This window comes from Lithobates pipiens, unplaced genomic scaffold, assembly GCF_037356315.1.
Source record: "Lithobates pipiens isolate NorthernLeopardFrog02 unplaced genomic scaffold, aLitPip1_a1.2 Scaffold_28, whole genome shotgun sequence".
NCBI lineage: Eukaryota > Metazoa > Chordata > Amphibia > Anura > Ranidae > Lithobates > Lithobates pipiens.
In genome coordinates, this window is record NW_027507789.1 from 138,345,139 (window position 1) to 138,633,496 (window position 288,358).

The following is a 288,358-nucleotide window of genomic DNA, read 5'->3' on the forward strand; positions in this document are numbered from 1 at the left end:
TGAGACAAGCTTTGATGTTCTTTTTGCTCAGCAGTGGTTTTCTCCTTGGAACTCTGCCATGCAGGCCATTTTTGCCCAGTCTTTTCCTGATGGTGGAGGCATGAACGCTGACCTTAACTGAGGCAAGTGAGGCCTGCAGTTCCTTGGACGTTGTTGTGGGGTCTTTTGTGACCTCTTGGATGAGTCGTCGCTGCGCTCTTGGGGTAATTTTGGGCGGCCGGCCACTCCTGGGAAGGTTCACCACTGTTCCATGTCTTCGCCATTTGTGGATAATGGCTCTCACTGTGGTTCGCTGGATTCCCAAAGCTTTGGAAATGGCTTTATAACCCTTTCCAGACTGATAGATCTCAATTACTTTCTTTCTCAATTGTTCCTGAATTTCTTTGGGTCTCGGCATGATGTGTAGCTTTTAAGGATCTTCTGGTGGACCTTACTGTGTCAAGCAGCTCCTATTTAAGTGATGCCTTGATTGTGAACAGGTGTGGCAATAATCAGGCCTGGGTGTGGCTAGAGAAATTGAACTCAGGTGTGGACAACCACAATTATAGTATGTTTTAACAAGGGGGGCAATCACTTTTTCACACAGGGCCATGATGGTTTGGATTTTTTTTCACCTTTAATAATAAACACCTTCATTTACAAATTGCATTTTGTGTTTACTTGTGTTGTCCTTCACTATTGTTTAAATTGGTTTGATGTTCCGAAACACTTAAGTGTGACAAACATGCAAAGGAACAGGAAATGAGGAAGGGGGCAAACACTTTTTCACACCACTGTATGTATGCATGTATGTATGTATGTATATGTCCCCCATTTTCTGTGTGTATATATTTTTTATTCCACTGAATATAAAGAATTATTTTAAAATTCAAAAAAATTACGAAAATCTTCTAATTTTATTATGTGGGAGGAGGAGGATGTTTGTTTATAGGGGAAATTAAGATTTTTTTTTCCCTTTGTGCCAATTACTATGAGCGAAAATGTAAGTTTACATAGAATATTTAAGTTTTTTCAACATTCAACCCAATATTGTGAGGAAAAGTGAGTTTGCTTGGAGTTTTTATGTTTGCATAACATTCGACCCAACACACAGTGGATCTGAAATTTCTTTGTTTTTTCAAAAAAGGAAAATTATATGGACTTCTAAATGGATCTTGATCCCAGTATGTCTAGAAAGATTTGTCACATTAAGTGTGCAATAAAATGGGCATGCATTATTTAGTGTCTAAATTTAAAGGAACATTTAGGGCTTATAAACAAACCAGTGGAATTGTTCCCAAACCTCAGAAAAGAAGGGGGAAGGGGGAAAAAAACACCACTGGGAAAAAAAGCACCAATCCTTCCCCTCATATCCTAAGGGGTTTAGTTATGCATTACATTTGACCTTAAGTTTAGAAGCTTTTAAGCTTTACATAGAATATTAAGTTTACATAGAGTATTTAAGTTTACTTAACATTCAACCCAATGTTGTGAGGAAAAATATGAGTTTGCTTAGAGTTTTTATATTTGCATAACATTTCAAATTTAGACACTAAATAATGCACGCCCAGTTTATTGCACATTTTATGTGACAAATCTTTCTAGACATACTGGGATCAAGTCCCATTTATAAGTCCATATAATCTTCCTTTTTTGAAAAAACTAAGAAATTTCAGATCCACTGTGTGTTGGGTCGAATGTTATGCAAATATAAAAACTCTAAGCAAACTCATATTTTTCCTAAATGTTCCTTTAAATTTAGACACTAAATAATGCATTCCCAAATTATTGCACACTTTATGTGACAAATCTTTCTAGACATACTGGGATCAAGATCCATTTATAAGTCCATATCATTTTCCTTTTTTGAAAAAAAACTAAGAAATTTCAGATCCACTGTGTGTTGGGTCGAATGTTTGAATAATGACTTAAATATTCTATGTAAATTTACATTTTCTCTCATAGTAACTGGCACAAAGGGAAAAAACGGAATCTTAATTTCCCCTATAAACAAAACGACTTCCTCCTCCCACATAATAAAATAAGATTTTCGTAATTTTTTGGAATTTTAAAATAATTCTTTATACGCAGTGGAATAAAAAATATATAGAGAATATATATACAGAAAATGGGGGACATATACATACCCTTTTCTTCATATGCATTCTGTATTTTTATTTCTATTTTCATTTTTATTTCTATTCAATTCATACTCATTTATTTTATTCAATTTTATATTTTTTATATAAAGGTTTTCCACATATCGTTTAGGCTGGGTTCACACTGGAGCGATGCGGGAACGCCGCAAATCCGTGGCGTTTTCCCGCATCGCATGCCTCCCGCCGGCAGTTCACACTGCCCTATGCGGACTGCTGGCAGTGTCAGTGAAATGTTAATGACACCGCAGTGCGATCTGCAAACTCAGACAGGAATCGGATCGCATGGTGTGAACACCCATGCAATCCGATTGTGCTGCGGACCAAAAAAAGGGTCCCGTGCGAGTTTGCGGTGGGTGCGATGCGAATTCAGCCATACTATCTGTATGGCTGAACTCGCATCGCACAGAGATCGGATGCGATTTGCACTGCAGTGCGAATCACATTCGGGTCTCCCAGCCGCAGCGGTGTGAACCTAGCCTTATTTTGGTATTTGATTGTAATGAATAAAACATTGTGAACCTGTGCCTCTGCGGGGGCACAGGTGTTAATCATTTTAGCTGTGAGCAAATGTATAAGGATGCAGCGTTCCAATTGTTTAACCACTTAAGGACCAGGCCTCTTTTTCAGATTTGGTGTTTACATGTTTAAAACAGTTTTTTTTTGCTAGAAAATTACTTAGAACCCCCAAACATTTTATATTGTTTTTTTCCTAACACCCTAGAGAATAAAATGGCGATCCTTGAAATTCTTTTTTTCACACCGTATTTGCGCGGCTGTCTTACAAGCGCACTTTTTTTGGAAAAAATTCACTTTTTTAAATAAAAAAAAATAAGACCACAGTAAAATTAGCCCAATTGTTTTTGATATTGTGAAAGATAATGGTACACCGAGTAAATTGATACCCAACATGTCATGCTTCAAAATTGCGCCCGCTCGTGGAATGGCGTCAAACTTTTAGCCTCAAAAATCTCCATAAGCGATATTTAAAAAATTCTACAGGTTGCATTTTTTGCGTTAGAGAGGAGGTCTAGGGCTAAAATTATTGCTCTCGCTCTACCAATCACGGCGATACCTTACATGTGTGGTTTGACCACCGTTTTCATATGCGGGCGCTACTCACGTATGCGCTCGCTTCTGTGCGCAAGCTCGTCGTGACGGGGTGTTTTTAAAAACCTTTTTTCTTATTTTAATTGATTTTATTTATTTTTACACTGTTTTTAAAAAATAAAAATAAAAAATGGATCACTTTTATTCCTATTACAAGAAATTTAAACATCCCTTGTAATAGAAAAAAAGCATGACAGGTCCTCTTAAATATGAGATCTGGGGTCAAAAAGTCCTCAGATCTCATATTTGGACTAAAATGCAACAAAAAAAAAAAAAAAAAAAAAGAAAAAAAAAATGACATTTAAAAAAAATATACCTTTAAGAGGTATGGGCGGAAGTGACGTTTTGACGTCACTTCCGCCCTTCTATGGTATAGACGAGTGGGGGCCATCTTAGCCTCACTCGTCTCCATACCCAGCTAGTGAAAGGACCCGATCGCCTCCGCCGCTCCCGACGGCTCCGGTAAGCGGCGGAAGGTGTGGGGAGGGTGGCTGGAGGGGGGTGGCACCTCTCCCGCCGCCGATGGCGGTGTTCTCACAGCGAATCTGCCATGGAGACCACCGTTATCGTACAGCCGACCGGCGCCTGAAGAGATGGATATCTCGGTTGTGGCAGCAGCTGCTGCCGTTACAGAGATATCCCTCTTCAAAAATAGGACGTACATCGGCGTGTGCTGGTCGGTAAGTGGTTAACTGAGCCCATAGTAAAGCTTTTTCCCATTTCTAGTAGCAGGGGGCGGGGCTTCGCACGTTTATTTTTCTCCAGTTTATTATACAACCTAGCAGGAAGGATGATTGGAGACCCCACAAGCCCCTGCTATAATATGCGCCCAGGGGAAGAAAATACAATTCGGGGAATCAGTATATATCTGCAGACCTGGCCAGTTCCCTTTACAAAGATGGCGCTAGATAAGTCTGTGCATCTGCGGAACACTGCATCCTATATAAATGATGAGGTGCACTCATTTGGCTGCTCTTGATGACGTCAGCACGACGAAACCGGTAGGCGTGGCTATAGAGAAGTGACCTCTTTTGAATACACCGCAGCGGCTGGTAGTGTGAGGATTTCTTATAGTGAATCTTGCTCTGATAAGATGTGAGTAGTTTTCGGTTTTCAATAAACCTTTCTTAACCACCTCAGTACAGTGCAGTTACACCCCCTTCCTGACCAGACCAATTTTCAGCTTTCAGCGCTCTCACAGTTTGAATGACAATTACTCAGTCATCCTACACTGTATCCATATGAAACTTGCGTCCTTTTTTCCACACAAATAGAGCTTTCTTTTAGTGGTATTTAATCACTAGTGGGTTTTTTATTTTTTGTGCTATAAATAAAATAAAACGTAAATTTTGTGAAAAAAATGCCTTTTTCTTCGTTTCTGTCATAAATTTTTGCTAATTAGTAATTTTTCTTCATAAATTTTGGCCAAAATTTATACTGCTACATATCTTTGGTAAAAATAACCCACATTAGTATATATTATTTAGTCTTTGTGAAAGTTAGAGAGTCTACAAACTATGGTGCCAATCACTGAAAATTGATCACTTCTGATCAGGCCTTCAGTACATCAGGTGTACCTCATTTCCTGAGACACTAACAAGTCAGGAAAGTACAAATACCCCCCAAATGACCCCTTTTTACAAAGTAGACATCCCAAGGTATTAAGTAAGTAGCATGGTGAGTTTTTTTAAGTTGTCATTTTTTCCCACAATTCTTTGCTACTAAATTGTCATATTATCAGGTTATTTCTCACACACAGCATATGCATACAACAAATTACACCCCAAAATACATTCTGCTACTCTTCCCGAGTACGGCGATACCACATGTGTAGGACTTTTACACAGCCTGGCCACATACAGAGCACTAACATTGATGTAGTACCTTCAGACGTTCTACGAGCAAAAATTACGCATCTCATTTCTCAACCACCTATTACACTTTTGAAGGCCCTGGAGTACCAGGACAATGGAATTTCCCATAAAATTACCCCATTTTGGAAAGCAAACACCCCAACGTATAATCTGTGAGGCATAATGGGTCTTTTGAACGGTTCATTTTTTTCCAGAAGTTTTTGGAATATGTGGAAAAAAATTTAAACGCATTTTTTTTTTTTACACAAAATTGTCAATTTATAAGATATTTCTAACACATAGCATGTATATAGCAAAAATTACACCCCAAAATACATTCTGCTACTCCTCCCGAGTATGGCGATACCACATGTGTAGGACTTTTACACAGCCTGGCCACATAGAGAGGCCGACCATTGAAGTAGTACGTTCAGGCGTTATAGGAGCTTAAATGACACATCTCATTTCATTCCTACCCATCACACTTTTGAAGGTCCTGGACCACCAGGACAGTGAAATTACCCACAAAATGACCCCATTTTGGAAAGCAAACACCCCAACGTATATTCTATGAGACATGGGCTGGAGATAGGTACTCGGGTACTCTGATGGCCTGGTGACAGGTACTCTGATGGTTTGGTGACTGGTATTTGGGTACTCTGAAGGGCGGTGACAGGTACTCAGATGGACTGTGACAGGTACTCTGGTACACAGATGGACTGGAACAGGTACTCGGGCACTCAGATGGGCTGTGACAGGTACTCGGGTACTCTAATGGACTGTGACAGGTACTCGGTACTCTAATGGGCCGTGACAGGTACTCGGGTACCCTGATGGGCCGTGACAGGTACTCGGGTACCCTGATGGGCCGTGACAGGTACTCGGGTACCCTGATGGGCCGTGACAGGTACTCGGGTACCCTGATGGGCCGTGACAGGTACTCGGGTACCCTGATGGGCCGTGACAGGTACTCGGGTACCCTGATGGGCCGTGACAGGTACTCGGGTACCCTGATGGGCCGTGACAGGTACTCGGGTACCCTGATGGGCCGTGACAGGTACTCGGGTACCCTGATGGGCCGTGACAGGTACTCGGGTACCCTGATGTGCCGTGACAGGTACTCAAATACTCTGATGGACTGTGACAGGTACTCTGATGGACTGTGATTGACAGGTACTATGAGGGGTGGTGACAGGTCCTCTTTATTGGGGGGGGGGGGGGGGGCAATCAGTATGATTGGTGTACACTGTATGCGGTAACTAGATGTTACCGCAATCTCCTCCTCACACACCGATCGTCCTGTTACCGCAGTTTGTTTACATTTTTGTGATCGGCTGTGAAAGGATCACAGCCGATCACGTGGGTAAACAGCCGGCCAATGGCTGTTTACCAGCGTCGGTGACGAGGAGTGTTCCCGGGGAACACGCCGCCACCGACATACGCGCGCATGCGCGTTCGGGGTGTGGCCATCTGTGATCGGCCGTGACTTCATCACGGCCGATCACGTGGTAAACAGCCATAACGAATGGCTGTTCACCCCCTTCGGTGGCGAGCGGTGTCTCCGTGACACGCCGCCACCGAAGAAACAGGGATGCGCGCGCACGATCGCACGCATTCCCTGTTTAAACGGGAGGCCGTCATATGACGGCCTCCCGCCACAATAGGTGCGCCGCCTGGCCGTCATTTGACGGCCGGCGGTCAGCAACTAGTTAAAGACATACTACACTATGGATTCTCCTCCTTTTTACATGTAACGTTTAAATGAGAATCAAAACTGTGGATGGATGAATAATCAAATTCCCAGGGAGTTGCCAGAGAGCGACACAGGGGCTATACACTGTGAAGGTGGTTTTCCCCCAGTAGGGGTAAAGATCTGGTGAGCGCAATATAATTTATTTTTACCAAAGCGCACCAGGGATTTTCTTTGGATGTTTGCACGAGGCATCATTTGGATTATGAACTGTTTAATATATTACAAAGGACTTGTCGGCATTTTATGTTTATAGGATAATAATATTGCATTTATTTATTTCAGTATTTTTCACTAGGTGTATATTACCATTTTTTTTTTCACAACCTTTATTGGTATGGATGTATTAGGCTGCTTTCACACTGGGGAGGGAGCGGCGTCGGCGGTAAAGTGCCGCTATTTTTAGCGGCGCTTTACCGTCGTTTTAGCGGCGGTCTGCGGGCGCTAGCAGGGTGGTTTTAACCCCCGCTAGCGGCCGAAAAAGGGTTAAACCCGCCCGCAAAGCGCCGCTGCAGCGGCGCTTTGCCGGCGGTATTGCCGCGGTGTCCCATTGATTTCAATGGGTAGGAGTGGTTTAGGAGCGGTGAATACACCGCTCCTTCACCGCTCCAAGGATGCGGCTAGCAGGACTTTTTTCACCGTCCTGCCAGCGCATCGCTCCAGTGTGAAAGCCCTCCGGCTTTCACACTGGAGTGAAAGGGGCCGGTTTTTTTCAGGTGCTACTTTTAGCGCTGTAACGCCTGAATACCGCCCCAGTGTGAAAGCAGCCTAAGTGTTTAACCAATTGCACAGATTAGGAATAATTTTATTAATTGAGTTCCACACATTGACACACATTTTATTTAAGGGTATAGCAAATTCTACCTGACTTTTTCACTTGTGGTGCTGTGGCTAAACCGAATGGCAGGGCCACAACTGAAAAGATAATTTTATATTTCAAAAACACAGACATTTCTGGTGAGCTGGGAAATTTGGTACATAGAGATATGCATTTTTGATATTGATTAAAGCCAAAAAAAACTTTCCTCCTTGCAGGATGGACACAACCGATCAGATTATGAAAGGATCGGATGTTTGAGTTCCGATTCAGATCTTTAAATGGGTCTTGCATCACTGTTTGGTTCTGGAACCGTAAAAGGTTTGAGCCAAACCCTGTGCCCTGTTCCACTAAGGGAACCTCTGATATCACAGACTGGGATAACAGCTGATCCAGAGGCCACAAAGACTTTTTTCTCTGGATCCTTGGGAACATTTTCCCTTAGAAAAAAAAACGAGGAGACGGAAACTCTCAGAACTCTAGTTGTAACCTAGTGAAAATTTTTTGCAGAAATCCATCTGACTTGACATTGTTCCTGACAGATCTTGAGAAACGCAGGACCTTTCCCCTCACCCAAACTAGTGGGAGTGCCCCTTCATGAGAAGGCTTTAGCATTCTGCTGTGTGGGCCTTCTGCCCCAAAATCTCTTCTGACCCTGGTGCTGCCCTTGGGGACTTTCCCTTGAACCTGACGGTTGAGGCCATCGAGACTGACTAGAGGCAGATGCCCCTGGCATTGGACAGCACGATAAAAGGAGAAATGTTTGAACCTCTTTACTGGTAAGAGAGCTTTCCCCATTAGAGGTCCTTTGGATGTACTTATACAGATCGTCTCCAAATAGCAGTAACCCATGAAGGGGAAACAAACTGGCTAAAAGCTTTTTACCTGGTGCTTTGGCTGATGAATTTCAGCCCCAGAACTCTGCGAGAATGCACTAGTCCAAGCATAAGCCATAAGACTTAAATGATAGTCTTTCATAGCATCTACTGTGAGACATAGTGCGTCATACAACAGCCCATTGCCGGGCCTGCTGATCAGGCAGAATTTCAGGTATCTCCACAAACTGATCCTTAATGGACTGAGATAAACCAATTGCAGCAAGAACCGGCTGCGCTACTGAACTTGCAAAAGACATATTGTCTTTAAAAAGAAGTTTCAACTTTTTATTTGTTGGATCCTTTAATAACAGTGCATTATCCACGGACATGTGAAACACTGCTCATTGAGGCGATTTCAGAATTGGTGGAACACCCCAATTTCTCCATAGAAACCCTCTTTCATAGATAAAGTGTGGAGACTTTTTTGGGAGGATAATATTGTTTATCTGGATGTTCCCATTCAGAATACATAAGCTTTTTTAGCCATGCATGAATAGGATAAAACACCCCCAGATAGGGGAGGTTCTAATGAACCCAGTTAGAGGTAGGTACATCAAGAGTCTGTGCTGCAGGCAGCAAAAAATAGGATTTTTAAAACCGCTTACCTGTAAAATCCTTTTCTTGGAGTACATCATAGGACACAGAGTCTCAAGTAATTACTTGGTGGGTTATAGGCCTACCTTCAGGTGTTGACACTGGTATAATCAATACAGGAAGTTGACTCCCCTATATAACCTCTCCTCCTTGCAGGAGTACCTCAGTTTTTGTAACCAAGCAATATAAGTAATATACTCTCACCCCATAAAACAGAGGGGCGGGAGCTCTGTGTCCTATGATGTACTCCAAGAAAAGGATTTTACAGGTAAGCAGTTTTAAAAATCCTATTTTCTTTATCATACATCATAGGACACAGAGTCTCAAGTAATTACTTGGTGGGATGTCCCATAGCAATGCTACTTGAGGGGAGGGAGACACAACCCGTAGGGTAACCCCCAGACCTGAGGACTTATACTGCTGCCTACAGCACACTGCGCCCGAAGGCGATATCCTCATTCCATCTTACATCTACTTGATAAAATTTTGCAAATGTATGTACTGAAGACCAAGTTGCGGCCTTGCAGATCTGAGACATGGAGGCCTGGTGCCGCACTGCCCAAGAAGTACCAACCACTCTGGTGGAGTGCTCCTTAACTTGAAAAAGGGGAATCTTTCCCTTTAAATCATAAGTTTGAATTATAACTTGCCAAATCCACTTGGAGACAGTGGATTTCGACACTGCCTGTCCCTTCTTAGGACCCTCTGGTAGAATGAATAAGACGTCAGTCTTACGAATCTGAGCAGTTTTCTTCAAATAGATTTTCACTGCTCTCACTACATCAAGACAATGTAGAGATTTTTCTTCCCTGGAACATAATCTGGGGATAAACGAAGGCAGGACAATATCTTCATTCAGATGAAAGCCTGAAACTACCTTTGGCAAAAAGCCTGGAAGAGGGCGTAACACCACTCTGTCCTCATGAATAACCAAATATGACTCTTTACAAGAAAGAGCAGCCAATTCTGACACCCTCCTTGCAACTAAAAATACCAGCTTCCTTGTCAAGAGGACTAAAAGGAATATGCTGTAATGGTTCAAATGGCTGTTTTTGTAACACCGACAAAACTAGAGATTTAAATCCCAAGGGCTTAAGGGAGGTCTAACTGGCGGATTTATCCGCAGCACTCCTTGCATGAAACCCCGGACTAAAGAATGCGTAGCAAGCGGTCTATGAAACAAAATTGATAAGGCTGAGACTTGGCCCTTAATAGTACTCAGGACCAGCTTCATCTCTACACCCAACTGTAGAAAGGCAAGAATTCTGCCTATAATATATCTGAGGGTGCCAACCCTTAGATTCACACCAGGAAACATAAGCTTTCCAGACTTTATATTATATAGCTCTAGAAGCTGGCTTCCTAGCATTAATCAAAGTAGAGATGACCTGGAAAGCCCACGTTTCTTCAGAATGTGGGTCTCAATAGCCAAGCCGTTAAATTTAGCGTTCATAAAGTAGGATGGAATATAGGCCCCTGCGATAGCAGGTCTGGCCTTAGTGGAAGGGGCCAAGGACCCTCCACTTTCATCTTTACGATCTTCGCGAACCATGACTTTTTGGGCCATGCTGGTGCCATCAGTATTACTGACTTTCTTTCCAACTTGATCCTGGAAAGAAGCCGAGGCAGCAACCGGATCGGGGGAAAAGCATAGATCAGTGAGAACTGATCCCAGGGGGGTCACCAATGCATCTGGTCTGTACGCGAGTCCCTTGTCCTGGACACAGTTGACTAGCTTTTTGTTGAATCTGGACACTAGAAGGTCTACGTCCGGAGTCCCCCATTTTTGGCAAAATGCTCGAAACACTTCGGGATGAAGAGACCATTCCCCCGGGAATAACTGCTGGCGACTTAGATAGTCTGCCTGCCAATTCTCTACTCCCGGAATGAAAACTGCCGATAGGCAGGGGGCATTCTCTTCCTCCCAAGTTAGAATCTGGTTCACCTCTCTCTGAGCAGAGAGACTTCTGGTGCCCCCTTGGTGATTGATATATGCCACGGCATTGTCGGATTGAATCCCGACAGGAAAATGCTTTAACCTGGAGGTCCAGATACACTGCCCAAATCTCTAGGATGTTGATGGGTAAGGTACCTTCGGTTCCTGACCATCGTCCCTGGACAGTAGTTTTCTCTAGTACTGCTCCCCAGCCTGAAAGGCTGGCATCCGTCGTCACTACCTTTCAGATAATTGGTCTGAAGGTTTTTCCCCTTCAGCAAGTTCTGGGATAGTAACCAACTGAGGCTCTGGGACACTCCTGGGGACAGCCGCATTGGCAAATCCAAAGTTTGATTTGTCTTGTTCCAAGCAGACAGGATACTGCTTTGAAACAGTCTTGAGTGGAATTGGGCATAGGGAACTGCTTCGAATGAAGCTACCATCTTCCCTAACAATCTCATGCAAAGGCGAATTGAAGGATTTTTTTTCTTGACCGGATCATCCTCACTAGCTCCTGTATGGAGCTGATCTTTGCCGGAGGCAAGAACACCCTCTTCTGGGCTGTATCTATGATCATGCCTAGATACTCCAGCCTCTTTAGTGGTTGAGAATCCAAACCAAACTTTCCAGGTAATTGCTTGAAACGGCTACACCCCGTCTTAAGTGAGCCACTGACCGGTCTATTAACAATAGATAGTCTAAGTAAGCCAGGACAGTTATGCCCCGTGCCCTTAACCTGGCTAGAGGTGGGGCAAGTACCTTTGTGAATACCCGAGGTGCTGTAGCAAGGCTGAAGGGCAAGGCTACAAACTGAAAATGCTTCCTTTCTACCTCGAAACGCAGAAACCTCTGGTAAGGAGGGAATATAGGGACATGCAGATATGCATCTCTGATGTCGATGGATGCCAGAAGTTCCCCTCCTTGTAGGATAGATACGACTGACTTGATTGACTCAATGGAGCGGATCCTCAGGAACGGATTTAGATTCTGTAGATCTAGTATTGGTCTGATATCTCCATGCGGCTTTGACACCGTAAATAGGTTTGAGTAAAACCCCAAACCCTGCTCCTCTTTGGGAATCTGCATGGTCACCCCTTGAGCCAATAATCGGTCCAACGCTTGCAACAGGGATTGCTTTTTGGCTGGATCCCTCGGAACGTTTGATCTGAGAAAACGGGCTAGTGGAAACTCTCGAAATTCTAGCTTGTAGCCTAGAGATACAGTGGAGAGAGTCCATCTGTCCTGAATTTCCCTCTGCCAGACTTCTGGAGGACCTCAGAAGTCTTCCCCCTACCTTGGTGAGGGGGGGGGTGCCTCTTCATGATGAGGCCTTGGTATTCCGCTTTGCAGACTTGCGGCTCCAGGTCCTCTGTGCCTGGGTCTGACCCGGAGATCTCCCCATGGGGTCTGACGGCAAAGGCAGTCGCCCCGCCTAGAGGAGGATGCCCTTGGCGCTGGGTAAAAAAGTCTGTTTAAAACGAAGGACGTTTATAAATTTCTTTTGACTGGTAAAAGTACTCTTTCCGCTGGAAATAGTCTGAATGTATTTATCCAAGCTATCTACAAAAAGGCGTTCTCCCTTAAAGGGGAACCCAGTTAGAAGATTTTTACAAGGAGTTTCAGCTGACCAACCCTTTAACCAAAGGGTCCTTCACATGTGTACAAGTACAAGCGCCAGATGTGATGCCTGGTGAATAGAGTCCTTTATAGCATCTATGGCAAAGCATAATGCTTTTAGGTAGCTCGGCCAACTTCTGAGCTTGTTGTGCAGGGAGCTCTGAGGGCATCTGTAAACTGGTCCTTTAAGGACTGACAGATGCCTACGGCTGCTATTGCAGGCTGAGTTACGGTCCCTGCTAACGAAAAAGAGGATTTTAACAGACCTGCCAACTTTTTATCTGTTGGATCCTTAAGCATATGTGCATTGTCCAATGGACAAGTTAAACTTTTATTCACATTGTAAATCGCAGCGTCTACTACTGGAATCTTCCACTTTTTAGTGAATTTTTCCTCCATAGGATAGAGATTACAGAATCTTTTAGGAGGGGAGAAATGCTTATCCGGATGATCCAAATTCGGAATAAATAAGCTTTTCAAGTAATGTGTGTACTGGAAACGCATGTAAAGGATGAAAAGGTTTTAAGGATCCCAAAGAGGATACCGGACCTTCAGCTAACTCCGTTGGGGGTAACATGAAAGTAGAGCGACCCATCTCTGTAAGGCTCTGAACTTCAGTTTGTGAAGGTGACTTTCCCAGTACTGTTTCCTCTGCAGAGGAATAACTGGCTTGTTTTTCTTCCCGGTCATCTGCGGGAAAAACCTAGTCATGTCCCCATAGTTCTTTAGGACCCTCCACTGACTGTAAACAGTCTAAGGTGGAGGAGGGGGATCTAGGACGTTTCCTATCCACCTGGATGGATGATGCGATTAAAGTCGCTAATCTTCCTTCTATGCCCTGCAGGGCATAGGAAGGCGCTTCTTCAGTCACATATACAGGGCCCGAAGTGTGTGAAGCAGTTGCACCACCGCTATCTTCTAATGACTCACCCTGGCTTGCCATGTCTGATCTCTCTGAAGAGGAAGACAGTATGGAGGCATGACCGGGGTTCCCAGCGCCTGAGGGTGACACCTTGGGTACCTTTACGGTAGGTCTGGAAGACATAATGTTAAGTACAAAAGCAGAGGTACACACATTATCTGCTAAATTCTAGCCAAACAATGCATGCTAACAGTTCTTTTCCTGTACTGGAGATGCCTGTTTTACACCCTTTTGTGCCCCACGCTAGATGTCTTAGTATAACAGACTCCTCTCCTCGGTGAGCTCTGGTTGCGATTGCAGGCTGAGTCTTCTTGTAGCAGAGAGTGCTTTAATGTGTGAGCCTCAGGTGAACCTGATTGGCGTCCACAGCGCTGCCCCCTCAGTAATCAACGCTGTGGATAGACACCGTCTTATACCTAGCGTCATGTGACCTATGGCCACGCCCCTTTGCATCCTCCGGCAAACCCCCCATTCAGCCTGAATATGCTTAGCTCGTGCGGCATACGGGTCTGTATTATGCAGACCTGATGGGAGAGGGAACCCACGCTGCTTTCAAGCAACTGCCGGTTATGCCGCTCCACAGCAGGCTAGGATACCTACAATAACTGAGTAATAAAAAAAGATGCCAAACTCCTCCTAAAAAGGAGGAGAGGGGGAGGAAAGGGGGGTTCTGTCAGCATGCTGCTAAACTGTGCAGAGTTTAAATGATATGGGATAACTTTTTCCCCTTAGCTGCTAAGCAGCTGATAACCATTCAGCCTGCTAATTCCCTTAGGAAGCAAGAACCCCTTCTGCTGGACAACACATGCTAAGACAGCGCTGTTCTATGGCATTAAGGCATATAAAAGGTTTCGTTTTTTAAAGAAAAAAAAACTCAACAATTTTTTTTTTTTTTTTTTTACCTTATCCTCGCTTCAGGATACTGCTGAAAAAGCAGATCCAAACTTTTTTTTACAAATTTACTTTTATTCAAAGGGCAAAGAAACATGGAGCATAACAAGTAAGCATTACAATAAACTGATATCTCTTGGCATAAAACATTGCATCAATTGGTGTGAAATACATCCTGCCCCTGGAGCCCATGAACCAGTAGGGTTAAGAAAAAGGGCCACCCAGAGCCTTATTGTCCATGCAATTCTCTCTCCTCTGCTTCACCACAAGGAGCTTCCTCCTTTTCGGTGTCACCTCTGTTCCACAGAGGGCAGAGACCGAAGTAGCCAAAAACATGCCAGAAACATCAACCTGCCCCATAAATCTCGCCCTGATTTTCCGATTTTTTTTTTTTTAAAAAAGGGAAAAGGTATCGAGGGCGTGGAAGACACTCCAACGTTCTCTCCAGGACCCAATCCTTAAAAGAGAAAGGAAAAAAGAAAGAATAAGTCAAGAGTGTATATAATAGTAAGACAGAAAGGGATGGAGAGGGAAGGGTAGGAGAATGGGAAAGGAAAAAAGGGGGGGGGGGTGATAGCACTAGGGGCAGTGGGGGGGGGGGGTAAGGGTAAGATGGGGACCACGGAGGCAACACAACCCCCCAAATCCAGCCCCCATCTCCAAGCACCCAGTCCAACAGCGTCAGCCCAACCACACCCACAGAGAATCAAATCCGGGACACATCCTCCTCCAAAAGGGCCCTGCCTTCCCTTGAGAATATAAACATGTTCCAGCCCGTCCATGTTTTAGTGAATTGCTCGTTCCGGCCCCTATTTGTAAGGATTAAGTCCTCCATTTTTTTGATGTCCTCGACTTTAAGCCCCATTCCAATTGTCGGTGGTTGCGTGTGCTTCCATTTTAGAGGAATGCACGCCTTGGCGGCATCTAAAAGATGACGGGTCAGTGAGGTCTTATACCGCTTTCGGGAAACATTCGTGGCATGGAGCAGAAAAAAGGCAGGATCATCTGGAACAGGATTGTCAGTAAATTTCGATATCGTTTCCCGAATCGTCTTCCAGAACTGCTCCAGCAGAGGGCAGCTCCAAAAGATGGAGAATCGTCCCCTCTTCCCTCTGACACCTCCAGCATCTGACGATTTCGGATAGATCCGATGCAGTTTTGCCGGAGTGTTATACCATCTAGTTACAATTTTGAAATTAGTCTCCCGTGTTCTTGTACAGATGGAAGACTTATGCGTAAAATAGAGGATATTTTGCTTCTGACGGGTCGAAAATCTGCACCGCGCGTCCCTCTCCCAGGCCCCGAGGCAGTTCAAATCATAATCAACCGGCGGCGTGACCAATATATGATATGTGGCGGACAATGCATGGGGCATGGTGCCCTCCTCCGAACAGTAGGTTTCGTAGGGGATTAAATGTAGGACGAAGTTACCAGGGGGAGGTAAAGACTGCAAAAAATTGAGTAGTTGTGACGCTCTCAAGAAATCCAATTTATACTGCCCCCGCGGGTCTACAAGGGTGGCCGCAGTGGGCCATTTGCCCCCCGTAATGAAATGGGGCTCCTGGAAAATCCCTGACCGTTTAAGGGAACGATATGTTGGGTCTGTAAGACTGGGGGAAAACTCTGGTGTTCCTATTATCGGACGGAGCGGGGAGGCTTGCGATACTAGCTTGGCGCTCAAAAAAAAAAAAAAAAAAAGACGCGCACACCCGCGAGGTAACTCCTATAATGGGATGCTCCCTCACACTGCCTGGCAAGCTGTCGTGGCAACACGGGGCTCTGTGCAGTGCCACTACGCATTGAGCTTGTTCCAACTGGATCCACCGTTTCGTGTTATGGTGCCTATTCCAATCTATTCGTCTTGTCAGATGGGTAGCCTGATAATATTTACGGAGATCTGGGATCGCTAATCCTCCCTGTTGTTTAGGTCTGGTCAACTGGTTGTAGTTAATTCTGGGTCTTTTGTGAGCCCAAATAAAGTCTGATAATAAGGCCCTAGTCTGTAGGAAATAGTGAGAGGGGATATGGATCGGTAAAGCCTGTAAAAGATAAAGAAATTTAGGAAGGATGCACATTTTAACGATGTTGCATCTGCCCAGCCAAGAATGTAAACCCCTGTGCCATTTGATGAGCAGGTTGCGTATTGTTGATAGTTTTGATAGGGTTCGGACAGAATCCCATTGACCCGGACCTGGGCCGACGGATTGGAGTATATAGAGCCAATTCAAGTCATTAGCCTGTCTCCAAAGCCCACATGTCGCAAAACAGAAGTCATAAAACTCCAGTCCACCCTATCAAAGGCCTTCTCCGCATCCGTGCCCAGGAAAACATAGGGGGCCCTGGTTTTATTGGCAATATGTATAAGGTTAAGGACTTTAACCGTATTATCCCGTGCTTCCCTGGTGGGTACAAAACCAACCTGGTCTAGATGAAACACGGATGGGAGAAGGCCCTGGATCCTGGAAGCCAGCAATTTCGTGAATATCTTAAGGTCTGCATTAAGTAGCGAAATCGGCCTGTAACTACCACATTGCGAGGGATCCTTCCCCTCCTTCGGGAGTACGGTGATATGGGCCAGCAGGGATTCCTTAGGGAATGTCTGAGTAGATCCCAATGAATTAAAAAACTTAAGCATAAATTTCCCCAATGATGGCAGCAGCATTTTATAATATTGGGCCGTGAAGCCATCCGGTCCCCGCGCTTTCCCAACCTTCGTCGCCCCCACCGCCGCCTGCAATTCCTGCATGGAGATAGGTTCTTCTAGGGACATGTACACCTCCTCTGACTGCTTGGGCATATCAGCTTCAGACAAATAATTCTCAATGTGGGCATGTGAGAGGGTGGGAGTTTGTAGATTATACAGAGATCCATAGAATTTCTGAAATTCTCCTGCAATCTCCCGGGGAAGGGTAACTTTCTGGTTATGCGGAGTCATGACCTGAGGGACATAATTCGCAAATCGCCTGTTCCCGCAACGTTTGGGCCAAGATCTTGCCGCACTTATTGCCGGATTCATATGAAATCAGTTTACATTTCTGCAGCGACGCTTTGGCTCTGAATTGCATCAAATGTGTAATCTGAACCCTGAGAAGCTTGAGGTAGCAGATCCAAACTTCACCCATCACGGTGGGCTGTGTTAACACACGCTCAAAGACTGGGGCCCTTTTAAAAGGGGTTCCGCTCCTTTGGGCCTTGTATAGCACCCCTCAGGACAACTTTAAGAAATGTAGCAAGACTGAAAAAGCGTCCTGGTTCCTAGGGTCCACCTCTCAAAGAGAAGCATTACAGGCAAAACCTTGTTCTTGCATCGAGGTCCAGGTACCAGCCTATGGGCTCAGTGGCGAGGATGGATCTGATTGTGGAGGTTTCTTTAAATCCAGCATGGATCCCTCCTGGAGCTCCTTAGAGCACATCTTCACTCGTGACCAACACCTTTAGACACTGGCGAAAAAAACTGAGGTACTCCTGGAAGGAGGAGGGGTTATATAGGGGAGTCAAGTTCCTGTATTGGTTATACCAGTGTCAACACCTGAAGGTAGGCCTATAACCCACCAATTACTTGAGACTCTGTGTCCTATGATGTACGATAAAGAAAAGGTTGAGTAAGGGAGTACACAAGCAACCTGTCTTGGGATGCTACTCCTTCCATATTAGGATCCTCAGAAGAGGATAAATAAGTATCTTATATCGCCATATATTTGGGAAGATCTACCTGATCCCCAGCCTCCTGCACCTCAACAAGAGGGTCCTGAGGACTAGATGGGAATCGGCTATGTTTAGCCCCACTATGGAGAGACATAGCTTTAATCTTATTTCCAATTTACAAATGGTAGAAGAAAAAAATGTATGATATATACAGGGACTAAAGCGTTTTATGCAACAGTTTCTCTCTCTCCCCCCCCCCCCCCCGACGGCTCAATCTGACTAGCCGTATCTCTCTCAGAGGAGGATGACATTCTTTTGGAAATGGATTCAGTTTATAGTGAAAAAAACATTGACCCTTTTAGGGAAGTCCTGGTCCCATTACCATTCATAGCCTGAAGCATAAAGCAGAGGCACTATGCAAAAGAATGTACATTGCTAGGCTATAGTTCAGAGCCATTAGCTTCTATTAATCCCAGCCTGGTAAAGTATAATGTGTCAAAAGGGAAAAAGCCTGTGTTCACTAACCTGAACAAGCCATCCTCCTGCTCTGTCCCTCCACAGCCAGCAGCAGCTTTCACATATACAGCACTAAAATAAACTTCCTACATGTGTGGGCGGCGTCTGATGCCATTAGCCACGCTCCCGCATGAACTACACACCCCCTCCTTTTCTTTCAAAGGAAAGTGCTTTCCCGCGCGAGCGGCGTACTGTGGACATGCAGGCATGGGGGGAGGGGGGGGGCTGGGGGTAAATCCTCTGCTAAGCGGCCACAGTCTGTCTTTTTTTTTTTTTTAAAGGAAACTAGTTTGGAATCTTATCCCCCCGAAGGGGAAAAAAAAACAATTTTGGGGGCTGTTAGAAGTTTTTGAGTTAATTAATATTTTAAGAGATAAAAGTTTCTGAAAATATATGCAAGTTATATGTATGGTAATAAGTGATGGTTTCTAAAGGTCACAGAACACCAGAGTAGAGAGAGGAGTGGTTTGGCTGAGTAGGTAGATCTATTTTTGAGTTACTATGTCAGGACAATGGGTGGAGTTATGCTACTTATCTATAGACTGAACCATATTAGGTATATATGCAAATATGGGTGTTATTAGGATATGCTGACATAACATCATGAAAACAGTATAAGAAGGGAGTAGGATTAGGAGAGTAGGGAGATCGGTGGGAAGAGAAGGAACGCTATACTTTGAAAATGTAACGCCAGAAGTACCACCTTAGAAGCCAAAACCATGCCATATGTTACCAGATGTCAATCTTGTCTTTGCTTATTTTTCTGAACAGGATTCTTCAATTTCTACTCCTGAAAGTACGATCAAAATGCCTTGGATGAAGACATACATATCTCCGCTACACACCCTTAGGAGAAGGGATACTGATTCACATATTACACAAAGACTTTGCTATTCATTAAGAAATGCCCCTGTGAGTATAGTAGAATACTAGAGTAATATGTATTTTACTAGGAAGTGTAGAGTATGTAGAATTTCCACTACATTTACGTTTCTACTACTCTACATCACTTTCTTTCAGGGGCAGAGGAAGAGAAGCAGACCCCCCCACTTCTTACTGGAGGATCGGTTGCGGCTGGAGGAGAGAATGAAGGCTTCTGTGCGGTTTCCAGCGTCAGGACGGTGAGTGCTCAATACAACCCCAGTGGTGACACATAGGCATGACAACATTATACATAGAAGAAGAAATTCCTGAGAAAATCTCCCTTACCTTATCCTTGCAGCAGGGTTTTATCCGAAATAAAGACCCAATCTTCACCCTTCACAGTGGGCTCTGAGACCTTTTAGGAAATCTTCAGGAACTGGGGAACCTCAGGATACCCACAATCCTGGACCTGCCACAGCACCCCGCCAGTAAAAACTTTATGGCCTTACTACAAAAATGTACCAGAACCCAGCTCTCAAAGAGAAGCATTCGCAAGCAAAACCTAGTTTCTTTGGACACGAGGCCCGGGTACCATTTAATTTAGCCCGTGAAAAGACAACAGAACAGATCCGGTCAGCATGCCTAGCCCCAGCAAAGACTGCTTCCAGTGGAGCTCAGCACAGCACATCTTTACCCATGACCAACAGCTTAGACACTGGCAAAAAAAAATAAAACAGAGGACTCCCAGTAGTGGGAGGGGTTATATAGGGAGTACATGTCTTGCCTTAGGGCCGTGCCATTGTCCATCACCTATCAGTGGTCCATATAACCCACATAGTAACTACTATGGCTCTGTGTCCCCTAATGAAGAAAAGAAAAAAACTGAAGACCTATAGCAGAAAGGGTGGTGTATACCACCTAGGACTGCCCATAGGCATAGCCAAGTCTTCTCTGCCTAGTGTCCTACTCCTGTAAGGGGCGGTATAACCCTATGGTTCTGAATAATGGAGCGTGGTGTCTCAATTTTTTTTTTTTTTTTGAACATTACACGTCTGGCAAAATAGCAATATTCTTGTAACCAAATTTGGTTTTACTTAACCACTTTCAGACCGGACCATTTTGCTGGTAAATGACCAGAGGTCTTTTTACAATTTGGCACTGCGCTGCTTTAACTGGTAATTGCGCGGTCATGCAATGTTGTACCCAAACAAAATTTGCGTCCTTTTCTTCCCACAAATAGAGCTTTCTTTTGATGGTATTTGATTGCCTCTGCGATTTTTATTTTTTGCGATATAAATGGAAAAAGACCGCAAATTTTGAAAAAAAAATGATATTTTCTACTTTTTGTTATTAGAAAAATCCAATAAACTTAATTTTAGTCACACATTTAGGCCAAAATGTATTCAGCCACATGTCTTTGGTAAAAAAAAAGTCAATAACTGTATATTTATTGGTTTGCGCAAAAGTTGTCACATCTACAAACTAAGGTACGTTTTCTGGAATTTACGCAGCTTTTAGTTTACGACTGCCTATCTCATTTCTTGAGGTGCTAAAATGGCAGGGCAGTACAAACCCCCCCAAATGACCCCATTTTGGAAAGTAGACCCCCTAAGGAAATTGATAAGTGGCATGTTGAGCCCATTGAATATTTTATTTTTTTGCCTCAAGCGATTGAATAATGACAAAAAAAAAATTTTTTTTTTTTTTTTTTTTTTTTTACACAAAGTTGTCACTAAATGATATATTGCTCACACATGCTATGGGCATATGTGAAATGACACCCCAAAATAAATTCTGCTGCTTCTCCTGAGTACGGGGATACCACATGTGTGGGATTTTTTGGGAGCCTAGCCGCGTACGGGGCCCCGAAAGCCAAGAACCGCCTTCAGGTTTTCTAAGGGCGTAAATATTTGACTTCACTCCTCACTACCTATTACAGTTTTGAAGGCCATAAAATGCCAAGATGGCACAAAACCCCCACAAATGACCCCATTTTAGAAAGTAGACACCCCAAGCTATTTGCTGAGAGGCATGTTGAGTCCATGGAATATTTTATATTTTGCCCCAAGTTGCGGGAAAATTACAAACTTTTTTATTTATTTATTTTTTTCACAAAGTTGTCACTAAATGATATATTGCTCACGCATGCCATGGGCATATGTGAAATGACACCCCAAAATAAATTCTGCTGCTTCTCCTGAGTACGGGGATACCACATATGTGGGACTTTTTGGGAGCCTAGCCGCATACGGGGCCCCGAAAACCAAGCACCGCCTTCAGGCTTTCTAAGGGCGTTACAGTTTTGAAGGCCATAAAATGCCAAGATGGCACAAACCCCCCCCCCCCCCCAAATGACCCCATTTTGGAAAGTAGACACCCCTAAATTTAGGGGTACACTAGTGAGACTAGGTAATAAATGGCGGGTGCCCTGAAACTATAAAAAAAATAACTAACCAACCAGCGTCACCTGTAACCGTTATATGGTGATCACTGGTGAAAGGGTTAACTAGGGGGCAATCAGGGGGCTTTATGCGGTAGTATATGGGGGTCCCTGGCGCTATAAAAAGCTGCGGCAAACCTAAATACCTACCTGCCTAACTAGCGTCACCTGTGACACTAATACAGCGTTCAGAAAAACGATCGCTTATTAGGCTGGGTTCACACTGGAGCGATGCAGGAACGCCACGAATCCGCGGCGGGTTCCCGCATCGCATGCCTCCCGGCGGCAGTTCACACTGCCCTATGCGAACTGCTGGGAGTGTCAGTGAAATGTTAATGACACCCCCAGATCAGTTCGCATATTGCAGTGCGATCTGCAAACTCGGATCGCATGGTGTGAACACCCATGCGATCCGATTCTGCTGCGGACCAAAAAAAGGGTCCCGTGCGAGTTTGCGGCGGGTGCGACACGAATTCAGCCATACTATCTGTATGGCTGAACTCGAATCGCACAGAGATCGGATGTGATTTGCACTGCAGTGCGGTGCGAATCACATCCGTTCTCAAACCGCTGCAATGTGAACCCAGCCTTAGTGACACTGGCGACGGGGGGTGATCACGGGGTTAAACCTTTATTGGGGGGGTTAGGGGGGTACATTAGAACTAAAGGGGGCTAACCCTAACTGCCCTAACAGTTATTACAGTCACAAATGACACCCGCCGGGTGATCAAGGGGTTAAACCTTTATTAGGTAATAAATGGCGGGTGCCCTGAAACTATAAAAAAATAACTAACCAACCAGCGTCACCTGTAACAGTTATATGGTGATCACTGGTGAAAGGGTTAACTAGGGGGCAATCAGGGGTAGTAGTATATGGGGGTCCCTGGCGCTATAAAAAGTTGCGGCGAACCTAAATACCTACCTGCCTAACTAGCGTCACCTGTGACACTAATACAGCGATCAGAAAAATGACCGCTTATTAGGCTGGGTTCACACTGGAGCGATGCGGGAACGCCACGAATCCGCGGCGGGTTCCCGCATCGCATGCCTCCCGGCGGCAGTTCACACTGCCCTATGCGAACTGCTGGGAGTGTCAGTGAAATGTTAATGACACCCCCAGATTAGTTCGCATATCGCAGTGCAATCTGCAAACTCGGATCGCATGGTGTGAACACCCATGTGATCAGATTCTGCTGCGGACCAAAAAAAAGGGTCCCGTGCGAATTTGCGGCGGGTGTGATGCGAATTCAGCCATACTATCTGTATGGCTGAACTCGAATCGCACAGAGATCGGATGTGATTTGCACTGCAGTGCGGTGCGAATCACATCCGTTCTCATAAACCGCTGCAATGTGAACCCAGCCTTAGTGACACTGGCGACGGGGGGTGATCACGGGGTTAAACCTTTATTGGGGGGGTTAGGGGGGTACATTAGAACTAAAGGGGGCTAACCCTAACTGCCCTAACAGTTATTACAGTCACAAATGACACAAATGCAAAAAAAAAAAAAAAAATGCTATTGGTGTCACTGTGACTGGGGGGGCAGGGGTAATTGGGGGGGGGTAATCGGGGGGTAAAGGGGGGGTGTGATTGTGCCTGGCATGTTCTACTGTATGTGTGGTGTGTTGGTGCAACTCACCGATGCTCTCTCCTCGGTGCCGGAACGAAAAATACCGACACGGAGGAGAGAATACATCACTTCCTCTCCTGTGTTTACATTACAGGAGAGGAAGTGATGTCACGGAGGATTTTCATTCGTCGGGAGCGATCGCGAGGGGGTGGCCATGAATGAATGGCCGTCCCCTCGTCCGGGAGCGCTCCCGAACGAATGCCGACCGCCGCAGGCACCGGGGGGGCCCGATCGGGCCCCCCACCTGCGGGAAGGCAGGGACTTATATATACGCCCTTATGCCTGCCCGTGCCATTCTGCCGACGTATATCGTCGTGCGGCGGTCGGCAAGTGGTTAAAGGTGTTCTTTAACGACTATCTGTAGTGCATGTTCAAACCTTAATACTATAAATAACACATTTGATTGTTCACTCCAGGAGTATGTAATAAGTTTGGAAATTGTAGAGAAATGTTTAAATAATGCATTACAATTTAAATACATTTGATTTTAGTCCATTAAAGTTTACTGGAGAGTTTAGTCGACTACATACAAATGAAGCAGATGACTAAAGTGGGGCTAAAACTAAAATGGCATTTTAGTCAAAATACTAAAATCAAATCGAAAGTTTCTGCCAGCAGGCAAATGGTTTTAAGCCCCCAATAGCAGGAGATTATACCTTAGACATGCAAAAAAAAAAAAAAAAAAAAGGGTACAGAAAAGCAAAATCTCTATGCTGCACCATTAAGAATTGTAGATGTAACAAACACATAACCGTATGAGGTTCTCATGTATATTGATAAACACCAAGTGAGCACTATTTAGGCATACCTATTTGTTAACAGCCAAATCATAAAGCATGTAAACATGAGGAATAGGTTTATATGGATTATCAGAATGGGATGTGTAATCTGCATGGGCGAGTATGAAATGACTATTGGTGTAGTGACAGTATTTTGAAAAGTGTTGACCTTCTAGAATATTTATGTGCTACAGCAACTTGTATGCTCTTTCAACCGTTATTTTTTTTTCCCCCCCAACACGGAGGAACTCCCGAAATAACTTTTAGGTCTCCGGAAACACCTTATAAAAATTTCCATGTATAGCGCATGGTACAGTTCTGCAAAGAGTGAGTTAACATAGAAGAATGAATAAAATAATTGTTTTCAGTACTAGAAATTGAAAACACAATTGTGTGTTGTGTAGAGAAATGTAGTGTTCCCTCATATCTGTATTCAATGAAAACATGGCATTGGTGGTCAGTGCAGTTTTAGATTAATGGCCAGTGTGGTTCCTCCTTGTCTTGTTGGTCAGTGAAGTGCCCCCCTTACATTGGTAGTCAGTGGAGTTGGAACCCTACTTTGGTGGTCAATGTAGTTCCCCTTACATTGGTGGATAGTGTAATCACTCTTAAGCTGGCCATAAGAGGACTGAACTTTGGCCAGTTCAGCAGGAGCCAGCTGGATTTCAATCCGTTTGTGACCTCACCCGTTTGTTCTGAAGAAGTCTTATCTAAGGACGAATTCTGTCAGACCAGTTGTAAAACTCGTCAGTGTATTCTGACAGCATATTCCCCGCTGTCAGAATACAATGTCCCAATAGGAGGATTCCTCCGTCCACCTTGTTTTGTGGAAAGAGAAAAACTTTTTTGTTCAGCCTACTTGCTAAATTGAAAAAAAAAAAAAAAAAAAAAAAAAAACCCTCACACACCATCTATGGCTAGCTTTAGTTTGGTGATCAGTGCAGTGCCCCTTTACACTAGTGGTCATTTTATTGCACCCTTACATTTGAGAAAGATACCTTACATTGTTGGTCATATGAGAAAGTCAATGGAAGAAGAATGCCATTATACTGGTGGTCGGTGAGAGGGAAAAAAAAAAAATAAAAAAAATAAAAAAAAAAAAAAAACACACACACACACACAATTCTAACATTTGCCAGCCAGTGGGAAGATTGCACCCCCACTGATAGCTAAAAAGATTATTGGCATCTGCTGAATCCACAGAACTGATCATTTGAAAGAGCCCCACCAGCAAAGACTAGAGTGTGTTCCACTCCACTCTTACATAAGATTAGGCTGCTAATTCAGACAATTGAATTTAGAAAAAAAAAAAAAATAGTGTAACGTGTTCATTACCATCAGTTAGGCATCTTCCAAATTCCTTGGCTTAAAGGAGTTGTAAAAGGCAGGTTTTTATCTTAATGCATCAAGATAAAACTGTGTTTGTTGCAGCCACCCCAGCACCCCCCTAATTACTTATCTGAGCCCCATCTCTCTCCAGTGATTGTCCATGAATGTCTAAGCCCACGTACACACGGTTGGAGATTTTGCCAACCAAATCCGGATTTTGCCCGTCGGATTTAGTCTGACGGATTGTGTCCGAAACTGTTGCATACACACGGTCGGACTAAGTTGTCGAAAAATCCGATCTTTCAGAACGTGATGATGTAATTTCGTTACGATGGGACTACATTCAGGCTAGTAGCCAATAGCTTTGATGTAGGAATTTGATCTGAGCATGCGTGGCACTTGGTCCGATGAAAATGCTCTACACATGATCGGATTAGGTCCGTCCGGCCCAGTTGGTCGGGAAATATTTCCAACATGTTGGAAAATTGGGTCGGACGGAATCAGTCCGATGCATACCACACACAGTCGGATTATCCGACGACACGGTCCGATAAGACTCATTCCGACAGATTCTCCGACTGTGTGTACAAGGGCTAAGACATCTGGGTACACTCCTCCTGATTGGCTGAGGCACAGCAGAGGCGTCATTGGCTCCCATGACTGTCGATCAAAGTCAGCCAACTAGGGGAGAGAGGGGCAGGGCCAGGTCAGGGCCACGTGTCTGGACACAGAGCTATGACTTGGCTTCAGTGGCGCCTCCCCCCCCCCCCCATAGGAAGCTGCTGACTGTGGAGGCACTTAATAGGAGAGAGGTGCAGCAAAGAGGGACCAATAAGAGGAGGATCAGGGCTGCTCTGTGCAAAATAAAAAAATATAGTAAAGATTAAAAAAAAAAAAAAACACACACATGAGACTTTACAATCACTTTAAATTATTATTGTTGACTGTGTGCTCCTGCTATGGGTAGTAAGAATGTGGCAAAATGGTTAAAAAATAAATAAATAAAAAATGCAGATATAGTTTAACAGGCACTGAGAGAATGATGAAGACTTGTCATCATGACTTGCTGTTATGACGGCATCAGGTTTTTCCTGACATTTTAAAGCCTAAGTTTACTTTAACCACTTGTCTACTGGGCACACCTTTAGCCCCTTCCTGCTCATGGCAATTTTCAGCGCTGTCACACTTTGAATGACAATTACAAGGTCATGTAACAGTGGACCCAAAAAAAGTTGGCTTTTTTTCCCCACAGAGTTTTTTGGTGGTATTTAACCACTTGCTTACTGGGCACTTAAACCCCCCTCCTGCCCAGACCAATTTTCAGCTTTCAGCGCTGATGCACTTTGAATGATAATTGCGCGGTCCTACAACACCGTACCCAAATTAAATTTTTATAATTTTTTTCCCACAAATAGAGCTTTCTTTTGGTGGTATTTAATTCCAGCTGGGAGTTTTATTTTTTACTAAACAAAGATGCAAAATAAAAAATCATGTTTAATAGTTTGTTATAAAATTTTGCAAACAGGTAATTTTTCTCCATTGAAATGCGCTGATGAGGCGGCGCTGGTGGGCACTGATAGGCACAGATAAGGTGGCACCGATGGGCACAGATAAGGCGGCACTGATGAGCAAAGATGGGCGGCACTGATAGATGGGACTGATGGGCACTGAGGTGCAGCACTGTTTTTGCGGCAGATTGTGGGCACTAATGGGTGGCACTTTTTTATTCTATAGGTGGCACTGTGAGGGGACAGGTGGGCACTGGTAAGCTGGCCTTGATCGGGACTTGTCCCCCGATCACGGCCGCCAGTGATTGGCTGACAGCGCGAGGAGGAAAAATAGCCGATTACCGGCTCTGTTTTGTCACATGATCAGCTGTCATTGGCTGACAGCTGATCACGTGGTAAGGGGTCGGGATCAACCCCTTGCTCGGATCCGTGATCAGGTGAGTCTCAGACTCGCCGATCACAGAGCGCGCCGCGCAGGTCGCTCGTGCACGGGACGATGTCAATAGACGTAGTTCCGGAAAAGTAGGACCGCGCTGTAGCCGTCATTCGGCTATAGCGCAGATCTCTAGCGATTAATCACCACTGAGTTTATTTTTTGCTAAATAAATGTAAAAATTAATATGATAGAGATATGATATATATATATATATATATATATATATATATATATATATATATATATATATATATATATATAACGCATTACATTTTGGAAAAATGTATATTTTTTACGGATGTGCGCTGATGAGACTGCACTGATTGGCAGCACTAGTGGGCAAAGATTGGCAGCACTAGTGGGACTGCAGTGATAATTAGGACACTGGATGTCCCTTTTAGAGAAGCGGGTTATCGTCTCTCTTCTCGTCTCCTCATGCTGTCATAGCTTAAGGAAACAAGTGCCAATAAGCGACATCTGTTTACCTCTATGATCGAAAACAGCAGATCAGGTGGTAAAAAGCCACCAATTGGCTCTTTCCCTCAATATGTGATCAGCAGTGTCCGGGAGGACACTACGATCACAGAGCATGCCACCTGCACCCAGCATCGGGAGCAATCACAGGACACTGATATGACAACATCCCAGAACTAGACGACCATGATGTAGCCATCATTCAGCTATAGCGCGGTCGACATGTGGTTAAACAGCTTGTTTACGACAAGCTAATAGATGTAAATAGACAGACAAAGTGCAGTGCTGGGTAATAAACAAATAATGCAAGCGATTATGAGTAAAAACTGATTATACAATGGAGTATTCTAAATAATCAAGTGATCAAAAAAACATAGTCCATGTGTTATTATGATCCATCTATAAGCAACAAACACGTGTATCAAAACGCAAGGGGACTCCACTAGTGCAGAGATGCATTTTATTTTTTATTCAAAAAAGGGGCCAACAGGTTCACAATGCATAAAAATGTTCCTTGCAAGGATTAAAAAAAAAACAAACAAAAAAAAAAGGCTCCGCTAATCTCCAAAAAAAGCAATTTGTGCACGTGCACTGCGTGTATGCGCAACGTCCGCCCTTCGCAGTTTATTTATAAATTTATTGTTTATTTCACACCTAGCGCAATTTTTTTTTTTTTAATAAGTCAATAGAGGTGTGTGTAGCATCAGATACATATAGTATACAGAGCTGTTTTCAGTAGCAGTTTGGGACTTAGTCTGCTACTGGGACAAAATAGAGTTGGGTTGAGCACTGCTCAGATCATCATAGTAAGCCTTAGATCTTATCAAATGAACATAAGGCTTCCTCTGATTGGCTGAGATGGCGGTTGTGACATGTGCCCATCTTTCCACCTCAACTAGAGAAGTCTTGTATTCACTGAAAAAAAAAAAAAAATTACAAAGCTTCCCGTGAATGACTGAGAATCAGTCTGATGCAGTTTTGTTCTGGTAGTAGACATGAAGTGTATGTACCGCTGCGGGAATACAGGGCTGTATGCAGCGGATGCTACATACAATTTATATAGCACTGACAGACACATTAGTAAAAGGAAATGGTTCATTTTGGCCAACTTGACCCAAAGTACAATGAACGTAAATCCTGGAGTTGGGCTTTAGCCACCTCAATATAGGGCACTTACACCCCCTTCCTGCCCAGACCAATGTTCAGCACTGTCACTTAATCATGCAATACTGTACCCATATGAAATTTGCCTCTTTTACACACAAATAACGCTTTCTTTTGGTGGTATTTAATCACTAGTGTTTTTTTTTTTTTGGCGCAATAAAAAAAAAAAAAAAAAAAAAACAAACTTAAAATTGTGAAAAAAAAAATGCCTTAGTTATAAAATTTTGCAAAAATTTGTAATTTTTCTACATAAATTTTGGCCAAGATTTATACTGCTACATATATCTTTGTTAACAATAACCCAAATTAGTTTACATTATTTGGTCTTTGTGAAAGTTAGTCTTCCAACTATGGCACCAATCACTGATCACACCTGATGTACTGACGACCTATCTCATTTCTTGAGTCACTAACAAGTTAGGAAAGTACAAACAACCCCCAACTGACCCTTTTTAGAAAGTAGAAATTCCAAGGTATTAAATAGCATGGTGAGTTTTTTGAAGTTGTAATTTTTTCCCACAATTTTTTGCAAAATTAATTTTTTTTTACAAAATGGTCATATTAACAGGTTATTTCTCACACAGCATATGCATACAAATTACACCCCAAAATACATTCTACTACCCGTGTATGGCGAAACCACACATGTGAGACTTACACAGCCTGGCCACATACAAAGTAGCACCATCAGGCATTCTACGAGCATAAATGACATCTCCTTTCTCAACCACCTATTAAACTTTTGAAGGCCCTGGAGCACCAGGACAATCGAATTGCCCACAAAATTACCCCATTTTGGAAAGCAAACACCCCAATGTATAATCTATGAGGCATAATGAGTCTTTTGAATGGTTCATTTTTTTCGAAGAAAAAAAAAAAAAAAAAAAAAAACACTTTTAATTTACAAGATATTTCTAACACATAGCATGTATATAGCAAAAATGTCACCCCAAAACACGATCTGCTACTCATCCAGTGTATGGCAATACCACATGTGAGACTTTACACTATACAGAGACCAAACATTGAAGTAGTACCTTCAGGCGTTCAAGGAGCATAAATTACACATCTCAATTCATTCCTACCGATCCACTTGAAGGGCCCTGGAGCACCAGGACGATGGAATTACCCAACGTATATGCTATGAGGCATGGGCTGCAGATAGGTACTCGGGTACTCAGGTGGACCGCAACAGGTACTCTTTATTTGGGGGGGGGGGGCGCAATCAGTGTGATTGGTGTAACATCTAGTTACAGCTTACAAACGCCTCATACATGATCGGTGTGTGAGGAGGAGAACCAGATATCGTCTCGTTACCGCTCTGTGTTTACATTTAGTGATCAGCTGTGAAAAGATCACAGCCGATCCTATGGTAAACAGCTGCCGGCCAATGGCTGTTTACCAGCGTTGGTGACTAGCAGTGTTCCTGGGAACATGTTGCCACCAGCGTGCACGTGCCGTGCCAAGTGGGGTGGTACCATCTGTGTTTGGCCGTGACTATCACGGCCAATCACGTGGTAAGCAGCCATGCCCAATGGCTGTTCACCCCCCTCGGTGGCAAGCGGCATCTCCATGACATGCCGTCACTGAAGGTACAGGGCTGCGCGCACACGATCATATGACGCCCACCCAGGACGAGAGCTGCGCCGCCTGGTCATCATGATGGCCGGCAAGTGGTTAAAGTAGTTTTTATAAAAAGTAGGTTACATTTACCTGCTCTGTGCAATGGTATTTCACAGAGCATTAGCTTACGTCTTCTTCTGGAGTCTCCCATCAGCGCTGTCCCCTTCTCTTTGCCAAGTGTCCGCTCCTAAGCCGGGCTGTGCATGCCCAGACATACACACACACTGGCCACACCCCCCTCTCCTTCCACAGGATCTGACTGATAGCGGGAGAAACCAATGGCTCCTGCTGTTCTTGGAGTCTCTTGTGAGATGTGGAAGAGAGCAGAGCTGATGTAGACCAGCATCTGATGTATCACCTATTACAAACTGGGCCGGTATGTGCAGGATCACGTACCTGGTATGCGATCCCGGAATTCGGGGTCTGGGGCACACATGCGTGCCGCCAGTGACCCACTTCTGCTGCGATTATAAACAGCGGGAGCTGATCTGCTGGTACCGCAGACTTTATGTCTGCTGGCACCGGACGATTATTAGGCAGAGGACCACAACCTCGATCTGCCCACGTAAACAAGCCAGATCGTAATTTTGTCAGTGGGGAAGGCACTGCTCCTGTCATCCTGCAAATCTGGACCCTGGATTAATGCTTTCCCCTTGTGAAAGCACCTCCCACACAGTACACAAGCACTGACTAGACACACAGGTAACCCTTTGATCGTCGCTAATGTTTAACCCCTACCCAGCCAGTGTCATCAGTACAGTGACAGTGCATTAAAGTGACTGGTCCCCAAAAAGTGTGAAAAGGGTCAGTGTTTTGGCTGTCTTGAGCAATATCACATACCCACTATAAGTTGCTGATCACTGCCATTACTAGTTAGAAAATAAATAAATTCCATAAGTTGATACCATAGTTTGTAGATGCGATAACTTTTGCACAACACAATATACGATTATTGGGATCTTTGTTAACAAAAATATGTAGCAGAATACATGTTGGCCTAAATTGATGAAGAAATTAGTTTTACTTTTTATTGAATAGGTTTTAAAGCAGAAAGTGTTTTTTGTTTTTGTTTAAATCACAAAAAGGGGGGGGGGGGGTGTAAATCTTCCAGAGGAAGTTTTTTAAAGCTGAACTCCAGGCAGATATTAAGAACACAGATATTAAGAACACCAATGAATGCAATTGTGTATTTATTGAAAAATAATGAACTGCATTTTATATGCAATTTTTTAAATGAAAATAACGGATTTCAAACTGGTATCAGCCTCTGTATGGTAAGACAGAGTAGAGCCCTGTATGCCAATTGAGTGTAATGTTTATACATGCTCTTACCAGAAACATGTAGGAGCAGAAAGAGGACCACATCAGTCTCAGGGCTGTTTTTAAGGCAGGGGAAAAGGGGCAGCTGCCCTGGAACCTGTCATTGTTGTGGGGCCCAAAGCAGCTGCCTCATACTTGCCAACTATCCTGGTTTAAACTCCCTCGTCCCTTGAGGTTTTAGTCCTGTGCGGTGTCCTAATATCTCAGTGTGAAGTGCTACTAATGCTGCCCAGCTCTGCCCTATTGTGTACAGATGACTCACCTGCAGACCCTGTGTTTACATGTAAATTACCGGCATTCATATGTAAATAGCGGGGGCCAGCTTCATTTATATGTATATCATGCCCCCCTGAGGTCATATCCACAGTAATCTCCAGCAACCAAACAAGCAGAAATCATGCGCTGTAACCTCTAACAACTAATCAGTGAGCCATAATGTGCGCTGTAACCTCTAGCAACCAGTCAATGAGTGGTAATGATACACTAACTTCTGGCAACCAATAGCAATAGCTGCCTGATCTGATGTCTAGCTGCTATTTATTGTATGTCTCAGAGCAGGTGGAGAGCGATACTGTATGAGGTGGGGGCCAAAGCAAGTTTCGCCCAGGGTCCAATCAATATTAAAGATGGCCCTGATCAGTCTGTTTGTTGCTCCTTCACTGGCCAATCAGGCTAGGGGGTAAGGAGGTGGCCTAAATGTGTTGCATAACTAAGGCAGAGAAATGACTGATCACCAAGCAGGCAGTACAGCCTGGTATGGCTGTGTGTAAATCTCATGACTGGATAAAACAGAAATACAAATACTTTGGTGGGTAAAACAGCAACTATATATGCATTTTTATTAAGTATTTAATCAATCACCTGCAATTAGATCTTTAATAAACGTATTTTCTAGGTAAAGAAAGTGAAATACCCATATGTAGCTGGAATGTATAATTTATTGGTGTGCAAGACAAACAAAATAATTACTTCCTACAAAAATAGATTGCATGGCAGCAAGATCACTGGAAAGCACAATAACCCAATAAATTTAAAACACCCATCAGGGTGGTTTACACCACATTTTACAGTATAAAAACAGTACTCCTAAAATAATTCAAGCAGCTGAAAATACCTTAAAAAACATTTTAAAAAACAGTTTGGCCCTTTTCCATTTCTACACACACACAAACTGTACAGGATGGGGAGTAAGGCAGTAAAATTTATAACTTATAAAATTATTTCCTGTAAAATCAGCTAAAATGAACATGTGCAGAATGGACATCGTATGGCCGCAATGATTTCAAAGTCTGGAGAAAAATGAATGGGTCTTCCATCTCTGCTGACTTCAGATTAGTGTTTTGACAATGGGATTATTTAGGGGGGGTGCAATGTCAGTATCAGCAGTCAGTGTCGGCATCTCATTCTGTTTCACATGGAAATAAAAAAAAGAAACGGAATTAAGACTAGTAAAAACCAAATCTCATCCTTACACACACAAAGTAGGATTTTTTTTAAAGCTTACCTGAAAAATCCTTTTCTTGGAGTACATCATGGGACACAGAGCCTTAAGTAATTAATGGGTTATAGTCCACCTAAAAAGGTGTTGACACTGGTAAACCCAAATCAGAGGAAATTCACTCTATATAACCCCTCCTCCCCTCCTTCCAGGAGCACATCAGTTTTTGTAGCCATGATGTACTCAAGAAAAGGATGTTACAGGCAAGCTGTAATAAAAATCCTATTTTCTTTATCATACATCATGGGACACAGAGTAAAGTAAGTATTTACCTAATGGGATGTCCCATAGCAATGCCACTTGAGGGGCTGGAGAAACAACCCGCAGGGTATACCCAGACTTGAGGATCTATACTGCTGCTTGCAGCACACTGCGCCTGAAGGCTATCTCCGCATACCTCCTTACATCCACCTGATAAAATCTTGTGAATGTATGCACTGAAGACCAAGTTGCGGCCTTACAGATCTGAGCCATGGAGGCCCGATGACGCACTGCCCAAGAAGCGCAGACCAACCTGGTAGAATGCACGTTAACTTCAAATGGGGGGAATACCCCTTGAATCCTAAGTTTGAATTATCGCTTGCCGAATCCACTTAGCGACAGTGGATTTCGATGCTGCCTGTCCTTTTAGGACCCTCTGGCAGAACAAATAAGACATCTTACAAATCTGAGCAGTTTTCTTTAAATACATTTTCACTGCTCTCACCGCACCAAGACAAAGTAGTGAGTTTTCTTCCCTGGAACATGGTTTCGGGAAGAAAAGGCAGGACAATATCTTGGTTCAGGTGAAAACCTGAAATTACTTTTGGCAAAAAGCCTGGACATGGGCGTAACACCACTCTGTCCTCATGAAAAAACAAATATGGCTCTTTACAAGAAAGAGCAGCCGATTCAGAAACCCTCCTTGCTGAGGATATAGCAACCAAAAATACCAACTTCCTCATCAGAAGGACTAGGGGAATATGTTGTATTGGTTCAAATGGCTGTTTTTGTAACAAAGACAAAACTAAGTTCAAGTCCCAAGGGAGGTTTGACAGGCGGCTTAAGCCACGTCACCCCTTGTATAAAGCCCTGGACTAAAGAATGAGTAGCAAGTGGTCTTTGAAAAAAGACCGATAAAGCTGAGACTTGGCCTTTAATAGTACTCAAGGCCAATTAAATTTCTACCCCTAATTGTAGGCAGGCAAGAATTCTGCCTATGATATATCTCTGAGGGTGTCAACCCTTTGACACCAGGAAACAATCCTTCCAGAAGCTACAACATAGTTCTGGAAGCTGGCATCCTTGCATCAGGATAGAGATAACTGACCCGGAAAGCCCCATGTTTCTTTAGAATGTGGATTTCAATAGCCAAGCCATTAAGTTTAGAGACCGTAAGGAAGGATGGAATATCAGTCCCCGAGAGAGCAGATCTGGCCATAGTGGGAGGGACCATGGGCCCTCCACTGCCATCTTTACGATTTCTGCATATCATGACCTTCTGGGCCATGCTGGTGGCACCAGAATTAACGGCTTTCTTTCCAGCCTGATCCTGCAAAGAAGTTGAGGCAGCAACTGAACAGGAGGAAATGCATTGATCAGTGAAAACTGATCCCATGGGGTCACGGACACATCCCTTCCCCATGCAAATGGATCCCTTGTTCTGGCCACAAAGTGGACCAACTTTGTGTTGAACCTGGATGCTAGAAGATCCATGTCCGTAGGTCCCCAATCTTTGGCAAACAGAACAAAATATGTCAGGATGAAGAGACCATTGCCCTGGGAATAACTGCTAGTGACTTAAGTAGCCCGCCTACCAATTCTCTACTCCCAGAATTAAGATTACAGAAAGGCTCACCTCTCTGTGCTGAGAGACTTTTGGTGCCCCCTTGGTGATTGATATAGGCCACAACTGTGGCATTATAGGATTGAATCCTGACAGGACAATCCTGTAACCTGAAAGTCCAGGCCTTTAGAGCCAGACTTGCTGCCTGACTCGCTAGGATATTGGATGGGAAAGATTCTTTCAGTTCTTGACCACTGTCATTGGACAGTTGTCTTTTCTAGTACTGCTCCCCAGCCTGAAGGGCTGGCATCCGTCGTTACCATTTTCCAGATGACTGGTCTGAAGGATTTTCCTTTCAGCAGATTCTTGGTTAATAAGTGAGGCCACTCTTGGGGACAGCCGCATTGGCAAGTCTAAAGCTTAAATCGTTTTGTTCCAAGCAGACAGGATACTGTTTTGAAACAGTCTTGAATTAAACTGGGCATAGGGAACTGCTTTGAATGAAGCCACCATGGTTCCTAGCAACCTCATGCAGAGGCGAATGGAGGGATTGCCATATGATTTGACCCTCCGCACCAACTCTCTTATGGAGTTGATCTTTGCTTGAGGCAAGACGACCCTTTCCTGGGCTGTGTCTATGATCAGACCCAAGTACTGCAGACTTTAGCCTTTAGCAGTATTAAAGATTTCTCTAGGTTGAGAATCCAACCCAAACTTTTCAGATAGTTGGTTGTAGTGCGTATGCTTTGCTCCAAAACTAGTAACTGATTGATCTATAAGTAATGGATAGTCTAGGTAAACTACGACTGTTCTGCCCTTAACCTGGCTAGAGGTGGAGCCAGCACTTTGGTGAACACCCGGAGTGCTGTGGCTAGCCCGAAGGGCAGGGCTACAAACTGTAAATGCTGCTGTTCTAACTCAAACTGCAGACACCCTTGATGAGCAGGAAATATAGGGACATGCAAATATGCACCCCTGATGTCGATTGATGCCAGTTCTCTTCCTAAAAAGGATAGAAATTACCGACTTGATTGTCTCCATGCGAAAGGAGCGGATCTTCAGGAATTGATTTAGCTTTCTTAGATCTAGAATGGGTCCAACATCTCCATTTGGTTTTGGTACCATGAAAAGATTTAAATAAAACCCCAGACCCTGCTCTTTTGTGGGGATCTGTATGATCACCCCTTGAGATATTAATCAGTCTAGAGACTGAAACAGATTGTTTCTTCTCTGGATCTTTGGCAACGCTTGATCTCAGGAAACGATGGTGGAAAGTCCCGAAATTCCAGCTTGTACCTCAGCGTTACTGTGGAGATGATTTATCTGTCGTAAATGTCCTTTTTCCAGACTACTGAAAATTGCAGAAGTCTTCCACCCATCTTGGTAAAGGAGGGGTTGCCTCTTCATGATGAGGCTTTAGGATTCTGTTTTGCGCCTGGGTCTGACCACAAGGTCTTCCTCGAGTGACGGCTGAGGCTGTCGCCACTGCCTAGAGGCAGAAGCCTCTGGCGCAGGGGAAAGAGCCAGTTTAAATGAAAGGCGTTTATATTTTGACTGGTAAGAGTACTTTTCCCACTAGAAATTGTCTTGATATAGTTATCCAAGTCTTCGCCAAATAGTTGCTCAGCATAAGGAAAACCCAGTTAGGAAGTTTTTACATGGCGTTTCAGCTGACCCATTTTTCAACCACAGCATTCTATGCATATGCACAAGCATAAGTGTAAGGCTGGATGCCTGGTGAATAGAATCCTTAATGTCATCTATGGCAAAACAGAATGACTTAGCGATTTCAGCCAAATCCAGAGCTTGTTGTGTAGGAAGCCCTCCAAGGGCCTGTTTAAATTGGTCCTTTAGGGATTGGCAGACTCCTTTTGTGGCGACTGCGGGCTGAGTGATGGTATCTGCTATGGAAAACGCAGATTTTAGCAGGGATTCCAACATCTTATCTGTTTGATCCTTAAGCATCTGTGCATTGTCTAAAGGACAAGTTAAGTTATTACTCACATTGGAAATCGCAGCATCAATTGCTGGTACTTTCAATTTTTTTGAGAATTTCTCCTCCAGAGAATAGAGAATTGAAAACCTCTTGGGAGGGAGAAAATGCTTATCAGGGTGATCCCATTCAGCAAAAATAAGCTGTTCTAGTAATGCATGTGCTGCAAATGCATGCAAAGGATGGGAAGGTTGTAAAGAACCTAAGGAAGAGGACAACGTTTTCATGAGACTCTGTTAGAGGCAGCATGAAAGTGGAACAGATATACGAGGCACAGATATGCAAAAAATAAAATAAAAATACAGCCACAGTAACAAGCTTTTAGCGGCAAAATAGCGGGACCTCTGCATCCCCCACGGCAGGGGGGTGCAGCACTGCTGTCCCCCTAACCCTCTGGTCCCATCAGGGGGAGAAAGTAGACTTTTTCAGATTTGTTTTACCTTGCAAATCTCCCTCCAAACGCTGTGCAGCCAGACACGGACTGAGCTAACAGTGAAGACAACAGCGTAAGGTATGTGCATAGACTCCATCTAATTTTAAGGCATAACATTTTTTCCTTTAATGTAAGAAATACAAAAGAGGTTTCTAATACCCAAGTTTCTTACCTTACCCTCGCCGCAGGGTTTTGCCGAATTACCAAAAAATCCAACCTTCACCCATCACCGCGGGCTGCGTCTAGCAAACCTTCAAGGACTGGGTCCCTAAAACGAGGTTCCAACTGCCTTGGGCCATGTACAAGCACCCCATCAGGAAGCTTTAGGTAATGTAACAAGACCTAAGCCCTGGGTTCCTGGGATCCAGCCCTACAAAGAGGCATTACAGGCAAAACCTCGTGCTTCAGATACGAGGTCCCAGGTATCATCCATCTTAGGCCTCAGTGGAACTTTAGATGGATCTGGCTTCTTTTTATGGATGAATTTAAATCCAGCATGGATCCCTCCCGGAGCTCCTCGGGAACACTTCTTCACTCATGACCAACATCTTAGACACTGAAAAAGACTGATGTGCTCCTGGAAGGAGTAGTTATATAGGGAGTAAATTTAATTTGATTGGTTTTACCAGTGTCAACACCTGAAGGTGGCCTATAACTCATTAAAGTAATTACCGTATTTATCGGCGTATAACACGCACTCTTTTCCCCTTAAAAGCAGGGGAAAATCGTGGGTGCGTGTTATACGCCGATCCCCAGAAATTCTGAGCCTCTGGGCGGCTTTCAGCCGCCTTCGGCCGTTCTCGGAAGCTTTCAGCCGCCTTTGGCCGTTCTCGGAAGCTTTCAGCCGCCTTCGGCCGTTCTCGGAAGCTTTCAGCCGCCTTCGGCCGTTCTCGGAAGCTTTCAGCCGCCTTCGGCCGTTCTCGGAAGCTTTCAGCCGCCTTCGGCCGTTCTCGGAAGCTTTCAGCCGCCTTCGGCCGTTCTCGGTGGCCGAAAGCTTCCAAGAAAGGCCGAAAGCTACCCGAGAAGAGCCGAAGAACTACCGCATGCCGCCAAGATACACATCCGGCTCTGTATCTCGGCGGCGGCATTTTAAAAAAATAAAATAGACAAGGCTGCACTGGGGGACAAGGCTGCACTGGGGGACAAGGCTGCACTGGGGGACAAGGCTGCACTGGGGGACAAGGCTGCACTGGGGGACAAGGCTGCAGATGACACTGATGGGCATATAAATGTAAGTGTTTTTTTTTTCCTTAAACTTCCCTCCTAAACTTGGGGTGCGTGTTATACGCCGGCGCGTGTTATACGCCGATAAATACGGTACTTAAGGCTCTGTGTCCCATTATGTACGTTAAAGAAACTAATTCTGTGCATCATAACAGACTCTCGTGCACTAGCCTAAGAGACATGCAATATTTTTTAATTCCCTCCCACTCCTTTCTTCTGCTGCTCTGCCAGAATTGGATGTTGCCCACCTCAGCATGATTTGGCATGCTAAAGTCATGTGGTTACTTTCCTGTCTTTTCACTGGATGTTAGAGATCATAGCAGAAATTCAGGGTAAAAAATACACAGGAGAATATGCATATTCACAAGGGGAGTGTAGAGGTGGACGGGGAGTCTAATGACATCACAACTCCACCCACCGAATCTTCAGTTTTTGGGTCTTATAGTGGAATGTGGGGAGACATTTGACAGGTAAAGATACATGCAGGAGGCATCCTTAGAGATAACCCCTGTGGCAGTAGTTTAGAAAGGATGACACTGTGTTTACATCCACTTTAAAAAAAAAAAAAAAAGAAGAATGTTGGGACTTTATATGAGACCATGACCATCCAGTACACAGCTCTCCATCCCTGTTTATATGAGAAATAAAGGGGAAAAACTAGGGACAATTGGGACTTTATATGAAACACATCACTAGGGCAGAATAAGTAAAATATAATTAAATTAGTATATTTATTTGCTGGTACCACGTGAGAGCACAATGCAGTAAATGATAGACATAGAATAAGTATGGTACAGAGTAGATAAAACATGATAATGTAGTCACATTATAGTAAAATAATAGTATGTTAAACACTGTAACATGATATTAACATTCAGCACTAAACACAACATTCAGCACTACACCCAATATACACAATTTTCCCCTTTATTTCTCATACAGCCACTTTAAGGTATACCTGTCAAACTGAAGAGACCAAGCTAATCTAAAACCCAAACAGATACATGGTAGAGCTGCACGATTCTGGCCAAAATGAGAATCACGATTTTTTTGCTTAGAATAAAAAACACGATTCGCGCAAAGTAAAATCTTTCACTTTTTTTTTTTTATATATGGGCTAACCTTACTGTTTTTTTTTTTTTTTTTAATTCATTAAAGTAATTTTTTGCGAAAAAAAAATAAAAATTGCGTTTGAAAGACCACTACGCAAATACAGTGCGACATAAAATATTGCAAAAACCCCCATTTTATTCTCTAGGGCAGTGATGGTGAACCTTGGCACCCCAGATGTTTTGGAACTACATTTCCCATGATGCTCAACTATCCTGCAGAGTGCAGGAGCATCATAGGAAATGTAGTTCCAAAACTCTGGGGTGCCAAGGTTCGCCATCACTGCTCTAGGGTGCCTACTAAAAAAAAAAAAAAAAAATATATATATATAGGTTAATTTTCTAGCAAGAAAAAAAAAAAGATTTTAACTTGAAAAAGGTTTAGTGTTTTTGTGTGTAAGTGAAAGTTTAACCACTTAGTCTATTCCATTGACAAATTTTTACAATGTTTATAGTTAAAGTTCAACTGACAAAGAAAGTTTTGATTCGACACTGCCCAGTTTTTCTCTTCCTTTCTTTTGAAGGCTGCGGCTTCAGAAGAGCAGAGAGAATTATTTGCATAGAAAGAATTGTGAAACACTTCAGTCAAGATCGCAATAACTATTCTTGACGATTAATTGTACAGCTCTAATACATGGCCACATTTACCCCAGTATGCTGCAATAACACCCATTTTCTTTGTTGTGTTAGTGTTCATTCTGAAATTCACCCCAGTGCAACTGTGCTGCTGTACATGCCATTTGTTGTGCATGTGTGATTTGTGGCCTGCTGTGGTACCATATAAGCCCATTCAAAATGACCAGGCTGCCTTGCCATATTGTGCATGTGTGCGACAAGCTGGCCATATTTGTAATTTGTGTGAGAGAACTATAACTCTTCACTATCTTCTCCCAGACATATTAATTGGGCAACTGCCCTGATATCTTCCAACGTGACCTGACAGTGACACAAGTGTGCGCTTAGACAAAGTAAAAAAAAAAAAAAAAAAAAAAAAAAAAAAAAAAATATGCAGTTAACTGCAATACACAAACAGCGCCACATTTGGTCTCTTTAGAAATGTTGCAATTACAGGAAAATGGTGGTTGAGCCAGCTGGAAATCCAGCGTGATCCTAACTTTCTGCAGTGAGCCAACGCTGCCCCTGCTCACTAAAACCCCCAGCAGTGCTGTCTTCCTTGCTGGTCTACAGAAAAGCTTCCCTTTCCTCATCTCCATACAAAAAGGGGAGGTTTTTTTTTTCTGGATCTACCAGGGAAGAACCCAACAGGAGGGACATTACCGCTTAGGAATTCAGTGCAGAAAAAGGTAGTTTCAGCTTGCTACAGGAAATTAGGAAAATTACTGCATATGGCCACTGACAGCTTAGGTCTAGCCAATGTTCCAAACTTTCTGTATGCAATATTGTTAAAAAAAAAAAAAAAAAAGGAGAAAGGATGATATTTGTTATAAGCAGTCAGGAAAATGAATAGAATTACCATATAGAACATGCCAAATAAAAATTTAAGATATTTCACCTGCGCCATTACTGAGACGGCTTCCTACAGTGATGTGTCGGGAGTTTCTCTCACCAAAACTTCTGCAAAACAAGTAAACTAGTGTGAAGTGCAAGTCACCAGAGCAGAGAACTGTGCAGCATAAAGTACCCTGGATCTAACACGGTCTCTCTAGGTGGCAGGCAATAATGAACAGAAATGAATAGGTGCTCCATATGCGCTAGCTGGCTTTACAGGATTGTTTTCAAGCAAGAACAAAGCATCCTAAATTGTAAGCTTCTTCCAGTGATATGAACTAATGTGTCAGCATTACATATAGGCATAAAATGCATAAAAATGAGTGCAGTTTATAAATTTTCTATTTTTTCACGGAAACCGTAATTAAACCTGGCACAAGAAAACCCCAAAAATTTGATCTTTGGACCATTACTTTGAGTTCACTGAAGGACACGGAGTTCAAACACTGTTGGGTTATGCTCCTACCAACAGTGGCCAGCCCCAATAACCCTACTCCCAAGCATGCCTGCGTTCTGTGGAAAGCAGTACCAAGAGCATGATCAGACACAGAGGGGTGGGACCAGTGTCCTTCAATGAACTGGTAAGTGCAAAAATCCCACTTTTGATCTCATTCATTGAGGGACACAGGAATTCAGAGACTATTGGGATGTCTAAACACAGTCAAACTGAGGGGTGGGCAGCAGCAACAAAATAATAACAGGCCTGGGGAGTGCTTACAGCTCAAAGCCTCCTGAAGGACCTTACACCTGAAGCTAACACCAGATGGGGCCTGAGCATTCAAGTGTTAAAACTTAAAGAACATGTAAACAGAAGACTGGGTGGTAGCTGTGCAAATCTGGGAAATAGTAACCTGATGCTGAAAGCCCAAGAAACTCACAGATCTAGTAGAGCTCCTTGACAGGGAAGGGTGGAACCTGATCCTTAAGGCCATACACAAATTATGATCTGTCTGAGCCATGAAGAAGAACTGGTTGATCAAAAAGCTGGTTCCCCTTTACAAGGACCAAAGTCAATATTTCTAATGAAAGCAGTGGCTGCAAGGTAGGCATGCACAGAATGAACTACAACCAGGCAATGGAGCTCATCTCCAATGATATGGACAGAGGGACAAAATGTACGGATTAGAATGAAAGGTCAAAACCACCTTAGGGAGGAGGCTTCAGGCCTTGACACCAGGTTGTCCAGGTGTAAAGACCAGAAAGGGTACTTTATAGGAGGAAGGCACCAGCTCAAAACACACGCCTCACAGAGGTGATGGCAACAAAAAATGCAACCTTCTGAGTGAGAGTGGAAAGGAGACACTCAATAGGTTATAAAGGAAGTTTTTCAAATGCTGGGAGAACTACCGCATATTCAGATCCCATGGAACCACAAAAAATACCCTGTAAAAAGTCTTATTAAAAAGAGTGACAAGATACCGGTTATCAAGGGATCCAAAATGGATCCCTTGACAGTACTAGAGACCAAATGCCAATTCAGGATTCAGGCCCATTTACAGAAAGGCCAGGATTCATCCCATGGAGAACTTTCTGGGATGAAAGTTTATTCCTGTGCACCAAGTAAAGTACGGTATACTTTGAATGGTAGACTTTTGGAAGAAATCAAATTTCTATCTTTTAGCAACATGGGAATTGCTGATTCAGAGATGCCTCTGTCCCTCAAGACCTAGGCTTCAACAGCTATGCCATTAAAGCCAGTGACCCTAAAACTGGATGGTAAGCCAATGCCTAGGACAGAAAATTTAGACAAATCCATGGAGCATCAGCCAGGAGACTGATCATATCAACATGAGAAAGTCTGCCTGCCAAATTGTTCTCCTTTGAGATGTAAATGACAGAAAAGTCTAGAACATGCAGTTCTGCTCAGGACATACAGTAATCCTTAAGCTCATGGTGTGGCAAGGCTTGTGGTTCCTCTCCAAGAGCTGATGTATGGCAAAACGGATGTTTTATCTGAATCCCGATCAGATGATAACCACCCAGTCTGGATGTTCAGTGTTGTAGGGATAAACCAAACTAGCCAAAGTTTAAGAATGTTTTTTTTTTTAGGGAGGCAGGATTCCTCCAAAGTCCAAGTCCTTTTCACTGGCATGGTGTACATGACTGCTCTCCAGACCCATGGGCTGGCATCTATCATGAGTATCTTGCTAGACATCAGGACCCCCATGCCAAAACAGGGTTCCTAAGCCACCAAGCCGGGGACAAGCTGGTCTTCAGCAACAGATGAACTGATGACAGGATGTGGAGTTGTAGGGGTCTTAGGTGGATCTAGGCAAATGGGACAGCCTTGAAAGAGGCTACCATCAGTCCCAGAACTCTCATTGAGAAGTGAAAAGTCTAAGCATGGGGTTTCCCCCCCAGGAAAAATCTCAAACTCTTGGCTTCAACTAGGTTTAGGCCAAGACCCAGATATAGCAAGCGATACGTCACTTCCAACAAGATCATCAGAAGGTTTAGGACTCTGAAGGTCTGAGCTGTTTGAACCACATTGTTGGCCAGAACTTCTGACTTTTCCTCCAACAGAATCTTGCTCAGTTATCCAACAATGGGGACGCCCTGAGAATGTAGCAATGGGAGCACAAGGGGCCAGTAGCTTTGTGAACTGGAAGTGCTGGGTGCTCACAGCAAAGAAAAAAGAAAGAAAGAAGGGGGAGATGAAAGTATGCACCCCTGATCCACAGGGGCCAGAGTTTCCCTGTTGGAGAGAGATGACAAACTTTGTGATTCCATGCAGAATTTCATTGCCAGAATGAAAACATTTTTGGGCCTTGAGATCCAATATCTAGAAAGTCTTTCCAGTATTTGAAACTAGAGGATCAGCCCTTTTTTTCCTACCAGTACCATTTGCAGCCTTAGGAGTAAAAAACAAACAAAAACTGGGTGGCATGCACTGCATCAATATACGAGTCAAAACAGTCTGCGTTAATTTAGATGTAGATGCAGAAGTCTAATGCCGCGTACACACGGGCGGACTGTATGGCCTACTTTCAGCGGACAGTCCGCTCGTGTGTGGGCTTCAGCGGACTTTTTCAGCGTGCAGTCTGGCGTACTAAGTATTTCGGATTTTTGGAAATTCTGTCCGTCGTACTTTGGTTTCAGCGGACAATCCGCTCATCAGTAGGCTAGTTCGACGGACTAAGAATGGCGCATGCTCAGAAAGTATTTACACGGCGGAAAGGTGCTTTGCTGTGTATTGGACTTCCTATTTCTAGTCCCGTCGTACGTGCTGTACACGTCATCGCGCAAGCTTTCGGACTGTTTGGCTATCCGTGTGTGGTCAAGTCCGTTCAGTGGAAAGTATGACGGACTGTCCGTCGGATTGTATGACGGACTAAGTACGCCATACAGTCTGCTCGTGTGTACGCGGCATACAACTTCTCAGGGTTTAAGTTCATCACTTAAGGTCTTTGAGCCAGAGTCTTAGCCGATGGCTCAAAAGCCCGGGGCAAATAATACAATCTGCAGAATAGGCCACAGGAGCTCAGAACTCAGTCCCAACTGTTTCAACCATTTCTGTAGTAAAACTGGCAGTACTAAAATATCAGAAAGGCGTCCAGTGGTGCAAATTACAGGGTGGCTTCCAATGCTCAGTCTGATTAACCAACTCAACAGTTGGCGAGTCTTCATAGACAGGGCAAGCGCTGAGGCAATGCCACAGTGACTAACTTACTAGTATAGAATGTCTACAAAGTGTCAACAGCAAAAAGTCGATCTTACAAAAATTTTCTGATAGGTTGGTACAGGTCAAATGACCGCACTTTGTTCTATTCCATTTCTTTACTGTGCAAGTGCAAAATTAATCCAATTACACTAAGAGGAATGTTGACTTGGCTGAAAACGCCCGCCGTACACCCTAAATCGACACTCGTTTTAGCGGTGCTTTAGAGCAGTTTAAGCAGCGCTTTTGTGTCGCTTTTCGGCCACTAGCGGAGTGCTTTTAACCCCAAAAAGGGTTAAAAACTCCTAAGTTGCGGCATTTCCGAATCGCTGCCCATTCATTGCAATGGGCAGGGGCATTTTGGGAGCGCTGTATACAGTGCTCCCAATCCACCCCAAAGATGCTGCTTGCAGGACTTTTCCAAACGTCCAGCAAGCACACCACCCGGGTGCGAAAGCACCCATTACAGAGAATGGGAGGCAGTTTTCAGGCACTTTACAGGTGCTATTTCTAGAGCTAAAACGCCTGAAAACTGCCTCCCTGTGAAAGGGGTCTTATGACTGACTGTCCAGGCAAGGAAGAGAGATTTCTTTTTGTTGCTTTGGAGAAGGGCATAAGGATAGTAGAACTATGTCCTCAGAGGTGGAAGACTAATACCACCCTAAGGAAGAAAAGACTGCTTTGGACTTCCTTGTCATTCTAAAGGATTGTAGAGTGGCTACTTACAAGAGCCACCAACTATCACTTCTAAGAGATGTGGCAGCAACCAAAACGGACAAGCCCAAAACTTGACCTTTCAGAAGGCACAAGGCTAAAATTCAAGTAATCTCTAGGATGTGTTCACATCAGGCAATAAAGGATTTCTATGTGTAATAGATCTTTCTGGAGGTGTTTTTTTCTTGCTTTCCACAAAGTAGGAATATACTGAGAGGCCCTTCTATGTCGCAAGACCTTGGCTATAACAGCCATGCAGTAAAGCAAGAGACCGAGAAGCAGGATGGAATAGAGGGCCCTGAGTCATAAGACCGAATAGGTTTGTGTAACAGGCTCTTCTGGGCTAGTTTAATGTAATGAGAATCACACAGTCTTTCCCTCTTACTCATGGCGGGACAGTGGTGTAGTGAATGGTACTCTCACCTAGCAGTAAAAAAGGGTCGCTGGTTCGAATCCCAACCATGACACTACCTGCCTGGAGTTTGCATGTTCTCCCTGTGCCTGCGTGGGTTTCCCCCGGGTACTCCCGTTTCCTCCCACACTCCAAAGATATGCAGGTAGGTTAATTGGCTTCTGTCCAAAATTGCCCCTAGTATATGAATGGGGACCTTGGATTGTGGGCTCCTTGAGAGTAGGGACTGATGTGAGTGTACAATGTACAGGAATAGGGACAATTGTAGACACTCACTCAGGTTGAACTGGATGGACTGGTGTCTTTATTCAACCTTACTATGCAACTATGAGTAGACAAGGCAGAATTCACACACTAGGGGAAAGACATAATTAGCCTGAATCGAGACCAGGTAATTATCAAGGCATCCAAAGTCAGCACTATAGAAGCCTTGGTCCTGGCCACAAACTTCAGTGGTTTGTTCTTGAATCTGGAGGATAGAAAGCCTACATTTGACAAATCAGATTGAAGATGTCTGGGTGTAGGCCCCACTCCCCTTGATCTAGGCAGTGACAACTGAGGTAGACCGCTTTCCAGCTGTCTACTCCTGAGCTGTGCACTACAGAGATGGCTGGACAGTGAATTACCACTAATGCTGTGAACTTCAGGATTTCGAGGGACTGGTACACACTTTCCAGTGATTAGGAAGGAAATACATCCCTATTGTTAAGGCAGAGTTGGAGATCCACCAAGTTAGGGAATTCCTTGTTTGGCTGCATAGTACCAGGGGTAGATCAAAAGAGGGAGCATGCTTGCTCCAGGTTGAAAAGATGTTGTGCATGGAGAATCTCGTTGTGGGATATCTTTGACCTTAGCTCCTGACCATAAGCTCTGAGTGAGGGAATTTTCCTTGATTGGAATATTTCCAGGACCAGACCCAATTTTCCTAGGCAAAGAGAAGGCTGGAGCGTAGACATCTGAAAATTGATCACCCAGTCAAAAGCCTGGAGCATCTGACATGCCCTGTGGACATTTGCAGACAGCTGGAAAGGAGATGAGTCTTTTAGGAGCTGGTGGTCTAGATAACCTGTAACGTGAGCCTTAAGAGCAAGACTGCTAGAATCTTTTTGAATACCCTGGATTCACTGGAAATGATTGTCTACCACTGCAGGGCATAGAAAGTTGACATGGATAAATGGAAATATGCAGATAAGCATCTTGATTGTCTACAGACTCCAGGTATTCCTCTTGTCCCAGAAAGGCGATAATTGACCTAGTGAATTCCATGCAAATAATTTGGAATTTGAAGGCATTTTAAAGGATAAGTTCACCTTTAAATAAATAAAATAAAATGCCCATGCATGCATTTTGCCTATAGGTAAGCCTATAATAAGGCTCACCTATAGGTACTGTAAATCTAAACATGCAGTTTTGGAGATATTTACTGTACATGCAGCCGGTGACATTACCGTGCCGTTCCTTTAGAGTCCTGTAAGCCCTATGCAGTTAACAGTGGCACCTGCATGCATGCGCGGGAGTGACGTCATCGCGGTAAGAAAACCGGGTGAAGATGAAGCGCCTTCGGTTGTGACAGGTTTTCAGGAAAGTTTCACGTAACGTACTAGTATATAATGCATACTAGCATAATTTGACAGCCTTTCATGTTAAAAAAAATAAATAAAAAAACAGTTTACTACCGCATTAAGCCCATAATAGGACAAATATCTATAGTTAGGCTTTGGTACCATGAACCTGTTTTGTACTAGCATAACTACTCCCTGAGACAAGCGATGGTTCAGGGCATTGTGCAAATCTTAATGTCCTTTGACAGTTTTTGGTTAAATTTGAGAGAAGAAAGCGGTGAGGGGGTAAAGCCTTGAACTTGTACAGTAAAACCTTGGTTTGAGAGTAACTTGCTTAGAGAGCGTTTTGCAAGACAAGCAACACTTTTAAATACATTTTGGCTTGATTAACAAGCAATGTCTTTATATACAAGTAGTATCATATCACAACTGGGTATAAACGAGAAGAGAGGTGCCTCCAAGTGTAGTAATATGGTTACATTTAATAAAGGTACAACTTTTAGCAACTCACATGGTTGATTAAAACAGGCACATCTAAGTATGCAGACATCCGGGGTAAACAGACCATCCTTCATTAAATGTAACCATATTGCTACACTTAAAGGCACCTCGCCTCTTTTATACTCTCTAGTTCCTGCTGGATTTTGCTTCTAATCCCCTTGTGGTGGCTGCCATTAGGACATTTTATAGTTACACAACTTATCACATTGCTAGAATCTTTCTATATGGACTATAAACTGAAAGACCTATAAAATGGTTGTGAAACTAATCATCTGAGTTTCCATTATTTCTTATGGGGAAATTCGCTTTGCTATACAAATGCTTTGGATTATAAAGCATGTTTCTGGAACAAATTATGATTGCAATCCAAGGTTTTAAGATTTTAAAACCACTGATGGAACCCACAGATCTGGGACATCTGTGACCCAGAGTGTGACAAAACTATAAGAGCCACCCCAAGTCTTGCACCAAGCCTTGGTGTTCCAAGTCTTACACCAAAAGGAAAGGCTGAACTTAGGTTTTGAATCTAAAGTCTGGGTTTGAACGGGGGGGGGGGGTAATGAAATATTCCACAGTCAAAGTAAAACCTTTCTTCCTGTGACATCTGATGAATTGGTCAAGTGCCCCCCCCCCCCCTATAAAAAAGGCAAACATCTAAGGCATTTTCCCCAGGCAACTTCAGCTGCCCAATCTTTTAGACACTAGACTCGGCATATGTGATGGGAATTAAAGCCATTCTGCAAATGTGTGACATCATAGGTTCTAGTGTGAAAATTTAAAGTGAAGAGCTAAAAATACAATTCAAAATAATGCAAGTATATAAATAGGTGCAGATGTGCAAAAGTATGTATACAATAATGATTTCATATGTGACCAACACAATACATAGATACACACGTCATATAAAGTGCAACAACATACAAAGTGCTAAATAAATCATGCAAATGTGAAAAACTTCATTAGTGGCTGGAATTTAATGAAAAAGATCCCACGTGAGATATGAAGCCTGGACCAAATGCTTGACTGAGTGATACCAGTCACCATAGTGAGGAAAAAGGCTTACCAGAAAGCCAGCGACCACCCTAATTCAGGGGGGAGGGGGGTCACAAAGCGCTTGTTGGATCAGGGATCCCATGAAAGGATGTCCGGACATCATGAGTGTCTCCCACCAGTAGCCTCCACAGACACCGGGCGATGATCAGACCAGACCAGATATTACCAATTACCAGGAAGTGCAGATGTCCTTTAGCTGACTAAAGCAGGTTTCTGTGTCTGTTTATAGCCAAACAATACGATAGTAAGGCTCTAGATTCCCTTATTGTAGAAGTTTGTAATAGAGATCGTCAGGAACTGTTGGGCGATAAATCCCCCCCAAGAGAATGATACCGATGATTACAGTTTGGCCTTTTTCACAACATTCTCTAGCCCACATGGGCTATTAAGAGAATTATTAAAAGGCATTGGCCGATTATTAAGAATGATCAGGTTTTAGGCCCTTTATTGTCTGATAAACCCAGTGTTATCTTTAGGGGCACTTCTAATTTAAGGAACACAATAGCATCTAATGTTCCTGACCCGCCCACTAGACCCACTTTCTTCTGCGACAAAGGGGTATTACTTAGGCGGGAAGTGTCAGGCCTGCAAAATTAATATCCATCGAGGTAGGAGGATTACTGAATTCATCTTAAAAAAAAAAAAGACAAACCTGAAAAAAGGTGGTCGCTGGCTTTCTGGTAAGCCTTTTACCTCACTATGGTGACGGGTGTCACACAGTCAAGCATTTGATCCAGGCTTCATATCTCACGTGGGATCTTTTTCATTAAATTCCAGCCATTAATGAGCTTTTTCACATTTGCACTGTTGAAGGATTATTTAGCACATACTCATAGCTACTTTTGCACAGCTGCACTTTAGAGTTATTATAGGTTATATTCACATTTGCATTATTTTGAATTGTATTTTTAGCGCTGCACTTTATATTTACATATTTTGACTTGGTGCCCAATATCTGGATTATAGTGTTCAGCTGCTGTTTAATTTTTACTAAGCGCAGATATTCTTTTACACTTAATCATATGTTCTAGGGAAGGGGTCTCAAACTGGCAGCACTATAGCTTTTGCGAAACCACAAGTCCCATGAGGTATTGCAAGCATGACTCCCACAGGCAAAGGCATTATGGGACTTGTAGTTTCGCAACAGCTGGAGGGCTGCCAGTTTTAGACCCCTGTTAGGGTATTCACACAAGAGAGAAGAGCAGACAGCAACTGCTCTGTTAAACATGATCCTATATTCTAGGACCATGCTTTAAGGGTTGCAGAGATACCATTTTTTTCTTTTTTAATCGGCAAGTACCGATACTTTTGGTAAAGTACTCGTCGATACCAAGTACCGATTACTTTGCAGTGCAATTTGCATCCATACAAACTAAATGGGTGCAAATCGCACTGCATAGTACTGCATGCAATTCCTGTCCAAATTGGATGCGGTTTCCCCACCGCTCCTGTGTGAACCCAGGCTTGTCAAAGTATTGTTAGCCTGGGACACAGGAGTAGTGCAGGAGACCAAATGTGATTCGGACAGGAAATTGCATTGCATGCAATTCTTTGAGTGCGATATGCACCCATTCCATTTTGTATGGACGCAAATTGCACCGCAAAGTATTGGTTTTGGTATCAGGAGCATTTTCACAAGCACTATTGAAAATACTTGGTATTGGCACCGAATCTGATACTGGTATCGGAACAGCCCTAATCATGTTGCTTGTGTACTCCCCTAGTCCAGTTTGCCATACTGAAATTGCAGCAAGAGCTGGTTGCAGGGTTGGGCCTGAAAGAGTAAAGATAACTTTTAGGAGCATCTCAAACTTTCTATCTGCAGAACCGTTTATTAAAGCCATTAGATATTGTCAGAGGAATTGTGACAGATGCAGAAAATTCTGCTTTTGTCCGGAAGGCTGCTTGTTGAGTGCCCGAGAGAGCTAAAACCAGATGCAGAGACCAGTGTTAAAATCTGTTCCTGCTCTGGTGCAAGGTAAGCATCATAACTCTTGAGGTTGAGTATTGTCCGGGCCTATAAATACTTTACTTGTGTCCTTTATTTTACGATTAAGCTAAACATTTTAATTCAAATGTCACACACATAATGTATATACTGGCTACTTACGTTCTTGAACCTTCCAGAGTACTCTGGATCTCTTTTAGAGTCTCTGCAAAGAGAACAAAGTCAGTGCATATGCTTCTATAACTACCTGGCATGCACGATCTACAGTTACAGTAAAGCTGGGTGTGAGAGACAAGCGGTCAGCAACAAGGTCAACTCCTGGACCACCCAAGGAACATCAGTGTATATGAAATACTAAATCTACACCAACACAAATCCAAAAACTGTATTGTACACCCCCAATGCAAATTCATCCAATTATGATTCTAGTGTCAAAATGTTGATACCTAGAACGGTTTCCATGGAGCAAGCATATAGTTCTTGTGGCCATTACTTCTCCTTTAAAGTCTAGCAGAAGTCTTTTCACAAAAGTTTCTTTAAGGCTATACATGGAGCACAGCTCTGACCATCTGATCTTAAGCAGCTTTAGACACCCAGGAATAATGGGGCCCTGGGACACCTACAAATCTGTCATATGGAAGATACTTACTCTCATCATTCAGCAATGCATGTTCCATCAGCGGCCCTCTGACCCTGTGTTCTGACAAGCAAGAAAAGTTATTTACTAAACAAGTTTAACATAATAGCCTGCACAAAACAGTGTGTTCGATTGAAAAATGCATTTCATTTTGTCTAATGTACGTAGATCGTATTATTTGCTATGTTACATGTATTTAACAATGTAATGTCTGCTAAAAGCGCTCTCTCATCAAACAATGTGTGGCCAAGATGGACTACGATTCATCTCATATTTTATAGTCTTTTTCTTACCCTCTGAAGACACAGCTGACATTGTTTGAAAGCTATAAATTCTGCTTATGTCTATTTAACCACTTGCCGACCAGGCTTTTTCATGTTTTTTTTGTTTACAAGCCTAAATCAGCATTTGCTAGAAACCTACTTCTAACCCCTAAACATACTTTTTTTAGCTGAGACCACAAAAATAAAATGGCGATCTTGGCAATTTCTTATTCTGTCACGTGGTATTTGTGCAGCAATTTCGCAAACAAAATGTTTTTGAAAGAAATACACTTTAAGTGGTTAAACACCAGCCGCTGCAGTTGTACTGCATCAGGTTGGCTCGATTATACAAAATCGCCATCATTGTATGTCGTTCATGTGATACAGCAGGCCGCAAGCGTGGCCAGTGGGCACGATGTCAGCAGGCAAACCGTTATTGCTCTGCAGAGAGGCAGAACACGGGGATCAGCCAGTGTAAACACAATGACAAGGGTGCCGAGAGTTATTTGTTCCTAGTGATTAGGAACAGCGATCTCGCTCCTCCAGTTACCCCATCCCCCATAGTTAGAAACCCCTCTTAGGGAACACATGTATGTAACCCTTTGATCGCCTTGGTGTTAACCCCTTCCCTGCCAGTGACATTTATACAGTAATCAGTGCATTTTTATAGCACTGATCGCTGTATAAATGTCACTGGTCTCAAAAAAAATAAAGTGTCAAAAGTGTCCGATCTGTCCGCCGCAATGTCGCAAGTAGGACGTCAATTATGTTTGGGTACAGCATCGCACAATTGTCAGTTAAAGCGACGCAGTGCCGTATCGCAAAAAATGGCCTGGTCATTAAGGAGGTAAATTCTTACCGTCCTTAAGTGGTAAAAAAAAAAAAAAGAAAAAACACAAACACACACTTTACCCAAATTTTTTGTATTTTTTAAACTGTCTCTTTAATTTTTTTTATCACTTTTATTCCCATTACAAGTAATGTACACATCCTCTGTAATAGAAATGAGGATAGATGCTCCTTTGGAGAGACCCGGGGGTCAAAAATATCCCAAATCCCTTCTTTACCTTTAAAAGCAAAAAGATTAAAAAAGAAGGATTTTTTTGCACTTTTGCTTTAAAAAAAAAAATAACAAAATTTACTTGCAGACAAGGCCGGACATGACATCCTGACATTGCTCCAATCCTCCAAGGCCATAGAGTCGATCAAAGAGTATCTATTTACCCAGCCAGCTGCACCGTCGGATTGTTTCTCAGGCGAACAGACGTCCCCTCCCGCTGCTTTGGAACGGTTTCATGAGATAGCCAGCCACAAGAAAGAAGTCACCGGGTTATGGTTGATATCTTCAGCCATAATCCTCGTAAGCCACATTAACCCTTTCATGACTAAGCCTATTTTCGGCATTTGGTGTTTTCTAGCAAAAAATATGGATTTTAACTTGTAAATTACTTGGAACCCCCAAACATATATATTTTTTTAGCAGAGACTCTAGAGAATAAAACGGCGATTGTTGCAATATTTTATGTCACACGGTATTTGCGCAGCGGTGTTTTAAACGCAACTTTTTGGGAAAAGGGACACTTTCATGAATAAAAAAAAATTTTTTTTTGCAAAATGTGAAAGATAATGTTACGCCGAGTAGATACCAAACATGTCACACTTTATAATCGCACGCACTTGTGGATTGACGACAAAGTACGGTACCTAAAAATCTCAATAGGCGACGCTTTAAAAAATGTTTTTACGGTTACCAGGTTAGCGTTACAGAGGAGGTCTAGTGCTAGAATTATTGCTCTTGCTCTGACGATCACGGCGATACCTCACGTGTGATTTGAACACCGTTTACATACGCGGGTGCGACTTCCGTATGCGTTTTCTTTGCTTCGCGAGCTCGCGGGGACGGCGGGCGCTTTAAAAAATGTTTTTATTTTTTTTATTTTATTTTAAAATGACTAAATTGTTTTAAAAAAAAAAAAAAAAATTTTGATCACTTTTATTGCTGTCACAAAGAATGTAAACATCCCTTTTCACAGTAATAGGTGGTGACAGGTACTCTTTATGGAGGGATCGGGGGTCTAAAAGACCCCCCACCCCTCCTTTACACTTCAATGTATTCAGATCGCCGAAAACGGCGATTCTGAATACCGTATATTTTTTTAAAACCGGCGCCATTGGCAGCCGAGTAAACGGGAAGTGACGTCATGACGTCGCTTCCGTGTTTACTATGAGGAGACTGGAACGAAGCCGATTACGGCTTCGTTCCAGTTCCTCCCCAGTGGCCGGAGGCAGCGCAACTTGAATCGGTGCTCCCGATCGAACGGGAGCACCGGTAACAGCAGCGGGAGGGGGGGGGGGGGGGATGTTCCCTCCCGCTCCTCCGGCATAACAGCCGAGCGGCTTTTAGCCGCATCGGTTGTTATGGCTGGAAAGCCAATCGCCTGCTGAAGAAAACGGTACCGGGATGATGCCTGCAGGAAGCCGAGTACGCAGATCTGCGTACGCTCGGCGGGAAAGGGTTAAAATGTATAGAATATATATATTAGGGGTGTGGAATTTAATCGCTGCATAGCGATTCAGGTGTCCCCGATACGGCATCGATGCATGCGACCTGAAAAAAAATCGATGTCGGGTGACATCCTGACTTTGCCCGCGCCTCCCAGAAGAGTGTGCCGAGCGTTTTTGTCAAAATAGCTTTTGTAATAAATGCAGAGCTATAATCCATTAAGTGGCCACCGCTGTATGTGTTTAACCACTTTCAGACCGGACCATTTTGCTGGCTTAAGACCAGACCACTTTTTGCGATTCGGCACAGCGTCGCTTTAACTAACAACTGCGCGGTCATGCGGCGTGGCTCCCAAACAAAACTGACGCCCTTTTTTCCCCACAAAGAGCTTTCTTTTGGTGGCATTTGATCACCCCTGCGGTTTTTATTGTTTGCGCTATAAACATAAAAAGAGCGACAATTTTGAAAAAAAAAAAAGCATTATTTTTTACTTTTTGCTATAATAAATATCCCCCAAAATATCTAAAAAAAATAAAATAATAAAATTCGCAATAAGCGATTGATTGGTTCAGCCTCCCCGCAAGACGATCGCGGGTATGCCGGGGGTCCCGACCGGCACGCCCGCGATGGCAGGGCGGCAAATACAAATGGACGTACCTGCACGCCATTTTGGCGATGTACATAGTTGTGCGCCGGTCAGGAAGTGGTTAAAAAGTAGTTAATAAATAACCAATACAGGAAGTTAACTCCCCTATATAACCCCTCCTCCTTCCAGGAGCACTCAGTTTTTGTAGCCAAGCAATACAAGTAATATACTCTCACCCCATAAAACAGAGGGGCGGGAGCTCTGTGTTCTATGATGTACTCCAAGAAAGACCAAGTTAGACTTACCGGTAACTTGTTTTCCAGAAGTCTTTCAGGACAGCACCTGAGAGATAGCGACTCCACCCTCCTCGTTAGGAAACACCTTCTTCCTCCAGACTTTAAAGGGAGGCGCCTCCCTACCACACATCAGTTGTAGAAGAGAACCTCCGGCCCCGGCTGGAACACATAAACACATACGTTAGTCACAGCGTAGCATAATATAATACCATAGGGCGGGATGCTTGCTGTCCTGAAAGACTTCTGGAAAACAAGTTACCGGTAAGTCTAACTTGGTCTTTCCCAAGGCGTCTTTCAGGACAGCACCTGAGAGGATAACAGAGACTTACCCCTTAGGGCGGGACAACAGCTTGCAGGACCTTTCTGCCAAACGCCTGATCGCTGGCAGAAGTGAGATCCAGTCTATAATGTTTCACAAATGTGTGAAAACTCGACCATGTCGCCGCCTTGCAGATCTGCTCAGGGGTGGCACCAGCTCTCTCTGCCCACGTAGACGCCAGAGCTCTGGTTGAGTGTGCACAAATTCTTGCTGGAGGAGATAACCCTGCCTGGGAATATGCCTCCGAGATAGCTAATTTCAGCCATCTAGCTAAAGTAACTTTAGAAGCCTGAAAACCCTTTTTTCTTCCTGAGAAGAGTACAAATAGTGAATCTGAACGCCTGAAGGACTCCGTCCTTTCTAAATAACTCAGCAGAGTCCTCCTGACGTCCAAAGTATGGAAAGAAGTCTCCTTATTTCCTTTGGGGCTAACACAAAACGTTGGCAGTACTATGTCCTGTATACGGTTCTGAACTGAAGCTACCTTCGGTAAGAATTTTGCATCTGTTCTAAGAATAACTCTATCAGGAAAAATGGAAAGATAAGGTTCTTTAACTGACAGAGCATTTAGCTCACTGATCCTGCGTGCAGAGACAATGGCAATCAGAAAAACGGTTTTTAATGTGAGAAACCTAAGGGAAGCCTCCACAAGAGGCTCAAAAGGCCCTTTTGTTAGAGACTGTAGGACTACCGACAAATCCCATCTAGGAAAAACCTTAACAGGAGCTGGCCTAGATCTTTTAAGAGCTCTAAAGAATCTGATCACCAGCGGATCTGAGGCCACAGATTTTTCTAAGAACACTGTCAGGGCTGCTACCTGCACCTTCAGGGTACTAACTGCCAGTCCCTTGTCTGCTCCATCTTGTAAAAACTCCAAGATGGAGACAAGGCTCCCTGTCACCTGGGCGGCTGACAAACACCAAGTTTTATAACGCTTCCAGACCTTAGAATAAATGGCCCTCGTAACCCTTTTCCTACTTGCTAAAAGGGTCGAGATCAAACGGTTGGAAAACCCCTTGCTCCTAAGGAGCTGCCTTTCAGAAACCAGGCCGTGAGGGCCAGGCTGGCCACTCCTGGATGGTTCACTGGGCCCTGCAACAACAGATCGTGTCTGAGGGGCAGACGCCAACAAGGCTTGATTGCCAGGCCTAGAACTGTCGAAAACCAAGCCCTTTTTGGCCAAAAGGGCGTGATTAGAATAACTGGCACCTTCTCCCTCTGAATTTTTCTTAAAATTAACGGGATTAACTGAAATGGGGGAAAAGCATAACAAAGACGAAATTCCCATGGATAAGCTAGCGCATCTGTGCCCAGCGAGCCATCGCGACTGTCCAGGGAAAAGAACTGGGGAACCTGGGCGTTCACCCTTGAGGCGAACAGGTCTACCTCTGGTAAACCCCATTTTCCGGCAATCATTGTGAATATCTCCGGGTTTAGAGACCATTCCGCTTCCCGAATAGCGTTTCTGCTTAGGAAGTCCGCTACCCTGTTTAGATCCCTTTTAGGTGGACTGCTGATAGGGATAACAAATGTTTTTCCGCCCACCGAAGAATCTCCATGGCCAGTACCTGAAGCGACCTGCTTCTTGTACCCCCCTGTCTGTTTAAATAAGCCACCGCCGTGGCATTGTCTGTTAGGACCTGGACGTGATGGGACTGAAGTTCCTGAACAAAACTCCAGAGCTAAGGCAATCGCCTTGAGCTCCCTCCAGTTTGAGGACCTTATTGTCTCCTCTTTGGCCCAGGACCCCTGAGTGAAACGTGTTCCTAGATGGGCTCCCCACCCCCAGGAACTGGCGTCGGTTGTTAGTCTTTTCCCGACTGGAAAAGCCCAGACTAACCCTTCCGATAAGACCTCCTGTCTTTTCCACCACCATAGGGACCTTTTTACCTGGGTTGACACTCTCACCTCTGCCTCTAGGGATGCCACTGAGTGATCCCAAGATTTTAGAAGGAAAGCCTGCAGACACCTGAAATGCATTCTTGCCCACTGGACTGCTGACATTGCTGAAGTCAGAACCCCCAAAGCTGACATAACCTGTCTTACTGTCAGATTTTGGCTGGTCTGTAATAACGACACTGCACCGGAAATCCTGTCCTTTTTGTCTAAGGGAAGGAAGATTTTTTGCTCCACCGAATTTATTAGAAACCCTAAAAACCGAATCTCCTGAGATGGGTTTAGGGACGACTTTTGGAGGTTCAAAATCCAACCCAACGCCTCCAGATGGCTGCGAGCTTTGCCTAGATTGGTCTGCAATTCCTCGCTGGATGGGGCGAAAAACAGCAGATCGTCTAAATAAGGAATAACTGCGATTCCCTGAAGACGCAGTGGCGCTAAAGCTTCTGCCATTATTTTGGTAAAAATTCGGGGAGATGATGACAGGCCGAAGGGTAGGGCCCTGAACTGGAGATGATGACCCATACCCCCCAACCTCACCGCCAGCCTGAGAAACTTCTGAGACTGGGGAGAGATCGGAACATGTAGGTATGCGTCTTTTAAATCTACTGACGCCATAAAACATCCTGGCGTCAACAGGTTTCTGACCGAAAAAATTGAGTCCATTTTGAACTTCCTGTACCTTATGGACTCGTTTAAAGGTTTTAGGTTGAGAATCAACCGAAACTTCCCTGTCGGTTTCTTTACTAGGAAAACATGGGAATAAAACCCCTCCTGCTGTTCTTGCAGGGGTACCTGTACTACTACGCCCTGTTGCATCAGTTCCTCTAGAGAGGACTTCATGGCCAGGGCCCTTACTGGATCCCGCGGGGTGTTGGTAATCAGGAACCTTTTTGGGGGGTCGTTGACAAACTCGAGTGAGTAACCCTGCGCGAGAGTGGTCAGGATAAACTGATTTGAAGTTATCCCTGACCACTGCGGAAGAAATTCTTGTAGTCTTCCGCCCACCCGCAGAGACGAGTCATTGCGATTTTTCGGCCTGTGTAGGAGGACGGAAGAGAATTCCGCCTCTACCCTTCGGCTTCGGGGCGGACCAACTTTTCCTTCTCCCTTGCAACTTGCTGTCCTGATCCTGAGTTTTTTGAGGTCGAAAAAGACGTTTTGGTACCTGCTTTTTCTTTTTGACCGGAAAGGATCTCTTTTTATCGGCTGTCCTGTCAAGAATATTATCGAGGTCAGAGCCGAAGAGCAAGTCTCCTGAAAAGGGTAACCCACACAGCTTATTCTTTGAAGCCGAGTCACCCGGCCAGGTTTTAAGCCATAAGGCTCTTCTTGCAGCATTAGTTAGAGCTGCTGACCTGGCCGATATCTTAATTGCCTCAGCTGAGGCATCTGCAACATAGGCCACTGCCGTAATCAGGGTAGGAAAAGAGTCTAAGATTTCCTGTTTAGGGGAATCTGCAGCTATATGTGACTTTAACTGGTTAATCCAGTATTCTAAATTTCTGGCTATACACGTTGTGGCCATTGCTGGTTTTAAATTGCTCATAACTGATTGCCATGATCTCTTGAGCAAAAGATCCATGCGTTTGTCCATCGGATCTTTCAAAACTCCCATATCCTCAAAGGACAGATCTGTGGACCTTGAAACCTGGGAAAAGGCGGCATCCAGTCTGGGCACCTTGTTCCATACTGCTGCAGGGTCCTCCTCGAAAGGAAAACGCCTTTTGTGGGCTTTGGAGAAAAAGGGCTTTTTCTCTGGATCCTGCCATTCTTTCCTAATGGCCTCAGAGATGACCGGATGAACTGGGAATGTTCGGCCCTTAGGCTCATCCAACCCAGCATACATGCGGTCATGGAGTGATAATTCCTTTTTCTCCTCACTTAAACCAAGCGTAGCATGAATGGCTTTAAGGAGCCCATCGACCTCTTCAAGGGACAGTTTGAATTTAGAGGGGGCTACCTCAGAATCCTCCAACTCCTCTTCCGAATCTTTAACGGAAAGAGCAGTGGACTGCTTTTCCCTATCTGAAGGGTCTTCAGGCAGAGATTCTAACACCGGGATTGAGAGAGACCCCTGGGAAGACTCTGAAGTGGAAGGCTGACTAGCAGCCGGGTTTGCTAGTGAGTCACGAAAATTCTGGATCGTGGCGTACAGCTCCTTTACAGAGGCCACCAGATCCTCACATACAGAGGCAGATTCCTCTTTAACTAAAGAAGTAATGCAGGGACTGCATAAGGTTTTCTTCCAATTTTCTCCCAGCTTGGCCCTGCAAGAAGGACATCTTTTCTTTGGGTCAGAGCTCTTAGCCTATGAAGAAAAAGACAAAAAAGGGAAAAAAACCAGGGAACCCTTAGTGAGACCCAGTCTCAGCTTTGATAGGGATCACCACGCAGGTGCACTGAGAAGAAACCAGTCAGCTTCTAGTGCCCAGACAGGCCCCTTGCCACCAGGGGAGGAAAAAAGGAGAGAGCGAGACCAAACGCCAGGAAATAGAAAAAGGAAAGGCAGACTTTAACTGCTGCCTCTTACCTGGGCTTTGCTGGTGCCTGTGCCTGTCCCCACCGCTGCAGACGCTGAATCTTCCATAATCAGCTGTGCAGAGATCCACTTGTGGCTAAACGCCGCCTCCGGAGTCACGCCGTGCAGCTGCACCGGACCGGAAGCGGAAATAGGCACCAGCACCTGTCCTCCCTCCTCCCCCCTGCGTCCACGCCGGAAACGGCGTTTCAGCTGACCCGATGACCCGCTCTGTCACTTCCGGCGCGACCGCCGAAAACAAACATGGCGGCGGCACACGCGCGCCGCCGCGCCTACGAACGTGCGGGCCACCGAGTCTTCGGCTCTCTCCGAGCACAAGAGGGGAAGAGGAGCCCGCTTGCTACCGCTGACGAGGCGTGGGTAGGTCGGGAGGACAGCGGGTCTCTAAAGGAGGAAAAAAAGGGAAAGAAGCCTAGTCCCTCAGGAACACCTAAGAGAAACAGACTCCTTCCCAAAAGGTGTTCCCTCCGGGCCGGAGGAAACACAAAAACTGATGTGTGGTAGGGAGGCGCCTCCCTTTAAAGTCTGGAGGAAGAAGGTGTTTCCTAACGAGGAGGGTGGAGTCGCTATCTCTCAGGTGCTGTCCTGAAAGACGCCTTGGGAAAAGGATTTTACAGGTAAGCTGTTTTAACCACTTCAGCCCCGGACCAATAAACACTTTAAAGGGGTTCTGCACTCATAAAACATTTGCCCATTCTGTTGCCTCTAGTTCATATATTTGATAATGCCACCTGTTTTTTTTTTTTTTGATTCACCTACCTTTTGTAATCTGTAGTAGTTTATTTTCATCCCCTGCGGCGATGGGCGGTCTCTTGCGGGGATCAGCATCATTTCCTGCTGAAGCCCGCACTGTCTCCTGGGATATCGTTCATGTAATCCCAGGAGACATTGCGGCTAATGCACCCGACATCTCGCGAGATTTCGGGTGCTACAGCCAACATCTCGCGTGATTTCGGTTATTATAATATAACCGAAATCACGCGAGATGTCGGCTGTAGCACCCGAAATCTCGCGAGATGTCGGGTGCATTAGCCGCAATGTCTCCTGGGATTACATGAACGAGATCCCAGGAGACAGTGCGGGCTTCAGCAGGAAATGATGCTGATCCCCGCAAGAGACCGCCCATCGCCGCAGGGGATGAAAATAAACTACTACAGATTACAAAAGGTAGGTGAATCAAAAAAAAAAAAAAAAAACAGGTGGCATTATCAAATATATGAACTAGAGGCAACAGAATGGGCAAATGTTTTATTATGAGTGCAGAACCCCTTTAAGGACCAGAGGTCTTTTTCCAATTTCGCACTGCGCTGCTTTAACTGGTAATTGCGCGGTCATGCAATATTGCACCCAAACGAAATTTGCGTCCTTTTCTTCCCACAAATAGAGCTTTCTTTTGATGGTATTTGATTGCCTCTGCGATTTTTTTTTTGCGATATAAATGGAAAAAAAGAGCGAAAATTTTGAAAAAAAAATATATTTTCTTCTTTTTGTTATAAGAAAAATCGAATAAACTAAATTTTAGTCATACATTGAGGGCAAAATTTATTCAGCCACATGTCTTTAGTAAAAAAAATGTCAATAAGCGTATATTTTTTGGTTTGCGCAAAAGTTATAGCGTCTACAAACCAGAGTACATTTTCTGGAATTTACACAGCTTTTAATTTATGACTGCCTATCTCATTTCTTGAGGTGCTAAAATGGCAGGGCAGTACAAACCCCCCCCCCCCCCAAATGACCCCATTTTGGAAAGTAGACACCCCAAGGAAATTGCTGATGGGTATGTTGAGCCCATTGAATATTTATTTTTTTTGTCCTAAGGGATTGAATAATGACAAAAAAAAAAAAAAAAAATTATTTTTTTTGCACAAAGTTGTCACTAAATGATATATTGCTCACACATGCTATGGGCATAAGTCAAATTACACCCCAAAATAAATTCTGCTGCTTCTCCCGAGTACGGGGATACCACATATGGGGGACTTTTTGGGAGCCTAGCCACATACGGGACCCCGAAAACCAAGCACTGCCTTCTGGATTTAAATATAAAATGCTACCAAAAAAACTGTTAGCGATCGCAGGGATCAGGCCTGACTCTGCGATCGCTGCAGTTATGTGTTTAGTGTTTTGTAAGTGACAGTGATCGATCGATACTGCACTTAGGTGGGCTGGGCAGAGGGGCAAAACGCAGGTGCTAACAGGTATCTGGGCTGATCCCGCTAACAATGCGTTTTTTTTTGAACTGCTGGGGACGCTAGTATAGATCTGATCAGATCAGATATTGATCTGTTCAGATTCTATACCACTACGGGAGGTGTATGCTTTGCGCGTGGGTGTTAGCGGTACTGGCACTAACCTAGCGCTGCCTGGGGCGACGCAGACCCTGACCCTAAAACCTAATTGATATCACCCGCCGGGTGATCAGGGGGTTAAACCTTTATTGGGTAATAAATGGTGGGTGCCCTGATGCTATAAAAAGCAAACTAACCAGAGTCACCCGTAACACTTATACGGTGATCAGTGGTGAAAGGGTTAACTAGGGGCAATCAGGGGGTTCAAATTTTTATTAGGTAGTATATGGGGGTCCCTGGCGCTATATAAAAACCTGACGGGGAACCTAAACAACTAACTGGCTAACCAGCGTCACCAGTGACACTTCTACTGTGATCGCTGGTGAAAGGGTTAACTAGGGGCAATCAGGATGTTAAAACCATTATTGGGTAGTATATCGGGGTACCTAGGGATATAAAAACCTGGCGGTGAACCTAAAAAAATAACTAGCTACCTAGCGACACTGATGCAGCGATCAGAAAAATTATCGCTTAGTGACACTGGCAAAAGGGGGTGAAAGGGTTAACTCTAGGGGCAATCAGGGGGTTAAATCTTTATTGGGGGGTGATAGGGGGCTACCCTGGACCTAACACTAACTGCCCTGACAGTTTTTACTTTTACAACTGACACTGAATGCATTGATCAGTAAAGAAATGATCAATGCAATCAGTGACACTGTGACTGGGGGGGGGGGGGGGGGGAGGGCGGGGTTTGTGTGCCTGTGTCAAAAAGACCGCCCCGAGGAGAATGACATCACTTCCTCCTTCCTGTGTAAACAATACACAGTGGGAGGAAGTTCGTCATTGGCCAGGAGCGATCGAGAGGGGGTGGCCAGAAACCAACGGCCATCCCCTCATCACGGATCGCTCCCGGAGGGAAACGGACCGCCGTATCCAGCGGGAGGGGGGTCCGATCGGACCCCCCACCCGCTGGAAGGCAGGCACGTACATGTACGTGCTTGTGCCTGCCTGTGCCATTGTGATGACGTACATTGGCAATACGGCGGTCCTTAAGTGGTTAAAAATCCTATTTTCTTTATCGTACATCATAGGACACAGTCTCAAGTAATTACTTGGTGGGATGTCCCATAGCAATGCTACTTGAGGGGAGGGAGACAACCCATAGGGTAACCCCCCAGACCTGAGGACTTATACTGCTGCCTGCAGCACACTGTGCCCAAAGGCGATAGCCTCATTCCATCTTACATGCACTTGATAAAATTTTGCAAATGTATGTACTGGAGGCCATGTCGCGGCCTTGCAGATTTGAGACCTGGAGGCCTGGTGACACACTGCCCAAGAAGCACCAGCCGCTCTGGTAGAGTGCGCCTTAACTTGAAAAGGGGGAATCTTTCCCTTTAAATCATAAGTTTGAATTATAACTTGCCAAATGCACTTAGCGACAGTGGATTTTGACGCTGCCTGTCCCTTCTTAGGACCCTCTGGCAGAAGAAATAAGACATCAGTCTTATGAATCGGAGCAGTTTTCTTAAATACATTTTCACTGCTCTCACTATATCAAGACAATGTAGTGACCTTTCTTCCCTGGAACAAGGTCTTGGGAAAAACCCTGGCAGGACAATATCTTCATTCAGATGAAAGCCTGAAACCAGTTTTGGCAAAAACCTGGACAAGGGCGTAACACCACTCTGTCCTCATGAATAATCAAATATGACTCCTTACAAGAAAGAGTAGCCAATTCTAAAATCCTCCTTGCTGACGATATAGCAAACGAAAATATCAGCTTCCTAGTCAGAAGGACTAAGGGAACATGCTGCAATGGTTTGAATTACTGTTTTTGTAACACTGACAAAACTAAATTTAAGTCCCAAGGGCTTAAGAGTGATTTAACTGGCGGATTAATCCACAGCACTCCTTGCATGAAACCCTGGACTAAAGAATGCACAGCAAGCAGTCTTTGAAATAAAAATTGATAAGGCTGAGACTTGGCCCTTAATAGTACTCAGGGCCAACTTCATCTCTACGCTTGTAGAAAGGTAAGAATTCTGCCTATGATATATCCCCTGCGTTACATCAGAGGGGGCGGGGTCACCCATACGTCATTGGGGAACCCCTGGCTTCACTCACCAGCGTCAGGTGACGGGTGGCCCCACCCTCCTAATATAAGAAACGTCAGCGCAGGGTCTCCTCAGTGGAGACAGAAGATGGATGCATGGATGGACTGCGCTGGCCTGAAAATGGCCATGGTTCCCGTGGCGAACATTCCACCCTGCACACGGCAAACAAAAGGTAAAAAACAAAGGGATAAATGAGCAGACCAAACATTAAAAATTAAGTTATAAAGGATCAGAACCAACGAACGCACAGCACAACCCCGTCAGGACCCAGAGACCACCCGGAGGATCCCAGGAGCAAGGTTCATGCACCGCACCCCCTATGCCCAGCCACACAGCGCCCCCTTAGAATGGGGAGAAGGGAAAGAGGCAGGGAGAGACGAAACAAACCTCCTAATTGACCTCCCAGGGAATGCTCAGCTGCTCCATCCTGCCTGAACAGGTGGAACCATTCCTACCCCTCCTGCAGGGACTGCTGGACGCACTCCACAGACAGACCCATCACCCGAGCAGTACGGGGTGGCTGTTGGCCACGGCACACTGACCCAGACAGCAGTAGCCCAGTCATGTGTGGCCCAGAGTATATAGCTCACCGGCCGCCCCTGGACCAGACTGGGGCCTGTCGTGGCCAACCCAGCACGGAGCCAAGGTCTGAAATAATGTAAAGACCACTGGTCCCCACAGGGAGCTAGGTCCTTCTAGACTACGCAGAAAAAAAAAAAAAAGCTGAGCTGCTGGGAGCAGAGTGAGGGGTTATAGCCAGTAGACCCGCTTCCTGGGTGGTACTGTGCTTGTTTTTTTGTTGTGTTCTGCCTAGTCCTCTGTTAAAGGTGGTGATATAACCCTAAGGTCAAAATTAAGGTGTGGTTTCCATCAATGAACAAAAGAGAAAAGAGGATACGCACCCAAAAAAAAAAAAAAAAAAAAAAAAAAAAAAAACACGACCTGCCGAATGTGGCATGTCAGGGGCGAGGAGTGCTTAAAGCGGAAGTTCCACTTTTGGGTGGAACTCAGCTTTAAAGGAGTGAGGTTATTTTGAATTCAAAGAAAGAGTTCCAGTAAAATTTTTGTTTATTAAAAGTCAGCAGCTACAAAAAAAGTGTATCTTCTGACTTTTAATAAAAAGACAGACACTCACCTGTCCCACAATCCAGCGACATGGTCACCCAAACCATTCTATCCCCTGCCTGTCCACAGTGCTGGCAATACTACTGTAGGGATCTGGCTGTGACAGCTTGCAGTCATATGTGTGCCCCACCAGCCGCCCCTGGACCAGACTGGGGCGTGTCGCGGCTGACCCAGCGCGGAGCGCGGAGCCAAGGTCTGAAAAAAAATGTAAAGACCACTGGTCCCCACAGGGAGTTAGGTCCTTCTAGACTAGGCAGAAAAAAAAAAAGAAAAGAAAAGGTGCCCAGGTGTCAAGCATCGCGGAATCGATTAATTGACCAGATAATCGAATCGTGAGACCAGTGATGATGTACACATATACACACACACACGGGCTCGGGACAAAATTTTCAGCTTTCGGCAAGTGGTTAATGCTGGAAATGCAATAAAGCTTTCTGTAGGTTGTAGACATTTGAAATGTTGTGCTGACTCACTGTAGATACAATAACACCCAAGTGGTTGTAAACCGCACGGTTTAGGAGACATTTAACATACGCTTGCGCTGACATCAACTGCACATGTACACTAGAATACTGCATAATCGAGCCGCTTCTTCAAAGGGCCTGTGCAGTGATCGGCGTCTCCCTGGCATCATCGTGGCTCCGGCCAATGCTGGAGCCCGCAACACTGAAATAACTTCAGAAAACAGGTCGCTGGTCACAACGGTGCATCAGCTTCGATCTAAGGCAAGTACTTCATAATGAGCTAGTATGCGATGCATACTAGCTCATTATGCCTTTGTCTTAAAGTTTCACCCCCTCCCCCCAGAGTTTACAACCACTTATATACAGGGCACTTACTTCCTTCATGCCCAGGACAATTTTCAGCTTTCAGTGCTGTCACAAATTGAATGCGTTATTGCGTGGTCATGCAACACTATACCCAAACTAAATATTTATCATTTTTATCCCACAAATAGAGCTTTCTTTTGATGGTATTCGATCGCCACTGGGGTTTTTAACCACTTAAGGACCGCCGTATTGCCAATGTACGTCATTACAATGGCACCAGCAGGCACAAGCACGTACATGTACGTGCTTGCCTTCCAGCGGGTGGGGGGGTCCGATCGGACCCCCTCCCGCTGGATACGGCGGTCCGTTTCGCTTCAGGAGCGATCCAGGATGAGGGGATGGCCATTGGTTTCTGCCCATCCCCTCTCGATCGCTCCTGGCGAATGAGAAGCTTCCTCCCACTGTGTATTGTATACACAGGCAGGGAGGAAGTGATGTCATTCTCCTCGGGGCGGTCTTTTTGACCGGGCTACGAGGAGAAGACAGAAAGTAAGTGTGCACCAACACTACACTGACATGTAGGCACACACAGGCACACAAACTCCCCCCCCCCCCCGTCACAGTGTCACTGATTGCAGTGATCATTTATTTACTGATTTCAGTTGTAAAAGTAAAAAAACTGTCAGGGCAGTTAGTGTTAGGTCCAGGGTAGCCCCCCCAACCAACCCCCAATAATGGTTTTAACCCCGATTGCCCCTAGTTAACCCTTTCACCCCTTTTGCCAATGTCACTAAGCGATCATTTTTCTGATCGCTGCATTAGTGTCGCTAGGTAGCTAGTTTTTTTTTTAGGTTCACCGCCAGGTTTTTATAGCACTAGGTACCCCGATATACTACCCATTAATGGTTTTAACCCCCTGATTGCCCCTAGTTAACCCTTTCACCAGCGATCACAGTATAAGTGTCACTGGTGACGCTGGTTAACCAGTTAGTTATTTAGGTTCCCCGTCAGGTTTTTATATAGCGCCAGGGACCCCCATATACTACCTAATAAAAATCTGAACCCCCCGATTGCCCCTAGTTAACCCTTTCACCAGTGATCACTGTATAAGCGTTACGGGTGACTCTGGTTAGTTTGCTTTTTATAGCATCAGGGCACCCACCATTACCCAATAAAGGTTTAACCCCCTGATCACCCGGTGGGTGATATCAATTAGGTTTTAGGGTCAGGGTCTGCGTCGCCCCAGGCAGCGCTAGGTTAGTGCCAGTACCGCTAACACCCACACGCAAAGCATAAACCTCCCGTAGTGGTATAGAATCTGAACAGATAAAGCGTCCCCAGCAGTTTAGGGTTCCAAAAAAACGCATTGTTAGCGGGACCAGCCCAGATACCTGCTGGCACCTGCGTTTTGCCCCTCTGCCCAGCCCACCCAAGTGCAGTATCGATCGATCACTGTCACTTACAAAACACTAAACGCATAACTGCAGTGATCGCAGAGTCAGGCCTGATCCCTGCGATCGCTAACAGTTTTTTTTGGTAGCATTTTATATTTAAATCCGGAAGGCAGTGCTTGGTTTTCGGGGTCCCGTACGTGGCTAGGCTCCCAAAAAGTCCCCCACATGTGGTATCCCCGTACTCGGGAGAAGCAGCAGAATTTACTTTGGGGTGTAATTTGACTTATGCCCATAGCATGTGTGAGCAATATATCATTTAATGACAACGTTGTGCAAAAAAAAAAAAATAAAAATTTTAAATTCCTGCAACTTATGGCAAAATATAAAATTTCACGGACTCAACATGCCTCTCAGTAAATAGCTTGGGGTGTCTACTTTCCAAAATGGGGTCATTTGGGGGGGGTTTTGTGTTATTTTGGGATTTTATGGCCTTTGAAACTGTGATAGGTAGTGAGGAGTGAAATCAAAAATTTGCACCCTTAGAAACCCTGAAGGCAGTGATTGGTTTTCGGGGTGCCGTACGCAGCTAGACTCCCACATATGTGGTATCCTTGTACTCAGGAGAAGCAGCAGAATATATTTTGGGGTGCAATTCCACATATAACTATGGCATGTGTGAGCAATATATCATTTAGTGACAACTTTTTGTAAACTTTTTTTTTTTTTTTCATTAGTCAATCACTCGGGACAAAAAAAAATATTCAATGGGCTCAACATGCCTCTCCACAACTTCCTTGGGGTGTCTACTTTCCAAAATGGGGTCATTTGGGGGGGGGGGGGGGGGGTTTGTACTGCCCTGCCATTTTAGCACCTTAAGAATTGAGATAGGCAGTCGTAAATTAAAAGCTGTGTAAATTCCAGAAAATGTACTCTAGTTTGTAGACGCTATAACTTTTGCGCAAACCAATAAATATACGCTTATTGACATTTTTTTTACTAAAGACATGTGGCTGAATAAATTTTGCCCTAAATGTTGGACTAAAATTGAGTTTATTCGATTTTTCTTATAACAAAAAGTAGAAAATATCATTTTTTCTCAAAATTTTCGGTCTTTCCAGTTATCGCAAAAAATAAAAAAATCGCAGAGGCAATCAAATACCATCAAAAGAAAGCTCTATTTGTGGGAAGAAAAGGACGCAAATTTCGTTTGGGTACAACATTGCATGACCGCGCAATTACCAGTTAAAGCAGTGCAGTGCGAAATTGTAAAAAGACCTCTGGTCCTTAGGCTGAAAATTGGTCCGGGGCTGAAGTGCTTAAATTTTTGCTAAACTTAAAAAATAAAAAAAAAAGTTATAAAATTTTGTTTTCTCCTTCACCGACTGGTACCAATAGGCGGCACTGATGGGCATTAATAGGAGAGCACCGATGAGGTACTGACAGTAATAACTGATTAGCATCTGTTTAGGGCACTGACAGGCATGACTGGTGGGCACAGATTTGAAGATGGTGTGCAATCAATGCGCCGATTATAAGCGCAGACCCCCCCCTCTTACAGGATAACCGCCGAACGGCTCTCCCTGTCAGCATGAACTGAGGAAAGCCGTTTACCGGTACTTCCTGGTTACACGCAGTGATTGGTCATAGCTGATCAGGCAGTTAGTTGATAACCGGTTCCTGACCGGCTCCTGCACATATACGTCGGCAGAATGGCACGGCTGGGCAAAGTAAAGTATCCGTACGTTACTTTGAATTCCCCGCCGTGCGAGCCTGCCGAGAGCTCCACGACAGTGGTCACGGGTCCTGTGGACTCGATCGTCGTGGGGATACCCACAATCGTGTCACGGAGCTCAAGAACGGGGAGATGCTGTTTAGTAACAGCCCACTAATTGTCTGCTCCCTGTCATCAGGAGCAGCGATCAGTGTAGTGTCACACACAGCCACATCCTCATACAGTTAGAAACAGGCCCTTAGGAACACTTAACCCCTACACTGCCACCTAGTGGTTAACCCCTTCACTGACATTTTTACAGTAATCAATGCAATTTTATAGCATTGATCGCTGTATTAATGCCAATGGTTCCAAAAATTGGTCAAAATTGTCCGATGTATCCGCCAAAATGCCACAGTCCCGATTAAAAAAAAAAATAAAAAAAAAAAAAACTTTATAAAAATGCCATAAAACTATCCCCTATTTTGTAGACTAGCTTTTGCTCAAACCAGACGCTTATTGCGTTTTTTTTTACCAAAAATATGTAAAAGAACACGTATTGGCTTAAGCTGAGGGAAAACATTTTTTTATATATTTTTGGGGGATATTATATAAAAAAAAAATTAAAAAAAAAAAAGTGTTTTTTTTCAAAATTGTCACTCTTTTTTGTTTATAGCGCAAAAAATAAAAACCGCAGAGGTGATCAAATACCACAAAAGACAGCTCTATTTCTGTGTGTGTGTGTGTGTGGGGGGGGAGACGCCAATTTTGTTTGGGAGCCATGTCGCACGACCGCGCAATTGTCAGTTAAAGTGGCGCAGTGCTGAATCGCAAAAACGCTGTGGTCAGGAAGGGGTAAATCCTTTCGGGGCTGAAGTGGCTAAGGCTGTCTACTCCCCATAACTAAGGAACCAATACTGCTAACAAACACACGCAAGATGTGTCATTCATGTAAATCTAAACAAGGCAGAGTGGTCCATGCAGCCTGTAATTTCATTCTTACCATCTGCATTTCCATCCCCCCTTCCAGATACCCTGTATAGAACAAAACAAAAGTGATTATTTAACAAGATTGGATTTCCTCATATGAAAAAAATCATAATTACAGCATCTGCTTAAACACGTGCCTGGTTTTCTCTGTACTGCTGCCCCTTTGAAGCCTTCCATTACACGGGGTCTCTGGAGGGTCCACCTTGCAGCGAGGAGCTATGAGCCAGCATGTAGACAGTGAAAACCTCTCCATTTCAGAAGGAGATATAAGATAAAAACCTAAAAAAAAATAAAAATAAAAGACAGGCAAGCCATTAATGCAAAAGTGTTAATAAAAAAAAATTGCACAATTTAACTGCAGAGCAAAATGTTTTGGGAACATCATTACTATAAAAGAAAAATACAAAAGGAATGGGGATTTCCAAAGCAATTAGCTTGATAAAAAGGCATTGTTACAAGGGTTTGACTATGTGGAGGATTCAAATATTATGCAAGAAATGGCCCACTTGTCACCATCAGGAAACCCACCCTGAGAAATGACATCCAGACATCACACTGAAATGAATGTAGATAGGAAGTGGCTGCAACGAGGCTGCAGCAGCAGAGATACAACGGATGTAAATAAAGGATGTAAATGGTTAAAAAAAAAAAAACAAATGTAAAAAAAAGTTTTCAGACCATAAAAAGGGCACTTTTTTGATACACCATACTTTAGCAAGCTAAAGGTCATTCAGTTAGGGTCAACTTAACCTCTTGCCGCCCACCTCACGCTGATATACGTGAGCAGAAGGGCTCGTACAGGCAGAATCCTGTACCTGTACATTGTCCTTTAAGAGACGGCCAGCGGGCACGTGCGCCTCCGATGGCAAGCTCCGGGAGTCGGGTCCCGGGGACTATCGCCGCGGGGATACCCGCGATCACCTCACAGGGAGGAAGAATGGGGAGATGCTAATGTAAACAAGCATCTCCCTTTCTGCCTAGTGACAGTGTCACCAATCTCTGCTTCCTGTGATCGGAGCAGAGATCAGTGATGTGTCACACAAAGCCCCTCCCCCACAGTTAGAAACACACCCCAAGACACACTTAACACCTACACTGCCACCTAGTGGTTAACTGCTTCACTTCCAGTGTCATTTACACAGGAATCAGTGCATTTGTATAGCACCGATTGCTGTATAAATGACAATGGTCAAAAAAAGGGTAAAAAAAAAAAAAAAAAGCCTGATGTGTCCGCCATAATGACGCAGTCACGAAAAAAAAAAAGCCATAAAACGATGCCCTATTTTGTAAACGCTATAACTTTTGTGCAAACCAATCAATAATCGCTTAGGGGTGATCAAATATTACCAAAAGAAAGTTCTATTTGTGGGCAAAAAAAAGACGTAAATTTTGTTTGGGAGCCACGTCACACGACCGCGCAATTATCAGTTAAAGCAATTGCCGAATCGCAAAAAGTGCTCCGGTCAAGAAGGGGGTAAACTCTTCCGAGGATGAAGTGGTTAATTACAGTCATGGCCGAAGTTGTTGGCACCCCAGAAATTTTTCCAGAAAAGAAAGTATTTCTCACAGAAAACTATTGCCGTAACACATATTTTTGCTATACACATTACCTTTGTGTGTATTGGAACAAAACAAAAAAAGGGAGGGGAAAAAAAAAAAAATTGGACATGTCGTCACACAACTCCAAAGATGGGCTGGTCAAAATTCTCGGCACCCTTTCAAACTTGAGAAGCAAAATTGTGTAAACATATGAGATTTCAAGGTTACAAGTCCATCTCCAGAGATCTTTATTTGCATTTGTCCACATTGCGCAAAATTTTCAAGAAGTTTGCAACCCATGGCACTGTAGCCAATCTCTCTGCGCGTGAACGTAAAAGAAAAAATTGATTAAAAGGTTGTAACGCAGGATAATCCGGATGGTGGATAAGCAGCCCCAAACAAGTTCCAAAGAAATAAAGGCCGTTCTGCAGGCTCAGGGAGCATCAGTGTCAGAGTGAACCATCTGTCGACATTTAAATGAAACGCTATGGCAGGAGACGCAGGAGGACCCCCCTGCTGACAAAGACATAAAAATAAAAAAAAAAGCAAGACTACAGTTTGCCAGAATGTACTCAAGCCAAAATCCTTCTGGGAAAAAGTCTTGTGGACAGATGAGACCAAGATAGAACGCTTTGGTAAAGCACATCATTCTACTGTTTAATGAAAACGGAATGAGGCCTACAAAGAAAAGAACACAGTACCTACAGTGAAATATGGTGGAGGTTCAATAATGTTTTGTTTTTGTTTTTTTCTGTGTCCGGCACTGGGTGCCTTGAATGTGTGCAAGGCATCATGAAATCTGAGGATTACCAAAGGATTTTGGGTCACACTATAGAGATCAGTGTCAGAAAGCTGGGTTTGTGTCCGAGATCTGGGGTCTTACAGCAGGACAATTACCCCAAACATACGTCAAAAAGCACCCAGAAATGGATGGCAACAAAGTGCTGTAGAGTTCTAAAGTGGCCAGCAACGAGTCCAGACACCTGTGGAGAGATCTTCAAATTACTGTTGGGAAAAGGCGCTCTTCCAATAAGAGAGACCTGGAGCAGTTTGCAAAGGAATAGTGGTCCAAAATTCTGGGTGAGAGGTGTAAGAAGCTTATTGATTATAGGAAGCGACTGATTTCAGTTATTTGTGTGCAACCAAATATTAAGTTAAGAGTGGCAAGAATTTTGACCAGCCCAATTTTTGGAGTCGTGTGACATTATGTCCAATTTGCTTTTTGTCCTTTTTTTGTATTGTTCCAATACACATAAAGCGAATAAACATGCGTATAGCAAAACATGTGTCACTGCAACTTTTCTGTGAAAAATACTTGATTTTCTGGAAAAAATTCTGGGGTGCCAACAACGTCGACCATGACTGTATATCATTTTACAACACATTTCTACTCAATTTAACAAAAGCTTTTATGACAGTTTGTTTGTAGAGCAGTCTGTATTGTCTAATAAGAAAGTGGGGAAGATCTTAACAGCCCCCCACCGGAGAGATCTTGCGACAGACTACCCATCTTCCCCCTTTACCTTCAACATATCCTCCATACCTCATCCTCTCCCCCCCTTTTTACATGGATATCTATCTAAAGCATCCCCAGCCCCTTTCCACATATAGAGGTTTTAACCTAGTTAGGAGGGTCTCACTGGCCATTGTATAATACCTCCTATTAGAATTTTTTTCTTCAACCACCCTCCTAACTCAACCAAATACATTTTATGCTTATTCCAGAATTCCCTTTCCTCCCCTCTCCCCCTGGTTTTACTTATAAATTCTTCCCCTTTTTTTATTATTTCTTCGGTCCTTTAAATACCCTCTTCATTACTTACTGGTTTGGGTTTAACCCAGTTCAATTGCTTGATACTTGCAGCCTTCCTTGATTTTGAGCACTGATAGCCCCCTAAGCGGGCTAAATGTTGTACCTGTTACATTCATCCGTTTGTTGCAGCACATTGATTGTACAACAATATGCTTGACATTTTTTTGTACTGTATGTATGAAAATGATATATTTTTAATAAATCGTGTATGGGGGGGAAAAGAACTCCTGCTATTACGTTTCATTGACAACATAGCTTCAGAAAGTCATAAAACGTTATGGCCTTGCGCTCGCCACCTGCTGGCTATAGCTGGTACATAGAAAAATATTCACAAGTGGGGCGTGGCCAGCATGCAGGCATGATAGATGTCCGTTTGAGGAGCTCCTGTCACCAAACTGTATTCCCAGCAACCACAGGGCTAGTTACTACCCAGCAAGTGCTCAATCTGCTCTGCACCAGCAGGGGGATGTCCTCCAAAAGGAAAGGGGAATGTCACCCACAAAAGATCATGGCTTTTCTATTCCAGCCGGTGGACCGGAGCCAGCAAGATTTTGCCGCGGCCGAGCTCTTAAAAGGGAGAATTGCCGCGCCCCTCCTCCATCCAGCAATGGAAGAGATCTCAGAATGGCTCTGTGGCAGACACCCACTACAGAGCCTGCTCCTCTCCTTCACCACCTGGTACTCCAGAGACATGCAGCACTGCAAAAGCAAGGATGAGATTGTATCCTCTCCCTTCGGATAACCACAAGGCGAGTAATTTACTTCCCCCTCCTGTGGCACAGGGCTCACAACAGAACACCATATCCTCTTTTCCCACCTCTAACCAACCTGTTATGGACATCCTCCTCGAGGATATACTAATGTCCTTCAGAAGCTCCTTACAAACTGACATGATCTCCATTGTGCAGCACTTTAAACATGTCACTTAGCTGGGAGACCAAAAACAAAAATGGGATTTTGCATCCAGTGTAAATTATCTCGTTGATGCTCATGAAGACCATGTTGGGGAGGACCAGTGGATTAAAGATAAAATTGGCAAACCTAGAATATAGGTCCAGCCACCTTAATGATGTTAAAATTTGCAGTATGTGCAAAATCGGTACAGGCTCTTGAGCTATCGCCTTATGTTCGCAACATGATCAAAAAGCTACTACCCTAGTTAAAAAACATCAAGCTGGTTATCGACCGCATTCCTAGGTTCCCTAAACCGGAATTTTTGCCTGACTCGGTTCCAAGAGATGTCATACTGTGCATTCAGTTTCAACTGCACCATATATGGAGATGCCAGCACGCAGAGGAACGAGATTATAATTTTTTTTTTTTCCTTAGCATGTCACAACTCATACTCCTGAATCAACCTCTTCCTAGCAGACCAATGGCTGCTACAAAAAGAATCTCGGATGACTATCACCTGGTCAGACCACTCGCCTCCCTGCATAACCAAATCAAGGACAACCCAAAATCCAACCCCACATATCTGGCGGATGAAAACCCACCTCTTGCTATCTGATCCCCATGTCAAAGGTCTCAGGAAACATGTAGAGTTCTTCCAGATAAAAAAAAGACTCAGTTTCTGACCCAACCACACTACGGGCTGTGCATAAAGCTTTTTTTGCGTGGTCTCTTCATTCAATTTGGTGCCAGGGCAAAAAATAAATAAAAAAAGTGCAGCGCATTAACAGTCTGAAATTAGGGTCACCGACACACTAAACAAGAACTCGGACTTCAAAAAGGGCATCACTTTTTTTTAAATAATAAAATCGCTAAACCGTCTCAAAAGGACCTTATATGCTACCGGAAAACTTTTGGCCCAACAAATCAAAGGTTATCATATTAAGTCACATATTCCCCATCTGTACCACCTAACTAAACAAGAAAAGCTAACCAATCCACAAGCAATAGCTGATGCTTTCCGAGCATATTATAGTGAGCTCTATAATCTAAAACACGGTGCTTCAACGCCACAACCTGACCATGCTGCCATTCAATTATTTGATAAAAGTGCAGCTTCCAAGCCTAACTGACTCACAACTTGAACTCAACTCTGTTCACTCACTCAGATAAACAAGGCTCTTAAAGCGGTTTTGTACAGAAAATTGCAAGTTCATCTTATTCAAATGGCTTTGGAACATAGATGCAGTTATGATCATTGAAATAAAATATGCAGCATTTACCTTTTATTTTTAATGTTTATGCCGACTTCCGGGCTCTCCTCCCGTGGGAGTAGGCGTGTTTATCGGCTTCGCAATGGTCCCTGGGAACTTTTTTAGCTATTTCCCAGGAATCCGTGGGGGACACAGTCATGACGAAATCTCGTGAGATTTCGGAAGGAGGACGCCGGTCACGTGACGAGGGCGTGTCCGAAATTGCCATTTTGAAAGTGGGCAGGCAGCTCTATCTGCCATTACCACTATAGCACACGAGGCAAGAGGAAGGAAAACAAAGAGGACACTCAATGAGCATGTGCGAGATGGAGCGGTGGATGCTGGGAGCTCAGCGTCATCGCATCCAGGAAGTAAATGCCTGTGGGCTTCAAATGCCCACAGTGAAAATGGAAACCACCGGACTGCTTTTTTAAAAGTTTTCCTTAGCAATTAAATCGTCACGCCGGGGGTTAAAAAGACGCCGATCGTGACTGCAAAGACACCGTAGGAATCGCCCAACAGTGACACAGGTAAAAAAAAAAAAAAAAAAAAAAAAGCAGCGGAATCCCGCTCCCTTCAGCTTTGTAGGAGAATACTATAAACAATTCAAGGACATTGATATTGTCCCCTTCACAAGGCTTTTCAATGCTGTGGCTGCCTCCTCCAACTCCTTTACAAATTAAATGCGGAAAACCTTAATATGCTACCGAAGCCAGGGAAGGAACCTACTTCCCCCTAAAAAATAAAAAAAAAAATTAAAAAAAAAACACACAAACCTTTCACCCGATATTACTAGAATTATAGAAATTTTTGAATTAAAATTGCTAAAGTAGTTGCTAATCACCTGATTGATATTCTCCCAACCCTGATCCACCCAGACCAACCTGGCTTTACAACTGGGTGACAAACGTCAGACGCCACCTGACGGATCATCAATATTATTCATTAGGCCAATCACCACAAAATACCTTCACTGCTCTTCTCTTTGGATGCAGTGAAGGCATTTGACAGTACATTGGTCGTACCTGGCCATGACATGAATTTGGCTTTCAAGGCCACATTCTTTCATCAATGGCATTATACTCATGCCCCACTGCCCAGGTCTATTACTCAGCTATTTTATCTAAAACTTAATATCGCTAACTAGTGCTCCCCTCTCATGGAACCAATTGCAGAGAAAATGTGGTCACAGACATCACAGGTCTCAAGTTAGGCTCCAAGCAGCATAAAATAAACCTATTTGCAGAGATGGTCATTCTCATGATAACCAACCCCGCTTCTTCAGTGCAGCAAACATTATCTGAATTCAGTACGATTTCTTATTATAAACATAAATGAAAACAAATCTCATCTTGAATCTGGGGTTGCCTCCCTCACAATAAGAATCTCTTGCTCTCTATGCGTGGGCTGAAGATTCCATCACCTACCTTGGAATTAAGTAGACAAAACTTAATTTTGTGCTTTTTTTGGGCCAATCTTTCCCCTTGTCTACATAATCTTTCACAGGAACTTGACTGATCAGCAAGACGCTTTCATGGAATGAAAGAAGAGCAGCATTTAAAATGCTCCAATTACCCCAATTGCTGTACCTATTCAGATCTACGCCTATCCCAAGCTCTTACTTTGGGTCCCTACAATCCCTATTAAGCCACTATACGTAGCAAAATAAAAAAAGCTAGACGTTCTCACGCTAAACTACTAAAACAGATCAGTTGGAGGCACAGGTTATCCGGTTCCCGACCAGCGCACGACGATGTAAGTCGACAGAATGGCACGGGCAGGCATATTGGCGTACAGGTACGTCCAATCTTCAATGCCGCCCTGCCATCGGGAGCGCGCCGCCTGCAGCGTGCTCCCGCGCTGGTCGGGACTCCCGCGAGTCCGGTCGCGGGACCCGCGGACTCGATCGCCGCGGGCATACCCGCGATCGTCTCACGGGACGGCTGAATGGAGGAAATGCCATGTAAACAGCATTTCTCCATTCTGCCTAGCAACTAGTGACGCTGATCTCTGCTCCAGTGTTCACTAAATGAAAGCCCAACCCCCCCACAGTTAGTAACACACCCCTAGGAACACTTAACCCCTACACTGCCACCCACTGGTTAACCCCTTCTTTGCCAGTGTCATTTACACAGGAATCACTGCATTTATATAGCAGTGATTAAGGTATAAATGACAATGGTCCCAAAAATGTGTCAAAAATGTCCGATGGGTCCCCCACAATGTTGCAGTCACAATAAAAAAATCGCTGATCGCCGCCATTACTAGTAAAAAAAAAAAAAAAAAAAAAAAAAAAAAAATTTATTAATAAAAATGCTATAAAACTATCCCTATTTTGTAAACGCTGTAACTTTTGCGCAAACCAATCAATAATCGCTTATTGCAATTTTTTTTACCAAAAATATGTAGAATACGTATCGGCCTAAACTGAGGGAAAAAATTATTTTTTTTTTTATATATTTTTGGGGGATATTATAACAAAAAGTAAAAAATGCCTTTTCAAAATTGTCGCTCTATTTTTGTTTATAGCGCAAAAAATAAAAACCGCAGGGGTGATCAAAAACCACCAAAAGAAAGCTCTATTTGTGGGGGAAAAAAAAAAGGACGTCAATTTTGTTTGGGAGCCACGTCGCACGACCGCGCAATTGTCAGTTAAAGCGACGCAGTGCCGAATCGCAAAAAGTGGTCTGGTCTTTGACCAGCAAAATGGTTCGGTCTGTAAGTGGTTAAATAGATTCAAGACTATTTCAATGCCACAATATTGGCACAACTTAAAAATAGTTTTTTGCCCAATATTACTAGTCTCTGGAAAGACGTTGAAGCTTTTCAGATTCCGGGACAACTTAAACTGGTTGCTCAGTGTAACCCTAGTAAAATACAGATAACATTTCCCTACACCCATCGCCCTGGTTCTGGCTTTCCACAAAAAGCACCCTTAGGTTCCTCTCCAGCTAAATTACCACTCTTAATAGCAATGCTTCAATGCCTCATTCCCAATACTTCCTTCAGCACATGGATAAACAATGGTATCACTCAATACTCAGACCTATAAAACAAAGACTTGTTAAAATCTTTTTCCACACTACAAAAAGTGTTACTCTTTACACCCCTACTATAAACACATGCAGATGACTCATTGCTTGATACACAACTCCCACCTCCACCAGTTCACACACAATCTGGCATGGAGATACCAATTCACTGAAACGACTACTCTAAAAAGGCATAGCACTTTTTTACAACCTCTTACAAAGACAAAACCACCTTTAGCAAGTTTAATCCCTTTTAGACATAAGGTGCACCTTTCAGGACTCCCACTGGCTAGAAGCGCTCAGAGCCACCTTTAAAGCCACTCACTCTGCCAAACTTTGGGAACATGCCCATAAGATTAACTTACGCTGGTATACTTCCAATTCTCGCTAACAAAATAGATCCAGCAAGCTCCCCCCCATTGCTGGAGGAACTGTGGCATTTATTTCATGTGCTATGGGAGTGTACCGAGATAAAAGCATTCTGGTGGGAAGTAGCGGATTTAAGAACCAAAATCACTAGGATTTCCGTTAACCTCACACCATCTCTTGCATTACTGAACATAGGTATAAAAAAAAGGAGTTTCTGCCCATGTACCAATGCCTTATTCACATCCTGCTAGCTGCCAGGCTAATGATGGCCCGACACTGGAAGACAACCAAATCGCTCTCTAGGGTTGAAGTAATCACCTTGGTGCACACCAATGTATGTTTGCATCTAGCATTGATAGATTAAAAACTGCAAAAAATAATTGGATCTACTGGTTTAACTGGTACTCACAAGGTCAATAATTATTAATGACTAACTGGCCTAGGACGATGGTTCTCTCTTAGGATGTCAAGTGTTATTTTACTCTAATCTTTTTATTGTATGATCAATACCTCCCTAGGTAGAGAATTAATGTACACACCATTATCACCCGTGATGGAAATGGTTTGTTGCCATACTTCTGTTTTCTTATTGCCGGTTTGTACCTTATACATAACCTTCAATAAAAACTATTGTAAGAAAAAAAAATATTCACAAGCAATATTTCATACTACCAGGCTAACAATCCTCTACTGATGTTAAAAGGGTATGTAGCCTGAAGAAGCATGTGGCAAAACACACAACAAAAGCTCCACTACACAATATACCTGCACTAAAACCTGCATCAACAAAGTGTATAGAAAATACTTTCCTCGTAGCTCGATATCCCCCTCGCCCCATGCTGACCATTTGTACCACACGTTACCTCCCAACAGTCCCCCGAAATCAGTTTCTAGGTTGGAGACGTTCAAGCGTCACAAAGATGGTGATGACCCCGGGGGAAGGGAGGGGGGGTGTGCAGTCAGGGACTTTAGATACAAGTTGAAAGTTTCACTTCCCCCTACAGGAAGCAGACATCCCTGCACAACTTCAATGGGGCTTGAATAGTACTTCTTTAACAGAAGGCGCGTTGAAGTCGCCCCAAAGTAGTACAGGAACATTCTTCCAAATGAGAGCGACTTAATTCACACCGATTAGAACGATTCCATTGCCATTAATGGAGCACATTTCTTGCGACTGTCACATGACAAGTCGCGGTAGTGTGAACCAGGGTGAACAGAGAAGACCAGCATTAGAGGCCTAGAGGACCAGCTTCAATCTTTACAACAATCCTGTGCCAGACAGAACAGCCAGGGGGGGGGGGGGGAGAGAAGGAAAAAGGGGAAGAAGGAAAAAGGGGGGGGGGGGTGAAGGAAAAGAAGAAGGAAAAGGAGAAGAAGAAGGAAAAGGAGAAGAAGAAGGAAAAGGAGAAGAAGAAGGAAAAGGAGAAGAAGGAGGAAAAGGAGGAAAAGAGGAGGAGGAAAGGAAGGAAGGAAGGAAGGAAGGAAGAGTAGGGTGCTAGTCCTTGCCACTTCTCAAAAAACACTGCTGATTAAATAGACACTTTGGAAGAGAACAATTTTCAACCCCCCATTGTAGTGTGAAAGAGCCCATTGTCTTTCCCAACTTCGCGACTCACCAGGGCACCCCCAGGACATTAATTGGCAAGCTGTTTAGAGGCACTACGTAGCACCCTACCTGGTAAAAGGGGCAACCCCCTTAGCCTCTTTACAGTTTATCTAGGGGTTTTCTACAGCATTATAAACAATGTGCAACGTTTCAGTGTCCATCAACGCACTTGAGTGCCTTGTTTCATTTCTTACCTTAACCTACTCCATCTGCCCCAGGAGTGGTTTCCACTGGGACTATCCTTTAAATCAGGGGTGGCCAACCAGTGGCCCGGGGGCCACATGTGGCCCGCGGAGCCCTCTGATGTGGCCCGTGACCTCCTGCTCTGGAATGGTGGGTTAGCAAGCCCAGATCGCAGATTGCAGACCCGTCATACCACAGCATCAGTGTTGTGAATGAAGTTGGTGGTAGAGAAAGAAAGTGGCTGTAGAGCAGAGCCCCATAAGCCGATGTTTCCTGTACAGCGCCGGCTTTTGCCACAGGCAGAGTCTATGGCAAAGTTCAGTTAACCCGCAGGATAGAAACAGGTGCACTACGCTGCACCCGGGGTGTGGGTAAACCGCAGCATATCAGCGTCAAAGCAGTTTAGGCCCTTTTCACATGATCGGCCCTACCCAATTGGACCCTCAATTCACCTCTACCGAGCGCAGATGTAAAACAGACTTTTGTCCGTTTTCTCCCGCCTGCCTCCAATCCGATGCTCAAAAAAGAAAAAAGAAAAAAAAGGGCGGAATTCATCCCCTTCTTTCTAGCTGGATCGGATGGCCCATAGAGTAGCCGTGACCTGTCACCTGCCCACTCCGCTCATTGTGGCCCACGACTGGTTACCAAGTTGCTCTTGCTCTTTAAAAGGTTGGTTGTATTGCCTCTTTTTTTTGGGACAGCTCTGCGCAATACAAATAATGGTAGAGGAAGTGGGGAAAGAGGAGGATAATCTCAAGTTAGACAGTCAAGGAAGATTTATCTTCCTATATAAGCAATTCTTTCTCCCATTAGTGTTGACATTCTACATGCCACCTTCCTTTAAGTCTGACCGCCCATCTGTATGGAATGGTATGGCTGGAAGACTTCTACTATACTTATGTTGGTCCCAGACTCTTTACACACCTAATTGGGAATCCCAAAGAAAACCCTTCACGAGATTCAGTAAACTAGCAACGACTGTTTAGATGGAAGAAGCATGGCATCAAGTATTGTGATCAGCAGATGTACTCCTGGTTCTCCTCTATGTATGACTGTGTATCACTATGTATGACTGTCTAGGATAGACAAGATGCTGCTCAGTGGACCACTACTTTTGCTCAAAAACCTTTAACCCTTTAAAGTCCACATTTTTCAATGAGTTCGCGTGACTCAAAATGCACGCTACCAAAAGGTGGAGCAGAAAGTTAAAGGGTTAACTGGTTGTAAGTTCCTCCCCTTCTGCAGTGGAAGTTAAGCCCCCTTCACACTGAGGCGCATTTCAGAAGTTTTAGCACTAAAATCTGTAAAAGCACCTGAAAAGCAACTCATGTCTCCCCAGTGTGAAAGCAGAAAAAACCCTGCAAACAGCATCTTTGGGGTGGTGTGGCAGTGGTGTAAACATCGCATCCCAAAAGCCCCTGCCCATTGAAACGACTGGGCAGCGCTGCCGAAGTGCCTGCAAAGCTCTCAGGCAGTGCCGCAACACTGGCTCTTTTAACCCTTTCTTCGGCCGCTAGCGGGGGTTAAAAGGCTGCTAAACCTAATAGCGCTTTAGTGCTAACGCACCCCTGCCACAGTGTGAAAGTAGCCTCCCAGAGGTGGACGTGTTGGTGGAATATTTCTCCTTTAAGCAAACTTCCTAGTATGCTACTGCAGTTCAATGCAGAAAGCCTTTAAAATTTTACACACACACACACACACACACACACCTATTACAACACATTAAAGTGGTGCTGAAGGTTTTTTTTACCTTAACGCATACTCTACATTAAAAGGTAAAAATCCTGAGTGCAGCACTCCCGTTCACTTACCTAAGCCTCATCTATTTCTAGCGCTGTACACAAGCTCTCCCTTCTCATAGGCTCAGGGGTGGCTTTGGGAGCCATTTACCCTGGGGGAGGGAACAGGGTTGAGCCATGCTCTATGTTTCTCAGGAACAAGTGTGAGTGCCTCCGTAGCAAGTGGCTTGCCATGGTGGGCACTCAGCAGGTGGGAGGGGTGGGAGCCAAAAGAGGAGGCGGCTTGAGGCTGTGTGCAAAACCAAGTATGACATTTTATTTAACTGCTATCGGACCACCCACCGTCATTATACGGCGCCTGTTTGAAGTGGAACATCGTTGTTATGGTAGCAAATAGCCGCCATAAAAGCTGCCTCTTTCAGATAAAAGATCACTTTTAAACACCCCCGTGCTCCAGGCGTCTTGACCACTTGCCGGAACCATCAGTATCGGCAGAGATTGAGTCTTCTTCCCTGTGAGGCTGGATGCCGAGTGAGGGAACGATAGCCCCAGCTCGGCACCATACCACTGGATGACAGAAGCAACATCAAAAATCACTTCAGCCTAATGGTCTAAACGTCAAATTTATAGGAAAGAAAATATTTAAAGCGCCCCACCTCACCCGAGCGCAGAAGCAAACACATACGCAAGTCACACTCGCATGTAAAAACTGTTCAAACCACACATACGAGATATTGTCACGATCATTAGAGATCGAACAATAATTCAAGCACTAGAAATCTGCAACTTGAGTTAGGGCCTATGCAGTACGGATAAGGAAAACTTGTTATTGCCCTATACGTGTTATGGTTTTTTTTTTTTGTGGTTGTTGTACAATCCTACAGATTTGATAATAATGTCTCTTATGTCCATTTTATTTTATATGCAATGATAAAAATAGATCCAAATAAAAAATAAATAAAATAAAAAAATACAATCACACACTTGTAAGACCGCTGGACAAATATGGTGCGACATTGTATTGGAACGACCACCATTTTATTCTCTAGGGGGTCTTGAAAAAATATCTAAAATGTTTTGGGGGGTGCCAAGTAATTTTCTAGCAAAAAAATATATATACGATTTTAACCATCTGTATGCTCGTCCGACGGACCAAATACAACGGTAGGGCAGCTATTGGCTATTGAACTTCCTTTTCTAGTCCCGTCGTACGTCATCACGTTCAAAAGGAACGGCCTTTAGTCTGTTCGTTTGTGGGCAAGTCCATCTGAACTCCATCAGGAAGACCATCAGACCTTTTCTGCCGGAAAGTCCCGTCGTGTGTATGCGGCATTAGACATGAGGCCCTACTAACTCCCACAATGGGAAAAATAATTCAAGCGATAGATCCCTAGCAATTTTGATCACCACCCCAAATATCCAAAAAAAAAAAAAAAATAAATAAAAAAGGAAAAACAAAAAACACCTAATGTACCCATAAAAGTCTGGTTCACACTTTCACACTCACGGATTGCTCCAAGCTCACTGATTGGTGCTACAGGTACTGCATAAAATTACTGCCCACCCATTGGTTGCTAGAGGTTATTGCACATCATTACCGCACATTGATTGGTCGATAGAGGTTACTGCACATTATTACTGCTCATTGGTTGCTATAGGTTATTGCTTATTATCACTCACTGATTGGTTGCTAGAGGTTACAGCACATCATTACCTCTCTCTGGGTGGCAGGGCAGTATTGTGGTGTGTGTGATGCAACTATTGGGGTACAGTTGGATGACAGGATGCAGTTTGGGATGATGGTGGCAGCATTGGGGTGAGAGGCTGAGATCATACCTTCCCTACAACGATAAGGGATAGGATGCCAGAGGTGGGGTACAGGGGGATCATGGGGATAATGACAGGGGATGGGGTGGTAGGATGCCAGAGGTGGGGTAGAGAGGGAGGAGGGGATGTTGATGAAAATTTGTGGGGTGGTAGGAGGTCAGCAAAGGGGCATAATGACAGTGGGTGGGTAGGAAGCTGGCAGTGGGGTACGGGGGGGGGGGGTGATGATGGGGGTAGGATGGTTAAATTCTAGAGGTGGGGTACATGGGGGTGATGAGGATGTTGACGACAGGGGGCAGGGTGGTAGGATATCAGAGGTTGGGTATGGGGACGACGATGATGATAGTGTGTGGGGTGGTAGAAAGTTGGCAGTAGGGTGAAGAGGATGAAGATTACAGGGGGTGGGGTGGTAGGAAACTGGCAATGGGATACAGGTGGGATGATGACAGGGGTGGGGTGGTAGGGAGCTGGCATTGGAGTACAGGGAGGGGGGGGGGGCAGATGAAGATTACAGGGGGCAGGGTGGTAGGACACCAGGCACAAGGGGGATCATGATAAGGATGCAGATGATGATGACAGGATGTAGGTTGGTAGGAGGCTGACAGTGGGGTAAGGGGGGGGGAGATAAGGATAATGGGGGGAGGGGGGGTAGGGTGGTGGATGCTAGAGATGGGGTACATGGGGATTTTGATGACAGGAGGAAGGGTGGAAGGATACATAGGAATGATGGGGATGCTGATAATGGATGAGGTGGTAGGATGTCAGCAATTGGGTACGGGGGGTGAAGATGATAGAGGGGTGGGGGGTATGAAGATGAGGGTAAGGTAGTAGGAAGCTGGCAGTGGAGTGCAGGGGGGGATGATGGGGGTGGGGTGGTAGAAAGCTGGCAGTGAGGTGCAGGAAGGATGAAGACGACAGGAGTGAGGTGGTAGGAAGCTGGCAGTGGGGTGCAATGAGGATGATGGGGGTGAGGTGGTAGGAAGATGGCAGTGGGGTGCAGGGGGATGCGGATGAGACGGGGGTGGGGTAGTAGGATGCCAGGCACAGGGGGATTATGGTGAGGATAGAAATGATGACGGGGGATGACAGGAGATAGGGAAGTGGGATGTCAGGAACAGGAGGATGAGGAGGATTATGATTATGGCAAAGGGTCAGTAGCTGGCATCATATGCCAGATGGCATACATCACATCACTCAGGGCTGCGAGGTCCCGGGCGGCTGGCAGGCTTGATTTGAGGTGCTCAGTCAGGAGGGGACATCACGGGATGCCGTCAGCCTGTCAGTGTCAGGTAGTACCTTAAGGCTGTGAGACTAGCTCCTCGAAGACGCGGCAGCTCTGGCAAGTCCTCCATTGCAGGCCGATCCATTCCGGAGAGTAGTGCAGGGAGCTGCTCAGCCGCTGCATGCAGGAGATTCGATGAGCGCAGCAGAAGGGGGAGGAGCCCAGGGAGGGAAATGCATACAGCCACCCACTGACCCGGGACATCGATCACTTCTCAATGGTCAGTCCGCCCACCCGCCCTCGGCTGGGAAAAGTAGCTGCGGACACCAGGTTCCCCCATGTTAAAGACGGTTCGGGGACACCGACTGGGGGACATTCCCTCCCATTTCCACACATAACGTAGGCAAATTAGGTGGTGGCCGCAAGGCTCCTGGGAGCGTGGGGCCCAAGGCTGCCGCCTAATTAGAGAGCCGCCTCTGACAGAAACCACAGCTTCATAAAAAGCCCAATCCCTAAAAAATTTTTTTTTTTTTTTTTTTTTATCAGAAAACACACTGATGTCAGAAATCTATATGGTATGACTTGTTGTTTTAGGAGATATTTACATCATTTTTGAAAAAGCAAAAAAAATAATAGTAGTGAGATGTTGGGCGAATCTTTGCACTCACCTTGTCCATACTTCGTAAATACACAGGATGCAATACCACTGACATCTTCCTTTCGGATACAGTCATATCGCACTTGTGGTTTAAGATGTGGCAGGGATATCACCTGGATATCACCTAGATTTGTGAGGACAGTCAAATGGTTCTCATTGTGATCTTCTGATCGACAGCTGCCAAAATTGCACACTGATGTCTTGCGCACCCGGCATCCTTCTGTTGCTGTCAGTTTCAACTTGAGTTTGCTGCTCACTTTGGGCAGGGTAAACACCTGTAAAAAGTTATGTTTGACCACAAATTACATAAAACGATCACAACAAAATGTAAAATGGGAAATGTTTATAGAACCAATGCACAGCTAAAAAAAAAAAAAAAAAAAATATAAAGGTTTTGTGCATTCTTAAGTTTTCAATTTGCTTATAGCACAGTTTTTTTCTCTGGTGACAAAAAGCATTAGAATAGATAGAACTCTGTATATTTCAAAGGATGGTGTCAACTCATTTTACCTAGCAGACCCCCTAGCCATACCCCCTTAAGCTTACTGCAGACAACAGGCATTATAGGCTACTGTAGATGCCACACTGGTTCTCCCAAGTCTGGCAAGGGTTCATTGTGCTGTATCTATAGATCCTATTCTCCATAAATTTGCAGGTAGATTGCTTTTCCACCAGGGCATAGGAAATAAGTCCACTATTGCTGGGATCTGCTGGCTCAAGGAAGGACTGAAAAAAAAATAAAAAAAAAATAAAAAATAAAAACTGTCCAGCCCAGCACAGACCACAGCAACTGGACCAGTTTGACTAAAACTATTCATGTGATTTACAGTTCTGTTCATAGTATGTTTAGCATACTTTATACTGTGTGCAAAAGTTGATTCATCACACATAAAAAACGCAATTGAGCCATGTGGTTATGCAGTTTAACATATGAACAGCAATTTTTTTTATCACTGTATGTCACTGTCACCCTGTAGTTATTCATACAACCTTTGCAACATCATGTGATTAAACATTGTCATACAATAGAGAATGTCAGTGTTAACACTACAGGTGGTATGACAGTTTTTAGACCATGCAAAAGAAATGGCGGAGTTCATTTACATTATACAGAGAAGTCTCAAGCAGGGAGCTCAGTTTAAAAAGTTGTTTAACCATTTTTGTAAAGGTCTGAGTCTATTTAATAAAAAGGAGCAACATATTAATGGCTAATCAGAAAAATACACTACTCACAAACAGGTGTAGCAGACCCCCATGTTTAGATAGGGGAATAGATTGGGTTTTTGTGAGTATAGGTCAGATGCAGGTACATTTCCTGGACCTAGTTTGTTTATTTGGGGATGGGGGTGTTAGTGTAGAGTGGGGTGTGACCACCTACATTTGGACTGATACCTCCTCTGCTGGACAGTGGGCAGGACTGAACAGAGGAAGGACTGATGTGAGAGAGGGGACCAATGGTTAATTTCCTTGGTCAATGGGTGTCTCATAAAAAAAGGGAGAGTCACATGCTCAAGGGGGGCTGAAAGTACTGAGAAAGGAGAGGAGGCGGGCCAGAGATTCAGAGACCCTGGAGCCACCAGGCAGGGGTGTTGAAGGCCTGGGAGTTCAGACACCCCAGAGCCAGATAACCAGAGGAGTAGGAGTCCAGCAGACCCACAACTGGTCCCTGGAGGAACATCAACCATGTAGGGATTGAACAGAGACCGGGCGTCCCATGCAGGGATATACGGGACCTAAAAATGGAGGAAGAAGGAGTCAAGCGGATGGAGAAAACTGGGAATTGGCTTTCTGTGAGTAACATGGACTGTTGATTGGGAGTGAGCAAAGGGAGTGCAAGTCCGTGAACACATTGCATGTCCAAGGACTGCAGTGATACACAAATTCCAGGACTCAACGGATGAAAGACAGCAAGGGTCATGGAAATAGTGTGGCCTGTGAATTTGTCGTCTGACTCAATGCAATACTAGGGAAGTTGCAAGGGGATGGAGAGAAAAATATTGAGTTTGCCACGATAGACTGGAAAGGCAAAAAAAGTTAACCGATTTTTTTTTTTTTTTTTAACAAAAGTACTGCTCAAAATGTCAAAAGCTGCTGTAATTAATGAGAACTACATGAATCTAACATAAGGGCTTACTTTGTGGGAGCAAAATAAATAAAAAGAAAATTTATATAAATATATGAATAAAATCAATTAGGATGCTATGAAAGTGCCAAATATAGTAAAGACCTGGGTTAAAACAAAAGATAGGCCCTCCCGGCGTGCCGAGTCATTGGATGCGATTGACAGCAGCACGAGCCAATAGCTGCGCTGCTTTCAATCCATCCACTCCAGCCAATCAACGGCCAGGCCAAGCAGCAAAGGGGAAGTGAATTTGCCTTCCTAGGGGTATATTTCCTCTATCTTAATGTCGTCTGCCTCCAAGTACGAGGAATGTGCAAGACGATTGTATGCAACTTGGGGACTGCCTGTATATGCCAGATGTTACATTTATGGAGGATAATATACACACACAGTGCCTTGAAAAAGTATTCGTACCCCTTGACATTTTTCACATAGTCAAGTTACAACCAAAAACAAAATGTATTTTATTGGGATTTTATGTGATAGACAAACACAAAGTGGCACATAATTGTGACGTGGAAGGAAGATAAATTGTATGCAATTTAAAAAAAAAAAAAAAGTGAAAAAGTGTGGCATGCATTTGTATTCAGCCTCCCTGAGTCAATACTTTGTAGAACTACCATCACTGCAATTACAGCTGCAAGTCTTTTTGGGCATGTCTTTACCAGCTTTGCACATCTAAAGAGACATTTTTGCCCATTCTTCTTTGCAAAATAGCTCAAACTCTGTCAGAATTGAATGGAGAGCATCTGAACAGCAATTTTCAAGTCTTGCCACAGATTCTCAATTGGATTTAGGTCTGCACTTTGACTGGGCCATTCCAACACATGAATATGCTTTGATCTAAACCATTCCATTGTAGCTCTGGCTGTATGTTTAGGGTCGTTGTCCTACTGGAAGGTGAACCTGCACCCCATTCTCAAGTCTTTTGCAGACTAACAGGTTTTCTTCTAAGATTGCCCTGTATTTGGCTTCATCCATCTTACCATCAACTCTGACCAGCTTTCCTGTCTCTACTGAAGAAAAGCATTGCCACAGCATGTTGCTGTCACCATGCTTCATGGTGGGGATAGTGTGTTCAGGGTGATGTGCAGTGTTTGTTTTCCGCCACACAGAGTTTGGCTTTTAGGCCAAAAAGTTCAATTTTGGTCTCATCTGACCAGAGCACCTTCTTCCACATTTGCTGTGTCCTCCACATGGCTTCTCACAAACTGCAAATGGGACTTCTTATGGCTTTCTTTCAACAATGGCTTTCTTCCTGCCACTCTTAAATAAAGGCCAGATTTATGGCGTGCACGACTAATTTGTCCTGTGGACAGATTGTCCCACCTGAGCTGTGGATCTCTGCAGATCCCCCAGAGTTACCATGGGCCTCTTGGCCGCTTCTCTGATGAATGCTCTTTGCCCAGCCTGTCAGTTTAGGTGGACGGCCATGTCCTGGTAGGTTTGCAGTTGTTGCATAATCTTTCCCATATGATGGATTAAACAGTGCTCCGCAAGATGTTCAAAGCTTGTTTTTTTTTTTGTATAACCTAACCCCACTTTAAACTTCTCCACAACTTTATCCCTGATCTGTCTAGTGTGTTTCTTGGCCTTTATAATGCGGTTTGTTACACAGACACCTTTCACACTGGGGCCATGGCCGTGCTAAAGCGCCGCTTATTTTTATTCACCCTGGCCCGACTCCCCCCCCCCTAAAAAGGGGGACACATCACCCTTGCCCTGGGCGCTTCATCTTGGACAGACTTCCCCCGAAAAGAAGGAGTTGAAAACTCCTGTGTTGCGGTGCTTTGGAAGTGCTGCACATTCATTGCAATGGGCTGGGACGTTTTGAGAGCGCTCCCAATCCGCCATAAAAGAGGCTGCTTGCAGGACTTTTCCCAAAACGTCCTCCAAGCGCACCGCCTGGGTGTGAAAGCACCCATTGTAATAAATAAGAAACAGTTTTCGGGCACATTACAGGCGCCATTTCTAGCGTTAAAATGCCTGAAAACTGCCTCAGTGTGAAAGGGGTCTAAGGTTCTATAATAAACCTCTGATGACTTCACAAAACAGCTGTATTTATACCAATATTAAAATTACACACAGGTGGACTCTATTTACTAATTAGGTGACTTCTGAAGGCAATCAATACCACTTAATTTTAGGAGTATGAGCGTAAAAGGGGACTGAATACAAATGCACACCACACTTTTCAGATATCTGAAAAAAAAAAAAAAAAATTGAAAACCATTTATCATTTTCCTTCCACTTCACAATTATGTGCCACTTTGTGTTGTCTGTCTATCACATAAAATCACAAAAAAATAAAAATAAAACATGACAAAATGTGGAAATTTTGAAGGGGTATGAATAATTTTACAAGAAACTGTATAAAGCCTTTTCTACATAAAACATGGATTGGACATGTGGCACTTGTTGAAATCTTCATATAGTCTGTTTTGTGTCATTATGGGCCTGGGGACCTCATCCCCGCTATTTTTTGTTTTACCTTAAAGGGTTCAATAGAAAATAAATGAGCAAGAAACATGGAGTGGAACTCTAACCTTGAGCTGTTCCTCAGATACGACCAGCAATTGATGGCTTCCCTGCATGTCTGGGCTTTTTGAGAGATCATGAGCAGCTTCAAGAGGTTCTGGCAGGGGAACACTGTGACCATCCAGGATGAGGATGCCCACCACTGGTGCTCTGTGCATAAGCTGGATTTCCTTGGCTGAGAAAAGGTATTAAAAGAACAAATGTTTCAGAGCTCATTAATGCAATAAAACACTACACAGATGGAGCAGATCTGGCATTCTTATTGGCACCCCATTATAAAAATGCTGGGAAAAAAATAAAAAAAAATAAAATAAAAAGAGAAAGAAAGAGAGAAAGAGAAAGAAAGAAAGAAAAAAAAAGGGGGAAAGAAAGAAAGAAAAAAAAAAAAAAAAAAAAAGGGAAAAGGAAGAAAAAGAAAGAATCCTAAAAAAAGGGAATGCCAAACTATGCAGGAGTGTGAGAGTTTATGGTCAAAGTGCAATTAGGCAACGCCATAAAATTGATCAGTTCTTATGTCATATTGATCAATGCTAATATAAACTGTTCAGGTGTAACAGTCCCTAGATTGCACAGTAATTCCAACAAGAATGCAAGACATACGGATAAATCCACAACAGGCCCCAGCATCTAACTTACCCTGAGTTGCAGACACTACCTCCTCCATTCGTCGCTCAACTGGAGGGACACGTAAAGAAAACGCATAGACCGTACCACCATTTGTACCTGCCCATAAAGAAGGACAATGCCGAGAACCTGGAAAAAGGAAAGTTACAAAAAAAATAAAAAATAAACTGTGTGCACCCTAATAAAAGTTTTGAAAAAATAAAACAATTTATGAAATTGAAGTTAGAGGTAGCCGGCTTCCAATTTATGCCAAAAACTATTTCACTCCAGGTATATATGGACAAATGTATGTAGGCAGAAGAACGTCTGGAAAAAACCTCAGCCAAAATTCAATGTACAAAAAGAATAAAAAAAACGATCTAAGTGTAGCTTAAAAAATAATTTTTTTGAATAAAATGGATAATAAAATAGCAGCCAGAAACTCCACTGTAATATTCCACAGTTCAATAATTCAATGGACTCACTGATTATAATATTGCTGTGTCAATACCAATAGACACCACAAGATGCCAGAGTAGTAGCCTGCATACATTTGTCCATATAGACCTGGAGTGAAATCGTTGGGCATAAATTGGAAGCCGTCTACCTCTAACTGCCATCGAACAGGATCTGAAGTCTTTTCCATCTACACGTGGGAAATCAACCAGTAAGGCTTCTGCACACTGAGTATGAATATGCATATCTGACCATCTGAGAATTTCAGAGGTCCAATACAGCTGGTAAGAATTTATTTCTACTGGTGGAAGGAGTGATCACATGAAGAAGAGCTTTCTCACTATGTGGCGTCCTCCCCATATACTTTTTCCAGCTGTCATACAGTGATATGTGACCAATGATTGGTGGACTTTCATTTGCGCTACACCATTTGTATATTTTAATTTGACTGTGAGGTGTTTGTGTATTGCTCCTTTAGGGGGTTCAGCTGCAAAAATTATCTGTTTTTCTAGTACATGTGAGCGCTGATTGTCTTTTTATTTTCTACATACAGTATCACTTATTAGAAGACAGGAGGGTTTAAATGCATGCCAGGAGCACAAAGATGATAGACGGTAATTTGCAACTAGGACAGAAATAATTCTGTTGGATTAGAAATCTGTGACCAGTTACTGATGACTCCTGTTGGCACCTAGGCTGCCTGCAGGCATTACAACTGCACTCTCCCACACACTTTATTGCAAGAACAGGGACACGTGTGAGATGCTAACATTCCTATATGGACAAAACTTGTACAATCCCACTGTCTGCAGGGACAAGTACACACACCCAATTTCTTAAGCTAGCACTTACTGCAGTTGCCCATGTTCACAAAAAACATAACTTACTGTCACGGATGAAGGTATCTGCAAAATACAGAGTGCGAACAAATCCAGTGAAGGAATCCTCTGCCGTTCGAGCTTCAATTCTACGCTGTACAGGAGCCAGTTCCATCTCACGCAACGCTTCCTGTTCAAACCGTGTATTTGCTTCCTGCACCTGACGGCAGACAGAAGAATATCAAGACACTTATAGAAACTGAGGAGGGAAGTGATAGGGTAACGGTGCCAAATGTGAATACCAAATAATTTTAATGCTGCACTTAAAATTAGTAACAACTAATAGCGCATGAAAATTATAGATAAAGGGCGCAATAGAAAAAAATATAATACACAATGTTAACCAATTAATAAAGTGTATATAATATTGATAAATCTGAAATGTCCATAACAAACATTCATGATCAAATCTTCTTGTATATGATCCAACACCGTGAATTCTAAAGTGCAGTGTGCTTCAAAAATCTCACTTAAAAAGGTGCTTCCAGGTGCCGAGGCCATCTGGTGAGCACCTGAAATGCGCTCACCAGATGGCCTCGGCCATAAAGTGACCATAAATCATGAGTATATGGAGAACTCCTCAATGCTTAAATATAGCACTTAGGAAGTCTTCCTGATGACGCGCGCTTGAGCGTCAAATGCATACAAGCGAGGCTTGACATGCACATTAACAGGAGCCCTCCACTTCTGCTCGGATAGTTGGGACGTTCTGCGCATGCTGCGAGTCACATAGCTGCGTCGGATCGGCTTCTGCTTTCCCTTGAGCTGTTTGTTTTACTGAACCTATACAGGATTATGCAAGTGCTATATTTAAGCAATTAAAAAGCAATATTACACTATTCCTGCCTTCTGTGGCTCTTTGTGGCAGAGGTAATTCCACAGAATCGTGAATAAAAGTGGTGTTGCGCTCCGGCTGAATAAATGTGATAAACTGAAATAAACTAGCTAGTACCTTGGTAGCAGCAGGAAGGTAAAAGATAAATGTTAAACTACGTGTTTAAATAAACTCAGACAATGTGCGTAACCTCTTGGGTGCAATACATCAAATAGTGTATTAAAAAACAAACTTAAATCGGGTGATATACAAAATCCTCCATACAGAATCCAAAATATCAGTGAAACAACGTGCAATACACATAAATTAGTAAATTATATAGTGTAAAGAATAAAAATAAAATACCTCTATTAATAGAAATGATGCTAAAAATAACGAATGAGATGAAATTTATAAATGCTAAAAGTGCAACTTTAAGAGGTGCAATAAACAGTGATGATTAATCAAAAAATGCACATAGTGCTAGTAATAGTATTTGAACTCCAAACACAGTGAAGATGTGCTCTAAAACAAGGCTCCAATGTAGCTATTAAAATAAAGTTCACTATAATCATGCAAAAAAATGTCCATTCAGTGGTAAGCAAAACGATATCCTGCGTGCCCGGAAAAAAACGGGGGGTGAGTTCCACCAGTGCTCCTGTGCGTATTGTGTCCTCACACTAGGTGCAGTAATTACCTTACTGCTGTAAGGTAAACAGCACTCCCAAAACAACACTTGTTATCCGCTGGTGTGGGTTCAATAAGTAGCACAACTCTAGACACTCATTCCACCGTAGGCACGATGTATCATGCAGAGAAAACAAGGGGAACACTCCAATGGTGAAGTATGTATTCACAATTTTATTTAGATACAAAACGAAGCTTGGGTACTCACATTTAAAACGAATAAAAATATGCACAATAAAACGAACGAGCGCCACGTTCGTACTTCCGGACGTCACTTCCGGTGTCCTCACTAACCAATTATGCAAGTGCTATATTTAAGCAATTAAAAAGCAATATTACACTATTCCTGCCTTCTGTGGCTCTTTGTGGCAGAGGTAATTCCACAGAATCACTTGATGCACGTTGGATAAATGAAGCAGAGGATACATAAAAGGTGAAGAATTTTATATTTAAAAATTCACATATTGGCTTGGGAACCGGTTTCTCCTGCACATGGATGATTGATTGGAATTAGATTCCTGAAGGGGCTATATCATTGAATCGAGGATTTCTCTATATACTTGTGCTTTATGGTCACTCTGTGGCCATCTGGTGAGCACATTTCGTTATCACTTTGGGTGAAGCACCTTTTTAAGTGATATTTTTGAAGCACACTGCACTTTAGAATTCACGGTGTTAGAGAATATACAAGATTTGATCACAAATGTTTGTTATGGACATTTCAGATTTATCAATATTATATGCACTTTATAAACATTGTATATTTATTATAATTTGTCTATTGCGCCCTTTGGATTTTGTCCAGTACCGTTTATACAAGTTCATGAAAAATATAAACAGTCCTTTAAAAAAAAAAAAAAAAAAAAAGAAATGTCTCACTTTGGTCGCTGCTCCTTCCCTTCGTTTATTGACTTGACTTCTTCTTATACGCCTGAAGGATTGGCGCAAGGACTTTTTCAGTGACTTGACTCGGGACAAAGGACCTTCTAGGGCTAGCTGGTCACTGGCATGCAGTGTACACCTGGAAGTTTAGTGCAAAGATTAGAGCAAATCCATTCCATAAAAGCTAAAATAAAAATGTAAAAAAAAACAAAAAACAAACATAGGGTGCTTATAACAGATTACCTGTAAAATCCTTTTCCTGGAGTACATCATGGGACACAGAGCCTTAAGTAATTACTTAATGGGTTATAGGCCACCTTCAGGTGATGGACACTGGTTATACCCAATCCAGGAAGTTCAGTCCCTATAGAACCCCTCCTCCTTCCAGGAGCACATTCGTTTTTTGTAGCAAAGCAATATACTTAAATCCCAAAAACGTGTCCTATGATGTATTTCAAGAAAAGGATTTTACAGGTAAGCCGTTCTAAAAATAAATTTTCTTTATTGTATATCATGGGACACAGAGCTTTAATTACTTAATGGGACATCTCATAGCAATTCTACTTGAGGGGAGGCAGACAACCCGTAGGGTACCCCCAGATTGGAGGATCTATACTGCTGCCTGCAGCACACTGCGCCCGAAGGCGATATCCTCATACCTCCTTACAGTCAGCTAATAATTTTGTGAGTGTACGTACTGAAGATCAAGTTGCAGCCTTACAGATCTGAGTCACGGAGTGTACCTTAAATTGAAAAGGGGGAATCTTACCCGTTAAATCATAAGTATGAATTATAACTTGCCAAATCCACCTAGCGACAGTGGATTTCGATGCTGCCTGTCCTTTCTTAGGACCCTCTGGGGAGAATAGATAGAGACATCAGTCTTACGAACCTGAGCAGTTGCCTTTAGATTTTTACTGCTCTCACCACATCAAGACAATGTAGTGACTTTTCTTCCCTGGAACATGGTTTTGGTAAAAAAAAAAACAAAAACAAACAAACAATGGCAGGACAACATCTTAGTTCAGGTGGAAACCGGAGATCATTTTTGGTAAAAAAAAAAAAAAAAAAAAAAAAAAAAAAAAAAAGGAGGGTGCAACACCACTCTGTCCTCATCACAAATCAAATATGGCTCTTTACAAGAAAGAGCAGCCAATTCCCAAACCCCCCTTGCTGAGGATATAGCAACCAAAAATACCAACTTCCTTGTCTGGGGGAATATGTCGTATCGGTTCAAATGGCTGTTTCCGTGACACAGACAAAACTAAGTTTAAGTCCCAAGGGTTCAAGGGAGGTTTGACGGGCAGATTAAGCCACGTCACCCCTTGTATAAAACCCCGGACTAAAGAATGAGTAGCAAGTGGTCTTTGAAATAAGACTAATAAAGCTGAGACTTGGCCTTTAATAGTACTCAAGGCCAATTTCATTTCTACTCCTAATTGTAGGCAGGCAAGAATTCTGCCTATGATACATCTGAGGGTGCCAACCCTTGGATTCACATCAGGAAACATAAGCCCTCCAGACTAATATTTACTTCTGGAGGCTGGCTTCCTTGTATTAAGGTAGAGATAACTGAACCGGAAAGCCCACGTTTCTTTAGAGTGAGGATTTAAATAGCCAAGCCATTACATTTTGAGACCGGAAGGATGGAATATCGGTCCCTGTGAGAGCAGATCTGACCGTAGTGGGAGAGACCACAAGTCCTCTACTGCCATCTTTGCCAATTCTGCACACCATGACCTTCTGGGCCATGCCGATGCCACCAGAATTACCAGATTTCTTTCCAGCTTGATCCTGCAAAGAAGTCGAGGCAGTAACTGAATAGGGGGGAATGCTTAGATTATTGAGGACTGATCCCATGGGGTCCCCAATGCATGTGTTCCACATGCGAGTGAATCACTTGTTCTGGCCACAAAGTTGACCAACTTCATGTTGAACCTGGACGCTAGAAGATCTATGACCGGAGTCCCCCATCTTTGGCAAACAGAGCAAAATATGTCAGGGTGAAGAGACCATTCCCCTGGGAATAACTGCTGGCTACTAAAGTAGTCCGCCTGCCAATTCTCTACTCCTGAAATGAAGGCTGCCGATAGGCACAGAACATTCCTTTCTGCTCAAATTAGAATACGGTTCACCTCTCTGCGCAGAGAGACTCTCGTGCCCCCTTGGTGATTGATGTAGGCCACAGCTATGGCATTGTCGGATTGGATCCTGACAGGACAACCCCGTAACCTAAATGGCCAGGCCTTTAGAGCCAGACGCACTGCCCTAATCTCTAGGATATCGATGGGGGGGAAGGTTCTTTACTACTGTCCCTTTACAGTTGTCTTTTCTATTACTGCTCCCCAGCCTGAAAGGCTGGCATCCGTCGTTACCACCTTCCACATGACTGGTCTGAAGGATTTTCCTTTCAACAGATTCTGGGTTAGTGAAACTGGGCATAGGGAACCGCTTCGAATGAAGCCACCATGGTTCCTAGCAGCCTCATGCAAAGGTGAATGGAGCTCTCTTATGGAGTTGATCTTTGCCTGAGGCAAGAACACCTTTTCCTGGGCTGTGTCTAGGATCAGACCCAAGTAGTCCAGACTTTTTTAGTGGTATTAAGGAAGATTTCTCTAGGTTAAGAATCCAACCCAAACTTTCCAGGTAATTGGTTGTAGTGCATATGCTTTTCTCCAAACAAGCCACAGACTGGTCTATAATGAATAGATCGTCTAGGTACGCCAAGGATAGAAACTACTGACCTGATAGTCTCCATGCGAAAGGAACGGACCTTCAGGAACTTCGATTCTTAGACTTTTTTTTGGATCTAGAATGGGTCTGACCTCTCCATTTGGTTTCGGTACCATAAAAAAGGTTTGAATAGAACCCAAAACCTTGTCCTTTTGCAGGGATCCGAATGATCACCCTCTGAGATATTAATCGGTCTAGTGCCTGAAACATTTTCTCTGGAACTTTGGGAACGCTTGACCTCAGGAAGAGAGACGGTGGAAAGTCACGAAATTCCAGCTTATACCCCCAAAGTTACTGTGGAGATGACCAATCTGACCTGAATTTCCTCTTTCCAGACTTCTGAAAACTGCAGAAGTCTTCACCCACCTTGGTGAGGGGGGTTGCCTCTCCATGATGAAGCTTTAGGATTCTGCTTTGCAGGTTTCTGACACCAGGACTTCTTTTGAGCCTGGATCCGACCCTGAGGTTTTCCTCTAGAGGAACAGTGGAGGCCATCGCCACTGCCCATGGAGCAGGGGAAAGAGCCCATTTAAATGAAGGGCGTTTATACTTTCTTTTGACTGGCAAAGAGTACTTTTTCCCTCTAGATATTGTTTGGATATATTTGTCCAAGTCTTCTCCAAATAGTTGCTCCCCATGAAAAGGGAACCCAGTTAGGAGGTTTTCACATGGTGCTTCAGCTGTCCAATTTTTTAACCACAGTATTCTACGCATATGCACAAGCATAAGTGTAAGGCGGGACGCCTGATGAATAGAATCTTTTATAGCATCTATGGCAAAGCATGCAGCTTTTGGTAGTTCAACCAATTCCTGAGCTTGTTGTGTAGGAATTTCTCGAATGCCCTTTACACACGGTCGGAAACTCCGGCAGAAAAGGTCCGATCGGATTAGTTTTGGAAAATCCAATCTTGTGTGGGCTCCATCTGACTTTTTCCATCGACTTGAGAGCAGGATCTAAATTTTTATTTTTATTTTTTTGTCAGAAATTAACACAACTTAGCTAGACTTACTGGTGACGGTATTTCTAAGTCTTTCAGGACAACCCCGGAAAGAGTGTAGCTCCACCTTCTTAGGAAACACATGCCCACTTTAAAAACACCTCCTCTTCCCCATGGCTTCAGTTATTGTGGCCTTCCGACACTGGAAAACAAAGCACAGAAAACCACACCACCATGATAGAACTTAATACAATCACCAAGAATAACCTAGGGAGGTAAGTAACGGTTGTCCTGAAAGGCTCTCAGAAATACCATCACCGGTAAGTCTAAGTTTTGAGAAAAACGCCTTTCAGGACAACCCCGGAGAGGATAACCGAGAAAATTACCCTAGGGTGGGACTACTGCCTGCAGTACCTTCCTGCAGAAGGCCTGATCTGCCACACACAGTAGATCTAACCGGTAGTGCCGGAGAAATGTCGAATAACTGGACCAAGTGGCAGCCTTACAAATCTGTTCAGGCGTCGTACCGGCCCTTTCAGCCCAGGAAACTGCCATGGATTTAGTAGAGTGAGCGGCAAAACCTGAGGGAGGCATTTCTCCTTTCGCTTTATAGGCTTCTGCTATAGCCAGCTTAAGCCACCTACCCAGCTTACTCTTTGAAGCTTTCTCCCCCTTGCGTGATCCCGAGAAGACCACAAAAAGGGTGTTTGATCTTAGTTATTTTTAGAAATTGCAGTAAGCATCTTCTCACATCCAATGTGTGAAAAACTTCATGCCCTGCATTAGCTGGGGTTGCAGAGAAGGTAGGTAACACGATCTCCTGAGTCCGATGAAAGACTGAGGATACTTTAGGTAGAAATGCTGGATCTGTCTGAAGAACCACTTTGTCCGGAAAAACTCTGAGGAAAGGTTCCGTAATTGCCAAAGCTTGCAGCTCGCTGATCCTCCTAGCCGAGGTGATAGCCACTAGAAAGAGTTTTAAGAACCACCTTCTGTAACGAAGCTTCTTGTAAGGGTTCAAACAGCGCTCCAGAGAGACCCTTCAAAACAGTCGACAAATCCCAACTGGGAAAGTCTTTAAGGGCTACCGGTCTACTTCGAGCGAGAGCCCTAAAAAAAATCTAGAAAATTAAAGTTTCCTTTGATAAAGTTTTTTCAAAGAAAACTGATAAGGCCGCCACCTGAGTCTTAAGGGTACTGGCTGCTAGCCCCTTCACCATTCCTTCATGGAGAAACTCCAGAACGGACATCGTGCTCTTGACTTTGAGCTCTCTGGACCTACACCAGGAGTTGAATTTCTTCCAGACCTTCATGTAAATTGCCTGTGTGACCGCTTTCCTGCTGGATAGCAGGGTTTTTACCACCTTATATGAGAGCCCTTTTGCTTTTAAAGGAGGTCCTCCTCAGAAACCAGGAGGTTAGCTGCAGAAGTTCCACCTCTGGATGGTTTACTGCCCCCTGGGATATTAGGTCTTTCCCGAGTTGTAACCTCCATGGGAGGTTTCAAGGCTAGATTCCGAAGCCCCGAGAAAAAAGGTATTTTTGGCCAAAAAGGAGTGACTAGAATTAAGTCTGTCCTTTCCTCTCTGAATTTCCTCAGACCTAATGGAATTAGGGAGAAGGGGGGAAAAGCGTAGCACAGCTGGTAGTGCCAAGGGTGGACGAACGCATCCAGCCCTACTGCTGCGTCCCCTCGGTGAAGAGAAAAGAATCTGTCCACCTTTGAGTTTTGCTGGCAAAAGGGTCTATCTGGGGAACCCCACAGGCCTCGGAAATCAACAGGAATACCTCCTGATTCAGACTCCACTCCGCCTCTATCAATTTCCGCCTGCTTAGGAGATCTGCAAATAAGTCCTGACAACCTTTCAGATGCACTGCCGATAGAGGCCATATTCTGTTCTGCCCAGGCTAACAAAAGATTAGCTAACTCCATCAAGCCTCTGCTTCTGGTTCCCCCCTGCTTCGTTATATAGGTTACCGCAGTTGTGTTGTCTGACAACACCTGGACATGGTGACCTCAAAACCTGCTGAAAGGCCAACAAACCCAGAAAGATAGCCTTCAGCTCCCTCCAGTTGGACGATCTTCCGGCTTCCCACTTGGACCAGACCCCCGAGACGTTTGACCGTCCAGGTGGGCCCCCCAAACCCAGGCACTTGCGTCTGTCAGAAACTTGTCCATGGGAAAGGTCCACGCCAGACCCCTTGAGAGGTTTCAACCACCAGAGAGCCCTTTTCGTCCTTGTGGAGATCCTTACCTGCTTTTCCAGAGGATCCTGATGGGACCAGTTTGACAGAATAACCCTCTGAAGGGGTCTGGAATGCAACCTGGCCCACTGAATAGCCGAGATTGCTGCCGTAAGCAGACCCAGAACTGCCATGGCCGACCTGACCGAGACTGTCTGGTTGTTTTGCCGCTAGCTGTATCTTTCCCTGCTTTTCCAGTGGCAGGAACACTTTCTGGAGAACCAAATCCATCGAATAACCCAAAAACCTTATCTCCTGTGAGGGGACCAGATTTGACGTCTCCAGATTCAGAAGCCACCCCAAGTTTTTGAGGTGAGACTGGGACGTCTGGAGACTGACTAGGACCTGCTCCCTGGAGTCCGCAAAAAACAAAAGGTCGTCCAGATAAGGGATGACTGAAATCCTCTCTGGCTCCGATACATCGATGACGTTTTCGTTATTTGGACTGGGACCCAAAATGAACTCACATCTTTTGTTGCAAAACTAAATTCAAATAATTTCAATTTGAAATTTACGTTTTCAAGTCATTCGTCTCATATTACTTTTCTTGACCTTACCATTAAAAAAGACGAGTGGTCATATTGCCTCCAGCCTCTATCGCAAAGAGACTGCCGGCAATACTCTTTTGCATGCTACCAGTGCACACCCAGACCCCTTACTGCGGAGCATCCCTTATGCTCAATATATCCATTTACGACGTAATTGCACATATACTTCTGACTTTGAGATCAAAGCCAAATTACTCCAAAAACGCCTAAAAGCAAGGGGCTACAGCAAATCAACTTTGCGTAAAGCATATAATAGGGCGAAACGCCAAGCTCGTGCCACTCTTATATAAACCACAAAACAAGTCGAAACAGACAAATAGGGTGCGTTTCATAACTAAATTCTCCAATCATCATTTAATACTACGCAATACTCTGGACACCTTCTGGCCTCTCCTTACAGAAGATCCTATCGTAGCTAAATATATAGAAAAGAAACCCCAAATCACTTTCCGCAGAGCTAGATCCCTACGGGACATCCTTACTGCAAGTCACTTTAGCCTGAATCCCCTGAGTCGCCCATCTCATGGTATTTTTAGATGTGGAAAATGTCCATTTTGCCCCTGATCAGAACTGGCCAATCCTTTAATCTGCCAAATGGAGAAACTTTTACCCCAAAATTCTTTGCGGATTGCGACACACGAGGCGTCATTTATCTTATGACATGCGAATGTTCAGCCTTCTACATAAGCAAAACGATTTAGACAATTTAGGGCACGAATAAAGGACCATGTCCACTTCTCATCGGGGGGCAAAATGGTGACATCTATTAGTAGACACCCCGACCTCTACCATAGATTCAACACATTAGTAATATCATTTATTGCATTGGATGTGATACCACTCAATCCCCGTGGTGGAGATTGGGACAAATCCATTTTGAGAAAGGAGACTCTGGATTGAAAAACGTAATGCGACGTTCCCTCCAGGAATAAATTAATCGCATTCCTATAAACCTTTTTTTATAAACAATCTTGCACCTCCTTTTCCATTACAGCTCTTGTTTCCTTTAAAACTTATGCTATGCAATTATTTCTTTTAGTACATTCCTTTTTGATACTCCTTCCTAGTAACAGACCTATATACACAATTATACTTGACATCCCTTTTTTTTTAATTCACCCTCCCTCCCCCTTCCTGTTTCTTCTCCTTTCCTTTGTTTCATTCTTTATCCTCAATACTATTATCCCCAGCTTTTCTATGTCCATTGGGATTATAATATAGCTGTATATTTATACCAAGATTCCCTCTTTGTTTAAGTTTACATTATATTACGTTTCTTTTTAATGTTTCACTATGGTTTTGTCATTTGGGGATTATGCGGTAGAGGCGCTGTGCTGGCCTTCTGGACACTGTGCGGCCGGTAAGCGCCACAGGATACTTCCTCCTTTGGCGCATTAGGAGTCTTTATGCGAGCCAAAATTACATCCTCTGATTCGACGTTCTTGACTCGTCCCCCGGACGTCGTCTATCCCTGCGTCCCGCCCCCCATACACGTCTAGGAATGGCGTAGGCGTGTGTGGGCGGTCCGGTGGTTTGACGTACGCCCAGGGACATCGGCCGGCCCACTATATCCTATGGATTGGCGTTCCACCAATTACAGCGGTGGGCGGGGCATACACTTACTTAGAGAGACGCAATTACCAGCGTCTCTCTGAGATGTCTCCTTACCTTGCAGGCTACACGTGTGTATGGCGGATGCCTCACGCCAATAGACACATCAGGTGAGCATACCCTCCTCAACTATAGATACATTTTTTTTTGAGCCCCTACCCCTCTCCCTCTTGCTTCTTTTGGGATAATCATAGTATCAACACATATGTTGTATCCACAGAGACTTGGCTTTTGCAGCTTTACCCACTGCACAAATAAAAAGGACATCAGCATATTTCCCATCTTTCTGGCTAGTATTGGCTATACCTTTCCAATGCGGTGAGTGCTTACATTTCATATACTCTATGTATATAACTTCAACCTATATATGCATTTGTGGAACCCGTTTGTCCATACTGACGAAATGTCCATTTCCAGCTTTACCCATATGAAACGAGCTACTACACTATATAGAAACACTATCTTTATTGTGTACCATCAGCGCCATCTACAGAAAGTTTTGGGGTAGGACATTTAATTTTTATTAATTCTTAGTCTCATCTTTATATATATATATATATGAATGCATCACCTCTTTTCAATGGATATATTATATTCATATTAATAATGTGCATGCCCCCACAGTGTCCCACACATGGCCGGCACATATGGCCCCTTATATGCGCATGATCCTTTTCTGACAAGTATAGTTTATATTTTCTGTTTTGTATTTTCTTATATACTATCCTGATATATATATATATATATATATATATATATATATATATATATATATATATATATATATATATATATATATAATCTATCTATATTTATTTTATTTTTTTGTTTGTTTGTTTAATATGTATATAGCAATGTATATGCTTTTGTTTAAAATGTATTCTCATTTTGTATTTATGCATCTTGTTTTTCTCTTTTTTAATCTTTAAGAGTGTTTATATTCATGCCCCAGAAGAAGCGTTTTTTCTAACAATGCGAAACATGTCGAACAAGTTTTGTGGACGCTACATCAGCTCATCACTATAGCATTTATATACATTAATCTATGTTTTCGGTTGATAAGATCTCTTGTATAGATTTTGAATTATACTATTTGATCTGTGATGTGAATGCTGAGGTAGATCCCTATATGCGTGGATATATTCCCTGTGTCAAAAAATCTTTTTAATTATTCTATCTTGTATGTCTTTTCTATATTTGAATAAATTTATATAAAAAATATTAAACTATTACTTTCTAAATTTTTTGAACTTATCTGGTGCCTTTAAAATCCCAAAGTCCCCACCTATCCTTGTTTCAAATTCTATTCATTAAGGAAGATGGTACCTCCCTACATCGATATATTTGAGATATCCACTATTTAGCCACGAAGTGTTCCTTGATATCTCTTATTTCCATACTCTCCATTTAGTGAAATCCCCTTTAGCTTCAGGGGCTCTAGAGCCTCTGCCATAATTTTTGTAAAGACTCTGGGGGGAGGACGAAAGTCCGAATGGCAAAGCCCTGAATTGGAGGTGCCACACCGAACTCCCTAGATTCACTGCCAGGTGCAAAAACTGCTGAGATGCCTGGTGAATGGGTATATGGAGATAGGCATCCCTTAGATCCAGGGATGCCATGAAACAATCCAGGGTCAACAATTTTGTGATGAAATTTTTTATCCATCCTGAAGTGTTTGTACCGTATTGACCTGTTTAGAACTTTTAAGTTCAGGATCAGACGGTACTTCCCTGAGGTTTCCTCATCAAAAAGATATGGGAGTAAAATCCCCTGCCTTGTTGACTTACTGGGACTTGGATCAAGACCTTTTGCTGTATTAGCTCCTGCAATAGGAACGTCATTGCAGAGGTCTTCTCCTGATCCCTTGGTAAGGCCGTCACCTTCTCGGGGGTGGTTCTGAAAATTCTAGTCTGTACCCCTGAGCGATGACGCTTTTCACAAATAAACTTGGGGACAACCTGTCCCACTGTTTGAGAAAAGCTGACATTCTCCCCCAGAGCAGGCCTCTAAAAGCAAGTGACAATCTCTCCCCAGTGGGGGCGGGGGGGGAGAGATCTAAAGACAACTCCGCCCCTACCTCTTTGTGAACCCCACCGGCTCTTACGGTCCTGGTCTTTCTTATGGGACTGTTGAAGAGCACGAACATTTTTCTTGACAGTTTGCTTTTTCTTGGCCGGAAAGGCCTTCTTGTCAGCCGTCCTGTCCAGCACTGACTCTAGGTCGGGACTGAAGAGAAAGTCAACGGAAAAGGGCAGACTACAAAGCTTGACCTTAGAGGCTGTGTCCCCTGCCCACGTTTTCAGCCAGATTGCCCTCCTGGCCGAATTTACAAGAGCCGAAGACCTGGCGGCTAGCTTGACCGACTCCGCTGATGCGCCAGCCATATATTTGACCGCATTCAAAAACGGTGGGAAAGACTCCAAGAGATCTTTGTGGGGCGTTCCTGCTTCTACATGGCTTTTCAGCTTCTCCAACCAGCATTCCAGGTTCCTGGCCACCACTGTAGCGGCCATGGCTGGCTTCAGACTAACTGACGCTGCATCCCAAGCCTTTTTGAGGATGGAGTCAGCTTTGTCCATTGGGTCTTTTAGGATTCCCATATCCTCAAAAGCTAGATCCATTCGTCTAGATACTTGCAAAAAAGCCGCATTGACTCTGGGCTTCTTGTTCCATACCTCCGAGTCCTTGCCCCCAAAAGGAAACCTTCTCTTGAGGGCCTTGGAGAAAAAGGGGCTCTTTCTGGGTCTTTCCACTCTAACTGTATCCGAGAGGACCCTGTGGACTGGAAAAAACTCTACGTTTTGTTTCGTCCATCCCCTGGTACATTTTGTTGTGAATCGACAGCTGTACTTTTTCCTCCTGGATTTCTAGAGTCGTGTAGATCACCCTTAAGACATCTACCTCCTCTAGTGATAGCTTATACCGAGAGTCCCTGCTATCTTCTAACTCTTCAGAGTCCCTGAGGGAGACATGAGTACTACCCCCTTCATCGCCAGAGTTCTCGGTCTCAACCGGTCTGGATGACGATGCCCTGGGACTAGGTAGGTTCTGAGGCTCGGTCTGCCCGGATGGGTTTTGTATCAAGATGGACCTGACCGAACGCAATGAGTTTGTCAGCTCTTTAACCAAGGAAAATAACTCCTTATACTGCTGGGATGTTTCCTCTTCCACCAACCCCTTGATACAAACTCTGCACATTGCCTTCTGCCATGAGTCTCTAAAGGGGTTCTTGCAAGAAGGACATTTCCTCTGGCTTAGTTTAGACTTTCCTAGTGACTTTTCCTGAAATGGCATACAGTTTAAACTCACTAGGTGATTAACTGTAAGCCCACTATCACCAAACTAGTGCAGAGACCCACCACCAACAGGCCACCAGTGAGACCTCTGAACCATGCTGCAGGGTCCGAGAGATGTCACCTGACCCTGCAGCGACAGGCCCCCGATGGGGGGGGGGGGGGGGGAACAAAAAAAACACCACAAAGATAGTCCATTAATGTAGCAGAAGGCGCCGCTGCACCTCACCTACCTGGGCTGGACCGGTGCTAGGGGCACCTGCCTCCACCATCACCGTCTTGCCCTCGTCCATTCCGCCGAGTGGGACAGCTTTTTCTTATTCAATTCCGCCATTCCTTTGAATTTTCCCGGCCGCAAGCACACGGTCACCTGACCCGCCCCTTGGTCCCTGTGTCACCGGAAACTACGCCATCGCCGGCCGGGACCTGGACCCGAGAACAGAGCGTGTCACTGACCTGCAGCGACCTCCGCCAGCAGCAGAGCCCTCCGTGCGCTGTCCAGCGGACTCCAGGCTCACAACGCCAGCGCTCTGAGGGTCCTCACTCCCGTGAGATGGTGGGACCAGGAGCCCCAGGAGACCCCTCACCCCTGGAGAAGCTGCTGGGGGTCATGAAAACAAACCACCGCATGGTAAGCCTTCTCTCCCCCGGAGAAAGTGTAGCTTTCCCCTGGTTCCAGGCACATGCTACCCCCATGGAGGAAACACAATAACTGAAGCCATGGGGGAAGAGGAGGTGTTTTTAAAGTGGGCATGCGTTTCCTGAGAAGGTGGAGCTACACTCTCCGGGGTTGTCCTGAAAGGCGATTTGACAAAATCTGATCGTACTTTTTCTGATCGTTTGTAAAGAATTCCGATGGACACATGCTCAGATCAAATTACGAGACAAAAGCCATTTGGCTACTAGCCTCTATGTAGTCCCGCCGCACGCAACGAACATCACCACATTCCGAACGATCGGATTTTCTGACAACTTTGTCCGACTGTGTATGCAACACCAGTTTAGGACAAAATCCATCGGAAAAAAAAAAAAAAAAAAAAAAAAAAAACCCAGATGGATTTTGTGGTCGGAATGTGTGTACAAGGCATAAGGGCCCATTTAAATTGGTCCTTTGACTGCAGGTTGAGTAATGGCACCTGCCAAGAAAAAAAAAGTATATTTTAAAACAGGGATTCCAACTTTTTACCTCTTGGATCCTTACGCATTTGTGCATTGTCTACAGGACAAGTTAGGCCTTTATTCACACTGGAAATCGCAGTGTCAACTGCTGGTACTTTCCATTTTTTTGAGAATTTCTCCTCCAGGGGAGAGAGAAAATTGAAAATATCTTAGGAGGGAGAAATGCTTATCCGGGTGATCCTATTCAGCAAAAATAAGCTGTTCTAGTAATGCATGTGCAGGAAACGCATGCAAAGGCTGAGAAGGTTTTAAGGAACCCAAGGAAGAAACCAAGCTTTCAAGAGACTGCGTTAGGGGCAGCATGAACGTGGAACGAACCATCTCCGTAAGAGTTTGTATCAGCAATTTCTCAGATTATGAGCCTAAAAAAGGTTCATCTACCGTTGTTGCCTCCACAGAGGAATCAGTTTTTTTCCCCTCCTGATCGACTGAGGGTAACACCTCATCCTGAGCCCACTTTTCCCCCTGCAAAGGTCCTGAAGTGAGGGAGGGGGATCCATTTGAATGGAGGATGCGATTAAAGCCGCTAATCTTCCTTCAAGACCCTGCAAGCACATCTTCAGGCACGTATACAGGGGCTGAGATGTGAGAAGCAGTTGCACCAAATTTGTTCCAACGGTTCACCCTGGCTTGCCATAACTGGCAATTCAGGCGAGGATGACAGAGTGGAAATGCAACTCGAGATCCTAACACCTGGGGGTGAAACCTTAACATTTTTTTGTTCATGGTGGTGTCTTTTTTGGTAGGCATAGTCCTAAGCACAAAGCCAGAGGCACTATACAAATTGCACTTAAATCGCTGAACATAGTCCTGAAAAAAGTTAGAAGGAATGCCAGCTTGCAACCCTCACATGTCACACAGCTCCTGTGCCCCTGTGTGCAGGCTGTTTCCTCCTCAGCCGAGGAGAGATGGTCCCAGCTGTAGTTTTATCCGTTTATGCCTGCCATGCATCCTCGTGGACGTTCACGGCACCGTGACTAGGCCCTACCCCCTCTGGTAAAAATCCCACCCCTTTTTACATTTAAAAATGTTCTTGCGCTCGTGTGCAGCGCTTTTGGGTCTGTTTGTAGCATGCACACACAATAGTAGCATTCAACAGTTTAACAAAATTAGCAGCACCAGCAGGACCACTGGGGGGGGGGGGGGGGAACGACACACGCTAATTTAAGGGTGGTACACCGCTGATGTCCCCCTAGCCCCTGGTCCTTTCAGGGGGTAGAAAAGTAGAAAACAAAAACATTTGGCAGATTTTTTTACCCGAGAGGAATCTCCTTGCATGGCCAGACTGACTGAGCTTTACAGTGAAGACAACAGAGTAAGGAGAATGGAGAATTAATGGAGAATTAAGGCATGACAAAAAAATTTCCCTAATGGAAGAATACATAGGTGTTTTTAGTACCCAAGTTCCTGACCTTACCTTATCACCACCACAGGATTTGCTGAATTAACAGACAATCCAACCTTCACCCATCACAGTGGGCTGCGTTAAGCAAACCTTTAAGGACCGGGCCCCTTAAACAGGGCTCCAACTCCCTTGGACCTGTGAAGCACCCCATTAGGAAAGCTTGAGGTAACTTAGCAAAACCTAAGTCCTGGATTCCTGGGGTGCAGCCCTATATAGAGGCGTTACAGGCAAAACCTTGTACTTTGTATACAAGGCCCCAGGTACCATCCTTTTAGGCCTCAATGGCACTTTGGATGGATCTGGTCTATGGAGGCCATTTAAACCCAGCATGGATCCCTCCTGGAGCTCCTCAGAGCACATCTTCATTCGTGACCAACACCTTAGACACTGACAAAAAAACTGGATGTGCTCCTGGAAGGAGGAGGGATTATATACAAGGAGCGAACTTCCTGGATTGGGTACAACCAGTGTCCTTCACCTGAAGGTGGTCTATAACCTATTACTTAAGGCTCTGTGTCCTATGATGCATGATAAAGGTTTTAATCTTTAAAATTCACACAAATTTATAGGACACAGGCCAGCTTGTGTTTGAGTGTTGGTGCAAACCCACAGAGCAGCGCGATTTCTGGAAGGGTGCGAAAGTGTGTTGCGGACAGGATTAACACCCCCCTCCCCCCCGAGACCAGGAGAAGTGGTTGTGGACTGGTCTGCAGTAGACTATCAATTTTGATATGTATTCATCATTTACACTATTATCTCTCTCTCCCTCTACGTCATCTCCCTCTACATCATCTCCCTCTACGTCATCCCCCTCTCTCCAATATATCTATATTATCCTATTATCCCTCTCTCTCTCTAATATATCTATATTATCCCTCTCTCTCTAATATATCTATATTATCCCTCTCTCTCTCTAATATATCTATATTATCCCTCTCTCTCTCTCTAATATATCTATATTATCCCTCTCTCTCTCTAATATATCTATATTATCCCTCTCTCTCTCTCTAATATATCTATATTATCCCTCTCTCTAATATATCTATATTATCCTATTATCCCTCTCTCTCCCTAATATAGCTATATTATCCCTCTCTCTAATATATCTATATTATCCTATTATCCCTCTCTCTCCCTAATATAGCTATATTATCCCTCTCTCTCCCTAATATAGCTATATTATCCCTCTCTCTCCAATATAGCTATATTATCCCTCTCTCTCCAATATAGCTATATTATCCCTCTCTCTCCCCAATATAGCTATATTATCCCTCTCTCTCCCCAATATAGCTATATTATCCCTCTCTCTCCCCAATATAGCTATATTATCCCCCTCTCTCCCCAATATAGCTATATTATCCCTCTCTCTCCCCAATATAGCTATATTATCCCTCTCTCTCCCCAATATAGCTATATTATCCCTCTCTCTCCCCAATATAGCTATATTATCCCTCTCTCTCCAATATAGCTATATTATCCCTCTCTCTCCATCTATATTATCCCTCTCTAATATATAATCTCTCTCTCTAATATATCTATATAGACACACACACACATAATGTGATGTAACAAGTAACCGTTTTAAAATTATTATACCAATGTCATTTTTTACCCATGCCATACCTGTATGTTGTGTGGGTGGAGTTATGAATCAGTATACTTATTGTACATGTGGTTTCTAACATTTCCATATTTCATACTACTAATAATACGCTCTACTAATAAAATGTGTTATTTTTTCAATCTGCCTCCACAAAGTCATCTATCTCATCCAAAGTCCCATTTTTTCCTTCTCTTTTTGATGGAGTGTCCTAAAGAACAATTTTAAGCACTTGGGAGCTAAATTGAGGAAAAGGACCTCCTAGGTAGTATTCTCAGGAATACTACCTGTACATTGAGCCACATCAGAAAGGCAGAGGGAGATTAAGGAAGTAAACAAGTAGCTGAGGAGCTGGTGTAGTAAGGAGGGATTTGGGTTCCTGGAGGACTGGGACAAATTTTCAGTCGGTCACCAGTACTATAGAGGGGACAGACTCCATCTAAATGAGGAGGGTGCAGATCTGCTGGGAGTAAAAAAGATTGCCAAAAAGTTAGAGGGGTTTTTAAAACTAGGCAATGGGGGGGGGGGCTCCATGAGGTAGAGATAGTCGTATTGGAGGCATTAGTGATAGATTGACTAAAGCACATAAACCCAAAAAGGTAAGTATAGCAACAAGTCCTAGTTGCCATCTCGGAACACTAATAAAAAAAAAAGGATAGTATGTGACCGGTCTAAGCGGACAAGATGGGTGAACTAAAGATACTGGTTGTACAAGGAGGATTTGGATTTTGTGGGAATTTCAGAGACCTAGTTCAATAGCTCTCATGATTGGCTGAGAAGCATTAAAGGGTATATCTTTTATCGCAGGGTTAGAGAGGGTAAAAAAGGGGGGAGAGGTTTGTCTATATATCAAGAATGTACAAGCGAATGAGAGATGACGTTACTAAGGGAGCTAGGGAGGAGGTGGAATCTTTATGGGTAGAGCACCAAAGGGATGAAGCTAAGGGGAAAATACTGGGAGTATGCTATAGGCCCCCTAACCTGAGGAAGGAGGGGGAGATGGATCAACTATCACAATTTGGATTAGCAGCAAGGATGGGAAGTATTGTCATAATGGGGGATTCCTAAATGTCTTGCAGGACAAGTTAATGGGTCTTTACTAGATCTACTGATTACCAATACAGACCTGATCGCGGAAGTGAAAATATGGGGCAATTTAGGAAACAGCAATCACAGGTCAATTGGCTTCAGCATAAATCACACAAATGGGAAAAATAAGGTAAATACAAAGACAGTGAAGCCAACTTTCCTAAACGATGGATCTTGCTAGAAGGCATAACTTGGGATAATAGCTTAGGAACAAACACCACAGAGGATCGATCGGTTTGCTTTAAGTGCATATTAAATAAGGGCATTAGCCAATGCATCCCACTGGGTAATACATTTTCAAGAGCAAACAAAAGTCCTGGGTGGCTTAACGCCAATGTAAAAATGCACATAAAAGCAAAAAAAAAAAAAAAAAAAAAAAAGAGAAGGTCTTCAAGGAATACAAGGTTGAGGGATCATCATCAGCATTCAGACTTTATAAAGAAATGTAAGGGTGCAATTAGGGGGAGGCTACGATGGAACACGAAAGAGACAAAGCAGAGGAGAGAAAAAAAATAAAAAGTCCCAAGAAATTTTTTAAGTATGTAAACAGTACAAAAGGGGGGGCATAATAAAATATTTGTCCCATAAAGAATGAGGAAGGTCATCTGGTTACAAAGGATGTGGAGATGGAAAGGTTATTGAATTATTCTTCTCAGTCTTCATAAGGGAATCGGGGGGGGCTTCAGTAACCAAAACTGCAGTATTTATCCTCATAACATCACAGGAAGCACCCTCATGGCTAACAGAGGACAGAATTAGAATTAGACTTGGGAAACTGAACATTAAATCACCAGGACCAGGTGGCTTGCACCTGAGGGTACTTGGGGAACTCGGTCAAGTAATTGAGAGACCATTGTTCTTAATTTTTAGGCCTCATGCACACAGACGTTTTTACAGCCGCTTTTTTGAGCGTTTTTTGCAGCTTAAAAAACGCCTGTCCATGTTAGTCTATGGTTTCATGCCCACCTAGGCATTTTTTTGAGCTGCAAATGGCATAGGCTTTTTTAAGCTGTAAAAAAAAAAAAAAAAAAAAAAAAAAAGACCAGTGCGTTCCGCGGCGCGGACCTAGAGCTGTAAAAACGCGAATCGCGGGAAAACGCGCAAAATCACACACAAACGCGCAACATATTTTCTTTGTTTTCTGAGTGCTATAGCCAAGAAATGTGTTTTTTTATAAATGCTACTTAATGCCAACGCTAAAAAACGCGCAAAAACGCCAATGCAAAACACGGTAAAAATCGCGTTTTTAAGGCCGATTTTTCCAGGCGTCGGAGCTAGCTTTGCAGACAGTTTTTTTAAAACGTCCATGTGCATGAGCACTTACAGTCTATTGACTGAATTGGTACCAGCAGTGTGGAGAAAAGCCAATGTAGCACAAATATAAAAAAAAAAGGGCCCAAAATACATCCCTGAGAATTACAGACCAGTTAGCATAACACCAATAGTATGCAAGCTCTTGGAGGGGATAAGGGAATATATAAAAAAAGATTTTAGTAATGAAAAACAGTAATCGGCATGAGGCAAGTTGCCATCTAGATAAAGGAAGGCCCGTAGACATGGCGTATTTGGATTTTGCAAAAAGCATTGGACACAGTTCCCCATAAACGTTTACAAACTAAGGGCTGTTGGCTTGGAAATAGGGTGAGTACATGGATTGAAAACTGGCTACAAGGGCGAATTCAGAGGGTGGTTATAAATGGGGAATACTCAGAATGGTCAGGGGTGAGTAGTGGGGGTCCCATAGGGTTCTGTGCTGGGACAAATCCTATTTAAATTTGTTCATACACAACCTGGGAGGATGGAGTAAACAGTTCCATCTCTGTATTTGCAGATGATACCAAGCTAAGCAGGGCAATAACTTCTCTGCAGGATTTGGGAACCTTGCAAGAAGATCTGAACAAATTAATGGGGAAAGCAACTACATTGCAAGAGAGGTTGAATGTAGAAAAATGTAAAATAAGGCATTTGAGTGGCAAAAATATGAATGCAAGCTATACACTAGGAGGAGAACCTCTGGGGAAATCTAGGATGGAAGAGGACCTGGGGGTCCTAGTAGATGATAGACTCAGCAATGGCATGCAATGCCAAGCGGCTGCTAACAAAGCAAACAGAATATTGGCATGCATTAAAAAAAGGGATTAACTCCAGAGATAAAACTATTTTCCCGCTCTACAAAACTCTGGTCTGGCCGCACCTGGAGTATGCTGTCCAGTTCTGGGCACCAGTCCTCAGGAAGGATGTACTGGAAATGGAGCGAGTAAGAAGGACAACAAAGCTAATAAAGGGTCTGGAAGATATTAGTTATGAGCAAAGGTTGCGAGCACCAAACATTTGGTCTCTGGAGAAGAGACGCTTGAGAAGGGATATGGTTTCAATTTACAAATACCATACTGAGACCCCACAATAGGGGTACAATTTTTCCGGGAAGAGATTTTAACAAGACAAGTAGCCACTCATTAAAATTAGAAGAAAAGAGATTTAACCGTAAACTACATAGAGGGTTACTTTACTGTAAGAGGGGAGCATCAATAGTTTAAAAAAAAAAAAAAAACTATTAGATAAGCACCTGAACAACCACAACATACAGGGATATACAAAAGGTAATACTGACATACACACACACACGTTGGACTATTTTCAGCCTCACCATCTATGTAACTATATCATGACATTTTGTACAAGAAAAATAACTTTTCTTGACAATGGAAAAAAAAAACCTCTAAATGAATAAAAAAAAAAAAAAAATCATGACCCATCTTTTTATTGGGTGTTAAATCACTAGCAAGCCCTGTAGGTATACTGGCCTAGCTCCACTGATCCTTGTCTGCTAGACCAAGTCCCCCGCAGGGCAATACAGAAGATGTAACTTTGAGAAATTATATTATATATATATATATATATATATATATATATATATATATATATATATATATATATATATATATATATATATATATATATATACCGTATATACTCGAGTATAGGCCGACCCGAATATAAGCCGAGGCCCCCAATTTACCACCAAAAAAACTGGCAAACTTATTGACTCGTGTATAAGCCGAGGGTGAGACATGCCTGTCCATCCCTGTGTGTGTGTCCGTCCCTGTGTGTCCGTCCATCCCTGTGTGCCCGTCCATCCCTGTGTGTGTGTGTGTGTCCATCCATCCATCCATCCATCCATCCCTGTGTGTGTGTGTCTCCATCCATCCATCCATCCCTGTGTGTGTGTGTCTCCATCCATCCATCCATCCCTGTGTGTGTGTGTCTCCATCCATCCATCCATCCCTGTGTGTGTGTGTCTCCATCCATCCATCCATCCCTGTGTGTGTGTGTCTCCATCCATCCATCCCTGTGTGTGTGTGTGTGTGTGTGTGTGTGTGTGTGTGTGTGTGTGTGTGTGTGTGTGTTCAGCCTACCTGTGTCCCGAGCCTGTGTCCCGAGCCTGTGTCCCGAGCCTCCGTCCCGTGCCTTGCCTCCTTGCCTCCGTCCCGTGCCGTGCCTTGCCTCCTTGCCTCCGTCCCGTGTCGTGCCTTGCCTCCGTCCCGTGCCGTGCCTTGCCTCCGTCCCGTGCCGTGCCTTGCCTCCGTCCCGTGCCGTGCCTTGCCTCCGTCCCGTGCCGTGCCTTGCCTCCGTCCCGTGCCGTGCCTTGCCTCCGTCCCGTGCCGTGCCGTGCCTTGCCTCCGTCCCGTGCCTTGCCAGGATCGCCGCTCTTCGTCGGCGCCTCGGCGGCCATTCTAAAATTCAAAAGCCGCGCCTCCGCCTTCGCCTGTGATAGGCGGAACACTGAATTTCCCAGCAGCCTGTGTTCCGCCTATCACGGACATCGTCTCATCCTCGTACTACGGACGAGGATGAGACGATGTCCGTGATAGGCGGAACACAGGCTGCTGGGAAATTCAGTGTTCCGCCTATCACAGGCGGAGGCGGAGGCGCGGCTTTCGAATTGTAGTATGTCCGCCGTCTGTCTGCTCGATACGCTGATCGAGCAGTCAGACGGCGATGACTCGAGTATAAGCCGAGGGGGGCACTTTCAGCCTCAAAAAAGAGGCTGAAAATATCGGCTTATACTCGAGTATATACGGTATATAGTATAATATAGAGCTCCCCTATAGCAAGGTTAAACAAGGTAAAAAAAAAAAAAAAAAGTTAAAATTTTTTTTTAAACCCACTTCTGCCTTTAGAACAGCTCACTTACTGCCCAGGACTACATGTCCCATGTGGCATTGCTCCTCACACATTCACAAGTTATGAGGCACTTACTGACATGTATGGACAGTATACTGAGCAGCATGTTTGCTGCACTGTATTTCCTTATATGTAAAATAATGCATTCAGCTGACCAATTATGAAAATAGTTGACAACCATTTATCATCGATTAGTTGTTTTAGCCCTAAAAAAAACCTGTACATTTTAGTTTGACTATAATGCAGGGAAAGGTTTAAATAATCTGTCTGAAAAATAAGTCAAGAGCCAAGCTTCTACCTTCAGCACTTACTTTACCATCACTTGACGGCGCTGCTGAAAATCGTACACACCAAACCCATGACTCGTCCCAAAAGCCAACAGCCTCCATTCAGAATGCAGTGTTAAAGATGTGACAGCTGCTGGTGGCTGGCACTGTACCAGTGAGAAGGGTTGAAATCCAGGAGGAAAGCGCACTGGGTCTTCTCTTGCACGAAGGCGCTCATGTCCTTTCCAACGATAGCCTTCCTGTTCTTGTAACAAGTCCACCACTGTCTGATCCACCACTTGCTGTGCAGCCTCATCATTTAGCTCCAGAACAAGAACCTACAGAGAGAGAAGATCCAACCCAGCAAGGAAATTACAAGTAAACATGAACGAAAAAAATCAAGATTTAAGCACAACACCAGCCATGGTTTAAATAACCTTGTCAGGTTTTTATTGCTATTTGCAACCCTGTTGGGGAGATCTCACTTCAAGTCTAAAAACCACAGAAGGAAAGTCAGGTGAAAATCTCCCAAACATGAACAGACAGTAGTAAAAACTTGACAGAAGTTATAACCCCTCTTCCCTCTATAAATAAAAAAAAATTTAAAATTAAAAAGTCTATGTTTGAGGGCAGGAACAGAAGAAGCATGAGCAAGCAGGTGGTTTGCTTTACTGGAATAATTAAGTCAAGTTTCATGGCGGTATTGGCACTGATGGACACTGGTACTGTAACACTCACAGCTGAAATAAGCTACCAAGAAACCTTTATATCAATGCAACTTTGACTAACGTTTTAGCTTCAGTTGGCAAAGATCTCTATAGGAGAAACAAGAATGAAAACCTCTTCTAACTTTTGCTGGATAACACCATATTACAATAGGATCTAAAATAGCAGCACAGCAAATTCTAGTTATTACGTTTTTTTTTTTCTAACTGACCTGTCCAGCAGTTCCAGCAACGGATAAATAGCCACTGAATTTACACATGTAAATTTTCTGAATTCCAAGACGAGGATCATCACTGTATGGGTCAAAACAGCCAACCTGTGAAGGGCCAAAAAGAGAAGATACATGCGCAGAAAAAAATTGGGAGATTATCTAATAAGTCAAAGTATAGGAGAAAAATATGAATTATGAAACACAGAACAGAAAATTAAAATGCTAGGCACTTACTTTCCTAAGTGGGGGCCATTCTTCTTCCCCATGGGAATTCAGGTTGTCGTTGGGGTCAGAGTCAGTCTGAAAAACGGCCACTGTACTCATCTTGTACAATAGCTGGAGACAAACACCGGAGGCATCCCAGAAACGCACAGTACCATCTTCATGCCTGAGCAGAGCAAATATGGAAAATTGATCATGAAAAACATAAGCGGTTAGAAAAAATAAATAAATAAAACTTTAATATAAAAAACTCCTCTTGAAAAAGCAAACAAAAATGCGACCAATGACCCAAGAGATCCTTTTAAAAACATAAAAATTGCAGGTAAAAAGCACAGAAAAATCAAGTATTCTAATGCATATTTGCAGCGTATTGCATAAAACAACGTACCTTTAACTCTCTCCTCGTATGGGAGTGTCTAATTATGATCTGTGCTGGCTCCCCATCCTTCCCTCCCTACATAACCTATTTTGAAGCCTCAAACAATGAGGGGGAATATTATGGAATGTCACTTCAAGATGGTGGCACTCAATAGTCGGAGGTCTTTTGAATGTTGACAGAATGCAGTTTAGCGACAGGTACATGGACCTTCTTGAAAAAATAAATCTTTCAGTTGTCCAGCCAACACTAGGACAAACTGCTGTAGTGGGCAACAGATAGGAAAAAAGTGCATACTTACTATATGAAGTCTTCTTTCAGCTGTACAGCCTGTATGCAGAAGTTTATGCTGTGCATGCTCTGGCAATCCAGCAATAGTCAGGAGGGCACAAGGCAAGAAGGAGCAGGGAAGGATATGTTCGGCTGGCTTTGTGAATGATCTGCCTAACACAGATACTGCCCCCACTCACCTCTGGATGAGCCTTTACATAAGCACAGGGTTTCTATTTAAAGCGGGAGTCCACCGGGACTCCGCGTTTTTTTTTTTTTTTTAAAAGCCAGCAGCTACAAATACTGCAGCTGCTGACTTTTTTAAAATAGTGACACTTACCTGTCCAGCGCGCCCGCGATGTCGGCACCCGAAGCCGATCTCTAGATCGACACTCGAGTGCTGCCGCCGCCATCTTGGGTATGGGAATCAGGAAATGGAGCCTTTCGACTTCATTTCCCGGTTCCCTACTGCGCATGCGCGAATCGCGCTGCGCAATGAGGACGGTCCCCGCTGCCTCTGGGATCTGTGCGTTTCCCAGCAGGCAGCAGGGCACTTGCGGGAAGGGGCGGGCACTTTCGGAAAGGGGCATAAGTTACGCCCCTTTCCGCAGAGAGCTATCCCGGAAGTGGGTGCAGTTACCTGGATTATCCAGGTACCTGCACCCCCCTCCCCCCTGAAAGGTGCCGATTGTGGCACCGGAGGGGGGGAGGGTTCCGATAAGTGGAAGGTCCACTTTAGGGTGGACCTCCGCTTTAAGTCAATAAGCAAAAGCTGTTGCACAAAATTGATCTGAACTACCTGTGGTATACAATAAATTAGTAAGGATTTGGATGCTGAATGTCTTAAGTGTACACTTTTCTGTGTGAAGAGACATTTGTGCTATTCATGAAGAGACAATCATGGATTAAAAATAAATAAATAAAAAACACCCTACCCTGTTAGCAGCAAATCCCTTTGAGGTGGAGCTGGGGCTAAATCCACGCCTCCATCAATTGGCCATGGCTGAGGAGAAAACATATGATTAATGTCCTAGTTCCTGTAACTTAAATGCAACTTAAAATAGATTTGCAGCATACCTTAAAGCAATTCTTTACTTTATTAATTGCAAATAAAAACCTCTACGAGTGGGTGAAAGATGCCCTGTCCCTTTAGTTACTAGAATGTATACCCCGTTGTGTGTCAGATCACATAACCATGCCAAAGAGAAAAGGAGAAAAGGATAAGTGATGCTCAGACGCTGCTACAACACTAGGCATCTGCAATGGCTCAATGTGATTCTAAAAACAGATGCCTTTTACAAAACCTTCCCCCTCCTATTACACAGGGAACTTGCATGGGTTTTATGATTTTTGTGTTTATCATGACATAAATATGTGGGAAGACTTCTCTTCTAAAAATCTAGTTGCTTAACTGTAACATGAATTCATTGGTTTCAATCATTTGATGCCTTCACCCACAGCAAATAAGCACCTTCTGAGTTTAACGACTCAAAAAACACCAAAGCCAGAAGCAGCCAGGAAAAGCGGCATCTTGTTTTTGACCAATTTTATTTACAACCCCAAGTAGTTTAGGATAAAGTATATTAAAACTCAGCACAACCATTAACAATTTGATAGTCATGGGCTTTTAAAACTAAAAAAAAAAAAAAAAAAAAAAAACTTTATTTTGTCAAATACTGTGATACGTTATATACAGAAAGAGGTGTAAAAAAAAAAAAAAATAATCTAAGCAGAACTATCCTTACCATGGTAGAGTAATGAGTGTTCTGTTTCCTGCCTGCACCGATTATCCTCTCCCATAGTTTTAGTGGAATAGAAGAGATGTGATGGGAACAGGTGATTGCTGAACAGTGTAGTGACACAAGGTAAGGGCACTGTATTACTGGCCAACCAGGTGTCTGTAAATCAATGGCCACCAGTTCCTCCTCCGCAAGTACCAGAAGTGCACGAGGATCATCACATTCTAGAATAAAAATAAGTTAAGCAGTGTGTATACATTTTACTTCTGCCTGGTATAAACAGGACAAAATATTAACCGTGAGGACTGTAGAAAAAAAAAAAAATTCCTCAGACAAAAAAAAAAAAAAAAAAAAAAATGTAGATTAAATCCAAATATAGCTATCCTATGAATATATTATGCCTCCCCAAAAGTAAATAAAATTGCTTTTAGTGAAGTCTGATGAATTTGAAACACTGAGCTGATTTTCCAAGAATGTTATTAAACATTAAAAAGCTCAGATATCAAAAATGGTCCCAATTTCATCAAAGAACAGAATAAAATCCTTGCAAACTTTACTGGTACCAGAGGACGGTGAGAAAAAAATTTGAATAAAAAAGGTTTTATTACAAAGATGTTTTTATGAATGTGTTTTTTGAACTATGAAATGGGTGCTTTTTTGGATAGTACAGGCCATACAGTCAAAGCTGCAACAATATTTCTTTGCTATAATTTGCTAGAGGTTGACGCGTTTCCCAAAAAAACTAAATACAAGGCAGCTATCAAAATGCAATTCAATTACCTTAATTAACAACCCCCAGGATGAGTCAGCACAGAACATACACCAGAAAACAGTACCATGTCAGGGTATTCAATCCACCCCAAGAAATAACAGACTAATTGGCCATTATACAAAAATAGCCAGAAAAATAGGATTTTTGTACTCGCCGTAAAATCCTTTTCTCTGAAGTTAATTGACGGACACAGCTTCAGTAATCTTGACATAGGGTTATTAGGTCACCTTCAGGAGAGGACTAGGCAGAACATGTAATAAAATAAAAAAAAACCCACTTTACAGTTCTGCCCAGGAGGCGGTCCTTGTAAAGACCCCTCAGCCTGCTTCCTGCAGCTCAGTACATCAACAAGCAGTAAAACGTAAACCAATAGGAGGGGAGGGTGCTGTGTCCATCAGTAAACTTCAGAGAAAAGGATTTTACGGTGAGTACAAAAACCGGAGTTAGACTTACCGGTAACTTTTTCTAGGAGTCTTCCAGGACAGCCTTTGAGATATAGGGCTCCTCCCTCCGGGACAGGAAACACGTCAAGCCAATTAAATAAAAGGTGTGGTCCTCCAGGCCCTCCTCAGTTTTACTCCAAGAACCGCCGGGAGGCTCTGAAAGACATAACACACTAACAATCACGTTAATACACATCCTCACCACTTAGTCCAATTTAAACAACTTTGGGTGGGAAGGCTGTCCTGGAAGACTCCTAGAAAAAGAGTTACCGGTAAGTCTAACTCCGGTTTTCTCATATCGTCTTCCAGGACAGCCTTTGAGATGAGCAAGGAGCTCACCTTGTCAGGGCGGGACCACTGCCTGGAGGACCTTACGTCCAAAAGTCTGCTCTTTATCAGACCATAAATCCAGACGGTAATGTCTTGCGAACGTTGAGTAGCTGGACCACGTTGCTGCTTTGCAGATCTCCTCCGGAGAGGCTCCAGCCCTCTCTGCCCATGATGCGGAAACCGCCCTTGTAGAGTGTGCCTTAACTAAGGGTGCCTGCTTCCCCTCTAACTCATAGGCTTTAACTATCGCCATTCGTATCCACCTGGCGATAGACGCTTTGGACGCCTTGCAGCCCTTGCGGGCGCCCGAAAAATTAACAAAAAGTGAGTCTGACTTCCTGAAGACCTTAGTGGCTTCTAAAAAAATCAATAGACTTCTCCTGACGTCTAACAAACTTAAAGATCTCGCCTCATCCTTGTCTGAGGTTGAGAAAAAAGTTGGCAAAATAATATCCTGTGTCCTATGAAAAGTGGACACCACTTTAGGAAGAAAACTAGGATCAGTCTTAAGTACTACCCTGTCCTCTAAGATTAACAGAAATGGCTCTCTGACCGAGAGCACTTGTAGATCACTGACCCTTCTAGCTGACGTGATCGCTATCAAAAATACAGTCTTTAGTACAATCCACTTAAGTGAAGCTCCTTCTAATGGTTCAAATGGATCTTGGGTCAGAGCTCTAAGAACCAAGGCCAAATCCCAAGTAGGACAGGACTTCATTCTCACAGGCCTGGATCTAGATAGAGCCTTGAAGAAGTTCCTGACAAATGGATTCTGCTGAAGGGAGGACTGAAGGAAAACACTTAAGGCCGCCACCTGTACCTTTAGAGTGCTGATAGATAGGCCCAGTTCTACCCCTGCTTGTAGAAAATCTAGGACTGCCGGGACCCCGGGACTTGCAATCCCCTGTTCTCGCAACCAGGAATTAAACCTCTTTCCTACCTTGGCGTAAATTGCCCTAGTAACAGGTTTACGGCATTCTAACAAGGTCTTAATCACTCTCTCTGAGAAACCCTGTGACCTTAAGATTTGTTCCTCAGATACCAGGCCGCAAGCTTGAGCCTCTCTATCTGAGGGCACAGGACCGGCCCCTGGGAAAGTAAGTCCTCCCTGACTGGTAGAAACTGCGGAGGATGTACGGCCAATCTCTTTATGCTGGCAAACCAGGGTCTCCTTGGCCAAAAAGGAGCTACTAAAATGAGGTCCGTAGTTTCCGAACGGAACTTCTGCAGAACCTCCGCCACCATCCTTACGGGAGGAAAGGCGTAACACAGGCCAAACAGCCATGGATTGGCAAGGGCGTCTATCCCCCTGGCCCGATCCTGTGGGTGAACCGAAAAAAATTGTGTCACCTTCCTGTTGCAAATAGGTCTATTTCTGGCCTTCCCCAGCATGACACGATCTCCTCGAACACTTCCTTGTTGAGAGCCCACTCGTCCTGACCTATCTTCTGGCGACTGAGAAAGTCAGCCAGGAAATTCTGGGTTCCCTTTAGGTGAATGGCTGATATTGAGGACAAATTCTTCTCTGCCCAGCAGAAGATTTTGTCCGCAATTACCTGTAGTGCAGGGCTTCTGGTTCCCCCTTGCTTGTTCAGGTAGGCTACTGCTGTCACATTGTCTGAGCGAACTTGCAGATCCCTGCCATGTAACCGGGACTGGAAGGTTTCTATAGCTTTCCAGACTGCCAGAAGTTCCTTCTGGTTTGAGGAACGACCTGTCTCTAGGTTCGACCAGGAACCCTGGGCTAAGGTTCCCTCTAGGTGGGCACCCCAACCCAGCGCACTGGCATCGGTCGTGACCACCACCGTAGCTTGTGGGGACCAGGGCAGACCCCTGTCTAGGTTGACCTGGGCCCGCCACCACCAAAGAGACCTCCTGACTGCCGAGGATAGGGGCATAACCTGATCCAGGCTCTCCTGCCTGCCATCCCAATAACGGAGCATGAGTCTTTGTAAAGGACGCTGATGATGTCTTGCCCAGGCCACCGCTGGAAAGCATGATGTCATCAACCCTAGGACTCTCATCACCTCCCTGATCTGGGCTTCCCGACCAGATTGAAGCTGGGCTACCGCCTGCTCTAGCTTGCCGATCTTCTCCTCCGGAAGAAATACCCTCATTTCCACTGAAGAAATCCTGTATCCTAAATACAGGACCTCCTGTGAGGGGGTCAGCTGGGATTTTTCCTGGTTTATCAGCCACCCCAGTGAGCGCAGAAACCCCAAAGCCTCCTGTATGTCCCTCTGCAGCTGTTGGGCCGACTGGGCTATGAACAGTAGATCGTCCAGATATGGGATCACTGTTATAGCCTTGAGCCTTAATGGGGCCAGTGCCTCTGCCAGAACTTTTGTAAAGACTCTTGGTGAGGCTGAAAGCCCGAAGGGGAGAGCTCGAAACTGGAGGTGTAACACACCCGTGTTCAACCTCACCGCCAACCTGAGAAATCTCTGAGATTCCGGATGAATCGGGATATGCAAATATGCATCCCTGAGATCCACTGTGGCCATGTGACAGCCCTGAAACAGGAATTTGGTTACCGAGAAGATTGACTCCATCCGGAACCGCTTGTATTTTATAAATCTGTTCAGGGGACGGAGATTCAGTATTAACCTGAACTTCCCCGAAGGTTTCTTTACCACGAATACGTGGGAGTAAACCCCCAAGCCTCGCTCCTCCTGAGGTACCTGCACCATTACTTCTTGGTCCACCAGATCCCCCAGAAGAGCCAAAGCCTCTGCTTTCTCTTGGTCCCTTGGTAACCTTGTTACTTGAAAGTTTGGGAGGGGAACTGAACCAAACTCCAACCTGTAGCCGTTCCTTACAAGATCTCGAATGAATGGACTTTCGGTTGAAGCTTCCCACTGTGGGAGGAACTTCCCCAGTCTTCCTCCCACCGGGACGCAGGAGTCACTGGGTTTTAGGGGAGGGTTGAGGAGGATTGAATAAGATACCTCCTCTGCCTCTTCCCTTGTGACCCGTCCAATGCTTTTTGGGGCGAACCTCCCTTTCCTGCAGGTTTTGCTGCCTGGGGCTTCGAAAAAGGCGTTTCCCTTCAGGTCTCTTTTTCCTTTCTGGGAAAGCTTTCTTCCTATCCTGCGTGCGCTCTAACGCCTCTTGCAGGCCGGGCCCAAACAAATGGTCCCCTGAAAAGGGTAATCCACACAACTTTAGTTTTGAAGCTGTGTCTCCTGACCAGGTTTTAAGCCAAACGGCCCTTCTGGCAGAGTTCACTAGTGCTGCTGATCTAGCAGCCAGTTTGACTGATTCTGCAGAGGCATCCGCTAAAAAGCCCACCGCTTTAAACAGTAGCGGAAAGGACTTCAACAGCTGTTGCCTAGAAGTACCTGCAGAAATATGTGATTGTAACTGTGTAAGCCAACACTCCAAGTTTCTGGCCACACAGGTAGCTGCTAGGGCCGGTTTAAGCCCAATGGAAGAGGCATCCCAGGCTCTCTTGAGCAGCAGATCTCCCCTCTTATCCATAGGGTCCCTGAGTGAACCCATATCATCAAAGGCCAAATCTGTCTTCTTAGAGACCTTAGCCAAGGGAGCGTCTAATTTGGGAACCTTGTTCCAGGGATGCACCGCATCCGATTCAAAAGGGAACCTCCTTCTAAGGCTACCTGAAAAAAATGGCCTTTTTTCCGGTTGTTCCCACTCCAGCAGAATCGCCTCCACTAGCGACTTATGGACGGGGAATACCCTGTCTTTCATTACACTCGACCCTTGATACATCATGTCGTGTTTTGAAAGCTGGACCTGTTCTTCTCTGATCTCCAAGGTGTCATATATAGCCTTGAGGAGGTCACCCACATCATCCAAAGACAGCTTGTATCTGGCTGATCTAATGGCCTCTTCCTCCCCCTCAGATTCTGAAGTAGACTCTGTCCTAGAGGAGGCTAATGACCTGGATAACCTCTCCCTATCCACCTCCTCCTCCTGACTTGGTTCGGATAAGGAAGGCATACTCACGGCTCTGGGTAAAGAGACAGAAGGACCCTGCATCCTATCCATCATGTTTTTAAAAGATTGGAAGGTGGATGCAATCTCATCCTTTACGGATGTTAAAACATTGTGACAAGCTGCCACCGAGTCCTCTTTTACCAGGCTACTGACACAATCTGGGCAAAGCGGCTTCTCCCAACCGGTGCCTAACTTAGCCCCACACACGGCACATTTCCTTCTGGGTAAAGGTATCTGGGCTCTGTCCTGTTTAACCTAAAAACAAAGAAAAACAGGGTCCCATTAAAATACCACCCCTGACCACACCACTGTGCTTCTAGGGTCTGTTTAGGAAGTGCCCCCCTTCACCAGCAGGTTCTCCACCCCGGGAAGGTACTACGGGTCAGAGTGACCCCCCACCCCCCAGTGTAAGTCCTGGTCTGCCCTCACCAAGCTTACCTGAGAGGTACTGGAGCCTGTTGAACCGGAGTCCACCTGCACAACCGCACTCTCCATGGTTCCTGTGTATCACTCAGTCTCTCTGAGCCTTCACACTGCTCCAGGCAACCCTGTAGTCACACCGCTGCGCCCAAAGGACTGGAACGGGTCCTGCGGCGCCCCCTGATGACGCGAATCCGGCGGAAGTGCGTCTCTCCCACTTCCGTACGCCAGAGCGCAAAAACTCCGCCCGACGCCGTGCGTTCCTTACGAACGCACCGCTCACAGTACCCGAACGCCGGTCGGTAGAGCGAACGTCTCCCGCCGCCTCCGACCGACAGGTACGAGCGGTTAGCGCTCCGAGGGGGAGATTGCCGCGTATCGGGGTCCCGTTCTCTCCGAACGTTTAAATGGCAGCGGGGACTGAAAGCTACCCTCTCCTCCCTTCGTTCGGACCGAGGGGTGCTAAGGGCCAGGTCCATCAAGGCGCTCTCCCCAGGCAAAACCCCTGAGAAGGAGCTCCCCTTACCAGTTCCAAGACGTGCTCCTTCCCGTCCGGCAGGAAACACAAAAAACTGAGGAGGGCCTGGAGGACCACACCTTTTATTTAATTGGCTTGACGTGTTTCCTGTCCCGGAGGGAGGAGCCCTATATCTCAAAGGCTGTCCTGGAAGACGATATGAGAAAATCCCATTTTCTCTTTTGTTCATTGTTGGACACAGATCCAGTTATCTTGACCATAGGTATGTCCCCAAGCAGTGTCATAGGGGTGGGAACAGCAACATAAAAACTTCACCCACAAACAGAGGTGCTCCCTAACGGGGGAGTCACCACCTGAACAAACCGCATCAGAACTTGCGGTCAACATATGCAGAGTGCATCAACCTTCAAAAAAGGCAACTTTCTCTTAACAGAAACAAGAGTGTAAAATTGCAACATTACATGGCCGCCTGCAAAACTCTGGCCAAAACAGGCATCAGAAGATGCGCTTACATCCACTTTGTAGAATTTTGCAAAAGTGTAAAATGGACGACCAAGTCGCCGCCTTACACACTTGAGCGAATGACACTTATGTCGAAAGGCCCAAGAGGTCCCAATTGCCCTGCTGGAGTGGGCCGTGACAGGAAAGGGGGGAACCTGCCCCTTCAAGGTTGTAGTATGGGTCTATATTCATATATAAAACTTTAGTTATTGAATTACAAGAATAGTTAAGATTACTTTTATCTTTATACAACATGTTTAATGCATGAGGCATCTGCTTCATTATGCTATGGGAAGTTGGGAACCTTTGACCTTTTCTTTTCATCAGTTGCAGCTATGGTCTTTGCTACCATATAAAATATGACTGGGAGATCAGTCTGCAGTTTTGAGGTTGAATTTAAGGCGAAAGCCTGACTATCTAATCTAGGTAGCTCATTTATAAATGAGCTAGTGACTCCCCTGGATTGAATATGCTGTATTTTATCCTGCATCGCATCATCTCTATACATCTTTAATCAAAGGTAAGTAAATCTTTTTATTACATTCTTTGTGTTTTGTTCTGTTTTAATCCTTGCATTTACTGACCACATATCTGAAAGGGTAAATATATGAATGAACCTATGGTTAAATGTAACATGATATTTAACCCCTTAATACAAAGGTATAAGCCAGGACCGCAATCTGTCTGATCCACCTGGAAATGGACGACGAGACCCCAATTCCTTTTTTCGGACCAGATACCAAAACAAACAGTGACTTCCGGAAGGGAACCGTGGCAGACAGATATACCCTTAGAGCTCGGACCACATCCAGGGAACAGAGGGCCACCTCCTTAGGATGTGTCGGTTTAGGACCCAGAGATGGTAACACAATGTCTTCATTGGGGCGAAAAGCGAATAGGTGCACGGACACCACCCCATCTCCTCACACAGAGATAGAAGCCTTCCACGTACGATGGTATATCTTCCGAGAAGATTTTCTTGCCCTAAACATAGTGGACATTCTACAGCCATGCAGTTAAAACCAGCAATGGTAAAGCAGGATGGAGTATCGGACCTTGTGACAGAAGGTCTTCCAGTATCGGCAACTGCCAAGGAGCATCCGCCAACAGGCGTACCAGGTCGGCGTACCAAGGATGCCAAGGCCAATCAGTATCACCAGAATCCCCTCAGCCTCCACCCTGCGGAGCAGACGTGGTAACAGTTTGAGAGGAAGAAAGCTGTAAATCAGCCAGTACTGCTCAAATGGAGCCATCAACATGCCCGACGCGTCCGCCCAAGGATGTCTTGTCCTGGACATGAACCTCCGCACCTTTCGATTGAGCAGAGAGGCCAGGAGATCCACATCTGGTGTGCCCCATCGCAGGCAAAGAAGCCTGAACACCTCTGGATGCAATGACTACTCCTGGGCCCAGCATCTGGCGACTTAGATGGTCCGCCTTCCAGTTCTCTACTCCCGGGATGTATATGGCCAACAGGGCCGGTACATGCCGCTCTGCAGCCAAGCTTCTTGTTCCTCCTTGATGGTTAACATATGCCACCGCCGTGGCGTTGTCTGACTGGATCCTGATCAGACATCCTTGTAGTCTCATCAACCATGTGGAGAGGCAAAGCCTGATCACTGGAAGCTTGAGCACACTGATCGGCAACTGGGATTCCTCCCTTGATCAGAGGCCCTGGGTCGACTGTACTCCCAGCACTCCATCCCAGCTGGTCAGGCTGGTGTCCGTTGTAATCAATGAAGAGGTAGGAACGACTTCCCGGACCGAAGGGTCAGAGATCTCAGCCACCAAAGAGTCCCCGACTAACTGGCTCACCTGAATCTGTCAATCCAGTGATAACAGAGATTCGTCCCATTTTGCCAATATCTCCTTCTGCAAGACTCTAGTGTGAAATTGGGCACATGGTACCACGTCGAAGGAGGACACCATGAGGCCCAGGACTCACCTACAGAAGTGCAGCGACGACCACCTGTGGTTCATCATCAACAGCTTCACCGTGGCTCGGAGTCTGCAGTTTGTCTGAAGGGAGCCACACTCTCGCTTCAACAGAGTCCAGCAGTAAGCCTAGGTACTCCAGGCGTTGTTAGCACAAGATCTGACTTTTTGAGGTTCAACACCCACTCAAATTCCTGCAGGGTTTGCATGGCGATTGCCACATCCTCCCTTAATTCTGAGGAGGAAGCTGCTCTCAGAAGGAGATCATTTAGGTAACCCACGATTGCCATCCCACGTTGTCACAACACCAAAATTGGAGCAAATACCTTGGTAAAGACTCGGGATGCTGAAGCCAAGCCAAAGGGCAGAGACAAACTGGTAGTGGTCTTCCCCTACTGCAAATTGCAGAAATCTCTGATGCCTGAGGCATATGGGTATATGCAAGTACGCGTCCTGGATGTCCAAAGACACCAGCGACTACAGAGCAAACTGATTCCATTCTGAACCTCTGTACTTTCACGTCGAGGATTGGACATACCTCTTCCTTTTTGGGGACTACAAACAGATTGGAATAGAACCCCTGAAACCTGTTTCTGGAACAGGCACTATCACTCCGGGGCTTAGCATGTCCCTTACTGCCCCAAACAGGGCCTCCCGGTGATCCAGGAGTAAGGGTATGCTGGAGGGGGAAAAAAAAATAAAAAATCTGTTTGGTGGCCAAGAGAGGAACGCTATCTTGTAGTGCGATGAAATCAGTTTGCAGACCCATTGGTCGGACAGCCGAGGTGCCCACCAAGCTGCAAACTCCTGAAGGTGACACACACACACACCCACCCCCACCCCCCCCGTGACGGCCGGAGAAAAACCTTGAATCGGTAGCACTTTTGCTCGCTGGCTTGTTGGGCTTGCGAGTCCAGGGACGCTTCTGTCCCTCAGTAGTCGCCCTGTCAGACTGGGAACGTTTTGCTGAAGTCACGGGCAGACGAAAAAGCCTCTTTTGAGCGGAAAAACAAGGGCCCCTGCCTGCGGCATGGCTCCTTACTTTTCCTGGACTGTGGGAGCAAGGTGCTCTTCCCACCTTTGACATTCTTAATGTCATCCAGAGAGGCCCCAAATAGCCGCTCACCAAGGAAGGGTAGATCAGTCAAGGCTTTATTTTTTTTATTTTTTTTTATTTAATAGATGCCTGGTCCACAGACCAGCATTTCAGCTAAATCAGGTGCCGCAGCACCACTGTTGAAACGGATGCCCTGGAGAGCAAAAGGAAGCGTATCCAGGGCATCACAAACGTACTTAAGGCCGTGCACCAACTGGTCTGCTGTTCCACTCAGACAGGAGAGGCCTGCTGCTTCTCTAATTCACGGTGCAATAGTTCTGCCCACTCAGTAAGTATCTGTGACACTAATGCTGTGACCAGTACTGGTTGTATCGCTGACCGCACTACCGTAAACAGGGAGCAGGCCACTGCCTCGCCCTTCCTGTCAGTAGGGTCCTTAAATGCAGGAGTCCCCTCTACCGGGATCGCGGTTAAGGCGCTCCTCAAAAGGGGTAACATACTGCCATTCTTTTTGGGACCGAAAAGTTCCATTATGGGCCTCCCCATTCCTTGTATATAAACTTATAGAAATAATTCAGATATGGAAACACCTTAGGTGTACGGGCTGGATTTTGGGACCCAAAAGGGACCGCTACTTCAGCAGAGGATCCTGCTGTATCCTGAATTTTCAGGGCATCACACACAGCTGTGATAAGTGCTCCAACTAGCGCTTTGTCTTGCAGACCTGGACTCATCCTCACAGTCCAATTGGTCCTGGTCAGTGTCCTTTGACATATCAGAGAAGGGACCACCAGGAGGATGGGGGGGGGGGCAGAGGCCGTTTAACCACCTTTGCGCCCGCACACCGCCTCCACCCTGTCAACGAACATTTCAAGGACTGCCGACAAAGCGTCCAAAGGCACTGCACTGTATGCAGACGAGCCAGTTGCAATTGCCGGGAGGTCTGGGGAAGAAACACCAGTTTCTGATGCCATGCTGACCCACCCTGTCTGCCACCCTTGGGGACTTGGGACGAGGTGCTCAATCCCCACCCTCCTAGCAGCTGCAGACTGTGGGGCCCCCACTGCAGGACTCAACACCCTGACCGAGCGCTGCACCATGCTGTTACAGGTGCCTGTGTCAGCTCCCAGGTGTCCAGAGCAAAAAAAAAAAAAAAAACACCACGCTGTTCTGAGGTACAGGAACCAGCTCTGAGGAGAAAAACTGCGCTGAGGCTACAAAAAATAAAAAAATAAAATAATGGCCGCCCTGTATAGATAAAAATCACAGGGAAAATGGCTGCCGAACATGCTTCCCACAGAGACTCACGGAAAATGGCTGACAAGTACACTGTGAATAAACAGAGATAATAGCTGCAGACAGCGCTATGGCGGCAGCACATACAGAGCCCACAGACACCAGCAGAGAGATCACAGAGCTCAGGGACACAGACAGCCAGCACAGCCCCCGCCAAAGGACCCCTGGCTCAGGTACACACACCGTTCAGCAGCCCAGTCATGCAGCATCCCCCAAGGGGACAGGGAGAGAAGAGGGACCCCCTAATCGACCTCCCAGGGAATTCCCAGATGCTCTGTCTCACCAAGGCAGGAAGAGCTGTATTTGCCATCCAGATGAGCTGGGGACATCCCATCACAGAACCACACCCGAGCAGTATGGGGTGGCCACAGCACTGACAAGAACATCTGTAGTCCGGTCATATGTGTGCCCCACAGCATTGCGCTCACCAGCCGCCCCTGGGGCCTGAGGGGCATGTCGTGGCCGACCCATCGCTTAGCTAGGGTCTGCACACGCTCGATGGCCAGGCTGGGGAGACTACAAGGATCTATATTATCCAGCCTATCATCCAGCCGGCTGTTGATAGATCACAGGATCTTAAAATCTTGCTCAAAAAGGCAAAAACAAAAAAAATCCCCAGGACCGATGGTCCCAGCAGGGAGCCTAGGTCCTTATTCACTAGGCAGAAAAAAACCGAGCTGCAGGAAGCAGGCTGAGGGGTTATTACCAGAGGGATCGCCTCCTGGGCGAAACTGTAAAGTTCTGTTTTTCACATGTATTACATGTTCTGCCTGAAGGTGGCGTAATAACCCTACGGTCAAGATTACTGGAGCTGTGTCCGTCAATGAAAGAAAGAAAATTAGATCCTTTTCTTCCAGATATTAACAGGTGTATATCCATAATAGGGCTGAATATAGAGATCCATCAGCAAGTATGCAGCAGCTGCGTGCCAACTGTATATCAATGCATACACATCTTGGCTGACCAAATGTAGCAAGCATTAAAGCGGAGGTCCACCCTAAAGTGGACCTTCCGCTCATCGGAACCCCCCCCACCCTCCCTCCGGTGCCACAATCGGCACCTTTCAGGGGGGAGGGGGGTGCAGTTACCTGGATAATCCAGGTAACTGCACCCACTTCCGGGATAGCTCTCTGCGGAAAGGGGCGTAACTTACCCCCTTTCCGCAAGTGCCCGCCCCTTCCCGCAAGTGCACCGCTGCCTGCTGGGAAAAACACAGATCCCAGAGGCAGCGGGGAGCGTCCTTATTGCTCAGCGCGATTCGCGCATGCGCAGTAGGGAACCGGGAAATGAAGCCGAAAGGCTCCATTTCCTGATTCCCATACCCAAGATGGCGGCGGCAGGACCCGACAGATGACCTAGAGATCGGCTTCGGGTGACGACATCGCGGGCGCGCTGGACAGGTAAGTGTCACTATTTTAAAAAAGTCAGCAGCTGCAGTATTTGTAGCTGCTGGCTTTTAAAAAAAAAAAAAAAAAAAAAAAAAAAAAAAAAAACGCGGAGTCCCGGTGGACTCCCGCTTTAAGCAGCTGCATATAACAATCTACAAGTTGAATTGCATTTTGAATTGCCTTGTTTTTTAGCGCCATGCAGCACACAACTATCTTTTGCTCCATGCGGCACTTTAAACATCCTTATTCGGGTTCTTGGAAATGCAAATCAATGTTCTTTGTTGCCAAGCCAATGAGGTCACGACGAAGCAGTTTTTTGTAAAACGTGTTGACCTCTAGCAATATACAGCAAAGATGTATTGTTGCAGCTTTGACTGTATGGCCTGTATTATATAAACACCCATTTCATGTTTTTTATGAATCTTTGTAATAAATATAATTTTTATTCGATTTTGTCTCACCGTCCTTCTCTGGTACAAGTTCACAAGGTTTTTATTCCACGATTGTCAATTATGGATGAGGTACCCATATATAGCCTATTTTAGCTTCATGGTTGCAATTTCATCAGACAACTCAAGAGAAGATCAGGTCCATAATAGTATGTTACACTAAGGCAGGGGTGCCCAACCAGTGGGCCGGGGGCCACATGTGGCCTGCGACCTCATGCTCTGGGATGGCGGGTTGGCAAGCCCAGATTGGTGGTTGCTATACCAGAGCATCATTGTTGTGAATAAATCCACTGGTAGAGTTTGTTAAAAAAAAAAAAAAAAAAAAAAAAAGCCATTGGTAGAGGAAGCAAGTGGCTCCAGAGCTGCATAAGCCAATGCTTCCTGTATAGCGCCAACTCCTACAACAGGTGGAGTGATACCAAATGCGATCTGCCTGGGACAACAGCCGGCGATACCTGAATGGAAAACGGTTATTAACTTGATGCTGACCGCCGGCTATCAAATGACGGCCAGGCGGCGCACCTATTGCGGCGGGAGGCCGTCATATGACGGCCTCCCATTTAAACAGGGAATGCGCACGATCGTGCACGTGCATCCCTGTTTCTTCGGTGGCGGCGTGTCACGGAGACACCGCTAGCCACTGAAGGGCGTGAACAGCCATTGGTTATGGCTGTTTACCACGTGATCTGCCGTGATGAAGTCACGGCCGATCATAGATCGGTCACACCCCCACTGTGAACGGCGCATTCGCGCGATCGTGAGCGCGCGCACGTCGGTGGCGGCGTGTTCCCCGGGAACACTGCTCGTCACCAACGCTGGTAAACAGCAATTGGCCGGCTGTTTAACCACGTGATCGGCTGTGATCCTTTCACAGCCGATCACTAAAATGTAAACAAACCACGGTAACGAGATGTTACCAGGTTCTCCTCCTCACACACCGATCGTGTGTGAGGAGGAGATTGCGGTAACATCTCGTTACCGCCTACAGTGTACACCAACACACACTGATTGCCCCCCCCAAAAAAGAGGACCTGTCAATCACCCCTCATAGTACCTGTCAATCACGGCCCATCAGAGTACCCGAGTACCTGTCCCGGCCCATCAGAGTACCCGAGTACCTGTCCCAGCCCATCAGAGTACCCGAGTACCTGTCCCAGCCCATCAGAGTACCCGTCACCAGGCCCATCAGAGTACCCGTCACCAGGCCATCAGAGTACCCGTCACCAGGCCATCAGAGTACCCGTGTACCCGTCACCAGGCCATCAGAGTACCCGAGTACCCGTCACCAGGCCATCAGAGTACCCGAGTACCCGTCACCAGGCCATCAGAGTACCCGAGTACCCGTCACCAGGCCATCAGAGTACCCGAGTACCCGTCACCAGGCCATCAGAGTACCAGAGTACCTGTCACCAGGCCATGTCTCATAGAATATACGTTGGGGTGTTTGCTTTCCAAAATGGGGTAATTTTGTGGGTAATTTCACTGTCCTGGTGGTCCAGGACCTTCAAAAGTGTGATGGGTAGGAATGAAATGAGATGTGTCATTTATGCTCCTAGAACACCTGAACATACTACTTCAATATTCGGCCTCTCTATGTGACCAGGTTGTGCAAAAGTCCTACACATGTGGTATTGCCATACTCGGAAGGAGTAGCAGAATGTATTTTGGGGCGTAATTTTTGCTATATACATGCTATGTGTTAGAAATATCTTATAAATTGACAGGCTTTGTGTAAAAAAAAAAAAAAAATAAAAAAAAAAAATAATGCGGTTTAATTTTTTTCCACATATTCCAAAAACTTCTGGAAAAAAATTTACCATTCAAAAGACTCATTATGCCTCACAGATTATACGTTGGGGTGTTTGCTTTCCAAAATGGGGTCATTTTATGGGCAATTCCATTGTCCTGGTACTCCAGGGCCTTCAAAAGTGTAATAGGTGGTTGAGAAATGAGATGCGTCATTTTTGCTCGTAGAACGTCTGAAGGTACTACATCAATGTTGGTGCTCTGTATGTGGCCAGGCTGTGTAAAAGTCTCACACATGTGGTATCGCCGTACTCGGGAAGAGTAGCAGAATGTATTTTGGGGTGTAATTTGTTGTATGCATATGCTGTGTGTGAGAAATAACCTGATAATATGACAATTTGGTAAAAAAATATAATAAAAAAAATCTTCATTTTGCAAAGAATTGTGGGAAAAAAATTACAACTTAAAAAAACTCACCATGCTACTTACTACCTTGGAATGCCTACTTTGTAAAAAGGGGTCATTTGGGGGGTATTTGTACTTTCCTGACTTGTTAGTGTCTCAAGAAATGAGATACACCTGATGTACTGAAGGCCTGATCAGATGCGATACATTTTCAGTGATTGGCACCAGAGATTGTAGACTCTATAACTTTCACAAAGACCAAATAATATATACTAATGTGGGTTATTTTTACCAAATATATGTAGCAGTATAAATTTTGGCCAAAATTTATGAAGAAAAATTACTAATTAGCAAAAATTTGTGACAGAAACAAAGAAAAAGGCATTTTTTTCACAAAATGTAGGTATTTTATTTGTAGCACAAAAAATAAAAAGCCCACTAGTGATTAAATACCACTAAAAGAAAGCTCTATTTGTGTGGAAAAAAGGACGCAAGTTTCTTATAGATACAGTGTTGGATGACCGAGTAATTGTCATTCAAACTGTGAGAGCGCTGAAAGCTGAAAATTGGTCTGGTCAGGAAGGGGGTGTAACTGCACTGTACTGAGGTGGTTAAAGACAAGTTTATTACTTAAATCACAGTGTATATATGGGCATATCTGTTCTGCGGTGGTTACTGGGTTGCTTTCAAACTGATCTGCAGGTGCAGTGCAGAACACCTGCGGTTTACCTGCACTGAGCCATAGACTGTATTACCTGCAAGTTTAGTGCGCTTTCTGAAAGTGCACTACACCTGTAGGATATAATAGAAGTTTATGGCAAAGTACAGCAAACCTGCAGGAAAGCCAAGGGTGCACTTGTCTACACTCTCTGTGTGGGTAAACCACAGTGCATCAGTGTGAAAACAGCCTTAAGCCCTATTGACACTATCGGTCTGACCCTCCATTCACCTCTATCAAGCCGCAGATGTAAATGTACTTCTGGCCATTTACACTCCACCTACCTCCAATCCAATCCGTCCCCTTCTATCTGGGCAGATGGCATCCAAGGGCCCATAGAGTAGAGTGGGTTGTATCCACGTCCGCTCTGGATAGGCAGAGTGGACATGGAACTGTCATCCCTCTGCTCCACTCGTGGCCAGTGACCGGTTACCAAGTCGCTCAAGTGGCCCTCACTCTTCAAAAGGGTTGGGCACCCCTGCACTAAGTAATTGGTTATTACAGTCAAATACAACTTTTAAAAACCACTAATCACAATTGAGGACAAATATTGCTGCATCTAGTAGTACAAGCCTTGGAATAATCTGAAAGACCCAACATTTTAAATGCTCTTGTCTGTAGCAAACATGCATGTAAGTTTGGCATACAAAACAAAGGAAGCCTCCATCTCGGGTTTCTTCGTCCCAAAAGTAGGAAACCAGATTAACCCCCAACTGCTATTACACAATCTTGTCCCATCACCTTTTAGTTACCGTATATACTCGAGTATAAGCCGAGATTTTCAGCCTCTTTTTTGAGGCTGAAAGTGCCCCCCTCGGCTTATACTCGAGTCATCGCTGTCTGCCCGCTCGATCAGCGTGTCGAGCAGACAGACAGCGGCCATTCTGATTCAAAAGCCGCGCCTCCGGCTCCGCCTTCGCCTGTGATAGGCGGAACACTGAATTTCCCAGCAGCCTGTGTTCCGCCTATCACGGACGTCGTATCATCCTCGTACTACGGACGAGGATGATACGACGTCTGTGATAGGCGGAACACAGGCTGCTGGGAAATTCAGTGTTCCGCCTATCACAGGCGAAGGAGGAGGCGCGGCTTTTGAATTTTACAATGGCCGCCGACGAAGAGGGCACGGGACGGAGGCAAGGCAAGGGACGGGACGGGACGGGACGGGACGAAGGCAAGGCACGACACGGGACGGAGGCTCGGGACAAAGGCTCGGGACACAGGTAGGCTGGACACACACACACACACACACGGATGGATGGATGGATACACACACACACAGGGATGGATGGATGGATGGATGGAGACACACACACACAGGGATGGATGGATGGATGGATGGAGACACACACACACAGGGATGGATGGATGGATGGATGGAGACACACACACACAGGGATGGATGGATGGATGGATGGAGACACACACACACAGGGATGGATGGATGGATGGATGGAGACACACACACACAGGGATGGATGGATGGATGGACACACACAGGGATGGATGGACGGACACACAGGGACAGACGGACACACAGGGACGGACGGACACACAGGGATGGACGGACACACAGGGATGGACGGACACACAGGGATGGACGGACACACACACAGGGATGGACAGGCATGTCTCACCCTCGGCTTATACACGAGTCAATAAGTTTGCCAGTTTTTTTGGGGGTAAATTGGGGGCCTCGGCTTATATTCGGGTCGGCCTATACTCGAGTATATACGGTATAACTTTTAGATTGTAAATTCAGCTAGCCACACAGACCTTAATGAGAACATTTGTAAATAAGCCATATAATGTGTACTGTATTAATGCATCAGGAGAGAGAGGAGTGCATAGAAGAACAACCACTTCAGTAAGTTGCCTAAAACAGTGGTAGATCACAAGCTAGCTACTCATAGCTTATGTCTGCCAAGTGGATTCTGCCTCAAAATAGCTTACCCTTCCATGTTGGCAAATCAAAAGATTTTCTATTAAAGAATCCCTGGGTCTGAACTTCTAGAAAGAATACATTGAGGGTTCTCATATCCATTTCTGCAAGCTTTGGCAAAGCCAAGAGAAGTCAATTCCTTCCTAGTTGTATTTTCTTCTAGTAGTAGACCTTTCAAACTAGCGCTGGGTCTCTATTCCGCTTTACCCAACATTCTTGCCTCCTGCCTCACATTCACTGTAGCTCCCCACGTGTGCCTATTCTTTCACTCATAGTCAGTGTGTTCCGATCACTCAGCATTCATGATTTCACACTTTTGCAATAAGTCAAGTAGTAACCCATTCGAAACATGCCTGCACCCCAGTCTGGGTGCCAATCCATAGCTTAAGAAACACCCGTCTGCTGTGCTCCGCACTGGTGCCCATCTGCAGTACCCAGCCTACTGTGCCAACCTGCAGTACTTATCTGCTGTTGCAGCCTGCAATACCCACCTTTTTGATTTGTCAAAAAATACATCATATTAGGCAATCTGGCACTAAAACAAACAAGGTAGTACTAGGATTACGAATTAAACGAATGAAAGCAGCAAGAGGACAAGCTTACGACATAGAAAAAAAAAAAAAAAAATACCAAGTTCAGGTTATATACTGAAGGAGTTTTAACCATTTTTCCCTCCATACCCAATCCCGGCATGACATTTCAATGAACTGTTCCTGTGTTTACTCACCAGCTGAAGGGTCGGGGTTGGCAATTACCAAATGGTCAATGATCCTAGAAGTGAAGTCAAATGCTATTTGCTGACTGCCATGAACAACTGAGATACTATGTCTGTCCCCATAGCTAGCCATTGGCATACCTCCTTGGAACACAATATATGGTGACCTAAACAAAGCAAATGTACATTAATGAATCACTGCATAATCACACCTCAAAAACAGAACCATGCCACTTCTTGTTTGCATATCTTTTTGGATAGAACTGTTAAATTCAAGGCTTACCCCCTACGTGTGGTGAGCCATGTTATTTTACCGATTGCCTTGCAGCGAAAGGGACCTGGGAAAAAAAAATATACAGAGTATGTTCAAGCCACATTTCATTTAATGCAATTACAATCAAAGTTGCGATCAAATATTTACCATATGGCACTTTGCTCTCCATAGGAGACTGTTGGACACATTCCCCAGTTGCATCCCACTGGTTGTATCCTCCGTCATTATGACAGCTTATTATTTGCTGTGCATCTCGACACCAGAACACATTTTCCAGTTGCTGAGAGAAAACATGGGAGGAAAAAAATAAAAAATAAAAAAAAGTTCAACAACTTGCAATTTAAAGAGCACATCAGGAAGCAATATAAGACGGTACCATGGAAGGGTTTTGAAAAGCACAAGCCACTAAATCTCACGTAAATCCCCTATTCCAGCCAAGGCATTAGAAACAGGGTTAGGTTTCATAGACTGACATAGCTCACAGACAGACCTAGATCGTTTCACAGTTGGGTCATACTGCTTCAACAGATTGCTAGGTAGAAGACAAAAGCTAAACAGAGGTAGCCCCTGCTAGTGGCCAACTCCCTCACTTCTGATGAGCTCAGTTAGTGAACAGTAAAGAGTAAAATACTCCACAACAAAAAAAAGGCAAAAACCAACAGACTAGAGAGGCAGGTGATCTCAGGGAAAATGTTTTGTAGCGAGTACACACACACACACACACACACACACACACACACACACACACACAAAAATATATAAAAAATTAGATGGTACCAAGAGCATGATCATAAAGGGGTGGGACCAGTTTTCCCTTAATGGACACCAAGAAACAGATTTTAAAGCAAACACAAAAAACACTAAAAATAATATCTTGCGCATTGCAGGGACATACAAGCCTTAAAGCTTTAGCTCATCCAAAGGCAGTCCAACTGAGGGGTGAGCAACACAGCAAACAGTAACGGAAGAAAAATAAACACCTGGGACTACCTGCTGCTTAAAGAGCAGCCTGAAGCACTTTATGCCCGAAACTGGCATTGGACAAGGCCAAAACATGTATGTGGTAGAACTTCAAGAACACGTGAACAGAAGATCGGGTGGCCTTACCAATATTTGAAAAGTAGAAAAGAAACTGCGCTACGGTATATAAAAATACATGGTAGGTGGTCAATATGAGAACCTGTTAAAGCTGCAGCTTAACTATCGCATAACTACAGAATAAAATAGAAAAATAAATAAGCTGCGCTATAATGACATGAAAAACAGTGATAAATCACCTGCGTGTTTGCATCATAGAGGCTACACCAAGTAGCCAAAGTGATGCAAAAAAAAAAAAAAAAAAAAAAAAAAAAAAAAAACCACAATGCTCACCCTAAACCAACCCCATATACATGTGCAAAAATGAGTTCAAACATTAAATTAAAAAAAACTCAATGTGAACACCACAATTATACACCAATTGTTGCAATACAGTCAAATTGCTAGTGAAACAACAGTGCGACTAGCATCCATGTGTACTAATACAAACAAGTACAAATATTGTGATAAACAAAATTAAATGGAAGTCCTTTCAACAAAAAGACAAACATGAGGAGCGAATTCTTCCACTTGTGAGCAGTGCACAATCCACCACCAATGTGTAAGGATTTACTTCTTACCAGAAGTTCGTGACCCCCCACTACAGAGGGTCGCAGACAGCGTGTAAAATTAAGTATTTCCCCAATTCTGGAACCGATCCTGCTGATCTCCTTATACACCATCCTCTCCACCAAGCAGATGAGACCAAACCTCTTCAGTTAATCCCACACTACTCAGAATTCATGCGTTCATATAGGCATCATAAAAAAAAGGATATAATAGCTCCAATAGTGTACAAAATTACGTTATCCAGAGGCAATATGCCCGATGCTTAAAAGCCCAAGAAGCACTTACTGATCTAGTAGAGTCTGCTTAAAAGGAAAGTGTGGAACCAAATCCTTAAGGCTATAGACTCAAATAAATGGCCTGCCTGTGCCACCTAGAGGTGAAACGGAAGGCAGTGTACCCTTTTTCAGGATCCATGTAGTATGGAAAAAAAATAAAATAAAAAAAAAAAAACACACACACACACACACACACAAAATCAATTTTCTTACAGCTGAAACCACATGCAGACAATGATCAAGCTTCCCTCTGGCAAGCTGGACAGAGGAACAGAAGAACAATCTCCTGGCTGAGATGAAAAGGCAGAAACTACATTAGGCAAGAAGTTGTCCTTGGCCTCAGTGACATGTCACCCTGCAAACCCAGAAAAGTTTTACTACTGAATCAGACTGCTGGTTAAGACACTCAACTCAGAGGTAATGGGCTACAAGAAACTATATTCTATAAGCAAGGATCATCCGTAGCAATAGTTAAATCTTTTACATGATATTTTGACCAATCAGATGCGGCCCGGCAAAGAAAAGTCAAAGCTACGATCGAGTGAAGGAAAGGACTTGCCAAAGAGAACAAATCTCTATAAAAAGGGGTTCCAATTGCTTCCCGACTGTGTCCTTGTTAGACAAGGCTGGACCAACAGTGGGAATAGACCACGTCTATACAAAACCCTCAAGTAGATACAAGGCCAGCAAGCACTCAAAGGAGGGAAAATTACCTATCAGGATGCCTCCAGTATTTATAGTTGAAAAAATGTATGCAAATGAATAGCCTTTGTTTTAAAGTTTTAAAGCCTAAGGGCTATTTCACACTTACAGACCGTTCAGGTCCACCTGTCAGTTTTCCAGGCGGACCTGAACAGACCTACCTATGGAGCGACGGATGTTAGCGGTGACATGTCCGCCGACATCCTGTCCGCCAAATCCAGACGAATGGAAACCCTGTTTTCCATCCGTCTAGCAGACTGGATAGGATGAAAACAGATAGGCGGATCTGTTTTAATCCAATCCCCCATGGCAGAGAGCGGAGATCTGACAGGTCCATCTCTGCGCAGAGACCGACCTTTCATCCACCAGCTCAGCGGGGATCAATGGAGTGATCCCTGCCGAGTAAGTGGAGTCTGTGAAAATTGACATTATAGCGTGAAAAGGGGTTTAAAGGAGGACAACAGTACTGGTAGAAGCAACAGGCTGATCTAGTTTCACAGTTATGCCCACTGCATCAATAAGAGCTGAAACTGTATACATTTTTAAACAGCAGATTTTGACACCTCAGGGGTAACCTCATCACTCATGGACTGGAGCAACTCAGAATCAGAGGCTAAGGCAGATTGCTCAAAATCCACTAGGGCTGCAAGCAAAACAGCTACAGAATCTGCAGGACAGGGCACTGGAGAGTTCACTTGTGACTGATTAGAGTCAACAAATAATTGGATGATAAGTGCCAAAGTCTTGCATGACTGTGGTAAAGACCACAGCCAAAAGGACAAAAAGGCTCAAAGTGGCAAGGCCACAGGTACTCAGGAAACTAGTAGCAGGTAAAAGGTCAAACGGCCGTAATTAACCAAAGTCACTGTAAGTAGGGAGTAGGAACAGTTCAAAGATCCAAGTTTCACATGGTACAGGTAGATGCATAAACTGTATAGTGGGAAAGAGCATGGAACGTGCATAACACTTAACCAAGCACGATATCAGCATTCCCACTGAGTTGTCCCCATCTGTGGCAAAAATTATCAGGAATACAGATGCAGACCAATGCAAATGAGGTTGCTCCTGATGGCCAGCTCGACTGGTCTAATATCTGAGCCTTCAGAGACAGCGCAAGCACTGAGACCAGTGGGCTCTGGACTTTAAAAGCCCTCGGCAGCCAATGCGCAAGAATTTAATGCCAGGCTGAGGCTTACTGTGGCAGATAGCTGCAAAGACAAAGCTCTAGCAGCTGTGTAAAGGGTGTTGATCAAAGAAAAAAATAAAATAAAAAAATAAATAAAATAAAAACAAACAAACACAAACACAAACACAAACACAAACACAAACACAAACACAAACACAAACACAAACACAAACACAAACACAAACACAAACACAAACACAAACACAAACACAAACACAAACACAAACACAAACACAGTAACAGCTAAAAAAAACAGGTACCGGTAACATTGAAGAATATACATCCATACCTTCTAGAACACCAGCAAAAAGCTGGAGGCATGCTAGTGACCATTATGCTTGTTTTCCTGTGCTCAATACTTATGTAGGAGGCAGTATAACCCAGTAGTTTAAGACTTCCTGTGTGCCTCAATGTATGAGAAAGATATCAATGACCCTAGATCTGCAGGAAGTGCTAACCACTAAATCATTGTGCTGTCCTAATGAGAAAGAATGTTCAGATATCGATTTTTCAGAATTACTATACAAACTTTCTAAGGAGAAACCGATGTCCAGCTTAAGTAAGATGAAAGCTTCCCACTAAGGTCAAAGACAGCAATAAAAAGGTGACAGAAGTATTTACTATTCTCCAAGAGAACACTGAGCTGGAGTTGGGCTTTAAGGACACACCTAAATATAGATGGCTTCCATCAGTGTAGGACTATTGGTATTAAACATGGTATTAATGAAACTGTCTGTACATAGACAAATTTTTTTCGCTCAGCCATTTAGTGTAAATGTAGCCATTTGAAGCACAGACTTTCAAAAATCAACTATACTCTATATAGAGTGGCAAGATAAAGTAAAGTATGTGAATCCCTTGGAATTAACTGGTTTTCCGCAGTAATTTGCCATAAAATGTGATCCTCTTCTTAGCCACAACAATAGACAAAACTAAGTGCTTAAGCTGAAAAACAAACAATTCTAATTTCTTTCTTCTTTATTGAATACGCTCAAACCATCACAGGGCATGGGGGAAAAGTAAACCCATAGCACAAATTAATTCAACGAACGCCAACTGAATTCAGTAGTTTGCACACTTTGAGTACAATGAATGAAAAGGAGTCTGGAGGTGTGGTTTAGAGCTACTTTGCCTGATAAGACACTTAAAGATTTTAAGATTGCGGTTCATAAGAAACATCAGCTCACGTGAAACATGCCTCACATAAAAGGAGCTCTCCAATATCACATACTCTTGCTTGTATATCTTTAATAAGGCTGGAAAGGGATACAAAGTTGAACAAATTCCCACGTTTACAAAAAAAATAAAAAATATCAAACAGTATAACGTCAGGATGGGTGGGAGATGCAGCAGGGTCCAATGACCCCAAGCATCACAGTAAATTCACCACAGACTGGCTTCAGAATTAGAAAATCATTTTTGAGTGGCCCAGTCAGAGCCCAGACCTTAACCACCCTAAGAAAGCCATTCACACCAGACATCCTAGAAACGTGTCTGAGCTGAAGCAGTTTTGGAAAGGAATGGAGAAATTGTCAAAAATTCCTCCTGAACATTGTGCATGTCTGATCCAGAGCTACTGAAAGTGCTTGCTTGAAGTCATTGCTGCAAAAGTAGGTTCGACTAGCCATCATCTCCAAGGGTTCATTTACTCCCCCCCCCCCCCCCCCCCCATCACTGTAAATGTTTAATGGGTGTGTTCAATAAAAACACAAGAAGTTAGAATGGTTTGCATTTTATCAGATTAAAGTAGGGTACCCCCTAAGAAAAAAAAATGTAAAAGTCAGCAGCTACAAATACTGCAGCTGACTTAATAAATCGGACACTTACCTGTCCCAGGGTCCAGCGATGCGGGGGAACGAAGCCCCCCCTCTTTCCCAGCTCGAGGCGCCGTCATTTGTACAGTGGGCACCCGGCTGTGGCTTCACAGCTGGGCACCCACTACGCATGCGCGAACGGAGCAGGACGCCGCGATACACCGCACAGTCACCTGGGACACGTGACAGCTCCCAAGTGACTGTGCGGCGCGAGGGGAAGTGATGTCACACGGCCCGGGCAAGGAAGAAGGCAGACTACGAGGGACCCCCTAGCAACAGGTATTTAGAGGCGAGTAAAATTTCTTTTTTTTTTTAAGAATTTTAAACAATTTTTTTATTTTTTGGTGGCAACACCACTTTAAGCACATTGTGTGTTTATTATTGCGTGTTAGATGAGTATCAGATACATTTTGTGGCAAATTACAGCAGAAAACCAGTTAATTCCAAGGGGTTCACACATACTGTACTTTTTGTTGCCACTGTAAATGAAAAGAGCGCCCCCAATCTAGTTTCACATATTCCTTTACCTGTGTGCCGAGGAAATGCCGCACACTGCATCCAGTTGAGGTATCCCAAGCCATCATAAGTCCACGACTGTAGCCAATCAGGAGCTGATTTGGGTTCCTCGGGTGCTCCTCTAAGGCTTCCACTGACTCAAAGGGACGTCTGTTTGCATACTCATCTGGAAGACTGAGACCAGAGAAGCATGAGCGTTAGGATGAGTTTCTCTAGACAACATAAAATATTGTCGGGATCAGGAAAACTTACCCTTGCAATGCCACATCGTGTGAAACTGTCTTTTCTGCTACTACTTGCAAGTTTGGTAAAGTGATGGTGAAAACATTGCCTCCCTCTGTACCCACATATAGTCTTTCCCCAGAGGAGTGTGCTAGCAGAACCTTAATTTGTGTTACACTAGGAGGTGCCCTGTGAAAAACACAGATTAACATTTGAGTAAACATTTCAGACAGCGGCACAAATAAAGGATAAATAGGCCTGTAATGCACATAAACATACAGGCTACACTATATACAGTAAAAGACTGAAGAGATTTAAACGTAATCTAGTAAGGCTTTCGTTTAACAGGCTACATGTAGAATCATTATAAAAAGTAGTTATATTGTGGATAAAGAAGAGGTTTTACTACCCACCCTGGGGGTCCACGAAGTGTAAACTTCTTTTCCTCATGCAGTTCAGAGAGTCCATCATGCTGCTTTAAAGACCATAAGTGGAGGCTGTTGTCATCCAGCAAAGTGACAATTTGGCACTAGAGCATTGTGAAAAGTCCGATAAGTGAGCTTTTACAGATCCCAACACAAATATAAGAAATCAGACATGGCAAAAAAGCACTATAATATGTACATTGCAGAAATACTGTTTGATAGCCATTTGCTTATTAAGAACCATCTGCAAATAAGAATATTCATATTACATGTGCTGCTACTGTCCGCTCTCCCTTGTCAGCCACGAGATGTTCTGTGTAAAAAAATTGCGCTGTTCTAGAGAAACAGTCACCTCAGGAAAATGGCCTGAACACCCCACCATGGCCCAGAAAAACCAGGGAAAGGATGAGCGGACCCCCAACACCGAGCTCAGGCGCCTGACAAGGCTTGGAGCCCCCCCGGCCAGGTACGTGCACCGCACCCTTATATGCCCAGTCACACAGCAGACCATAGCATGGGGAGGAGGGAAAAGGGACAGCGAAAGAAGAAAGGGAGAGTGAGAGACCCCCTAGTCAACCTCTCCAGGAATGTCCAGCTGCACCAGGTGAAATAGTATTTACCCCTCCTGCCGGGACTGCTGCACGCATTATACCACAGACCCACACCCGAGCAGTACGGGGTGGCTGTCAGCCACGGCACACTGACAGACAGTCATAGCCTGGTCATGTGTGCCCCAGAGCATATAGCTCACCGTCCGCTCCTGGACTAGAATGGAGCATGTCGTGGCCGACCCAGCACGTAGCCAAGGTCTGCTCATGCTCGATGGCCAGGCTGGGGAGACTACAAGGATCTATATTATCCAGGCCGTCACCGAGCTCAGGTGTTGATTGTAGATCACAGGAGCAATAGTGCAGAGAAAAAAAAATAAAAAATCCCCAGGACCAATGGTCCCCATGGGAGCCAGGTCCTTCTACACTAGGCAGAGTGAGGGGTTATAGCCAGTGGGACCGCCCCCTGGGCTGTACTGTGCCGTTTTTACATGTTTTACCTAGTCCTCTCCTGAGGGTAGCAATATAACCCTAAGGTCAAGATTTAAGGAGCTGTGTCCATTAATGAACGAAAGAAAGATCAACAGGTCATTTATGCCATATATCTTGCTAGGCCATCTAACCATACCAATGATGCACAAGGGCTCTTGTAAGCTTTTGTTGCAACCCCTTTCCCAGCTCTTTAAAAAAATCCCTAGATCAGAGCAGTTGGGAAAGCAAGTGTCACTCTAGCCAGGCAGTGTGCCGATCAGACCTCTGAATGTGAAGTCAGTTTTTACAATGGGTTTTCACAACTGCTACCTAGGTACTGCTAGAGACCTGTAAGATGAGAGGGGGTCAGTGATAATAGAGCTTACAATTTCTATGTACATACGCAGAAATAGCATTGTAGCTCACCTGGTTGGGAATAAAGCTGATCTTGATCACTGCATTATTCTCATCATGCAAGCCCATAAACTCCACTCCAGGACAACCATAACTGAGGGGAAACTAGGTTAAGAAAATATTTTAAATTAAAACCACACATGCAGAATGTGACCACACATGGTCCCAAAAAGCCACACAAATCTTGGAGTGCAGCCTTTATATAGGCTCAAAAGACCAGAAATAGAAATGCTAGTGAAGTGTACCTGCTGTCCGCACAAAGCCACAAAACACATAAAATGTGCCATTAAAATTATCTCTATTATGCTGTACCATCATACTAGACTGATTTACTTCCCAGACTTCATATTCTTTTATTGCATTTGCTTTATTACCATTTTAGCAAAAAATGGCAAAAATGATGTATTGTATAGTAAAATGTTGATAGCGTTTCACTAGCAATAGGAATTACATTTTTTATACCGATGAACAGACTGTTCATATCTAGTCTGAATCTGCAATTCAAATATATTTCTACATATTTTAATTGCAATATTCCATTGAAATGGATGGAGCATCAGATAGTTTTTATTGTGTGTGCTAAGCAAGTTTAACACGTACAGGTATTTACTACCACTCATGGAGCTCACAGTACTCCCCCTGATAAAGGTTTCATCTGCTTTTCTCATGAAAACGGTAGTGATGTCTTTGTATAGACACCACTCAGGATCAGCATTTCCTGGAGTGAGAAGGTGGTTCAGATAGGACACAATCATTCAAGCCTGATGTGCCGTGGTCACAAATCAGCCCCTGCCACTTGATACAAAGTTACAATATTGCTGTCTGATCACTGGGAAAAGGACAGAGAAAATGCTTTCTCCTGCATACAGCAGACTGACAACATAATCTCAGCCTAGACAAAGTCACCTGACTGGAGCTCAAGGACTGCTTTTGATATAAATGTAGAGTTTTCTGAAACATTATGAAGTTACTGCATGCCATGGTGATAAGACATGACAGGTTAAAATAGGAGTACAAATAACTCGGGTCCATGCAAGACCAACAGCACAGTACAGAATAATAATCATATCCTCACAGGAGAGGAAGATTGGCCAAAAAGTTTCTTTAAACTGGATATAAAATAGATAAATGTGTGTGAGCTATCAGCACAGCACATCCTAGTACATTATATAGAATTGAAATTCCCTCAAGGGGTTTTTTAGCAGCCAAAAGTAGTAATCAATTTAACCACATCAATACTGGGCATTTTCACCCCCTTCCTTCCCAGGCCAATTGTGCGGTCATGCTGCGCTGTACCCAAATTACATTTTTATGATTTTGTTCGCACAAATAGATTTTTAGTGGTATTTCTAAGCAATATAAGGGGGGGAAAAAAAAAATAAAATTTAAAAAATAAAAACACACTTTAACCACTTCGGCCCCGAACCAATAAACACCTTAAGGACCAGAGGTCTTTTTACAATTTCGCACTGTGCTGCTTTAACTGGTAATTGCGCGGTCATGCAATATTGCACCCAAACAAAGTTTGCGTCCTTTTCTTCCCACAAATGGAGCTTTCTTTTGATGGTATTGGATTGCCTCTGCGATTTTTATTTTTTGCGATATAAATGGAAAAAGAGCTAAAATTTAAAAAAAAAGATCATTTTCTTTTTGTTATAAGAAAAATCGAATAAACTAAATTTTAGTCATACATTGAGGGCAAAATGTATTCAGCCACATGTCTTTAGTAAAAAAAAAAAGTCAATACGCGTATATTTTTTGGTTTGCGCAAAAGTTATAGCGTCTACAAACGAGAGTACATTTTCTGGAATTTACACAGCTTTTAATTTATGACTGCCTATCTCATTTCTTGAGGTGCTAAAATGGCAGGGCAGTACAAACCCCCCCCCCCCCAAATGACCCCATTTTGGAAAGTAGACACCCCAAGGAAATTGCTGATGGGTATGTTGAGCCCATTGAATATTTATTTTTTTTGTCTTAAGGGATTGAATAATGACAAAAAAAAAAAAAAATGTCACTAAATGATATATTGCTCACACATGCCATAGTTATATATGTGGAATTGCACCCCAAAATATATTCCACTACTTCTCCCGAGTAAGGGGATACCACATGTGGGGGACTTTTTGGGAGCCTAGCCACGTATGGGACCCCGAAAACCAAGCACTGCCTTCCGGATTTAAATATAAAACGCTACCAAAAAAAAAAAAACTGTTAGCGATCGCAGGGATCAGGCCTGACTCTGCAATCGCTGCAGTTATGTGTTTAGTGTTTTGTAAGTGACAGTGATCGATCGATACTGCACTTGGGTGGGCTGGGCAGAGGGGCAAAATGCAGGTGCTAGCAGGTATCTGGGCTGATCCCGCTAACAATGCGTTTTTTTGGAACCCTAAACTGCTGGGGACGCTAGTATAGATCTGATCAGATCAGATATTGATCTGTTCAGATTCTATACCACTACGGGAGGTTTACGCTTTGCGTGTGGGTGTTAGCGGTACTGGCACTAACCTAGCGCTGCCTGGGGCGACGCAGACCCTGACCCTAAAATCTAATTGATATCACCCGCCGGGTGATCAGGGGGTTAAACCTTTATTGGGTAATAAATGGTGGGTGCCCTGATGCTATAAAAAGCAAACTAACCAGAGTCACCCGTAACACTTATACGGTGATCAGTGGTGAAAGGGTTAACTAGGGGCAATCAGGGGGTTCAAATTTTTATTAGGTAGTATATGGGGGTCCCTGGCGCTATATAAAAACCTGACGGGGAACCTAAATAACTAACTGGCTAACCAGCATCACCAGTGACACTTATACTGTGATCGCTGGTGAAAGGGTTAACTAGGGGCAATCAGGGGGTTAAAACCATTATTGGGTAGTATATGGGGGTACCCAACGCTATAAAAACCTGGCGGTGAACCTAAAAAAATAACTATCTACCTAACGACACTAGTGACACTAATGCAGCGATCAAAAAAACGATCGCTTAGTGACACTGGCAAAAGGGGGTGAAAGGGTTAACTAGGGGCAATCAGGGGGTTAAAAACCATTATTGGGTAGTATATCGGGGTACCTAGCGATATAAAAACCTGGCGGTGAACCTAAAAAAATAACTAGCGACACTAATGCAGCGATCAGAAAAATGATCACTTAGTGACACTGGCAAAAGGGGGTGAAAGGGTTAACTCTAGGGGCAATCAGGGGGTTAAACCTTTATTGGGGGGGGGGGGGTAGGGGGGGCTACCCTGGACCTAACACTAACTTCCCTGACAGTTTTTACTGTTACAACTGACACTGAATGCAGTGATCAGTAAATAAATGATCAATGCAATCAGTGACACTGTGACGGGGGGGGGGGGGCGATCGGGGTTTGGGAACCTATGTGTCAGTGTAGTGTTTTGGTGCACTTACTTTTAGTCTTCTCCTCGTAGTCCGGTCAAAAAGACTGCCCCGAGGAGAATGACATCACTTCCTCCTTCCTGTGTATACAATACACAGTGGGAGGAAGCTTCTCATTGGCCAGGAGCGATCCAGAGGGGGTGGCCAGAAACCAACGGCCATCCCCTCATCACGGATCGCTCCTGAAGCGAACCGGACCGCCGTATCCAGCGGGAGGGGGTCCGATCGGACCCCCCACCTGCTGGAAGGCAGGCACGTACATGTACGTGCTTGTGCCTGCCTGTGCCATTGCGACGACGTACAATGGCAATACGGCGGTCCTTAAGTGGTCAACCACTTCAATACTGGGCACTTATACACCTTCCTGCCCAGACCAATTTTGAGCTTTCAACGCTGTCGCACTTTGAATGACAATTGCGCGGTCATGCTACACTGTACCCAAACTAAATTTTTATAATTTTATTCCCACAAATAGAGCTTTCTTTTGGTGGTATTTGATCGCCTCTGGGGATTTTTATTTTCATTTTCTACTAAATGAATAAAAAAAGACCGAAAATCTTGAAAAAAATCAAAATAAAAAAATTTTTTTTGTTTCAGTTACAAAACTTTGTAAAGTACGTTTTCTCCTTCACTGATGGGCACTGACGGGGCTGCAGTGACGGGCACTGATATGCGACACAGACAGACACTGATAGGCGGCACTGTAATTTAAAGTATTGGAGGGATGGATGCCAATCAATGCATGGCAATCAGTGATGGCCATTGTGGGCACTGATTGGCATCCATTATGGGCACTGGCTGGCATCCCTGGTGGTCTAGGGGGGCGTACCTGGTTCTGGGCATCCCCTAGTGGTCTGGTGGCATCCCTGGTGGTCCAGTGTGGGCATCCTCGGGGGGGGCTGTGCTGATAATCGATCAGCACAGACCCCCCCCCCCCGTCAGAGGAGCAGCCGATCGGCTCTCCTCGACTCACGTCTGACAGACGCAGAGTGAGGAAAAGAGGATCACCGGCTCTTCCTATTTACACCGTGATCAGCCGTGATTGGACACGGCTGATCACATGGTAAAGAGTCTCGGTTCGAGACTCTTTACCAAGATCGTAGATGCAGGGTGTCAGATTGACACCCTGCAACAACGATCGGCACGATGCATGCCCCCGGGGGCGCGCAGCGGCTTAATATCCTGATCACGTCATATGACGTCCGGTCAGGATATTAAAACCACTATAGGGCGGGCGGCAAGTGGTCAATCCAATAAAATCTAATTTTGTCATGAATTTATGCCAAAATGTATTTTTCTACATTGTGTTTCATTAAAAAAAATCCCGTTAAGTATATAATAATCGGTTTGCGTGATCATGAACAGATGTACACAAATGATCATGTACATATGTGCGCAGGCGATCATTAGGACATGTCATTTTACTGGGACATATGTGGGGGACGGGTGTTTTGGGGACATGCGTTTTACACTGTGTTACCATGCTGGTGATCAGTGTGTAAAAAGCTGTAAAAAACAGCTCATACACACTCATCACCAGCCAGTTGTAGCGATCCGATCTCCTCTCCGACAACTTGAGAGGAGAGCCGATCGCCTAGCAACCGGCTCTCTGTTAACATCACATGACGGCTGTGATTGGACACGGCCAATCAGAGCCCTCCTGCCGATCTGAGATGCACCGTGTCAGGGGGGGACAAGAGCGCATTGAGACCGCGCGCGATCCCCCTCCTTCTGAGGGACATTACTGAATGTCACTCAGGAGAGAGCACCCACCCGGCTGTGTATATGTGGTGGCCGGGTGGGAAGTGGTTAATAAATGTTTTGTTATATCAGAAAGTACTTTGTAAATACATGAAAAGTTGTAAAAGGCAATCCTGGCTTTGACATAAAAATACAGCCCATCAATGGTGAAAGAATCACATATTACATGAAATCCATTGTATTAACGTGGTATTTTACATGAAATCCCTACGCATTTCGACCCTTCTAATTATTGGTCTTTAAGGGATGTATAAGATGGTATATATCAGATGAATTCTTAACCCTTAGAGCCCTTTCACACTGGGGCGGAGGGGGGGGTTAGTGGTAAAGCTCGGCTAGTTTTAGCACCGTTTTACTGCTGTTATAGCGACGCTTTGGTGCCAGTAGAACAGATACCGAAAATGAAGGATGCACTAGGATAGAAACCAATACCATTTAAAAAACAAAAAAAAAATGTTATATGTAAAAAAAAAACAAAAAAAAAAATGGTATTATATTCAATTTAATATCAATTTAAAATTAACATGAATTTGTTTGCCATTATTGGCACCTTTAGTGCAAGAAGGGTAAAAAAAAAAAAAAAAAAAAAAATGCACTCTGCAGTCTCTAACCATCCCTTGCATCATGCCTGCAATCTCTTACTTGATCTTAAACACATTGCCAATAGTATTAGCAAGATTTCCATGCGATGCACCCCTAGCAGATATTATACCGGAGATGGTCAGAGACTGAAGACATGATACAGAAGATCAATGCAGCCTGCCTGTGCCCAGCAGCCTCACCAGGGCCCACCATATGCAGCATGCCTGTGCCTGGATCAGAGTGGCGATCTCCATGAGTCTCGGAACAGGGTTTGAATTGCCCGGGCCGCAGTAACAATCTCCCACCTTCTGTGATCATGTCACACGGATTCAATGTTCCGCCATTGGATCAGCGTGCCGTCCATCACAGGAGGCAGGACATAGTTACTACAGCCCAGACAATTCAGCTCCGTGGCACATGGGAGGTCACGGCGAGGGGAAGAGGGAGAGGGAGACTAGGACTGGGCGATACGCCTGCAATGGGTAGCGCCGGGGCGGACCCCGCCCCCTTTCGATATTTACCTTTTTTGCTATCGGCCAAATGAAAAAAATGTGTCGTGAACCTCTGGTTTAAAGCGCCTGTGCAGCGATGCTGCCAATGCGGTTTGGCAGCACTGCCCATTCATTTCAATAGGCAGGGGCGGTATATACACTGCACCCGCACCGCCCCGAAAATGCTGCTTGCACGACTTTTTTGTAATGTCCTGCAAGCGCACCGCTCCAGTGTGAAATCACTAGGGCTTTCACACTAGGGCTGCAGGGGAGGCATTTTTCAGGAGCGTCTGAAAAACACCTCAGTGTAAAAGGGGTCTTAGGGCAAGGGTAGGCAACCTTGGCCCTCCAGCTGTGGTGAAACTACAAGTCCCATGAGACATTGCAAGACCCTGACAGTCACAGGAAATTATGGGATCTGTAGTTTCACCACAGCTGGAATGCCGAGGTTGCCTACCCCTGCCTTAGTTTGTGCACTGTGGTAAACAGTTAACATTAATGAAGACACAGAGGTGCATTTAAAAGCTGTTTAACCCCTTCCTGACAAAAAATATACAATATTGGGTCGTTGTGCTGAACAATCAAGTTCCTCTTCATGTTCAGCTTTCTAGCAGAATTCTGAAGGCTTTGTGCCAATTTTAACTAGTATTTAGAACGGTTTATAATTTGCTTTACCTTGACTAAGGCCCCTGTTCCAGCTGAGGAAAAACAGCCCCAAAGCATGATGCTACCCCCACACTTCACTGTGGATATGGTGTTATTTTGGTGACGTGCAGTGTTGTTTTTGCACCAAACGTATATCTTTTGGAATTATGGCCAAAAAGTCCAACCTTGGTTTCATCAGAGCAGAACAAATTTTCCCACATGCTTTTGGGAAAATTCAGATGCATTTTATCTAAAATTTAGCCGGGCTTTTTGAAGGGACGTCCAGTTCTTGGTAATGTCACTGTTGGGTTATATTTTCTCCACTTGATTAGGACTGTCTTCACTGTGTTCCACGGTATCTCTAATGCCTTGGAAATTCTTTTGTACCCTTCTCCTGACCGATGGCTTTTACCAATGAGATCCCTCTGATGCTTTGGAAGCACTCTGCGGACCATGGCTTTTGCTGTAGGAAGTGACTAAAAATGTCAGGAAAGACCTACTAGAACAGCTGAACTTTATTTGGGGTTAATCAGAGACACTTTAAATGATGGCAGGTGTAGTGACTCATAGTTAACATGAGTTTGAATACGATTGCTTAATTCTGAACACCGCTACATCCCCAGTTATAAGAGGGTGTGCACACTTCTGCAACCACATTACTTTAGTATTTTAAGTTCTGAAATGATTTATCCTTGTCTTTTTTCACATCACAGAAACCTGACATTTTAACAGGGGTGTGTAGACTTTTTATAAACACTGTATATGCGAAGTTGATGCATTCTGAACCATCTTCATAAATTAAAAAGAAAAAAAAAAAAAAAAAAAAAAAAGTCATAAAATTTTCAGTCAGATTTAGGTACGATTTCCTGTGTCATTCCTTTAAAAATTTGCACCCGAACTGCTAAACGAAAATCGCATTGGACTCTTTTACAAATCGCACTGAAACCGGCACCACACATGTGAACTCTGTCTCGGTGCCAGTACCAGGATTTTTTTTTTCAAAAAGCATTTTTAAAATTAGTGTCAGTGTGTTTTAGGTAGGATAAAAACAAACTCTGCACTATTGTTTCTGGGCTGTTCTACAGGTACAAAACATACACATGTGATATCACTGATCGCCAGGAGCAGGAGAATTTATTTTGGGTTGTTCTTAGGTGGAAGGTCATGGTAGTAGCAAGAAATATAGAGCTACATTTAAACACAAAAAAACAAAACAAAAAAATAAAAATAAAAAAAAACCCACACAACTTTTATTTCTCCACTATTTTGGGCCAGTTTTCCCTTAAATTAAATAAATAATAAATCAGAACATATTCATTAACTTTTACCACCAAATGAAAGCCACCTGAACGCACAAAAATAGTTGTGATGATATGTAGTTTTACGAACATGTTAAAGTTACAACATTGTGCTTAGGGCATTAACATTTGTTTTAACCTTAGACACAAAAGGGTTTATTTTCGTTTTTTTTTGTTTTTTGTTTTTGCACTGGCCACAATATTCCCAATGACACTTTTTTGGGTGGTGCCAAGTAACAGGTTATACCCCCCCCCCCCCCCCCCCCAAAAAAAAAAAAAAATAAAAAAAAAAGTTCCATGGTCACTTGTAGTTTCTAACCTTCAGCAATAGCAGCCAACAGAGCTCAAGGGTAGGCTAGCCAGTTCTACTATGAAAAGGACAGGTTATGAAAATTGGAGCACAAAAAAAAAAAAAAAAAGGCGTAAAAAAGTGGCCCATATCCACCAATTAGAAAGCGGAATTCCAGTCCGATACAACATGTATATTGGACACATACAAATGCAGCCCTGTATTCAAAAACCTATCACTCAAATCTTTTTATGCAAGCAGTGCAAAAACTTGAATTAGACTTTGTATCAGCACCTTGCAATCCTACAAACAGAACTTAAGACTAGGAAAGGAAAGCGCAGCAAGTCATAAGAACAGAGAGATCAGCTCACTAGTCAGCTGCTTCTCCTTTCACTGTCCAATGACAGGCTCAGGGAGGGGCAAAAGCAGATGTTCTGCCCTGCCTGGCAGGGCTGCATAAGTCAGAAAGGTGTATAGCCAGAAATACAAATTGTTTGGCATGCATGACACCTGTATTAAGCAGTTTGCGTGAAATTTACCTGTAAACTAGCACCAGTTTTGAAAGAATGTGAAGCACAAGCTATGCGCTATCCTATAAATCTAGACTTGTTAAAACATATTTATATGCCACAATACCATCTGCCCAAGAGGCCAAAGATTTTCTGTAGGCAAGGAAAGAAAAGTCTACAGTGCAAACATCCTGTACTTCTAATATCAGTCTCTCCCTAGCCCAAAAATAAATAAAAGTGGCAAAAAGAGTGGTCAGTGCAAAACTGCTTTGCTCACGAGGCATTTCATAGCACACAACCATACTGGCAGGTTAAAGGAAACTTGGAAAAGAAAACTGCCAACATCTCCTCTCGAAAATGCCATCCACCTGGCTGTCATTCCAATTGTCTGAAGTAAATTCTTTCTGGAGTTGCTAACTCAGAGCAAGCATGCTTATCCATGGTCAGTGCATCCATGCATTAAAGCCAGGGACAGTATGGCAGCTAGTAGTCAAGCAATTCTGCATTGCACATGGAAGAGGTGAGCATGTGATCACAATCCCAAGAACCTTAGATTGGCAGCAGCACTGGACCAGTCACATAGGAGGGAGCCTACAGAGTCAGGAATAGGGCGAGTAATTCACCTTATTCCTGCACTAAACAAGCATTTATCCCTTGAATTGCAAGAGTACCCCCACTGCAAATGTACATTTTGTCAGATTCCTGGAGTTCAGCTTTAAAAAAGATAGCCGAGAATCATTATGCAACACATCGCAGAATCATTCAAAATGATGTTTGTATTAACTGCAGTCGAAGAATGTCAGGTCCCCCAGGCTCTCTTGCAAAGCTATTCAAAGCTCAGCACTAAATACAACTACTCTGGCAGGTAAAACACCTATTTTATATGTGTTTCAGTTGTGTATTTAACCAATTACACATGGAAGTTCTGTTTCACCCAGGTTTTTTGTGCCTAAAAAGGTGAAAGATGAAAAACAAACAAAAAATTGGTCAATGAAGACTGGGCGTTCTAAGGACGCAAGCTCTACTGGGACAGAGCAGAATAAGCTGTGGCTATATAAATAGCGATTTCTGAAGCTTGATTTACTTTAGTGCAATATTCCAATAGTCCAACTACAAAAGAACAACATTGACTCTGCTGCATGAGGTGTTGCTCATTTATGCTTTTTTGATCCCGCTGTCAAATTTCAATACGCTCTAAAAATAGACAATGCATTAAGGCACAGCTGAAAAAGGATACACCTTGATGGCTCCCGAGCGTGTTCCAATTGCCATGAGCCGTAGAGAGTCACTGAACCCCAAGGCACTAGGCTGGTGGGGAAATCCATGTTCCACAGTCTGTATAAACAAGAGAGACATAATTACTACATACATCAAAAACAATACAACAAAATGACCAGTCTTCAAATTATCTACAAGAGGAACGGCAAACTCAAATCAAACTGTGGACATAACAGAACTAAATCTTCAAATGAGCTGCATTATGGCTACAGAGGGCCAGACATTCTCCGTTTCAGAAAGGTTTTAGCACTTCAGTAAAAATATTTCAACTTATTATACTCAATTCCACAGAAAAGGGGTTACGTTGTACATTTATTGAAGAACATTTGATACAAAGTAAAGAACTATGAGTTAAAGAGCACAGCAGAAGCAGTCTAGCTTTTGGTTCACTTTGAACAGAACCAGGGTGGATTTGATTTAAAATCAAGTTGATTTAAATCATTTTTAAAAAGAGCAACTGTCATCTGTCTCACAGCGGCTCCTCCTCTGACCCGCTGTTGACTCACAGACAGCCCCATTTACTTTAATGGGATGTCGTGTGATGACATCCCATTATGAGGCACAGGCGAGGATTTCTCCTCGTCTGTGCCTCATGCTTTCAGCCCTAGGATACCCTGCATGAGGCACAAGCGAGGAGAAATCCAACCTGAACTTTGGGAAGAGGAGAGAGTCGCAGGCAAAATCTGGTGCAGCGCTGCATACACCAATCAGCTTCCAGGTTGTTGTTTTTTGTCAAAGCTTGAAATGAACAAGCTGAAGTTAGAAGCTGCTTGGCTACCATGCACAGCTGCACCAGATTTTGCACTCTCCAAAGTTTATTAAATAAATCTCTTTATTTCTAGAATGTGCTACATACTCCAAACTGACTATTCCATGGCTGCATCAAAAAAGGTTTACAAAAATAGGACTCAGACCTACAACCATTTGGCTGGATCATGACAGAATTCAGTAAAGGCAGTCTGCATATTTCTTACAGCAGAGGAGTCATTTGTTGAAAACCACAATATTTTAGTTGTACGACGAAGGAAAGAACTTCTTAATTGATTTTATGTTGTCATAGCCCCCGTTGGAACACTACTAGAGTGAAGTGAATAATTTTTGCAGGGGAGTGTTCTATAGCGCAGAAGAGAGGAGAACCACCGCCGCCTGGTTGATTAGAGCGCCGGGAACATCACAGCTTTCATTTCAATAGCTGTGTGTTCCCCGCCATGCGTCACATTCAGCTCCTCCCCCTTGACCGGGGAACTTTTTTCCCCAGGATTGGATGGGTGATCTGTCTATCAGAGTGCCCGGACAAGCGGGAGGGGCTGTATGTGATGGCGCAGAACACACAGCTACTGAAATGAAAGCGGCGATGTTCCCGGCGCTCTAATCAACCAGGCGGCCGCTCTCCTCTCTCGTCCCCTGCACAGGCTGGCTGCAATGGGGACACAGACTTCAGTGATCTTTTGTACCATGTCCCCAGTCTCTGACCATGTCTTGTACCATGTCTCCAGTAAAAAAAAAAAAAAAATAGGATTTTTGTACTCACCGTAAAATCCTTTTCTCTGAAGTTCACTGTCTGACACAGCTCCATTATTCTTGACCATAGGGTTGTTATGCCACCTTCAGGAGAGGACTAGGCAGAACACGTTCTACATGTGTAAAAAAAAAAAAAAAAAAAAAAAACAAACACCCACATACACACCACACAGAACTCTCTAGTTCTGCCCAGGGGGCGGTCCCTTCAGTAACAACCCCTCAGCCTGCTTCCTGCAGCCTCAGTACGTCAACAAGCAGTAGAAGTTAAATCAATAGAAGGGGAGGGTGCTGTGTCAGTCAGTGAACTTCAGAGAAAAGGATTTTACGGCGAGTAAAAAAAAATCCTATTCTCTTTCGTTCACTGACTGACACAGCTCCATTATTCTTGACCATAGGGACGTCCCCAAGCAGTGTCATAACGAGGTTTGGGAAAACAGCATAAAGAGAAGAAGCTTCATCCACAACCAGAAGTGCTCCCTAACAGGTGAGTCACCACCTTATCTAGCAGCATCAAAACTTGTGGTTAACAATGCAACAGTGCATTATACTCAAAAAGGTAGCCATTTTTATTTATCTTTTTAACAGAAAAAAAAATAAGAAGTGCAATTGCAACATTACACGGCCGCCTGCAAAACTTTGCAGCCAAAAAACAGGCATCAGCTGATGCGCTTACATCCACTTTGTAGAACTTGGTAAAAGTGTGGACGGACGACCAAGTCACCGCCTTACACACTTGAGCGACTGACGCTTGATGTCGGAAAGCCAAAGAGGTTCCAATTGCCCTGGTGGAGTGGGCAATGACGGTAAAGGGGGGCACCTGCCCCTCAAAAGGCGTAGGCCTGTACCAAAATCTGTTTGATCCACCTGGAAATGGTGGCTGTCGAGACCACCATACCTTTTTTTTGGACCAGCTACCGAAACAAACAGAGTCTGACTTCCAAAAAGGGAGCCGTGGCAGACAAATACACCCTTAGGGCCCAGACCACATCCAGGGAATGAAGGGCCACCTCTTTAGGATGTGTTTGTTTAGGACACAGATGGTAACACACGGTCTTGAATGATGTTAAACGCCGAAACCATCTTCGGCAGAAAAGAAGGTTGCGGACGCAACACCACCTCATCCTTGTGGATAATCAGATAGGGCGACTTGCAAGATAAGGCCGCCAGTTCCTAAACCCTCCTGGCCGATGTAATGGCCACTAGAAAGACCACTTTCTGGATTGAGGGGGTGTGACCTGATGGAGGAGGAGGCTGTGTGCGTGTGAGTGAGCCGGCGTCTCGCTTTCCTCTCTCTACTCCCGCAATGAGTGGTGCCTTCCCCCGTCAACCCAGCCTAGATATCGGTGGATAGAAGCCCGGAAAACCTATGCCAGGGCTGGATTGATATCTTCTCCCTCCCCCCTACCTGCCGAGCGGCAGAGATTGGTGCTGCTTGGCAGCCGCATGGAGATCTGTGGACGGGGCGGCTCTCCTTTCCCTGCCCCTTGCTGGTGTGATCTGTCAGAGAGCCGAGACTCGGGTCCTGAGACCGGAGAGGCGGTAGGAGGAGCTAGTGCCCTGTCTGCATTATGCACGTACTGTAATAGATGGACAACAGGAGAGGCAGAGAAGTGATCCAAGGAACCCGGTGGGAGAAGGAGCTGAGAAAAGCGGAACAGTTCTGTAATAAATAGGGTGGTGAGTGATTACTGTTCAGTGAACTGTGAATTATATACTGTATGCTGTGGAGGGACACTGAGCAGATTTACAAACTCCCACCCTTTATCCCTGCTTGCCTGACACCTCTTCTCTGCCACAGACTTGATAATTAACTACTACTGTTTAGAGGCGAGACTGAGAATTGGTAAAATACCTTTTTGGAGGAGTTGCTAGGCTGTACTAAAGAGCCTGTTTTTGCCCATACTACTTGATGGAATTGATTATAGTTGGACTTACTTGGACTCACCAGGACTTTGCTGCCCCCTATAGTCTGAATCATTCTGGGGTAATTTAGCAGGCTACTAAAGTTACCACTGGACATTAAGCAACTGATCCCGAATAGACAAGTTATTATATAGCTTGGGTTGAAGATGAATGTGAATAAGATATTTGCTATATTGTACACGCTATTCCTTCCCCCCCCCCCCCTTTTTTTCCCCACCCTCCCCCCTCCGTCCACAAAAAAATTATCTTGGATAGTATCTAGAGTAAATGCGGAAGGGTGACGGGGTGAAGGGTAGTTGGTATATTACTCTGGCTGGGTTTGGGGGTAAGAAGGAAAACGAGTGTCTGTTTTGAAAACTACCTCCAGAACGAAGGCAGGGTCACCATGCTGTCGCATCGTGCGACTAAAGCAAGTCAAGCGGCTGCAAAACTAGAAAAATACGCCCACAACCCTGGCCAGGTGAACAAAAAATGGTGTTGCGCTCCACACAAAATTAATTAAATCTAATGACAAATTTGATAAATAATCGCATAAAATCTAAAAGACGCACTTATAATTTAAAGTAATTTTAATCGCATATCTACAAACTTTTGTGCTAAAATTAATACCAAGTGATTAGTAGGGTGTTCAGAATATACACTTGTTCCTAGTGTTATTCATAAAAGAGAAATCTAAATAATCTATACAATCATAGTAAAGTGCAAGTGAAGTAATACAGATAAAAGCGCAAATCCTGATAATAACACTTCAAAAGAATCGTGAAATCAAACAAATGTGTCTCAGTCCATGAAAGTGCATCCAAGTGCCAACGTGTGTACAAAAAACTTGTGTAAGGGAAAATAAATACACAATAAAAGGATATAAAAAGATATGTGAAAAATATATCAAAAAGTAAAAAGACAGTAATCCAAAAAAGGGGGTTCCTGAAAGTGTCTCTTAGTTAGCATTAAAGACTAGTAATTCAGTTCATGCAAAAAGTAAAGGTAATCCACGCTGTGCTATGTGAAGGGTTAATCCTGTGAACAACCCCGGGATAGTTCCACCAGTGATCTTGCAGCTCCTCAAACGTGGGTGCTCACACACTGAGTGCAGTGGGTACCTTACCTCACTGCTGTCAGTTAGACAGCAATATGCTCCAATATATCGGGTATATCCTCGATTGGGATGTATGTCCTCAGTAGGTATAGGTACACTCCAATGATTTGCGGTGTATATCCTAAATGCAGTGTAAGCGCCCCCAAACTTTTCCTCCAGATATCATACACAGGGAAGCTGGAAGACTGTGTGCATATCTTCCAGCTTCCCTGTGTATGATATCTGGAGGAAAAGTTTGGGGGCGCTTACACTGCATTTAGGATATACACCGCAAATCATTGGAGTGTACCTATACCTACTGAGGACATACATCCCAATCGAGGATATACCCGATATATTGGAGCATATTGCTGTCTAACTGACAGCAGTGAGGTAAGGTACCCACTGCACTCTGTGTGAGCACCCACGTTTGAGGAGCTGCAAGATCACTGGTGGAACTATCCCGGGGTTGTTCACAGGATTAACCCTTCACATAGCACAGCGTGGATTCACTTTACTTTTTGCATGAACTGAATTACTAGTCTTTAATGCTAACTAAGAGACACTTTCAGGAACCCCCTTTTTTGGATTACTGTCTTTTTACTTTTTGATATATTTTTCACATATCTTTTTATATCCTTTTATTGTGTATTTATTTGTTTTCCCTTACACAAGTTTTTTGTACACACGTTGGCACTTGGATGCACTTTCATGGACTGAGACACATTTGTTTGATTTCACGATTCTTTTGAAGTGTTATTATCAGGATTTGCGCTTTTATCTGTATTACTTCACTTGCACTTTACTATGATTGTATAGATTATTTAGATTTCTCTTTTATGAATAACACTAGGAACAAGTGTATATTCTGAACACCCTACTAATCACTTGGTATTAATTTTAGCACAAAAGTTTGTAGATATGCGATTAAAATTACTTTAAATTATAAGTGCGTCTTTTAGATTTTATGCGATTATTTATCAAATTTGTCATTAGATTTTATTAATTTTGTGTGGAGCGCAACACCATTTTTTGTTCACTTACTATCACTTGAGGGGAGGGTTTGCACCTCTGCCGGTGTTTTTGCTGCAACCATACCAGTTTTCTTGAATTTACCATTGTAGCGCGAGGATAACCCATTATTACCAATTTTAACCCTGGCCAGGTGCTCAACCAGACTCCCCCGAAAGGCATCCAACAGGGGCAGCAGAATCAAACCAATAGGTTATCAGGTGCAAAGGGGGTTAGGAAAAGCTATGGGCCGAGCCATCCCCCGATGGTATCAGAAGGGGGGGGGGATGGGGAGAGACCCCAGGGCCAGTCCATTGGTGTAAGTTCGGAAGGGTCATTCGGGCTACCCGAGGAGGGGCCTCAAGGAGAGTGGGAACCCGAGCCATCGCTAAAGGAGGTACTGATGGCAGTCAATTCCTGCAGAGAATCCCTAGGAGGAATGAGCACTTAACTTATAATCATTCAGGAGGAACTATCCTACGTCAGACAGGATATTCAAAAAGTACAGGAAAGGACTACAGTCTTAGAGGACCGGGTCGGTCGGGTTGAGGGCGACCTGGCCCCTCTGGTACAAGAGATTAGGTCTATGCAAGAGCAGTTAACTAAACAGGAAAACAAACTAGACGAAATGGAGACGATAAGAAGGAAGAACATCCGTATAGTGGGTTTGCCAGAATATTGCGAAGGCCCAGACCCCATAGCTTTCCTAGAGAAATGCTTTGGGGACACATTTGGACAGGGCACTCTTTCATCACTTTTTGCTATTGAAAGGGCGCATAGAGCCTCCGCAAGCCTCCCCCCCCCCCCCCCGTTTTTGGCAAATTATTTTATAAAGATAAAGAGATTATCGCACGTAAAGCTAGAGAAATGGGCAAGATTGTGTATAATGACTCTCGTGTATCGATTTTTCTCCAGATCTTCAAAAAAAGGAGAGCCAAATTTGGGGAAGTGAAGCGGAAACTTCGTCAAACAAATGTGACTTAGGATTTGCTCTATCCAGCGAGATTACGGTTACGGTTGGAAAGTAGACACCCCAAGGAAATTGCTGAGGGGCATGTTGAGCCCATTGAATATTTTTTTTTTTTTTGTCTCAAGTGATTGAATAATGACAAAAAAAAAAAAAAAAGTTTACAAAAAGTTGTCACTAAATGATATATTGCTCACACATGCCATAGTTATATGTGGAATTGCACCCCAAAATATATTCTGCTGCTTCTCCTGAGTACGGGGATACCACATGTGGGACTTTTTGGGAGTCTGGCCGTGTACGGCACCCCGAAAACCAATCACCGCCTTCAGGATTTCTAAGGGTGCATATTTTTGAATTCACTCCTCACTATCACAGTTTCGAAGGCCATAAAATGCCAAAATAGCACAAAACCCCCCCAAATGACCCCATTTTGGAAAGTAGACACCCCAAGCTATTTACTGAGAAGCATGTTGAGTCCATGAAATATATTTTATATTTTGCCACAAGTTGCAGGAATATTACACATTTTTTTATTTAATTTTTTTGCACAAAGTTGTCACTAAATGATATATTGCTCACACATGCTATAGGCATAAGTGAAATTACACCTCAAAATAAATTCTGCTGCTTCTCCCGAGTACGGGGATACCACATGTGGGGGGCTTTTTGGGAGCCTAGCCACGTACGGGACCCTGAAATCCAAGCACTGCCTTCAGGATTTAAATATAAAATGCTACCAAAAAAAAAAAAAAAAAACTGTTAGCGATCAGGCCTGACTCTGCGATCGCTGCAGTTATGTGTTTAGTGTTTTGTAAGTGACAGTGATCGATCGATACTGCACTTGGGTGGGCTGGGCAGAGGGGCAAAACACAGGTGCTAGCAGGTATCTGGGCTGATCCCGCTAACAATGTGTTTTTTTGTAACCCTAAATTGCTGGGGACGCTAGTATAGATCTGATCAGATATTTATCTGTTCAGATTCTATACCACTACAGGAGGTTTATGTGAAATAAAAAGGTTATGGCGCTAAACCCTATTAGTGATGAGGTGAGTTGACTTATCAAATCCTAGTGTTTGATTTTTTGTATAAAAAGAGAAAGAAAAAGAAAAGAGCTGTTGGTGATACCGTGAAAAAAATATATATATCCTAAAGCAATTTTATCCAAAACAAATTGTGTGTGATTAATGTGGAGTCAGCATTCATGTTCCATTATAATAAAAACAAAAAATGAGTATTAAATTATCATATACGTATCAGCCTGCTAAAAACATGTAAACCTTCATTAAATGTGCAAATTAGTGGAAATAATGTTAATATTCAACAGTATGTTAGTGTAAAACAGATTGTGCAAACATGTGCAAAAAAATGTACAAAAAAGCAACTAAAGGTCAGAACAACCAAGGATCAGAACTAGTTTAACCATAAAATCGCATGAAGTCGCTAAATGTGCGAATAGACAATATTTTCAACCAATAATCGCATGAAGACGCATCTGTGTCCAATATAAGTCCAAAATTAATATTTGGCTTGGTAGTGCTGCCTCTTCAGACTATTTTTGTAATTGTTACAAAAAGTCAATGGGGGGTATTTGATTTATTCGTGCAAATAGTGCGGGCTTTCAATTAGAGAACTTCATCCCCGGTGCGCCACTCTGTGCTATAGTATGTGAATGCTCTCACCAGAGTTAATGCCCCTGTGGGGCTGGATGGACCTTCACAATGTAAGCCACTGTGTCGCTCTCTGGCTGCTGCTGGTGCACTGGGTGAAGCTTCGTTGTTCCGTCCGTATGGTATCCAACGTTAATTATATAAGGGAAGACATATCCATAGTGTAATACGTTCTTAACCAAATCGTTCGTTTATTAATATTAAAATCTACTCACATTTTACATTAAAAGCATGTGCATATAGGAAAAACTCCGCCGTTCGTCTCAAACGAGTGCACACAACGTGGCCACGCCCTACGCGTTTCGTCACTACGACGTCCTCTGGAGCGGCCATATTGGTGCACCTTATTGCTTAAATAGGGTGCAGTGCTCCACTACGCCTGCGCTAGAATAACAGCGCCATTTTGGGTGTGGGATGCCCTTACTCTACTGGGGATGAATGCCATTACTCCCCCTAGTGTCCTTAGGGAAGACTGATATACTTAGCCTTGGAGCACTGCAGCCTACCCATAAACCATACTCAGTTTAAATGACATTCTTTAGTATTTCCCATTTAACCGGACGTTTATAATTAAGAGAATAAAAATAAAAATAAAAATAAAAATAAAATTAAATGACACTAAAAATACATTGAATAAATGTATGTATAGGAATACATACATAAAATTCACGTATATAAAATTCATACATATAAAAAATTCTTACATAAAAATTCATGCATAAGAAGGGGGGTATACATTAATACTGAAAAAACGCATAAATTTGTAAAGATTATAAAAATTATAAAAATTATTTAAGAGGTTTTTTAATATTATTTGATTATTTAAGGGGTTTTTTATGTTTAAAAAAGTTTTTTATGCATACTAATATGTGGATGTAAATGGAGAAATTATTCCAAAGGAAAGTTTTCCAAGAGGAAAGTTTTTTTGGGAAGGAATTAAATAAAATAAAATAAAATTCTTAAGAAATAGATATATATGAAGGTGCTAAGAAGGTCTGTTTGACTTCGTCCTATAGGTGACTGTATGTTTGATTCCTACAGGGGAACTTTTAGATAATTTTGATCAGTCTTGTTGTAATTCCGACACGTCCAATGTATTTTGAATGAATAACATTCGACCTGAACCCGAAGGTGTGGGCCATGTGATGTTAATATTGGGGTAGATAGGTTACTTATATATGTGGTTAGATCTTATCGGGATCCTGTAGTGTTATGTATGTGTATGGGTAACATTCAACTACGGAATGTTCGTCCAGCATTATCTAATGCTGAGGCAAACAGTTGACTGTTAAAAGTTAGTTAAGAAGCAATTGGCTATTAAAAGTTAGTTAAGAAGCAATTGAGGTCTAATTCTATGTTCATTCCCCTTGGCTGGAGGGTGTCTAAATTAAAAATCCATTTCGTTTCGTTCCTGGATATTTTGATCGTTTTGTCTTCCCCTCTCCAGTGGCCTCTTATTTTGTCTATTCCGTAGAAAATCATTTGTCCAGGGTCCCGATTGTGGAAATCCCTAAAGTGTTTGGAGACACTGTTTCTGGAAGCCTTTTTTGATATTTGCAATATGTTCCCTTATCCTGACTTTTAACTCCCTGGTGGTCCTTCCCACATATTGCTTATGGCAAGGACATTCAATGACGTAAGTAACGTGGGAGCTGTTACAAGTAATCAATTCTTTGATTTTATATTCTTTCCCATTAGAGGTGGAATTAAAAGTAGTTTTCTTCTTTTCTGTCTTTTTACTATTTCTGCATGGGAGGCAATTTCCGCACTTGTAGAATCCTTTTAGGGTTTCGGAAATTTTTATTTGTTTTGGTGGGTCCACCACATTTTTTACTAGTTTGTTTCGGAGTGTTGGAGCCCTCCTGTAGATGAACCGTGGTTTGTTCGGCAACATGGCCTGGAGTGAGCTGTCTGCTTGTAAAATCGGCCAGTGTTTTTTGATGATACGCTCTACATCTTTATGTTGTCTGTTATACCCTGTAAGGAACGCGATGTCATGGAGGTTTTGTTTTGGTTTTACTTTCTTGCCTTCAATTAGTTTTTTCCTATCCATATGTTTTACTTCATTTTTTAATTTACGGAGATTTTCTTCTTTATATCCTTTCTTCCTAAACCTTTCGATGACTATATCCGCCTGCTTATCAAAGTCGTCAATTTTGCTACAGTTCCTGTATAGCCGTAGAAGCTGGCCTTTGGGTATGTTCCCTAGCCACCTAGAATGGTGGCAGCTGTTTGTGGGGATGTACCCATTGCGATCCGTGGTCTTGAAGAAGGTGCGGGTGCCAAGATTTCCTTCATGTTTGTAAATTTGGAGGTCCAGATAATCTACAGTCTGGGTGTTAAACTTTCCTGTGAATTTGATGTGATATATATTGTCATTGATTTCTCCAAAAAAGTCTTGCAGTTGTTCTACCGTGCCTCCCCATACCAATATAATATCGTCTATATATCGACGGTAAAATTTCAAATTTTGCCTATGCACTCCATAAATTTGTTCTTCCTCCCATCGGTTCAAAAACAAGTTCGCCACACTTGGAGCGTACTTTGCCCCCATTGCCACGCCTTTCGTCTGTGTATAGAAAGTTCCATTGTACCAGAAATAGTTCGAAGTCATTGCCATCCTTAGGCCTTCAATGATGTATCTTATTTGTTCCTGTTTTAAATCCGATAGTCGTTGTAATGCCCACTCGACACTACTGATGCCATCCTCTTGTTTTATATTTGTATATAGCGATTCCACGTCTATTGTCACCAATATGTCACTTTCACTAATGGGGATTCCATTCAAGTCCTCTAGTAATTGCTTACTGTCCCTTAAGTATGACCTTCCTTTTGTCACCAGGGGCTGTAGGAAACCATCCACATATGCCCCCAACCTGGAAAACAAAGAATCGATTCCACTTATTATGGGTCTCCCAGGTGGGTGAGTTTGATTTTTGTGGATCTTAGGGACGTGATAAATAACTGGGGTCTTTGCCGCCTTTGGAAATAGGTATTTCACCTCTTTTTTATTCAAAATGCCTTGGTCTTTGCCTTTTTTGATATATTTCTTAAGTTTAGTTTCATATTCTGATTTCGGGTTTTTCTTCAGCTTTTTATATGTGTCAGGTATATTTAACAAGTTCTCCATTTCTTTCTCATAGTCTTGTTTATCCAAAATGACAAGGCCGCCTCCCTTGTCTGCGGGTCTGATGATAATCCCCTTTCTCTTTTCAATTGATTTAATGGTGTCCCATATTCCTTTTCCTTTGGTTTTTCTCACCTCTATATTCCTTAGGTCATGTTCGACCATCTTTTTGAAGACCTTAATGTTTTCATCCTGCTGGACTTTGGGATTGAAGGTTGAATTGTTTCTTAATTGCGAGTGCTGGTAAAATGTGTTAGTGTCTTCCTTCATATGTGGATTCTTGGTTGCAAAGAATTTTTTGATGTTAAGTTTTCTCACAAATCTTTGGAGGTCTATATATGTTTCAAATTTATCTAGTCCCTTATCTGGGGCAAACTTTAAGCCCATGTCCAGCACCCTGAGTTCTTCCTCCGTAAAAACCGCCTTACTTAAATTATAAATGCCCTCCCCTATTGTTCCCTTCTTCTTTTTCTGGAGGCCTCCTCTCTTTCCTCGTATGCGTTTTCTGCTCTTCTGTCTTGTATCCAGTGTGTTTCTTCCCCTCTTTGATTCCGATGATGGCCGTTTCCCCCATAGTTCCTCCTCGTATTGTCTTCTCTGGTCCATCTCGGGTTCCATCCACCATTTCTTCTGGGGGGCCCGTACTGTTGATTCCTTATTGGATATCGAAATGGTCTCCAATCTCTCTGGGGACCATGTCTCATATCTCTCGGGCCTGGTGGTCTGTGTTCCTGTCCCCTGGGAAAAAAATCTCTTTCAAACCTCCGGTTTCTAAATGGGGTGTATTGGGGGTATTCCCTTAGAGGAGAGTATCTGTTGTGATGTCTCGGAATATTTGGTGTATAGGGAGTATGATTCCCCCTATATCTGTCTTGCTCATATTCCCCTATTGTCCTCCCTTCGGGTCTCCTATACCCTGGTGTGTGTGGAATGTCATTTCTTACTGTTCCATCTTGTGTGTGTGTGGGTTGGTTCCACTCCTGTTCTGTGTTTTGGGTTGGGTTTTCCCTGGATTCTTCCATTATGGATAGTTCATTGTCTTCCTCGTTATAGTTGCCCTCTATTTGCCATTTGTAAACCTGCTGGTTTTTGTAATCCAGCACATCCCTCTTGAATTTCTTTTGCTTCTTTTGTTGTATTTCCTTATCATACTTTTTTATGTGTTCTTGTAAAATCTTTTCCCTATCTATATATTCTGCTGTTTCTTTAAATGGTATGAGTTGATCCCTGAGTTGTGATATCTCTGTTTCTATGTTTTTCAATTTATGTTGGCGTCTGATCACTATTTTTTGTAGGAGTGCTCTTTCACTCTGATTGAAAAACTGATACCACTCTTCCATAAGGTGCCTATCGCTTATTGCATCATTTGGGGAGACATCCCATCTTAATCTCCTGGGTGTAATTTGTTCCGCTATATACTTTTCAAGAATGGCCACATCCCACCATACCCTTAATTGCTTCTCAAGGCTATGTTTCAGGTGTTTGAATAAACTATCCAAGTCCTGCTTAATGACCACATGTTCTTGATTAAATACCTCCACAAGGTTTACCATTCTGCTATTAACATATTTAAAAATATCCATTGCTGCAACTTTGAATTAGGGTCCGATAGGTCCCTTATATATAGATGAATAAATAAATAAAGTCGCGCTATGGAAAAAACAAATCTCCTAAGTGATAGAAATGTGTGAAATAAATTGAAAATAAAAATATACTGGGTTAGAGCTGCCTGTGCCTGAAGCCCTCACTTCCTTATTGGGGAGGAGAGGGAAATGAAAATGTGAAATAAAAAGGTTATGGCGCTAAACCCTATTAGGATATATATATTTTTTTCACGGTATCACCAACAGCTCTTTTCTTTTTCTTTCTCTTTTTATACAAAAAATCAAACACTAGGATTTGATAAGTCAACTCACCTCATCACTAATAGGGTTTAGCGCCATAACCTTTTTATTTCACATTTTCATTTCCCTCTCCTCCCCAATAAGGAAGTGAGGGCTTCAGGCACAGGCAGCTCTAACCCAGTATATTTTTATTTTCAATTTATTTCACACATTTCTATCACTTAGGAGATTTGTTTTTTCCATAGCGCGACTTTATTTATTTATTCACAGGAGGTTTATGCTTAGCGCGTGGGTGTTAGCTGTACTGGCACTTACCTAGGGCTGCCTGGGGCGACGCAGACCCTGACCCTAAAACCTAATTGATATCACCCGCCGGGTGATCAGGGGGTTAAACCTTTATTGGGTAATAAATGGTGGGTGCCCTGATGCTATAAAAAGCAAACTAACCAGTCACCCGTAACACTTATACGGTGATCAGTGGTGATAGGGTTAACTAGGGGCAATCAGGGGGTTAAAACCGTTATTGGGTAGTATATGGGGGTACCTAGCGCTATAAAAACCTGGCGGTGAACCTAAAAAAAAAAAAAAAAAATAACTAGCTACCTAGCGGCACTAGTGACACCAATGCAGCGATCAGAAAAACGATCACTTAGTGACACTGGCAAAAGGGGGTGAAAGGGTTAACTCTAGGGGCAATCAGTGGGTTAAACCTTTATGGGGGGGGGGGTTAGGGGGCTACCCTGGACCTAACACTAACTGCCCTGACAGTTTACTGTCACAACTGACACTAAATGCAGTGATCAGTAAATAAACGATCACTGCAATCAGTGACATTGACGGGGGGGGGGGGCCCATTTGAGTGCCTATGTGTACCTACATGTCAGTGTAGTGTTGGTGCACTTATTTTCTCTGTTCTCCTCGCAGTCCGGTCAAAAAGACCGTCCCGAGGAGAATGACATCACTTCCTCCCTGCCTGTGTTTACACTACACAGGCAGGGGAAGCTTCTCATTCGCCAGGAGCGATCGAGAGGGGATAGCCAGAAACCAACGGCCGTCCCCTCATCCCGGATCGCTCCTGAAGCGAAACGGACTGCCGATCCGATCGGACCCCCAATACGATGGAAGGCAAGCACATGTACGTGCTTGTGTCCGTCGGTGCCATTCTGCCGACGTACATTGCCATGTGGCGGTCCTTAAGTGGCTAGAGAGGCAATGAGAGGAGTGTAGGAGATGGGTGGTGGGCACGACTGGAGAGATGGGAGGGTAATCCACGTAAGGGTTAGTTGGTATGTAAGGTGCAGAGAAGAGTGTAAGAAGTATATCCAAAAGAAGTGGAGCACTATATAAATCACATTCAACCACAGTGAAACAACGGGAAAATGGTAGTCACAAAAGTTCAATAAAACTGAATAATAAAAGGTGGGATACACAAATTTTATAATATGCATAAGCACTACAAGTATTATTGAGTGAACCTACAGCATTAAGGAGAAGTTTTTCCCTATATTCTTGGAACGTTAGAGGCCTGGGAGATTTGAGGAAAGGGGTAGCGGTTAAGTTAATGGCCAAGTCACATGGGGTAACGTTCCTCTGCTTACAGGAGACACACTTTACAAACGCCACTATTTCACAGCTGGGTTGGGGTGAGGTTTCCCACCCAATACCACTCAGTCCACACCTTTTCTGGGGGGGGGGGGTTAGTATTTTGATTAAAGTAGGGACACCCTTTAACTGCCTCCAGTCTAAGATAGATGAGCAGGGGAGGTATTTTTTTTATATGGTAAAATAGAGGAAAAGATTTTGATCTTGGCTAATATGTATATACCACCACCCTTTTCTATAGATATTCTATATGAATTGGTCGAGTTTGTGTTCGATAAGCCGGGAGTCCCATTAACCACTTAAGGACCGCCACATGGGAATGTACGTCGGCAGAATGGCACCGACAGGCACAAGCACGTACATGTATGTGCTTGCCTTCCAGCGGGTGGGGGGGTCCGATCGGACCCCCTTCCGCTGGCTGCGGCGGTCCGTTTTGCTTCAGGAGCGATCCGGAATGAGGGAATGGCCGTTGGTTTCTGGCCATCCCCTCTCTAATCGCTCCTGGCGAATGAGAAGCTTCCCCCGCCTGTGTAGTGTAAACACAGGCAGGGAGGAAGTGATGTCATTCTCCTCGGGGCGGTGTTTTTGACCAGACTACGAGGAGAACACATAGTAAGTGCACCAAACACTACACTGACATGTAGTTACACAAATCACCTCCACGATTACCCCCCCCCCCCCCCCCCCCCCCGAGTGTCACTGATTGCAGTGATCATTTATTTACTGATCACTGCATTTAGTGTCAGCTGTGACAGTAAAAACTGTCAGGGCAGTTCGTGTTAGGTCCAGGGTAGCCCCCTACCCCCCCCAATAAAGGTTTAACCTCCTGATTGCCCCTAGAGTTAACCCTTTCACCCCCTTTTGCCAGTGTCACTAAGCAATCGTTTTTCTGATCGCTGCATTAGTGTCACTGGTGCCGCTAGGTAGCTAGTTTTTTTTTTAGGTTCACCGCCAGGTTTTTATAGCGTTGGGTACCTCCATATACTACCTAATAAAGATTTTAATGCCCTGATTGCCCCTAGAGTTAACCCTTTCACCAGCGATCACCGTATAAGTGCCACTGGTGACGCTGGTTAGCCAGTTATTTAGGTTCCCCGTCAGGTAGTATATGGGGGTCCCTGACACTATATATAAAAACCTAATAAAGATTTTAACCCCCTGATTGCCCCTAGTTAACCCTTTCACCACTGATCACCGTATAAGTTTTACGGGTGACTCTGGTTAGTTAGCTTTTTATAGCATCAGGGCACCCACCATTTATTACCCAGTAAAGGTTTAACCCCCTGATCACCAGGCGGGTGATATCAATTAGGTTTTAGGGTCAGGGTCTGCATCACCCCAGGCAGCGCTAGGTTAGTGCCAGTACCGCTAACACCGCATACACCTCCCGTAGTGGTATAGTATCTGAACAGATAAATATCTGATCAGATATATACTAGCGTCCCCAGCAGTTTAGGGTTCCAAAAAACGCATTGTTAGCGGGATCAGTCCAGATACCTGCTAGCACCTGCGCTTTGCCCCTCCGCCCAGCCCACCCAAGTGCAGTATCGATCGATCACTGTCACTTACAAAACACTAAACACATAACTGCAGTGTTCGCAGAGTCAGGCCTGATCCCTGCGATCGCTAACAGTTTTTTTTTGGTAGCGTTTTATATTTAAATCCTGAAGGCGGTGCTTGGATTTCGGGGTCCCGTACGCGGCTAGGCTCGGCTCCCAAGAAGTCCCCCACATGTGGTATCCCCGTACTCGGGAGAAGCAGCAGAATTTATTTTGGGGAGTAATTTCACTTATGCCCATAGCATGTGTGAGCAATATATATCATTTAGTGACAACTTTGTACAAAAAAAAAAAAATGTTATATTCCTGCAACTTGTGGCAAAATACAAAATATTTCATGGACTCAACATGCCTCAGTAAATAGCTTGGGGCGTCTACTTTCCAAAATGGGGTCATTTGGGGGGGGGATGCTTTTTTGGCATTTTATGGCCTTCGAAACTGATAGGTAGTGAGAAGTGAAATCAAAAATTTGCACCCTTAGAAATCCTGAAGGCAGTGATTTGTTTTCGAGGTCCCGAACGCGGCTAGACTCCCAAAAAGTCCCACATATGTGGCATTTCCGTACTCAGGAGAAGCAGCAGAATATATTTTGGGGTGCAATTCCACATATAACTATGGCATGTGTGAGCAATATATCATTTAGTGACAACTTTTTGTAAACTTTTTTTTGTCATTATTCAATCACTTGAGACAAAAAAAAAAAAAAAATATTCAATGGGCTCAACATGCCCCTCAGCAATTTCCTTGGGGTGTCTACTTTCCAAAATGGGGTCATTGGGGGGGGGGGGGGTGTACTGCCCTGCCATTTTAGCACCTCAAGAAATGATAGGCAGCCATAAATTAAAAGCTGTGTAAATTCCAGAAAATGTACTCTCGTTTGTAGACGCTATAACTTTTGCGCAAACCAATAAATATACGCTTATTGACATTTTTTTTACTAAAGACATGTGGCTGAATAAATTTTGGCCTAAATGTATGACTAAAATTTTAGTTAATTCGATTTTTCTTATAACAAAAAGTAGAAAATATCTTTCTTTTTTTGTAAGTTTTCAGTCTTTCCTTTTACATCGTAAAAAATAAATAAATAAATAAATATCGCAGAGGCAATCAAATACCATCAAAAGAAAGCTCCATTTGTGGGAAGAAAAGGACGCAAATTTTGTTTGGTTGCAACATTGCATGACCGTGCAATTACCAGTTAAAAGCAGTGCGAAATTGTAAAAAGACCTCTGGTCCTTAGGCTGACAATTGGGTCCGGGGCTTAAGTGGTTAATAGCAATGGGGGATTTTAATATGGTTATCGATAAAACAATGGCTAGGCTTCCCAATGGGGTACAACTGAGAGTCGCCTATCCCAGTTTATGGGAGAAATGGGCCTGAAGGATCTTTGGAGAATTCAGAATCCAAAACCCCGGTCCTTCTCGTGCTTCTCTACTACACACTCGACCTTGTCAAGGATAGACATGATTTTGGGGAATGACGAGGCAATTGCATTAGTAAGTAAAATAAAATATATGCCAAGAAGTCTTTCCGACCATTCAGCAATGATAGCCTCTCTGGATAGAGGGGAGGCAAACCATTACCGGGGGTGGAGAATTAGTCCTTCATGGCTGGAGCTCATGGGCGAACCAAAAAGAAGTACTTAACGCACTAATAGAATACGTAGACTTGAATACGGGCACGGCTTCGCCAGGGATTGTGTGGGACACATTGGAGGCTTACCTTCAAGGCCTGTTGATACAGTAGATCTCCAAAATTAAAAAGCAATCTAGGGAAAGGGAAGAATATGCTTCAAAGAGTGGTAAACCTAGAAGACCAGTACATAAAGGATTCAACACCTGATAACTTAGGGTTATGGTTAAATGCGCAGCAGGAATATCGCCTAAGACCCCATTCACACCTGAGCGTTTTGTAGCTTGACGCCTGAAGCTACAAAACGCTGGAGGGGAAAAAATCCATTATTCTCAATGGAGATGGTTCACATCTCCACTCCAAGTCGCCTGAGGCCCTACGCCTGAAGCTCAAACAAGTTCCGGACCCTTTTTTGTCACGCGAATCTGGCTGATTTGGGCGTTTTTATTCCCATAGAAACGCTCAATTCAATCGTTTAGCGCGACAACAAGCGTTTCTATGGGCGTTTTGTCGCGGTATCTGCTCAAGAGAAAATATAATTTACATAAGGAAATGACAGATGAAAAAAAAAAAAAAAAAAAAAAGAAGAAGAATATTTTCCTATTGGCTGAAAAAAAAAACGCCAAAGTTAAAAAACCCGCAAAACGTTGCGCGGATATGCAGGTAAAAACGCTCAAAACCGCTACGCTGAGGTGTGAATGCAGCCTAATAATGCTAGAGAAAGCTGAAAAATAAATATATATTTTCAGAAACAACTAGCATTTGGGGAAGGTGAAAGGGTTGGATGGATGCTGGCACATTTAGTGAGAACAAATTCACCACCATCTATGGTGCCAAGGATTAGTACAGCAGAGGGCAGGATATCTACAGATAAGTCAGTTATACTAGAGAGATTCAGAGCCCATTATGAGGATTTATACCACTCCAACCAGGATGAGGAAGGGGAGGAAATGGATAAATTTTTCAGGGCACTGACAATCCCTTGCCTTTCTAAGGAATAGTGCTATTCTCGACGGCCCTATAACGATGGAGGAGATCCAGCGTACTGTGCAGGAAATGGCGTGACAAAAAGCCCCAGGCCCTAATGGCCTGCGGGTGGAGATCTACTGCCATTTTGGCGAGGTGCTAATTCCAGAATTGTTAAAAGTCTAATTGGGCGATAAGAAAAGGGGAGCTCCCCCCTTCAATGACGGAATCAACCACAATAGTGATACTGAAAGAAAACAAAGACCCCCTCAACCCCTCTTCATATAGACCCATTTCTTTATTGAATCTAGCTGTAAAGATCTTGGCGGCTAGACTAAACAGAGTGATAGAGAAACTCATCCACCCTGATCAGGCTTTATGCCTGGTCGATCTATGAGCATAAACATAAAAGACAGGTTTATTTAAATCTTCAAATACCAGTGGATGGAGACGGTCAGAGGGCTGTCCTCTTTGGATGCCGCCAAGGCCTTTGATACCCTAGAATGGAGCTACTTGGAGAGTTTTGAAAGAATTCCAGGTGGGACCGGTATTTGTAAAATGGGTAAAAATGTTGTATAGATCCCCGGAAGCAAGGATAAGAATAAATAAATGATAGCTCTGCTGGGATTCGACTGAAGAGGGGTACGAGACAGGGGTGCCCCTCCTGTTTGCTATGACGATCAAACCCCTGGCCATGTCCCTTAGAGCAAATGGGGAGATAAAAAGATATAGGAGAGGAGGAAGAAAAAAAATATTATTCGCCGACGACCTCCTTCTGCTTCTCGGAGATATACAGAACTCAATAGGGGAAGTAATGTATAGAATTAAAATCTTTGGAGACCTTGCGGGATTAAAGATAAACTGGGGGAAATCTTGTATATTACCAATTGATCCCCTAGATAGCCCTTTACCCCGAGAAGCTGCACGTCTGCAAATAGTGAGCCAAATGAAATACCTGGGCATTTATATCACCAAAGACCCCAAACAGTATATAGTGAATAACTTAGTTCCATTATTATCTAAATTTAAGGACAACATTAACATCTGGAAGAAACTTCCTTTATCGGCAGCAGGCCGATGTAACTTCATTAAAATTATATTCCTACCGCAACTTCTGTATATTCTACATAATTCTCCAATATGGATCTACAGGAAATGGTTCTATAAAGGTAGATTCCACATTTAGAGAACTGATCTGGAAAGGGGGCCAAGCACGCATCAGCTTAAAGACCCTGCAACTTCCAAGCAATGAAGGGGGGAGTGGCACTCCCACACCCATTCAGCTATTTTTTAGCAGCTCAGCTACAACATATGGGTGGAGGGGACATGGAGAGTGGTGTAAGAGGGGGGAAAAAAAAAAAAAAAAAACACACCCTTGAACAATTTCTTGGTAGGACGCTGGTAGAGGCAGTAGAGTCAGGGATCCCTACACAAGGTATTCCTACCCTAGATTTGATGATAAAAAAAAAAAAGTGTGGGAAACTAAAGGAATACTGGGGTATAGGGGGTTTACTGAGTACTCCCCCCTATGGGCTAATAAGTTGGGCGAGATACAAAAAAAATAGGCCAAATAAGGGAATGGGAAAAGAGGCATAAAGTTCATTCACCAGAATGGTAATTTGAAACAATTCCAGGAATTAAGGGACCAGTTTGCAATCCCCAAAAAGTTTTATTTTTTAATTTTTTTTTTTTAGATATTTGCAGGTCAGACACGCTCTGGAAAAACAGTTCGGGGAGGTAGCAATAGAATGGTGCGAGATACCAGCAATCCAGTAAATATTGCGAGCAAAATCGGGGAAAGGGTTAATATCCAAAACCTACACAAGTCTATATAAGAAGACTCAAGTAAGAACACAAGCGCAATTATATAGAAAGAAATGGAAAATAGACGTGGGAAGTATCTCGGAAGCCCAATGGGAGAGGATCCTTGAGTTGGCACCTTGGGTGTCCCTCTCTTCATCCCAAAAGCGGTCCCATTTATTCTTACTGTACAGCGCATATTACACTGCCAAGAGACTTTTTTTGTTTGGTCGAAGGCAAGATGCTTCTTGCCCCAGGTGTGGAAGGATAGAGGGAGATATGATACATACGTTCTGGAGATGCCCCAAGTTCCAATCGCTACTGGAGGGAGGTAGTGGAAATAACTCAGGTATTTGAGATGGCAGTAGATATGGAACCCTTGGGGTGTGTATTGGGATGGATAGATGGAGGCAGCGACCCCAAAGACACCAAACTAGCAAAACTAAAAAAGGTGCCTTTTTCAAGCCAGGAAACTTATAGCCCAGAAATGGCAGTCCTCTACACCTCCTACCAGTGGGGAGGGGGTGCAGAATATGAATGGGGTAGTCCTTAAGGAAAGGGTAGCATATATAAGACAGGGAGGTATAAAAAAAAAAAAAAATTCGATAAGATTAGGAAGTTGTGGTGTGAGAAAAATGAATAAAGATATTTATATTTAAAAGTGGAAGGGTTGCTAGTCAGGTAAACAGTGCGAGGAGAATGTTTGTGTGAGTGGGGAAGAGGGGTGAATGCAGGGAATGGAAGGGTGTAAAAGGGTTTTATGGAACATGTAGTTGTGTTTTTGCTCGGTTTTGTACGAGAATGTTGTAGGTTTTGTTTAAATTGAAAAGAAAGAGAAAGTGAAAAAAAAAATAAAAAATAAAAAAAAATCCCTTTCTGGGAAACCATCAACAAGGGGATTTCACCGATGTTCTCAAACGGAGGTTTCTGAAGCACCGATAACACCAGGTTTAGATCCCACGGGGGGGTAACTGTGGATGCACCTGAGGAACTACAGGTCGGACCTCCTGAATAAAAAAAGTGCTCACTAGAGAGTGAGACGCCAGGGGGTCGCTGAAAAAAAAAAAAAAAAAAAAAAGAGCCAAAGGATGAGATTTGTCCTTTAATGGTGCTCAAAGCCAATTTCTGGTCTACTCCCCGCTGTAGAAACAGAAGGATCCTGGAAACAGAATAGGTGCATGGATGCCATCCTTTCTCCTCATACAGAGATGTATGCCTTCCAGGTACGATGATATATCTTCTGAGAAGAAGATTTCTGTGCTCTCAGTTGAAATCAGAGCGATAGGCCCTGGTTCCTTAGCACCTGGCTCTCAACAGCCATGCCGTTAAAACCTGCGATGGTAAAGCATCGGTAGTCACCAGGGAGTGTCCGCAACCAGGCATACTAGGTCAGTGTACCAAGGGCGCCGAGGCCAATCTGGGGCAATTACTGGAATCCCCTCGGTCTCCACTCTGCGAAGCAGACGTGGAAGTGGCTTCAAACGAAGGGAAGGCGTAGATCAGTCAATACTGACCCCACGGAGCCTCCAGCGAGTCTGCCCAAGGATCTCTTGTCCTGGACACAAATCTTGGCACCTTCCGATTGAGACGGGAGGCCAGGAGATACACATCTGGTGTGCCGCAAAGCAGGCACAGTAGCCTGAACACCTCCGGATGCAATGCCCATTCTCATGGGTCCAGCATCTGGCAACTTAGGAAGTCCGCCTGCCAGTTTCCCACTCCTGGGATGTAAATGACCGACAAGGCCGGTACATGTCGCTCTGCCCACTGAAGGATGTGAGCGACCTCCCGTGCTGCAGCCGAGCTTGTTGCTCCTTGATGGTTGACATATGCCACAGCCGTGGCGTTGTCTGACTGGATCCTGATCGGATGCCACCGCAGCCTCATCGAGCATGCGGAGAGGCATCGCCTGATCGCTCGGAGCTCCAGCACATTGATCAGCAACTTTGATTCGTCCACCGACCAGAGGCCCTGGATCGACCAGAGGCCCTGGATCGACCGTACTCCCAGTACTCCACCCCAGCCGGTCAGACTGGTGTCCGTTGTGATCACAGTCCAATGTATAGGTAGGAACGACTTCCCGGACAGAAGTGCCAGGGACCTCAGACACCAGAGCAGGGAGTCCCTGTCAGACTGGCTCACCCGATTCTGCCAATCCAGGGATAACGGAGATTTGTCCCATTTCATCAAGATCACCTTCTGCAAGACTCTGGTGTGAAACTGGGCGTACGGCACTGCCACGAAGGAGGCCACCATGAGTCCCAGGACTCACATGCAGGAGCGTAGCGACGACCACCTGCGGTTCACCAATAGTTTTACTGTGGTTCTGAGAGTCTGCAGCTCGTCTGAAGGAAGAAAAACCTCTCGCTTCCATGGAGTCCAGCAGTAAGCCTAGGTACTCCAAATGCTGAGTCAGTACAAGTACTGACTTTTTGAGGTTCAACAGCCAGCCAAATTCCTGCAGGGTTTGCATGGTTATCGCCACATCCTCCTTTAATTCTGAGGCAGAAGACGCCCTCAGGAGGAGATAGTCTAGGTAACCTAAGATGGCGATCCTGCATTGTCGCAGCAACGCCAAAATTGGAGCCAATACCTTGGTAAAGACTCGGGGGACCGAGGCTAAGCCAAAGGGGAGAGCCACAAACTGGTAGTGGGCTTCCCCAACTGCGAACTGCCAAAACCTCCGATGCCAGTGGCATATGGGTATGTGCAGGTACGCATCCTGCATGTCCAAAGACGCCAGGGAGTCCCCTTGGAGTGCAGCGGCTACTGAGCGAACTGATTCCATTCTGAACCTCTACTTTTTCAAAGCAATTGAGGGCTTTTAGATCCAAGCTTGTAGTCCCCAAAAAGGAAGGGGTGCATCCAAACAGATTTGAGTAGAACCCCTGGAACCTTTCCGAATCCGGAACAGGCACCATCACCCCACGACTTAGCAGGTCCCTTACCACCCCCATGAGTGCCTCGCGGCGGGCTGGGAGTAAGGGTATGCTGGAGGGGAAGAATCTGTTTGGTGGCCAAGAGAGGAACTCCATCTTGTAGCCAGAGGATATCAGTTCACAGACCCATTGGTCGGACAGCCAAGAGGCCCACCGGGCTGCAAACTCCCAAAGGCGACCCCCCACCTGGGAGACTGGCTGGGGCAAACCTTCATGCAGTAGCACTTTTGCAAGCAGGCTTGCCGTTTCAGGGATGCTTTTGTCCCTCAGAGGTCATCCTGTCTGGCTGGGGGCGTTTATCCAAAGCCCAGGGCGGACAAAAAAAAAAAAAAAAAAAAAAAAAAAGACGCTTATGAGTGGAAAAAGAGGGCCCTTGCCTACAGCTTGGCTCCTTAGTCTTCCTAGTCTGTGGGAGTAAGGTACTCTTCCCACCAGTGGCATTCTTAATGTCATCCAACGAGGCTCCAAAGAGCAGCTCACCAAGGAAGGGTAGATCCGTCAGGGCTTTAGATGCCTGGTCCGCAGACCAGCATTTTAGCCAAATCTGACGCCTCAGCACCACTGCTGACACTGAAGCCCTGGATAGCAGAGGAAGCGTATCCAGGGCCGTGTCACGAGGCGTGGCACAAACTGGTCTGCTAGTTCCACGCAGACAGGGGAGGACTGTTGCTCCCCCAATTGGCGGTGCAAACGTTTTGCCTACTCAGTAAGTGTCTGCGACACAAGTGCAGAGGCCAGTACGGGTCGCATTGCTGACCCCACAACTGTAAACAAGGAACGGCCACTGCCTCTACCTTCCTGTCAGTGGGGTGCTTAAACGCAGGAGTCCCCTCTACCGGGATCGTGGTTACTTTAACCTGGATACTGGGGGGTCTGGGACCAGAGGAGCCGACCATTTTTTTTTTTAGCAGGCTCTCCTCAAAGACCGAAAAGGTCCATTGCGGTCTACCCCATTCATTGTATATGAACTTATCGAAATAAGTCAGATACGGAAAAACCTTTAGGTGTACAGGCTGGCTTACGGGACCCAAAAAGGGACCGCTACTTCAGCAGAAGGGTCTGCTGGATCCTGAATCTTCAGGGTATCATGCACAGCTGTGATAAGTGCTCCAACTAGTGATTTGTCGCGTGTGGACCTGGACGGGGAATCATCCTCACTGTCCGATCGGTCCTGGTCAGTGACAGAGCAGGGGCAACAAGTCTTAGCGGGGCCCGAGTCTGCGTCAGTGCAGAGGCCACTTTTTACCACCTTTGCGCCCACGCACCGCCTATATCCTGGCAACAAACTTATCAAGAACCACCAAAAAGCGTCCAAAGGCACTGCATTGTTTGCAGACAAGGCGGTTGCAATTGCTGGCGGTTCAGGGGAAGAAACACCAGTTTCTGAAGCCATGCTGACCCACCCTGTCTGCCACCCTTAGGGACTTGGGACAGCTGCACAGTCTCACCCTCCTAGCTGCTGCAGACTGAGGGGTCCCCCACCGCAGGACTCGCCACCCTGACCAAGTTCTGCGCCGTTCAGCTACTAGTGCCTGTGTCAGCTCCCAGGTGTCCCGAGTGAAAAACCGCACTGTTCTAAGCCTCAGGAACCAGCGCTGAGCATAAAAACCACGCTGGGCTACAACAAAATGGCTGCCGGGCGTCCAGTCTAAGGGACATAATCACAGGGAAAATGGCCACCATACTACAGTAAAATGGTTCCTGACCATGCTTCCAACTGAGGCACACCAAACATGGCTGACAAACAACTGTATCCAGAGAAGGACAGTGAAAAAAAATAAAAATAAAAAATAAAAAACCACCACACCACGTGAAAATGGCGGCAGGTCAGTGCTATGGTGATCAGCATGTGCAGACCTCCAGGGACGCAGCCACCCAGCGCAGCCCCTCCATCCAGGTGAGAGCCCCACGGGGAACCACTGGCTAGAGGCATACATACCACTCAGCAGTCCATCATGCAGCATCCCCCGGGGGGAGGGGGGGGGGGAAATGCGGCATGATGGACTGTTGAGTGGTATGAGGAGGAGATAGGGACAGGGAGAGAAGAGAGGGAGGAGAGGGACCCCCACGAATCGACCTCCCAGGGAATGCCCAGCTTCCCAACCCCACCGAGGCAGGGAGAGCTGTACTTACCATCCTGGCGAGCTGGGGACATCCCATCACAGACCCACTCACGAAGAGTACAGGGTGACTGCTGGCCACGGCACACAGTGACGCAGATATCAGTAGCCTGGTCATAGGTGCGTTTCGGAGCGTTGCGCTCACCGGCTGCCACTGGAGCCCGAGGGGCATCTCATGGCCGACCCAGCGCATAGCTATGGTCTGCACACGCTCGATGGCAAGGCTGGGGAGACTAAAAAGAATAAGGGTATCCAGCCCGTCACCCAGATGGCTGTTTATAGCAGATCACAGGATCTTAAAATCTTGCGCAAAAGGCAAAAACAATCCCAGGACCGATGGTCCCACAAAGGGTTCCTAGGTCTATCTCCTTCACTAGGCAGAAAAAAAAAATAAAAAAAACTGAAGCTGCAGGAAGCAGGCTGGGGGTTGTTACTGAAGGGACCGCCCCTGGGTGGAACTAGAGAGTTCTGTTTTTTGTGTTCTGCCTAGGCCTCTCCTGAAGGTGGCATAACAACCCTATGGCCAAGAATGACAGAGCTGTGTCAGTCAGTGAACGAAAGAAATTTGTTTTTTAAAAATAAGTTTCGGTCATTTTCTGTATCGGTTTTTGGCTTAGTGCATTTTCATTTTCGGCACCAAAAAACCCATTCGGTGCACCCCTAATTAAAAACGCATGTACATTTAAGCACTCAAGTGTAAAACCCTCATAAATTCTAGAAGACCCATTCCCCCATGGTGGTACAATTGTGGCTTTGCAGAGAAAAAAAAAAAAAAAAAAAAAACACACACCATCACTACATCTGAACGGTGTCTGCTTCCTTGAGGCTGTCAGTCACAATCTATGTTCTAGCATCATGCTTTGTATTCCCCTCATAACATAATCATGATCATATTCCATACACAAGGAAGACCCTGTAATCATGTGCATGTCAGTGCAACCACCATTCTTGGTGCCTAAAAGCTGTAAAATTCAATTACATGAGAAGCCATCTGCAGAGTGCATTGTGTTCCAGACGATGACTAGGCTGACCTGAATATGACAGACTCCCAGTAGTATATATTCAGTCATACGCGCTACCCCTCAGTGTCTTGTAAAAGCCTGCTACTGCACTATGCTGAGCAACGCCATCCCAAATAATAACCCCTTCTCTGAACCCATTCATGTACTCATAATACAATTTCAGGGATTGTGCCAAACAAGTTTGCTGTGATCCTGTGCACATTTTCATCTTCCTTCAGGAACAAGAAAAGCTGGTTTGTATGCCAGCCTAAACTTGCCCATCACAAGCAAACAAATTGAGTCACTGCCAGGAAGGGCATGACACAGAGCTTGGCCACCAACTCCCATGACATTCACTGATGTTTGGTTAACCCCTTTTACCGAGTGTTGTGGTGTAAGGCTCTTACCATTAAAGAGCAACTAAGGTTTTTAGGAATGCCATTAAGACTTGTACATGCAGCAGTCAGGGGTGGCAGTCATGTTGTGTTATATCTCTGCAGTGAGGGATGAGAAGGGAGCTCAGGAATTTGTATACAGACAAGGGCTGACTACTTTTGGCTCAATGGAATGCAAGGTAACCAAACAATGAGGGTTCAGAAACTCCAATGCCTCACTAAATAGACATAGCTATGACTGTTTCAGCTCCTGGAGCACCATACTGAAATGTAAGTGGTAGAACTCACTTCTATGAGCTGATAGGATCAAAACAGCAAAGAAGCAAAGGTTTCCCGCTATCAGTACTACAAAATACAAGATACCTGCAGTGCCGCCCCCCCCCCCCCAAAAAAAGGGAGGAGATTTGGAAGCCTGTTAATGCTTGCTATATATATATATATATATATATATATATATATATTATATATCCCCACCACTGGTTACAACCCTGTCAGTTTTCTTTTTTGGCATCATTGTCCCATTAGAAAAAGTTTCCCTTCATGTCCTGTCCCATACCCCACTTGTCCTTGGGTCCCCATTGGAAGATTTTTTTTTTTTTTTTTTTTAACTTTCAGTTTCAATATTCATTAATAAAACAGGACAGATAAAAAGAGGGTGAATCTCTAAGGCTCGGTTCACACTGCCACATTTCAGGATCAGACTTGTGAGACTCCAAGTCACGTGAAATCCCATTTTAGTCAATGAGAGTGGTCTTAATTAGCAATACTTAAGTCGCTCTGACTTCAGAAAAGGTTCCTGTAGTACTTCAGGGCTACGTTATTCTCTTCTATTCTATACTTCTATCAAAGCAGTACTCAAGTCGGCTGGAAGTCATCTGGCAAAGTCGCACCGCAGGTCGCGGCAGTGTAAACTGAGCCTCAACAGGGGCACAGACAGCAATAAAAAAAAAAAAAAAAAAAAAAAACTGACAAGGGTTTGAATCTCTCTCCACTCTAGCAAAAATAAAAATGGGGAAGAAAGATTTGCTTTTAGTTATACTTCAAAGTGATAGTAAACTGCTTTGCCTGCAAGGCAATGGCATAATGTTCTAATATGCATCACATACAAGCACATTACTGTATATGAAACTTTCCTTAGAACAAAGCCTTCCGGCGCCGCTCTGTCATCACTGACATCACATCCATCTTCACCTGGTCTTCATTGTGGGTTTGCAGACTCCAGCTGTGCGAGTGGCCGGAGCCACGATGAAGTCACTCCCGCGTTTGCGCGCAGGAGCCACGGTCTATGGCACAGAACTCTGAAGGAACAGGATGGAGCAAATGCGCCGGTGACATCACCGGCTGCATGTACAGTAAATATCTACTAAACAGTGCACATTTAAGAGATATTTACAGTGCCTATAGGTTAGCCTTATTATGGTAAAAAAAAAATAAAAAAAAAAATTGCGTTTACTCCCACTTTTGGTGTACAAAATAATAAAAAAATTAAAAAAAGAAGAAGTGCCGTCTACCATTTTACAGCAGCCAGGAAAACAGATATTGGTAGATTAAAACAGGGAATGTTATTAAAAAGACTAAGAAAATTTAGTAGAATTCTAAATCATGGTTAAATGAGGCATCATAATCCTTTCACTCTGCACAGTGAGACCAGTGTACAGCTGGGCACTGAAAACCAAATGGTAGACCTGAGTGCTTTCAAGAACAGTCATATGACTCCCATTAAACTGCTGGGGGGGGGGGGGTTGCTTTTCTGTATTTACATCACCTTGTTGAATTGAAACAAGTCCCGTTTGAGTCTCTCCCTCACAGAGTCCTGACCAGAACGTAGGAAGCGTTTCATCTCTGCAGCTATTGAGCTCAGTGCGGCCCTTAAAATGAACAAAAAAAAAAAAAAAAAAAAAACAGAAAAAGGGAACAAAAACAATTAGAAAATTCTGCCAATAACCACCATGTCACAAATAAAAACCACACACTAAGGATTAATGTACACGGGACGTTTTAAAAGCTCTCCTGAATGATTTAACTTGACAGATAGTAACCGACATTTAAAAACTATCCGTTTTACTGCATTTAGAAGCTTTTTTGTTTTCCTCTCTTTCGTCAAATAGAAAAAATAAATAAATTAGCATCTCCATTAAAAATGCCTGTAAACCAAAAAAAAAAAATTAAAAAAATGCAGCCAAACTAGAGTTACCGCATTTACAATCTGTTACAGGCATTTGGTGTTTTAAATGTCTCTGAACATCTGTCCTGAATGCATTTCTTGCTTTCCAAAAAAATGCTTCTAAACTCAACTACCTAGAAACATCCATCAATGACCCTGTGTACATTGTACTGATAAGATAACAGGAGAGTTCAGGGGCAGCACTCCTAAAACATAAAAATGTACCAGCAGCAGTGTACATGAAGCCTTATTAGAATACCAACAATATAAAAATCATGTATACAATGCCTTAAAGGTTTTGCCAGAGTGAAAGCTCACGTTTTGCAAAAAGACTACACAGAGGATAAATATACATTATAAAAAACACTGGTTAGCATTACAGCAATTAAAAACCTGATGCAAACAGCACAAGGCCAAACAAAATTTCAATTTATATGGCATTGTCAATACACTGAACTAGATTTAACTTCTAAACGCTGATCAATATTCATTCTACATCAACACCCCCGGCCACACACACACACACACACACACACACACACACACACGTGTAATGCCACCCCAGGGGATCAGCTCTATCAGAGGCCAAGCATACAGTACCACATATAGAGCGGGTCACTTGTACATGTTAATCATTAACTTCCAGACAGCTGAGCACACTGAACTTTCACCCCATCCACAGGAACCAAGGAGATATTAACCACCTACCACCTCCTACACAACCATCGCTAAAAACTAATAGCAACAAAACTCCATATAATTTGATTTATAAAGCATCAGATTTCCAGGAGACACACCCAAAACCATTTTTTTTTTTTTTTTTTTTTTTTTTTTTTTTAAGCATCTCCTCTAGAAAGCATTAAAATAAGCATGCACCACCAGTAGCTAGGAGTAGAGGGCTGCATGACGCACGCAGCATTACACAACACCACACAATCAATATACACTAATGTTCTATTGCAACTACAGACATTGCAAACAAATATTGATATTTAATCTTCCGTCACGTTAGCATTTTATTTATTTTTATTTGATAAACTTTAGCGAAACTAGTATTGTAACATAAAAAAACCCATGTCATTAGCAGTCCGTGTCTGACAGGATGGTAAATCAGCCTGTCCGAGAACAGTATAATATACAATTATCAGAACAGTTCTGAGAAACGCACTTATAGCAGAACTAAACCCTCCTATTGTTTTCAGCCAAGGAAGCTGCCATCTTGGCCTCTGTTTGATCTTTAACTGCCATAATGCTACACATGTGATAAGTTATGATACCAGCCATTTGATGGCTTGATAGCTTCATGTGACAGTTACATTGCTGGAAGCGTAATTGTTACAGGTCTAATGTGAACAAATTTAGAATTGTTAAATTACTCCCAGCCAAGAAAGAAAATAGTACCTAGCCTTAGGGCTCATACACACTAAGAAATATTGGGCAAACATTTTTTCCAAGGAACGATCGTACAAATTTCTGATAGTGTTAACACAACTTTCAACAGCCGTTTCTGACCTTCCGGTCTGAAGGGACAAAATTTTTCACGAACATGAACAGAACGAACAATTTTCATACATTTCCTTCCTCGATTCCGACTTGTGAATCAACGTTCTTATTAGTGTGTACCCCATATTATCCACATCTGCTTCTGGACAACATTGAGAAGTGGAACACTGGTTCTACAAAAAGCGAGACACTGACATGGTATTCCAACAAGAAAAATGCTTCAAAAACAAGTCCTTGAAGGCACCATCAAATGGTCAGGCGATTTTCTTTGTCTGGACAATTATATTTGTAGTTAGTTATGCATTTCCTTGCCATCTACTTTAACGACTTGCCAACTGCCCCATAGCACATTTAATGCTACAGGGCAGCCACACTGCGCAGAATCAATACATACGCGATTCTGCACCTCCATGTTTTGGGGCGAGTGCGCACAACGTTGCCAGCTTGCGCCTCCTGTAATTTTACACAGCAGGAGATGACCAGTGTGTCCCACAGACCCACTGGCACCCGCTGATTGTTCTGTACACAGGCAGAATGGCAGTCTGCCCATGTAAACAAGGCCGATTGCCATTCTGTCAGTACAGAAGGCATGGATCCTGTGTTTCTCTGTGCAAAACTAACAGCACAGAGCAGCCCGGATCCTCCTCTTCACAGGTCCCTCTTCTGCTCTCCTGGCTCCTCCCTCCTTTGAGTGCCCCTCAGCCAGCAGATTGCTACAGGGGGCACCCAAGCCAAGTCAGAGCTCCATGTATCCATTCAGACACTGACCCTTGACCTGGCCCAGCCTCCTCTCGCCCGATGGGCTGACTAATATTGGCAGCCGCGAGAGCCAGTGGCACCGCTGCTCTGTCTCAGTTAATCAGGAGGAGTGTCCTGGATGGCTTAGGGGATTATGGACATCACTGGAGAGAGAAGGGAGGCTGCTATACACAGAAGATTTAAAGATTTTTTATAAAAAAAAAAAAAAAAAAAAAAAAAAAAAAAAAAAACTTTTGCCTTTACAACTCCAGTGCATATTTTGACCACCATTAGGGTCACTGGTTCCCAAAAAAAGTGTCAGTTAGGCGTCAGATTTTTGTCCGCCGTGATATCGCAGTCCCGCTATAAGTCGCTGATCGCCACCCTTACTAATAAAAATAAAAATTCTCTATGTCCCATATTGCGTAGACTATATAAAACTTTTGCGCAAACCAATCAATATACGCTTATTGGGAGCGATTTTTTATTTTATTTTTTTACAAAAAAGTAGCAGAATACATATTCTATACATGTTTTTACACACACATTTGATTATAGCGAAGAAAAAAATAAAAATATTTAGATTTGGACAAAGTGTCACACGACGATGCAAATGTCAGTTAAAATAATGCAGTGTCAGATTGTAAACAAATGGCCTGGTCATAAGGGGATGGGGGTAGACCTTCCAGAGCTGAATTATGCAAGGACTGCCAAATGCATGCAGACAGTCAAGCAGGCATTTGGTATTGCATGTTTGCAAGAGTGACTTCAATTTAAAATAAAAATATGCTAGAAGATTGCATTCTTTCATAAACAGCATTGTCACTGCTAATCTGACAATGTTCTGAATCGCATTGGAATTGTCATTCTCCAAGCTTGGCACAGTTTTATTCAACATCTCCCCTTGTCACTAGTGAAGTAGACATATTTTGGCTGAGCACGTAAAGAGTCCTAAAAATAGGACTCCTCTCCGGTACAGAGACCTACAACCCCCTCCCCTCTATTTCCACTTTTATTCAGCAAACTCATTCCTGCGGCTCTCTCTATGCCATTGAAGAATAAATACCTCTTGATTTACAGTGGCAGTGCACACATTGTGTTTGGGTTTCTTCTTGTTTCTGCAACACAAGACTTCACTTTCATGTTAACAAGTCACTGCTGTTATAAACAATGTCTGGAGCTCACAGGGCAAAACAAAAATTGTGTTTCTTCAAGCATTCATGAGCATTACAGTAATAAAAGTTAGTTCACCCAAAATAGAAAAATGTTGTTTACAGGTAGAGTCTGGACTTGACTTCTAATATCTTGGGGGAATAATGAGGATGGTATCCACACCAAAATACACTGTTTACAGTCAGATCACTGATGGATGAATGCCGATTGGATGCCCTCTTTAGCAGAAAACTCACTGAAACTGACGACATTTCTACTATTAATAAGTGCAGAAAATTCAATCACTATTCATAACAAGTGCCTTTAGTCCATTGAAATAACTAGGTTTGGCAATTTTTAAAAATCTACAATACTTTAAAGGCACAAAGCTTTTAAATATCTATTTTGAGCTTTGTGACTGTAGATTTCGCATCTCATGGGACTCCATTGTGCTTTGAAGACACAGCATCTGACCTCCAGGTCTATTGTATGTCTTATCTCTAGGAGGCACAAACCTAGTGGCTACAACTCTGCACATGCAAGGGCAGGGCCAGCAAGCAATGGGCCAAAGGATGGCCAGAAATACTTTCCATTGAACAACCACCTTAACCACTTCAATTTCAGACACTCTTCCCCCCACCCCCCCCCCCCCAAATGTTTTTAGCTTTCATCACTGTCGCACTTCAATTACTCAGGCATGCAACATTGTACCCATTTAAGAAAACAAAAACTTTTTATATAAATTACATTTTGAAAATAGATCCCTTTAAAAGTTTAGGCCAAAATGTATTCTGCTACTTTTTTTTTTTGTAAAAATAACCCAACACAATTTTCACGCAGGCTAAAAATATACAGTCCACAAACTATGGGATATATATTTGAAAGTTGATCAGTTGGGACCCCAACATGCCAGACACTGGTATGGTGGTGATCAGGGCACTGGTATGGGGTATGATGCCATTATTGCAACCACTGGTAATACTGGGACAGGTGACAGGGGTCGGCTGCACCGCTTATTCTTACTACACTGGGGCAGTGATCAGGAACACTAGAGGAGGCTGGCACTGCAGTCTGACCATATGACAGGCTGCTGTCCACTCACAGGCTGCAGCCACCATTCTCTCCAATCTGTGCGAGAGCAGAAAGAACAAATAGATATTTACTTTGTTTCTATTGTTTACAATGTGATTGGACAGAGTAATCACATGGTACAAGACTATGCGATCCGTTGCGTCCAGGAAACATGCTGATCACGGAGCTCCCAAGTGTGCACTCTGACCAGCGCATGAACCTCTGCTGTGGTTGGGGGGGGGGGGGGGGGGGGATGTTCAGAAATATCCACCCACATCAGTACGCATCCCTTTCCAGTAGTTTATGTACATGGGCCAGATGGGAAGCAGTTAGGGCCTTGTCTACACTTAAATATTGCTTAACAATACAGCTGGGAAGCACAGCATGGCACAAAATCTGTGCAAATGGTGGCTTGGAGACTTGTAACATTATCATATAAAATACATCTATATACATTCCTTAGTCAATCTTTTGAGAGTCTCTTGGCCTTGCAGCGATATGTAGCATGCCAAAGTACTGCACTACTGACTGATCAGGAAGAATTTCTGAGTTCCTGCCAGCACAGGACATAAATATAGGTAGACCTAATGAATGAGGTTGGCAGCTCTCACCTAGCTCAAACACCCTGCTCAACCGCACTGCCTGTATATATTAAAGCACGTGGTGGCATGCTGATGGCAGCTCAGAGGTTTCTGGGTGTGTTTATACTTTCAACGAGTGGGTGTAGGAGCTGGGAGAAGTTAAAGTGTTCTGTGACCTGTACACTAGGCCGACATGCATGCTAAAGGCATTTTGTTTTATTATTGCACATATTTCACTTTGAGGAGGTTATTCTGCTGCAGCAAGCAATGCTGTAAAAACAGGTGCAATGAACAAAAACACAAGGCTGATTCTATAATACTACAGGTGAAAAGCACCAGTCTATTTCTGCTGCCAGTGCAGTGAATGATCAGGCTCAGCAAAGGACATGGGAACGTGTAGGAGCCAGCAACGCACCACATTCCTGAAGCCCTTTCATTGTGTCACCCTCTTTATTCCACAGTGCCCCATGGATCCAGTGACATTAAAGGAAACCTGTACCAAGAGAAATAGGAGCTCCTTGTAAAAGCATTCATTCTTTGCCAGAAATGGATTAAAGTGGAAATACTCACCTCCCCTCTCTTTGCTGGGCTTGGGATCTTCAGCCATCTTGATTTGCCAGGCTGACATACCCCCGTGCATGCCCATGGTATTTCATTCATTCTGGCACCAAGCTATGCAGAGTATATACACAATGGGATGCAAATGCCCCATTTGGATGGTTTATACTGGCATGACCCCCATCTGACACCTTCTGCCAATAAATGCAATCTACCCCTACAATGGTCAGGTAGCTGCACACAGCTTTACCCAATAGTGCTAATCTCTCGTTTAAAAACAGAAGCACAAAATGTTGGAGCCAACCCTCCATGATATCCACCAAGCCCTAGGCTCAGTCACTTGAGTTATTTAACCTTTAAGTATACACATAACAAAATCATTATTCTGGATCTTCATACTTATTCCTGGTCCTAGCCTTAAAAGTATGAGACCTCCATACCCTCAGAGTCGAAGGGTTTTACTGCTACAGGGCGGCAGCATCTCACACACACACACACGCTCCCGCACTTCCGGCAGCTCGCTCCCCGATTATGGACTAGGTCGGTCAGCAACTGCTGATCATTCGTTACAGAGAGAGCGAACTGCAATCTGCTGATGTAGAAAAAAAAAAAAATTGAATGAATCTTAAATTGTTGTTTTTTTTGTTTATAGCGCAAACAAAACAAAAAAAAAAAAATTTGAAAAATAAAAATGAAGGGGGGGGGGGGAAATCAAATACCAAATAGGAGATTCTTCACAGAGCGGCAGCCAGTGGCGTCACCAGCACATGCGTTCTGAAGGAACAGCATACTGTACCGTTCCTTCAGAGGTCTGTACCATAAACAGACTCCCGTGCACATGTGCGGGATTGACATCATGGCTCAGCCAGTCAGACAGCCAAAGCCCATGAACCCAGAAGCCCTGTCAGTGGTGACAGTGTGACACTGGAGAGCTTCACTTTAAGGCAAAGCCCCTTTCACACAGATGTTTTGATCGGGTCCACCTGTGTCCACTGACACCAGCAGACAGCGGATGCCAAAAACAAACATTCCCCCATCAGTTTAGCAGGTCGATCTGCTTGACAGTTCTCCCTCTTCCCCCCCGCCACGTGAAAAGGGACTAATGCCACACAAAATGAGATTATCGGATGAATGAACCTCAGTTTTTATCTTTTTGCATGCTAGTCCGATATCAAAAAGGTATCTAGTTACTCGGCGTAACATCTTTCACATTTTCCCCACAAAACTGCGTTTGAAAAACTGCGTTTGAAAAACTGCTGCGCAAATACAGTGTGACAAAAAAGATTGTAATAATCGCCACTTAATTCCCTAGGGTGTATTTTTTTTTTTTTATTGGGGGTTTTATAGGTAATTTTCAAGCAAAAAATACTGATTTAAAAAATGTGTAGACACAAAATACCAGAAAAAGCTTGGTCTTCAAGTGGTTAAAGAGATTGTAAACAGGAAAAAAAAATAAAAAATAAGCACAACCTGCAAGCATAAGGCTCCATGCACACTGAAGCTGATAAACTGCAGTTTATTGGAGTTTGGGCGTTTTTTGTAAAAGCCCATAAACTCCACTCTATGTTAGCCTATGTGTCCATGCACACATGGACGTTTTTCAGCTTTAATGAGCAGTGGAGTTTATGGGCTTTTTTCTGAACACCAGAAATTCGCGTTCAAAGTGCCATTTTTCAGCGGCAAAAAACGACAAACGCTCATTAACGCTCGTTCATTAGTGTTCGGCATTCTATTTTTCAATGCATTGTGGGATTTTTGGAGTGTCCTCTGTGTATTTTTATAAAAAACGCCCATTAACGCTAACGCTGTAAAACGCTCATTAACGCTAGTATAAAACGCTGTTAAAAGCAGGTTTTTCAACCAGCGTTTTCTGCCAGCAATCTGGCGTCCAGAAATAGCTTTTTTGAGCTTCAGTGTGCATGGAGCCTTAGTGCCCGTTCACACAGGGGCGACGTGACTTGCAGCGCGTCTCACAGACGCGACCTGCACACGATTTCAGCGGCGACTTGCAAAATGACTTCTGTATAGAAGTCAATGCAAGTCGCCTGAAGTCGCCCCGAAAATACTACAGGAACCTTTTTCTAAGTCGGAGCGACTTGAGTCGCTCCTATTAGAACGGTTCCGTAGTACAGAACGGAGCGCGACTTGTCAGGCGGCTAAGTCGCCTGACAAGTCGCGGTAGTGTGAACCGGCACTTAGGCTGCATTCACACCTGAGCGTAGCGTGTTTGAACGTTTTTACCGGCGTTTTGTCGCGCGACAACGAGCGTTTGGTCACACTACAACGCGCGACAACGAGCGTTTTGTCATACTACAACGCGCGACAACGAGCGTTTTGACATACTACAACGCGCGACAACGAGCGTTTTTTTTAACTTCAGCGTTTTTTTCAGCCAATAGGAAAAATATTTTTCATCTGCTTATTTTTTCTTGAGCAGATACAGCGTCAAAACGCCCGTAGAAACGCTCGTTGTCGCGCTAAACGCTCAAATCGAGCGTTTCCATTAGTTTCTATGGGAATAGAAACGCCCAAATCAGCCCAATTCGCGCGACAAAAAAGGGTCCGGAACTTGCTTGAGCTTCAGGCGTAGGGCTTCAGGCGACATGGAGTGGAGATGTGAACCATCTCCATTGAGAATAATGGATTTTTTCCCCTCCAGCGTTTTGTAGCTTCAGGCGTAGGGCTACAAAACGTTCAGGTGTGAACGGGCTGTAAAAGCTCATTAGGAACTAACTTACCTTAGAACGATGAATGCCCTGGATCAGCAACAGCCCTCCGAGTACAGCGTGGGCATCTTCCACCGGAGTCACTCTGGCACTGTGATTGGCCAGAATAGCAATGATGTCACTCCCGCGCATGCGCCACCGGTCATGAAGAAGCGGCACGGCGGCCCGTTTCTTCAGTGCGTCAATGACGGCAGCAGCGCATATACTGAAAGTTTTCTAAACTGTACAAGTTTAGGAGATATTCAAGGTACCTACAAAGTAAGCTCAACTGTAGGTAAAAGTGGTGTAACAGGGTTTACAACCACTTTAAAGCATGCCATTTACTGCATGCTACTCTTATCTGTTTAATTTACACTGCATGTACAATAGACACCAGCGCTGACCATTCACAAAACACATGTGATTACACTGCAGCCGTATGTTTTATGTATGACAAAAGGAGTCAGGGTGGATTTGCTTTCAATCACTAGTAAAAAGGCTTGATTTAAAATCATAATTTTTAACCACTTAAAACAGTCCATAGCCGAATGACAGCACAGGGCTGTTTAAAAACCTAGGAGGGCGTACCCTGACATCCTCCCAGAATTGCACTCGCGTGTGCCACCTGGGGAACACGGGAGCATCCATGATCACGGTAAATGGCAGCTGACAGCGTCAGTTTACCACGTGATCGCTCAGTGAAATGACGGAGCAATCACATTTAAATAAACCGGTGTGATAGCCGGTTCCTCTCGCCCCTCTCCGTCCAGTGTGAGCAGAGAGGGGAGAGATCAGATGCAGCAGCGGTGTGGGCTGGATGTGTAGTGTTCACAGCACTGCTCAGTTACACCGACAACTGCAGCCTCTGCCATCCCTCCACCATATTCTGCATCTTGCCATCCCTCCGCCATAAATGCCATACTCAGCACTAGCCAACCTCTTATGTGGCCAGGCTGTGGACATCTCCCATATATGGTATCAACATACTCAGGAGGAGAAGTAGGCAAATCTATTTTGAGGTGTCATTTTTGGTATGTACATGCTAGGTGTTAGAAATATTGTATGAATGGACAACTTAAAAAAAAAAGTTATAATTTTCTTTCCACATTTTCCAAAAATGTTTTATTTTTTTTCAAAGATGTTCAAAAGACTCATTACGCTTTATATTATACGTTGGGGTGTTTTCCAAAATGGGGTAATTTTTGGGGCGTTTCCATTGTCCTGGTGCTCCAGGGCCTTCAAAATTATAATAGGCAGTGAGGAAATTGGATGTGCAATTTATGCTCCAGAACTCCTGAAGGTGCTCCCTGCATGTTGGGCCTCTGTATGTGGCCAGGCTGTGTAAAAGTCTCACATGTGGTATCGCCATATTTGGCAGTAATAGCAGAATGTATTCTGGGGTGTAATTTGTGGTACGTATGTGCTGTGTGTGAGAAATAACCTGCTAATATGACATTTTGTGGGGAAAATAAATATTTGTTGATTTTGCAAAGAATTGTGGGGAAAAAAAAAAAGTTACAACTTCAAAAAAAAAAAAAAAAAAAAAACTCACCATGCTTCTTATTAAACACCTTGGAAAGTCTACTTTTCAAAAAGGGGTCATTTGAGGGGTATTTGTACTTTCCTGGCATGTTAGGGTCTCAAGAAATAAGTTAGGCTGTCAGTACTTAAGGTTCGATACATTTTCAGAGATTGGCACCATAGCGTGTGGACTCTAAACTTTCACAAAAGACCAAATATACACCAATGTGGGTTATGTTTACCAAAGATATGTAGCCGTAAATTTATGAAAAAAAATAAAAGAAAAAAATTACTAGGTTTGCAAAATTTTATAACAGAAAAATATTTATTTATTTTTTTTTTTTTTTTAAAACACACCTCACAGAATTCAGTCTCTTTCATAGCACAAAAAAATAAAACCAAAAAGGTGATTAAATACCACCAAAAGAAAGCTCTATTTGTAGGGGGAAAAAAATAAATAAAAAAAAATAAAAAATAAAGTTTCATATGGGTACAGTGTTGCATGACTGAGTAATTGTCATTCAAATTGTGAGAGCACTGACAGCAGAAAATTGGTCTGCTTAGGAAGGAGGTTTAAGTGGTCAAGTGGTTAAGGAGCAACTGTCATCTCTGTCCTGCAGCAGCTCCTCCTCTGACCCGCTGTTGACTCACCGACAGTGACACAACAAGGTGAGGGTAGCAGGCGAGTGGATTCCCGCTAAAAGGTACTGCCATAATGGATCTGATATGACAGGCGGTCTTCAAATGTAATGACTCATTCTTGCTGTTGGAATCTTTAATATTTGCTAACAAAATAAAAGGTTTTCTATTTAGAATAAGCTGTCAGGTTAGTGAAAACAGTGATATCAGAACCAAATTTTAGGTTAAATCACACATAGGGGGAAACACTCAAAATTATTTTATTTAACCAGTTGCCGACCGCCGCACGACGATGTACGTCGATAGCATGGCACGGGCAGGCATATTGGCGTACATGTACGTCCCTTGCCTCCCGCGGGTCGGGGGCCCGATCGGGCCCCCGCCCGGTGCCTGCGGCGGTCGGTATTCGTGCGGGAGCGATCCCGGACGAGGGGACGGCCATTCGTTCATGGCCACCCCCTCGCGATCGCTCCCGACGAATAGGAATCCCCCGTGACATCACTTCCTCTCCTGTAATGTAAACACAGGAGAGGAAGTGATGTATTCTCTCCTCCGTGTCGGTATTTTCCGTTCCGACACGGAGGAGAGCGGATCGGTGAGTTGCACCAACACTCTACACACACAGTAGAACATGCCAGGCACACTCACACCCCCCCTTTACCCCCCGATCACCCCCCCAATTACCCCTGCCCCCCAGTCACAGTGACACCAATGTCATTTTTTTTTTTTTTTTTTTTTTTTTGCATTGGTGTCATTTGTGACTGTAATAACTGTTAGGGCAGTTAGAGTTAGCCCCCTTTAGTTCTAATGTACCCCCCTAACCCCCCCAATAAAGGTTTAACCCCGTGATCACCCCCCGTCGCCAGTGTCACTAAGGCTGGGTTCACATTGCAGCGGTTTATGAGAACGAATGTGATTCGCACCGCACTGCAGTGCAAATCACATCCGATCTCTGTGCGATTCGAGTTCAGCCATTCGCCGCACCCGCCGCACCCGCCACACCCGCCGCACCCACCGCAAATTCGCACGGGACCCTTTTTTTGGCCCGCAGCAGAATCGGATCGCATGGGTGTTCACACCATGCGATCCGAGTTTGCAGATCGCACTGCGATATGCGAACTGATCTGGGGGTGTCAGTAACATTTCACTGACACTCCCAGCAGTTCGCATAGGGCAGTGTGAACTGCCGCCGGGAGGCATGCGATGCGGGAACCCGCCGCGGATTTGCGGCGTTTCCGCATCGCTCCAGTGTGAACCCAGCCTAATAAGCGATCATTTTTCTGATCGCCGTATTAGTGTCACAGGTGACGCTAGTTAGGCAGGTAGGTATTTAGGTTCGCCGCAGCTTTTTATAGCGCCAGGGACCCCCATATACTACCGCATAAAGCCCCCTGATTGCCCCCTAGTTAACCCTTTCACCAGTGATCACCATATAACTGTTACAGGTGACGCTGGTTGGTTAGTTATTTTTTATAGTTTCAGGGCACCCACCATTTATTACCTAATAAAGGTTTAACCCCCTGATCACCCGGCGGGTGTCATTTGTGACTAATAACTGTTAGGGCAGTTAGGGTTAGCCCCCTTTAGTTCTAAGGTACCCCCCTAACCCCCCCAATAAAGGTTTAACCCCGTGATCACCCCCCGTCGCCAGTGTCACTAAGGCTGGGTTCACATTGCAGCGGTTTATGAGAACGGATGTGATTCGCACCGCACTGCAGTGCAAATCACATCCGATCTCTGTGCGATTCGAGTTCAGCCATTCGCCGCACCCGCCGCACCCGCCACACCCGCCGCACCCGCCGCAAATTCGCACGGGACCCTTTTTTTGGCCCGCAGCAGAATCGGATCGCATGGGTGTTCACACCATGCGATCCGAGTTTGCAGATCGCACTGCGATATGCGAACTGATCTGGGGGTGTCAGTAACATTTCACTGACACTCCCAGCAGTTCGCATAGGGCAGTGTGAACTGCCGCCGGGAGGCATGCGATGCGGGAACCCGCCGCGCATTCGTGGCGTTCCCGCATCGCTCCAGTGTGAACCCAGCCTAATAAGCGATCGTTTTTCTGATCGCTGTATTAGTGTCACAGGTGACGCTAGTTAGGCAGGTAGGTATTTAGGTTCGCCGCAGCTTTTTATAGCGCCAGGGACCCCCATATACTACCGCATAAAGCCCCCTGATTGCCCCCTAGTTAACCCTTTCACCAGTGATCACCATATAACTGTTACAGGTGACGCTGGTTGGTTAGTTATTTTTTTATAGTTTCAGGGCACCCGCCATTTATTACCTAGTCTCACTAGTGTACCCCTAAATTTAGGGGTGTCTACTTTCCAAAATGGGGTCATTTGGGGGGGGTTTGTGCCATCTTGGCATTTTATGGCCTTCAAAACTGTAACGCCCTTAGAAAGCCTGAAGGCGGTGCTTGGTTTTCGGGGCCCCGTACGCGGCTAGGCTCCCAAAAAGTCCCACATATGTGGTATCCCCGTACTCAGGAGAAGCAGCAGAATTTATTTTGGGGTGTCATTTCACATATGCCCATGGCATGCGTGAGCAATATATCATTTAGTGACAACTTTGTGAAAAAAAAAAAAAAAAAAAAAAAGTTTGTAATTTTCCCGCAACTTGTGGCAAAATATAAAATATTCCATGGACTCAACATGCCTCTCAGCAAATAGCTTGGGGTGTCTACTTTCTAAAATGGGGTCATTTGTGGGGGTTTTGTGCCATCTTGGCATTTTATGGCCTTCAAAACTGTAATAGGTAGTGAGAAGTGAACTCAAAAATTTACGCCCTTAGAAAGCCTGAAGGCGGTGCTTGGTTTTCGGGGCCCCGTACGCGGCTAGGCTCCCAAAAAGTCCCACATATGTGGTATCCCCGTACTCAGGAGAAGCAGCAGAATTTATTTTGGGGTGTCATTTCACATATGCCCATGGCATGTGTGAGCAATATATCATTTAGTGACAACTTTGTGAAAAAAAAAAAAAAAAAAAAAAAGTTTGTAATTTTCCCGCAACTTGTGGCAAAATATAAAATATTCCATGAACTCAACATGCCTCTCAGCAAATAGCTTGGGGTGTCTACTTTCTAAAATGGGGTCATTTGTGGGGGTTTTGTGCCATCTTGGCATTTTATGGCCTTCAAAACTGTAATAGGTAGTGAGAAGTGAACTCAAAAATGTACGCCCTTAGAAAGCCTGAAGGCGGTGCTTGGTTTTCGGGGCCCCGTACGCGGCTAGGCTCCCAAAAAGTCCCACATATGTGGTATCCCCGTACTCAGGAGAAGCAGCAGAATTTATTTTGGGGTGTTATTTCACATACGCCCATAGCATGTGTGAGCAATATATCATTTAGTGACAACTTTGTGTAAAAAAAAAAAAAAAATTTTTTTTTTGTCATTATTCAATCGCTTGAGGCAAAAAAATAAAATATTCAATGGGCTCAACATGCCTCTTATCAATTTCCTTAGGGGGTCTACTTTCCAAAATGGGGTCATTTGGGGGGGTTTTGTACTGCCCTGCCATTTTAGCACCTCAAGAAATGAGATAGGCAGTCGTAAACTAAAAGCTGCGTAAATTGCAGAAAACGTACCTTAGTTTGTAGATGTGACAACTTTTGCGCAAACCAATAAATATACAATTATTGACTTTTTTTTTACCAAAGACATGTGGCTGAATACATTTTGGCCTAAATGTATGACTAAAATTGAGTTTATTGGATTTTTCTAATAACAAAAAGTAGAAAATATCATTTTTTTTCAAAATTTGCGGTCTTTTTACGTTTATATCGCAAAAAATAAAAATCGCAGAGGCAATCAAATACCATCAAAAGAAAGCTCTATTTGTGGGAAGAAAAGGACGCAAATTTTGTTTGGGTACAACATTGCATGACCGCGCAATTACCAGTTAAAGCAGCGCAGTGCCAAAGTGTAAAAAGACCTCTGGTCATTTACCAGCAAAATGGTCCGGTCTGAAAGTGGTTAATTAAAAACAATAACCTTGGCAGGGCATGTTCTCTTGGATTCATTGAATGAATTTACCAAAAATGTAAATGTAGCAGAAATATGCAGCCTCATGCTACATAACCAAGTTCCATTTCATGCTGAATAAAAAAACAATTCATGGATCTTAAGTAGAAAACTCTTTAGGATTTTTACCCCAAAATTAAATAAATTTAATCAAAAAAAATAAATAAATAAATAAAACCCGATTTGTATCCCCCCCTGCCAAGAGTAGAACACACACGCACGCACGCACGCACGCACGCACACACACGCGCGCGCTGCTTATGTTAACTTGGGGCAGGTGTACAGTTAAAGATGTACTTTTTGGCAAAGTTAAAGCAAACATGAAATTACTACAAGGCCAAAAGCTAAACTTATAATAAGCATTGTAAAGTTATGAAAAGAATGGTGTTCAGGGTTTGGCTTGAAGGCATGCCTTGTGGATGGACAGATTTTGTGAAGAACAGTAAATAGGGGAATGTTTCATTACCTAGTCATGATGCCTTGGGCTGTTGAATACAAAAAAGGAACAGCCTGCAACCACCTGTATGGAAAGCGACCATTGCTGGCCCCTTCCCAAAAATACTCATTGTCTGGCTACATCCAAACTCTGAGAGCGCGCGCGCACACACACACACACACAGCAAAATAGGTCAGAGGGAAGGCAGAACACATTGTACACTTATTCCAGTGACTCAAATTACTGAAGCTAATGGATCAGCATGGCAGTTACACAACCGCCATTTCTAAAAGACCTCAATGTACCAATTTCTCTGAACGTTAAAAAACGGTCAGCTCCTCACTTTGTTTAGGGCAGGGGAGAAGCATCTTTACCCACCCGATCTTTCACTACCAGCAGGCAGCTATTCCCCATGCGCCAACTGAAATGTCATGTCCAATGCATGGACCCTGCAGCCATGATGATGTTAGGACCTTAGACTACTGTAGTGTGGGGGAGAAGATGCTGTGGGGACCAGTCTAGCAGCATGAACATGTAGGAGCCTGCAGAAGTAAGGGATCAGGCAAGTAGACTGGAGTTGGGCTTTAATCTGTATGCCAGGGCAACAAAACATATGCATGTCATCATGTTTTTTTTCCTTTAGCCACTTGAAAACCAGACTGTCTAGCACTTTTTGATCAAATCAGTATTTTTTGCTAGAAAATGACTTAGAAACCCTAAACATTAAATATTTTATTTTAGCAGATTTTGGGGGGGGGGGGGTATGGGAGTTAAAGATTTTACTCTGCGTAAATGGATACCCAACATGTCATTCTTTAAGATAGCGCAAGCTCATGGAATGGCTTTAAAAGCCTTTACAGGTTACCCATTTAGAGTTAGAGGAGGTCTAAGCCCTTGTACACACGGTCGGACCGTGTTGTCGGATAATCCGACCGTGTGTGGGCTCCATCGGACTGTTTCCGTCAGAATATCCAACTGATCAAGTTTTCCAGCTTGACAACTGGAGGCATGGAAACATCTGCCGCTGTCTCTGATTGGTAGGGTTAACCTACTTAAAATGAAAATCCTGCCGGTTTTTCTCTACCTTTTGCGGAACACTCCGATTTGGATTCCCTGTTCTTTTTTTTGATGGGTTAATAGTCTTTTTAACTCCTTTTTATGGGCCGCTGGACATCCCAGGATAAGTTTGCGTACTTTACAGGAACCCTGGGGTCAGGGCGGATTGGTGCTACCTGATCTTTTCAAATATTTTATAGCGGGACAGATGGTGATTGTTAGGCGCTGGTTGACGAAGGACACTGGGGATTCAGCGACAGTATTGGAGGCAGCCCGTCTAGGTTCTTATGAGAGTTTGTCCTATCTAGTCTATAGGGGCCAACAGACTGTCTCACCCTTGACCGCCTCCATGCGAATGACAGTAAGCGCGTGGGATAAGGCACAGGCTTTGATGAAAACAGAGGCAGGGAGCTGGCACAGGACACCCCTCTCTGGTTTAATCCCAGACTGTCTCATTTTGGTGCGATTCCGGATCCAGTAATTTGGGCCAGAGTCGGCATCAAACAATTGAAACATATAGTGGGGGGGACAAGGCTGTACACATTTGATCAACTGAGAGAAAAATATACCCTTCCTAATTGGTATTTCTTTCGCTACCTCCAGTTGAGGCACGCCTTCCTTACTCAGTTTGGTTCTGATACTTTGGAACTGGGTGTGTCTCCCCTGGAGAGCATGCTGCGAAGGGAGGACCTGATAAAACCCCTCTCTGCAGTTTATAAAGAACTATTTGTGGAAAGGCCAAAAATGCTTACAAAGTGTAGAGACACATGGAGTGCATTGGTTACGGATTTCGGGGGGGGGGGAGGATTGGGATGATATGTGGGATTACCCATTTAAGACGCTAGTATCAGCCAGAGATAGGCTCATTCAATTTAAGCTTTTACACAGGGTGTACTATACCCCGGCAAGGATAGCTGGGATATATGGCACAGATGCGGCAGTGTGCTGGCGCTGCCCGGACAATCATGCTGACTTCGACCATGTGTTCTGGCGGTGCCGGCAGATACAGGTATTCTGGAAGGGGGGTGACACACACTATACAGACGGTGCCGATTCCTGTTACGGTAGCGATCTGTTTACTCGGGCTGGTGGAGGAGTTGGCGCCCAGAAGGGCACAAAGAATTATGATTTCTCTTTCTTTGTTCTATGCCCGTAAGGCTATTCTGTTGTGTTGGAAGAGTCCAGAGCCACCCACGGTGTCATTCTGGAAAAGTATAATTAACAAATCGCTACCAATGTATAAAGCTACTTACTTGAGCAGGGGATGCCCTAAAAAATTTGAGAAAGTGTGGCAATGTTGGCTAGATGCTAATGGTACTATTAATTAATCCATTGTGTTGGGGCTGGGTTTTTGATTTCAGGCTTGCTATGCTGGGCGGGGGAGTGATACGAGTATGATATTTTTCTGTATGCGGGTTGGACGGTACTGTTATGGATGTCTTAGACATGTAATATTTGTTATAGTTGGAAATATGGAATGTGATTTAGTATTGGTCGGAAGGCTGCACAGGGGATTAAGGGGGGGGGGGGGGGGGTTGGTATATGTGTATTGTACTGTGTGTGTTGATAAAACTGTTAATAAATAAAAATTTACAAAAAAATAAAAAAATAAAAAAGTTTTCCAGCTTGGCTTTAAAATTTTCCGACAACATGTGTAGAGAATTCCGATCGGACAAAGTGCCACACATGCTCAGATCAAATTCCTACACCAAAGCTATTGGCTACTAGCGTGAACATAACGTCATCATGTTCTGAACGATCGGATTTTCCGACAACTTTGTCCGACCGTGTGTATGCAACAGTTTCGGACAAAATCCAACGGATTTGGTTGTCGGAATGTCCGACCATGTGAACAAGGGCTTACACTAGAATTACATCTCTGGCTCCAACGCTCACGGCGTTACCCAATGTGAGGTGCGAACACCGTTTACATACGCATGCGCAACTTACATACGTGTTCGCGTCTGTGCACAAGCTCAGAGGAATGGGAGCACTTTCAAAAATAAAAGATTTTATTTTTACACTGTCCGTTTTTTTTTTTTTTTTTTTTTTTTTGTTTTACTACAAAGGAATTTAAACATAATAGAAATAAGGATGACAGGTCCTCTTTATTGAGAGATCTGGGGTCAAAAAGACCCCCAAACCTCTTTACCTTTGAAAGGATGATCAAAAAGGTTTTGCTTTAGGATTTAATTTTTTTTTTTTTTTTTTTTTTTTTATTTACCGTACTTCCAGCCTGGACCAGAAGTAACGGCATGACGTCATTCCAGTCCTCCAAGGCCATAGGGTTGATCAAAGAGTATCTACTCTTTGTCTATGGGAGCAGCCAGCGGCATCGTTAGATCATTTCTCAGGTGAAACGGCAAGCCAGAGAAAAGGGGACGTCCCCTACCGATGCTTCAGAAAGTATTCCAATGGCTCAAGAGCTGCTCTGAATGCTTTCTTGAGAAAGCCACCCACTGGAAGAAAAAAAAAAAAAACCACCACCAACCACCCCACCAGTACCAGTGTTATGCCTAATATCTTCAAGCCACATTCCCGGAAACCACTTGCAAACCCCAACATGTACACACAATACGTATTGTGGATGCCTGCAAGTACAGAAAAATACAGTGCGTATAAATCTACCACAAATGCACTCAGCTCCTACCCCCTTTTGTGGGCTGACAGAACATTTTTGTAAACCATGTGGTGTCAGCCCTGCCAAGTTTTCTTATGCTATACTAAGAGTGGGAGTAAACACTGCTTGTTGACTTATACCTACAGGCAAGTTTACTTGCAGGTACAAGGTATAGCTCCTAAACGTGCACCATTTAGGGGATATTCAATATTTCTGCAGCCGACAATGTCACGTCAGAGTGCTGTGGCATGGCCCCAGTGTGCAGTCATCGCAGCTCAGCCATTCAAATGGCCATAAACCCATGAACCCAGAAGGAAGACCAGGTGAAGAAGGAAGCAGCTACAGGACGCTGCTGGACATTTTTAAGCCAATATGTGACACATACTACGGTAGCACATTATGACATTATCTTGCAGGGACTTCTTTAAAGCAGAATGGAAGTCACAATTTTAAAAACTGCAAGCAGGCAGGCTCCTTTTTTTTGCACAATGTCTCTTCTGCAGTAAAATAAACCTACCTGCTCGAAGTCTTCTGTAGAATGTATACGGAGCTGTACAAGCACAACTCAGTTAAAAAGTAAACGCTTTTTTTTCTGACCTGCAAAGATTAAAAGGAGAAGGAGAAGAAGGAGAAGGAGAAGGAGAAGAAGGAGAAGAAGGAGAAGAAGGAGAAGGAGAAGAAGGAGAAGGAGAAGAAGGAGAAGGAGAAGAAGGAGAAGGAGAAGAAGGAGAAGAAGGAGAAGGAGAAGAAGGAGAAGAAGGAGAAGGAGAAGAAGGAGAAGGAGAAGAAGGAGAAGGAGGAGAAGGAGAAGAAGGAGAAGGAGAAGAAGGAGAAGAAGGAGAAGAAGGAGAAGGAGAAGAAGGAGAAGGAGAAGGAGAAGGAGAAGGAGAAGGAGAAGAAGGAGAAGGAGAAGGAGAAGAAGGAGAAGGAGAAGGAGAAGAAGGAGAAGAAGGAGAAGGAGAAGGAGAAGAAGGAGAAGGAGAAGAAGGAGAAGGAGAAGAAGGAGAAGAAGGAGAAGGAGAAGAAGAAGGAGAAGGAGAAGGAGAAGAAGGAGAAGGAGGAGAAGGAGGAGAAGGAGAAGGAGGAGAAGGAGAAGGAGGAGAAGGAGAAGGAGAAGGAGGAGAAGGAGAAGGAGAAGGAGAAGGAGAAGAAGGAGAAGGAGGAGAAGGAGAAGGAGGAGAAGGAGAAGGAGGAGAAGGAGAAGAAGGAGAAGAAGGAGAAGGAGGAGAAGGAGGAGAAGGAGAAGGAGGAGAAGGAGAAGGAGGAGAAGGAGAAGGAGGAGAAGGAGAAGAAGGAGAAGGAGAAGAAGGAGAAGGAGAAGGAGAAGGAGGAGGAGAAGGAGAAGGAGAAGGAGAAGGACATAATGTGCTAGTATGCAAACAAAGCCCTCATCGTCACTGGAGGCCGCATCCATCTTTGCCTGTCTTCTCTCCGGGTACACGGTCTATGGCTCTGTGACTGGTGTGCATAGGGTTATGAAAATATGGCACGGGTAAACGTTTCTTCAGAGTGCATGTGCTGATGATGTCATTGTTGCCGTTTACAGTTAATATCTCCTAAACAGTGCAAGTTCAGGACATATTTATAGTAACTATTAGGCAAGCCTTTTTATAGGTTTCCCTATAGGTACAAACAAACCAGGGAAGTTTACTTCCTCTTTACCATACTGGCACAGATCCTGCTGGGGTGACTGAACTCCTGCACATAGGCACACAAATTCAATACACTTTAGGAAAAGGACACTTTATTAGCATCTCTCCCATCCCCCATCTATAACCAGACTTTATTATTACACAACATAATTTAGGGGAATATAAAAGCAGTCAGGACATACCAGTAGTGGATGAAAGGGAAGCCATGTCTACATAGTGAATGTGAATTTTCAGGGCCTGCAGGGTTGGGTGGAAAACACAACAGCATTATTCAGGGGGATGACCGTCGATTTATGACCCTTGACAGATAAATGTCACTGAGGCTCAAAAGGACAAACTATGAATGGAAGGTAAATAACAGAATGAATGGGATTCTGAACAGGGGGAGGAGGGGGAACATACACAGTCGCCACTAAAATGGAGTCATAGTTTCAACTTTTTATTTTTTTATTATTAGAACGTATGATCGGATATCATTTGAGGAAAAAAAATAAAATTTGGGAGGACTTTTTTTTTGCATAAAGAAAAGATAAGTGGAGAAAATCTGAGAAGATGCCATCATGGCTGAAGCCTTGAGTAAATTACAGAGCACAGGATGATGCTTCTGTACCAAACACCAGCCTGTTATATTATTGCACATCGATGGTAAGGAAAGTGAATGCTAACCCAGGAACATGAAAATGATTACACTGCACCTTACCAGATGTGCGAAGGTATTTTGTAAAGTATTTCCCTTTATTTTTCACCCGATGATCCTGCCAAGGTCTCATTTACACTTTTTTTAAGCTTTAATGAAGTGTGTGTGTGTGTGTGTGTGTGTGTTCATACCTGCAATTGTTTCAAAGCAAAGCTAAAAGCTGAATTAACCACTTCCGAATGCCTGCCATACAAATAATACGCAAGGTGGCTCTAGTGGGCAAAATCACGTACCTGCAAGTGATTCTCAATAGGCACTGGGGCGTTGCCAGAGCTGTGAATGCACGCCGATTTGGCTCCCATTGTAGCCAGTCAGCAGGAACGGTGACGCACTGTCCGCCAGTTACCCGCCATTGCTCCCCGTGGAGACAGAACGGCAGTCTGCCGATGAAAACAAGCAGACTACCATGCTGTCAGGAATGGACACTCCGATGTGTTCTCGATTAGCAGGAACACTTATTAGTGTCCATGCAGTGAGCCATACCCTCCAAACAATTAGCAACACACTGAGGTAACACTTAACCTGTTCCCTGCCAGGTGCTTATTTAACACTGATCACTGTAATGTTCGAGAGAGAGAGAGAGAGAGAGAGAGAGAGAGAGAGAGAGAGAGAGAGAGAGAGAGAGAGAGAGAGAGAGAGAGAGAGAGAGAGAGAGAGAGAGAGAGAGAGAGAATTTTAAAATCTGGTACAATCTCACATGACCGCGCAATTGTCAGTTAAAATAACAGTGTCACATAAAACAGCCTAGTCATGAAGGGGGTAAAAACCGGGGCTGAAGTGGTTAAAGGCTCTCAAAAGCAGCAGGTGCTTCAAGCAAGCTTTGCCATAGACTTCTATGGAGGGTTTGAAGCAACAATAAAGTGACATGCAGTATAAGTTTTGAAGCAAAGCAAACAGGACTGCAAGCCAACCATTTTATTTAGTGACTGGAGCTTTGACTGGCGTTCAGAGAGCTTTAGCAAAGCCTGTCCAAAGCCATGTTTTGAAGTGTAAACTAGCCCCAACACATTTATCTGTCCACTCCACTGCATCTATGGAGAAGCAGTGTTGTCACCGTAGTGGAGGAGTATGTAGGGTTAGATTACAGAACCCCCCCCCCCCCTCCCCTCAAGTCCATAACAGAGGGAGAGTTCTAGTCCAGAGTGGCATGGACAAGGCTGATAAGGTTGGATAGAATGGGGCAGTGTGCACATGACCTCACCGGTTTGCTGACATGAGCTACAGGTATTTTTTGTACTTCTTGAACAGATAAATATACCACTGAAAAAGGTTTTGTTATAAGAGTCCAAAACAGAGTAAATCAAAGAAGTTTGTTTGTGGGGATTAAATACACTTTAAAAAAAAAAAAAAAATTATAATAGGATTTTTGTACTCACCGTACAAATCCTATTCTCTGTAATTCACCGACCAACACAGCTCCTCTCTAAAATGGGTTTGTGACCCCAGAGGATGACTGTTTAGTGGAAGCGCGTCGGATGGACCCCCTTACAGACATTGCTACTCTGACTATGTTATTATGATTGAACCAAATGCGAGTGTAATTTTATTATTTTTTAATAAATTGGATGTTAAAAACGGTATCACGCTATGCTAGTTTTTTACTTCCATGGTCTTTGATACCCAAGCCCCCCCCCCCCCCCCATCTTCGTGGGATGAGCACTATAGGAGGATCGCTACGGATGATTTCATGACCTGAAGACTTGCGGGAGATTACACACTAGATGTACGATTATCTGGTTTGCCAACCTACAGGCCCATATGACTCGAGAGGCTAAGCCTTCCTCTGAGTCCACGTCATTTGGTAAGCCTCCTCTCCCCTTCTTTATCATGATGGTGGTGGTGGTATTATTCTACACATCAGAAGTTGAATTTCACCTTTTTTACATCACCTCAGGTTTAGAATTGTGATTGATATTACACATTTCAAGGACTGTATATATGTTAAATGAATTTTATTTGCTTTAACCTTTTGTGTGCATGAGGTTCATGGACTCTTCCACCTGGGAGTAAGATCTCGATATACAAACGGAATTTACACTTTTTTTTTTATGTGTATGCAATTTTCTTTGCTTGAATTAGTGCCCTACTGGTTCATGTGGTTTGTTGCCACCTAAGCGCCATACTTTGTTTTAATTTTTTCATGTTATGGTGTAGTCTTCAGTAGTGTTGGCAGCTGGGTAGAGCACATCTTTTCACAGCATTTTTTTTTTTTACACCTTTATAACTAAATGGGTTTGTTAGCCTGCCACTAGGAGAAACTAGAAAAAATTGTAACAATACACAGAATTGTTAGTAGCGCCCAGGGGGTGGGCCCCGTGCTAACAACCTTCCCTGCTGCCCCAGCAGCTTCAGTACATCAACAAGCAGTAAGAGTAAACGTAGAGAAGAGGGGTGGGTGCTGTGTCGGTCGGTGAATTACAGAGAAAAGGATTTTTACGGGGAGTACAAAAATCCTATTTTCTCTTATATTCACCAACCGACACAGCTCCTCCCTGCAACTAAATGTGACGTCCCCAAGCAGTGCCAAACGAGGGGTGGGAAAAACCAGCATTAAAAACTTCATCCACCATGGCAAGTGGGAACTAGTGAAACTAAACCCACAAAAAAAAAAAAAAAAAAAAAAAAAAAGCCAGCCAAGGCTTAAATTTGCCCCTTAACTCCAATTTCTGGTCTACTCCTTACTGAAGAAACAGTAAGATCCTGGATACAGAAAAGGAGTGCGGATGCCATTCTTTCTCCACACATGGAGATATAGGCCTTCCAGGTACGATGGTATATCTTCCGTGAAGAAGATTTCCACGCCCTCAACAGTTGGAATCACAGAGTCTGACAGACCCCGGTTCCTCAGCACCTGGCTCTCAATAGCCATGCCATTAAAGCCAGCGATGGTAAAGCAGGGTGAAAAATTGGACCTTGAGATAGGAGGTCCTCTCGCATCGGCAGTCGCCAGGGAGCATCTGCCACCAGACGCACCAGGTCTGTGTACCAGGACCGCTGAGGCCAATCTTGGGCAACCAGGATAACTGGACCTTACGAAGCAGACGTGGCAACAGTTTCAGTGGAGGAAAGGCGTAGATCAGCTGGTACTGATCCCACAGAGCCACCTGCGCATCTGCAAACAGATCTCTTGTCCTGGACAAGAATCCTGGTACCTTCCGATTGAGACAGGAGGCCAATAGATGCACATCTGGTGTGCCCCACCACAGGCACAGCAACCTGAATACCTCCGGATGCAACGCCCATTCTCCTGGGTCCAGCATCTGTCGACTCAGATAGTCCGCCTGCCAAATTTTCCACCCCCAGGATGTAAATGGCCGACAGGGCCGATACGTGTCGCTCTGCCCACCGAAGTATGTGAGCGACCTCCCGAGCAGCGGCTGAGCTTCTTGTTCCCCCTTGGTAATGTACACCACAGCTGTGGCGTTGTCCGACTGTACCCTGATCTGATGCCCTTGAAGACTCAACAACCATGTGTTGAGGCACAGCCTGATCGCTCTCAATTTGAGCAGAATGATCGGCATCTTGGATTCTTCCATCGACCAGAGGCCCTGAGCCCACTGAACGCCCATCATGCCACCCCAGCCAGATAGGCTGGCGTCCGTTGTGATCACCGTCCATTGGAGAGGTAGGAACGACTTTCCTGACTGAATCACCGGGGATCTCAGCCACCATAGCAGGGAGTCCGACTGGCTCACCTGGATCGAGCAATCCAGGGACAACGGTGATTTGTCCCATTTTGACAAAATCTTTCTGTAAGACCCTGGTGTGGAACTGGGCATACGGCAGGGCCTCGAAGTTGGCCACCATGAGTCCCAGGACTTGCATGCAAAAGCAAAGTGACGACCGCTCGCGATTCCACAGTAGTTTTATCGTGGCTCTGAGGGTCTGCACTTTGAAGGGAGAAAGACTCTCGCTTCCTTGGAGTACAGCAGTAAGCCTAGGTACTCCAGACGCTGGGTCGGTACAACCACCGACTTTAGGTTCAACAGCCACCCAAATTCTTGCAAAGTCTGCATGGTGATCGCAACATCCTCCACCAACTCTGGAGGCAGAAGATGCTCTCAGGAGGAGATAGTCTAGATATCCCACGTTGTCGCAGCAACGCCAAAACTGGAGCCAATACCTTGGTAAAGACTCGGGGGGGGCTGATGCCAGGCTAAATGGTAGAGCCACAAACTGATAGGGGGCTTCCCCAACTGCATATCACAGAACCTTTTGATGCCACAGACATGGGTATGTGCAGGTACGCATCCTGGATGTCCAAGGACACCAGGGAGTCCCCTTGATGGAGTGCAGCGACTACTGAACGAACCGATTCCATTCTGAACCTCTGCACTTTTACAAAGTGATTGAGAGCTCTTAAGTCCAAGATCGGACGTACCGCTTCCTTCTTGGGAACCACAAACAGATTTGAGTAGAATCCCCGGAAGCGTTCCAATTCTGGAACTGGTACAATCACCCCTCGACTCAGCAAGTCCCTTACCGCCCCCAACAGGGCCTCCCGGGAAACCGGGGACACGGGTATGCTGGAGGGGGGGGGGGGGGGAAGAATCTGTTTGGCAGCCAAGAGAGAAAAATTCTATCTTGTAGCCTGTGGAAATCAGATCACAGACCCATTGGTCGGATAATTGGGAGGACCACCAGGCTGCAAACTCCCGAAGGCGACCCCCCCCACCCGAGACATGGGTGGGGGGGGGGGTCAAACCTTCACGCGGCAGTACTTTTTGCCACAGGCTTGCAATGCCAGGGATGCTTTTGGCCATCCGTGGCCGTCCTGTCAGGCTGGGGACGCTTCGCCAAAGCCCCGGTCGGACGAAAAATCCGTTTGGGAGCGGAAAAAGAGGGCCCTTGCCTGCGGCGAGGCTCCTTAGGCTTCCTGGCTTGCGGGAGTAGTGTACTCTTGCCACCGGTGGCATTTTTAATAATGTCATCCAATGAGGCTCCAAAGAGCCAGTCACCAAGGAAGGGAAGATCCGTCAGGGCTTTCTTAGATGCCTGGTCAGCAGACCAGCATTTTAAACAAATCAGGCGTCGCAGCAGCACAGCTGACACTGAAGTCCTGGATAACAAGGGGAGGGTATCCAGGGACGCATCACAAATATACTTGAGGCCTTGCACTAGTTGGTCTGCCAATTCTACGCAGACAGGGGAAGCCTTTTGCTCTCCCAATACGCGGTGCAAATGTTTTGCCCACTCAGTCAGTGTCTGTGACCCAAGTGCGGGAGGAGGGAAGATAGGGAGGTGGGAGAGAAAAGAAGGAGGTGAGGTGGCCCCCGAAGCGACCTCCCTGGGAATGCCCAGCTGCTCAACCCCACCAAAGCAGGGAGAGCCGTACTTACCAGTCCTGAAGAGCTGGGAGACATTCCATCACAGACCCAATCCTGCGCAGTTACAGGGTGGCTGCTGGCCTCGGTATTATGTGATCCAGACATCAGTAGCCCTTTCATATGTATACCCCAGAGCATTGAAGCTCACCGACCACCTCTGGAGCTGAGGTATGTCGTGGCCTGCCTGCGAGCCGTAGCTGCAACTTGCACACGCTTGATGGCCGGACTGGGGGGGGGGGGGGGGAACTACAAAGGATAACAACCAGCCCGGCAGTTGATGGATGATCCTGTGATCTTCTATCTTGCGCAAAAGCATGAGTCCTGCATATAATAAAAAAAAAAAAAAAAAAAAAAAAAAAAAAAGGGACCGAAGGGCCCGCACGGTTCCTAGGTCATTCTCCTTCACTAGGCAAATTAAAACGGAAGCCGCTGGGGCAGAAGGGAGGGTTGTTAGCACAGGGTCCACCCCCTGAGCGGTACTGACAATTGTGTATTTTGTTACAATTTTGCTGAGTTTCTCCTAGTGGCAGGCTAACAAACCCATTTAGTTACAGAGAGGAGCTTTGTCGGTCGGTGAATATAAGAGAAAATAAAAATAAAAAATAAAAGCAAAACATGAATATTTTCCAGCAATTTTGTCCACTTTTCATCCACCATCATTTGCATATATGATCACAAGAAAAATTAGAGAAACCAAGCAACCACAAGGTCAGTGTATTTTAAGACTGACTAGAAATGAGGAAACTACAACAAAAACACAGAGCAGTATTAAAAAAGGAAAAGTATCTACAGTGGTGTGAAAAGGTGTTTGCCCCCTTCCTCATTTCCTGTTCCTTTGCATGTTTGTCACACTTAAGTGTTTCGGAACATCAAACCAATTTAAACAATAGTCAAGGACAACACAAGTAAACACAAAATGCAATTTGTAAATGAAGGTGTTTATTATTAAAGGTGAAAAAAAATCCAAACCATCATGGCCCTGTGTGAAAAAGTGATTGCCCCTAAACCTAATAACTGGTTGGGCCACCCTTAGCAGCAACAACTGCAACCAAGCGTTTGCGATAACGTGCAATGAGGCTTTTACAGCGTCCTGGAGGAATTTTGGCCCACTCATCTTTGCAGAATTGTCCTAATTCAGTTACATTAGAGGGTTTGAGCATGAATGGCCTTTTTAAGGTCATACCACAACATCTCAATAGGATTCAGGTCAGGACTTTGGCTAGGCCACTCCAAAGTCTTCATTTTGTTTTTCTTCAGCCATTCGGTGGTGGACTTGCTGGTGTGTTTAGGATCATTGTCCTGCTGCAGAACCCAAGTACGTTTCAGCTTGAGTACACGAACAGATGGTCGGACATTCCCCTTCAGGATCTCTTGGTAGACAGCAGAATTCATAGTTCCTTTTATCACGGCAAGTCTTCCATGTCCTAAAGCATCAAAACAGCCCCAGACCACCACACTACCACCACCATATTTTACTGTTGGTATAATGTTCTTTTTATGAAATGCAGTGTTCCTTCTACGCCAGATATACTTGGACACACACCTTCCAAAGAGTTCCACTTTTGTCTCATCGGTCCACAGAATGTTGTCCCAAAAGTCTTGGGGATCATCAAGATGTGTTGTGGAGAAATTGAGACGAGCTTTGATGTTCTTTTTGCTCAGCAGTGGTTTTCTCCTTGGAACTCTGCCATGCAGGCCATTTTTGCCCAGTCTTTTCCTGATGGTGGAGGCATGAACGCTGACCTTAACTGAGGCAAGTGAGGCCTGCAGTTCCTTGGACGTTGTTGTGGGGTCTTTTGTGACCTCTTGGATGAGTCGTCGCTGCGCTCTTGGGGTAATTTTGGGCGGCCGGCCACTCCTGGGAAGGTTCACCACTGTTCCATGTCTTCGCCATTTGTGGATAATGGCTCTCACTGTGGTTCGCTGGATTCCCAAAGCTTTGGAAATGGCTTTATAACCCTTTCCAGACTGATAGATCTCAATTACTTTCTTTCTCAATTGTTCCTGAATTTCTTTGGGTCTCGGCATGATGTGTAGCTTTTAAGGATCTTCTGGTGGACCTTACTGTGTCAAGCAGCTCGTATTTAAGTGATGCCTTGATTGTGAACAGGTGTGGCAATAATCAGGCCTGGGTGTGGCTAGAGAAATTGAACTCAGGTGTGGACAACCACAGTTATAGTATGTTTTAACAAGGGGGGCAATCACTTTTTCACACAGGGCCATGATGGTTTGGATTTTTTTCACCTTTAACCACTACAATACAGGGCACTTTCGCCCCCTTCCTTCCCAGCCCAATTTTCAGCTTTCATCGCTCTAGCGCTTTCAGTGACAATTGCGCGGTCATGCTACACTTTACCCAAATTAAATTTTTATCATTTTGTTCGCACAAATAGAGCTTTATTTTGGTGGTATTTATTCACGACTCCGTTTTTTTTTTTTGCGATATAAGCGCAAAAAAGCGGAAATTTGGAAAAAAAACTATATTTTCTTTTTTCCATTTTAAAAGAAATCCAATAAAATCAAATTTTGTCATAAATTTAAGCCAAAATGTATTCTGCTACATGTTTTTGGTAAAAAAAAATCCGTTAAGTGTATAATAATTGGTTTGTGTGATCACGGACATATGTACGCAAATGATCATGTACATATGTGTGCACATAATCATTGGGACAAGTGATTTTAGTGGGACATATGTGGGGGACATGTTTTTATTATTAGGGACATGTGTTTTTATTTTTTGGGGACATGTATGTTTTGGGGACATATGTGGGGACTGTGTTTACACTGTGTGGTGTGTTGTGTGTTTACACTAGACTGAAGATCAGTGAGTAAAAAGCTGTAAAAAACAGCCCATACTCACTGATCATCAGCCGGCTGCAGCAATCTGCTCTCCTCTCCTCAGCGATGACTTCTGTGTGAGGAGAGGAGGAGCCGATTGCCTAGCAACCGGCTGTTTGTTTACATCACATGACGGCCGTGAATGGACACGGCCGTCATGTGATCAGGAGGGCCAATCACAGAGCCCTCCTGCCGATCTGAGATGCGCCGTGTCCCGGTGACACGGGCGCATCGGGATCGCGCCGCTGCGCGGGCACGGGCGCGCGCGATCCCGCTCCTCCTGATGGACGTTCCTGAACGTCCTATCAGGAGTAGACGGCTCCCACCTGGCCGTATATGTGCATTGGCCGGGTGGGAAGTGGTTAATAATAAACACCTTCATTTACAAATTGCATTTTGTGTTTACTTGTGTTGTCCTTGACTATTGTTTAAATTGGTTTGATGTTCCGAAACACTTAAGTGTGACAAACATGCAAAGGAACAGGAAATGAGGAAGGGGGCAAACACTTTTTCACACCACTGTATTTATCCACTAGGATTGATCATGGCTATACCATCTCTGTGTCCAAAGCCACTTTGGGTGAAATCGTAATCAAGCACCAATAAAAAAATATAACCTGATAAGCTTTCTTAAATTGTCACAGGTATGGCCGACTTTACACATGGCAGAGATTCAAGAGAACGTATTCCAGGTATGACGTTTATTAGTATATAGTTTATACTGGACTAGCTTGGACCAAAAGAAGAATGCATACCTCATACCCGAGTAATCCCTGTGGAATCTGAAGGTCATCTATGTCACAGTGATATCAACACTCCTCTAGATCCAGTACCATGTGGCTGCAATTCTGCATTAAGACCACAGAGGGACATTTGGTAATGCGGAGACGGTGACATCAGCCCCCTGCCTCTCCACCTCATACAATCAGAGAATGCCTTGCATTTAAAAGCATTCCGTCAGTGCCAAGCAAGCAACCCCCTGTGGTTACTATGTAGAACAGAAGGGCAGTTCCTTGGCACTGGACCTGTAACTGCCATTACTGTAGTAGTGGGAACTATTAGTATGAATAAAAAAATAAATAAAAAAAAAAAAAAAAAAAACACACAAAAACACACACCTTTACATTATCAAATGTTTGTGCCCAGCTCTCTAAGACACCAGCCCATCACATCTACAAACACATTTCCTTATTTATTTGAGCATAGGACATCATGTGTCTGTCTCAATACAGAATATAAAAAGGCTAATAAAAATCTATGTCAGCACACATAGGTTGTTTAGGTCTGACATAAAAGTGTACAGAGCACGCCGCTGACTCAAAAGCTAGGAAGCAAACAGGGAAAACTACCTGGAATTTGTAGCGGCCCTTCCCTAAATCCACCCAAACACCACGCTACAGTCCCTTCAATTTCCAAGCACACCCTCCCCCAACATTCTCAATTATTGTGGAAGGCCTAATTAAGGCACCCTCAACAGAAAGATTGAATGACTGTACAAAGTTCACCTACAGGAAGGAGAGAATGTCCACGGTTCTTTTAACTCTCAATGTACCTCTGGTGACCTACACTGTTGGGAAGATTTAGCAGCACAATATTAGGGCTCATTCAGACAGTTGTTGGAGTCCGGTCCTCCATGTGTAGACACTTTTTGCTATGTCTGCACCCTCCATTGTGCTGCATGTACAGTGCCTTGCGAAAGTATTCGGCCCCCTTGAACTTTTCAACCTTTTGCCACATTTCAGGCTTCAAACATAAAGATATAACACATTTTTATTTTTTGTGAAGAATCACCAACAAGTGGGACAATTGTGAAGTGGAACGAAATCTATTGGATTTTTGAAACTTTTTTAACTAATAAAAAAAATGAAAAGTGGTGCGTGCAAAATTATTCGGCCCCCTTGCGTTAATACTTTGTAGAGCAACCTTTTGCTGCGATTACAGCTGCAAGTCGCTTGGGGTATGTCTCTATCAGTTTTGCACATCGAGAGACTGAAATTCTTGCCCATTCTTCCTTGCAAAACAGCTCGAGCTCAGTGAGGTTGGATGGAGAGCGTTTGTGAACAGCAGTTTTCAGCTTTTTCCACAAATTCTCGATTGGATTCAGGTCTGGACTTTGACTTGGCCATTCTAACACCTGGATACGTTTATTTGTGAACCATTCCTTTCTAGATTTTGCTGTATGTTTGGGATCATTGTCTTGTTGGAAGATAAATCTCCGTCCCAGTTTCAGGTCTTTTGCAGACTCCAACAGGTTTTCATCCAGAATGGTCCTGTATTTGGCTGCATCCATCTTCCCCTCAATTTTTACCATCTTCCCTGTCCCTGCTGAAGAAAAGCAGGCCCAAACCATGATGCTGCCACCACCATGTTTGACAGTGGGGATGGTGTGTTGAGGGTGATGAGCTGTGTTGCTTTTACGCCAAACATATCGTTTTGCATTGTGGGAAAAAAGTTCGATTTTGGTTTCATCGGACCAGAGCACCTTCTTCCACATGTTTGGTGTGTCTCCCAGGTGGCTTGTGGCAAACTTTAGATGAGACTTTTTATGGATATCTTTGAGAAATGGCTTTCTTCTTGCCACTCTTCCATAAAGGCCAGATTTGTGCAGTGTACGACTGATTGTTGTCCTATGGACAGACTCTGCCACCTCAGCTGTAGTTCTCTGCAGTTCATCCAGAGTGATCATGGGCCTCTTGGCTGCATCTCTGATCAGTCTTCTTCTTGTCTGAGCTGAAAGTTTAGAGGGACGGCCAGGTCTTGGTAGATTTGCAGTGGTTTGATACTCCTTCCATTTCAAAATGATCGCTTGCACAGTGCTCCTTGGGATGTTTAAAGCTTGGGAAATCTTTTTGAATCCAAATCCAGCTTTAAACTTCTCCACAACAGTATTACGGACCTGCCTGGTGTGTTCCTTGGTCTTCATGATGCTCTCTGCACTTTCAACACAACCCTGAGACTATCACAGAGCAGGTGCATTTATACAGAGACTTGATTACACACAGGTGGATTCTATTTATCACCATCAGTCATTTAGGACAACATTGGATCATTCAGAGATCCTCGCTGAACTTCTGGAATGAGTTTGCTGCACTGAAAGTAAAGAGGCCGAATAATTTTGCATGCACAACTTTTCAGTTTTTTTATTTGCTAAAAAAAAAAAAAAAAAAAAAAGTTAATATCCAATAGATTTCGTTCCACTTCACAATTGTGTCCCACTTGTTAGTGATGCTTCACAAAAAATTTAAATTTTATATCTTTATGTTTGAAACCTGAAATGTGTCAAAAGGTTGAAAAGTTCAAGGGGGGGCAAAAACTTTTGCAAGGCACTGTAGATGCAGCAGCTGCATCCACATTTATTGGCTTGCCTGCATGCATGCATTTCAAAAGAAAGTGCAGAAGCAGCAAAAAAAAAAAATAAATAAATTAAAAAAAAAAAAAAAAAAAAAAAGGTGTCTCTAAAACAGAGGATGGGATTCAGTACTCACCTGAATAAGCCCTTAATGTGGAAGGCTGTGTATACATGGTAAGATTATAGAACAGATTCCTCCATCCATCTGGAGGAATCCCCCCCCCCCCCCCAACCCTCGCTGGGACATTGATCAGGGAGTACACCGATAAGCAGCTGCATCCACCGATTGACAAAACTTTCCAAAACGTCACATCTGTCAAGCTAAGAAGCCCACACACCCTGAGTTCTAGCCAGTCCCTGCTGGCCAGCTTAAAAAAGTTGACCCTTTAAAAAGAAAAAAAAAAAAAAAAAAAAAAAACTTGCATTTATTATTTTTTCTCAGCCTGCAATGCATTACACCAACCATCAGTGAACATAAAACTCCTGCAGACTCTTCCTACAGCTTTCTGCCTATACTTCTGTAAGGGCTATTAAAAAGCTGTAGGATGTGTGCTCACCAGCTCCCTTGCAGTTCATAGAGAACTACAAACTGTCTGCCATGGTGGAAGATGGTACTTAGTTTTCTCATTCATACAGTCCTGGGAATGAATGACATGGCAGAGCCACGTTTTTAAAACCTTACAGCAGGTGCAGAGAAAGGATCCACTGCCCACTGTCACAGAGGGGGGCTAAGTTAGCCTTCTGGAGCATGTTACAGATTACACCCCAATTATGGGTGATAATTTCTCGCTCCAATTCCTCCATCCACATGAATGGAAAAATACCCCTGCCAGACTATTGTATTTTGACAGCTACTAGAACCAGCTGTCTGAAGCTGATTGACTGTAGGTGCTAGTCGGATAACAATTTTCAGCCTGCTCCTTTAGCAGGGATCAGACAAATGTACTGTAACTGCCCCCTAAACATGACTTCACAGACACGAGAGGATGACATCTAGTACAGGAGGGGATCACACTGAACTATGCAGGCGATCAGCTAGAACTGTGCAAGGGTCCTTTCACATGTGTTTGTCCGCTTGGCAGGGGGAATGAAAAAATAAAATAAAAAAATAAAAACTACACACACACACACACCACGATCTGCTGATCCCTGCTGAGCAGGCGGATGGCAGGTCTATCTCCGCTCAATGTGAAGGCATGGACCTGTCAGAGCCCCACCCTCCTCCATGGGTAGATCGGACGAAAACGGACCACCTGTTTTCATCTGATCCCATCCACCAGATGGGTGGAAGTTAGGGTCACCACCCGTTTGGATTTCATAGACAGGAACAGATTGGATAACATGTCACCGGCTCCATAGGAGTGGATGGAAAGTCCGATCAGGATCACCTGAAAAACGGACAGGCAGACCTGATCAGCAAGCCCGTGTGAAAGGGGTCTACCTTGTTAAAGATTAATTGCAGGCATCGGTAGGTTGTACATAGCTACATTGGTACAGCTTGGGTCGATGTAAGGCTCCGTTCTTTTACGTGCGTAAAAAACAAACACACAAGAACAGAGCTTTGCAGCGCTGCATCTTTCCTCCCCTTACTTAATCTTTACAAAGCATTCAAGCAGCAGCCATTGGCTCTTGCTGTTGTCAGAGGAACTGGGAGTCCGGCCCAAGGCTGGATTCACACTTATGCAGTTTTAGTGCTTTTTGCACTACAGAACGTGTCTCATAGGAAACCATGGTAAATGTAGTGTAAATCTGCAAAATGCAAAAAGCACTAAAACTGCATAGGTGTAAATCCAGCCTAAGTCCTGACACAGGTTGGGAGCACGGGGGCTACCTCTCCCCATAGCCAGCGGTGAGCACTACCACTGCACAGAGCAGAAAAGTATAACTTAAAAAATAAATAAATAAAAACACACACACACACACACACACCTGTTAGAGCTCAAAAAAACAAAAAAATATGCTGCAATAAAGCAGTGCCATCACTAAACAAATCATAAATTAAAGTAGCAGTCCAACCCAAAAACTAAAATCCCTGCATCTACAGACATCCACGATCTAACACTAACCTATCTAACCCTGTAAAGAAGAAATCAGTATATACATAACTTTTTTGAAGTCTATCCAACCCGATCCCACGCTAAGCTGTCATCTGCAGCTTCGCTGTGGAGGTGGGTGCAGAGGGCATGTGCAACAGCAGAAGCCCCATAGTAAGTCTATGGGTGATGTCGCTCCCTATTCATTTCACAACCATTGCTGGCTGTGTCCTCTGCAGAGCTTCCACCGCTGGAGATCAGATCGGCTTCAGAAAGGGTATGCATAACAATTTTTTCCTTTACAGAGCTAGATAGGTTAGTGTTAGATCGTGGAGGTCTGTAGATGCAGGGATTTTGGTTTTAAGGTGGACTTACACTTTAAAGTAGTCACTGCATGGAAAACGCAGAAACCAACACTTCCAGGAGTGTCATACTCCTGTGTCCCCCACACGGTCCACTAAGCCTTTACAGGACACAGTGACTTTCCCATTCACACTTGTCCATTCTCGTTTGCCGTGTTGGAGTATGTTTTTTCTATGCATCTTGAGCTCAGTCGCAGGGACAGGAGAAAAACACAGTGCATGTGCAGGGCTCTGAACAAGGATGGTACAAGCAATGGCTGGCTTATTCTGGCGACAGGACATAGCTATGCAGAATATGAGAAAAATTACATTCTACACGACGGCAATATAAAAAAAATAAAAATAAAACTCAGCAGATAACACGACTCCTTCATTCCCTACCTGACTGGCACTGAAACAAGCAGAACACCTCTTCCATTGACTTGATACCATCTGGGCAGGAAGTGGAGGGGGATGTTCGATCCCATTGTGTATAATAGGTGAAGAGTGTTCAGCACTGCTCTTCACATGCATCTATTTTTGCACAAAGAAGTGTTGGTACTTAACCATTAAAGTGTAAACCCTTACAACCAACTTTGACCTACAGGTAAGCCTAGATTAAGACTTACCTGTAGGTCCAAGAAATATCTCCTAAACCTACACGGTTTAGGAGATATTTGCCGAAAGACAGGCACCGCTGTCTATGGCGCATGCGCTGTAGACAGCGGCACGCAGGCGCACTGAGCGCGCCGCGGTCAACGGCGATATGCCACGAGTGGCGGCTCCCGTGCGCATGCGTGGGAGTGACGTCATCGCGGCTTTGCCGAATGACAGCGGCAAGACCCACAGAGAAGATGGATGCGCCGGACTACAGGGGACAGCGGTGACATCGCTGGCTCCTGTGTCAGGTAAGTGACACATAATGGACTACCATGCGATGCATAGTAGTCCATTATGCTTTACCTTTGCAGGGAATGAAAGAGGAAGTAAACCCATCAGGGTTTACTTCCTCTTTAATTGTTGGGGGCCCAACATTTTTTCTCTCCTCACAGGGGCCCTTTGTTGAATAAGTAGTGTCAATATTCCCAATGCACACATTCCTGGAAGAAGCTTAAAAATAGCAGGGGTTGCAACAGCCAGCTAAAGACTGGAAACGTCACCGATCAATGTACATATTTGCCAGCACACCGCGGATCTTCAAATAACGTCCAAAAGGTTTTATTGAAGAATGATCACAGTGCATAAAGTGCAACATTCCATAGCAACACAAGACCCCCGAGCATGATCACATCAAAGGGGGGTTAGAAACATTGCACTTTGTGCACTGGGATGTGATATTTCTTTCATAAAAACCCTTGGACGGTATTTACAGATCCCTGGTGTGCTGGCAAATATGACATATGGCATGCTGATCTTAACTGAATAAGTCCACCATTTCACAGCATATACTACCCTTTGTATTCCGGTCAGTCTAAAAGCACCCATCCACTTACAAGTGAGACTAGAAGGTTCCAATTCCGTGTAAACAATGGCAGGATTCTACCTCAAGCTGGTTCCAGAATCATGTAACTGTAAACGTTCAAGCCCACTAACCATAAAGTACCAACTCTCCTGGATGTTTAACTTATTTGCATACAGGTAGCCTGAAATCACAGACAATGTAGGACCAGCAGCCCTGCATTGTACACAATGATGGTGTGGGCCCACCCACTTCCTAGAAGCATTGAATGGCATAGAAGAGCACCAGCTGCTGGGGGAGCGAGGGATATGGTCTTTGTGCTCATTCTCCTCACCCCAAGATTAGAAAGCATTTAAAAGTAGAATTCCAGCTGAAAACAATAGAAATTAATGGTCCATAAAAAGAAGATAACAAAACTAGCTTTTATAGCGAAGTTTAACCTCAATCCAGGTTTTCCCTCAGTACTATTTCTGCCACTAGATGTCCTCAGTCTGAAGGCCAGCATCATTCAAATGTCTTCCTCTGAGCCCAGGTCATTTTAGACCAGTGGTTCTCAATTCCTGTCATTAGGACCCACTAACAGGCCATGTTTTAAGTATTACCTTGGGGAGATGCAGAGTAGAATACTGCAGAGAACCACTGTCTGAGACCCACCCCAGCATATGACTGCATAGTGAAAGAGCACAGATTATCTACCTATAATTCAGCTTTAACGCATGCAGTGCCAGGGTAGCCCCACTGTACGGGTATATACAGTGCATACACACCAAGGAATATTTTAAAATTAAATTCCAAGAAAGGAAAAAAAAAAATTCTCCCTTGTTTTGGGGCAGACTCTGCCATCAGCCCCACTCAATAGTGGTCTGCTGGCCTCCTGTGCCTCAATTTAGCACCATCCTTACACCTGTGTTGGCCCGGAGAGCATTCATGCTTACACAGATGGTACATCAGCCTTCCCTGCTCTCATCCTGCTCTGTATTTGAGTCTGAGTGATTGCTGCATCAATCTGGCTGAAAAAAAAAAAAATAAAATAAAAAAAAAAAAATAAAAAAAAAAGGGACATAGAATTCTACTAACGTTAAAGCGGAGGTCCACCCTAAAGTGGACCTCCGCTCATCGGAACCCTCCCCCCCTCCGGCGCCACAATTGGCACCTTTCAGGGGGGAGGGGGGTGCAGATACCTGTACAGTACAGGTATCTGCACCCACTTCCGGGATAGCTCTCTGCGGAAAGGGGCGTATATTACGCCCCTTTCCGCAAGTGCCCCGCTGCCTGCTGGGAAACACACAGATCCCAGAGGCAGCGGGGACCGTCCTTATAGCGCAGCGCGATTCGCGCATGCGCAGTAGGGAACCGGGAAATGAAGCCGAAAGGCTCCATTTCCTGATTCCCATACCCAAGATGGCGGCGGCAGCAGCACCCGACATACGATCTACAGATCGGCTTCGGGTGCCGACATCGCGGGCGCGCTGGACAGGTAAGTGTCACTATTTTAAAAGTCAGCAGCTGCAGTATTTGTAGCTGCTGGCTTTTAAAAAAAAAAAAAAAAAACACAAAAAAAAACGCGGAGTCCCGGTGGACTCCCGCTTTAAGACTTTCAAAAACTTTAGTCTAAACTTTGTTTACTTTAACTCTTCAGCTTTTCAACGGATGTCTCCTCCCAACGTTTCCCAGCCTGCATCACCTGCCGCTGCTACCCCCTCCACCACCACACAACCGATCACCACCATGCCTACTATGCTCCGGGACAGAGCCCTCGAGCCACTCAATTCATAACACACCCCAGAGCCCTCTCCCATCAAGCGCGCCATCAATTATCCATTTGACACCCTCTACAGCCTAAGGAATACCGCTACAACATTACGGACCCCCACCCTAACAATACTAGGAAAACAACAACTTAACAAATTTGATACCAACCATCCAAAAACAGGAATACACCACATCTATCATGCGTCCTGATCGACATTAGATCAGCAGTCAAGCACAAACACGAAATGCACGATTTTATCACTCAAAACACAGACTGTCTCTCTATCACGGAAAGCTGGCCAACACCTGACTAACACCATTCTAGCAGAGTTAGTGCCTGAGAACAACTGCATCCTAACTGAGCACAGAGTTGTTCAAAGAGGAGGTGGCCTAGCAGTGATCTACAAATCTCACAAAACCAACTTTACAGAGCTCACTGCCATTCATGGAAACACTCACAACTTCAATGTCAAACACCCCAGGACACCTTTCACATACTACAGACCACAGGGACCAAAAGGACACTTCCTTACACCTTTTATCGAATTCATCTCTACATACACCTTGAAAACCAAAAATCTCCTGCTACTTGGGGGACTTTAGTCTCTGGGAAAACTCCTCCCAGGACTCCATCACTACCGCTTGCATCAACTGGAAGCACTAGGCCTGCAGCAACTGATAAATGCCCCCCCGCATGCTTCGGGCCATACCCTCGACCTCATCTGCAAACAAAACATGGATACTAAAACACTTGATAACATGCCAGTGCCTTGGACTGACTACCATGTGAGCAAATTCAAAACAGACATCACTTACCAAATACCAACACACTCACCTGCACCCCCCTCCCCCCTGAAAGGTGCCAATTGTGGCACTGGAGGGGGGGGGGGGGGGTGAGTGGAATTGTTTTTTCTTAATTGGGCATAGTTTTTTTATTTATTTATTTTTTAAGATATCTGCGCAATGAGCGTTATTTTTCTATATCTACATCTACATGACTGCTGAACTGCATGGGAATCTTAATACCTGTTCATAATTGGAGAGATTTCTGGTTCCAGTATACTGCTTGTGAGGAGTAGTGGAGCAAAGTGGCTTTTCTATTTTGTGCATTAGCGTTTCATTGATGGTAAGGGTCTGTCGGGTTGGGTGATGGGACCCCTACTATCCTTATCTCTGCTGAATGAGGTGGAGGGAGATCTGTTGTGGGTTCACTGAACTTTCAATGCCAGTTAGTGCCACCTGCCAATGCCAACCATTGCCACCTGCCAGTGCCGCCCAACAGTTCCTACCTCAATGCTGCACCATTCAGAGCACATCAGGCATGAGCAATTTTTTGCCCAATGCCCCAGACATGCAGTTCTGGGCGCTGGGCAGAGGATTTAAATAACTGGCTCCTAGATTAAGCAAATTTGTCAAGCCCTGACTAACCATTCAGGAAATAATTCAGCAGAACATAGCAAATAACCCCACTTGTCCAGAAGAAGGGGGGGGGGGGAAATATATAAAAACACACACACACATACACACACACACACACACACACACACCCCAAGATTTACATTTACTCTGGTCCCAATCACCATTGACACCACCAAAACCATCATCAGAAACCTCAGAGACAGCACATAGCCAAAAGACATCATTCCCACAAAACTTCTGAAAGAATGTACAGACATCCTGGCACCTAGCATAACACCTCATAAACAAATCATTTAAAGAAGGAATCGTCCCGACCTCCCTCAAGCAAGGCGCAATCAAACCCCTCCTAAAAAAGCCCAACCATGATCCCTAAGACCCAAACAACCGCAGACCTGTCACGAGCCTCAACACCCCCAAAACTATTGACAAAGCAGTAGTACAACTCCATCTGGACACCCATAAACTCTTGGACCCACTACAATTGGGTTTCTGCCATGGCCACGGGACAGAAGCTGCACTCCTCAAAATCTGGGATGACACCCTCGAAGCAGCAGATGGAGAATCGTGTCTCCTGGTGCTGCTGGGCCTCAGTGCAGCGTTTGACACAGTAGACCACAAAACCCTGCTCACGCGTCTCACGGAAGTAGCTGGAGTTGCATCTCAGAAAGTGAAACTAGGAATGTTCACTTTGGAAGCATGAAAAATGACATGCAGAGTCCCTCAAGGATCAACCCGGTCACCCGTGCTCTTTAACCAGTTGCCGACCGCCGCACGCCGATGTACGTCGGTACAATGGCACGGGCAGGCATAAGGACATACATGTACGTCCCTTGCCTCCCGCGGGTCGGGGGCCCGATCGGGCCCCCGCCCGGTGCCTGCGGCGGTCGGAATTCGTACGGGAGCGATCCCGGACGAGGGGACGGCCATTCATTCATGGCCACCCCCTCGCGATCGCTCCCGACGAATAGAAATCCCCGGTGACATCACTTCCTCTCCTGTAATGTAAACACAGGAGAGGAAGTGATGTATTCTCTCCTCCGTGTCGGTATTTTTCGTTCCGACACGGAGGAGAACGGATCAGTAAGTTGCACCAACACTCACACACACAGTAGAACATGCCAGGCACACTCACACCCCCCCTTTACCCCCCGATCACCCCCCCAATTACCCCTGCCCCCCAGTCACAGTGACACCAATGTCATTTTTTTTTTTATTTTTTTTTTTTTTTTTGCATTGGTGTCATTTGTGACTGTAATAACTGTTAGGGCAGTTAGAGTTAGCCCCCTTTAGTTCTAATGTACCCCCCTAACCCCCCCAATAAAGGTTTAACCCCGTGATCACCCCCCGTCGCCAGTGTCACTAAGGCTGGGTTCACATTGCAGCGGTTTATGAGAACGAATGTGATTCGCACCGCACTGCAGTGCAAATCACATCCGATCTCTGTGCGATTCGAGTTCAGCCATTCGCCGCACCCGCCGCACCCGCCGCAAATTCGCACGGGACCCTTTTTTTGGCCCGCAGCAGAATCGGATCGCATGGGTGTTCACACCATGCGATCCGAGTTTGCAGATCGCACTGCGATATGCGAACTGATCTGGGGGTGTCAGTAACATTTCACTGACACTCCCAGCAGTTCGCATAGGGCAGTGTGAACTGCCGCCGGGAGGCATGCGATGCGGGAACCCGCCGCGGATTCGCGGCGTTTCCGCATCGCTCCAGTGTGAACCCAGCCTAATAAGCGATCATTTTTCTGATCGCCGTATTAGTGTCACAGGTGACGCTAGTTAGGCAGGTAGGTATTTAGGTTCGCCGCAGCTTTTTATAGCGCCAGGGACCCCCATATACTACCGCATAAAGCCCCCTGATTGCCCCCTAGTTAACCCTTTCACCAGTGATCACCATATAACTGTTACAGGTGACGCTGGTTGGTTAGTTATTTTTTTATAGTTTCAGGGCACCCGCCATTTATTACCTAATAAAGGTTTAACCCCCTGATCACCCGGCGGGTGTCATTTGTGACTAATAACTGTTAGGGCAGTTAGGGTTAGCCCCCTTTAGTTATAAGGTACCCCCCTAACCCCCCCAATAAAGGTTTAACCCCGTGATCACCCCCCGTCGCCAGTGTCACTAAGGCTGGGTTCACATTGCAGCGGTTTATGAGAACGGATGTGATTCGCACCGCACTGCAGTGCAAATCACATCCGATCTCTGTGCGATTCGAGTTCAGCCATTCGCCGCACCCGCCGCACCCGCCGCAAATTCGCACGGGACCCTTTTTTTGGCCCGCAGCAGAATCGGATCGCATGGGTGTTCACACCATGCGATCCGAGTTTGCAGATCGCACTGCGATATGCGAACTGATCTGGGGGTGTCAGTAACATTTCACTGACACTCCCAGCAGTTCGCATAGGGCAGTGTGAACTGCCGCCGGGAGGCATGCGATGCGGGAACCCGCCGCGCATTCGTGGCGTTCCCGCATCGCTCCAGTGTGAACCCAGCCTAATAAGCGATCGTTTTTCTGATCGCTGTATTAGTGTCACAGGTGACGCTAGTTAGGCAGGTAGGTATTTAGGTTCGCTGCAGCTTTTTATAGCGCCAGGGACCCCCATATACTACCGCATAAAGCCCCCTGATTGCCCCCTAGTTAACCCTTTCACCAGTGATCACCATATAACTGTTACAGGTGACGCTGGTTGGTTAGTTATTTTTTTATAGTTTCAGGGCACCCGCCATTTATTACCTAGTCTCACTAGTGTACCCCTAAATTTAGGGGTGTCTACTTTCCAAAATGGGGTCATTTGGGGGGGGTTTGTGCCATCTTGGCATTTTATGGCCTTCAAAACTGTAACGCCCTTAGAAAGCCTGAAGGCGGTGCTTGGTTTTCGGGGCCCCGTACGCGGCTAGGCTCCCAAAAAGTCCCACATATGTGGTATCCCCATACTCAGGAGAAGCAGCAGAATTTATTTTGGGGTGTCATTTCACATATGCCCATGGCATGCGTGAGCAATATATCATTTAGTGACAACTTTGTGAAAAAAAAAAAAAAAGTTTGTAATTTTCCCGCAACTTGTGGCAAAATATAAAATATTCCATGGACTCAACATGCCTCTCAGCAAATAGCTTGGGGTGTCTACTTTCTAAAATGGGGTCATTTGTGGGGGTTTTGTGCCATCTTGGCATTTTATGGCCTTCAAAACTGTAATAGGTAGTGAGAAGTGAACTCAAAAATTTACGCCCTTAGAAAGCCTGAAGGCGGTGCTTGGTTTTCGGGGCCCCGTACGCGGCTAGGCTCCCAAAAAGTCCCACATATGTGGTATCCCCATACTCAGGAGAAGCAGCAGAATTTATTTTGGGGTGTCATTTCACATACGCCCATAGCATGTGTGAGCAATATATCATTTAGTGACAACTTTGTGTAAAAAAAAAAAAAAAAAAATTTTTTTTTTTGTCATTATTCAATCGCTTGAGGCAAAAAAATAAAATATTCAATGGGCTCAACATGCCTCTTATCAATTTCCTTAGGGGGTCTACTTTCCAAAATGGGGTCATTTGGGGGGGTTTTGTACTGCCCTGCCATTTTAGCACCTCAAGAAATGAGATAGGCAGTCGTAAACTAAAAGCTGCGTAAATTCCAGAAAACGTACCTTAGTTTGTAGATGTGACAACTTTTGCGCAAACCAATAAATATACAATTATTGACTTTTTTTTTACCAAAGACATGTGGCTGAATACATTTTGGCCTAAATGTATGACTAAAATTGAGTTTATTGGATTTTTCTAATAACAAAAAGTAGAAAATATCATTTTTTTTCAAAATTTGCGGTCTTTTTACGTTTATATCGCAAAAAATAAAAATCGCAGAGGCAATCAAATACCATCAAAAGAAAGCTCTATTTGTGGGAAGAAAAGGACGCAAATTTTGTTTGGGTACAACATTGCATGACCGCGCAATTACCAGTTAAAGCAGCGCAGTGCCAAAGTGTAAAAAGACCTCTGGTCATTTACCAGCAAAATGGTCCGGTCTGAAAGTGGTTAACATCCATCTCCGCCCACTCCTGAAAAATCATCAGAGACCAGGATCTACTTTATCACTCCTACGCAGATGACATCCAACTCTACCTACGCATCACCAACAAAAAAAGACCAAATATCAGGCACTGGAAAACTGTCTCATTGATAGACGATTGGACAACGGAGAGCTCCCTTAAACTCAATGGATCCAAAACAGAACTCATCCTTCACGCAAACCCGAAACAAAAACCCTGGCACGATGTCCACACCACTCACCATCCTCAGACAACCCATCACCCCCAGCACTAAAGCCAAAAGCCTGAGTCATCTTTGACGCAAACATGACAATGGATGTACAAATAGGATCAGTAGTCAGCGGATCCCACTACCTTCTTCGCCTACTGCTTAGACTCAACCCCTTCACTCCGGAAGGGGAATACAGCAGCAGTAGTTGGATCAATCAATTCCCTCTACCTAGGACTTCCAAAATGCCAAGTTTCATGTCTCCAAACTGTCCAGAACACAGCATCCAGACTGATAACTGGAAGAAAAAACCATGGGAACCAATCACCCCATCCCTGAGGAACTTCCATTGGCTAGCCATGAAGGATTGAGTTACATTCAAGACCCTCTGCCTCACTCACAAATGTGCACAAGGAAAAGCCCTGCAATACCTCTGTGACAAAATAAAGCACTACACCCCAGGTCACTTAACCAGAACCGTTCGCAGTACAAGGACCACAGCTATGGAATTGCTCTAGCCACAGACATCCGCTCGGAGGAAAACTATCTGGCCTTCAGGAAGAAGCTCAAGACACATCTCTTCAGAAAACTCAGAGGGACACTGGCAGCAAAAGCGCCCTGAGGCGATTTAGTCTGCATATGTAGTGCTATACAAATTATTCATTCTATTCCTCAAAGTGATAAAAAATAAATTATATTATATATATATATATATATATATATATATATATATACATACATATACATACACACACACAATGTAAATTTTTAAATTGCACCGGAAGTGGGGATACAGAGGTACAGTCCAATGCTGGAGCATAGGAACACAAAATTCTCCCAACAAGCCTGTTTGAAAAGTTGATCATTAGAGTGACTGTCCACAAACAGAACGGCCATAGATTGATCAAATTTCAGCCGCTCCCTGCTGAATTTTCTATAGGCAGCTTGCACACACCCCCACAACAGTTCACATCTGTGTTGTATTGCAGTAAACACGAGTGTGCCTGAATGCATTGGGTGCAAAAAACACCCCAAACATAGCCTTGAAAAAAGTATTCATACCCCCTTGAATTTTCCCATGTTACGACCAAAAACATAAATGTATTTTATGTGATAGACCACCAAGTGGCACATAAATGGTTTAACATTTTTTACAAATAAATATCTGAAAAGTGTGTTGTATTCAGCCCCCTTTACTCCGATACCCCCCAACTAAATTCAAGCGGAACCAAATGCCTTCAGAAGTCACCTAATTATTAGAGTCCACCTGTGTATTTTCAATCTCCGTATAAATACAGCTGTTCTGTGAAGTCCTCAGGTTTTTTTGCTTAGAGTACTTTAGTGAACAAATATCATCATGAAGGCCAAGAAACACACCAGACAGGTCAGGGATAAAGTTGTGGAGAAGTTTAAAGCAGGGTTAGGTTATAAATAAATATCCCAAGATGTGAACATCTCACGGAGCTCTGTTATAGCCATCATCCGAAAATGGAAAGAGTATGGCACAACTGCAAACCTACAAAGACATGCAGTCCACCTAAATTGACAAGCCGGGCAAAGAGCATTAATCAGAGAAACAGCCAAGAGGTCCATGGTAACTCTGGAGGAGCTGCAGAGATCCACAGCTCAGGTGGGAGAATCTGTCCACAGGACAACTATTATTAGTTGTACACTCCAAAAATCTGGCCTTTATGGAAGAGCGGCAAGAAGAAAGCCATTGTTTGCAAGAAGTGGGGGACACAGCAAACGTTTGGAAGAAGGTGAATACAAATGTATGCCACACTTTTAATATATTTGTAAAAAAAAAAAAAAAAAAAAAAAAAAAAAAAAAAAAAAAAAAACACACACACACAACACAACACATTGAAGATCATTTATCATTTTCCTTTCACTTCACAATTATGTGCCACTTTGTGTTGGTCTATTGCATAAAATAAAATTTACATTTTTGGTTGCAACATGACAAAATGTGGAAAATTAAGGGGTATGAATACTTTTTCAAGGTACTGTATATGAAGCGATTGCCTCTGTCATAATAGCGAGACTCTTCTTCATTTTTGTAATCTTATTACCAATATGACAACAGTATCTGGAAAATGACTGGTTGCTAGGAGTTACTGCACTATGCATGACAAGTGCTCTTTAATTGTCCTTACTACATCAAACTCTCAGTGGAATAATTTGCATACAACATCACAATGAATGGTTTGAATTCTTCTCTGATGTATACACTACACCCAATGTTTCCATAAACCCTTTATAAACAAGTATAAACCAAGGCCCTTCTAGTCCGTGTTCGTAGAGGGCAAAGACACTTGGATATGGTAAGCCGCTACTCCATTTTCTCAGAGGTTTGCCCAGGTCTATAGAAAAAATTATTAATAAATAGCTGCTCTTAACCCACAGTAACTTTTCCATTGCCAAGGGTGAATTCAAATGATTTTGTTGCTGTAAATTGTTTAAACCTAATGCATGTTAAAGCAGAACAATACTTACCTCCATTTCAGGGAAGCGGTACCTACAAGCTCCCTTGCTGGCCATTGACCTCCTCAGCTGGTTACCTTCCAGGGTCTGACCTTCAGCCATGATGCATGTGCACAGCTCAGTGTACTTTACAAATGGGCAGGTGAGAATATTTATATGCGAAAAGACATAGTAAAAAAAATAAATAAATAAATAAAAGAGGGGGGGGGGGGGGCGCGCCTACTTCACTAGAACTCGAGAGCACACCACTATGTTTGTTGTGTTTTCCCATTCACACAGCGTGCCCCCCCCCCCCCCCTTTCTACATTCTTCCCTTTTAGGCATTTCTCAGCAGGAGGAGTCATGGCTGACCACAAGGTTTTTCAATCAACGTTAGAGTGAGTCTGCCCCAAATCTGTCCTCGTTAACGTGCAATGTATGAGGAACACTTTTACATATCTTTTGGGATTGTCCCCACATAAACACTTGGCATAAGGCTAGCATAATAATAGAAAAGATATATATCTGGTAGAAAGATTTCTCTTACACCCCAAATCTGTCTTCTATTCTCCCCTATACAGGATATTCCAATGACTAGCACAAGGCTAATCCATACATTCCTCAGCTCCATTCATAGGGCCATAACCTTTGACGCTCCACTATGGTACCTTGGCCACAAATTCTCAACCACATGACAAACAAACTTTCTGAAATAATTCACCACACGTTATAGGATTCTATACCCCTTTATCAAAGATAATATATTCTCTGGGATAGCACCTCTCTGGTACTTTTTTTTTTAACCTCCTCTTATATATGCAATTGTCATTTTGATTTCCCTCCACTACAATACTCTTGATTGGCCCAATTATAACCCGACTAACCGCAACCATTTTTCCCCCCCCATACAACCTTCACTGTTAAAGATATTTGTATACATACCTGTACCAGCATTGTAACTTTTATATACCTTGACCTTTTACATAATAAAAATCATTTGCAAACAAAAAAAACATGCAATGTATGAAGCCCAGCCTCTACATCTTTAAACCTTTGTTAGGACAGACAGTGTTCAAATCTAGTTAGAATTTATGACTAAGATCTGCATGCACAGTGCAGACAGGGTTAATTATGACAAATACAACTGCCCCATCTCTTCAAGAACTAGAATGAATTGTTTTCTACAAAAAGGTAAGCTGCAATAATTTTTATTTTTATTTTTTTTAGTTATGCTATGCTGTGGAAGTAAAAGTGGAAATACACTTTAACCACACGAGTCCCCAGCACCATTTTAATGCAGCACTAGAATAGAGGCCATTTGCCCAGTGATGGGGGTCAGCAGCTTCTGTCTGTCATGGCGGGGGTAGAAGCTAGAACCACCGGCTGCTTGTCACAGCTGGCATCCATTGCAAAGTTCATTTCCAAAGGAGCGCTTTGTGAAAGTAAAACGCATCGTGTCCATGCGGTGTTTACATTGGGGAGTGTGATGACATCACCAGTGGCGTCACTGCACACCCATTCACTATGATGGGCTGGGCAGAGCTGTCATAGCTCTACCCAGCCTTACACACAGCAGCCAAACACTGTTATAGTGATCTAATGCTGCCTGCTTGCATCCAATAAGCGACCAACAGCAGTAACCTACTGCTGCAAATTTACTTGCAGGGGTCCGGATCACATCTCCAATGAGTAAATAAAGCATGGTTTGTGGTGGGCTTTTTGTAGAGGGTTATTTATTGTCACCATTAAGGATGCACCAATACTACTTTTTTTTTTTACATTTCAAAATCAAGGGACTTTCCAGCAACTTCAACTGGGAGTGAAGGGACAGGAACTTCTCCTGCGGAAGCACTTTAGCCTTTACACCTGTATACTGTGAATTACAAATAAGAAAAACAGCGCACACTACTTTTTCAGCACAGCAGGCTACAGTGTAAACTATGAATCTCAATGTCACTGCAGTGACTAGAACAGTATTGAACTGGCACTCACCAGGACTGGCATGGTCTTCCTGGGCATGCCAGCAGCTAAGAGATCAGCACAGCTCTCTGGTGTAAATGAGCCCTAAAGACCCATTAAAAATGTTGTGTTGTGTATAAAATACTCTACATAGGTCACATTTTTAATTTTATTATATCTACAACTTACGGATTTTGCTGGCGTATAGTTTATCAGGTGGTTCTCTGAGGTAAAAAGGGTTGACAAGTGGTCTCCTAAGTCACTTCATGGCAGATTCTCTGGGTGATCGTTTCTGTTACATAAAAAATAAATAAATAAAAAAACACCCATATAGTGTGAGCTTGATGGCTCCAGATATAGTCAAAGTGCATTGAAGCAGAATGGTTGCAGGCCAGTGGCGACCATTTAACAGTCATAAATCAGTGTACAATAATCAATCACTAAAATTGAAACAAAACCCCCTGGTGGCAGACTTAAATGCCCAACAATAACAGACTTACTTTTGTAATTAATGAATCACTACATCATTAGGACACAACAGAGCAAAAGGTTATTTGGAAAATGGGGAAAACAGTTAAAGCTTGAGACACATTTTGAAAATATATGCCAAAAAATAGCTGCCAAAGACTTTGTCGGTAACGAGAAAAAGTGGGCTCTACTTTGAGCATTGGAAAACAAAACTCAACAGCTCAAAATCCAATAAAGAGAAGGTTAGAATAGAGAGAAAAGAGTAAGATGGTGGGGCACAGACAAGGGGAGAGGGGGGCACACAAAGCTGGCCATACACTAGAAGGATTTTGTACAAAAACTTGAAGCAAAGTTTGTTTAATCTTTCGAATTGGTGGGGGGTTTCTGATTAATGTGAGATTCCATTAAAACAAGTAAATCAACACATAACTGAGTAGCCATAACTTCCCATTTGGATTCAATCAAACCAAGGGGGCCCATACAACTCCAATAAATGGTTGATTTAATCCCCTCTTAATATACTGCATTTACCATATAAGGGGAAGTGGATCCTGATTAATAGAGAAGATATGATCAAAAGTTATTGATCTCATTACTGCTTACACCTGGTAATAATGGTTTGGCTTTGTTTGTTGGCACCGAGATACTTTGCCCATGGATAAAATCATTGTTTGATTGGTAGGATCATTAAATTACATAATTGGAACAGAGATAAAACTGATAACAAGTAGCTACTATATCTTAAAAAGGATAGCATGTTACACCTGTATTTACAGTGTAACATGTTCCAGCAACCCACCCATGACAGCGGGCAGGTGGTTCCTCTCTGAAAACTGAAATTAAAGCAGCTGTGTGGGCATCCACCGGCACAGCCATGCTATTCATTTACAGAGAGCTGAGAATAAAAAAACCACAAGTCCAGTCTGCCACCACATCAGGTGGATATGTAGGTCTCAATGGACTATGGAATTGATTTACTAAAGGCAAATGCATTGGGGAAAGTTATTATTAGAACCCCCGCAGACTTTGTAAGATTGCCCACTTGAGGTAGTATACAGGAGGAGTGGTGTTTGTATACACTGTAATGTAGTATACAGGGTTTGTATATGGGAGTACACACTGTAATGTAGTATACAGGGTTTATAATGTAGCATACATAGTCTGTATATGGAGTATACACGGTAATGTAGTATACACGGTCTGTATATGGAGTATACACAGTAATGTAGTATACATGGTCTGTATATGGAGTATACACAGTAATGTAGTATACATGGTCTGTATATGGAGTATACACAGTAATGTAGTATACATGGTCTGTATATGGAGTATACACAGTAATGTAGTATACATGGTCTGTATATGGAGTATACACTGATGTAGTATGCAGGGTTTGTATTTGGGGTATACACGGTCTGTATATGGAGTATAATGTAGTATATATGGTTTGTATATGGAGTATACAGGATTTATAATGTAGTATACGTGGTCTGTATACAGAGTATAATGTAGTATACAGGGTTTATAATGTAGTATACATTGTCTGTATACAGAGTATAATGTAGTATACATGGTCTGTATACGGAGCATACACTAATGTAGTATCCAGGATTTATAATGTAGTATACATGGTCTGCATGTAGAGTATACACTGTAATGTAGTATATATGGAGTATACAGGATTTATAATGTAGTATACATGGTCTGTATACGGAGCATACACTGTAATGTAGTATCCAGGATTTATAATGTAGTATACATGGTCTGCATGTAGAGTATACACTGTAATGTAGTATATATGGAGTATACAGGATTTATAATGTAGTATACATGGTCTGTATACGGAGGTGAGTCAGGATGTGTCTCCCATAGAGAGTGAACTTAGGCCCCGCCCCCGGCACACACCTGTTGTGTGAGGGAGAGCCGTGTGCCGTGTTGGCCGGATTACAGCCGGGCTCCGTCCAGCTCTCCCATCACCCCGGAGCCCCGTACACCGACCCCCAGCGGGCACGCCCCGCTCTGCAGCCTGCTATCACTGCTCGGCATTCCCTATCACCGGGCCACCCAAACCCACATAGCCTTCGCATCAGCGGTCCCTCACCGCCAGCCGCACACCCCTCACCTGTCCTGTGTCTCCCCCGATCCGTGTCCCGCGGGAGGCGCCTGGGCCGCAGCCGCTTCCTGGTTCTCTCAGCCAGGGGCCGGCTTATTACATATTCATAACTCCCTCACGCTGGGCAGCCAATAAAAAAGGGGGCCTGTAGCTCTTAGACCACGCCCTGGATGTCGTTGAGTCTCTGTAGGCCCGCCCCTCAGCTCATGAATAATGTGTGATGGGAAGCGCTGCTTTGATTCCTCCGCGCACCTGGCTCACCTGTGTACAACACTGGGAGGACCCGCCCGTAACACTCCGCCGTGCAGAAAAGTAAACCCGGGGTGGGGGGTCTCATAGAGGGACATCGGTCACAGGGGAGCACTTCAGTGGAAGTCTTCCTTGTCTTATGGGTGACAAGGCTCGGGGATGTCTACATTCCTTTACCCTTCTCCTGGCTGGATGACAACTACGGTACTTTTCTATACAATGATGTCAGTGTAATGGATGATAATGGAGGGGAAATGTCCACACACTCCATGTCACCCTACAATCCTCCACCTTCCAGGACTACCCCCATCACCCCCACTATACACCCACGGCTAGGGTGACCACATTTCCAAACTGCTACTTAGGGACACCCCCTTCCTAAAAATCAGCCTGTTCTGTAACTAATCACAGCACAGCAGGTGCGAGCTTTACCCAGAAGCACTGATCACGGCCCTCAAAAAGGCAGTACTTGTCCTGGCTGGCCGAGACCCGTTTTACCTTGTTCCAAAGCTGGCTCTAAAGTGATTACATGCAAGAGGCGGGATTTATGATTTCTCCAATCACAAGCAGGGGGTGGGTATTGTGCCTCTAGACATTCCCGGCCAGGACAAGTACTGTCAGTGAGTAAATGATGAGGTGGCCTTTTTTGGGGGGCATCAGATCAGCCCTGGGGGTGGGTGGCAGTGTCAGTTTCATTCCGGGACACTATTGTCCTGGAAGGAAGGTGCCCGGGACAGACCTGCAAAATGCGGGACTGTCCGGGGCGATCCGGGACACGTGATCACCCTACCCACGGCTCAGACATACAGCCCCTTCACCCATGGATTTACCACCCCACGGGCCAAATGACAGGGGGCAGAGGATGGGGGTCAGTAGGGCAAGGGGCAGGGGATGGGGTCAGCAGGGCAGGGGGCAGAGGATGGGGGTCAGTAGGGCAGGGGGCAGAGGATGTAAGATCAATAGGGCAGGGGGCAGAGGATGGGGGGTCAGTAGGGCAGGGGGCAGAGGATGGGGGTCAGTAGGACAGGGGGCAGAGGATGGGGGGTCAGTAGGGCAGGATACAGGGGGCAGAGGATGGGGGTTCAGTAGGGCAGAGGATGGGGGTTCAGTAGGACAGGGGGCAGAGGACGGGGGGTCAGTAGGGCAGGATACAGGGGTCAGAGTATATAAGGTCAGTAGGACCTGGGGCAGAGGATGGGGGGTCAGTAGGGCAGGATACAGGGGGCAGAGGATGTAAGGTCAGTAGGACAGGGGGCAGAGGATGTAAGGTCAGTAGGGCAGGGTACAGGGGGCAGAGGATGGGGGGTCCGTAGGGCAGGATACAGGGGGCAGAGGATGTAAGGTCAGTAGGGCAGGGTACATGGGGCAAAGGATGGGTTCAGTAGGGCATGATACAAGGGGCAGAGGATGGGGGTCATTAGGGCAGGGTACAGGAGGCAGAGGATGGGGGTCAGTAGGGCAGGGTACAGGGGGGAAGAGGATGGGGGTCAGTAGGGCAGGGTACAGGGGGCAGAGGATGTAAGGTCAGTAGGGCAGGGGGCAGAGGATGGAAGACAGGGGGCAGGGCATGTAAGGTCAGTAGAGCAGGGTACAGAGGGCAGAGGATGGGGTGTCAGTAGGGCAGGGGGCAGAGGATGTAAGGACAGTAGGGCAGGGGGCAGAGGATGGGGGTCAGTAGCACAGGGACAGCCCCTTACACAGCTTTAGACCTGGCACAACCCTCCCCTCTCCCCTCCAAGCCTGACCACCAACATTCCCCAGGGCTTGCCCATGGGCCATCCTACTGAATCCGCATACCAGCCACCTCACATGTACGCACTCAGCCCCCCCTCACACCTGTATATATGTCAGCCCCCTCCCTTCACCTGTATATATGTCAGCCCCCCCCACACACACCTGTATATATGTCAGCCCCCACACCTGTATATATGTCAGTCCGCCCACACCTGTATATTTGTCACCCCCACACCTGTATATATGTCAGCCCCTCTCACACACACCTGTATATTTGTCCGCCCCCCAAACCTGTATATATGTCAGCCCCCCTCACACACACCTGTATATATGTCAGCCCCTCTCACACACACCTATATATTTGTCCGCCCCCCCAAACCTGTATATATGTCAGCCCCTCTCACACACACCTATATATTTGTCCGCCCCCCCAAACCTGTATATATGTCAGCCCCCCTCACACACATCTGTATATTTGTCTGGCCCCCCCAAACCCGTATATATGTCAGCCCCCTCACACACACCTGTAGATTTTTCCGCCCCCCAAACCTGTATATAAGTCAGCCCCCTCACACCTGTATATATGTCAGCCCCCCTCAAACCTGTATATATGTCAGCCCCCTTCACACCTGTATATATGTTAGCCCCCCACACACACCTGTATATATGTCAGCCCCCACACCTGTATATATGTCAGCCCACCCACACCTGTATATTTGTCACCCCTATACCTGTATATATGTCAGCCCCTCTCACACACACCTGTATATTTGTCTGCCCCCCAAACCTGTATATATGTCATCCCCCCACACCTGTATATATGTCAGCCCCCCTCACACACACTTGTATATTTGTCCGCCCCCCAAACCTGTATATATGTCAGCCCCACACACACACACCTGTATATATATCAGCCCCCCACACCTGTATATATGCCAGCCCCTCTCACACACACCTATATATTTGTCCGCCCCTCCCCAAACCTGTATATATGTCAGCCCCCCACACCTGTATATATGTCAGCCCCTCTCAAACACACCTATATATTTGTCTGCCCCCCCCCAAACCTGTATATATGTCAGCCCCCCACACCTGCATATATGTCAGCCCCCCTCACACACATCTGTATATTTGTCCGCCCCCCCCCAAACCCATTTATATGTCAGCCCCCCTCACACACACCTGTATATTTGTCCGCCCCCCAAACCTGTATATAAGTCAGCCCCCTCACACCTGTATATATGTCAGCCCCCCTCAAACCTGTATATATGTCAGCCCCCTTCACACCTGTTTATATGTCAGCCCCCTTCACACCTGTATATATGTCAGCCCCCCTCACACCTGTATATATGTCAGCCCCCCTCACACACCTGTATATTTGTCCCCCCACACCTGTATATATGTCAGCCCCCCACACCTGTATATATGTCAGCCCCCTCACACACACCTGTATATATGTCAGCCCCCCCCACACCTGTATAGTCGTCATCCACCCCCACACCTGTATATATGTCAGCCCCCCACACCTGTATATATGTCAGCCCCCCTCAAGCCTATATATATATGTCAGCCCCCCTCATACCTGTATATATGTCAGCCCCCCACCTGTATATATGTCAGCCCCCCCTCACACCTGTATATATGTCAGCCCCCTCCCTTCACCTGTATATATGTCAGCCCCCCCACACACACCTGTATATATGTCAGCCCCCACACCTGTATATATGTCAGTCTGCCCACACCTGTATATTTGTCACCCCCACACCTGTATATATGTCAGCCCCTCTCACACACACACCTGTATATTTGTCCGCCCCCCAAACCTGTATATATGTCAGCCCCCCTCACACACACCTGTATATATGTCAGCCCCTCTCACACACACCTATATATTTGTCCGCCCCCCCAAACCTGTATATATGTCAGCCCCTCTCACGCACACCTATATATTTCTCCGCCCCCCCCCCCAAACCTGTATATATGTCAGCCCCCCTCACACACATCTGTATATTTGTCTGGCCCCCCCAAACCCGTATATATGTCAGCCCCCTCACACACACCTGTAGATTTTTCCGCCCCCCAAACCTGTATATAAGTCAGCCCCCTCACACCTGTATATATGTCAGCCCCCCTCAAACCTGTATATATGTCAGCCCCCTTCACACCTGTATATATGTCAGCCCCCTTCACACCTGTATATATGTCAGCCCCCCTCACACCTGTATATATGTCAGCCCCCCTCACACACCTGTATATTTGTCCCCCCACACCTGTATATATGTCAGCCCCCCACACCTGTATATATGTCAGCCCCCTCACACACACCTGTATATATGTCAGCCCCCCCCCCACACCTGTATAGTCGTCATCCACCCCCACACCTGTATATATGTCAGCCCCCCACACCTGTATATATGTCAGCCCCCCTCAAGCCTATATATATATGTCAGCCCCCCTCATACCTGTATATATGTCAGCCCCCCACCTGTATATATGTCAGCCCCCCCTCACACCTGTATATATGTCAGCCCCCTCCCTTCACCTGTATATATGTCAGCCCCCCCACACACACCTGTATATATGTCAGCCCCCACACCTGTATATATGTCAGTCTGCCCACACCTGTATATTTGTCACCCCCACACCTGTATATATGTCAGCCCCTCTCACACACACACCTGTATATTTGTCCGCCCCCCAAACCTGTATATATGTCAGCCCCCCTCACACACACCTGTATATATGTCAGCCCCTCTCACACACACCTATATATTTGTCCGCCCCCCCAAACCTGTATATATGTCAGCCCCTCTCACACACACCTATATATTTCTCCGCCCCCCCCCCAAACCTGTATATATGTCAGCCCCCCACACCTGTATATATGTCAGCCCCCCTCACACACATCTGTATATTTGTCTGGCCCCCCCAAACCCGTATATATGTCAGCCCCCTCACACACACCTGTAGATTTTTCCGCCCCCCAAACCTGTATATAAGTCAGCCCCCTCACACCTGTATATATGTCAGCCCCCCTCAAACCTGTATATATGTCAGCCCCCTTCACACCTGTATATATGTTAGCCCCCCACACACACCTGTATATATGTCAGCCCCCACACCTGTATATATGTCAGCCCACCCACACCTGTATATATGTCAGCCCCTCTCACACACACCTGTATATTTGTCTGCCCCCCAAACCTGTATATATGTCATCCCCCCACACCTGTATATATGTCAGCCCCCCTCACACACACTTGTATATTTGTCCGCCCCCAAAACCTGTATATATGTCAGCCCCACACACACACACCTGTATATATGTCAGCCCCCCACACCTGTATATATGCCAGCCCCTCTCACACACACCTATATATTTGTCCGCCCCTCCCCAAACCTGTATATATGTCAGCCCCCCACACCTGTATATATGCCAGCCCCTCTCACACACACCTATATATTTGTCCGCCCCTCCCCAAACCTGTATATATGTCAGCCCCCCACACCTGTATATATGTCAGCCCCTCTCAAACACACCTATATATTTGTCTGACCCCCCCCAAACCTGTATATATGTCAGCCCCCCACACCTGCATATATGTCAGCCCCCCTCACACACATCTGTATATTTGTCCGCCCCCCCCCAAACCCATTTATATGTCAGCCCCCCTCACACACACCTGTATATTTGTCCGCCCCCCCAAACCTGTATATAAGTCAGCCCCCTCACACCTGTATATATGTCAGCCCCCCTCAAACCTGTATATATGTCAGCCCCCTTCACACCTGTATATATGTCAGCCCCCTTCACACCTGTATATATGTCAGCCCCCCTCACACCTGTATATATGTCAGCCCCCCTCACACACCTGTATATTTGTCCCCCCACACCTGTATATATGTCAGCCCCCCACACCTGTATATATGTCAGCCCCCTCACACACACCTGTATATATGTCAGCCCCCCATACACACCTGTATATATGTCAGCCCCCCATACACACCTGTATATATGTCAGCCCCCCCCACACACACCTGCATATATGTTAGCCCCCCACACCTGTATATATGTCAGCCCCCTCACACACACCTGTATATTTGTCAGCCCCCCCACACACACCTGTATATATGTCAGCCCCCACACCTGTATATATGTCAGCCCTGCCCCCACACCTGTATATATGTCAGCCCCCTCACACACCTGTATATTTGTCACCCCCACACCTGTATATATGTCAGCTCCCCCACACCTGTATATATGTCAGTCCCTCTCACACACACCTGTATATTTGTCCGCCCCCAAACGTTTAAATATGTCAGCCCCCCTCACACACACTTGTATGTTTGTCCGCCCCCCACACACACGCCTGTATATATGTCAGCCCCCCCACACCTGTATATATGTCAGCCCCTCTGACACACACCTATATATTTGTCCGCCCCCCCCCCCCAAACCTGTATATATGTCAGCCCCCCACACCTGTATATATGTCAGCCCCTCTCACACACACCTATATATTTGTCTGCCCCCCCAAACCTGTATATATGTCAGCCCCCCACACCTGTATATATGTCAGCCCCCCTCACACACATCTGTATATTAGTCCGCCCCCCCAAACCCGTATATATGTCAGCCCCTCTCACACACACCTGTATATTTTTCTGCCCCCTCACACCTGTATATATGTCAGCCCCCCTCAAACCTGTATATATGTCAGCCCCCTTCACACCTTTATATATGTCAGCCCCCCACACACACCTGTATATATGTCATCCCCCACACCTGTATATTTGTCACCCCTACACCTGTATATATGTCAGCCCCTCTCACACACACCTGTATATTTGTTCGCCCCCCAAACCTGTATATATGTCAGCCCCCCTCACACACACTTGTATATTTGTCCGCCCCCAAACCTGTATATATGTCAGCCCCACACACACACACCTGTATATATGTCAGCCCCCCCACACCTGTATATATGTCAGCCCCTCTCACACACACCTATATATTTGTCCGCCCCTCCCCAAACCTGTATATATGTCAGCCCCCCACACCTGTATATATGTCAGCCCCTCTCACACACACCTATATATTTGTCCAACCCCCCCAAACCTGTATATATGTCAGCCCCCCACACCTGTATATATGTCAGCCCCCCTCACACACATCTGTATATTTGTCTGCCCCCCAAACCCGTATATATGTCAGCCCCCCTCACACACACCTGTATATTTGTCCGCCCCCCAAACCTGTATATAAGTCAGCCCCCTCACACCTGTATATATGTCAGTCCCCCTCACACCTGTATATATGTCAGCCCCCCTCAAACCTGTATATATGTCAGCCCCCTTCACACCTGTATATATGTCAGCCCCCCACCTGTATATATGTCAGCCCCCCACCTTTATATATGTCAGCTCCCCTCACACACCTGTATATTTGTCACCCCCGCACCTGTATATATGTCAGCCCCCCACACCTGTATATATGTCAGTCCCCCCACACACACCTGTATATATGTCGGCACCCCCCACACACCTGCATATATGTTAGCCCCCCACACCTGTATATATGTCAGCCCCCTCACACACACCTGTATATATGTCAGCCCCCCCACACACACCTGTATATATGTCAGCCCCCTCACACACCTGTATATTTGTCACCCCCACACCTGTATATATGTCAGCTCCCCCACACCTGTATATATGTCAGTCCCTCTCACACACACCTGTATATTTGTCCGCCCCCAAACATTTAAATATGTCAGCCCCCCACACCTGTATATATGTCAGCCCCCCTCACACACACCTATATATTTGTCAGCCCCCCCACACCTGTATATATGTCAGCTCCCCTCACACACACTTGTATATTTGTCCACCCCCCCAAACCTGTATATGTGTCAGCCCCCCCACACCTGTATATATGCCACTCCCCCTCACACGCACCTGTATATTTGTCCGCCCCTTCACACCTGTATATATGTCAGCCCCCCACACACCTGTATATATGTCAGCCCCCTCACACCTGTATATATGTCAGCCCCTCACACACCTGTATATATGTCAGTGCCCCCTCACACACACCTGTATATTTGTGCACCCCTCCAAACCTGTATATATGTCAGCCACCCCTCACACCTTTATATATGTCAGCCCCCTCACACCTGTATATATGTCAGCCCCCCACACACCTGTATATATATCAGCGCGCCCCACACCTGTATATATGTCAGTGCCCCCCCCACACACACCTGTATATTTGTCTGCCCCCCAAACCTGTATATATGTCAGCCCCCTTAACACCTGTATATATGTCAGCCCCCCACACACACACACACACACACACACCTGTATATAGTCAGCGCCCCCCCACACACCTGTATCTATGTCAGCGCCCCCCACACACATCTGTATATATGTCAGTGCCCCCCCCCCCCACATACACCTGTATATATCTCAGCACCCTCCCACACACACCTGTATATATGTCAGCCACCTATCCACACACACCTGCATATATGTCAGCGCCCCCCCACACACACACACTTGTATATATGTCAGCGCCCCCCCCCCCCCCACACACACACCTGTATATATTTTAGCCACCCCTCCACACACACCTGTATATGTTATCTCACAATAGTGCGTACACCCCTCACATTTTGTGTAAATATTTTATTTTATCTTTTCATGTAACAACCATGAAGAAATTACACTTTTCTACAATGTAAAGTAGTGAGTAAACAGCTTAAATTTGCTGTCCTCTCAAAATAACTCAACACACAGCCATTAATGTCTAAACCACTGGCAACAAAAGTGAGTACACCCCTAAGTGAAAGAATCCAAATTGGGCCTAATTAGACATTTACACTCCCTGGTGTCATGTGACTTGTTAGTGTTACAAGGTCTCAGGTGTGAATGGGGGCAGGTGTGTTAAATTTGGTGTTATCGCTCTCACTCTCTCATATTGGTCCCTGGAAGTTCAACATTTCACCTCATGGTAAAGAACTCTCTGAGGATCTGAAAAAAAGAATTGTTGCTCTACATTAAGACGGCCCAGGCTATAAGAAGATTACCAAGACCTTGAAACTGAGCTGCAGCACAGTGACCAAGACCATACAGTGGTTTACCAGGACAGGTTCCACTCAGAACTGGCCTCATCATGGTCGACCAAAGACGTTGAGTGCACGTGCAACGTCATATACAGAGGTTGTCTTTGAGAAATAGACGTATGAGTGCTGCCAGCATTGCTGCAGAGGTTGAAGGGGTGGGGGGTCAGCTTGTCAGTGCTCTGACCATACCCTGCACACTGCAACAAATTGGTCTGCCTGGCTGTCATCCCAGAAGGAAGCCTCTTTTAAAGATGATGTACAAGTAAGCCCGCAAATCGTTTGCTAAAGACAAGTAGACTAAGGACATGGATTACTGGAACCATGTCCTGTGGTATGAGACCAAGATAAACGTATTTGGTTCAGATGTTGTTAAGCGTGTGTGGCGGCAACCAGGTCAGGAGTACAAGGACAAGTGTGTCTTGCCTACAGTCAGGCATGGTGGTGGAAGTGTCATGGTCTGGGGCTGCATGAGTGCTGCTGACACTGGGGAGCTACAGTTCATTGAGGGAACCATGAATACCAATGTGAACGGTGACATACTGAAGCAGAGCATGATCCCCGCCCTTCAGAGACTGGGCCGCAGGGGGCAGTATTCCAACATTATAACAACCCCAAAAACACCTCCAAGATGACCACTGCCTTGCTAAAGATGCTGAGGCTAGAGTGCAAGGTCTCTAACATCCAGCAGCTCTGTGATGTTGTCAAGGAGGAGTGGAAGAACTCCATACCCAAGAGGGTTAAGGCAGTAATGGTGGCCACACAAAATATTGTGTTGAGTTATTTTGAGGGGACAGCAAATTTACACTGTTATACAAGCTGTACACTCACTACTAAAAGATATAATAAAATATTTACAAAATTGTGAGGGGTATACTCACATTTGTGAGATGCTGTATATGTCACGGCCCCCCCCCCTCCCCACACACACACACACACATACACACACACGCACACCTGTATATATGTCAGCTACCCCTCCACACACCTGTATATATGTGGGCGTCCCCCCACACACACCTGTATATATGTCAGCCACCCCTCCACACACCTGTATATATGTCAGTGCAACCCCCTCACACACACAGCTGTATATATGGCAGCCCCACATACACAAATCTATACACATACAAGCCTCTGGCCCTTCCTGTACACAAACAGCCCCCCTCCCTTTCCTTCACAGCCCCTACTTGTAACTTCTTACCTGATCCCAGCTCGTTTTTACAAAGCTGACATGTTGCATGAGAAGCATAGTACAGGCAGATCACTGTTACACGAGGGGGTGCACGTGCACATAGTAGCCAGAAGTGGCAGTAAAGAGCTTGATGTCTAAAATCAAACACACGAAAACTGCAGAAACTGTGAGATCCTTACTATCAGGCCTGTACTGGCCATCGGGACTACCGGGAGATTCCCGGTGGGCCGATTGGCTCAGTGGGCCGCTGGGCCGGTTGTCAGACAGTGCGTCTGACTCACTACACTACTGTCTGCCGCGGCTGGACTCTCCATTTCTGTAGAAGTTTGTGTTTAACGCCGGCCGCGACCACGGCTCCGCTCCAGCACCTGGGCCGCCACACAAGTACCACCCCCTCGTGATGCTGCCACTCACTCCCCTTAACATTACTGGCAGCCTCGATGTCCCAGCGCCGTGACGTCACTCACGGCCGGAGGGCGGACGCGGCCCGGGGACATGGGAGGAGTCGGAGCGTAGCAGCTGCTTCCCAGGCTTAGCTGCCTGGCCTGGGACTGCGTTCAAGAGGAGAAAGCGCCGCCGAGGAGGGACCAGAACATTGCTTGGAGCAAGTCCAGGACTCCAGACAGCAGCACAGACAGGGTCAGGGACAAAGAAAAGTCCATCACCTCACCAGTGTCATTCAAGTAACAAGTAAGGACTAAATAAGCTAATCGAATGCTATACTGGATGCAGGCTGCTATTGTCAGTGTCTGTGATATCTGTAATATGCAGCATGGAGGGGGTAGGGGTAAATGTACTGCCACTGTCCACGGTAATTGATGAATAATTTAATGTCACTGTCCATGGTAATTAATTCATAATTTATTGTCACTGGTCACAGTAATTGATGAATAATTTAATGCCACTGTCCACGGTAATTGATGAATAATTTTAATGCCACTGGTCACGGTAATTGATGAATAATTTTAATGCCACTGGTCACGGTAATTGATGAATAATATAACCACCTCGCGCCCGCCCTATAGCCGAATGACGGCCGTAGAGCAGGCGCTTTCGTCCGGGTGGCCGTCCCTGGACGTCCTGTTGTTAACTTCCGCAATGCGCGCCGCCGCGGGCGCGCATCGCGGAAGTTCTGTGTTCGCCGTGTCCCCCGGGGACAGGCAAACACAGATCGCTGTAAACGGCCAATCACAGTGGCCGTTTACAGCGCGATCGGCGTGTCCAATGGGAGATGATCTCATATGTAAACATATGAGATCATCTCTCAGCGCCGCTCTCCCTCCTCAGACAGAGTGTGAGAGGGGAGAGATGAACGGCTGCAGCGGCCGTCAGTGTAAAAAAAAAAAAAAAGTGCCATCCTCCCCCAGTGCTATTTTGCCCCAGTGCCATCCTGCCCCAGTGCCATCCGCCCCAGTGCCACCTGCCCCCAGTGCCACCTGCCCCCAGTGCCACCTGTTAGTGCTATCTGTCCCCAGTGCCACCTGTTGTCAGTGCCATTTGTCCCCAGTGCCATCTGTCATTAGTGCCACGTATAAGTGCCATCTGTCATCAGTGCCATCTGTCATCAGTGCCACGTGTCATCAGTGCCACATAGTGCCATCTGTCATCAGTGCCATGTATTAGTGCCAACTGTCATCAGTGCCACGTATCAGTGCCATTTGTCATCAGTGCCACCTGTCAGTGTCACGTGCCATCTGTTGTCAGTGTCACGTGTCATCAATGCCACTTATTTGTCATCAGTGCCACCTGTCAGTGTCACGTGCCATCTGTTGTCAGTGTCACGTGTCATCAATGCCACTTATCAGTCAGTGCCAGACAGAAGACCGGGCCACCGCCTGTAAAAGAGCTATAAGAAGGAGCGGTAGCCCGGCAGAAGAACTGAAGAGGGGGTCAAGACCCCCGAAGTCGGAAGAAGAGGCCGCAGCGAGGAAGAAAGCCGGGCTCCTCCGTTAGCAAAAGAGCTAGAAGAAGATAGCGGAGGAGTCTGGCGAGAAGACCCCCGAAGACGGAAGACCCCCGGAGCTGTGCAATAAACTATTTTATCTTGTGTGTTGTTTGTTTTTTGTTTTTGTACTTTTTTTTGTACTTTTTTTTGTACTTTATTTTACAGGTGAATGGGTAGGGGTACATTGTACCCCATACTCATTCACATAGGGTGGGGGGCTGGTATCCGGGGGCCCCCTTATTAAAGGGGGCTCCCGGATTCCGATAAGCCCCCCCGCCCGCAGACCCCGACAACCAACGGCCAGGGTTGTCGGAAAGAGGCCCTTGTCCTCATCAACATGGGGACAAGGTGCTTTGGGGGCCCCCCCTTCCCCAAGGCACCCCCCATGTTGAGGGCACGCAGCCTGGTACGGCTCAGGAGGGGGGGGGGGGCGCTCGCTCGCCCCCCCCTTTCCTGGCCGGCCGGGTAGCGTGCTCGGACAAGCGTCTGATGTGGACTTGGTGGGACCCCCACGCCGATTTTTGTTGAGGTTCCCCTTTAAGTCCATACCAGGTGGCGGGGCCAGCGACGTCTCCTTCGCGGGCCCCGCCTACCTGGAGACCCGCTCGAAATTAGCTGACTTTTCTCCGGGCGGGAAAAGTCCGCTCATTTCAAAAGTACGGCGAACTGGCATACACACGGCCGGATTGTCCGCCGAAATGCGAGTGCGGCGGGAAGATTGGAGTGCAAAACTACTTTCTAAGTCCGCCGTACTTTTGGGTCAAAAAAGTATGCCGGAGGCTACACACGGAGGGATTGTCCAGCGGATTTCAGTTTGCCGGACTTTTCCACCCGCTTGTTTGATCGTGTGTACACGGCATTAGAGGTCTGACTAGTTATAATTTCCAGAAATATAGCAATGTAGGAATTGCTCCAAGGTCTGATTGGCTCGTTCTGCGGCCCCATTAGACTGCGTGTCACGTACCTTACAGCGAAGTCAGACTGTTGAGGGTGGCCTCTTGCACGGTTCCGGTCTCCACACCCCTGGAGGTGGGAACAGGGAGTGTGAAGACAGCGAAAGGTTGCAGGTGCCTGCAGATTGAAGTTGAAGGCCTGAAGATGCTGGGTCCTCACGGAGGAAGAGGTGTAGGTCGATCACCGGAGGAATACAGCGGAAGCCAAGCAGGTGTAAAGGAAACACTGCACGTCTGGAACAAGCAAGGTCAGCAACTGGCTGGCAACGAGGTACAGGAACGAAAGGCAGGTGCGTAGTCAAGGACGAGCAAGGGTCTGGTAATGTGCTGGCAGTGAGGTACAAAATCAGGAAGCAAGCCGAAGTAGTAAGTCCAAGCCGAGGTCAGTAATAGTCCAGGAAATAGTAAACAAGGAGTATCCAAAAGAATAGGCGAATCCAGCACTGGTATCAGGCCAGGATCCCGTTTATATAGGGTGAGATGTGCCAGGATTAGTGGAAGTGGCCATACGTGCGTGAGTACGTACATATGTTCGGTTGGGGCGAGTGCGTCCACGTGTTCGGATTGGCGTGCGTCCGTTCGTTCCGGAACTCGTACGCCTCTGACGGGGACACCGCGGATGGCGCCTAGAACGAAAGTGAACCGCTGCTAGACGGGGACGAACCTTCACATGGTGAGTTCCCTGACAGTGCCCCCCCTTAAGGGCAGCCTCCGGGTGCCCCTTTGAACCAAACTTTGAGAGCGATGAAAGGCCCGTATGAGCCTCTGGGCATGAAGGTTCGCTTTGGGTTCCCAGGAATTCTCTTCAGGACCAAAGCCTTTCCATTTGATTAAATATTGGTTTTGTCCTTGACGTTTCCTGTAATCCAAAATGGCTTCGATCTCGAACTCCTCCTCTCCATCTACCAACACAGCTTCTGGAGGGCCTATCTCCCAATCTGGAAAGGAATTGGGTACATCAGGCTTAAGTAAAGAAGCAAGGAATACAGGATGGATCTTGAATGAGCCGGGAAGTTCAAGTTCATAGACCACTGGATTGATTTTCTTTTTAATTGGAAAAGGCCCCAAATATCTGGGTCCCAATTTTTTAGAGGGACATGGCAGTTTCAGGTTTGCGGTTGAAAGCCATACACGATCACCGACCTTTAAGTCCAATTCCCCCCTTTTTTTCTTGTCGAAAAATCTTTTATTGTCTTCCTGTGCCTTGGAAATGGTTTCTTTAAGTACCTGGTTGTTGGTAACAAAGAAATTTAGCCTATCCTGGACAGCTGGTACAGGAGAATCCAGTATAAACGGCAGAAAAGAAGGATGAAAACCATAATTAGAAAAGAATGGTGACTGGTTTGTGGCAGAGTGAGTAGAATTATTGAATGCAAATTCTGCCAAGGGTAATAATGAGGCCCAATCCTCCTGGGAAAAGGAAGTGAAACAACGTAAGTACTGCTCCAACGTCTGATTAGTACGTTCTGTCTGCCCGTTCGTTTGGGGATGATAGGCTGAGGAAAAATTTAGTTTGATACCTAGAGCTTCACACAACGTCTTAAAGAATTTTGACGTGAACTGAACTCCACGGTCAGAGACAATATCACTGGGAATTCCATGGAGCCTAACAACTTCTTTAATGAATAATCTGGCTGTCTCAGTCGCAGACGGAGTTCCCTTCATGGGAATGAAGTGTCCCATTTTAGAAAAACGATCCACCACCACAAAGATAGAAGAGAACCCTTCAGATGGAGGGAGCTCAACAATAAAATCCATTGTGATTTTATCCCATGGTCTTTCAGGGATGGGTAATGGTCTCAACAATCCCCAGGCTTTATTTTTGCTATTTTTATTCCTGAGGCAGGTTGGACAAGAGTTGACACCGAATTTGTTTTCTTGTGAGTTGTGTGATAGGTGCTATAACACTGGAGAAATTCTTGATAAACTTTCTATAGAAATTAGAGAACCCAATGAAACGTTGCACCCCTTTCTTGTCAGTTGGAGGTGGCCAGGACAAAATGGCTGAAACCTTCTGAGGATCCATTTCCACTCCCTCAGTTGATATCACCAGGCCGAGAAAGTGAATGGTCTGACGTTCAAACTCACATTTCTCGGCTTTAGCATAGAGTCCATTTTGCCTTAGTCTGAGAAGAACCTGTTTTACATGGTCACGATGTGCTTCTAGAGAGTTATTAGTGCCAGGATTGGTGGAAGTGGCCGTATGTGCGTGAGTACGTACATACGTTCGGTTGGCGCGAGTGCGTCCACGTGTTCGGATTGGCATGCGTCCGTTCGTTCCGGAACTCGTACGCCTCTGACAGGGACACCGCGCATGGCGCCTAGAACGAAAGTGAACCGCTGCTACACGGGGACAAACATTCACATGGTGAGTTCCCTGACACTGCGGGTGATACTCAGAGGAGAAAGTAAGCTGAACTGGGACAAACTAACTACCCCTGTCTGAGACAATCACCTTAGGTAGTCCATGTAACCGAAAGATCTCCCGAGCAAAAATGGAAGCCAGTTCCTTAGAAGTGGGCAACGTCTTAAGTGGAATACAATGGCACATTTTTGAGAACCGGTCAACCACCATAAGGATAACTGTGTCGCCCTGGGAGTTGGGTAACTCCAGAATGAAATACATAGACAGGTGGGTCCAGGGCCTCTCTCCATTGGATATGGGTTGTAGGAGGCCCCCTGGAAGGTGTTGTGGAGTCTTACTCTGAGCACACGCAGAACAGGCAGCTACAAGGGCAGTTACATCAGGCTAGGCAACCAGAATTGTTGGGAAATGGCCTAAAAGAGTTGATTCTTCCCAGGGTGTCCAGTAGCCTAGGGAGAATGGTAAGTCTGGAGCACAGCAGTACAGAGACTCTCTGGGACAAAGCAGCGGTCACAAAGTTTCTCAGGAGGAGCATGGACCTGATCAGCAAGAATTTTGTCACCCAAAGAAGAAGTAAGACTGGTGCGAACCGTAGTCAGAATACGATCAGAAGGAATCCCAGGAACCGTAACCATATTGGAAATGGAGGAAAATTGTTGTGACAAAGCGTCAGCCCTTACATTCTTAGTACTGGGTAAGAATGAGACAATGTAATTGAAACTAGACAAGAAAAGAGTCCATCTTGCCCTTCTGGGAGAGAGGCGTTTTGCCTCAGACAAGAATGTGAGATTCTTATGGTCAGTAAGGATGAGAACCAGCACAGTGGTACCTTTGAGGAGATGTCTCCGTTCTTTCAGGGCTAAAATGATTGATTGCTAACAGCTCTCTGTCACCAATCTCGTAATTGCACTCTGCAGGTGACAATTTCTTGGAAAAATAGCCACAAGGATGCATAGTGCTCTCAGTGGTAAGATGCTGAGACAGAAGGGTGCCAACTCCAGTCTCAGAAGCATCAAACTCAAGGATAAAAGGTAACGTAGGATCAGGATATGCCAAAACAGGAGCAGAAACAAAGACTCTCAAAGTCTTTAATGGCCTCTGGAGACCAACTCTGTGGGTTTCTGGTCATATCAGTCAGGGTCTTGACCAGAGACGAGAAGTTCCGAAATAAACTTCCGATAATAGTTGGCAAAGCCAAGAAAACGCTGCAGAGGATGTAAACTCAGGGGCCGGGGCCACTGTAGGACTGCTGAAAGTTTCTCTGGGTCCATCAAAATACCAGCAGTGGAAATTACATAACCCAGGATTCTCCAATTTACAATTGAGATTGTTCTCTCCTAGTTTCTGAAGCACACGACAGACATCTGTGAGGTGGCTCTCCAGGAACTTGGAAAATATGAGGATATTGTTGAGATAAACCACCATACATAACTGCAAAAAATCTCGGAGGACATAGTTAATAAATTCCTGGAAAACTGCCGGGGCATTACAAAGGCCAAAAGGCATTACGAGGTACTCATAATGACCTGTTCTGGTATTAAACTCAGTTTCCCACTCGTCGCCCTCCTTAATGCGCACAAGATTGTATGCCCCTATCAAATCAAGCTTCATGAAAACTGCTCCCTTGAGGCGGTCAAATAACTCCATAATCAACGGAACCTAAAAGGCATTCTTAATCGTGAAACGATTGAGACCCTTATAATCAATGCAAGGTCTCAGTTCACCACTCTTCTTCTTCACAAAGAAAAAAACAGCACCAGCAGGAAACAAGGATTTGCGGATGAAACCTCGAGAAAGTGCTTCTGCAACATACTGCTCTATGGCCTTATCCTCCAAGACTGACAAAGGATAAACCCGGCCACAAGCGGGTATGTCACCGGGTTGATGGTCAATTGCGCAATCATATTATCGGTTTTGCTAAAATTTCAATACTCCTCCAGCAGGGAGGAGAGTGAAGATGTGCACAGGACTTTGGCTACCTTCTAGAAGCATGTCTTACTGCATTGTGGCAACCAGGAGAGAACCTCAGCACAGACCCAATCAAGAGAGGGGTTATGCCTCTGTAACCAAGGATAATCAATAATCAGCGCAAAATTAGGTGAGGAAATAACTTGGAATTGGATTATATCATGGTGAAGAGCCCCTACGGCCATGGACAATGGAACAGTCTCATGAGTCACATAGGCAGGCTGTAGAGGTTTTTTCCATCAAGAGCCTCAATGGCAAGTGGAGTGTCAAGCAGCTGCAGCAGAATCAAGTTCTTCAATACAAAGGCAGCATCAATGAACAGGCCTGATGCCCCAGAGTCAATTAGAGCCTGTATCTCTATGAACGACTCAGCCCAAGAAAGGGTAACCAAAACCAGGGGCTTATTCTGCATAACTGGGAACACCACCTAAGGTCTTTCCGTGACAGGACCTCAAGGTTCGGGCATTCCCTGGATGGGTAGGACAAGACTTCAAAAAGTGACCTGCCTGGCCACAATAAAGTCTCAATCTCTCCCACCTCCTAAGGGTTCTCTCATCCACAGAGAGATGCGTGAAGCCCAAGTGCATGGGTTCATCTTCACAGATCAACTCTGTACCAGGAGGCATGGGAGGTAAGGAAGGCAAGGGTGGGAAGTTTGGAGACAAATGTACAGGAGACTTCCGCAAGCGCTCCTTTAAAGTCTGCAGTCAATGAGGGTGGCAAACATGATCAGCCTCTCCAGCTCAGTGGGTATATCTCTGGCTGCTATCTCATCCTTGATGGTATACGAGAGACCATGAGAAAAAGCAGCCACGAGGGCCTCATTGTTCTAATCAACCTCTGCTGCCAGAGTACAGAATTCAATGGCTTAATCAGCAACAGTTCTCGTACTGTGTTTGATGGACATGAGGCACTTGGCAGCAGAAGCAGAGCATGCAGGAATGTAAAATACCCATTTAAAAGAAGTCACAAACTCAGGGTAACTCAAGACAACAGGTTTTCGCGTCTCCCATAGAGGGTTTGCCCAGGCCAAGGCTCTCTCAGAAAGCAAAGATATCAGGAAGCCTACTTTGCATCTGTCTGTGGGAAATGCCTGGGGCAACATCTTAAAGTATATCTCAACCTGTTTGAGATACCCTCTGCATTGGACTGGATCGCCCCCAAATTGCTGGGGAAGCAGAGCGGGACCAGACATATCTCTTATAGAGGTAATACTCGAGGCGGGTGCCTGCACAGAGACTGGAGCAGCAGCAGGGATGGCCTGCAACACAGGTTGTACCAGAGCAGCCACAGGGGAACATTCCAGGTGAGCCGTGCGACTCAGGAGCGTTTGTAACGCAGTGGCAAACTGATCAATGCAGTGATCCTGCTCATCCAATCTGGAAAAAATATTACCAACAAGTGGATTGACTGCAATTCGAATTTGAATTCATGGCATTTGCCTACTGTCAGAAACCATGAATCAGACTGAGGCAGAAGTACAGTTAAATCCCACTTGTTTAATAATAATAATAAAAAAGGTAAATAGAGTAAACATAGTAAAAACATAGTGAGAGTTCAGGAACCGGAACGGATAGTCAGACAAGCCAAAATGTCAGGGAGCCAGAGATGAACGTAGCAGAACAGCAAGCAGGATCCTGAGCCAGAAGGAATGTGAGCCAAGCAAGTCTTTAACAGGAACACAGGAGAGTGTCTCTAGAGATGTGACAAGGTGAAGGCAGAGATCATCTGGACTGAACGGCTTAAGTAGGCAGGACTGATGAGCAGGTTATCATCAACAGGTGAGTCACTGTGGAGAAATAGGAGCTGGCAATTAGCCGACAGCTGAGCAGTCAGCTTTGAGGAGCAAGGGCTGATCCCAGCCCTGACAGGATGTGGCCTAAATGCGCTACCAGTGGTGGGCTTAAACTGACATGGTTAAATAAAATGTGACTCTACTCACTGTATACTCAGCACACATACATCAGAGACCTTGTACCTTCACTCTCAGGAGTACATTGCAGAGAATACAACCAAAAATTACCCCCCCCCCCCAACCAGAACAATTCTACAATGACAAAATCCCTCAACCAACCACCCAAATCTCCCCCAGTGAACATCTTTTTTGCCAACTGTGTCCCAATGGGAAGATTTCTCATCAGTTTCTATCCCATATCCAAAACAGGAAGTGAGAGGAAATCCCTCCAAAGTAAGGGAATCCCAGGTTGTCACCAGAACTAGTTTCTCCTCTATAACGGTTCTAGTGAAAACCCAAAATGTGGTATTTTCCTTCACTTTCACAGGACAAATAGAGAGGGTAAATCTCCCTAATAGGATAGCAGGTACAGTAGGTTGACGCGTTTCATAATATGCTGTGCATATTCATAACTCAGGGATGCTATACTGACACTAACCACTCAGGTTTTCCAGACAAATAGTGCATGGCCAAATAAAACTACTAAAAACTAAACACAATAGTATAGACCTAATGAATTAATAAAAATGAAACATATATATAAATTTTAGACAAATTTTATACAAAACAGAGGGAGAATCCATGCATGTAAATATCAAAGGAGAGTAACAGTAAATACAAGGAGAAAGCCTCAGCTGTGATAAAGCGTGTTGTATGATTAACTTTACATCTGTGTGCAATCAAGTTAATCCACCTCCACCGACAGTAGTACAAGCCACTCACCTCACACAATGGACCTTCTGAACTAACAGACAGGTCTAATTAAGCATTCACAACCACTGGGATAACACAAATGACCAATGCTTCTCCTTATTTCCTGCTAATGATAGGCTTCACTGCTCCAATTCGAATATCGGATCCCTCAATCAGATCGCACAATCAATGGTGTTTTGGATACAATCGTGTTGCCATGCAAAACCAAAAACATGCATAGTACTCTCCATATTTTCCAATAGCAATTTATTAAAACTTAAAAGGTCTACTCACAAGAGTGGCACTGAGTATCCAGTGCTAAGATTACAGACGTTTCTCACAACCTCTCGCCGAGAGACTGAGTGGAAGGTGACTGCAGCTGACGCGATCAGGTCCTCCTTCCCGTACGCGTATCATCCCAGTGAGCGGGACTTCCTCAGCGGTATTCAGAGGCTCACGATCCAGCTCTATTTACAGCCACCTAGCTAATTGTCATGCGCAGTAGATCAATTCCTCTCCTGAACTTACACAGGCACACACAAGCTAAAATCCATAAGCGCATTGTTTATCTGAATCTCACACAGGCATAGGAGACTCAAAAAACACAAAAATAAAAAAGGTTACGCTCCAAACTAAACACAAATATAAATTAAATATGTATGTGGACAAAAATGAATTAATAAAGTGATCTCATATCATGAAAATAGAAAGCAGATCCTGGTGAAAAAATATTTTGGTGAAATTAAATAGTGTCTACATTTTTTTATATATCAGTGTCCAATATTTAGTGCAATATTCGGTGACAGCTTGTATTAAATCCACAATTTTAGTGACTTTTCTGGATGAATCCCACCACCAAGTGAAGTGCACGCTTACCAGCTAAAAGATATTAGTTGCCTGTGGCCATTACCCAGCCGGGGCCTTTCATCAGTCCTTTTCGGTGCACGATCTGGTCGTCACATCCGTAGTATGGTCCCACCGTCAGAGCTGTATCCGCACAACAAATCCTCTGTTGGCAGCCAATACCAAAAAAAGTATGGTGGTGCAAAGAGGCTCCAGCTCAGCTCTTCCTCCTCCTCTCCGGTGCCGGAGACTCAAGCCTGTCCAGTGAGAGATTCAGCTAAATGATGCCCTGATGGATTATACAGACAAGTATAGGGATGAAGCCATCAGATAGCTGTCAGACACTCATACCTACATCAGAGTTGGGGGTGATCCAACTAAGAAGTATAAAAGCAAACTAACCGGGCTTAGTGGACAGGGGGTTTAGGCTGGCATTATTTAACCAAAAAGAAGCTGATTTATTGATTTCTGACTTTTCTACCCTCCCGATGTTTTACCATTTACCCAGGACCCACAAGGGGTTAGATACCTTGCATGGGAGACCCATTATATCTCTCTTAATAAGAGACTGAGTCAGTGCATAGACAAGCAACTGCAGCCCTTGGTAATACAATTACCAGATATCTGAAAGATACAAATCATAATCTGCACATTGTCAATTGCTTTGATTGGGAGGACAGTTTCTCTTGGGTGACAGGCGATGTTACCAGTTTATATTTATATAAATACCTCACAATTTAGATGTAGAGGCAGGGTTTCCTAGAAGGTTACCTTCTATTTGGAACTGATGACTGATTTATACATGGAGCCCCGCTTGTTTGTCCTGGAGACTCTGGAATACTTACTGTCCCATAATTACTTCACTTTTGATGGGGGTTCTACCTCCAGAGATGCAGGGCTGCGGGTTTTCACCTTCTCTTGCCGACTTATGCATGGGCTGGTGGGAGCGGTCCCGCATCTTTGGCATGAAGAACCCCTTTAAGTCATCTATTAGGATGTACTTAAGGTTCATAGATGACCATTTGATAGTGATGGAGGATCGACCAGTTCCTTACATTTTTAACAAAAGAAAAATGTAGCGCTAGAATCCGTGCACAATAAAGTGAAGGTGTATACCATACCAGAAAACACCCAAATGTATATGAGGAATAATTGCATATATGCAAATACTCCTAAACTCGATGTATATAACTAAACAAATAAATAGCATAGATATCAAAAATTAATATCTAGAAAGTGTTTCAACATGAAAAAAAAAAATCACAAATAAATATGAAGGGTAATTGCATGTAATATGCAACTACTCCCAAAATTAGTGCAAAACAATAACATATATCAAATGTCCAATTGGTGTCAAATAGTCAATTGATGTCTGTAAATGTCTCTACATAAATCGAAAGCTAACACTCTGAGAGGTACTCTGATGGCCTGGTGACAGGTACTCGGGTACTCTGATGGCCTGGTGACTGGTATTTGAGTACTCTGAAGGGCGGTGATAGGTACTCAGGTACTCATATGGACTGTGACAGGTACTTGGGTACTCAGATGAACTGTGACAGGTATTCAGGTACTCAGATGAACTGTGACAGGTATTCAGGTACTCAGATGAACTGTGACAGGTATTCAGATGAACTGTGACAGGTACTCGGGTACTCAGATGGACTGGGACAGGTACTCGGGTACTCTGATGGGCTGTGACAGGTACTTGGGTACTCGGATGGACTGTGACAGGTACTCGGGTACTCTGATGAGCTGTGACAGGTACTTGGGTACTCTGATGGGCTGTGAGAGGTACTCGGGTACTCTGATGGGCCATGACAGGTACTCGGGTACTCTGATGGGCTGTGACAGGTACTCGGGTACTCGGATGGACTGTGAGTGACAGGTACTATGATGGGTGGTGACAGGTCCTCTTTATTGGGGGGGGGCAATCAGTGTGATTGGTGTGTACACTGTAAGCGGTAACGAGATGTTACCGCAATCTCCTCCTCACACACGATCGGTGCGTGAGGAGGAGAATCCTGTAACATCTTGTTACCGTGGTTTGTTTACATTTAGTGATCAGCTGTGAAACGATCACAGCCAATTATGTTGGTAAACAGCCGGCCAATGGCTGTTTACCAGCGTTGGTGACGAGCAATGTTCCTGGGAACACGCCGCCGCTGACGTGCACTCGCAGCGTACTCGCGATCACGCGCACACGCCTTGCACAGTGGGGGTGTAACCATCTGTGATCGCCTGTAACTTCATCATGGCCGATCACGTGGTAAACAGCCATACCCAATGGCTGTTCACCCCCCTCGGTGGCGAGCGGTGTTTCGGTGACACACCGCCACCGAAGGAACAGGGATGCGCGTGCACGATCATGCGCATTCCCTGTTTAAACAGGAGGACGTCATATGACGCCCTCCCGCCACAAGAGATGCACCACCTGGCCGTCATTTGATGGCCGGTGGTCGGCAACTGGTTAAAGGATGCTCTGACTTCTTAAAGGTGCTGACTGATCTTCAGCTATGTCCTGATATTCGGAACCCTGTTAAACCTGGCTTGATTCCCGTTGCTGAACTTGGCTTCCCTCGACTTGCTTTTGACTCTGATTACTTTGATTACTGGTTCCTGATCCCGGCTTCCCTTCTGACGTTGCTTTTGCTTATACCTTGGTACCTCGCTGCCTGCCTGTTGCTGAACCCGGCTATCCTTGTGACCCTGCTCCTGTCTCCTGCTTGGCTCAACGCTGTCTCCCAGTGCCCGTGCTGGCTGACCATCTTCTCAGCTTCCCTGGGTCCAGCTCTTGCCTGCAACTCTACTTACAAGTTCTGCTCGCAACACTTACAGGCACTCGTGTTCCTCCTGACCCTAGCTACCATCTGTTCCACCTCCAGTGGGGCTGGGTCCGGAGATACAAGAGAGGCCGACCTCATAATTTCAGACTCCTACCAGGTATGTGACAGTACCAGTCAGCCAAGGATGGAGTCTGAAAGGGTTGCCTCTCCACCAGAGGACATTTTCAGATCTATTTCTGAACTATTACATATTGTACTGAAGTTACAAGAGAATCTTAGTCGTATGGAAGAGCGACTTCCACATAAGCTGAATGTCGCATTGGCCTGTGCTCATCTCAAAGCTTTGGATTCTTCTACTCAAACAGAGTCCAGCCTGTTCCGTGAGGCCACACCCCCTCCAGAACCCAGAGTGCCTATCCCTGAGTGATTTTCTGGAGATCGCAAAAAGTTTCGCACTTTTCGGAATTCCTGTGAACTTTACTTCTCCCTTTTACTCCGAACCTTTGCATCAGAGGACATGAAGGTCGGGTTTATTATCACGCTATTACTGAATGAACCACTCTCCTGGGCTCATCATCTCTGGGAACCACATGACCCTGTTCTGGCAGTTACAGATTTGTTTTTCTCAGCTATGGCTCAGCTATATTCCGATCCTTTCTATCACCAAACTGCCGAATCCTTGCGTGGCAAGTTGCAGCAAGGTCCAAGGCCCGTTGAAGATTATGTAATGGACTTTCGTGTCTGGAGTATAGATACTCAATGGAATCTTCCTGCACTTCATCACCAGTTTCATCTGGGACTTTCTGACACCTTAAGATGAGCTTGCTAGAGTGGGAGTTCCCGCATCCCTGGACGGTCTGATGAACCATTCAGATCGATCGACGACTGAGAGAAAGACAATCCAAAAAATCTAAAAAAAACTCTCTGTGGCTTCAAGGGCAAACATTCCTTCTTCCTCATCCCTTGAACTCCCCAGAAGGAAGGAACAGCATAAGACACCTCTTGGTAGTTTTCGAAGACCACCTCTTTCTTCTGCTGAACGTCTTCGTCGACTACAGGGCAATCTGTGTCTCTATTGTGGGGAGGCTGGTAACTTTATACAGACTTGTCCAGCAAAAAGCAGCAGATCTTCTCCCCATCAGCCTCACATGATGCATCTCCCTGTGAAGGATCGGTCACACGTGTCTCTTCCTATTATGCTCCGGTTGACCGAGAAGACAGTTGTACTTGCAATCATAGACTCTGGGGCCTTTAGTTGCTTTGTGGACTCTGCATTTGTCTCTCTCCACCAGCTGCCAGTGTGTGCCAAGAGGCAAGGATTTCATGTTCATCTGGCTAATGGCTCCGGCATTAAATCAGGCCCGGTTACTCAAGAGACTTTACCTATTTTTTGCCAGACTTCCTCAGGCCACCATGAGTTCCTTCGTTTGGATGTTATATCTTCCCCTATGTTTTCTGTCATCCTTGGCATTCTGTGGTTGAAAGCACACAACCCTCACATTAATTGGCTTACTGGAGATATCTCCTTCTCTTCTAACTACTGCCAGATGCACTGCCTTCCAGAAAGTGTCAGTACCACGCCCCTCCTGGGTATCCATCCTGACCATGAAACCTCTAATTTGATCCCTGCTGCCTATCACAAATATCTGGACGTGTTCAACAAGAAGGGTGCAGACACTCTTCCTCCCAGTAGGACGTATGATTGTCCCATTGAACTTTTACCAGGGGCTGAGAACCCGTTTGGTCGGATCTATCTGCTCTCTGAGCCTGAACTGGATGCCCTGCGTACTTATATCGATGAGAGTCTTGAAAAACATTTCATCCAACCTTCCACTTCAGGTTCCGGTATTTTCTTTGTAGAAAAAAAAGACCACTCCTTGAGGCCTTGTGTGGATTATGACGACCTCAACAGGGTCACTGTCAAGAACTGGTACCCCCTTGCTCTGATCCCTGAACTCTTTCAGAGACTGCGAGGGGCAAGAGTGTTCTCCAAATTGGACTTGAGAGATGCTTATACTCTTGTCAGAATCAGGGAAGGGGACAAATGGAAGATGGCCTTCCGAACACGCTTTGGCGATTTTGAATATCAAGTCATGCCATTCGGACTCTGAAATGCTCCTGACACATTCCAGCATCTGGTGAATGATGTTTTTTGGGACTTTCTTGATCTATTCGTCATTGTGTATTCGGATGATATCTTCATATTCTCTGAATCCTTAGAATCCCATCTGACTCATGTAAAGAAGGTACTGGGTTGGCTGTGAGAACACCACCTTTATGCAAAGGCTGAAAAATGTGACTTTGAAAAGCAAATTATACATTTCCTTGTCATCTTTGCCGAGGGTATCTCCATGGACCCACAGAAAGTCACTTCCCTCCAGGAATGGCCTGCCCCTGCAGACTAGAAAGCTGTTCAGAGGTTTGTGGGATTTGCCAACTTTTATAGAAAATGTATCAAGAACTTTTCTGGCATCATCACAGCATGTTCCTTTCCGATGGTCCCCAGAAGCCCAAACATCCTTTGAACAGTTAAAAGCCTTATTCACTTCAGCTCCCATCTTGAAGCACCCTGATCCATCCTTAGCTTATGTTTTGGAGGTTGATGCCTCTGAAAATGCAGTAGGAGCTATATTGTCTCAGTACCAAGGTCCCAAATCATTGCTCCACCCTGTGGCCTTCTTTTCTAAAAAATGAAATCCTTCCGAAAGTAACTATGATGTTGGAGACCGAGAACTACGGGCTATCAAGGCTGTGCTTGAAGAATGGTGTTACCTCCTGGAGGGAGCATCTCACCCAATCCTTATCTTCACAGATCATAAAAATCTTGAGTATTTGAGGACAGCCAGATGACTAAGAGACCAGCAGGCAAGGTGGGCACTTTTCTTCTCTCGCTTTATGTTTCATATAACATATCACCCTGGCTCAAGGAACGGTAAGCCGGATGCCTTGTCCCAGATGGTCAATGACCCAGTTGTACCCTCAGAACCCGATACTATTCTACCAGCCAAGAATTTTTTACTCCTTCAGGCGGATCTGATGTCCCAAATAAGAACAGATGTGACCAACTAACCACCTTCCAAAAACCTGGCCCTTCAGCTGAGGGACGGCCTGTACTTTCATAAGAAGCTAATCTTTATCCCTGAGCAATTCAGAGTTACCATCCTGAGGCGATGTCATGATCCCCCCCTAGTGGATAACTTTGGAATCCACAAGATGGCCAATTTGATCTCCGGTATGTTCTAGTGGCCAGATTTGATGCAGGACTGCAAAAAATATGTAAAATCTTGTGTTATATGCCTTTGAAGTAAACCTGACAGAGCCAGAACTTGGGGTCTACTCGATCCTCTTCCTTTACCTGAGAAACCCTGGAGATCATGCTGTCCCTAATGGAAATTTGTCTCAAAATTTTTGGGGCCTTTTCCAGTCAAAAGGAAAATGAATGCAGTAGCATTCGAATTGGTGTTACCCAAGAACCTGAAAATCAACCTGTCTTCCATCTTTCTCTGTTAAAACCAACAGTGCCAAATCCATTTCAGGTTTCTGAAATTCCCCCTCCACTGCTTATCGAAGGGAACGAGGAATTTGAGGTAGAAGCCGTGTTGGATTAGAAAGAGGGTAACCAAACACATTTCCTCATCAAATGGAAGGGCTACGGGCCAGAAGATTCCTGGAAACCAGCTTCACATGTGCATGCTCCCAAACTGGTACAAGCCTTTTTCCAGCACCACCCTGAAAAAAGCCTTGAAGGGCATCCGGAGGGGGGGGGCACTCATGGGCAACAGCAGAATTCCATGCGCATCAATGCGCGTGCATATTGCATGTGTGCACGCGCAGGAGCGCGCCCCTAGCTGTAATTGGTGCCAGACGGCCTATTTAAAGATGCTCTGACTTCTAAAAGGTGCTGACTGGTCTTCAACTGTGTCCTGTTATTCAGAACCCTGTTAAACCTGGCTTGATTCCCATTGCTGAACTTCCCTCGACCTTGCTTTGGACTCTGATTACTTTGATTACTGGTTCCTGATCCCGGCTTCCCTTCTGACGTTGCTTCTGCTTATACCTTGGTACCTCGCTGCTCACCTATTGCTGAACCCAGCTACCCTTGTGACCCTGATCCTGTCTCCTGCTTGGCTCAACACTGTCTCCGAGTGCCCGTGCTGGCTGACCATCTTCTCAGCTTCCCTGAGTCCAGCTCTTCACTGGATGCCTTGCCTGCACCTCCAAGCCTGCAACTCTACATACAAGTTCTGCACACAACACTTACAGGCACTCGTGTTCCTCTTGACCCTAGCTACCATCTGTTCCACCTCCAGTGGGGCTGTGGCCAGAGATACAAGAAAGGCAGACCTTGTCATTTCAGACTCCTACCAGGTATGTGACATCCACTGACGGGGAAGTTGAAAGGGTGGGGGGGCTTCAGCCTGTCAGTGCTCAGATCATACGCCACACACTGCATTAAATTGGTCTGCATGGCTGTCGTTCCAGAAAGAAGCCTCTTCCAAAGATGATGCACAAGAAAGTCCACGAACAGTTTGCTGAAGACAAACAGACTAAGGACATGGATTACTGGAAACATGTCCTGTGGTGTAAACTTATTTGGTTCAGATTATGTCAAACATGTGTAGCGGCAACCAGGTGAGGTGTACAAAGACAAGTGTGTATTGCCTACAGTCAAGCATGGTGGTGGGAGTGTCATGGTCTGGGGCTGCATGAGTGCTGCCGGCACTGGGGAGCTACAGTTCATTGAGGGAACCATGAATGCCAACATGTACTGTGACATACTGAAGCAGAGCATGATCCCCTCCCTTCAGAGACTGGGCTGCAGGGCAGTATTCCAACATGATAACAACCCCAAGCACACCAAGATGACCACTACCTTGCTAAAGAAGCTGAGGGTAAAGTTGATGGACTGGCCAAGCATGTCTCCAGACGTAAACCCTATTGAGCATCTGTGGAGCATCCTCAAATGGAAGGTGGAGGAGCTCAAGGTCTCTAACATCCACCAGCTCCATGATGTCTTCAAGGAAGAGTGGAAAAGGACTCCAGTGGCAACCTGTGAAGCTCTGCTGAACTCCATGCCCAAGATTGTTAAGGCAGGGCTGGAAAATAATGGTGGCCACACAAAATATTGACACTTTGGGTCCAATTTGGACTATTTCACTTAGGGGTGTACTCACTTTTGTTGCCAGCGGTTTAGATATGGCTGTGTGTTGAGTTATTTTGAGGGGTCAGCAAATGTTGATGAGGACAAGGGCATTTTCTCAACAGCCCTGGCCGTTGGTTGTCGGAGTCTGCGAGCAGGGGGCTTATCGGAATCCGGGAGCCCCCTTTAATAAGGGGGCCCCCAGATACCGGCCCCCCACCCTATGTGAATGAGTATGGGGTACGATTTACCCCTACCTATTCACCTGGTGAAAAAAGTGTAAATAAAAAAAACACAACACAAGTTTTTTAAATAATTTAATAGACAGCTCCGCTGGTCTTCACTTCTTCCGTCTTGATGGGGTCTTCTCGCTGGACTCCTCTGCTATCTTCTGCTGTTTTTCTAGCTCTTTTACTAGCGGAGGAGCCTGGCTTTCTTCTTTGTCGTCGCCGCCGCCATCCGGCGGTCTTCTTCCGACTTCGGGGTCTTGTCCCACTCCTCGGTTCTACTTGCCAGGCCTCCGCTATCTTCTTATAGCTATTTTACTAGCATTGGCCCGGTCTTCTGTCGCCGCCACCTTCTTTTCTTCTCTTCTTCTTCCTTGCGATGTTGACACAACACTTTCTCTAGCCAAAATGGCAGGGACTCGTTGTGCGGCAACTTATATAGGGACAAGGGGTGGGGTCACCGGGTGATGTCACATGGTGACCCCACCCCTTATGATGTCACCTGCTCGGGTGCAGGTGCTGCCATTGCAACTAAGGGAAACCGGCAGTGGAACCTTAAGGCCTGGGATACAAATACACTTTTGTTCTTTGTGACGGACTCAGCACACCCTGTTGGGTATTTCTGCCAAGAAGCTGTTTCCCAAGTCCTGGAACACAAGACCAATGGATCTGGCTATAATAACCCCCAAGAACCAGGCAACACCAGTCTAGGAGTACACCAGAAATAGAACTGTTTATTAGAACACGAATACCATCTTATATACACCAGAGGAGGAGGTTCCCCCCTCCTGATATATTACTCTGACAATACAACTGTAACCAGAAACATAAATTAAAATGCTCTAATTAAGTAGTCATATAGCCAGACTAGGTGACTCAGAGATTTGACCTTTACAAGAGTGAATACAAAGGACACAGCATTACAAATATAAACACATCCCCACAGTAGTGTGCTAGTAAACAATAGCAGAGTTAATTAGCACAATAAACAATAGGTGGTAGACCCTTAGTAGCATGGTCCCAAGCGGCATCTTAAGAGGGACGGCAGTGACAAGTTGTACCCGCACGTCATCCATGGCAGCTGTCTCCAGCGATCTGCCTCTGGGACTGCTGTGAAATGTTGCATCCAAGTGTGCAGTCCATGCTACCTGTGAGACAGTTACACACTGAGCTGATATTGAAGTGGGATGGGGACTGAGTGGGCTGCTACGTGTATGTAGCCTGCCCCCGTTCTCAAATAGACCAATCATTGGCTGGTGTTTGATAGCTGCTGGGTCCCACCCACCCCGGGTCCTGTTCACCTCCACATCACCGCTAAATTTTCACAGCTGGTCTCTCTCTGCATGCAGTTACATTACATGTCAGTTTAACACACAGTTTCACTAAGCGTCAATATCGGTTCAGTGTGAAACTCCCTCTCCTCGATCAGTCTCAATCAGTGCCACCTGTCAGGGCTAATTCAATGCCACTGTCAGTGGTACCTGCCAGTTCCAATAAGTGCCACCTGTCTGTGTCACCTGTCAATGCCAATCAGTGTTTCCAATCAGTGCCACCTATCAGTACCACCTGTCAGTGCCACCTGCCAGTGTCAATCAGTGCCAGTGTGTCCAATCAGTGCTAATCAGTACCACCTGTTAGTGCCAATCAGTGCTACCAATCAGTGCCATCTGTCAGTGCCAATTAATGCCACCAGTCAGTGCTAATCAGTGGTTCCAATCAGTGCCACCTGTCAGTGCAAATCAGTGCTGCCTAATATCAGTGCCAACCAATGCCACCTATCAGTGTAAATCAGTGTTTGCAATCAGTGCCACCTATCAGTCCCAGTCAGTGCCGCCAATCAGTGCCAATGCTTCCAATCAGTGCCGCCTATCAGTGCCAATCAGTTCTGCCAATCAATGCCCATGAGTGCCACCTATCAGCCCCCATCAGTACTGCCAATTAGTGCCCATCAGTGCTGCCAATCAGTGTTGCCTATAAGTGTTACCTATTAGTGCCAATCAGTGCAGCCTATCAGTGTCATTAGTGCTGCCAATCAGTACCACCTATCAGTGCAAATCAGGGCCCATCGGTGCTGCCTATCAGTGCTGCTAATCAGTACCAATCATTGCTGCCTGTCAGTGCTGCCAATCAGTGCACTGAGTGCAGGGATGGGCCGATGAACTCAGCAGCCAGGCACATTATCCGAGGGGGGGGGGGGGGGGCTGGTGGGACACAACTGAATACTGTTGATGTTTATTAATTCCACATGCCGATCTTTAGTATAATAGGTAATCCCCACACTACTATTTACAATAAACTACTGGAGGTAAAATAAAAAAGTGTCAGTAAAAGGCCTGCCGCTAAGTACTGTTATGTGTTCCCACACCACAAAAAAAGTGCAGCGCTAACTTACTGATCAATGACTTAACAATAATGGTGGAATCCTCTAATGTATGGAAATCTCAATAGGCTTCAATATTACGACAATACTGGTCTCTGATACACAACTTCACATATAATAAACATCAAACTGAAAATAAAACATACTGTATAAAATGAAACTTAGCAGGGATGGTGGAAACCACTCCTATAGATATTGGTTATAAAAAAAAAAATCTTCATCAGTTAAGGCCAATATGTATTCTGCTACAGATTTTTAGACAATGTCTTGGGCCAGCCCTGCTTAGTAGGTTCACTAGACATACTTGCAATAAACACATTATAGCACACAACCCTGGACAGGTGACTTGCTGATGACATCAGCATCTGCTATGAGTCCCCACAGTGTGAAGCAGTCACTATTTCTAATATGGCATATAGGTCCTATACAGGGATCCCAGAGTCCCCAGGCATACACCTCACAAAGAGTATTGTTCCCTTAAAATCCAGGGCCCATAATTAGTAAGCAAGAGCCTAGAATTCAGTCCCCTCCAAAAGCCCCTGTCCCAGGCAAGTCTATCACATTTCTCCCCCATCAAAAGTCAACTAACAAGGTCCCAGACCTCCACCTGATCTGGACTTGTGTTAGTCGGGCAGAGTGAACTCACATAGTTCGCATGATCTCCATTCTTGGCTGCAAAGAATAGTTGTCAAAGAGTGGGTGTGGGGCAGAGGTCATTGACTCTCTGCTTGGCTGCTATTGCTTCAGCTGGGTGGTCTTTACCATTCCATGGCTTGGGCTGTTGCTGGGCAGAGGGGCCAACTGCCCCAGTTCCCTGAAGCTGTAGAGGCAGTGTAGGTGCTAGGCAGAGGCAGCGCCACTCTTCCCTGTTGCCAGCGATTCAGCTGGGAGTAGAAGCTTCACTACATCTGCTTGTCGCTGAGGAGAGAGGCCGACTGCTCCGGCTCCCTGGAACTCTGCATTTGTTGCCGGTGCTGGACATGCATTGGTAGCATTCTGCTCTGTTGCCACCTCTTCTGCTGGGTTGGGGGCATAATTTTGGGATGCCGTCTGCTGCCGAGAAGGGTAGCTGGCTGCTCCATCTCCCTTACCCTCATCTGGCTGCTGGGACGACATGTCTCTGGTATTGTCTCCCAGGTGCACGGATCTTTGCTGGGGAGGAAAAAACGCTTTCTCCACCCTGGCTGGCTGTTGGGGAGGGACGAAAAACACCTCCTCTACCTTCTCCCCGTGGATCCTGATCTGATGCTAAGGAGTGACCGCCACCTTCTCACCCTGAGCCTCTGGAACTTCCACAGATGTGGGGCAGAGGTCTTGGATTCTCTGTCTGGTGGCCAGCGCTTCAGCTGGAGAACTTCCTTGTAACTCCACAGATGCTGCTGTTGGTGCTTGGCAGAACTCAGTGATGTTTGGCCCTGATGCCAGCTCTTCTGCTGGAATCTTAGAAGAAAACCTTTTAGAGTCTGCAAAAGACTTGAGACTGGAGCAGAGATTTACCTTCTAGCAGGACAACGACCCTAAACATACAGTCAGAGCTACAATGTAATGGTTTAGATCAAAGCATATTCATGTGTTAGAATGGCCCAGTCAAATTCCAGACCTAAATCCAATTGAGAAAGACTTGAAAAGACTTGAAAACTGCAGTTTAGATGCTCTCAAGCTAGTTTGCAAAGAAGAATGGGCAAAAATGTCACTCTCTAGATGTGCAAAGTTGTAGAGACATCCCCTAAAAGACTTGCAGCTGTAATTGCAGTGAAAGGTGGTTCTACAAAGTACCGTATATACTCGAGTATAAGCCGAGATTTTCAGCCTCTTTTTTGAGGCTGAAAGTGCCCCCCTCGGCTTATACTCGAGTCATCGCCGTCTGACTGCTCGATCAGCGTATCGAGCAGACAGACGGCGGACATACTACAATTCGAAAGCCGCGCCTCCGCCTCCGCCTCCGCCTGTGATAGGCGGAACACTGAATTTCCCAGCAGCCTGTGTTCCGCCTATCACGGACATCGTCTCATCCTCGTCCGTAGTACGAGGATGAGACGATGTCCGTGATAGGCGGAACACAGGCTGCTGGGAAATTCAGTGTTCCGCCTATCACAGGCGAAGGAGGAGGCGCGGCTTTTGAATTTTAGAATGGCCGCCGAGGCGCCGACGAAGAGCGGCGATCCTGGCACGGGACGGGACGGAGGCAAGGCAAGGCACGGCACGGGACGGGACGGAGGCAAGGCACGACACGGGACGGAGGCAAGGAGGCAAGGCACGGCACGGGACGGAGGCAAGGAGGCAAGGCACGGCACGGGACGGAGGCAAGGAGGCAAGGCACGGGACGGAGGCTCGGGACACAGGTAGGCTGGACACACACACACACACACACACACACACACACACACACACACATGGACACACACACACAGGGATGGATGGATGGAGACACACACACACAGGGATGGATGGATGGATGGAGACACACACACACAGGGATGGATGGATGGATGGAGACACACACACACAGGGATGGATGGATGGATGGAGACACACACACACAGGGATGGATGGATGGATGGACACACACGCACACAGGGATGGATGGATGGATGGACACACACACACACAGGGATGGATGGATGGATGGACACACACACACACAGGGATGGACGGACACACAGGGATGGACGGACACACAGGGACGGACACACACACAGGGATGGACAGGCATGTCTCACCCTCGGCTTATACACGAGTCAATAAGTTTGCCAGTTTTTTTGGGGGTAAATTGGGGGCCTCGGCTTATATTCGGGTCGGCCTATACTCGAGTATATACGGTATTAACTCAGGGGGCTGAATACAAATGCACACCACACGTTTCACATATTTATTTGTAAAAAAAATTGAAAACCATTTATCATTTTTCTTCCACTTCACAATTATGTGCCACTTTGTGTTACTCTATCACATAAAATCCCAATAAAATACATTTACATTTTTGGTTGTAACATGACAAAATGTGGAAAATCTCAAGGGGTATGAATACTTTTTCAAGTTACTGTATTTATTGTGGCAAGTGCACCCTGCCTTTGACCCATCATGGCTCTCACAGCATATCACGCTGTGATTGGCCAAAGCATACAGGTCAGGTGCATGCTTTGGCCAATCAGCAGCTGTCAATGCACTGCAATCTCGTCCCCGCAAGCTTACGCTTGATTCAAACATCAGCGTCATCTCTACTAGGGTACAGCCTAGGGAGTTTCCCCATTTACACATGTATTTTCATATTCCTTTTTGAATGGATTCGAAATGGAAACATACTTCAACCCCTCTTCATGGAGGACATGCAGCATTGTTCCTAAAGCATCACAACACAACATACAAATGGCTTACACTGCCTAGGTTAGTTGGGTTGACAACGTGTGTTGCTGTAACCAGCAGAATAAAGTGTGTATTATTACTTATTGCCGCAACACACACAATGACTACTCAGCAAGAAAGCTTGAACAATGTAACAAGCCTAACTGATCAGATTACCTGACTTTCAGAATCTTTGTATCCTGGAGGTTAAAGAGTATGTAAACCCAAAATGTAATATTCCTGATCTGTGCCTGCTGTACCATGTACTGTTCTCTGTGTATTGCTTCCTTTGTGTAAAATCCCTGGTGTTCCTGCCAGTCCCTCTGCTTTCCTAATAAAAACTGACCATACTAGGCATGAGAACACAATGTGGTCAGGTCTCTAGCTATGCTTGGAACACAGTCTGCTCTCCTCCAATGATCAGACTTGTCCTGACACCCCCCCCCCCCCCTTTGCACAGCCTTTCACTGGGAAGATTGGTATACTGCTGTTTCTCCTCCCCTAGCTCTTATACAGCTGGGAACAGAGGAGGGAATGTGATCTCTTATAAAAAGGGGAAAAAAGTATTTAAAATCTGTGACAGACCTAGCCGGGACAGAGGCTGTTGGAGGGGACAGAATGCGAGCCTCTTGCCTTGCGATTATGGGCCCTCGCATTTGGGGGAACTGTGCTCTTTGTGAGCTGTAGGCCTGGGGACCCCTGAGGTGGTGTTACTTGGATTCAGATCCATGTCCCCCCCAAGACACACAGACTCTGGATATGTATTTGCCATATTAGCAATAGACTGAATCACACTGTTGGGACACAAACTGTTAGATGCTAATGTCATCAATTCCAGCCACCTGTCTGTTGTGTAAATGAGTCTAGTCTGGCTTGTAAGAATATTCCACACATTGTTGGTTGTGCTAATTAACGCTGTGTATATGTTTATGGTAATGTGTATTGAATAGTCAGTCAGTGAGCTAGGAGACAAAGTCTTACCCTGAAAAGTCTTATCTCGCAGACAACTAGTCTGGGTCAATGATTAGATAATTAGCTCATGCTAATTAGGTTAGGTTTTAGTCTTCTATTGTATTATAAATACTTGTCTTTTTGGTTCTAATAAATCAGTCCATGTTGAGCAGCTAAGCAAGTGTCGTCTTGTTTTGTGCTTGTGAGCGGTTGGAATATCTGATATCTATATTCAGACATTGGAAGCGGTATACTGACGGAAGCACTCAATCGGAGTGTGGGATCGGTTCCGTCACAAAATCTTCTCTTTTTTTTTTACTTTGCCAGGCGACTTGAGCACTACATTGATGTGACTTGATGCAACTTTAGAAGCGACTTTTGGGAATGCCTGTGTAATCTTCCTGTAATTTTGGATCCATATCACATCAATATAGATGAGGATCCGACTTGGAGGCGACTTCCATTAAAGTCTATGGGCACAAGTCAGATAGAAGTCACCTTAAAGTAGTGCAGGAACCTTTTCTAAAATCAGACCGACTTTAGTAGTGCTAATTAAGACAGCTCTCATTGACTAATATGGGATTTCACATGTTAACCACTTGCCGCCCGCCCTATAGGGAATTGACGGTGGCAAAGTGGTTGCATAATCCTGATCGGACGTCATATGAGATCAGGATTATCAGGATTATAATCGCGGCGATCGTTGTTGCGGGGTGTCAGTCTGACACCCGGCAACTACGATCTCGGTAAAGAGTCTCCGATGGAGACTCTTTACCACGTGATCAGCCGTGTCCAATCACGGCTGATCACAGTGTAAATGGGAAGAGCCGGTGATCGGCTTTTCCTCACTGGTGTCTGTCAGACGCGAATAGAGGAGAGCCGATCGGCTGCTCCTCTGACAGGGGGGGTCTGTGCTGATCGATTATCAGCACAGCCCCCCCCCCCCCTAGGATGCCCACACTGGACCACCAGGGACGCCACCAGACCACCAGGGAAAAGGTAATCCTCCCTAGACCACCAGGGATGCCAGTCAGCACAATGGATGCCAATCAGTGCCCATAATGGATGCCAATCAGTGCCCACAATGGGCATCACTGATTGGCATGCATTATTGTTTGGCACTGATTGGCATCCATTAGTACAGTATAACACCAATGCCGCCTATGAGTGCCCACCTGTGCCGCCTATGAGTGCCCACCTGTGCCGCCTATCAGTGCCCACCTGTGCCGCCTATCAGTGCCCACCTGTGCCGCCTATCAGTGCCCACCCATGCCCATCTGTGCCGCCTATCCATGCCCATCTGTGCCGCCTATCCATGCCCATCTGTGCCGCCCATCCATGCCAATCAGTGCCAATTTGTGCCACCTATCAGTGTCCATCCGTGTCGCCCATCCGTGTAGCCCATCAGTGCTACATATCAGTGTCCATCAATGCCACCTCATCAGTGCCACTTCATTGGTGCCCATCAGTGTAGCCCCATCAGTGCCCATCAGTGAAGGAGAAAACGTACTTATTTACAAAGTTTTGAAACTGAAACAAAAAAAAACATTTTTTTTTTCAAAATTTTCGGTATTTTTTTATTTGTTTAGCAAAAAATAAAAACCGCAGAGGTGATCAAATACAACCAAAAGAAAGCTCTATTTGTGGGAAAAAAATGATAAAAATTTCATTTGGGTAAAGTGTAGCATGACCGCGCAATTGTCATTCAAAGTGCGACAGTGCTGAAAGCTCAAAATTGGTCTGGGCAGGAAGGTGTTTAAGTGCCCTGTATTGAAGTGGTTAAGTGACTTGGGGGTCTCACAAGGCAGATCTCAAGTCATGGCAGTGTGAAACGAGCCTAACATCCTTTATCAATCAATTGAATACATTTGTTTAAACCATTTTTTCAGTAAAGATATGACAGTGCTTCTAAAAAAAAACAATTGGATAGATTGCAGTTCGCCAATGAGATAAAGCATATATTTCTGCTGCATCTGTCATTGATCAGTGTGATGTGTTCATTTAACTCAATGTGAATTTTAGGTGCCGTTGTTTTTAATAAATTCCTTCAAACTGGGGCCATTTAAATTGAGAAAATTATGCAAAATGCATCAAGGTCAACAATATACAAAACTGTGCAAAAGTTTGAAGAAATACTGTAAAGTAGGAATGTTTTCAAAAATATTTATTTTATTTGTTTATCTTAATTTACAAACTGCAAAGTGAGCAAACAGAAGAAAAAAAAAATCAATATTTTGTGTAACCACCCTTTGCCTTCAAACCAGCATCATTTACTCTAGGTACACTTGCACACAGTTTTTGAAGGAACTTGGCAGGTAGGTTGCTCCAAACATCTTGGAGAACTAACCACAGATCTTCTGTGGATGCAGTCTGCCTCAGATCCTTTTGAGTCTTCATGTAATCCCAGACAGACTCGATGATGTTACGATCAGAGCTCTGTGGGGGCCAAACCATCACTTCCAGAACTCCGTGTTCTTCTTTACACTGAAGATACAGTAGTTGTTAATGACATTGGCTGTATGTTTGGGGTCATGGTGCTGCTGCAAAATACTGTTAATCCATTCCTATTACAAGGGATGTTTACATTCATTGTAATAGGAATAAAAGTAATAAAAAAATTTATAAATTAAAGACAAAGTGTAAAAATAAAAAAATGTAAGTAAAATAAACAATTCCCAAAAAATTTTTTTAAAGCGATTGCGTCCCCATGTGAGAGCACACAGAAGCGAGGGCACACTTAAGTCGCTCAAGCGTATGTAAACAGCGTTTACATAATCACACATGTGAGATATCGCCGCGTGCGTTCGAGCGAGAGCAATAAATCTAGCAGTAAACTTCCTCTTTAACTCTAAACTGGTAACCTGTAAAACATTTTAAAATGTCACCTATGGGGATTTTTAAGTACAAAAGTTTAGCACCATTCCACAAGTGTGCTCAATATTAAAGCCTGACATGTTAGGTATATATTTACTTGATGTAACATCATCTTTCACATTATACAAAAAAATTGGGCTAACTTTACTATTGTCACGTACCTGGTTAGAGAGCCCCGACGTGCAGGGAGCGGCGCCTCGTAAACCACCGGCTCTCGAGCCCCTGGTGATGGAGACAGGGGTTCAGGAGCCCGGAGGACACAAGTGCCTAGCCGGATAGCAGATAGCGGATACAACTGGAACTGGTGGTAACAGGAACGGCAGGTGCACCTGGCGTTGGATGTCAGTCAAGGACTGCTGGGCGGCTGGCACAAGTGGACCGGCAAGGTGGCAGAGTCAATGGGTGCCGGACTTCGGGCAGACAGGCGTAGTCAATCAGGCTGGGTCGGTAACTATCAGGCAGCGGAGGTACAGAAGCGAGAGGCAGAGGCGTGGTCAGTCAGGCAGGGTCGGCAACTATCTGGCAGCGGAGGTACAGAAGCGGGAGGCAGAGGCGTAGTCAATCAGGCAAAGGTCAAGGGCAGGCGGAATACAGGCAGAGTCCAGGAACAGGTCGGGTATAATATCAGGAACACAATCACGAACAAACAGCAGAAGTCTCAGGAACGCTGTAGACCGAACAGCGCCGAGGAGCAGGAGCTGTGGCCTTAAATAGTCTATTGGGCAACAGGATTGGTCGTACGGCCCGTTTGCGTACCCCCGCAGGTGGCCGTGGTTACGCTCGTGACCCCGCGCACGTCCGTACGGTGCGAACGCCCGCTTGTGTCGGCGCGCACCTGCGAACGTCTGTTGGGACCTGCGTGCACCCGCGCGTGTTTGTTCGCGTCGACCCGCGTCCGAGGGCGTCGGAGATCCCGTCGTACAGGAACCCTGCAGGTACGTCTCTTCTGTACGATCGGGGTAGTGGAACGACCGTGACATTGCCCCCCCCCAAAGGGCAACCTCCGGATGCCCAACTGCATCATCCTATCAGGATGGGACCTCTTAAAGGCTTGGACTAGTTTTGCAGCATGCAGGTTGGACTCTGGTTCCCACGAGTTCTCCTCAGGGCCGTAGCCCTTCCACTTTACCAAGAACTGGATCTGGTTCCGTCTCTTCCTGCAGTCCAGGATGGACTCGACCTCGTACTCCAGTTCCCCATCAATTGTCACGGGCTCAGGAGGATTGGTATTCCGGTCAACAAAGGGATCAGGAACCGCAGGCTTCAGTAGCGAGACATGAAAGACCGGGTGTATCCTGAATGACTCCGGGAGTTTCAGCTCGACGGCCACGTCATTTAGTTTCCTTACGATGGGAAATGGACCCACAAACCTCGGGCCCAGCTTCTTGGATGGGCAGGCTAGCTTCAAATTTAGTGTGGACAACCAGACCAGGTCCCCGACCTGGAGGTCAAGTTCCCCTCTTCTCCTCTTGTCAAAGGCCTCTTTATAGCATTTCTGGGTCTTCGCCAGGGTCTCTTGAAGAAGCTTGTTATTGTTCAAAAAAAAATTAAGGTCCTCCAGGACTGCAGGTACAGAACATTCGGGGAGACTACCGGACAAAAAGGACGGATGAAAACCAAAATTTGCAAAAAATGGTGACTGTTTAGTGGCAGAATGAGTAGCATTATTATAAGCAAACTCTGCAAGCGGTAAAAGTGATGCCCAATCATCCTGAGAGAAAGAGGAGAAACAACGCAGATATTGCTCTAACGTCTGGTTGGTTCGCTCGGTCTGGCCATTGGTTTGAGGGTGATAGGCCGAGGAGAGACGGAGCTCAATCTTCAGGGCTTCACAGAGGGCTTTCCAGAACCTAGACGTAAATTGTACTCCTCTGTCAGAGGTAATGTCAGCAGGAACACCGTGGAGCCTTACTACTTCCTTAATAAAGGCCTTGGCCGTTTCTGTGGCCGACGGGGTCCCCCTCATCGGTATGAAGTGGGCCATCTTGGTAAACCTGTCTACCACTACCAGGATAGAGGAGAAGCCTTCAGAGAGGGGCAGATCCACTATAAAGTCCATAGATATCATCTTCCATGGTCTGTCCGGGATGGGTAAAGGTCTCAACAAGCCCCAAGCCCCTAATTTGCTACCTTTATTCCTGATGCAGGTGGTGCATGCCTCCACATATTCCCTGCAATGCTTCCTCATCTGGGGCCACCAGAACGTGCGCTGGAGCAAGTCCGTGGTCTTGGACACCCCAAAATGACCGGCCAATGGATGGTCGTGACAGGAACTGAGGACCGCCGTGCGGATCTCTTGGGGGACGAAGATTCGGTCCAGGTGCCAGAGAAGTCCGTCCTTGGAGGTTAAGGAGATGTCCGGTGGGATGGCTGGATCGCTGGAAGCCTGTTTAATTTGAGATAGGAGGCCTTCCTGGAGCAGAAGGAAGTTTCCTGGAGGCAGGATGGTGTCGGGGGTATGAGGTTCCACAGCTTCGTTGTACATCCGGGAAAGAGCATCAGGCTTCACATTCTTTGACCCGGGCCGGTATGTGATGTGGAACACAAATCTGGAAAAGAAAAGTGCCCACCGGGCCTGCCGAGGTTTCAATCGCTTGGCTGCTTTCAAATACTCGAGATTTTTATGGTCGGTATAGACCAGGATTGGATGAGAGGCGCCTTCAAGGAGATAGCGCCATTCCTCCAATGCTGCCTTGATCGCTAGGAGCTCCCGGTCACCGACATCGTAGTTGCGCTCAGCTTCTGAGAGTTTGCGGGAGAAGAAAGCCACCGGGTACAGAAGTGACTTGGGTCCCTGTCTCTGGGAAAGTACTGCCCCGACGGCCACTTCCGAAGCGTCCACCTCTAGGATATAAGGCAGCGAGGCGTCGGGGTGTTTGAGAATTGAGGCAGAGATAAACAGGTTTTTCAGAGTTTCGAAGGCCTCCTGAGCCCTAGGGGTCCACTGAAATTTCTGGTTCTGCTTGGTCAGCTCAGTGATGGGGGAAATAATGGAAGAAAATCCCCTGATGAATTTTCTGTAAAAGTTCGCGAATCCCACGAAGCGTTGGACCCCTTTCTTGTCCGAGGGAGCGGGCCAGTTTATGATGGCTGAAATTTTCTGTGGGTCCATCTCTATGCCGTTTACGGAGATGATCAAGCCCAGGAATTGGATACTCTGCTGTTCGAAAACGCACTTCTCCGGTTTGGCGTAAAGGCCATGGAGGCGGAGACGGGCCAGGACACTTCTCACATGCTCCCGGTGTTCAGCTAAAGAGGAAGAGAAGATTAAGATGTCATCGAGATATATAACAACAAACAAATCAAGGTACTCTCTAAAGACATCGTTAACAAAGTGTTGAAATGTAGCGGGAGCGTTACAAAGTCCAAAGGGCATAACTCGGTACTCATAATGTCCGAAGCGGGTACGGAAGGCGGTCTTCCATTCGTCGCCTTTGCGAATGCGAATGAGGTTGTACGCGCCCCGTAAGTCTAACTTGGAGAACACCTTGGCCGACCCCAGTCTCTGAAATAATTCGGGCACTAACGGTAGAGGATAACGGTTCTTAATTGTAACTTTGTTGAGTGCTCGGTAGTCCACACAGGGCCGTAAGGAATGGTCCTTCTTCTGAACAAAGAAAATCCCTGCGCCTGCTGGGGAAGTGGATGGTCGTATGAAACCCTTCTTCAGGTTATCGTCCAGGTAGGTTTTTAAAGCACCCAGCTCGGTTTCAGATAAGGGGAAGATCCTCCCGAACGGGATCTCCGCTCCCGGGAGTAGGTCAATAGGGCAATCGTATTGCCTGTGGGGAGGTAAAGTCTCTGCGCCCTTTTTACTGAATACATCTAAAAACTGGTGGTAAGCTTCGGGCACAACCCGTCGGAGCTCGGTGTCTGTTTCCATGCAGAGCAGAGAAGAAGAGGCAGGATCTGTGTTGGCGGCTGGGAAGCAGTTTTGATGACAATATGCAGACGGGAACTCTACTTCTCCAGTGAACCAGTTAATCAGAGGGTTGTGGGCCTTCAACCAGGGCATGCCCAGGATCACAGGAAACAGGGGGGATTTGATGATATCCAGACTCAGGAATTCCTGATGAGTTCCGGCTATGGTGACGAAAAGCGGGGACGTCTCCTGAGTAACGGGTCCGGATTTAAGGGAGGAGCCGTCGGCCAGAAAGATTGAAAGTCCCTTTACCCTAGGCCGAAGAGGGATGTTATTCTTCAGGGCAAAAGACAGGTCCATGAAGCCGCTGCAAGCTCCAGAGTCTATGATGGCGTCAACGCTGAGAGTCCCTCCGGAAAACTGTAGGAGAAGAGGTACAACCAGGTGAGAGATGGTGTTGGTGCTGGGCAGAATGGCAGGAGAAGCAGAAGGTGCAAGGAGGCACTTACGTGACTTGGCGGGGCAGGTGCGAACGTAATGTCCAGATTCCCCACAATAAAGGCAAAGGTTGCCAGTTCTCCGGCGTTGGCGCTCCTCGGGCGTCAAGGAAGGGCGAAGTAGACCCAGTTGCATAGGCTCCGAAGGATCCAGAGCAGGTGGAGCAGGAAGGACCGGAGGGTTGGGACTTGGAACCCGCGGCATCATCCAGACTGGGCGAGAAGTGGAAGTTGAGCGCTCTAAACGACGTTCCCTCAAACGCCTGTCAATCTGAATCGAGAGATCGATGAGGGCTTCGAGGGTTTCAGGGGTTCCCACGCGAGCCAATTCATCCTTTAATGCCTCCGAAAGTCCCATGCGGAACTGGTAGCGAAGGGCTGAGTTATTCCACTCTGTGTCGGCACTCCAACGCCTGAACTCAGACACATAGTCCTCTACTGGCCTGCGACCCTGCTGGAGTACATGCAAAGCTGCTTCTGCAGTGGCGGCGAGTTGCGGGTCCTCGTACAGTCGGGACATGGCTAGGAAGAAATCGTTCAAAGAATCCAAAGAGGGGTCCTTCCGTTCGAGGAGACGATGTGCCCAGGTCTGAGGTTCGTCGGTTAATAGAGAAATGACGAACCCCACTTTTGTTGCCTCAAGAGAAAAAGTCCGGGGTTGGAGGGCGAAAAAGAGCTCGCAGGAGTTCCGGAAGGCCCTGAACTTATTCCGGTTACCGGAGAAGCGGTCTGGTGTAGGTACCCTTGGTTCTGGCGGCAACATGACCACTGATGGTGGGCCTGGAGACCCAGAGGCAGCCGGGGCTGCGGCAGATAGGGCCTGGACCTGTTCCTCCAAACGTCCGTAGCCTTCTTGTAGGCTCTTCACGGCCTGGGTGAGGCCGGCTAGATGATGGCAGAGTTCATCCATGGGAGACGCTCCCTGCGAGGGCTCAGACATCCTGGCTGTTCGGTACTGTCACGTACCTGGTTAGAGAGCCCCGACGTGCAGGGAGCGGCGCCTCGTAAACCACCGGCTCTCGAGCCCCTGGTGATGGAGACAGGGGTTCAGGAGCCCGGAGGACACAAGTGCCTAGCCGGATAGCAGATAGCGGATACAACTGGAACTGGTGGTAACAGGAACGGCAGGTGCACCTGGCGTTGGATGTCAGTCAAGGACTGCTGGGCGGCTGGCACAAGTGGACCGGCAAGGTGGCAGAGTCAATGGGTGCCGGACTTCGGGCAGACAGGCGTAGTCAATCAGGCTGGGTCGGTAACTATCAGGCAGCGGAGGTACAGAAGCGAGAGGCAGAGGCGTGGTCAGTCAGGCAGGGTCGGCAACTATCTGGCAGCGGAGGTACAGAAGCGGGAGGCAGAGGCGTAGTCAATCAGGCAAAGGTCAAGGGCAGGCGGAATACAGGCAGAGTCCAGGAACAGGTCGGGTATAATATCAGGAACACAATCACGAACAAACAGCAGAAGTCTCAGGAACGCTGTAGACCGAACAGCGCCGAGGAGCAGGAGCTGTGGCCTTAAATAGTCTATTGGGCAACAGGATTGGTCGTACGGCCCGTTTGCGTACCCCCGCAGGTGGCCGTGGTTACGCTCGTGACCCCGCGCACGTCCGTACGGTGCGAACGCCCGCTTGTGTCGGCGCGCACCTGCGAACGTCTGTTGGGACCTGCGTGCACCCGCGCGTGTTTGTTCGCGTCGACCCGCGTCCGAGGGCGTCGGAGATCCCGTCGTACAGGAACCCTGCAGGTACGTCTCTTCTGTACGATCGGGGTAGTGGAACGACCGTGACAACTATTTTGTTATCTTACAATTCATGAAACAGTTTTTTTCCCCACAAAAATGCATTTGTGACATAAAAAGCTGCAACGAAAAATGGGGAACTAGGCAGGGATGCCCACTTTCCCCTTTTTTGTTCACCCTGGTGATGGAGCCCCTAGCCATTGCCATCTGTCACTCTAATAACCTGTACACACGGTCGGACATTTCCGACCACAAAATCCGTCAGATTTTTTCCCGATGGATTTTGGCAGAAACTTGTGTTGCATACACACGGTCGGACAAAGTTGTCAGAAAATCCGATCGTTCTGAACGAGGTGACATCAAACACATACGTCGGGACTATAAACGGGCCAGTAGCCAATAGCTTTTGTCTCTTAGTTTATTCTGAGCATGCGTTGCACTTTGTCTGTCGGAATTGTCTACACACGATCGGATTTTATGTGATCGGTTTTTGTTGTCGGAAAATTTTAGATCCTGCTCTCAAACTTCCTAATTTGGGTCTCAACCAGTATTACTCCTTCACTCCACTCTAGAATCCCTCCTCCAGAATGACGAGCTGGTAAAACCCCTATCCACCATATATAAGGCACTACTACCATCAATGGATTTTGGGCTTGAAACTCTCCAAGCTAATTGGAGGGTGGACTTTCCTGAACTAGACACAGAGGATTGGGAGGATATGTGGGTATACCCTTTTCTCCAATTAGTGGCAGTTAAGGACCACTTAATTCAATTCAGGATTCTACACCAGGTGTATTTAATGCCGCAACGGCTGAACAAAATTTATCCTGGGGCCTATCCTAGCTGTTGGAAATGTGGTAATCTAGAGGCTGGTTTCTGCCATATGCTGTGGTCCTGTCCCAAAGTGCACTCTTTGCAGGTAGAGGTGTTGCAATTTGATAGCTTCGCTGTCAACAATCCCAATCCCGCAGACTATACCAGTCTGCTTACTGGGCCTGGTGGGCCATTTAGCACACTGCTCAGCAACTCAGACCCTCATAGGACTTTTGCTTTTTTATGCCCGTAAAGCAATATTGCTGAAATGGAAACAATCAGACTCGAAATTCTTGTAAAACCCTGGTCAATTCTACAATACCATTATATAAAGCCACATATCTCTCCCGTGGGTGTATTGCCAAATTTGACAAAGTGTGGAAACTATGGTTTGACTTCGCCTCCACTAATGCTGCTCAAGAATAACCGATTTATCTGATACACATTGACTACTCCATCCATTCTAACACCTGCTAATACCCTCATGGATACCCCCCTGTATTTGAATCCTTAGTATTTTAGCCCTAGTACCAACGTTCCCTCTTGAAAACTACACCTCTATCGAAGACGAGTAGCACACTATGCTTTCATAATTCTCCAAATGGAGTGACTGAGCAGTGGTGTTTTATTGTTTATATCGTTGTGGGTTTTTTTTTCTGTCGCTTATAGTATTGTTTAGGTAGATAACCTGTTAGGTACCGGTTTTCGTGGTACTTTTTCGAGCCCCTTTTGAAAAACCAAGAGAATTAAAAGAAAAAGTTGCGATCCCCATTTTATTCCCTAGGGTCTCTGCTAGAAAAAACACACACACACACACACATATATAGTTTGGGGGTTCTCAGTAATTTTCTAGCAAAAAAATTAAGATTTTTACATGTAGGAGAGGAGTGTCTGAATAGGCTCAATATGGAAGTGGTTAAATAAATAAGGGGCTGTCAGAGGGTGGGAGCTTTGGTCGGTTGCAGAGCTTCTTTTATTTTCGGGTCAGTGGTAGTGACCTCACGCTGTTTTTCTTCTGCATTTTTTCATTGCCATCATTCTTTTGTTTACATCCATCTGTCAGCGGGAAGGCCCTCTGACAGCTGATAAGGCATCGGTTGTTAAAATGGTTGTAAAGGCAGACGTTTTTTTTTTTTATCTTAATGCAGTGATGGCGAACCTTGGTACCCCAGATGTTTTGGAACTACATTTCCCATGATGCGCTTGCACTCTGCAGTATAGTTGAAATGTAGTTCCAAAACATGTGGATAGCCAAGGTTCGCCATCACTGTCTTAATTCTATGCATTAAGACAGTGGTCATCAACCCTGTCCTCAGGGCCCACTAATAGGCCAGGTTTGCAAGATAACTGAAATACATCACAGGTGATATCATTTGTTGCTCAGTGATTGCAGTATTCTAGTCTGCATCTCCCCAAGGTAATACATAAAACCTGGCCTGTTAGTGGGCCCTGAGGACAGGTTTGATGACCACTGCATTAAGACAAAAAAACTTCCGTGCGTAGGAGCCCCCCTAATACTTACCTGAGGTCCATCTCTATTCAGCAAAGTTCATGAGTGCCTCGGCCACTCAGGATTCTCCCTCTTAATTGGCTCCCACTGCTGTCAAAGTCAGGTAGCCAATCAGGAGAGAGAGGCGGCAGGGCCAAATAGTGGCTTTGTGTCTGAATGGCTCGGATGCCACAATAGCAAGCTGCTTGCTCTGGGGACACTCAACAGGAGGGAGGGGCCAGGAGCGCTGAAGAGGGACCAGAAAAGAGGAGGATCCAGGGGGCTCTGTGCAAATCCACTGCACAGAGGGGGTAAGTGTAACATGTTTATTATTTTTAAAGAAAAGGAAACTTCACTTTAAGGATGCTTCCCGGCCCACTCCTTAACAACCAGCTGTTCTTTACACATAATTTGAATCGGTAGATCATTTTTATATTGATTCAAATTCAAATCGTTCCAAAAATTGGAATTTGCGAGAAAACGAATATTTGCAACAAAGCGGATTCCAATGAAATTCGTTTCATTCGATACATTGAATCTTAGGATAACCAAAAGTTTGGCCGAATTTATATTCGGACTGCAACGAATTGCACATTTGACGGCTCCATGTCAGCACAGCTGGGTATAGGCTCCGCCCCCCATGCCTTCAGGCGCATATAAATTTGAGCCCCCCTACAGCCTCGGCATTCTTCTTTTTTATTCCTATGCACAGGACCTAGGTGTGCTCTTCTACCTGGCTGGTCTAAAGGGCCTGGCCGTCCGTCGATGCATGTGGATTAGGCTGGACCAAGTCCCTAGTGTCTCGGCTAAATGACCCATAATCCAGGGAGCCCCGCTGCTGGTCCCAGGGGCGACTTTTATCATGGCTAACAGCCTTGTCTGGGGTCCACTGGGTCCATGTAAAGTGGGCAGCGGTGTTGACAGAGTCTCTCCTATGCACGCGCACCTGCACTGTGTCGGTGTTTACAGTCGGATGGCGGAGGTTGGGTGAGCTAAATTTTAAAAATGCTTTGTATCCAAATGAATACTGCAATGATGTGTATTGTTGTGCCTTGCTCCCTGCAGCCACTATGCATATAGACACAAATACAAAACAAAACTAATGCCACCTCTACCATTTATGTGGATTAATTCAGACCCTATGCCTCTTACCCTTATCAGGTGTTGCTGCCGTAACCAAACAGACTAGGCAAAAAAAAAAAACGTGGGGGAAACCTTAGATGAGGGAACCCCGGGAGGTAAAGCGGCTACTAAGGCAGCAAAGAGCAATACTAGAGTCTAATAAAAATACAAAATTTTTTATTCAATTCAACAATATAGAGAATAAAAACATGGCTCAGATTACTGAGAAATGGGGTTACATCTACACTGGTTACAGATTATTAAGTCCCACACTGCTCAAATAGAGTGTGGCACACAGACACTGGACATACAAACATGTAGAGACAAATAACGAACAAATAACTAGAGGTCCGAACGCCAGATTACCATACACTAAGAGCTCACCAGTGGTAAATACCGCTTAATGAGTGTGAAGAAAAAAGGAGTTCACAAATGAGAAATTCTAATTAGGTGATCTATGTGCATATGGCCCCCCTGGGGGTATGGGAAAGCTATAGATATAGAAAGCATGCTGGATGCCAGATGGGAGGTGTCTAGTAGTGGGGCTCCTGGAATGGGATTGCAAACTGTTAATCAATGCATAGAGCCTATGAGTCCATATGTTTCAGAAATGCATATACTGTGGTCAGATGAAGATGCGTAGAAATTGCTCCTGTCAAAAAATAGGTAATGTTCTGTATATTATGATAACCACTAAATAGAGGCACCAAAGTTGCTGCTGAGATAGCTGCTGATCACTGATGGACAATAGATCATTGGCCTTAGATTATGTGTACTGAATTGGCTGCTGGTTCCTAGAAAGCAAACAGTGTTAGATATCAAAGTGAATGCCTGCACGTGTTCAGTTCTTCCAATTCATAAATTCACTGGAATGCCAGATATAGTCAAATGCACAGCAGTCACACATAAACACATACATGTAAATAAATAGCTAGCAATGCCCAGAGGTGCTGACCACAATAGAAAGAAATCCTGCTTGATGGACAAATTGTGTGTCAAATTAGCAAGCAGACAAAATAGGCAATTGCAAAGGTGCATAGCGGTTCTGAAGCAGGGCTTCAGGCAAGGAGGCAATCCTACATTACCAGATCCTGTAGCTTGTGATGCCATTACCTTCCATTCTCACGGCCGTAATCATGAAGTCCATATTGTGTGTCTGAGGCTTTCCATAGTGAAGTAAAAAGACACTGCTGCTTGATGTCAGGTGCAGGCAGAGGATTCATGGAATGACCGTGGAATATACCATGATAGTTCCAAGAAGGTCCGTGAGCTCTTTTGGCCATCAATCAGGCTCCAGCTCTCCCAGTACCTGATGGATGGGGGATAGTTTAAGCAGCGTCATGTGACCCTGAAGACTTCAACAACAAATGGTTTAGCTTCATTTGGACGGGGAGGGGACCAAGCCCTTTTATCTTCTGTCGTGTGGTGGTGAAGCCACGCCTCCTAAAATAATTTTTTTTAAAAAGGGAACATATACAACATCATTACGTCCATTGTCGATGGTGCTTTCTTTTTGGGGTATGCAGCGATGCCACAATGAGCACTTTAGTCAAGAGGCAAAAGGGGGGAAAAAAGGAGGGTAGAGGGTATAATCAAGATTGAAGGAATGACTGCAGGTTAATTTCCATATTGAGACCCTGGGGGGTGAGAGACTTCAATGTGAATATCCACCACTTTTCTTTCTGTAGTAGGATACGGTTGAAGTCTCCCCTTTTTGGTGATAATTTGAGCATATAAATCCCTTTTACTTTTAGGCCATCTGTTCTCCCTTCATGGAATTGAGGGAAATGTTTTGCTACAGGGTTTTTCCTGGTCTTTTTCAGGGCCCATCTCCTTTCAGGGGCAGCCCGTGCATTGTGGGCACACGGGCACCGGCCCCCTAATCCCTGCCACCTTTCCCGATCCATGCACCAGGCCCCTTTCAGGATGCCAGAGGCATAGACGGGGGTGTTTTTTTTAATCACCTGATTAGAACCTGAAGCTCTAATA

At 44.9% G+C, this 288,358-nt stretch overlaps 1 protein-coding gene and 1 long non-coding RNA gene across 4 annotated transcripts; one reads left to right on the forward strand and one right to left on the reverse strand.

Moving 5' to 3' along the window:
• Positions 1–19,321: 19,321 nt before the first annotated feature.
• On the forward strand, positions 19,322–92,086 carry LOC143935613 (uncharacterized). Its single transcript, XR_013263562.1, has 3 exons — positions 19,322–19,576; positions 19,685–19,785; positions 91,800–92,086. It is a non-coding gene; the product is annotated as an uncharacterized LOC143935613 (long non-coding RNA).
• LLGL2 (LLGL scribble cell polarity complex component 2) lies at positions 33,152–238,308 on the reverse strand. 3 transcript variants are annotated; one of them, XM_077459602.1, is made up of 27 exons: positions 238,145–238,308; positions 235,744–235,846; positions 187,010–187,112; positions 158,052–158,149; positions 147,856–147,937; positions 146,399–146,514; positions 146,016–146,174; positions 145,775–145,937; positions 139,771–139,903; positions 139,633–139,687; positions 139,362–139,516; positions 120,801–121,018; positions 119,991–120,058; positions 118,422–118,575; positions 118,188–118,292; positions 117,296–117,588; positions 96,157–96,298; positions 93,786–93,936; positions 92,476–92,592; positions 91,848–92,014; positions 87,190–87,454; positions 71,185–71,326; positions 71,061–71,092; positions 52,260–52,310; positions 51,773–51,815; positions 41,767–41,828; positions 33,152–33,636 (listed from the first exon to the last, which is right to left on the reverse strand). In XM_077459602.1, exons 3-27 carry the CDS (start codon positions 187,082–187,084, stop codon positions 33,632–33,634), a joined length of 3,051 nt encoding a protein of 1,016 aa, XP_077315728.1. In that variant the 5' UTR covers positions 187,085–187,112; positions 235,744–235,846; positions 238,145–238,308; the 3' UTR covers positions 33,152–33,631. The 3 variants fall into 3 exon arrangements, with proteins under 3 accessions (XP_077315728.1, XP_077315730.1, XP_077315729.1); XM_077459604.1 differs by lacking the exon at positions 41,767–41,828; XM_077459603.1 differs by lacking the exon at positions 235,744–235,846 and having other exon boundaries at positions 238,145–238,218.
• Between the last annotated feature and the right edge of the window lie 50,050 nt (positions 238,309–288,358).

Coding starts and splice junctions, on each gene's coding strand:
- LLGL2 (XM_077459602.1), bottom strand. CDS start 187,084: ATGAAACGCTTCCTACGTTCTGGTCAGGACTCTGTGAGGGAGAGACTC. Junction 139,517..139,632: donor TGGCTCACCACACGTAGGGG/GTAAGCCTTGAA, acceptor TGCTTTGTTTAG/GTCACCATATATTGTGTTCC. Junction 96,299..117,295: donor CGCCGTCAAGTGATGGTAAA/GTAAGTGCTGAA, acceptor CTAAACTTCCAG/GTGTACACTGCATGCCAGTG.